A 288,358-nucleotide genomic window follows, 5' to 3' on the forward strand; every position below is an offset into this window, starting at 1 on the left:
ACAAGTTTACGGACCAATTTCGCTAAACAAGAGAGAAGAAGAAAACTGGTGTTGTGTCTGAATCTAATGTAGTGAGTCCATATAGTGCTAGTAGAGTTCCTGAAACACCCACTAATGTTAGAGCAGAGGGCAACGAAGTGGGAGGATAGATAGATATGTGCCACAAATGTTATGACTGTGCTTGCAAGTTGCAAGTACTACTGTGACACAACTTTATGCTGAATTATTTTGTGTTAATCTTAAAGAGCATTGGTTACAGTATGTTTTTCTTTCTTCATATAGATGCTCATTCCAAACTAACAAGGAAGGAGTTGGCTAGACGGGCACGGCAACGGAAGCTGGAGGCAATTTTCGTCGAATATCGGCAGCTGGTGGCCCAGGAGGACACGCAGTCTCAGTCGACATCAACATCCACGACAGCTGCATCCTCCTTCCGCCCACCCAGGGTCATCCAGTCAGCGCAAGCCTTCAGCAGTAGGAAGCTGTGGTCCCGCAGCCACCCGCCACCGGCAAGTAGCAAAAAAATCAGCTCCCCCCCACAGCAGGTGCAAGGCTTGTCTGTACCCCTTGACCCTCAGAGTGTCCAACCCTTGAGCAGGAGGTGGCGAGGCTGAAAACCCTGCTCAAGGACCTCCACAGAGAGCATCGTAACCACCTGGCCAAAGGACACCGCCGGTGGAAGTAGAGGAGAGACTGTCCCTTGCCCTTCTTTTAAAGACTTTTTGGGGGGGGTGGGAATTGGGCGCTGGGGTTTTTGGACTTTAGGGGACTGATTTGATTCATGGACATTGGTTGGGGTTAGGGAGGGGGGTGGCTTGGGTCTTCTTGTGGGATAGTTTATTTTTGTTAGGGCTCCAATAATTATTTATTTCTCTACTTAAACATAGCATACACATTTTCTTTTACTGTTTTTGTGGTGGAGGCGGTGGGGGGTTAACTGTACGCTTGTTCTCCGGAAACTTAACTGGCTAATTGATTCAAATTGTCTAATCGCCCAAATTTGTACAAAAGTGCCACTGACAGAGTTAGTGAATTCAATTGTCCTACTACTTTACTAGTACTACCGTCAGTCTCTCCTCTCCTCCTACTCCATTATTCTTCCTCCCCCAAAATGCTTATCTTACCTGTGATTCGTGTTTGAGAATAGGGCTAGGCACAGGGCTGGGTGCATGGCATATGGCGATTAAGGTTGGCTATGGAATCCTGGACAGATGAAATGTCATTGTTGTGGTGGTGGTAGTAGTAGTGGTACACACTGGCAGTAGCAGCATATGAAAAAAAAAGGATTAAACATTGAGTGGCCTGAGTGTAGCAATAGAACAGTACGATAGATAGCACAGTACACAGTAAGAATATATCCTCAGATTCCTTCACCATCCTTGAAATTGATTTTCTGTTGCTTTGACCTTATCCGCCCCAGCAAGAGTGTGGAATTATTGTTGTCATTTAGCCACACCTCAATGAAAACCACACAGCCCGCGGGAAGAGGGTTAGGGTTTGAAAATTGGATGGGAATGGGGTTTTTTGGGAAAGTTTTGTAGAGAGAGGGAAAAAAACCACAGCATGGACAAACAACAAATGAAGAAAAACAAATCTTTGGATACGAAGATATCCATAAATCTTTTAAGGGACATAAAGGAAGTACACTGCTGCATGCATGAAGTTGTTTGCTAAATGGATGGTTAGGTTACTAAAAAGTAGTACTTACTACAACTTACTAACTATGAAGAAACATTATATGACAGTACAGGGCTGCAGTAATTACGCAATTTCACTTGCCTATCTGCCCTCAGAGAATATAAACACTTATTAGTACATTAAATTAGTTTTAAAAATAGCATAGAAACTTATAAAATAGCTGGAGGGATGAATTTGAAGCAGAGAGCAAACAAACGCACAGAGTCACACTCATAAAAGTTCACAACAATAACATTATTTAAAAGATAAGGAGAAGTGAAGAGGATACTGTAACTGTATGTTGTAGGTGTCCTGTTCAATTTGGGAAGTTGCATGCATCCAGCCATTTCTCTTATTCGCGGTACTCCTCCATTTCATCTGGCGCTCTGTCGATCAATCTTGGTGACCAGACAGACACACTGTCCACTGCCTGCCTGGCGGATGCGGAATTGCGGATCGCTAATGGTAAGCCTTAGTTAATCGTTTTTCCCATCACAGGGTAAAAGCTGGCCAGTAATTGTTGATGGAAAAACAGGAGGTGATATTAAAAAACACCACAGAGAAAAAAATATAAGGTACGGTGTGAAGTGCAAAAATAACACTTTCAGTTTCAGTTTCAGAGGCGACAGTAGTATTACATACAAGCATCATTTCTAAAGTACATACTCTGCGTCTTCTTTTCAAGGATAGTAATTAGCACACAGAACAGCAGGCCAGGGCCATGCAGACGGCCAAGGCAGGCACCACTGAGTGAAGCAACCTGATGTAGCATACCTCTTTGACACAGACAGACAAGGCATATCTAATTGTATGCAGCAAGCTACATAGCCATAGCCGCAATTTTACATGAAGTACTGTCTGGACTCTGGCATTACTACACTACACTGGCTCGACCACTCCATACCACGTCTAGACAGACATGTAGTTCGGCTGTAGTTGTTGTTGACTGGTTTACCTGTTTGCCACTCACAAAATGGCCATAGTTCTTCCGTAAACCGAAGATGATGATCCATTTATCCCAGTGAGTGACTGTAAAGAAAAAAGATATTATGTAACTTTGATCATCAAGACTCATCATCATCATGGTATATTGGCAAACTCAATGTTGTTCATGCAGTCGCAGTCTACACCGTGAGTCAAAGGACATTTTGCATATTAAAAAATATAACGTAGTGGCCCCTGCAGTAGAAGTACAATTTGAATTAAACAAGGTAAAAAAACACAGAGTAGACTTGAGTTACATTTAGTGTGTAAAAGATTAAATAATAACAGAAGACATATGATGATCCGTTTCATGCACAGCAAACAAACAGCAATTGCTTTCTTCAGAGCCAGCCAGCCAGTGCTGTCCACTGCATGCCATCTCATTATTTATTACCGGTTCCACTTTTTGCCTGCATCTTGTTCTTAAAGTGAAGGCCCACAGGGAAGCCTCTTGTGTCAATTTCAGAAATAACTGCCAGATATCAGCATATAGTCAGTAATTCCAGTCCCACTTCTTTTGAAGGGACTCGTCTACGAAGCCACAGTTTCTTCATTTGCGTAATCCAGCCATCTGCCTTGAGGGAAATGGATAGGGGGAGTCTGGAGGAGGAGGACAGAAGAGCATGACTGAGTTGTGAACTTGTGAACTTCAGGATTGCAGACAGAGACACCTTCAATAAGGAAATAAGATGAAAACAGCGCTGCTGATGGATTTGTTGTGATTAGAGTTTTGTTGTGGTAAAAGTTGCAAAACAAAGAAAGACACACAGGAGTAAAAGTGAATAAGGAGTCAGGACGAAAAAAAAGGAAGTCGGTTTCAGGCCTCGGTGTCAGGGAAGTAGAGCTCGTCCTCAAACTCTGTGAATTGAGACAGGAGTAGGTCAGCTAACAGAGAAGAACTTTCGTCGGTGTCCTCCTCTTCCTGCGTGGATTCACGTATTTTGTAACCTGGTGGTATGAAGTGCTGATTCATCTTGATCACTGTTAACCTCTCCACACTTTTGGGAAAGAGGCGGGTCCTTTTTGAAGTTACAATGGTACCAGCTGCACTGAAAACACGTTCAGAAGACACGCTTGCAAGTGGGCAAGACAAATAATTTAGAGCCAGCTTGGTGATCAGTGGCCATTGACCCCTTTTCCCAAACTAATACAGCAATGGGTTGTGATCAATGTAGACCTTTGTTGGGTCATCCAGATAGGCCTGCACCATCCACTCAAGGTCATCCAGGTCTGCTCCACTTTGCGTACAATCTGTGGCATTTGCATCAGCACTGGAACGAGCAAACCCTTGATGAGTTATCCAATCCGCTTCCGACAATATTATGGCTGGTCCTGGTGCAGGTGAGGATGATTTTACGGTTGCTGTTGTAGGTATCGGCTGTGAGGGAAAGTGACTGCCTTCGGCCACAGAAGTGGACCTAGACGCCAAATGGCCTGCTGCTTCAGTAGTACTTGTGGTGGCTCCTTCAATTTCCTGCCGCTCTTTTTCGAACCGAGTGGCTGACAGAGCTAGCCTATGTTTGTACTTTGAAACATCTGCTTCAGTAAAAAGGAATGCATGCTTTGCTGGTCAGTGCCTTTTTGTACTGTGGATCCAGAATAGTGGCACAAATGTAATGTTCTGTATGTATTTTTTTAAGCCTTTCATTGTCAACTAGGCGGGTTAATAAGCTCTCCGCCAACGGATATGCGTCTTGCTTGTCAGTATCATCTTTGAACGTTGAAGACACAGCCTTCAGTTGGTGCTCTAGCATGCGCAACAATGAGATAGCTTTGCCCAAAGTACAGTCCTCCCTGCTGATTTCACGCATGAAGACCTCAAAAGGACGAAGCATGTCTGTCAGGCTTTTAAGTAGGTCCCATTCCTCCAACTCTAGCCTCATGTCTTTCATAGAAGAACCCAGTGCAAAGACATACTCATTGATTACCAAGCACTGCTCAGGCAGACGCTCAAGCATGTAAAAGGTTGAGTTCCAACGTGTTACCACCTCCTGGATGAGTCCTCTGACTGGCACTCTACGGTCATGTTGAAGTTTCCTCAGCTGCTTCCGGGCCTTAAAAGAATGGCTGAAATGTGTGCAGATTCTTCGCAAGGTGGTCAGTAACTTGCTGACTGTGTTTTTTTTTTTCAAGAAATCTTGAACAACAATGTTAATACTTTGCGCCAAACACAGCTCTCTGAAATAGGCACCATTATTCATGGCCTAACTATATTACTGCCTTTATCCGTGGAAACATAACCAATCATGCGCTTTCTTGGTTGCAGCCATTCAAAGACCTTACTGTTAAACTCCTCCAAAATGTTTACTGCAGTATGATATTTCTCCATGGCAAACATGGCTACTGTTGCATGTTTCCGACTAGCTCGAAAAAATGTGGCAGTGTCAACACCTGCAGACATCTTTTCTCTAACCACTGCAAAAGAGACGCAGTGTGCAGTGATGCACATGTAATCAAGGGCTTGGCAACTGGTCCACATGTCTGTTGTCAGGTGGATAGTGTGAACAGCACTCTTCTGCAAAGCTGCCCCAATCACCTCCAACACATCTTGATGTAGTGCTGGAACCGCCACTCTGGCAAAATAGGACCGGCTAAGAACCTTCAATTTAGGGCAGACTGTTGCCACATATTGTCGAAAACCCACCCCTTCCACGAAAGAAAAAGGGAGAAGGTCCAGCGCTAACATTTTAGCAAGCATTGCATTATAAAGATGTGCAGTTGGGTGGTTGTGTTCCAATGGCGCATCTGAACAAAACATGCTTTTAATGGTGGTCTGGACCGTTTTCATATGTGATGAGGATGCACACCTCTTCAACCCAGTTAGGCTCATTTATGTACTTTTTTGCATTGGTGTCTCCACCAGCCTACTGTGCCTCCTTGATGTTGTTGGGGTACAGGAGGATGTGGGCGCTACCACTGCAGTACTGCTGCCAGGGGTTCTGTGTGTACCAGAAAAAATGTCTCTTGGTTGTTCTCCTCCCCCCTGCATGATCAGCTCCTCTTCGTCATCAGATGCAATATCAATGTCTACATTTGGATTTGTACTTTCGGCTTTCCGGACGTTACTTAGGTGCACCTCCCACTGGATAATGTGGTGTTTTTATAGATGACCTCGCTGGCCCCCGGTACCATAGTTGGTACCAAGCTTACCCCGTCAAACTACTTGTTTACAAATCGAACAAATGACTAGGTTTTCCTCCTTTTTGCTAATACTAAAGAAGTCCCAAACTGGGTACTGGAGATTTCTGGTGGTGGTGGCTGAATGTGACTCTGTTGTGCACTTACAGCACCACTACTTGATGTAATGTAGGTCGAGCTGGATGAAGGTCCCTACAGGCCCTTCTGACGAGAAAATATGGAATCTGTAGGTCGTGTTGTTGTAGTAGTTACCTGTGTTGGTGGTGGTACTAGTGCCACGCCGCCCACATCCCGCTTAGCAGCAATTCGAGATAGGGTAGAAATGTCTGTCTGCTGCATGTCCGCTGGAGCTGGATTGACGACTGTGATGACTGGGTCGTCATCGTCAGACTGTTCATCAGCAGCAGGATCCACCACTTCTACTTCTTGTTCGTCGTCATCACCCATAAGTGAAAGCCTTGCGGGAACCTTCCTTTTAGGCTTAGCTACCTTTGTCTGCTCATGGCGTGCCTCCCTCTCAGACTGCATTGGTGGGTTCCAATCAAGATCAAGATCATCAGAAGGAAGGGGGCTTGAAGAAAAACGTGTACTAGCCCTCCTTTGCCTTTTTCTTGCTGGGTATCTGGAAGACAATGGATCATCAGGATGAGTGGTTTGCTCGGATGATACCTCCGCTTGAATCTCAATTTCCTGATGTGCCCTTACTCCTGGAGGAACAAGCATTGTGGGCAGTTGTGCCTCTCCATGCGCCTCTCCATGCACCTCTACTTGCACCTCTATTTGCGCTACTCCTTGTACCTCTTCTTGCGCCTCTACTTGTGCCACTCCTATCACCTCTACTTGCGCCTCTACTTGCGCCACTCCTTGCACCACTCCTTGCGCCTCTCCTTACACCTCTCCTTGCGCCTCTCCTTGCGCCTCTCCTTGTTGCACCTGTGGTTGTCATTGCGGCTGTGGTTGAACACTCGTCAGATGAGTTACACCCTGCGTTGATTGGATGCTACTTTCTTGCTATGAGTCAACGCCAACATCACTGGTCGATGGTGATTGAGCAATTAAAGTGGCTGAATCTGCGGCACTCATGGCCTTGGGCCTAACTTGCCGTGGTGGCACTGAGACCAATGAAGCTGAGGTGCTGCTCCCAGCTTGGTCCCCGGTGGACACCGCTGCTGCAGGCGTAGTTTTTTTCCCCCAAAAAAGTGTCTATGGGCTCACCAGTCTCCTTGGTAAGTGGCGCTACTTGCTTCTTCTGCTCCTTCTTACTGGCAGTGCCACTGGCAACTTTCTTGGTAAAGGAGCTATGGCCACCTTTCTTTTGGGCCCATCTTCTTAAGTTGTCAGAACAGCAGGCCGCAGTTGCACAAGTTGCAGAGTTGTCTGTGGCCCCACGTGACGTCACGTCACGTTGTGCTGCACACACCGCAGCAGGACTTCTTCCTGGCACTGATGATGAATGAAGAGGATGATTCGTGGTTCTCTTTGTGCACCTAAAAGCAGAGGAAGCCAGAGGAACACCAGTTAAATAAATGTTGCATATGTCGTGCTTCAATTAATATTTGCAACTAGGCATTTATTATTATTACAACACACCCAAAAATGGAAAGACCAAAAATAAAAATTGCAATTATTTCTAATCAAAAATGGATGTTTACATTGATAGAAGAGAGACCACACAGAGAGAGTTGTTTCATGCCCCACTAAGTACCCCTGGGCATAATGGATGAAAGCAGGGCAGAATGGGTGCAGCCCTATGGCACAAAGCACACTGCCTGGCTTCAAAATGGCCCCTTTACCCCCACCCTCATGGCCAGGCCCTGCCTGGACCAGGCCTCAAAACGTCCCCCACCCACATGGCCAGGACCCAACACTACCCCAAAAAATCGAAAAATACACAAAAGACACCACAATCCAATGCAATCCATGCCCTAAATGATGTTTAAATTCAAGAGACCCCACAGAAAGACTTGGTCAATGCACCACTGAGTACCCCTGGGCATAATGGATGAAAGCAGGGCAGAATGGGTGCAGGCCTATGGCACAAAGCACACTGCCTGGCTTCAAAATGACCCCTTGATCCCCACCCACATGGCCAGGCCCTGCCTGGACCAGGCCTCAAAATGGCCCCCACCCACTTGGCCAGGCCCCAAAAAATCAAAAAACATACAAAAAACACCACAATCTAATGCCATCCATGCCCTAAATGATGTTTAAGAAAGCCTTGGTCCATGCACAACTGAGTACCCCTGGGCCTACTGGCTAGAGTGGCTTTACACGCACCCCAAAATTAAAGATAAATTCCACATATAACAGTGAGCTATTCAATTCCATGACATAAATGATATTTAAGTTCAACAAAACTCACAGAAACAGTTGTATCATGCACCAAAACTCTGGGCCTACTGGATACTGTGCCTACCCACAATATATTTTTTTTAAAGTTGAGAAAAAGTTTAATAATTGTAGTTGCAGCAACTGCAATGCCCCAAACAAACAACATCAACTTACTTGTAAAATCTCAAATCCAAAAGTAATCCAAACAGAAAGTCCTCAAATACAAATATCCAGCAGCAGCCACAAAAAGTAATCCTTACAGCTTCAGATCCAAATGAAAAGTGACCAGGACATGGACAAAGCACTGGGAGGAGCCTGCTGGACAGGAACAGGAAGTTGGAGACTCTGGGGAACTTCCTTCCTCCCACCCCCTCAAAAATGGAATCCTTGCACAAAAAAGTGCAGCCAAATGTCAATCTGAGGAGTTATTCTGAACCAAATCATCATTTTTAGAAGGTTTATGCTGCCTGCAGAAGATTTCTTGTGCAGAATTGCAATTTGTGCAAGTTCGGGAAAGCGAGTTGTTCAAATTTCCCTCCGGAAGTCAGCTGCGCGTCGCATCTACGTGTTAGCATTTGTTTTCTCCCACGATGCGTGATCGCGGGCCGTTATGACGTATTTGCGTTCTCAAACTCTCACAGTGCAAGATGGCGGGCCGCTATGGCGTACTCTCGGTCGAAAAGTCTTGCTCGATCACGCAGCCAGATCCAAAATGGCGCAGCGCACGCAAACTGGGAGGAAAAATAACTCAGCAAACTCAGGATCACGGTAAGTCAACGCCGCGCGCGCAAGATTGTATTTTTGAAGCACGACCAAGCAAAAAAATCTGCCAGCTTGCGAATTGCGGATTTTTGGGCAAATTCGCTCGATTTGCGGACCACGGAATTGCCAAAAATCCGCAAATTCCGCGAGCGGAACGGGTTTTTAGCCCACGGTTAAATCTATCTTGACAGTTATTCATGTCTGTGGGCCAGATTAACAATTTTTTCCAATCAGGATTAGTTCTGTTTTGTTGTAAAATATAATTTACGTCTGCCTCTTCATATGTAGTTCAATTACTATCAGGTGTGGGCTTAGGTATGGACGGTTTGTTTAAATCTCTTATCTTAGCCAGGCCAAGACAAGATGTCTGTTGAACAGTTTCATTTAAAAGCATTTTTTGTTCTGGGATGATGCAGGGTCTAAATAAGGCTTCTAAACCTTGTACCTGCCAGTCTTTTGTGCCCGAGACAGTTTTTGTCTAAATGTTGTCTTTCCAAAAGTCAAATACTAATGTGGACAATTGAGCATAAAAGGCAGCAGAATAAATGTGCTTAGTATTAGTCAACATACCTTTCATGCCTGTCTTATTAACATTTTTATACTAAAAAGTTTCTGGATTTGTGACATTAAAACCTGAGAAGTATGGACATTTTTCATAAAATGTTTCAGAGCTACCCTTTGGTGGCGTTGGACAATGTTCAAATTGATTATAAGTTAAAACATTTCTAGAGTTTGCAGATTTGTGCAAATAATGATGACCAACATGATTAAAACAATACATTTCTTCATAATTTGATAACCCTTCTAAGTATTCATGTTTTTCAAATTTTGATGACATTTCTAAGTCTGCCATCGTGTTATTAACAGTCTCAAAGTCCCAATCATCAGAAAATGAAACAAAATCACTCAAGGAAACCTTAAATTGGTGAGGAATCTTCAGAGCTCGACAGGACCATAAATGTCATAATCAATTCTGTCCCATACTATACCACCAGGTAGAGGAACGGCTGTGATGTTTACTGATGACAGGTCTCATTGTTCACGATGAGATGATTTGTGTGGCTTCAGGAGCAAGTTGATGTTCTTACTTGCTGTGTCCATTTTCGTATATATTCCATCTATCAGCTTTCCCAAACTTAAAACAAGAATGAGCCATAGTAGGTGAAAAAGTACACCTAACACAATCAAAAATTCAACCCTTGGTGAAACCAGATATGTATTTGCAAGCTAGTGAAAAAGTTCTGTTACTTGTTGCTTGAAAGTTTTATTTTATTTGTTTGTGTTGTTTCAGGTTCACTGGGATAATCAGAAAAGGTATCAAAGTTGATGAAATAGCCAGAGGCCGTTCTGTCAATTGTTGGTATTGCATCCGGATTATTTGAAATCGTTATAGCTGTTTGTTCCCTTGACATATTTGTATAGTCAGTTGCTACATCATTGTAGACGGGAGTTTCTTGACAAACTGTTATTTGGATTTCAAGAGGCACAAGTTCCATGGCTTTGTTGCAGTCTTTTCTTACTGCAGATTCTTCAAAGGTGATGAGTCTTTCAGTGTTACCTCTTGGATGGTAGCAAGATTTGGTCGTCTGCTACATCTTTGGAGTCCACTGAGCCTACTACTTATTATCGGCCACATGGGCGGGTTTTACCAGGTCAATTGATACGAACCGGTTCTCCTTTCTTCCAGCAAGGGGCATCAGTAACACTGTTCTTGATCCGTGGACTGCTAGTACAGGTACTGGTTTTCTGTAAGAAGGCCCAAATTCCTTCTCACCCGCTATTTTCTCTCTGACCAGATCGCCAATCTTTGGAATCCAGACAGATCTTGCTGGGACAGGTGTTTTTTCTTAAGTGGTTGTTGGATTCTGTAATGTGTTGCTTAGACTTCTTCTTGTTTCATTTAACTCCTGCAAAACAGCCAAAAGGTCTTTGATATCAAATGGTTTTTGTTCTCCAACGGAAGTATGAAGAACAAGGTCTTCGACCATCATTCTAGTACCAAAAAAAGATTTCATATGGAGTGATTCCACCCAAAGAATTTATTGGCAGATTGTTAAGACTACGTTGGACACTTATTAGATGTTTGACCCACCCGTAACCGAGCCTAATACCCTCGCCGTTATAGATTGCTTTATGTCACAGTTTTTTCTATCCACTACAGAATTTCCCTCAGGATGGAATGGACTTGAAAACCGCAATGCAACGCCCAAACTGGCCATGTAAGCTCGAGAGCTAAAAGCATGACCCTGGTCAGAATGTAGCGTACCGATTGCGTATGTGCCGATAAAGACTCACAAATATTTTATAACAGTTTGGGCGTCAGCCGAGCGCTGAGGCCACATCCAAATAAATCTTGATCATGAATCCACTGTGACCATGGTATATTTATAGTTACCATCCCTTTGTAGGGGACCACAGTGGTCCAGGTTAACACATGCTAACGGTTTATCTGAAATTAAAAGGGGCGTCTGCGCCGGGCGTTGCACCGTTGAAACTTTTATTTTCTGGCAGATTTCACATTCCAAAACATAGTTTCGGGTCTGCTTTCTCATGCGTAGCCACCAGTATCTTTGCTTTAATAATGACACTGTTGCGGAAACACCTGCATGTGCTGAGGCGAGCCCTTCATGTGCTGCTAAAATTAGTCCTAATCTGTGTTCCATGTTTGGAATTACTCTATCCCCCACTCCAGGGATTCGAGCAAAAGGAACATTATTTGCTTCAGTTATATATGAGTACTTGAGTAGAAAGCCTTTTGGTAACATTTTACCGCTGTCTATTTTTCTTTTTTGAACGAGTAATTGCAGCTACAGAAGCCGTTTACACAGCTGCCTTCGCTGCTTCATCAGCCAATGAATTCCCTTCAACGTGAACGCCATCACGCTGATGACTCAGTGTATGGATCACGTGAGTCTTTTGTAGTTCTTTCTGTAATAGAACTACTTGTTCCCAAAGCTATTTATGCTTGATTGTGCCACCTTTTGCATCTTTGAAACCATTTTGAACCCAGTTTTGCAAGCATTCATTGTAAGATTCAACGCAGTAATACGAATCGCACACTATGAGTGTGGGGAAGTCGTGATCAGTATTTTCCAGTGCCATTTTGAAAGGCTGTAGTTCAGCTCACTGGGCTGTACAGTCTCTGAGAGATTGAGTTTTTGTGACCATAGGTCTGAATTTACCATTGCGCCAGCGACAATTAAAAATCGCGCACGCAGCACTATAAGCTTGTTTACCCCCAATTGCGGGCTCTGCTGATCCGTCTGTATAAATTATACATCCGTAATGTTCTGGAGGCAGAATCTCAGTGGGCAGAGGACATTCTTGTTCGTTTGGAGAAATTCTTGAGTCTTCAAGTAGGGGTCAAAAATGTATTTACCGTCTGGAGCAGAAAGAGAATTAACCCATTGTATGCATCTGGGACTGTAAAGCTTTTGCATTTGGAAGGCTTGCCTTTGTCACTGCCTCTAAGGCAGGTACAGGCGTAACCACTTTTATGCGTTTTTCCTGCGCAAGGGCTCTCTCTTTTGCTACTGCAGTTTGAACCGCTGTCAGAATTTTTTCTGTTGAAGTGGATTTCATTTCAGCTTGTGTGTACAAGTGTAATTTGAAAGCTATTGGTACCTTTTCACCTTTGATAAAGGTTAGGTATGTGGATCCGCATCTCCATGGGATGATTCAGATTACAAGGTTGCGTTCGTTTACGCGTGCCTGTAAATGGGTTGTTGCTAACATGTCTGTTTGCACTGAACGCAACATTCTTTGAGTCCAATTAGTTTTTTGAAATCAGGTTTGATTTGTTCGTAGAGAGGTTTAACCCATTCTACGTAGTTTTGAATGTGAGTTCTTCATGAAATTCAGGAATCCTAGAACTGACTGTCTGTTTTTCAGTGTTTTTTGCGGTTGGAGCAGCGCACATTTTTCTAAAAAAGTTTGCTGCCAGGCTTTTGCCTTCACTTGAAAGTTTGTATCCCAAGAATTGGACGATGAGGTGGGCAATTCTTGATTTTTTAAAATTGAATTTGTACCCTTCAGAGGCGAAGCCAAGTATTATGGTGTTCACCCTGTTCAAGTGCCTGTCCAAATCATCGTCTGTAAGATAGATGACCTTGTTGTCCTCATATGTTTGTAGTAACTCTGTTACTCTGGCTGAAAATAACCCTGGACTATTCTTGAATCCCTGGTGGAGACAACAAAAGTTACGCTGTGTCCCCATAATTGAGAAAGCGGTCAAGTACCTGCTTTCAGGTGCGATATTTTGACAGAAGAAACCGTTTGAAATATCTAATGTGGTTTTATATTTTTTGTGCACAATGTTATTCCTCAGTGCTGCACTGTGTGCATTTTGTACTGCAAAGGTTTTGCAACAAGAATTTAAATGTCTGTAGTCTGTATTGTCTGATTTGGAGACAGGAAACAAAGGATTGTTCATGGACGAGGTGCATGTTTCAATCACCCCTTGGTATTCAAGTTGATCTAGGATCTCCCTGACCTGTTTTTTAGCTTCTTGCTTAACTGGATACTGTCTCTGAGCAGTAGGTTGATTTTTTAACTGGATCTTATGGTGAGGAGAATCCTCATCCCATCCTACATGTTTTTTTTATAATGCTGGAGCCTGGGCTACAGCCGATTTTCTGGCATCTGTGTATTTTTTATGAATAAGAATATGATTGGAGAAGCCTGGCAAAATGATCTCTTGTGGGCCATGTGGGCACTCCCTGACAAATTCAGGTGGCCAGTCTTTTTCAGCCAGAAGGATGTCATAACCGTTAGATAGTTTTTCCCAAAAGAGTGCTTATATTTTTCTAGTTATGTCCCCCTCTATTTGGAGTGTTATTTCATATAACTTATGGGGTACACTAACCCTGGTATCAGCAGTTTCAACCTGAATGCATTCATTCAGGTCCACTGTCTACAGATGATCCTTCAGGATCTTGCGAGCTATGGTAACTTCTGTTGTGCTGTCCAGCATTGTCTAGACCCACTCCCCGTTCTTGAGTTGTGTCCTCAAGATCCTCAGCATGTCTGATTTTAGGACTTGCTACCTTCTTTTTGGTGAATTGAGTTTTCCTTTTTTTTGGAACGTGTTGATCGTCTTTGGACTTCACACGTTCTTCCTTTTGTTCTGATCGTCCTCTTCTTTCCGATTTCTGAAAGGAAGTGTATCAGTATCTTGATATCTACCAGGTTTTCTCAAACCTATCCCTGTTTCTGAGGTTATACCTCTTTTCAGAGGGCTCCTTTTGAGGAGACCTACCTCTTGATTGAGAACACTTCTCTTTAGGAAGTGTCTGTCTAGTATTTTCCCATTTCTTTTTAGGAGTAGCAAGAGTGTTTTTAATAAACACTTTTTCAGGATTTTCTATTAGTTTGGGTTTTACTGGTATGTCTACCTAGTTCTTCATATGATTTTTCTATTATTCTGGCCAGTTCATATGGTTGCTCAGTTACATCAAGTTCTTGTCGTTTTTAGCAGATTGCCACGGATGCTGCTTCACCTTTAATATTAGCTAATATTATAGCTGAGACCTGTTTGAAATCTTTCAGTAATTTCATACCCAGATTTAAAGCATGCGCTGCCCCGTATTCATTTTGAATCTGTTTCAGGACGTCTGGTATTACCGCCATGGATGGAACACCATGTGTTTTTCTGTAGATTGCAGCAAAGACTGTACCCGAAGTGTCACAGTCCTCCAGGTGTGGTACAATCCCCATTGGTAAACAGATTGTTAGAATCCTGTGTTTCTCAAGAGGTGTACTTTAGGGAAATACTGCCTCGATCTAAGTAATATTTTGAGCTAACCCGAATGGAATTTGTTTCCTTTTTGTGGGTAATTTACCAATGACCGATTGTATGGTCTGTGGTGTTATTTTGTTTGTGTTCCCCTGATGAGAGGTGTGCTGTGGAATTCTTATAGAAGGTTGGACTGTTAGGGCCCGATTCACAGAACAAAGTTTAGGATTTTGTCTTAAGTTAGTTCTGTGAATTGGGCCCATAGAGTCCACATGATATATTGTACTAATTGTCTATGTATTTTCATTAATTGTTTTAGCTGAGCTAACAGTTCTGGACCTGTCATTTGTTCAATGGGAGGATGTGGTGTATAGCTGGCTAGTACCGACCATGTTGCTCCTGGTCTACCTAGTGGACCGAGCCTGGTAATGTGATTTTGATGTTGTAGGGCACCTTTAAACCAGAGCTGATGCTCTTGGTAATTTTGTGGAATTTCAATGTCCTTGAAAGGAACGTATTCCGCTGGATGTTCCTCTATCTCATAGAAGTGGAACACATGTGTTGTTGGATTTGCTTGTGGAAAGATAATCCACAAGAGAATACCTCTGTCTGCCGATATTCATGTGCCTCTGTGACGAAAATTACCCTACCACCTCTCGGTGATAGGCCATTTTCTATAAGCTTTATAGCTATTGTTTTCGGTATATTTTACAGGATGATTATAGCATCCACATCGTCTTGTCGGAAACCTGGTTGGTTTGCATTTACTGCAGTCCCACTGGCCACGGGATTATCATCGTCGGTCATTTTGTTGACTGAAAGTTTGCAGAGCAAGTTTTAAAAGAAACAAAGATAAGGGGCACAATATTTTGGAACACTGTATCCTTCAATGTTGAACAAAACCAAAAACTAATACATAGGATTTTTCGTCCTACTCAGTTATGGCGGATATTTTAACCTTTTACCCACTGAAGACGTCTATTGGAATATTTTACGGGAAAAAAGGGGTCTCCGTGAAAAGCACAACTGAGTTACTCTAGTATCAAGCGTTAAATTAGTGGCTTACCAAATGTTGGGCGCCATGTAGTGTAGTTCCTATATTCCCAATAGGCTCTGCGAATTGGAATAATATATCCTATAGATGTGACGTAGGACTTATGTCTACTAGGTCTCTATCAAATATATTAGACTTAATTGTGAGTGCCAGCTAGCTCAGAGGTCACTAGAACCTTTCTCAAATAAAGAAGAAGGGATTCGTTTTTGACAACCGCATAAACATGATAACTTTGGTTCTCAAAGATAAAACTGAGCTTCAGAGTCGTGGAAACAATAGATAGATATTTTACTCAGTCATTCGTGCATGCTTTGTTTCACCGGAGGTGCAGAGAAATAGAGAGACGGGCGTTTTCATTAAAATTATTTATTGAACAGTCTTCTTTCTCATGCAGAAGAAATGAACTGCTACAATCGTAATACTGGCTGTAAAGTATAATACTTACAGCAGGAAGAGTATTATAAAATATTACTGTAACGGCATGGTTTGGTTTCTAAGCCATAAAATACATACATAAATAAATAAAGACTAAAAGTACTCAACTGGTGCTTCTAAAATACGCTTACCCTGATGTACCTAACCTAAGTCTAGTACGAGGGAAGAAGTAAGTGAGGTATAGCATAAGTTTAGTATTCTTTGCCAAGAATCTTATCCAAGATTTCTCTTAGGGTCTAATCAGCTCCGTACCTTGGTTTAGAATGAAGGAGGTCAGTCTCAGGACTCGATTTCCCAACACCCCGCAAGGGGAGCTTGGAAACACTGGAGCTGGATTTCTCGGCAAGCGAAAAGACAGCGTCTATCTCAGTGCGTCTGCTGGAGGGCCGGCTTCCTTCGGCACGTGCTGTAGCGAGATGCGTCGGGCAAGTAGATAGTCGAACTGCTCCAAACCACTGTGTGTTTGCTATGGCAAGTGTGGGCATATTTATACCTTGAAGGTGCCGAGTTTGACGTAAAGTAGGACAGAATACCGTCATCAAAGAGTCTCAGTTCTTTGAAAACTCCATGAGTTCTTGGACAAATCAATATTCAAGCAAGGGGAAGACCCTAACTGCTGAAGCCGAGTTTTCCAAGGAATCGTTGTGGATTTTCGGAACTAGTGGAAGTAGCCATGCTGTGTTTGGACTACATGAGCTATGTCTAAATATGGTTATGATTTCTATGCCTACATAAGGATATGGTGGTTTATACCTATATAAGGGCATGAATCAGGAAAATTACACTAGGGTCCTAAAATGCTATACAACAAGACCACTGCATCAGCAAGGACTTCTGAGCAACTCAGGGGTTGGAACATCAAGGGTTGGTTGCAAACCTTGAAAGGAGATTCTCTAAATGTTGGAGGGGATGTCTTTTTAAGTGTTACTCATAGACTTGGTAAAGCAACATGGGATCCATTTGGATGCCTCTGGTTTGACATGCCATAAGATGAAGGACAAGTATAGCTTACCCTTTCTATGGAACAGTATTGCCTTTATTCCAGTGGCTAGAGGGTGGAGATCCAGAAACTGAAATGCAATAAAAACTTTGTTAGCAAGGAGCTGCTGATTTCAATGCACGATTGAAGCACAACACGTGCTTACCAAGGGGAAGGATGTGTTATGACATGTGCAAAAGGGGGAGTAGGAGTAACTACAATAGAAGCATGAGGAAAAGAACTGTTTCCAAATCTAATGCTACAATGTCTGCTTGGGTACCAGATGGGAATGGGTTTTCATTAAATAAAATTTAAAACACTGGAGGAGACCAGCTTGTGGAGTTTTTCATTAGACGAGAGAGCACTGTTGAAAATTAGTTTCATGATTGGGGTAAAATTGAACATTTGTAATAAAGTAAGGGACCATCTGTGGGCTTAAAATGACTTTATAGAAGACGAAATAGGACTTCAAATAATTAACCTGAAGATTGCCAACACCTCTGCAATACTGAACACGCCCCAGGTTGCAAATGTCTCTGCATGGGAAAGGCTAGAACTAGAATAAAATCCCATTATGAAACCTGGAGGGAGAACCACCTTTATGATTTTTCGGAAGTGGTCCATATACTCAAATGTCTCATGGTATTGCACATATAAGCTTAGACTGAATGATATTTACTGGTAACACTGAATGGTTTGCTCCTAACTTCCCCGGCTTGGTTCGACTATCCTGCCGTTCAAACACTACCTATCAAGAATTCACTTTTGGTAAATGTGTCCAAACTTTCAGAGTACCCCATCTAGCCAAGTGGGGTTCTTTTGTGCGCCTCCAAGTAGGCATCATCCATATGCCCCGATTCTGTCAAATATCAATATGTTTTGGTTATAGTGTGTATTTTTTCAGGGTGGGTAGTTTCAATGTGGATGCCATCACAGCTGCAAAAAAAAGTTTTGGGCCTTTATTCCATGGTTTGAATTTCCTCCAAGCACATGAGTTACAAAAGTAGATATTTTGTGTCAATTGTAGTTCCTGAACTATGCAATATCCGAATAACAAAGCTCCTCGTATCAGTTATAAAAAATTTTAAATTTCTAAATATAATGCTGGTTTTGGTATCCCAGATTTTCTTCTTTATAATAAAGCGTTTATTTTCAAACAAAGTGCTATTTGGTTTAATCACTCCTTTTTACATATCCTCCTACTTAGTTCCATATTGAAAAATCCATTGTGGAACCTTTCCCACTTCCTACTCTGTTAACAATGTCTAACAGATCTTCATTTTTTCAGAAATCTATTATCCTCAAATCCTCTACAATGATTTTCAATGATATAGACTCAATTCTTCAATATCCCATGTGCAGTACTGTCGAATTATCTTTATGGTATATGTTATTAAATTGAATAGAAATGTTAGTTTCTGGTTCTTATGGATTAAAGCTGGTATTTTCTATCTTAATGATGTTTATTCTAATAATACCTTTATACTGTTTAGTAATCTACAAACAAAGTTTGGTTTAGCTAATTCTGAACTAATAAAATATGAATATTTAAGTAATTCAATTTTGGATTCGTTTTCACAAGTTACTCCCTAATATACAAGCTGATTTGCCTATTTATAGCCAAACTATTTCAACAAATGCTCATGGTGTTTCTATTTTATATAAAAAATTGTCCAACAATCTAGGCAGTAACATAAATATGATTACATTGTTCTGGAATAATGAACTATCGCTTTCATTATCTCCTGTGCATGGGAAACTATATGGCTTAATAGTATATCTGGATGGTTACCTGTTTCACTTTTCCAAACTAATTCTTATATCTTATTTAATTGCTTATGGACTCCATTACGGTTATTTCAAGCTAAACATCTTCAATCTGATACATGTTGGCATTGTAATTTATACTGGCTCACTACAACATATGATTTTTACTTGTCCATTAATCTCCAAATTTTGGACAGAAGTTTGGGAAATTATTAAAAAGATTCTCAACATTCATGAAGACATATCATATAAAATGTTAATATGCAAATCTGGGATTTAAGTCATCTTGAATGTAAACTTTTTAACTTCTTAATTTCAGCTGTGTTAAAATCAATTACCTTCTGTTGGAAAGATGTCTTAAAGTTATCAGTTCATGCTTGGTGGTCATGGGTTATTTTCACAAGAAGAGGTACACAATTATCTTTGTCTGGGGTTTGTCAGAATTCTATGTATTATCATTTATTTTGGACTCCAGTTGATATTTATTTATAAAATTAATGGTATATTTATTGCTTGTTACCCCTTTAATATTCATTTGCTGTATAAATTGATGTTACACAGTAGCTCTATTTATAAATTATTATTTATTTGCTATTACATGTTTACCTTCCCCTTCACTTCCCTTCCCTTTTTTAGTTTTTCTATGAACATGTTTATCCTCATTCATTTAGAAATGAATATGATACTGTTGAATTATTAATATTATATTAGACCTTTTGAATTGCTATTATTTTCTGTATGTCTTGTTTCCTTTGTTAATTATGAAAATTTTCAATAAAATATTTTGAACATAAAAACAGAACTATGCAATAGCCTCTGTATCCAACCACGGTTTCACCGTACTTACTACCATGAATCCTCAGGCGAGGTAAAGTGTTTTAACTTTGAAAGGTGAAATATAGAACTTTGTGGAGAAACTTGACTTACCTTGCCTGACCTCTTGTTCTTAGGCCTACTGTCAATGCGTCAATGAGAGCTATCCATAACCAAAGAACTAAGCTGAGTGCCCATAAAATGTTAATTGGAGGACCCATGATTATTTGTTCTCCATTTCCAGTGCCTCCAGAGTTTCTGAATGTACACCTGTCAGGTTGCGTTGTTCTAAACCACTATATGCAACTGATCCATTGTCGCAATAGCTTCCATTCTCAGGCTAAGGAAGCTCTGCCAGCAAATCCACCCAAAGGTGGTGGGGATTGATCAATGATGGCAGGTAAGACATCAGAGACCATGATGTATATGGCTCCCTTGTGACTCCCTGGCCACTGCATAACAGCTAAAAAACAAGGCAGATGAATTGGGAACCAAAAATGCCATAAAACTATAGATGGCCAAAAAGTCAATTACAGGGATATGTTTAACCTTGGGATTCTGTGTGATGTCATCAACAGCTCAGGCTTTGCTCTTGTTGTCTATTTGATGTCACTCAGCTCTCCTCGGGGATAAACATCCCTGTCATTTACTGGTGCCCTTCTATAATTCTATATGTTGGCATGAGAAGCAATAGAAAATGTGGTACGTGAATTGGATGAATAAGCTTTGGCCTACAACAAAGGACTGGCTGCAAGATGACGAGTGGTGCTTAAGTTGCCAAAGTATGTTGAATTAAAAGGAAAAAGTATAAAACGATGAAGAAAGCAAGATAGACAGAGAAAACAGTCTGGAAAGCAGTGGACTAGCAACACTAAGAAAATATGTGAAAGTTGGGAGGAAAGAGGTAAAAAAATAAGAGAGTGGAGGAGGTAAAGAGAGCAGAATTGGAGGGTAGAGTGAATCACATCTTCCCATGGAATCGCTCACTGGAAGGGCTTGTGCCGGAGATGAAGGGCTACTGACCTGCAGGCAGCCCTGATCCCAGGAGTTCATGCATTGCTTTGCAAGATAGCACCGGCGAGACAGGGGCGTAACACAGAACATGATTAAAGCTTCAATGCAAACATGACATTCTTATTAAGGGAACCCACTTGAGCAGGCTCACGAATATGCAATCAGAGGAGGAAAATGGACGCCCCTGACGCGATTGCCACACACCAGCTCAGAGAAGTGAAAGGATTAGCAGCGTTGACTGAATGACAATCACATGTGGGGCATTGTGGGTTTGAGTCAAATCATTCAATAGATGCAGAAATGGACATTTAAATTCTGAACAAAAAGGAGCCCACCTGTTTCTGTGTGTCGTGCGCTCTCTGGTCTGGCTGTGCACATTCTCACCAACCAAGAACTATTAGAGGAGCCCAGAGGGAACAAACACACTGCTTGGGACAAACACTCCTGCCTCTAGCACGAGCACACTTCGGAGAAAGCATTGACAAAGCCCATATGTCTCAACCTTTGGGCCTCTATTTTTGCCAATGGTTTTAGCTGAGTTATACATCATCAATGACACTGTGCGGCAGAGAGGCGTGTGTAAGAACAGTGCATATGCGCAAATGTTTTTTTTCTTTCTGTTTACCAGTCAAATGTAAATGTCAAGGTATTTGTAGAGGCACTGCCACCAAGCGTTTCCTGGCGCTATTACTCATACCGCTGTGGAACCCTTCCTGGCTATCCCTGTGAAGTGTCCACTCCTGGGCACCCCCAGGGTGAAGCCAGGCATCCAAGCGCTGTTGGGGCCGGTGTGGAGGTTAAGCAAGCTATTGCCCAGAGTTGCAGCGTGGGGCCCATGATTAGAATAGGCACAGAGGCGAGAATTGTCAGGTCCGAGGAAATTGAGCCCAAGACCCGCCAGGCGGGAAATTGAACCCAGGTCCAGGGCCAGAAGTCTGCATCAGGGTCTGCCGCTCTAACCATTGAGCCACACTCCACCAGTTAGAGTGGATGGGCAAATAAAAAGAAACAAAAGTAGAATGAGCAGTTGGGCGAGGAGCAACATCACAGAAGGTGGGAGTGGGGATGCAACAAGAGGGTGGGAGACAGCAACAACATGGGCGGATGGAAGCAGCATGGGGGTGCAGGTGGTGGGAAGCAGCATCGGGTATAAAGAGTGGATCAAACAGAAAGAGAGTAACGTGAATTTGGGGGTAAGTAAATGGACGAGAGCGAGTGCAAAGTGGAGCTGGGGGCAGAAGCACATGAAAGAAAGCAATGCGAAGGTAGAGAAGCATATGGTATGAGTGCTACATGGAGTGGGGCGGGGAAGAGAATACGAACAGAGAAAGAGCAACATGAGCAAGGCAGCAGGAAAAGTACACGAGGGAAACAGCTGGAATACGTGCATTCTTGTGGAGTGCATTAACAACATTAAAAGCATCTGAAAAGTGAGCAGTGTGTTCATGCTCCAGAAGAGGGACAAATGCACAAGGAGGAAGTTGAGCTATAAGAAGTATGCAAATGAGAGTGTCAATGTAGCCAATGAATGTTAGGCAATGAGTGGCTACTGAGCACACTGTACGCTGACAATGCTTCTCGCAACAGACTGCAAATGCAATCCCTAAAAATGATGGTTACATTCATCGATTCAAGGGTAGTCTCACTGAGGCAAAAAAAAGATGTACTCCTTGGCTCCCACTTTGTACGACCTGAATCATATAACATATAAAACAACGCTCACAACAGAAAAGTATGAAAACTCCAGTTCCAGTTTTTAGTACTTTGTCAAAAGTGTAAGTGCCTAGGCATACCAACAAATGCTGCTCTGTTGTACTGTGTTTTTAAGACATGCTGGTCACAGTAAGGGCTTGATTTACAAACATTTTACATAATGCAGTTCAGCAACGAAGGCTTTAGACTACCTTGTGCCACACATAAACACTCTTGCACCAGAGTTCAAATGTGTTTACATAACATCATGCAAATGTTTTGTCTTGGAAGTGTACCCTTCTAGTACAAAAGGCTATGCCTACACAGAGTTCAAAAGTTTTCTAAGGTGCATTTGTGCTGCGCATTACAGCATACATTCAGTTTTGAGAGAAGAAAACTCTTCTCCAGCATTACGCCTGCTTCAAGGAGACATGCATTTTTTGGTGTAAAACCCGATCTACCGTTTTTAGAAGATAGGGGCTTCTGTCAAAATCTACTAGTGGATGCACTGGAAAGTCCAGGGAACACCCATTATACACTCCCATGACACATTGTGTTATTCTCTACTTTTGGTTACCTTAGGGCTATATACCAGCACAAAAGAAGAATTGTACTGGCATGAAATCCCCATAAAACAATTTGTTGATGGTTTTGGTGACACAAGTGGTTACAAAGTTTTAGTAAAACTATTTCTAAAATTCATTACCAACATACAGTCACCATGATTGACAACAGAAAAAGGATGTTTAGGCATGTTTTGTCCAAGATCATAGGGCCAGATTTACTAAACTGTATTCTTATAACTACCTTACGACTGTAAAAGTGTGTAACTCGATGAAGTGTATATACAAATGTGTACAGTCTGCTGTATGTCCTTGAAATGAGAGCTTAAATTGTGTAAGTGTGCATATCCTAGTAAAGCTTTGCATAAATGAAACATGAAGGTGTCCCAATGCATCCCAGACCTCCATGGCTGGTGAAGTTTGAAAAAAGTGGAGCGTAAAAGCAACCTCATTGGGTTATGTGAAGGAACAACTACCGCCGAAACAACATCAGTCTTTATAACGACGCCTTAACAATGAATTAGTCTCAACCACAAATGTTTCAATATTTTAGAGTGATGTCACTGACCATATCATGAGTGATGTAATATGTCATCAGCAGTGCATTGTAGGCGTGCAAGTTATAGTTAGCTAAACTAACGATAACGGTGGAATTTCAATGGTTTTGTATGAGTGAAATGTCCAGCTAACTATAACGCCCCTGAAACCTATGGTTTTTTCAGTGAATTTCAAAGGTTTTTTAAAAGCTAATTTCTAACTTTAACATAACTGAAACCTATGGTTTTTTAAGTGAATATCAAAGGTTTTTTTAATTGCTAGTTTCTAACTATGCCTACAGAGGTAGGATATGTGAAGAAAGAACACACAGAAAGAAGAAAAAGAAATGCAGAAAGAAGCAACAGAAGTCCTCAAAGACGAAGAAAAGTTCAGGAAGAAGGAAGACATGCAGAAAGAACAAACAGAGGAGCAGAAAGAGGCGTCGTTGCAAAGTCATCCTGTATCCTCAACTTTTTCAGATGGGTATTGGTGGTAACTGACTCTGACTAACCAGTCCTAGAGCAAGTGCTATGCTAATATTCACTTAGAATACAGTTAAAAAACCTACATACACTAGGGAACACTATGCGTTGGGGTATCCCTGTTATTAGCATGACCTCCTCTGTAGGCCACTAGTATATATTAGGGCAGGGGGATTAAAACTACCTCTTAAAACACACCACAGGGTGCGTTTGCACACTGGTGAAGGGAGGGGGGCTGAGCTGACGTGTGCAAACACGCCCTGTTGCCGTTTTAATTTGGTGGAAAAAGTCCCCTTGAATCCTGAGTGTCCCTTAGGTACAACTAGCCCACCAGGTATCTCTAGTTAGCACCACAGAGCTGCATTGCAGAGTGGTGTAAATAGGGGCACGGCCTGGACCACCTCTCTGCAACGCAGCGCAGTGGTGCTTACTGGAAGCACCTGGTGGACTACCTGGCCCCCATAGGCCCCCCGGATTGAAAGGGAATTATTTCCCCAACTTAAAGCGCATCACAGGCGTGTTGGCACACGTCACATCAGGCCCCGTCCCCTCCCTTCACCTCTGTGTAAACACGTCCTGTGTCCGTTTTAAGTTGGCGGATTAAGTTCATTTGAATCCTAAGGATCCCTAGGGGCAAATTAGCCCACTATGTACCTCCAGTAAGTGCCATTGCAGAGAGGTATAAAAACTGTTACAGCCTGGACTATCTCTCTGCAATGCAGTGCAGTGGCGCTTACTGGAAGCACCTGGTGGGCTAGTTAGCCCCAGGGGCCCTCAGCATTGAAGGGAAATTATTTCCACAACTTTAAACGCGCCACTGGGCGTGTTTGCACACGTCACCTCAAACCCCGTCCCCTTCCTTCCCCACAGGGTAAAACATGCCCTGTGGGCGTTTTTAGTTGTGAGATTAAGTCCCCATGAATCCTGATGGTCCCTAGGGTCAAACTAGCGCACTGGGTACCTCCCATAAGCGCCGTTGCAGAGAGGCGTAAAAAGGGGCACGGCCTGCCCCACCTCTCTGCAACGCAGCACAGTGTCACTTACTGGAAGCACCTGGTGGGCTAGTAGGCCCCCAGGGAACTTCAGGATTCAAGGGGAATTAATTCGCCAACTAAAACATGCCACATGGCGTGTTTGCACACGTCACCTCAGGCCCCGTCCCCTCCCTTCACCACTGTGTAAGCACACCCTGTGGTGGTTCTAAGTTGGGAGATTAAGTCCCCTTTAATCCTAAGGGTCCCTAGGGTCAAACTAGCCCTCTAGGTACCTCCACTAAGGTGCTGAGTTGCAGAGTGTTGTAAAAAGCGGTGTGGCCTCTGAACACCTGCCTGCAACGCATCTCCCTGGCGCATACTGGAGATATCCGGTGGGCTAGTGGGCCCTCAGGGACCCTCAGTATTAAAAGAGAGATAATCCCCTAACTTAAAATGTGCCTGGGGCGTGTTTGCCCAGTGGTGAAGGAAGGGGGCCAGGCCTGAAGATGACATGTCTGCAAACACACCCTGTGACAAGGTTTAATTTGGGGAATTAATTCCTCCTTAATCCTGAGGGTCCATGGAGGCCAACGAGCCCACCAGGTACCTCCAGTTGGTGCCAGAGTGCTGCGTTGCAGAGAGATGTTCAGAGGCCACGATGTTCAGAGGCCAATGAATTAAATCTGAAATTCACCAGTGAGATGAGCACCAGCGAAGTGAATTTCCTAGATCTTAGGGTTTTGTTTGTTCAGATGTCATCCAAACAGCCCTGTACTGTATATCCAGTGCTGGGAACTCTGTTCTACACGGGCGTAGTTACCATCCTGCGAATCTCATAAATAGTATCCCTTATGGGGAACTACTCTGAATTAAAAGGAACAGCTCCTAGAATATTTACTATGAAAAGGCAGCGAGTGACAGCATCAGACGTTTTAAATCCAGAGATTATTCACACAAAACTCTGCAGTTGGCGAAAGAGAAAGTCAAAGGAAAAGAAATACAGACACTACTGCGAGGTAAACAAACAAAAAAAATCAGGAGAGGACACAGGGAATCAGAATTTGATCTCAAATTACTCAACAGCAACTAGTAAAATAAGAACAATTCTGTACAAAAATTGGAAAAAATTGAAGTATGACAGTGTGGTGGGAAAAGAACTATTGGATTATCCTAAAATATCTTTTAGAAAATCACTATCTATAAAATATCACTTAGTACAGAGTCATCTCTCACCATCAAAAATAAGTTCAGGTTTACAGACCTTCCTGGTTCATTCCAATATGGGAAATGCAAAGCTTGCAGTACTAGCAAAAGAACCTTGACATATCAGATCCCTGGGTGACGGTCACAAAAAAAATTCATGACATGCACCACGAAACATTTAGTTTACTGTCTGGAATGCCCATGTGGCCATGGCTACGTGGGCAGTACAATAAATGCAGTGAAAATATGACTGCTAGAACATCAAAGAGCAATCGCTAATCGAGATGAGAATTACCCAGTAGCTCATCACTTTGCCAGCCACCACAATAGCAACAGAACACTCTAACAGTTCTTCTGTCTAGACTGTTTCCCCAATTCAATCAGGGGAGGAGATAGAGAGAAAAGGTTACGACGTCTGGAGTTGAGATATATTATCGAACTCAAGCCCAAGTTTCCTAATGGGCTGAATGCTGGAGAAGAGCTGATAACTCATCAATGATAAATTAATTTGAACAGCACTATTAGATGTCCTGGCGATGATGGAACAATTATAGCAATGTAGATACATAATTCAACACAAATTGTAATCAATTCAAAGTAATAAGTGATTGCATGTGCTTAAAACCTATTTATCACAAAACAGTAGACTGTGCCTGCCCAACCAGGGCGAATAACTTAAATTCATAACTTACAATGACATGGGTTGAACAGTGTGCGATTATTAACATGTAACATAATGAGAGGTAGAGCACAGTAATAGTCTCCTTCAATTATGATAAAATATTTAATTTATATATTTTGTATTGAAATCATGAAATGATACAGCAATGAACTATAAATAATGATTTGAACTGAATAATTGAGATTCACGTTAATTTGCACACTCCAATATGGCACTGACTGATTATTCATGTATAGTCCTTCATCTATCTTGTTGCATTTTGTAAACACATATTAACTTCCGCTTCTAAGACGTTCTCTGACACTGACGAAAGCTACGGCTGAAACGCGTCTGTTTATTTTCTTTGCACAAATAAATCCTAATTGTATTTAAAAATAACATGAGTGCTGGTCCTTTCTGCTTTTAGCAGCGGAGCGTCATATAAATATATATATATATATATATATATATATATATATATATATATATATATATATATATATATATATATATATGTTTGAGCAAGAGCGCAAGCGCTTCGATGAGGGCTCACCACAGCGGCCCGAGCCTCCGGCTTCTGTGTGGCACCCAATGCAGAGCCTCGATTCCCTCCTGAGTAGAAGAGAGATAAGTCCGACGCGTTTCGGGGCCTGAACACGCCCCTTAATCATGGACTGGGGAAAGAAGATGCCAAGTTCACCTTACAATGTTCAAACACATTTTTATTTGATCAATGGGCGTCGTCCGCCCTGAGTGGGAGGAGTTAGCAGCGCCAGGACTTGTGGGATTTGCAGTCCTGTAAGGTGAGTGATGCGTTATGCCCTTGAGTAGGTTTGGCATTCCTTCTTGTTTAGCTGTCCTTTAAAACCTTGAGTAGGTGGCGAGGGAGATCTTCAACTCTGCTGACAATTCAGGGGTTGTTGTGCTGACAGGCGACTGTCGTTTCCTCGCCTCAGCCTCCAGTGGCAGGAAAACCTTGATCCGCCCTCGGAGTGGAGCTCCTCATCCCGGCCATGGCGGGCCGTTAGTAATTGTTTGAGCAAGAGCGCAAGCGCTTCGATGAGGGCTCACCACAGCGGCCCGAGCCTCCGGCTTCTGTGTGGCACCCAATGCAGAGCCTCGATTCCCTCCTGAGTAGAAGAGAGATAAGTCCGACGCGTTTCGGGGCCTGAACACGCCCCTTAATCATGGACTGGGGAAAGAAGATGCCAAGTTCACCTTACAATGTTCAAACACATTTTTATTTGATCAATGGGCGTCGTCCGCCCTGAGTGGGAGGAGTTAGCAGCGACAGGACTTGTGGGATTTGCAGTCCTGTAAGGTGAGTGATGCGTTATGCCCTTGAGTAGGTTTGGCATTCCTTCGTGTTTAGCTGTCCTTTAAAACCTTGAGTAGGTGGTGAGGGAGATCTTCAACTCTGCTGACAATTCAGGGGTCGTTGTGCTGACAGGCGACTGTCGATTCCTCGCCTCAGCCTCCAGTGGCAGGAAAACCTTGATCCGCCCTCGGAGTGGCAGGAAAACCATATGCTTGTCTTTCTGCGCCCATGACCAAGAACACAGCAGTGTTCGAAACGCGTAGGGCTGTGCATTGAACTGTGGAGGAGACTGCACTTTTATCGAACTGGGGCTACTTCTCATAAATAGGTGTCTTCTGTTGTGTGGCGTTTCTTCAAAGGGCAACCTGAGTGTGTGTATATACATATATATACATATATATATGTCTTTAAAATTGCTCCCACGAAGACCCCGGAAAGCAGTAAGTGGCACACCCAAGCTGAAACTGTATGATCATGATTGTGGGCACGTGGTGGAACAAGCTGAACCCTCGAAAATTTGATTGCAGCATATTGACCCCTATGATTGTGACAATTGAAACTATCTTGCCCGGGATGCATTGCAGCGATGATGCACATTTTCTTTGCATTCTTTCAGATCACCAGTGGGAGCGAGGAGTTCCTGTATTTGTCAATCCCGTGATCAAGACGAACTGTTGAAACGCGTTGGGAAGATGAAGGGAGTGCTGCTGCTGCAATGATTAAAGGATACAGTTTCAGCTTGGGTGTGCCACTTACTGCTTTCCGGGGTCTTCGTGGGAGCAATTGTAAAGACTTAAGTATATATATATCTATACTACTATTATAAAGAGAGAACTTGCACCTTTAGGCAAGGTAAACTCGGGAACCACAGCACCAATCACAACACCCAATACAGCGTTGGAAAGGGCAGATGCTGCAGAAGGACATAGGCTATACAGACGCCCACCATATACATTTAAAAGGTGAAAGAACCGTGCCAGCAAAGTAGTCCCTTGTGGGCGTGTCTGCGTTGTGCTGTGGGCGTGTGCTGGAGGCGTGTGCTGGGGGCGTGACAAACACTGGGGGCGTGTGGCCATGCCTCATATTGTGTGCTAATCCCACCCTGCTCCCTTTAAATACCCCTGCACCCCGTGATCATAACCCACCCTTACTCTTAAAATACCCCAACACCCTTAAACACTAACCCATCTTAACCCTATAAATACACACTGTACCCCAAAACCCAAACCTATCCCTAAACCCTAGAAATACCCCTATACCCCAAAACCCAAATCTAGCCCTGAACCCTATATATACCCTTGTACCTCAAAACCAAAACCTACCCCTGAACCCTAAAAATACCCCTGTACCCCAAAACCCAAACCTAGCCCTGAACCCTAAAAATACTACTGTACCCCAAAACCGAAACCTACCCCTGAACCCTAAAATACCCCTGTACCCCAAAACACAAACCTAGCCCTGAACCCTTAAAATACCCCTGTACCCCCAAACCTACCCCTGAACCCTTAAAATACCCCTGTACCCCAAAACCCAACCTAGCCCTGAACCCTAAAAATACCCCTGTACCCCAAAACCCAAACCTAGCCCTGGGCCCTAAAAATGCCCCTGTACCCCAAAACCCAAACCTAGCCCTGAACCCTAAAAATGCCCCTGTACCCCAAAACCCAAACCTACCCCTGAACCCTAAAATACCTCTGTACCCCAAAACTCAAACCTAGCCCTGAACCCTAAAATACCTCTGTACCCCAAAACTCAAACCTAGCCCTGAACCCTAAAATACCTCTGTACCCCAAAACTCAAACCTAGCCCTGCACCCTAAAAATACCCCTGTACCCCAAAACCCAAACCTACCCCTGAACCCTAAAAATACCCCTGTACCCCAAAACTCAAACCTAGCCCTGAACCCTAAAAATACCCCTGTACCCCAAAACCCAAACCTAGCCCTGAACCCTAAAAATACCCCTGTACCCCAAAACCCAAACCTAGCCCTGAACCCTAAAAATACCCTGTACCCCAAAACCCAAACCGAGCCCTAAACCCTAAAAATACCCCTATACCCCAAAACCAGCCCTGAACCCTATAAATACCCCTGTACCCCAAAACCCAAACCTACCCCTGAACCCTAAAATACCTCTGTACCCCAAACCTAGCCCTGAACCGTAAAAATACCCCTGTACCCCAAAACCCAAACCTAGCCCTGAACCCTAAAATACCTCTGTACCCCAAAACTCAAACCTAGCCCTGAACCCTAAAATACCTCTGTACCCCAAAACTCAAACCTAGCCCTGAACCCTAAAAATACCCCTGTACCCCAAAACCCAAACCTACCCCTGAACCCTAAAAATACCCCTGTACCCCAAAACTCAAACCTAGCCCTGAACCCTAAAAATACCCCTGTACCCCAAAACCCAAACCTAGCCCTGAACCCTAAAAATACCCCTGTACCCCAAAACCCAAACCTAGCCCTGAACCCTAAAAATACCCTGTACCCCAAAACCCAAACTTACCCCTGAACCCTAAAAATACCCCTGTACCCTAAAACCCAAACCTAGCCCTAAACCCTAAAAATACCCCTATACCCCAAAACCAGCCCTGAACCCTATAAATACCCCTGTACCCCAAAACCCAAACCTACCCCTGAACCCTAAAATACCTCTGTACCCCAAACCTAGCCCTGAACCGTAAAAATACCCCTGTACCCCAAAACCCAAACCTAGCCCTGAACCCTTAAAATACCCCTGTACCCCAAAACCCAAACCTACCACATAACCCTTAAAATAACCCTGCACCCCAAAACCCAAACCTACCCCAGAACCCTAAAAATACCCCTATACCCCAAAACTATATCTGAACCCTTAAAATACCCCTGTACCCCAAAACCCAAACCTACCCCTGAACCCTGAAAATACCCCTATACCCCAAAACTATATCTGAACCCTTAAAATACCCCTGTACACCAAAACCCAAACCTAGCCCTGAACCCTAAAAATACCCCTGTACCCCAAAACCTAGCCCTGAACCCTTAAAATACCCCTGTACCCAAAACCCAAACTTACCCCTGAACCCTAAAAATACCCCTGTACCCCAAAACCCATACCTATCCCTAAACCCTAAAACTACCCCTGTACCCCATAGCCCAAAACTATATCTGAACCCTTAAAATACCCAAACACCCCAAAACATATACCTCAGTACCCCAAAACATATACCCCTATGCCCATACTTACCTTATCCAAACCTACCCCTGAACCCTAAAATACCTCTGTACCCCAAAACTCAAACCTAGCCCTGAACCCTAAAATACCTCTCTACCCCAAAACTCAAACCTAGCCCTGAACCCTAAAAATACCCCTGTACCCCAAAACCCAAACATACCCCTGAACCTTAAAAATACCCCTGTGCCCCCAAACCCAAACCTAGCCCTAAACCCTAAAAATACCCCTATACCCCAAAACCAGCCCTGAACCCTATAAATACCCCTGTACCTCAAAACCCAAACCTACCCCTAAACCCTAAAAATACCCATGTACCCCAAAACCCAAACCTAGCACTGAACCCTAAAAATACCACTGTACCCCAAACCCCAAACCTACCCCTGAACCCTAAAATATCCCATAACCCTAAAATACCCCTGTACCCCAAAACCCAGACCTAGCCCTGAACCCTTAAAACACCCCTGTACCCCAAAACCCAAACCTATCCCTGAACCCTAAAAATACCCCTGTACCCAAAAACCCAAACCTAGCCCTGAACCCTTAAAATACCCCTGTACCCCAAAACCCAAACCTACCCCTGAACCCTAAAAATACCCCTATACCCCAAAACCCAAATCTAGCCCTGAACCCTGAAAATACCCCTGTACCCCAAAACCCATACCTATCCCTAAACCCTAAAACTACCCCTGTACCCCATAACCCAAAACTATATCTGAACCCTTAAAATACCCAAACACCCCAAAACATATACCTCAGTACCCCAAAACATATACCCCTATGCCCATACTTACCTTATCCAAACCTACCCCTGAACCCTAAAATACCTCTGTACCCCAAAACTCAAACCTAGCCCTGAACCCTAAAATACCGCTCTACCCCAAAACATCCAAACATAAAAAAAACATGCTTTTACCATTCATGCATTTACAACGAATTTTGTTGTAAATGTATGCGTAGTAAAAGCATATAAAATGTAATGCCATGCGTTATAATGGCATTGCGGAGTCATGGTACTTTCGTAATGAAAGTATGCGGAGTGATGGTATGCGGAAAGAAAGTTGCGGAATAATCGGTGTTTACCCTCCCCCGGTAAGTACATTGGTGGCACGGCGGCCCACATCTCCAGCAACATACTCATATTTTTTCACCACCCATTTGAAAAATGCACAGGTCTCTCTCATTGATGGCCAGCACCAACCTACACTTTTAGACACACCTCCTGCCACAAGTTCTAGAATTGCGAACTTTAGAGCTGGGGAGCTACGTTCGAATCTCGGCATCAGCTCAACATCCTGTGATTCCAGGCAAATCGCTTTGTCTCCCCGTGCCTACCACAAATGAATGTGTTCTTCTGTAATGTAAATTGTGCTCATGCCATGTTGTCGAGTTTGCTCTATTTAATATTGCAAAGAAATATAAAGTAGGGAAACTCGAGTTCACACACTACTGAACGCGCACTCATAAGTGCATCAGCAGTGCACTGTGAATCGGAGCGTTTCACAGGCCTGTCACAGATAGGAAATGCTATCAAAACGAAATCCTACAAAACAATATACTACTGGCCGGCAACAATTCATACCCGGACAACGTCGGCAAGGGCTGCTATCAACAATGAAATCATAAACCAAGGACTTATAGAAATTGAAGACTCACTGTATCTATTAAGCGAGAAGTCCTTACAAGATTTCAGCCTGCCGCCAGCGGTCCGAACTAACCTAACTGGATACCACAATATCGCTACCGCACACAATATTCCAGAGCTAAATAACTACCTTGCTCAACACTTGCCTAACTTAGTTCCCGATCAACAACTCGCCTACAACACCATAGTTGATAGTGTTGAAAAGAAGCAAGGCAAACTATTGTTCATAGACGCCCCCAGTGGCACAGGAAAGACTTACCTAATCAACCTCATACTTGCCAAAGTTCGATCTTCTGGGAATTTGGCTCTAGCTGTTGCTTCATCGGGAATAGCTGCCACTTTGCTAACAGCTGGGAAAAGAGCACATTCTACCTTTGAACTGCCTCTAACAGTTTCCCTTGAAAGGGATTCAATATGCTCTATTCGGAAAAACGGACCTTTGGGGACACTGCTTCAAAATGTTTCTCTTATCATGTGGGACGAATGTACAATGATACTAAAACCATTGCTGCCTAGCCTTTTTTTACCCGGACAACGTCGGGACGGGCCGCTAGTATATATATATATATATATATATATATATATATATATATATATATATATATATATATATATGTATATATATATATATATATATATATATATATATATATATACATATATACACCCTAATTACATGCAACATCCCAGCCCAAACCTGGTACAACCACTTTCTCTCCCTTTACACCTCTGATGAGATGAATCCCCAGATAATCTTAAATAGCAGTCTTTACACAGCTGAACATCCGGGGGACACATTAGGAGATCTATTCACCCCTAGAGAAGTTGAGAGCGTAATAAAATCCCTGGTGCCCCTTGATGCACCTTTTAGAGTCACAGCAATGAACCCCTGCATTTGTTACAGCTTGCTTGAGTTCAGCTCTCACAATAAGAGATCGTAAATTTGGAGCTCTACGGTAAGCAATGACTGGCGGTTTTGGAAAAACCTTTTGCAATTTTTCACAAGTGAACAGTAAGGGAAATGTTTTTTGCATTATATTTCTGTAGTTGGGAGCTGATGGATGATAGTCAACTACAAATGGAGTTCCGCACACGATTCAGGAACCACTAATCAGTAATAATTAATAAGAAAATTGACCATCTTGTAGCCAATCATTTTAACCTTGTGGATCATTCACTATCAGATTTGAAGATTTTCCCCTTGGAACATGTCCCAAAGGAAGAACTACTGGACTCCAGGGAAAACTTTTGGATGTACTGTTTAAAATCATTGCATCCAGATGGACTGATAATTACTGACAATACAACCTAATTACTGCATATCTCAAGAACTCTCAGGACTGCATTGATTCCACATTCCAAATGGAATCTTCACTCATGATGCTTTTTGAAAATTCAGCTATGTCATCTGTGCAAAAAACACAGTTGATGGACTGAATGCAGAACAATGTCTTACATTCACCCCAGTACAAAGATCTGGGCCTAAATCCATCGTTTTTTTGCACTCCACACCACCCTAGGTCAGACAATGGCTATATGCAAATCAGCCTTGACCCTGTGCTTCATGGGAACAGTCCAGCCCGAACTACCAAGCCATGTCTTTCCTAGACCGGAATCAAGCATCCAAGGACCGGTTTCTGGCTATCAGCCTTCTTCAGCCTGGATAGCTTGACTCCAGTGATGTGGAGAGCCTGGGACTCACGTCTGAGCATACCCAGCCTACTCGGGGTGAAAATTGCAAAAAACACAGTTGATGGACAGAATGCAGAACAATGTCTTACATTCACCCCAGTACAAAGAACTGGGCCTAAATCCATCATTTTTTTGCACTCCACACCACCCTAGGTCAGACAATAGTTATATGCAAATCAGCCTTGACCCTGTGCCTCATGGGAACAGTCCAGCCCAAACTACCAAGCCATGTCTTTCCTAGACGGGAATCAAGCATCCAAGGACCGGTTTCTGTGCAGCCACTGAGCTTACCATCTTGAAACTGCCTGAGGAAGGCGGAAGCTGAAACGTTGTAGTGGAAATATATTTTTGTTCTATGGTGAATCTATCTGTTTGAGTCACTTCTTTCTTGGATATTTTATTTCTTTGTGACTCATTGTATCCTTTTGGATCCAGATTTTTGCCCTGGCTGGCTGTTGTTTTCTTGTGATCCTTCATCTTCAAATATATATATAGATAGATAGATAGATAGATAGATAGATAGATAGATAGATAGATAGATAGATAGATAGATAGATAGATAGATAGATAGATAGATAGATAGATAGATAGATAGATATAGACAGTAGATAGACAATACTGCACACTCCTGGCTTATAAAGTTCAATAATTGTTTTAGTTCATATCATGCAACCACAATCCAATTGACAAACGTATTTCGTTCCTCCTGTATTTTGTCAATACTAGTAATCCTATTTGAAAATACATCTTAAAACAAAATCATTCTTCATTGGATAGCAGTTCAAACAAAGAAATGGAAAATGGACTTAAGAGACAAGTTATTTGGGACATGTTAACTTTGGCGGCCATCTTATTACATCCAGTTGGGAAAATATTTTAATAACAAGGTCATTATCCCTAATTAAGTTTGATGACAAAGTACATGCCATATTCGATATGTTATACACAACACATAACCCTGATATGCAAGATTCACAAAATTATGAAATCATACGTTTCAATGCACAAATCAAAATTCTTACTTATGGTAAACAGATGTTTCCTATGGTTGCAATATTGCGTCTCCTCAATGCATCTGAATTACGGCCTGAATGGGCCTTCATTATTCAAAATGAAACATTTATTTTTAGCACCCACATACAAGGTCTTCAATATTAAAGAACATGAATTAAAAAATAATACTTCATTCGATACTGGCAATAGATAACATTGAGAGTACTAATCATGCCCTGAATGGGCTAACATTTAATAGGCACATACATTTGTAACCCATATTACCCAAGACCACCCTTATCTTCCAATTTGACAGCTCATTTAGTTTACTTGAATCTTCTGCCAAATTCATGCCAAAAACAGACTCAATTGCAGGGTGCAATTCTATTGGCCTACATGGGAATAAATCATTATTAGCCAATATGTGACCACAGCTCTTCCTCACTATTGAGCCCGTATGGTATGTGTGTTCTGAGTTCCACTATGTATCTAGACTCCAATTGCCTAAAAAGTCTAACATGGTCACCACCTCTTTCTCTATTGATGACTTGATCAATGCAGAAGTTATATAGCCTGTCACTTCTGCCCTCATGTACATCAGCAAAATGCCTAGCAACCGGGTATGTGCTATCATGATTAGAGATGGCTCTTATGTTTTCCAACACCTATTTTTTGCCTGGTGTATTGCGCTTCCAATATATTGGAGGCCACAGGGACAAACCAGGCAATAAATCACAAAATTGGAATGACAGTTTAAATGCTTATGGATGCTTCTTTTTCCTTCTTACCTGGAATCTGATAATCTTGACCTTTGTGCTCTTCTTACAGGATATGCACCTAGCGCATGGAAAAAAACCTGTAATTTCCACTTTGTTCAAAGCTTTATCCACAAAATTACTCTGAACTAAAATATTTTTCAGTGAGGCACTCTTCCTATAAGTGAGGTCTGGTCTGTTCGATAATGTTTTTCCCACCTGTCCATCTGTTTGGAGAATGCCCCAGTTCTTTTGAAACAATTCCCGGAACTGCTGGGACTCAGTAGAGAATTGGAGTATCAATCTGACCTCTGACTCCCCCTCTACTTTGTGTACACTTTTCTCTTTGCGAGTCAATGGCTTCTTTCTCTCCCTAAGCTGCATTTTCTCAGTTGCTCCTTGCAGAAATGTTCTGATATAGCCTCTTTCATCTGTTGAGAGAATCCCTTTTGGCAACAGAATAATTCTCTGGGGGAGCAGTTGCGTTTGAGTCTAAGTAGCTCACCATAGGGGATACTGTTGACCTGATTGTGTGGGTGTTGGCTCTGTGAGTGTAAGACTGTGTTCCCTGTGGTTGGTTTTCTATACAGCATAGTGCATAACTTATTGTCTGCAACAAATACAAGAAGATCTAAAAATGCAACCTCTGTTTTGTTGATGTTGCTTGTAAATCTCAAATTAAATTTCATTTAGAGCCCTGATGTAACTATCTGCTTGTGATTTGTACCCTGCCATACAATAAAAAGATCATCTATATATCTGGCCCACAAGGCTATCTTATCCACCAAAAGTTCATTGTCCTCTAACCAGGCCAGGTGCTTCTCCCACCAGTCCATGAAGAGATTTGCATAACTAGGGGCGAAGCACATGCCCATGGCAGTCCCCTGTGTCTGTAAGTACAACTCTCATGAAAGCAAAAATAAATTCTTGTTAAGACAAAATGCGGCAATTTAAAAAGCATCTTATTGTTTCTTGAAATTTCAATTGTCTTGTTTTCAAAAAGAATTCCAAAGCTGTCAGCCCCTGATACAGATGAACAAGCTTGTTATGTCCAATGTTATTAAAAGGAGATCTTCTTCCCATTGTATATCCTGAATCAATTGTATGAAGTTTGTGTGTCATGCACAAATAAACATAAATCTCTTGCCATAGGAAACAGAAAGGAATCAACTTAGATGGAAGCTTTTTCCAGAAGGCTACCTTTTGTAGAATAAATAGGAAGACCTGGCGGTCTCATCAGGTCTTTATGCACCTTTTGTAGATGGTAAAATGTAGGGTGGACTGGATGGTCTACTTTTATGAATTGATACTCATCTTCCTCAATTATGCCTTTCATCCGCCAGTCAAGTATTATCTCATTGAAGGCTTTAATATATACTTTCCGGCTGTTCATTATGCTGCATTGTGGGAGTTGGAGTCTCCACCTTGAACCACTATGAGGTTCTGGGACAGAATGACAGACAGATGAGCCCTCTCCATTGGCAGGAGAGGCGGGCCTATTTTAAAGACTTTGCAGCAGTCAAACCAGAAACTAGCGGCATTTGAAAAAGGAATTATCCGAAACACGTCATGCTATACAGGTCATTTAAGCTGCCATACCTTCCTCCTCTGTGTCCCTTGTGTCTACTTTAAATAGAGGAGACCAACTTTGTCATATGAAGCACGTTAGCCATTGATAAGCAGGGGGACCCTTCCGTTAAGTGTCCTTGGCATCAGTGGCAACATTCGTGTATTTTTGCTCCGAGGTATCGGGAGCCGAGGACCACAACCGGCGGACTCAAGAAGGCTGAGGAACTGCTGTCAAATAAAGCCCATCACTGCATGGAGTGACGTGGTCACTGTTACCGCCGTCGCCAGTTCCCTGCATGAATTGGTGAAGTGTGGCTGGAAGTAGGGACATGGATGGCAGCTAACATGAGATCTGAGCTGTGACTCTACCTTCATCATGCTCGCATTCAGACTCCCACTCACTGCAAGCAAAAAACATTGACGCTGCATAATTTCCACTTTACGGCTGTTTATTATGCTGCATTGTGGGAGTTGGAGTCTCCACCTTGAACCACCACGAGGTTCTGGGACAGAATGAGAGACAGGTGAGCCATCTCCATTGGCAGGAGAGGTGGTACTATTTTACAGACTTTGCAGCAGTAAAGTCAGTGACTAGCGGCATTTGAAAACTGAATTATCCAAAACACGTCATGCCATACCGTTCGTTAAAGCTGCTGCACCTTGCTCCGCTGTGTCCCTCACATCTACTTAAAATGGAGGAGACCTATCTTGTCATATGATGCACATTAGCCAGTGGCGCGCAGACAAACCCTTCCATGAAGTGTCCTTGGCATCAGTGCCAGCATTCGTATATTTTTGCTCCAAGGTATCGGGAGTCGAGGACCGCCACTGGACCCAAGAAGGCTGAGGAACTGCTGTCAAATACAGCCCATCACTGCATGGAGTGACGTGGTCACTGTTACCGCCGTCTCCAGTTCCCTGCATGAATTGGTGAAGTGCGGCTGGAAGTATGGACACGAGAGGCAGCTAACATGAGATCTGAGCTGCAAATCTACATTCATCATTCTCGCATTCAGACGTCCACTCACTGCAAGCAAACAACATTGAAGTTGCATGAATTCCACTTTCCGGATGTTCATTATGCTGCATTGTGGGAGTTGGAGTCTTCACATTGAACCACTACGAGGTCCTGGGACAGAATGAGAGACAGATGAGCCCTCAACAATGGTGGGAGAGGCAGGACTATTTTATAGACTTTGCAGCAGTCAAACCAGAAACTAGCAGCATTTGAAAAAGGAATTATCTGAAACGCGTCATGCAATGCAGTTCATTAAAGCTGTCGCACCTTGCCCGCTGTATCCCCCGTGTCTGCTTTAAATGGAGGAGACCTAACTTGTCATTTGAAGCACGTTAGCGAGTGGCGCGAAGGGGAACCCTTCCATTAAGTGTCCTTGGCAACAGTGGCAACATTCGTGTATTTTTGCTCTGAGGTATCAGGAGCCGAGGACCACCACCGGACTCAAGAAGGCTGAGGAACTGCTGTCAAATATAGTGGTCATTGTTATTGCCGTCTCCAGTTCCCTGCATGAATTGGTGAAGTGCGGCTGGAAGTAGGTGCATGGGAAGCAGCTATCATGAGATCTGAGATGCGAATCTACATTCATCATGCTTGCATTCAGACTCCCACTCACTGCACGCAAAAAAAATAGAAGCTACACGACTTCCACTTTCTGGCTGTTCATTATGCTGCATTGTGGGAGTTGGAGTCTCCCCCTTGAACCACTACGAGGTTCTGGGACAGAATGAGAGACAGGTGAGCCCTCTCTATTGGTGGGAGATACGGGCCTATTTTAAAGACTTTGCAGCAGTCAAACCAGAAACTAGCGGCATTTGAAAAAGGAATTATCCGAAACACGTCATGCCATATAGTTAATTAAAGCTACAGCACCTGACGTGTTCATTGTAGGGCTGGGCAAAATTTAAATTACAACAGTGTAATGTGCAACATTTGTGAAATGTTACAGTGCTTGTTACGTGGAATTCCTGAAAAGATGCTATTACATCACTTCACATTATTATGTAATTTTTGCAGTAAAAAGTTACAGCAAAATGTGCCATTCATAATAAATGAATGCAAGGGAACAACAAAATGGAAGTTCATCACTCTGTTTTTGTTTCAAGCTTGCTTGGACAAACATTTAACCAGAGGATGTATTTCACGTAAAAATATAGCAAGAAAACAGGATTGGCATTTCCTTGAAATTTACGTAATGTTGCAGAAATTTCACATAATTATACGAAAGAAAATGAAGCAAATTTTGTACACCTCTACTTCATCACCTCCTGTTTCTAGTGTCTCCTTTTCTTCTAATATTTTTATTTTTTTAGCCCTGTGAGTACCTTCAGTCCTGTTATATTCCAATACTGTTTGTACCTGTCGTTCACTCACACCTCTTGTTCCTCTTTGATATTCTATAACTCCTCAGTCATCTTCTCAACCTCAGACCCAGATAGCTACCATATTGCCACCTGGGTTTTTTTTTCATGCCTTAATGTTTTTTCCTTTTAATAGGGATTACTTCTCATGAATTCATACTCACAGTTTAAGTGTTACCCACGGTTATTTATTCTCAGTCAATCCCCTTTCAGTCATTCATGCGCATACTGACAGTAATACTTTTTTTAGGTCTTGCTTCTCAAAGGCGCACATGCTCTGTCTCGAACTGAGACATGCTGTATCAACTGTTGTGGGCTTCAGCCCGCCCATAGGCCTGCATTTTGCTCTGTTATTCCTTCTCCTCATTAGTCAATGGCATGCATGCATTCCCTGCCCATCTTTAGCCCTCCACAAGCGCAGCAACCAGGTACTACTGAACAAATGCTGTGGCCATTTTAGGGCAATATTTAGGGACTCCGTTTTTTTATTTCTGTAGGAGTGCTTTTCACAGCAACACTGTTTTACCTCGCACCATTCTTTGTTTCCAGCTCGTGCCACCGTATGGTGCCTCAGCTCAAGTAGTGTGGTGAATGGTAGCCTCTACACCAATAAGCTTCCAAGCATCTTAACCTAAGGGAACATCTGGTGATTACAGTTCATGTGTGCAGGACTGTGGCATGTGCAACACAGAAGCACTTTTAGCAGTTCACGTGCAATAAAGCTGGGCATTGAGCAGGATAAACAGGGCACAAGAGCAGCATGTTAGCGGCATAAGCCCTTCAGTGTTGGCAGCAACATTGCAGTGCACATCAGTCTGAAAGAAGGGCAGTGCAGGCATCATTGAGCACCATAAGTGTAGTGTAAAAAGAGTAAATATAGAGCACTTTAATAGGGAGCACGGAAGGGTTAACAACATCCATCTAATGTAGTGCTTCGCAGCACATATTCACTGGTATAGATGCTGCAGCTATATTACACACATTTAGTGCAGTTTCCGTCAAATGAGTTCAAAGCTGGAGGATCTTGGGCTGGGTAAGGGCAGTTTGGATGAGTTTAAGCAGGGTAACTGCGGTACAGTTGAGTTTAATACAGATTCCGCTGAAGTGCAGCACATTCAGTCCCAGCCGAGTACGAGTGCTGTGCTGGAGAGTGCCGAACTGAGTGAAGTGCACAGCAAAGGCGTGTGTGGAGCACATCTAGGGCATGGAACTGAAACATTGCGTAGGGTATCTGTAGGGTACAGGTCGTGTTTGCATTGTATTGGGCAACACAGCCCTCTCATGACCTATGAGTTAGACATGTTTTGATACAGTAAATTGGGTTGGGTATTTTGTGTGTAGATTTTGGTTGTCCATTATAACTGCAAGAGTACACAACTTGCTCTAATATCTACAGGTGTGAGTTACGAACTGCTCTGAAAACTCAACAAAACTTTATGTTTTTTTAAATGGTACTAACCTGTAATTGCATGTGCCAAAATATGAGTGGGGCAACAACCTAAGGGACACACCGCCGCTGCTTTGCCCCCATCCACTTAAAATGTGACCTTTTCTTTTTTTATGTCCCCATTGCTTTAAAATACTCCATTACAGCTTTACTGTCCTTGTTTTATCTCAAAATCTTCATGTAGGGTACGAGAGTACCCTCAATTTGAAAAACAAGCAAGGCGACTCACCCTAATATTTTTCAATAAATGTTGTCCTTTGCAGGTTTAAGTCAAGTCCCCTACCCCGCAAGGTCACTACGGCTCTGCTCTGATCCCTGTCTATTGTTTTGCTGCTTGTTTTAGAAGTGCAGTCTATCCACTTATGCATGGAAGCTTCCACTTAAGCATGGAAGCAGTCTTTTTTAACCGCTCCCATCAAAAAACAGTTGTTCTCTTTTTTCACAAATAGTCTCTGAACCCCGTGTCTTTGTGCTGTATCATTCCCCTCTAGGAAAGTCAATTTTCTGTACAGCTGCCTATATTAATCCCTGTCTCTGTTAAACGCCTCATTTTGCAGAGATTTCCTCCTCTACTCGTCTTTACAGCTGTCTCTCTTTAGCTCTCTCTACATGGAGTTTCATCCTGGCATGTTTCTACAAGAAGTCTCTACAAATTCCTGCCAGTTGAACTCATTGCCATGCTCTCTGACCTCACCCCAATGCACTTAAGATCAGACTTCCGATTTGTTTTTCAATGCATTTTGAGCTCCGGTTTAGGAAAGGAACGGGTAATACAATCGTCATGCAATCATCCAATGAAACCAACAATAATGAATTTTAGGTGACTGGGCAGCACACCTCAGCATGACGCAAAACGAAAAGTTCTGGGTTAAGAAGCCTGTGTCTGAGATACTCTTGTGGTACAAAAGGGGGTGGTGATGGACGGAGCATCTTGGAGAGCATGCCCACAAACTACGGAGGGCGTGACGTGGGAAGAGAGGAGCCTGCGATACCTCGGCACCTCGATCTTTCATGACAGGGCCGATATCCTCGAGGGAAACATCGGATCGGCGATCAGGCACACCAAAGGGAACTCCGACTTCTGGGGCACGCTCCCATTGTCACTCATGGGGAGGGTGGCGCTCCTCAAGATGGTGACCCTGCCGCGGCTGCTTTACTTCTTCGGGACCCTCCCGATCTGGATCCCGGCAAGCTACTTTCGACGGCTGAGATCTATGGTCATCGGCTTCCTGTGGGGAGCGGGCAGGCGCAGGGTGGCACATGCCACACTTCTCCGCCCTCGGGCGGATGGAGGACTGGCGGTGCCGGACTACGAGCTCTACTACCTGGCGGCGCAGCTGCAGTGGCTGACACAATGGGTAGCGCGGGCCAGAAGAGGGGAGGACGGATCAGGGGAGCCGGCGGGCCCGGTCCAGGTGTTGTCCCGGATTGTGCTGGGGCTTCCGATGGGGGATTTCCACCTCACTCAGGAGTTTGCGACGGCCCGAAAATGCTGGAACAGATATCGCCGGAGATGCGGTATTACGGTCCCGTACGCTCCTGAGATCCAACTTAAACTCTGCGGGGCACTTCCGCACGGGGGTTCATGGCGTGGGCTGGACGGTTGGGACCAGCAAGGACTGTCATCCATGGGCGACCTGTATGAAAACGGGGCGATGTTGCCCTTCGACCTCCTGAAGGACCGCTTTGAGTTGGCGGGTGGGGACTTCCTCCTTCACGCGGTATTAACGGCGGCGATTCGCAAACACTGGAGGGCGGGCATGTCGGAGCCACCGCTGTCCCTGGGCTGCCAGTACGTCGTCATGATGGCGGGGACGGTCAAGGCTGTCACGTGCCTATATCGACGTATGGTCTCGGAATCCGTCGCTCCACTGCTGACCCTGAAGGCGAAATGGGAGGCTGATCTGGCGACTGAGATACCCGAGGAGGCCTGGAATGGCATACTGGAAGGGGCCCGGAATGGGACGCGCAACGCAAGGTTCCAGCTGGTGCACTTTTATGTCTTACATAGGGCCTACCTGACCCCTGACAAGCTGCATAAGTACTTCCCGGCCCACTCGGCGTCCTGCCCGCGTTGCCCGGCAGATCCCGCCGATTTCCAACACATGTTCTGGTCCTGTCCTGAGCTGGGGCTCTTTTGGAAGGAAGTAGTGGAGGTACTGAGGGAGGTAACGGAGAGGGACCTGCAACTCACTATGGCACACTGCATATTACACTGGTTCCCGCCCCGCACACATCAAAAAACAAAGTTACTAGCAAGTTTCTGGACTTGGGGCTCCTGCAGGCGAAACGGGCCATTACGTCCCAGTGGAAGGCGTCCAGAGGCCCCGTAGTAGAGCGCTGGAAGGCTGAGCTGCTTAAATGGGCTAGGTGTGAAGGTGAGCTTCGTCTGCAGGCCGCGCTCAGGGTAGGCAATGACATGGCACTGGAGAGGGCCAGGGCGTGGGTGGGGCTGGTCCTAGATCTCACACTCCTGGACATGGAAGAGGAGGACTCCCTGGTGAATAGCCCGGATCCGGGGGTGCGCCCGCCTGACGGGGGGGACGGCTTAGGCCCACTCTGATGCCCCCTTACTTTTGCATTCCAATGTGATGACTTACGAATAGTTGCTGGTAAATCCTGGTGCTCTGCTTCGGATCTGGTCTAGTTGGAAGGGCTGAGAGCTTGGTTAGATGGTACTCTGGCACGCCTGGGGGGGTGAGGGGACTGGGAGGGGGCAGGAGGTTGGGTATGGGTGGTTCTGGGTGAGGGTGGAAGGGTAGGTAGGGACGGGAGTGTTGAGGGGGGAGGAGGGGGATGGGTTCAGTAAGGGCAACAGTGACTCTAGGTTCAACTGGACTTGGGGCATGGAAGAGGGAGCATTAGGACTGAAAAGCAGCTTTGCCATTGCCCAACCACCTGGTAGTTCTGGACCTCTACAGAATGCTCCGGCGCAGTCTTTCTCCCCATGATATTGCCGCTCAACCTCCGGGGTGTGAGCTGAATGGCTGTGTGATACGGAGGGGGGGCGCGGCGCTTAATCCGAGCGCCCAGGGGAATGGCCCGAAAATACTGTATGCATTTCTGATCTTGCTGCAATAAAAAGATATTTACAAAAAAAAAATGGACGGAGCATCTTAATCAATCAAACACTCACACCCAGTCAAATGATCTGGGCCTAATACATCACCATTCTTTAGCCCACTCTGCCACCCCAGTTCAGACATGGCTATATGCAAATCAGTCTGACCCTGTGCCTCATGGGAACAGTCCAGCCTGAACTGCCAAGCCATGTCTTCCCTGGACCGGAAACAAGCTTCCGAGGACCGGTTTCTGGCATTCCAGCCGTCTTCAGCCCGGCTTGCTTGAATCCAGTGGCAAAGTGAGCAAGGGACTCACATCTGAGCCTACCCTGCCACACTTATGGCGGCCAAAAGCGATACTCTTGTGACACGCAGGTCACAGTTTCATAGGTACTAGAGTTCAGAATCCAAAATAGGGTACTGAGTCTGATAGATTCATGATGGTGAGTATTAATATTTGTATAAACAATTTTCCGCTTCAAGTGCTTCATAATATATGAAGATGGCAGATAAACATGTTTACATTGCTGACTGTATTTATTTTGGCCCTGCAAAGCTTGCATTTCGATCCACCTCCTCCTGCGCTATGCCTCTTTCTTCTACTCCCAACCATCACCCGATCCCTGTTCACTCCACATAATTCGACTCCATGCCACACAATGCTACTACCAATGATTCAACTGCAATCCATACCACATAATTACAATCCAAATAGTTCAGCTCCACTTAATTCAACGCAATGCCCAAAAATTAAGTGCCACACAATTCTATAACACACAAATCCGCACTGCATAATTCCACTACATACAACCCCTTTCAACATCTCACAATTCCAGACCACACAGTTCCGCACAAACACAATTCCACTCCACATCATTCTACTCCATGCCACATAATTACAATCCAACAGATTAAACTCTGCATATTTCCACTCTGCTTCATGCCACATAATTCCACTTCACATAATACCACTCCACACAACATAATTCCACTCCCCACCAATCCACATAATTACACTCCATGCAACACAATTTAACTCAAGATAATTTCACTACACATAGTTACACTCCACACTACATAATTACACTCTATGCCACGTAATTACACTTCACATATATACACTTGGATGCAAAACACATAATTAACTCCACAAAATGTGTCATGCCATAATTGCACTCCACATGATTCCACTCCACACTATGCCACATAGTTCTGAACCATGCCACACAATTCAACACCACACATTTCCACACAACATACTTTGCATAATGCCACTGCACATCACATAATTTAACTCCACATAAATCCACTCCAAACCACAAAGCAACACCCACGTAAATACACTCCACACCCTGCCACAAAATTTCAATCAATACTACACAATTACACACCACAAGTCAGCTCCACACAATTACACTTCACATAATTCCATACCAAACCACATAATTCCATGCCACAACACATAATTCCACTACACACCACATACATCCAATTCACAACACATAATTCCATGTAATGCTACGCAATTGAACACCACACCACACAATTCCACTCCATGACACACAATCCCCCTCAACATAATTCTAATACATTCCAGACCACATACTTGCTACTCACATAATTCCACTGCACACCATGCCACACAATTCCACTACAAATAACTCAAATTAGTGCCATACAATTCAGCGCCATTCAATTCCATGCCACACAATGCCACATCACATAGTTCCACTCTAACACACATTATTCCACTCTACATCACATAATTGCAATCCACACAATACAATTCAGCATAACAATAATTCCATTCCACCCATGTCACTCCGCACAATGCACGCCTCGTAAATCCACACCATAGAACATAATTGCACTTCCTATAATTCCACTATGAGCCATGCCACATATTTACATTACACATGCACCACATACATCCACTTCACTCCATAACACATGGCTAAAAGACATTGGCATTCACAATAACTCTTGTTTGCCGAGACCTATTGGCTTTGCCAATGCTTGTTTTACCTATCATCAGTTTGAGGCACTGGGCCTCTGCGGCAGCCAGGGCAGGGTAAGCCCTCAAGCCAGGAACACAGCTTCATCCCGCCTCACGCATTGAAAGTGAGGGTTGGACTCTGTGCAGTGATGTGATTACTCGTACTCTCAGTTTCTTACTTTTCCAACTCACCCTGTCGTCTTTCACAAGATGGTTGAGGATGAGGTGACAGTGAAGGTTAGCACTGGTCTCTGCAGCATTTAATCCTAAAGCGCCAGAGGCTACCTGTACCAGTTATATTGCATCACATCTCTAATGAGAATAACCTGAGGCTTGCTGTGAGGTGAGGCGCTGGGACTTTGCCAGCTCTGGAAGATCTGTCAGGGACATAGAAGTACCAACATGACCTATCACCAAGTGTACTACCTCTGACCGCAATAAGGGTCTGCATTTTTTTCTTTATAACATCAGTAAATAATAGGTTGTTATTCACTACTTGTATAATATGGCATAAACAAAGAGGGTTTAGCCCTGCCTGATGACCATAAGGGCAGTTTGGTCAGAAGGCCTGTCTATGCGCATCAAGCTGTATGCAACACGCCCAATGATTCAGACTCAGTCAATGTAGAGCAGAATATTTATGTACTGTAGTTCTATGTGCAGAAGGCATCATGGCTTCATCCTCACCCTGCAAGCTGCAGGCATCAGATTGTTTATGAGTAGCAGACCTGCGTTCCTGCCTCTGTGTTTGTTAGGGTGTTCGACAGAGCACCATCACACCACTACACAGTCACCTCAGAGCGCTTTGCTGATGTGCTAGTTTACAGAAATTCAGTGGTGGCTGGTAGGGAATGGATGTAGTGGGCAGGGAGGGTGTGGGGGGATTTGAAAAATATTTTACAAAACACACTTACCTATTCCGCCTCTTCTCTCTTCCATCTCTGCTTCATTTTCATCTGGACTCTAGTCCGGAAGCAGCGGGAAGCACCCGGGCACGCAGGCTCCCCTGAACCAATCACAATGCTGCTGCAGCATTGTGATTGGTCTGTTCGCTGTAGATCAGCGCTCAGATGGGGACAGAGAGCCGGTGCATATTCCACACCATGCTGTGTAATACAGCCAGGTGGGGAGTATGCAAAGAGAGCATGACGGCCGTCCAAGCAGTCATGCATGCTTAAGTGGGCAAAAAATGCTCCTCCTCCCTGAGCCACCCGCCCCATAACGCCCAGCCTAGCTCCACGGTACAAAAGGGGGTGGTAATGGACGGATCATCTGAACCAATCAAACACTCACACCCAGTCAAAAGATCTGGGTTTAATCCATCACCGTTTTTTAGCCCACTCTGCCACCCCAGTTCAGACATGGCTATATGCAAATCAGTCTGACCCTGTGCCTCATGGAAACAGTCTAGCCCGAACTATCAAGCCATGCCTTCCCTGGACCGGAAACAAGCTTCCGAGGACCTAGCTCTGCAGCAACAAAAAATAAAATGATAATAGCTTTATTATAAATTTATTTTTTCCTTTTTCACTTCTCTAAGAGCAGTAGGGATTCGCATCTCCGCCTTAGTGGAGGAGCTGCCACAGCAGAAATTGCAAAAGAGTTTGGTCTTCAGACATTGTACGTGAGCGGAGTGGCAATTTGTCTGAAGGGATATACACAGGTAGGCTATGTTATCTTTTAAAGCACTTATAAAGTGTATAACTACCCATAGGCATCCCAGCGCTGATAGTGCGGCACAGAAGCAACAGGAAGTTTATTTAGAAACTCTATTAAAGTGAAATATTCTGGCATAGCCATGTTTTGAGCACTTTCCAGAAGGGAAGTAGCTGATTTGCAGAACGTAACGACAAGGGAATGGTTTCCATAGCCTGGCGACGTTATATGAGAAGGAATGCCCTCCAAATTTTTCCCTTCTAACCGGGGGTACTTTAGACAGGTACTCATTAGAAGAGCGCAAGGTTGTTCAAGGAAGGTAGAATGAGAGCATAGAGAGGGAAATCAAAGGTCCTTTGCCCCACAGTGTCATATGGCAATACAGAGGGATTTCACATTAATCCTCTCTCAGGAGCACGTGTGGCCGCCAAACAAGATGGCCACCTAGCTCTAGAGCTCCCCGTGTCGGCAGTCAAATGGAGAAAAAATTGGAGCCATTTTGTTGAGCATTTTGCCACAAAAGCGGTCATTATGTACATTTGAAGGCAAGGTGATCCCTGCTATATGCTGCATTAATATTTTTGTCTCTTTTTGAGACCACTGTTAGGTCTCTCTTTTTTCCTCCATGCTGCAGCAATTTTGTATACTTTTGGCTTATATCTGAGGACATTCCTTATTCTCCTGCATCCTTTGCTGTGCCTCTCTAGGAGGTTTTTTGACTTGCCCTGCTACATACATGGATTCCTCTTGATGCTGTAAATGTCTTCGCCCCCCCCTGTTGCACTCTACTTTGCTTATTTGAGTCTGAATACTCAAAGGCAATTCTTCCCTCCTAGTTCTTTTGTGACAACCTATATTTCTAGAACCAGAGGCGGGAGGTTATTATCTCGACCATTCCTTCTTTTCTGTTTTTTGGATGGTTTCCCTGTACACTTATGGGCAGACTGAAGAAATTCAAGGTGTCACCTCTTCACACAGCCTCATTTTCACAAAAACTGTTGTCGTTTTCAAAAATCTGCTAGCTGTTCATTGAGGTGTACTCCATCTACATCCAACATGTCATCCTCATCCTCCTCTTTTGCTAAAATTGGTCTGGCAGCGACCTTATCTACTCACAAGAGATTCAAACAGGACATTCCCTCACCTGAGAAATTTCTTCTCCAATGTCTCTTGAGTCTTGACCTGGTGCTTGAGGAAAACTGTGTGATCTGTCCATTCATGAAGAAACCAATAGGTGCATTCAGAGCGTGGATGACAAATAGTCTCAGATGGAAACCAGATTCACGGACCTTGAACAACGTGTTAGTGATGTGCAAGATTAGCCTTTAAAAATTGCAGCTCTGGAGAAACAGGTGGTAGCTTTGAAAACTCTTTCTGAAGATTTAGAAAACAGAAATAAAATAAATAACTTGTGCCTCTATGGTCTTCAGGAAGGATTGAAAGAAATGGTTCCTGTTTACTTTTTCACTTCTTTTTTGCCTCAGCTGGTTGGCCTCCCTTTTCCACATGCTTAAATATTCAGAGTGCACTCTTTCATCCTCCTCGTCACCCAAGCCCAGAGGTGAAATCATCATCTTTTTTCTGGAATTTACCGATTTACTGAAAGTCCTCGGTGCATTAATATCTAAGAGGCAACTTTTATGGCAAGTTAGTAAAACTTTCATCTCTCAGGATGTCTCAAGAGCTACAACCACCAGGCAGAAGGAGTTCCTGGATTTTCATCCTCATTACGCTCCATGGGTGCCCACTTTGGTCTATTCTATCCTTGTCTCTTCAAAATGACATTTCAGAATACAACTTCCTCCTTCACAACTCCTGAAGACCTACATGAATTCCTACATGAATTTCTTAGTGTTTATTCTTTCTGTCTTATGGAGACTTCTGCTTCCTTGTCGAGATAACTGTTCTCTGTGTTGTATGGTTCCTCCTGCTTGTTACCTTGCTTTTGATGTTATCTTTAAATTACAGTTTCATTCTCATTCCTTTTATGAATTTTCTATGATTATTGTGTTATTTGCAGTTATTGACTGGCCTTCTTATTTTTCAGTTTCCTTGCTGTCTTATCCAATCACTTACCTTATGATGTTCAGTTTGGATGTCGAGGTGTTCATTGTGCCATCTTTACCCGTGCTGTCGTCGACTCCCCCCGTGGTCATACTCATCAGTTATGTTTCTACAGTTGTCATTGTTTGACATGTACTGTCTCTCTTTTTTTATCTCCTCCTCTCTTTCCTTCCCTTTGTTCTCTCTTTTCTTGTATTTCTTTCTGTTTTTCTATCACGATGTCTTAGTATTTACAGTATTTCTTATCTTAATAGATCAATTTAGTGTATATATTTATATCTATCATTCCTTTCGGGTTATTTCTTGAACTTTTAAAGGCGTAATTAACCCTATAAAGAGGAAGAGAATTTTGTCTCATTTGGATAATTATTCTCCTGACCTCGTTTTGCTCCAAGAAACTCACCTTTTTGAACTTGAGGCTTTGAAACTTAAACGAGTTTGGGTGGGTTCTGTTTTTGTCTCTCCTTCCATAAATAAGAAAAAATGCATTTTTATCCTGTGTCACAAGAACTTAAAATTGGTAACTGTTTTTCAAGAATCTGATTTCGAAGGCAGATAACTTTTTGTTAAGTTAATAGTTAATGACACCCCCTTAATTATTTGTAATATTTATGGTCCAAACTAGGTTGTTTATTCCTTTTGACCTAATGTTTCCAAAAAATATGTGCAACATGCTGATGACTTTTTTATTTTTGGTGTTGACTGTATTCAAATGATGGACCCCTTTATTGATGGGAAATCCACAGTTAAATATATTCCCCAACAATGCACTAACAATTTCTTTCCTTTATATCTCAACATCTTTTGGTAGGCTCATGGAGACCCTGCGATCCTTCTATTAAAGAATTCTCTTTTTTCTCCCCTCCTCATGGTTCCCCATCCAGATCACATCATATTTTTGTCTCTAAATTTACTCCCAAAATCTTATTGGTTCTTCTATTGAACCAATTGATGTTTATGATCATGCGCCTGATATTACGGATTTTGATTTAATCCTGGTACATTCCAAGTCCAATAATTTCCTTTTACTTGACCCAACTTCTTCTTCTTCCCCTTTGGCTTTTTCCAAAGAATTTTGGGAAATTCATGCAGACCCATCTCTCCAAAATTGATTGGGATACTTTTAAAGCTTCTGCTCGGAGTCATAGTATTTATTTTATATTTGACATTAAACGCTTAGAAAAGCAATTTTACTCTTCATCTACTCCTTCTAATATGCAAGCGCTTATCCGTGCAATATTACAGTTTAATAAGATATCCTCAGATCCCGCTTCTTCAATTTTTCTCCATTGCAGTGCTTGTTATTATGGTGGCTGTAATAAAATGGCTAAGCTTTTGGCTTATTATTTGCCAATCCGCAAGCAAGGTCACATGTTAGATTCAGTACAAAATTATATAGGGCTTCCTGTCTTCAAAGATTTTGAAATTCTTGTGGAATTTGTTAATTATTATCAGTCTCTTTACATGCCTGAATCTCCCGCATTGCCTTCTGAGATAGAGGCCTATTTGCAAAACTCCAGGAATTCCCTTAGTGAGCATAGAGACTTCTCATCCTTAGAATCGAACATTTCTTTACCAGAGATCATTCATACACTTCAATCTCTTAAAAAGTACAAATCTCCTGGTCAGGTCGGCTTCACGGTTGAATATTTTCTTCATTTCTCTAATCTTTTTCTTTCTAGACTATCCAACTCTTTCCATTTATCTCCGTGTCTGTTCCACTGGGGGCTCCTTCCAAGAGGCTACTATTTGTCTTATTCATAAGGAAAGTAAAGATCCAGATCTTTCTAAAAACTATAGGCCTATTTCGTTAGTCAACATGGATTACCAAATATTCGTCAGATTATTATCTTTACGTCTTTAACCCTTTCTTCCTTCAGTGATTGGTAAGGAGCAGTCAGGATTTATTAAAGGTATATTTACCTCGATTAATTCTAGATTATTTTGAAATGTTTTGAATAAGGCATCTTCTCTTTCATGTCATGTAGGAGCAATCTCCTTTGATGCTGAGAAAGCATTTGATCGCATTGACTGGACCTTCTTACTCACATCCCTAGCCTGCATGGATTAGGTCCCCATTTTATTTCAGTAGTTTCTCTCCTTTATCATTCCCTTGGCTTCAGTTTTAGTCAATGGGAATATCTCTAGTTACTTTCCATTAATTGTTTGTGTATGTCAGGGTTGTCCTTTATCTCCTCTTATATTTATACTCGCTTTGAAACCTTTTCTATCTCCTGTTAGAAATAACGCTGAAAATAATGATTTTCAATATTGAGCCAATCATTTACAAATTTTAACTTATGCTGATGACATACTTCTTTTCATTTGTACTCCTGAGAGGTGTGTTTTGGCTCTTCTTCAGGAAATTGATACCTTTTAATCGGTTTCCAGATACAGGATTAATTCTGACAAAACTGAGTTACCAAGTTTACGTTTAGTCATTCTTGCATTGCCACTGGATTCCACTGGAATACCTCCAAAATTAAGTACCTGGGCATTTGGTTCGCCCCTTCCATTAATGATTCAGATTCAGCGAATGTCAATGATTGTCTGGATAAAGTCAACAAACTTCTTTCCTCCTGGAATCCCTTCTTTCTTTCCTGGTGGGGTTGTATGGACCCTATTAAATGAAGGACTTCACACATAATCTATATACCATTTCCATGATCCTGTTAACATTCCTGCTACTTTAAAAAAATAAATTAGACTCTGAACTTTCTAAGTCTCATTGAAGTAATGAAAGAGCCAGAACTTCTCTGGCTTCTCTTAGGAAGACCAAACTGGAAGTTGGAGTCAATTTTCCTCATTTTCAGTTATTCCATAAGGCTTTTTGTCCCCAGCAAGCCTCTAGATGGCTTTCTATCTGGCGAACCTCATTTACCCCTTTATGGTTGGATATTGAATGCTCCTTTTTAGCTCCTTTTCTTACCCATGATGTTATATATTTCTTGGCTATACCTTCCATAATTTCTTCTTCTCTTCCCACAATCTGTAACTCGTGAATCTTTCCAACAGTCTTGTCTCTGGTATAACAATCTTATTACCATTAATAACAAGCCATTATTGTGGAAAACCTGGAGGCAAAGAGATATTATTTGGGTCAAAGATTTATTTTCGCAATTTCAACTTTTACTCAAATGCCCTCATCTCTTTTTAACTAAACTTCTCCTTCTTCTAATTTTTTTTATGTTGTTCTTTATTCATTACCAAGTGCTTTCCCTTTCTTCCTCTTCACAATCCCCTCACTGTTCAATTCTTACTTCTTTTCCTGATGCTTCACCTATCTATAGATGTCTTCACTCTTTATCATACATCTGATCTAAAATTAAGTTGGAGATGCAGTGGGAACTGGATTTGGGAAGTAACTGGACTTTTCCGTTTTGGAATATGATTTGGGATAAACTTTGCAAAACCTCCAGAACAGCTTCTACTGCTCAATCTTTTTATTTCCCTGTCATAGAATCTACCTTACCCCTTCCTTATGAGCTAGATTCTCCATGGGCTCCTCTACTAAATGTTAGTTCTGAGACCATAAATTTATTTGGTGACCTTATGCAAATGCTGTTCCACTGTCCTTCTACAGCCTCTTTCTGGGAAAAGGTTGGTCTCAGTTATCTTTAATGTTTCATTTAAGTTTCCCTTTAACTGCCCTGATACTCTTTTTGGGAAGTCTTTCTGAAGATATCCACTCATCACATAGTAACTTATGGTTATTAGACCTCATGCTAGCACTTGCCTTTTTTGCAAGTCTCTATCAAGTGGAAATGTTCATCAAATATTTCTGATAAAGCCTGGCAGAATAATGTTTATCATTACCATAAATTAGATTGTGCCTTTTCTCTTTTTACTGTCCGTCTGCTAATAGAGTTTTATATTAGCTACCTTTGATTTCCTTTTTAGATGATGTAGCTCATAAGTCTCCTGTTTGTACTGATCCCGAATTTTTAAACCGCCATGATTTCTCGATTTCTCTGCCTGGGTATTAAATTTGCTAATCCTTGTTTGGTTGGGTATATATGCAACAGTTTACCGGTTCTTGGTGTTGTTCCATGTCTGTTACTTGTGTCACACACTGTATTGGTCTCTTCTCTAAACATTATGATCACCCTCTTGTGTTCTACACGCAGAGGTTCGGAGGCCAGCTCCACATACTTAGCCTGAGGTCTGCAACACCCAGACAGCACAAGGTCTGTCTTACACAGACCACATAAGAGATATTCTACAGGCAAAAAGGAACCTTAGTGTGAGAGCTGCAGCCTAGATACAGACAGATTGTCACCTGTTTCATACCTTCATAATTTGAAACTTGTTTCACACAGAAAGATTGTGGAGTCTCCTGTACACAGCAAATGGGCTGCTTCTCTGATACAGCATGAAGCATTCTGCACACCTGTTGAGTTTGGCCTCATCCCCTACCGTTGAGTGAGCATGATGACCATCAGATACAGATAGGCCCACTGTGAAAAGAGAGGCAGGCCGAGTCGGATTCAGATTGAGAGCTCTAGGGTGCACCAATCATGCAAGCTCAACATGAGGAAACATTTCAACAAAAAGGCGATAACAGTGCCAATTTGTCTACGTACTGAGGGCCGGGTTCAGCAACATTCCACATGCAGAGTAAAAGTTTCAAGCTGCCTCAGGTTGCTACTTGAGGCTTCGTCTCCTGGAGCTCCCTCCAGTGTCAATTCTCTTGCTATACGGAACTATGCAAAGACAACGGACTCCAGAGCCCAGGCCATTGGCACCGGAAATAGGAGTGCTGGGTTGCTGTAGTGCCCCCAAAATAACCATGTTGGAGTTAAGATGGAGAACGGGTAATAAAGATGCCTTGAGTTTATACTTTTGCCTGGTCACATTTGCTGCGCGTTCAAACACAGAACAAATGTCAAAATGTCCCCTGACAAACTGCTGCTTGTTCTTTTAGCATGTACATTGGTGTTTACTTTTTTTCGCCGACCTAAACATTAGAGGATTTTGTAAAGTGAACTATCTGGAAATCTTCCTGGGCTATTGGGACGGTTAAAGTCAAGGCAGTTGGATATAATTTTTTTTATCTATCACAGAACAACATTTAAACACTTGTAAAATAACTGGAAAAAAGATTTCAGAATATAGTAGCAGTTAAGAAACCACAAACGAAGTACATATTTTTTGTAATTCAAAAGTGTGATGGAAACAAAGATTATAACAGGATCAATTGGAAAAAAAAATCAGCACCACTGGCCCAGGTCAGCTCCAATGGCATTGTTTCTGTTTTGGTGGTGGTTTGTGTAGTGAGCCACTCTGCTCTTACAACTGTCTCATTGCACCTCACACACCACTAAACTTGGCTTGGCCGTTGGAATAAATACCAGGGGCAGAGCTCGGTCAGTCTGACCTGCCAGCTCAGTTACCAGTGCGTGTGGTATGTTCAGGTCACTTGAAGAGTGGCGCAGGATCGGTTTCCTATACCTAGAAGGGGGCTTGGCCTAGAGACAACTAGACCTGCACAGAAAGAATGAACACCTACGGGCAAATGCCAGTCGCAGAAATTTTTCAAGACAGTACCATCCTTGCTGAAAATCGGTGAGCGTCTGGGATCAGACAGCTCATTGTGGAGATGCAGTGTGATCGCGCTTTCTGAACACCCCCTCTTCATATTTTTTTCCCCTGGATAGAGTTTGAGGAATGTATAAATTGCGAAAACGTTTTCAGCTGCATCAACAGTGGTTCCCCAGATACACTTGGTTGCTGCTTTCATGAACTTTGCGTCTTCCAGAGAAGCACTTAGAGGTTAACTGCTATGAATCTTGTGTGGCTCAAAAGGTTTATAGTCTCTGGAATCAGCAGCCCTGGTGGCTGGTAAATTAAGGCCAACTATCTCTAGTAGTCGGCAAAACAAGTAGTAAGGTGGGGCCCAATGCCCTAGGTGAAGGAGCTGCTGCTGTACATGTGCTACAGCATGGTGGCTGATCACATTTTGGTGCAACCAGTGATAGGAGAGAGGAGGGGTAATCTCTGCTTAATTTGTTCTAAAAGTGCAAGGGCCCGATGTTTTTCTTAAGAGGTTTCTGTCAGTGCTGGTGAATCCCTGTATTTCCAAACACCAAGGCTGCCTTGTATTGATCTCAGCTTACACTTCTTTGTTCCATCAACCTGTAATTTCTGTCTATTTTTCTCACTCTTGCATATTCTTTTTCATCCACCTTTGTCACTGTTTTCCTACATTTCTTTGTCATTGTTTTTGTACATTTCTCAACTGGCTGCTTTCTTTTCTCTCCTAAGGTTTGATATTGAAAAATGTAGTGTAGTTCCTATATTTCCAATAGTCTCTGCGCATTGAATAATATATCCTATAGATTTGACGTAGGACTAATGCCTACTAGGTCTCTATCGAATATACTAAACTTAATTATGACTGCCAGCTAGCTCAGAGGTCACTAGAAACGTTCTTGATTCACAAGAAGGGATTAGTTTCTTAAAACCGCATGAACATGACAACTTTGTTTCCCCAAGAATAAACTTATCTGCAGAGTCGTGGAAACAATAGATAAATATTTTACTCAGTCAATCATGCATGCTTCGTTTCTTCAGAGGTGCAGAGAAATAGAGATATGGGCGTTTTCAATCAAAGGATTTTTTGAACAGTCTTCTTTCTCATGCAAGTAAAGTGAACTGCTACAATTGTAATGCAGGCTGCAAAGTATAATGCATACAGCGAGAATAGTATTATAAAATAATACTGTAAAAGCATTGTATGGTGTCTAAACCATAGATAAATACATACATAATTACCAATGGCAAAAAGTACTCAACGGGTGCTTCTAAAATACGCCTACCCCAGTGTACCTCACCTAAGTCTAGCACGAGGGAAGAAGTAAGTGTGGTGTAGCATAGGTTTAGTTTTTTTGCCAAGAATCTATCCAAGATTTCTCTTAGGGTCTAATCAGCTCCATACCTTAGTTTAGAATGCAGGAGGTGATAGTCTCAGATGGTAGGGTGGGTTTAGGGGGCTCGATTATGATCAATGGCTCCAGGGGCACGTGCCTAGTAGGAGTACTATCATTTGCCGTCAGCTTCTGTGTTGGTGTTTTATTACCGTCCAAACCCAGCTCTCGTTCAGTATTTACAATTTCGGTATTTAAAGCCCCTACAGCGGAAGTCAGGTATGAAATGATACTAGCAGAATTACGTGGTATTTTGAACTTCACGCTCCCTCCATTCAAAGATGTTTGCAGTTTCCGCTTACCCATCTTAGATAGTGTTCATCAGTGGGGTAGCCCGTCCTGTCCCTCGCCGTCCCCGGACGGCCACAGACGGCCCGCCCTTTGCCCGGGTTTAGCCCCGGCGCGACCCCACGTGCGTCTCTCGATGCGGGGGGACAGCTGTGATTTCTAGCACCTCCTGGCGCGTGGTTGGCTGAGGTGGTGGCGGTGGCTGGCACTAGGGAGCCTGGTGCCTGGAGTTCTCATCACTCCTCCTGCGGCCACTGGGATGGGCTTGCGGCGGCTGGGGTAGAGGAAACAGGGAGCCCGTCACCCGAGCTGCTGACAGGTATGGAACAGCACAGCCCTTTGTGTGCTGATAGTGCCCCCGCTCCACCGAGGGACAGCTGTGATTTCTAGCGCCTCCTGGTGTGTGGTTGGCTGCGGTGGTGGTGGTTGCTGCCGCTAGGGAGCCTGGTGCCTGGAGTCCTCCTCACTCTTCCTGCGGCCGCTGGGATAGGCTTGCGGCGGCTGGGGTAGAGGAAACAGGGAGCCCGTCACCCGAGCTGCTGACAGGTATGGAACAGCACGGCCCCTTGTGTGCAGATAGTGCCCCCGCTCCGCCGAGGGACAGCTGTGATTTCTAGCGCCTCCTAGCATGTTTGGCTGCGGTGGTGGCGGTCACTGCCGCTAGGGAGCATGGTGCCTGGACTCCTCCTCACTCCTCCTGCGGCCGCTGGGATGGGCTTGCGACGGCTGGGGTAAAGGAAAGAGGGAGCCCATCACCCGAGCTGCTGACAGGTATGGAACAGCACGGCCCCTTGTGTGCAGATATTTATTGGTATTTATTTTGAATTAATTGGTAATTATTTATTAATTGGTAATTAATGAAAATGTAATTGGTAACTGGTAATTCATTTTAATTAATTGATTAATTGATAATTATGTTAATTATATGAATTTATTTTCTGTAGCAGGTTGTGGGTTTATAGGGTAATAGGGTGGGAAGTAATTTCATTTTAATTAATTAAATATGTTAATTTATTTATTGGTATTAATTTTTTTATTAATTGTTGATTAATTATTAATTGGTGAATATTTAAAATTAAATTGGTAATTAATTGTAATTAATTGGTTAATTGATCATTATGTTAATTATATTAATTTATTTTCTGTTGCGGGTTGTGAGTTTATAGGGGAATAGGGTGGGAAGTAATTTAAATAAATTAATTAAATATGTTAATTTATTTATTCGTATTTATTTTGATTTGATTTTTTATTCATTATTAATTGGTAATTAATTAAAATGTAATTGGTAATTAATTTTAATGAATTGATTAAATGTTAATCATGTTAATTGTATTAATTTCGTTTCAGTAGTGGGTTGTGGGTTTATAGGGGAATAGGGTGGGAAGTAATTTAATTATAATTAATTACATTTTTTTATTTATTTATTGCTTATTTTTGTTTAAATTAATTTATTATAAATACCTAATAATTATTTAAAAAATGTTTAATTGAAATTCATATTTAATTAATTTTCATTCATATATGATGTATTTATGTTCCCTACTGTTGCACTCTCAGGAGTGGGAATAGTAATTTTTACCCCTACGCTATCCAACGCTTTCCCTACTGTTGTACTCATTGGAGTGGGAATAGTAATATTTACCCCTACGCTATCCAGCGCTTTCCCTACTGTTGCAGTCACTGGAGTGGGAATAGGAATTTTTACCCCTACGCTATCCAACCCTTTCCCTACTGTTGCACTCTCTGGAGTAGGAATAGAAATTTTAACCTCTGAACTATCCAACGCTTTCCCTACTGTTGCACTCTCTGGAGTGGGAATAGTAATATTTACCCTCCCGCTATCCAAAGCTTTCCCTACTGTTGAACTCACTGGAGTGGGATTAGTAAGTTTTACCCCTATGCTATCCAACCCTTTCCCTACTGTTGCACTCACTGGAGTGAAAATATTAAGTTTTACCCTCCCGCGATCCAACGCTTTCCATACTGTTGCACTCTCTGGAGTGGGAATAGTAATTTTTACCCCTACGCTATCCAACACTTTCCCTACTGTTGCACTCTCTGGAGTGGGAATAGTAATTGTTACCCTCCCGCTATCCAACGCTCTCCCTACTGTTGCACTCACTGGAGTGGGAATAGTAATGTTTACTCCTACGCTATCCAATGTTTTTTCTACAGTTGCACTCACTGGAGTGGTAATAGTAAATTTAACCCTCTTGTTATCCTATGGTAAATATATTGTATAGTTTAATATTAATACTATGTATATATATATATATATATGAGTTTTCCCCATTTTGAAGAGCCAACATCCAGGTAGGTTTTGAGAATTTCGTTTTTAATTGCATGAAAACAACGTGGCAAGATAAGAACAAAGTCCATTCAATTTACCAGCCTGACACGTTTCATGCTCTCCCGAGCATTTCCTCAGAGGCTTTTGCAAACTTTGTGACAAGACTTTGGAGTATTTCAATCAATTGCACCTGCTCCAGTGGGCGTTGGCGCCCCCAGAGCCTGCTGGTGCTTGTAGTACAATAAATCACGCTTGAAGTAAGCTGCTCCCAGAGTCTAATAGTTTGTGAAAAATAAAACGCCAGTGGGTTTGGAAAATGTTCCCTTTACTATAGTTAAAAGTAATTTAAAATTTATGAAATAATAAATGTAACTCACTTAAAAATACTTAAAATACTTAAATAACATTAAAACTAATAAATAATAAATATAATAAAAAAATATATATATAATAAATACATATATATATATATATATATATTTATTATATATACATATTTTTAATTATATTTATTATTTATTAGTTTTAATGTTATTTAAGTATTTTAAGTATTTTTAAGTGAGTTTCATTTATTATTTCATTAATTTTAAATTACTTTTAACTATTTTAAAAAGTCGATATTTTGACTATCTATATTTTTTACCTCAATATTTTTGATTCGATATTTTTGTACTTACCTGTTTGGAGATAGGAAGTCGATATTTTGGCATTCTATATTTTTAACTCGATATTTTTGTATATCGATATTTTTGACATCGATATTGTGTCAGTGATCCGTCATCAGGATTGGTAGTCGCTGGGGTCAACACAATGCATGAGGCGTTACCGATCCAAGCAAAGTATCAACATCCATTGGCAGGACTGATGGGAGTTTCAGACAGATGTCTAACACGCATTCTTCTCCACATAGCAGGCATCGTAGAACAGGTAAGATGCAATCTTTCCAGATTGGTCGGAATGATGGAAACCATGTGGTATTCAGATCACTTAAACGAGCCAAGCCCAGAATCTGTATCATGCGCTCACAACACTTCATTGCCAGGAGAGTGTTCTCTAAGGTAAATTGGGTGTCGCTGGTGATTGGACTTGCCATATTGGAGCAGAAGGAACAAAAATAGTATTCCTGCTACGAGTCCCAAAATGAGAGGCAGGCCGCCGAACACAGAGTGCACGAAGTTTGGAAATATGCCAAGGACAGCTTCAAATGGTGCTAACAGTCCTGAAAAACTATCTTAATTACATGTACAATACCACTGGTATCAGACATGTTTAAGATATGACCTAACATTTCTATGAAATGTATAGGGCAGTTTGTTGATAAAAGGGCATGTATCTCTGCAGAGGACCTTGCAACTTGTAGTTCATACGTCTCTTTGGACGAGGTCATTGGCACAGTTTTTTGTAAAAGAGTGGCTCTTATTCTGCTTAAAGTATCAATTTGTATAGAAGAGATGTTCAGTGAAGGCCATAGCGGCGACTCCCCGTCTGTCTTAGTTTTAGGAAACAATACTTGCATACAACAAGTGACATTGGCTGACACAGTTACGAGATAGGCTATTCCTGGCAACATGCCACAGCAGCTGTGATCATTCAATATAATATAGCTTCCATTAGAAAGCTGCCTAAAAATTGGATCCATCACTGCAGCTGGTGAACCTTGCAGGGGGCAGGATAAGTTGGTCGAAGAACCATCACAGGCTCCTTGTAAGTTAATACCCTGACATAAAAGTGTACCACTTAGTGCACTTTTACCGTTTGTACCACTAAGAAATACTTCTTTTCCCCCACTCCAACATCTATGTGTATATGGTAATTCCCAGGTTGACTTGTAGTATTCTTTACCCAACCTTTCATACGCCAGCTGGTATATGTTTCAAACAATGGAAAATTGTGACAGGCAGAGTGATTGTCCCGTGTATTAGCCATTCTGTTGCAGGTTTTTCTGAAACAGTTTATGTTAATCTTTCCAGTTTCTCAATGCTCAGCACCGTATATTCTGCTCCTCTTTGTGCCAAAGTGATTTGTTTATCTGTAAGGTTAAATACAGAAAACAATGACGTGGTGTTGATTAAACGCCATGGCACATATCCAGAATGAAGATTTTGTAACGTACAGCCGAAAAGCATTATAGAATGCAATTGTGACTGTCCATGCTGTAGCATGAGCAAGTCCTGTTCCATTATGTTTATGGCAGAGGATACTATGCTGTCCAAAGAAGAAATTCTGAATGACAGAGTCATTAACCCATTGTCAACTACAGAGAGAGATTTCTCTAGATTAATCAATTTCTCGTATTCGTTCTGCAGTCTCTGCTTGAGTCACTTTCCAAGTTTCATTATAAATTGCATATATACCAGCATATATAAAACGTTTATGTTGCGGTTTAGTTGGACCTTGTAAGAAGTCCCTTAAATCAATGCCATCTTTAAGTAAAGATAAGTGTTGTATTACCTCTCTTAGTGTGGACTTTTGTAGCCAATCAAGGCACAGTCTTCCTACACTGTATGTTGTTGCTATCCCTGGATGTTGTCTCTGGACATATCTTGGATCTGGCCTAGTGAATGTAAACCCTTGTGTCTTGTTCAGGAATCTATCTTGACAGTTGTTTGTGTCTGTGGGCCAGATTAATCGTTTCTTCCAATCAGGATCAGTTCTGTTTTTAAGTAAAATTGTTTTTACGTCAACCCCTCCTTCTGTAGTGTTTTTACTATCAGGTGTAGGTGTAGGTATGGATGGTTTGTTCAAATCTTTTATCTTAGCTAGGCCAAGACAGGATGTCTGTTGGACAGTGTCATTCAAAAACATTATTTGTTCAGGGATAATGCAGGCTCGAAATAAAGCTTCTATTCTCTGCACCTGCCAGTCTTTTGTGCCCCAGTTTTTGTGTCAATGCTGTCTCCCCAAAAGTCAAAACCTAATGTGGACAGCTGAACATAAAAGGCCACAGAATAAATGTGCTTAGTATTAGTCAACATACTTTTCATTCCTGTCTCATTTACATTTTTAAAGTGGATTTGAGACATTAAAACCTGAGAAGTATGGAAATTGTTCATAGAACGTTTTTGAGCTACCCTTCGGTGGCGTTGGACAATGTTCCCATTGATTAAAAGTGTAAACATTTCTAGGGTTTGCAGATTTGTGCAAATAATGATGACCATAGTGATTATAACAGTACATTTGTTCATAATCTGATGAACCTTCTAAGTATTCATGTTTTGTACATTTTGCAGACATCTCTAAGTCTGACATAATATTATTAACAGTCTCAAAGTCCCAGTCATCAGAAAATGTGCTGGGTGAAACAAAGTCACTCAAGGAAACCTTGAATTGGTGTGGAATCTTCAACAGCTCTGCAGAACCAAAGATGTCATAATCTGTTCTGTCCCAGGCTATACCACGAGGTATAGGAACGGCTGTGATGTTCACTGATGTCAAGTCTCTTTGTTCATGATGAGATGATTTCTGTGGCTTGAGGAGTAAGTTGATGTTCTTACTTGCTGTGTCCATTTTACTATAGCTTCCATTTATCTGCATTCCCAACTTAATACCAGAATTAGCAAAAGTAGGAGAAAAAGTACACCTAGCACAATCCAAAGTTCAACCCATGGTGAAACCAGATACGTTTTTTCAAGTTGATGAAAAAGTTCTGTTGCTTGTTCTTTGAAAGTTCTTTTGGCTGGTGTCGTTTCAGGCTCACTGGGATCCTCGGAAAACTTATCAAAGTTAATGAAATAGCCAGAGGCAGTTCTGTCAATGGTAGGTATTGCTTCAGGAATACTTGAAATCACTGGAGCTACTGAATCCTTTGTCCTATTAGTAGAGTCAGATGCTATATCATTGTAGGCAGGTGTTTCTTGATGAACTGTTATTTGGGTCTCAAGAGGCACAAGGTCCATGGCTTTATTGCGTAGTCCTACTTTTTGCACTGCAGATTCTTCAAAGGTGATGAGTCTCTCAGTTTGAACCTCTTGGATAGTAGCCAGATTTGGCCGTCTGCTACATCTTTGGAGTCCACTTGGCTTACTACTTATGATTTGGCCACATGATGTGGTTTGACTAGGTCGATAGATACAAACCTGTTCTCCTTTCTTCCAGCAAGTAGCAGCAGTAACACAGTTCTTGATCCGTGGATTGCTAGCACAGGTACTGGTTGTCTGTAAGAAGGCCCAAATTTCTTCTTATCTGCGATCTTCTCTGACTAGATGCCCAATCTTTGGAATCCAGGCAGGCCTTGCTGGGATGGGTGGTTCCCCTTCAGTGGTCGTTGGCTTCTGTAATGTGTTGCTTCGACTTCTTGTTTCATTTAAGTCCTGCAAAACAGTCAAACGGTCTTTGATTATAAAAGGTTTTTGTTCTACCACTGAAGTGTGCCGATGAAGGTCCTGGATAATCATTCTAGTACCAAAAAGGATTTCATATGAAGTGATTCCACCCAGAGAACTTCTTGGCAGATTATTTAGACTACGTTGGGCACTTAATAGATGTTTGACCCATCTGTCACCCGAGCCTAAAACCCTAGCTGTTATAGATTGCTTTATACCTTGGTTTTTTCTCTCCACTACAGAATTTCCCTCAGGATGGAATAGACTAGAATACCGCAATGCAACACCCAGATTGGCCATGGTCTCTTTGTAAGTTTTGGAGCTAAATGCAGGACCCTGGTCAGAATGTAGCGTGCCAACTGCGTATGTGCCGATAAAGACTCGCAAATCTTTTATAACAGTTCGGGCGTCAGCTGAGCGCTGAGGCCACATCCAAATGAATCTGTCCTAATAGTTGTGGGACCGCATTCGTCCATAATGATGTCTGCGTGTAGATAGTCTAATGCTGTCAAACAATGGTATGTGTACTGGGCTGGCTATACTGTAGTCAGGTATCTGGCGGCGTTCTCTGCTGCGATCTCTGTTGCAGTTATGGCAGTAAATTGCAAATGTGTGAATTTGACCATTCATTCCTGGCCACCAGTACGTCTCTTTTAATACTAGTGTAGATTTAGAGATCCCTTGATGTATCAGACCCTCTCCCAAATGTGCTTCATGTATCAAGGCTACTCTACGTCTCCTGTTTGGAATTACTCTATCTCCCACTCCAGGCATTCGAGCAAAAGGAACAGAGTTAGCATCAATTATGTATGAATTTTCAAGTGGATATTTTTGAGGTAACACTGCACCGCTGCCATTGCTTGTGGCATTGACAGCTAGCATTATTTTGCCATCTATTTTCGTTTTTGAACGTGTCATTGCAGCTACGGAAGCCATTTGCACAGCTGCCTTCGCGGATTCATCAGCCAATGAATTCCCTGCAATGTGAACGCCATCACGTTGATGACTCAGTGTATGGATCATGTAAGTCTTTTGTAGTTCATTCTGTAATTGAACTACTTGTTTCCAAAGCAACTTATGCTTGATTGTGCCACCTTTTGCATCTTTGAAACCGTTTTGAATCCAGTTCTGCAATTAGTCATAGTAAGATTGGACGCAGTAATAGGAATCGCACACTATGAGTGTGGGGAATTCGCGATCGGTATTTTCAAGCGCCATCTTGAATGCTTGTATTTATTTATTTATGACATTTATTGAGCTCTTCTGTTACCCATGGGTGTCCTGGCGCTATGTGAAATCACCTAGGGTTCAAAGCCGAAGTAAAGATTAATCTGTAAACAGCCAGGTTTTTAAAGCTTTGCGAAAAGCCAATAGACTGGCGAACCCTCTGAGATGTAACGGAAGATTGTTCCATGCCTTGGCTGCATTCACAACAAAGCTTCTTCCACCCCAGGAAGCCTTTTTAACAAAAGGCACATAGACCTGCTTAGCATCCGATGAGCGCAGTACTCTAGTAGGAGTATACCAAAATAACCGCTCTTTTAGTTAGGCTGACCCTGTTCCATAAATCGCCTTGTGGACCAGACACAAGGCTTTAAACTGGATAGGCTTTCTAACTGGAAACCAGTGAAGCCTCCGAATCATATTAGGGAATGATGCATATGATGGAGCAAGGATTCGTATTTAACGCAACTTGCTTGGATTCAGCCCTCTCGTTATAACCTTACATCGTTTGTCATAATCATGTGACATGACGTATCTTTCGCTTGGGGGGAATTTCTCGCTTCTGCGCACCAGTATTAAAATGGCTTCTTTGTGTAACCACATGCATGAAGCTTGCACTGCTGCTTTTGCTAAGCTGTTCGTACTGCTTAATCATAACGCAATAGTTAAAAAGAAAGCAATGTGAATAGAGCAGAAATAAGTGGTATACAGTACAATAATTTATTCTGTGTTCTAAAATTGTTTCTTTTCCACTTTCATGTATCGTAATCTTGCCTGGGATGATCTGTGACTCCATGTTGGAAGACTGTACTGCGCAAGTGCTGAAATCCACCTGAGTCTTCAAGCTATGACAATAAACCTCTGCCAACAACAGAATGAACTGTGAAAACCGTGGGAAGCTGACCCCTTTACCTCTATCAGAGGAAGCTCTAATGTACAAAAGTTATTACAATGTACTTACCAATAGAACATTCATTGTCGGGTGGAATAAAGATGTCATGTGAAAAATAAAATTATGGGCGGGAACATTAATTTAAATCTGAGATGCAGAAAGTTTATTTTGCTATGGTGTGATGACCTCTCCTCTTCTTTTTGACCAATCAAAATTGGGGATTCTTACACTTGCAACGTTGGGGGGTGGTACACTGACCTGGAAAACTTTAACTAGAGTAGGTTTAGTTAGTTAATTTGTCCGATCTTGTCTGAATAGCTGACCTGTCACTGACCCAACGCACTCAATAGGTGATTGAGAACAGAGGGGCTGCAAAGCACTCTGTCAGAAGATTTACTTACCCAATCGGGTTCCGGGAAGCTGAGGTGCTGGCGAAGCATTTTGTTGGTGAAATCGATAACCAAATCGGGGTTCTGACTGTAAGCTGCAGAGAGGGAGTAGAGCAGGTGTTGCAACTGACCTGCAGGTGCCGGTCTTAACCTTTGGTGGTCCTGTCCTGATCCAAATCTGGTTTTCCCTGTCCTGATTCTGATCTGCACCTGCTGGCCTACTGCCAACTGCAACTTTTGGGGTTCTTTGTCCTTCAACTGACCCGTGGTCAGGGTTGGTTTTCACACCATTCTAGGTAAATATAAATCTATGGGGGTTTGTCATCGTATTTTTGTTCCCTCTCTTTACCCTCCCTAACGTAAAGCTTTGATTGCATATATATATATATATGTTCCCTTTTCTTACCCGCCCTATGGTTAGAAACTTTAGCTAAATAATTTTTTGCATGTTCCCTTTCTTACCCTCCCTTTGAATAAATGCTCAAATCGTTTCTTATTAAATATGTTCCCTTTCTTACCCTCCCTTTGAATAAATGCTCAAATTGTTTCTTATTAAATACGTTCCCTTTCTTACCTTCCCTTTGAAAATTACTAAAGTGTTTTGATTACTTAGCGTGTTCCTTTTTCTCACCCTTCCCAAAGTATAAATGCTCAAAACATTTGAATATATGGCATGTTCCTTTTTCCTTCCCTTCCTTTTGAGGTAAATGATCGAAATCAGTTTAATACATCTTTTGCATAGTTACATTATGGTTCTGATTTTCATTATTGAGAGTCTTGTGGTGTTTAATCTTTGGATCATGACCATTTAAGAAATTTAGATAAAGAGTTTTAAAACTTTTCGAGTCTGTGGTTATTTTATGAGTGCAAATTTTATTTTTTCTATCTATCTTCCATCTAACTCCCTGATCCAATAGGGTTACAGGTACCAGTGACAAGGATTGGTAAGTCAATGGTATAGGACTTAGTAAATAAAATTAACTGATAGTAGAAGCAAAATGTTACCTGGTTCAGATGTCAAGTTATTGATTTATGGGTCCAGGTGAGTATGATAAAATTATAGTCGGGGGACCAGTGCGCTCGATCACATACTTAGGGATACCTGACACCAACCTAGCAGAAGCATTCTGCAGAAGTTGCCACGTATTCATTATTCCTTCCTGGATATTTAAATAAAGGCCATTACAGTAATTCAGCCTCGACATAGTAAGTGCTGTGACGACTGTTTGATGACACTCTAAAGGTAGGAGCGGCAGATTTTTCTGACAGGACCTAAGAGCAAAGGACATAGCGGAAGACACTGAATTTACTTGGTCTCTGAAACTGAGCTTCTGGTCCAACTACACTCCTAAGTTTTTTACTTTCTTATTTGGTGTGGGGAGAGTACCCAAAGAGTTCGGCCACCATTCAGGGGTCCAGAAGTTCAGATTGTTACCAAAACATACCACCTCCGTCTTACTTGAGTTCAATTTAAAGCAGTTTTGGGCCATCCACATCCCTACGGCATTCATACAATCCTTAAAATGAATCACCTTGCTTTGCCACTCATCTGTTTGTAATGAGACCACGATTTGTGTGTCATCCGCATAAGAAGTTAAACTAAACCCATATGAATGGATAAGGGGCGCCAAAGAGGAGACATATACATTAATTAGAGTCAGGATTAGTGAGGACCCTTGCGAGACCCCGCAGGATAGAAAAAAGGACTCGGACGAGAAATTCCCCAGTGATACTGACTGCCTCCGATTTGAGAGGAAAGACTCTCAAAAGTCTCCATGCAGAGCCCCGAACTCTGATCTCCCGCAGCCGGTCTATCAACAAATTGAGATGGACCCTCTTAAAGCTGCCGAGAGAACAAGCATGATCTTTGTCTAAGATAGTCCTAATCTCTTTAGTAGATTTCAAAAGAGCCGATTCAGTGCTACGGCCTCCTCTGAATCCATGCTGGGTTGGATCCAATGCTTGCATCAACTCCAAATGTGACTAAGTTGTATATTTAAGTTCCTCTCAACCATTTTTGCTGGTAACAGGAGTCTGGATGTAGGCCTAAAACTGTTAGGGTCTTTTGCATCTAAATTAGTTTTTTTTAAAAGAGACAGGAAAGATGTTTTTTTCCATTCTAACGGGAAGTATTCTTCTGAATACATGGTATTGAAAATGGGGGTCAGAACTTGAGAGATGGGTTGTGCTGCTAACTTTCCTATAGATAACGGACAATGGTTCAAAGGGGAGCCAGATTTAACCCGCATAAGAAGATTAAAAGTATCATTAACTGTGAGCTGGGTAAAATTATCCAAATGCGCTTTTTCTTCTGAAATTAGGTCATCCGCATCACCCCACGTCTTCTTGGACTTGGCATTAGAGAAAGTGGAAAAGATGGCATTCACTTTCTCATAGAAGAAATTACCCAGTTTGTCACAGAGTTCCTGACTCGGCATGATAGTAGTAGCCACTTGGTTTGCCAGACTGGTAACTGTGTTAAATAGTTCTCTGGCCGTGTTTTTGGCATTTCTAATCTGCATAGAGAAGAATGTTGCCTTTGCATGATGAATCATCTGCTTATATTTAGTAAGTCCACGTTTGTATTCCTCCTTATCATAATCCATATAATTCTTTCGCCGTTTTCTCTCCAAATGTTTGCAAGACAGTTTTTGATCCCTACGTTCCTGAGAATACCAAGGGGCGGAAGGTGTCCGCCTTGTAAAATGACACATTTTACTGGGAGCTAATTTGTGACCTGCTTCTTCCAACCAACTGGAATAGGATCGTGTAGCCTGATCAAGGTTACTGGGCGGCACGGTTAAGGTCTTATTGAGGACATCAGAAAGATCTACAGCCGTTACCTTGTTCTACTCTCTTTTCAACAACTTTTTGTTTAGTGGCTTCTGAGGTTGATGCTCGGGGATAGTAAGGTTAAATAAAACCACCTTATGGTCTTTCCAGAGTAACAGGAGAATAGTCATAACCTGCAACTGTGGATTATTCGAGAAAATACCATCAAGAGTATGTCCTGCCTGATTGGTCGCACTCGTCACAAGTTGTTCTAAGTTATTGCCCTTCATCAGATCTACCAGTTTGGCTGTGTCTGTATCTAAAGAGACTTCCAAATGGAAATTAAAATCACCCAGAATGGTGTAGGAGCTAGCGGTGATACCACTTTCCACAAGTTGCCCCGCTCGATCGCAATAACAACATCTAGGACCAGGTGGTCTCTATATAAGTGCACCTTGAAATATGTACTGAGGAGATATGCGAAAGGAGAACTCCAAGATCTCGCAACCTTCCATCCCTCCCGGGCGAAAAAATCGCGACCAGCGAGGAATGGTAAATGACCGCTAATCCGCCTCCTCTTCTGGTGGGCCTATTCAAAGTATGTACCAATAGCGTGTCCCGACTGGGAGACGTCCCCTAGTCACAGCTCATACTTCCCAGCTGGGCTATCCAATTCATGATGAGTAATACCGTTGTTTACTTCAGATTCATGTTTAATGTTTCAATATTTTCAAGCATTTCTTCATTCTTCAATTTATAAATCCAATCAATTCCTATTAATTCTCATTATTCAAATACATCCATAATCCAATGCATTCCGGCTAACACAAAGCCTTCATCAGGGATATAATTGAAAGAAATTGATGCATGAGGAAACAGAATCTCAAATTCGACAAGTTGTGATATCATAGATAAAGAAAGTGAAATGGTGAACAGGATAACGCCCCCAGATTCAGAAATTAAAAACAAGTCTTAAATCTCAAAACAATAAGAGTCAGAAAACTAGATTAAACCTAAATCACCCGTGTATACAAATAACTTAATGTCAAATAAAATTACACTGTGCATACCCTGCATTTATCGCAAAAATAGAGAATGAGCACTTAAATCTAAATAAACTGGCAACAGTATTGAAAATGAGCGTCAACTAAAGGGTAACATCTCATCTACAAGGTAAACGATAAAGTTTCAAAAAATCGTTCTAACAAAAGTAGCCACACGTTGTTTTCATTACAATACAACGATTCCGTGGTGAATCAGGATCAGCTCATGTAATAAACCGGAACAAAATGTTCGCGGTCAAACCTTAAGTGAAATTACTTGAAAACAAGAAAATACGGCTCCGAGTTTGTACTCGACATGTTGCTTCGCGTTTGAAGACCGCGGGCAATGGTGCCGGTTAAGCTATCAATAAACAAAATAAAGGAAGGACTACTCTTCTAAAGGGAAAAGTCAGTGCCATGTTGGAACAGTAACGTTAGTCTTCACATTATACTCGTGTGAAACGAAAAAATCGTTTCAAAGATAAGAAGTTCTGATTCAACCTAGTAATCGCAATATTAATAAAAAAAATAAAGTAAAAACGTCAAAAAAACTGAATGCAATTAGAAAAAACACATATCATCATTAAGAGAGTAGATTGACAGAGAACATTCAATGGCATCTCAAGCACATATAAAGACAATATAGTGGTTCTATAGGTAACAGCTAAATTCTACTCTATCATTCATCTCATTTGGCTTAAGGGTAAGCATGGGCGGAAAATCCGTTACGCTCGCGGATTTTCGGTAAATTCGCAATCCGCGAGATTCGCGAATTTCCCGCAAAATCCGCAAATTCGCACGCAGCGGATTTTTTTTCTTTGCGGCGTAAGTTCGCAATTGCGAACATGTAGGTGCGGCGGGCAGCAACAATCTCGCACTCGCGAAATTACAAAAATTGCAATTCCGCACAAGAAATCTACTAGCAAGCAGCATAGACCTTCTGAAAATGATTATTTTTATCAGAATAACTCCTCAGGTTGACATTTGCCTGCACTTTTTTAGATTTGAGGTCTTTTGATTTTCTTTGGATAACTTTTGGATTAGAAATCAACTTTCTCATATAAGCTTGGTGGGGCATTAAAGTTGCTGTAATACTGCTCTGCAGAAAAACGAGTTTTGCAAAAGTGAAAGCAGGTTCAAAAGTTCAAACTCATCATTAGTTACCGTTCCCTGTAGTGCTTCCTGACAAGGGCCCCTCCAAAGTTCAGTTGCTAGTTGCAACAATTGTTCAGTTGCTAGTTGCAACAATTGTATGACCCTGCTCTGACCCTAACAGCAGGCTCATAGAATAGCTACAAGTAGGCCACAAAGGTCCTGGAAAAAAAAATTGCACTGCAACAGAAAGCAAATTACAGATAAGGATGCAGGTGCCAGACTGGAATTTTAAAACAGTGACACATTAATAAATCAACCCCAAATTAATTCATGTCAGTTGAAGCAGGCAGGTGTGCTTGCTTTTTCCCCCCATAATCTACAGTGATGATGAACCAGAGGGTGGCATAAGGCATTGATGTACCAGAGGGTGGCATGGGTAAAACAGAGGGTGGCAGGGGTGAAACAGAGGGTGCTGGGAACCTATGATGATGAACCAGACGTAGAAACAACATAATCGTGACCGTTACGAGCCGACATGTAAGTTCGCGATTGCCAACTGTTACAAAACCCTCGCGAACTGTCAGAAATCCTGGCGAACTGTCAGAAATCCTTGCGAACACAAAAAAAAAATCCGCAAATTCGCGGGAATTCGTGGATTTTGCGGATTGCGAGTTCGCAAATTCGCAAAATTCGCGAACGCCAGATTCGCAAAATTCGCCCATGCTTACTTAAGGGTACCAAGTTTATAAATCCAAAAGTTTTCACGTTTCAAGAGGAGTTTATTGTTGTCAACCCCTTCTTGTTTTTAGACCAATTCCAAAATCTGAAACCTCAGTTGGCTGATATTGTGTGAGGCTTCTTGAAAATGTGTAGCTACTGTGGATTTAGTAGATTTATTACGATTATTAGACTTATGTTCATTTAGGCGAACCTTCATTTTTCTTTCGGTTTTGCCCACATATCCTTGTCCACATGGGCATTTTAAAAGATAAATGATATTTGAACTGTCACAGGTTGCCGTTACTTTCAGTTTTATGTTGAATCCTTTGCTCGGATGAGTCATGATGTTTCCTTTTATTATGCAGTTGCAATGACTGCAGTTCATTCAGGGCAATGTTCCTCTGAAATTTAAGGTTGTACTTGATTCTCTGGTTTTTATTAGATTACCTAAGTTAGGAGCTCGTTGATAAGCAAAGAGTGGAAAGTCATTGAATATTATTAGATTGAAATCAGGTTCCTGGGATAACAAAATCCAGTGTTTTTTCACCAGTTTTTTTGAAAATATTACTTTTGGTGGTATATTCTGACACCACCACCATCTTAGTAGCTTCTTTTTCCTTTTGTGTTTTTTGAAAAAGTTCTCTTCTGCTTTTAGTTGCACAACGAGTTTGGGCTTCGTCCAAATTTATTTTAGGATAATCTCTCTCTTTGAATCTTGTAACCATTTCTTGAATTCTAATTTCAGATTGATTAACAGAGGAAACTATTCGCTTGACTCTAATCATTTGAGAGTATCTTTCCTGTAAATGTCAGAGTCAAACCCAGAGTTTGTTCTAGATATCTGTACATCTAAGAATGTAATCTTTTCCTTGTTTATCTCTGAGGTAAATTGGATTTGCTCATCTTTAGAGTTGAGAATTATAATAGCATCCAGTAATGCTTTTTCAGTTCCAGTCCAAATGATGAACATATCATCAATATATCGTAGTATTATTCTTGCTTGTGATTTCCAGGGTTCTTGGTTCAATATGTGTTCTGTCTCGAAGGATTCCATGAAGATATTCGCATACCCCGGGGCTGCTGAATTTCCCGTAGCTGTCCCTGTCTGTTGAAGGTAAAATTGATTCTTCCAACGAAAATAACTGTGGAATAGAGTAAAATAAAGAAGTTCCATGAGAAACACTTTGAATTGTTCTTCAAGCTCGGTTTCCAAGAGGGCACGTTCGATGGCCTCTATGTCTTTTTGATGGGGTATCGACGTATATAGGGATTTGACATCCATGCTGCACATTATTATTTGCTCTTCAGGAGCAATGTTGATTTGTTCAAGAATTTCAAGGAAGTGGGTTGTGTCTCTGACATAAGTCCTCATTCTCATCACGCAGGGTTGTAGATATCGATCAAGCAGTTGGCCAATAGGTTGATGAATACTACCCACTGTAGAGACAATTGGTCGAAAAGGAGGTTTTTCAAGAGACTTATGTACCTTAGGTAACATATAAATTATGGGACTTCTTGGATTACTAGTAGTCAAGAATTTCTTTGTCCTTTCGTTAATAGTTCCATTTTCATAGGCTTGATTGATCAATGTTTGCAAATGTTTAGAAAACTGTTCCGTAGGGTTATTATCCAATGGTAGATAGATAGTTTGATCATTTAAATGGGCTTCCACCTCTTGTTCATAGTGAGAGGTTTTCAAGATAACTATTGCTCCACCTTTATCCGCTTTCTGACAAGTAAGTTCCGAATTTGTAGAAATGTTTTTGAGAGCATCTTTTTGTTTATTGGTTAAATTATGTTGTCTACTTTTTTATGGAATCTTAGTTTTGATATATCCAATTTAACAAGATTTTCAAACGTATCAAGGGTTTTGTATGAAATTGGAGCAATGTATGTGCTATGGGGTGACAGCCCCAGTAGTTGATCTTCTTTTTTCTCTTTATTATCAGAAACTAAGTTTTCAAAAAATGGCGCAGACGGAGTTTTCTCATCAATTTGTAGAGAGTTACTTCCATTTCCAGTTTATCTGCCTCAGTAGTGGGAACAAAAGATAATCCTTTTTGTAAAGTTTCATTGGTAATACAATCCAATGAAGTGCCCGAAATGTTGATCACAAGATTAGTTTCGTTTAAGGTTTCTTTGGCTTGTCCTTCTTTGTATTGGTCACGCTCCGTGTGACAGGCGCCTCTTTCTCTTTCTCCTTTTCTCTTGCTCCTCCGGGTTCGTCTCTGTCCGAATGGCCTTTCTCTAAAAAAGCCTCCCCATTTCTTTGTTGTTGTTGTCTGTCTGTACTGGAACTGGGTCTGACACTTTGTGTGTCCGATGAGGCTGGTGTTTGTTCAGTGGTGCGTTGGTGTCTTGGTTTTCCTGTTGTTGTTTGTCCAGAATGCTGATCACTATCAGAAGAAGGTGTATCTGTACTTTGTGTTTATGGTTTCTGTTGTTGGCGGCAGGCATACACCTCAGCCCAGGTGTACACCTCCCCGAGTTTATAGTCCATTGTATCTCTGCGTAGCTTTCTTATTGTACGATCATTAATTTCTTGAGAATGCTTGGACAATTGTAAGTTTATATCTTCAAGAACTTTAGACCAATCTTCTGTTGGCAAGCCTTTACTAATTTCATCAATGATTGCTTCAATTTCAGTATGTAGTTCCTCTAAGATTGACGAAAGTTCTTCTATTATCAAGAGGATGAGATCTAAGGAACATTTGTTCAGGATCGCAAACCACTTTTCTTTAAATTTGAGAGAGTTTTTGCAGAGAGATGGTTTTAAAGCAATCCTTAAACCTTTTGGTATGCGTGAAGTGTGCTTGCGTGTAGCCTTTGATTGATCTCACGTTTTGAGAGGTAAATTAAATGTCGAATGTTCTGTTCACGATTCTTAATGGTGGGAGCTTCTGTAGTTTCCTCATGTATCAATGAGTAGATGCGTGATGCTTCATCGGTTGAAAAAGCGAAAGTGTCTGCTCTTTGATCTGTAAGATTTATTATAGAATCAAATTCCATGTTTGTAGAAGGGGTGCTAAGTGTGAGGGTCCGGAAAAATTCAAAATCAAGTTTGTGTCACACTTGCACTCGCAGCTCACTCTTTTTAAAATTCAATTCAGGCGTGCTCTAGGGTGCACCCTCCGTGCTTGGGTGCGTGAAAAATGTACCAATCGCGTGTCCCGACTGGGAGACGTCCCCTAGTCACAGCTCATACTTCCCAGCTGGGCTATCCAATTCATGATGAGTAATACCGTTGTTTACTTCAGATTCATGTTTAATGTTTCAATATTTTCAAGAATTTCTTCATTCTTCAATTTATAAATCCAATCAATTCTTATTAATTCTCATTATTCAAATACATCCATAATCCAATGCATTTCGGCTAACACAAAGCCTTCATCAGGGATAAGGGTCTATAATTGAAAGAAATTGATGCATGAGGAAACAGAAACTCAAATTCGACAAGTTGTGATATCATAGATAAAGAAAGTGAAATGGTGAACAGGCCAACGCCCCCAGATTCAGAAATTAAAAACGAGTCTTATCTCTCAAAACAATACGAGTCAGAAAACTAGATTAAACCTAAATCACCCGTGTATACAAAAAACTTAATGTCAAATAAAATTACACTGTGCGTACCCTGCATTTATCGCAAAAATAGAGAATGAGCACTTAAATCTAAATAAACTGGCAACAGTATTGAAAATGAGCGTCAACTAAAGGGTAACATCTCATCTACAAGGTAAACGATAAAGTTTCAAAAAATCGTTCTAACAAAAGTAGCCACACGTTGTTTTCATTACAATACAACGATTCCGTGGTGAATCAGGATCAGCTCATGTAATAAACCGGAACAAAATGTTCGCGGTCAAACCTTAAGTGAACTTATTTGAAAACGAGAAAATACGGCTCCGAGTTTGTACTCGACATGTTGCTTCGCGTTTGAAGACCGCGGGCAATGGTGCCGGTTAAGCTATCAATGAGCAAAATAAATGAAGGACTACTCTTCTAAAGGGAAAAGTCAGTGCCATGTTGGAACAGTAACGTTAGTCTTCACATTATACTCGTGTGAAACGAAAAAATCGTATCAAAGATAAGAAGTTCTGATTCAACCTAGTAATCGCAATATTAATAAAAAAAATAAAGTAATTTCAAAGTATGACATCTATAGTTAGGCGGTGTGGCCTTGACTAAATCCGGACCTGATGCTTTATCAGTCCAGGATTCTGTGATGAAAGCAATCTTTACTCTTTCATCTTCTATAAATGATGCACACTCCAAGCTGTGTTTAATCAGTGAGAACACATTTCCAAGTGGAGATACTCCTCTCCCTGTCTATCTTTACATTAGTTCTGGAAGAATCTACTGATTGAAATAAAAGCTAGGGCATGTCGACCCCACACCCTGGGCAAAGATTAAAATGCTCCAGGCATTGGCATTCAGGACTGATACAAAGGTAGGAGCAAGCCCTGATATTGGGGTTAAGATTTATTTTAAATGCACTATCATACTGCAGTTTAGAGGGGTTACCTGAAATTCCCTGAACAGGGGTTCTAGCGCTGAGCTGTACAATCTCCGAGAGATTGTGTTTTTGTAACCATAGGTCGGAATTTACCATCGCACCAGCGACCTTTAACTATCGCGCATGCAGCACTATAAGCTTGTTTACCCCCAATTGCGGGGTGTGCTGATCAGTCTGTATAAATTGTACAATCGTACTGTTCAAGTTCAAGTTCAAAAGACCTTTATTCGAATTCCTTAAAATTCATAAAAGTACCGAACATAATTCATCAACAACCATAAAGTAATTAAACATACAAATAGTAATTAAAAATCAATATACATGTGACATACCTTTTTATGCAGTGACAATACAATATATATATTTTTAAGAACAATATGCTAATTTCCATGATAATACTAACAAAGCTGATTTATCATGCTCATGGGTTTTCCATCATTTTGCGTGCTCGTATGGCCAGTCTTAAAAAAGAGCTGACACGAAAAGTCAGTTCATCACTATCCAAGGCAATTAACATGTTATATGAGTCTTGGAGTGTCAGTGGTCTGGATTTTTTAAAATACGGAGTTAAAAACCATTTGATATACACAGAATAAAATTTACAGAAAAATAAAAAGTGCAAATCATCCTGAATGCTCACGCCATCACAGGGACATAAGGTAGAATCAACACTATGACAATGTCCTAGTGGAAATGACAACATAAATTTTACTGTTCCTGCCCTTAAACGAAACAACAATGATCTCTCCCAGCTAGTCATAGGCAGCGAGAGATAGGGCGGTAAGGTCGGTCCACACAATCCATTGCCTATATATTTCGTTACAGTTGATTTTTGTGATTCGCTTCTGAGACTTTCATTATTGTAAAGTGCATATAGCGCATTCTTAACCTGAACTTTGTCCTGCAATTCTATTGTTGTGGGATCATTAAACAAAGTTCCTCTACCAACTTCATTCAAAGATTTTAAAACTTCAGACAACCATGGAATTCTCATTCCATGGTCGCTATTTAGACAGTCCTTTATAATATTCTGAGTAAGAGCAGCAGCTTCATTCTGCCAGATTCTGATCCAGAAGAGTGCCGGTCTTGCTCTAATAAAATCACTAATATATGGAGTGTTTAATTCATTATGACAGATGAAGGTTGATGAGGAGATTGGTACACCCAACACTTTCCTGCAGAAGCGATTCTCCTCACTTTGAATGCATGGACTGTTTCTTGATCCCCATACCTCTGCTCCATACGTGGCAACAGGTGCGCACTGTAATTTAAAAATCTTTAAAATAGCCCTAGTGGCACCTATTTTCTTTGGGCGCGGGAGACTTAAAACAGAGTTGTTGGCTTTCGAGAACTTGCTCGTGGCGTGGGCCATATGCCCACTCCACGAGCCGTTCGCAGCGAAAACCAGCCCTAAATATGGGAATTTAGGGACAGATGTCAATTTATCTGTGCCTAACTGTATAGTATTAAGTTTCTTTTTGCCAGGGCCACAGGACATGATAAAAGATTTTTTAAAATTAACCTTTAAATCCAGATCCTCCATGAACTTAACAAAACTATGTACAAGCAGACGAAGGGCATTTGGAGTGCGGGCCATTAGCACCGCATCGTCTGCATATAAAAGCACTGGAAGTGGTTTCCCTAAAATAAATGGGACATCTGTGGTAACTTTATTCAGACAGGTGGATAAACCATTAATATAGATGATGAACAACAGGGGTGCTTCCTATCTCAATGGCTCCTGATACCTCTCCGCCCATCCCGATACGTACCCGTGCTCTCAGGTCCGTATGGAGATAGGCTAAGAAATTTACCAGAGTGTCATCAAGACCATTAGTTGAGAGAATGGACCAAAGCTTTGATCTATTAACAAGATCAAAGGCGGACGAGAGGTCCATAAATGCAAGGTAAGTCGGGGAGGAGCGGGCAACACTATATTTGTCAATTATCAGTTTTAAGTTTAGGCATTGCTCCACTGTTCCTACCCCACTACGGAACCCCATCTGACATGGATCTAAAAAGTCAGTGTCATTCGCCCAGTCCAGTATTCTATGAAAGATTATACGACCCAATACTTTCAAAGTATTGTCCAAAAGGGAGATAGGGCGATAGTTCGCTGGATCAGACCTATCTCCCTTTTTGTAAATAGGGACAATGATACTGGTCGCCCAAGTAGTTGGCATGGCTGTTACTGGTAAACTGTTAAAAACATTGAGGAATATGGGTGTCCACAAATCAACATCATATTTAATGATGTCAATAGGGAGACCATCTGGTCCAGGTGCTTTATTTCCCAGGCTCTCTTTTATGGCTGTTCTAACTTCGTGCTCTAAAATTAATAGACCACCTGTTTGGTCAGGAATAGATGGAGAATACTTCTCTTTAGGGGCTGCATAGATATTAGAAAAATGGGTCTCCCATGCAGCACTTGTTATATTACAACTGATTTGGGTAAGTTTCTTTCCCATTTCCCGTGTTTTTCTAACAGCTGACCAGAATGGGCCGCTACCACCCAAGTTTGCGCTGATTACCAAAGAGTCCCATTGGTCGGAAAGTAAATTGGCCTTCCGTTCTGATATTTTAGCTTTGTACTGTTTCCTAGCTAACTGAACGGTTGTTTTACACCTAGGTTTCATAGAGAGAGCCTTTCTTAATTCTCTATTTGCCAGGGAACATGCCGAATCGAACCACCTTGGCTCTTTACCTTCTGTGGGTAGTGGAACAGACAAAAGGGTTTTGATGGCTGAACACAAGGTTTCAAAATCAGCAATTAGTTGATCAGAGTTATTACTTAAAGCTTTACAAGAGTCAATCAACTGTGGATATAGCAATTGTACATTTGTTAAAATAGCCTCACAATTCACTCCCCTCCATTTTAACCGCAGGCCATCAATTGATGGGGTAATGTCCCTTGCACCATTTAAATTTTCAAAAATCGGACTTGGAGCAAGATCCAAAATTACAACCAGTGGATTGTGATCGCTAAGGGGTGTTTGTAAAACAGAAGTTTCCACTATACAATCTATTAGCAGTGGTGACATAAAAACATAATCAATAGTCGAACTACTGTACCCACCAATATATGTAGGAGCATGATGGGAATAATATTTATGTCCTACACTCAAAGCATCATCTAAATCAAATTCAGTGAGTAGTTTGGATAGTTCAAAACCCCTACGCTCTACCGGGTCAAAATAAGTTTGATTAACAGATCCAGCACTCACTGCTAATTTTGCGTTGAAATCACCCCCTATTAATATACATGACTTTTTGTCTACTGCAAGAGAACATTCCAAATTTCTTAACACTTTAGATAATGCCAAAAAGTTCTTGTTCGGTACATGGTAAAAGTCATTATTATAAAAATTTATTAAATAGATTGTGGTCTTTGACTTCAACTTATACTCAAGAATCTGGATGTTGGGGTTTGCCGGACCATCGTATTGCAGGTTTTCAATTGTGCCACCTGCAAGAATCTTGATCCCGATGAAAAGACCACCCACCGCTCGGCCAAAACATGGTTTTGGCTATGTTAAACTAAAGCAGTGATAGCCCTCAATATACAAATTACCAACAGCCCATGTTTCCTGAAACATAAGAACGTCCGCATCATTAATTATCTTAATCCATGCAGGATCCGATAGTTTGGATTCTAATCCTGCAACATTCCAACTTAAGATTGTTAGCCCATGAGTGTTGCGATGGTTACCTGGCCTAACCCTAATACAACTACTCCCTACTTTTTCAGAAATAATATTAACAGCTGCGGGTTGATTGTCGTCAACAGTCATTAGTTCCAGTATTTCTTCAATATCAACCATAGCCTGAGCATGTACAACCGGAACCTCTAGTATATTAACTGTAGTTAGGCTATCGGTATCTTTTGTTGGCATTATATTCAGTCAGTCCTGCTCATCTATGTTGGAAAAATAGTCAAAACGATTATAAGTAGGGATGTTAAATGTTGACCTCGCTTCGCATGATGGTTGGAATGGATAAAGGTCAGAGGCAGGATAGGATCTATCTCTATAATAGTTAACTTGCTGCATGTTTGGGAGTTGAAAATGGTGCGGAGGGTAACTGGGGGATACTAACATTGGCATCTGGTTTGGCATTTGGTTCCGCCAATTGTTATGGCCATTCAATGGACCAAAGTCCTGATTTTGTAAGAAGAGCGGCGATTTGAATCTTGCACCAAAATTCAAATCTTGAAAGGTGGTAATGGGATTGCTCTCCATGACTTGGTTCTGGGGTATCAAATGTCTATAGAAGTACCCTAAAGGAAGGAGTGTAGTGTTGAATTCCCGGTTTGAGGGTGATGGGGCGCTTGCTAGTGTTTTCTCTGCCCACTGTGGGTTTTTAAAATTGATTATAACACAGTCACCCTCAAACTTTTTCCTGAGTGGGCCTATCCAGCCCACCCGCTGAGTATTAATAATTTCTCTTGCACCTTCTATTGGGAAATTGCAATTAGCAATTAACCAATGTAGGGTTTTATTTTTAAGAGATGTGGGAGTTTCTTCTTGGTCCTTCCTTAGTTTGGATACATTAACTAGAACAAGGACATAAGCCCCGCATTCTGGTGGTAAATTAATGCGGGAAGGAGCATGTCTAGATGTTTTTTGTGGTGGTTGGGCCTGGATGGAACCACCTCCAGAGTTTGGGGGCTGGCCCACCGTAGGGACATTTGCATGTTTTGTGATATTATCCTTCCTTATTACAGGGGCTGCCTTGTTACATCTCGCTATTGGTTGACTGACACTTATCCCCTTCAGTGGTGCCAGGGGAGGTTTAGGTAGGTTAACTGTGTTTGTAGATAATACCTGAGTGACATTCGAATCGGGACCTACTGCTTTATTAGGAGTAGGTTGACTTGTATCATTTGCAACGGTTACTTTAGCTAAGCTCTTAATTGGCCTGGTTAGTTCTGCTAGATGCTTTTCTATCCGGGTGAGCCTGCTTTCGATAGGGGATAGATAAATACCAAGAAGTTCACCCAGTTTTGCCAATATATAGTCATTCACTAATTCAGTAGGGTCGATCATTTTACCATCTTTTACTGCCAACCCTTCCATGTGTTCCGTTTCTTTTCCTTTCCCAGCCTCATACTCATGACAATCATTAGCTGTTTCCACAGTCCTGCTTATATTTGAGTTGGGGTTAGTACTGGTTTCTTCCCCTTGGTGTTTACTGACCCTAGGGGCTTTTGACGAGGGTGCGCTTTGGTTATGGTGTAATTTTTTTTGAATAGCGCCCTCACGTCTGCCCCTTACTTCCCTAGCATTCTCTACTGATATAATTGCAGGTGAGGGAGTCATATGTAGGTCAGGGGTCTTCTCCAAATCTAGGCTAGTGTCTGTGTCGGAGTCTATCAGGGGAATGGAAGCAGATAGATTTACTTCATTGGGGATGGTATGAATATCAACACACGTGTTCAGTAAAGATCTATTATTAACAGCTAAAACCTGGGTAGGAGTAGTAGCAGAAGCAATAAGTCCCAAAGAAGAGCGTCTTGCATGAGCAAGATCTTGTGAGACCCTACGTTCCAAAAGTGATATACCCTGATTTATGGCATCATTGACCTTGATTATAAAATTATCAATAGGACCTGTTTTGCTAACTTTACTACTACCCCCGGCAGCTGCAGTTCTACTGCGACTTCCCCTTGGAGACATATTTTGTATTTTACGGTAGGTAGGAGTAAGTAGTAACTATAGTTATTATCACCTCATAGATCGAAGTGTAAGAACTGCGGCGATCAGTTTACAAGTTAGCAAGTGCCTGATGCCTAAGATAATATATACGTGGTCCCACAGTCTATGAAACAGCAGCAACAAATAGCTGATAGTAACAGTCTGGTTTGCTCCCGATCCAATAGTCTTTAGAATGGTTGGCCAAACACAGAGTCAATCAAAAGAGGACTACCAAATACCTTATGGTGATGGCAACGTTAGGGGACTGGACCCGTCCCGTCCACCTCCGGCCGCTGACGGCCTAAGACGGCCCGCCCTCTGCCCGGGCTCAGCGCGGCGACACCCGCGCGCGTCCCGCGACGCGGGAGGTGTTCCGCGCTGATAAGCGCTGTCGGGCGCTGCGTCAGCGTCACTGGAGCGCCGAGGTGCCGGGGCTGCTGGGGGTTGTAGTGCTGCGCTACGCTGGCCGTTCCCCTCACGGCAGTAAGAAGGTGATGTTGGCCGTTCCCCTCACGGCTGGATTGACCAGGGCGTCGGCCGTTCCCCTCACGGCACACAGGTAGGTTTTCAAAGGCGTCCCCACTCCCTGTTCGGTGCTCCGCGCTGATAAGCGCTGTCGGGCGCTGCGTCAGCGTCACTGGAGCGCCGAGGTGCCGGGGCTGCTGGGGGTTGTAGTGCTGCGCTACGCTGGCCGTTCCCCTCACGGCAGTAAGAAGGTGATGTTGGCCGTTCCCCTCACGGCTGGATTGACCAGGGCGTCGGCCGTTCCCCTCACGGCACACAGGTAGGTTTTCAAAGGCGTCCCCACTCCCTGTTCGGTGCTCCGCGCTGATAAGCGCTGTCGGGCGCTGCGTCAGCGTCACTGGAGCGCCGAGGTGCCGGGGCTGCTGGGGGTTGTAGTGCTGCGCTACGCTGGCCGTTCCCCTCACGGCAGTAAGAAGGTGATGTTGGCCGTTCCCCTCACGGCTGGATTGACCAGGGAGTCGGCCGTTCCCCTCACGGCACACAGGTAGGTTTTCAAAGGCGTCCCCACTCCCTGTTCGGTGCTCCGCGCTGATAAGCGCTGTCGGGCGCTGCGTCAGCGTCACTGGAGCGCCGAGGTGCCGGGGCTGCTGGGGGTTGTAGTGCTGCGCTACGCTGGCCGTTCCCCTCACGGCAGTAAGAAGGTGATGTTGGCCGTTCCCCTCACGGCTGGATTGACCAGGGCGTCGGCCGTTCCCCTCACGGCACACAGGTAGGTTTTCAAAGGCGTCCCCACTCCCTGTTCGGTGCTCCGCGCTGATAAGCGCTGTCGGGCGCTGCGTCAGCGTCACTGGAGCGCCGAGGTGCCGGGGCTGCTGGGGGTTGTAGTGCTGCGCTACGCTGGCCGTTCCCCTCACGGCAGTAAGAAGGTGATGTTGGCCGTTCCCCTCACGGCTGGATTGACCAGGGCGTCGGCCGTTCCCCTCACGGCACACAGGTAGGTTTTCAAAGGCGTCCCCACTCCCTGTTCGGTGCTCCGCGCTGATAAGCGCTGTCGGGCGCTGCGTCAGCGTCACTGGAGCGCCGAGGTGCCGGGGCTGCTGGGGGTTGTAGTGCTGCGCTACGCTGGCCGTTCCCCTCACGGCAGTAAGAAGGTGATGTTGGCCGTTCCCCTCACGGCTGGATTGACCAGGGAGTCGGCCGTTCCCCTCACGGCACACAGGTAGGTTTTCAAAGGCGTCCCCACTCCCTGTTCGGTGCTCCGCGCTGATAAGCGCTGTCGGGCGCTGCGTCAGCGTCACTGGAGCGCCGAGGTGCCGGGGCTGCTGGGGGTTGTAGTGCTGCGCTACGCTGGCCGTTCCCCTCACGGCAGTAAGAAGGTGATGTTGGCCGTTCCCCTCACGGCTGGATTGACCAGGGCGTCGGCCGTTCCCCTCACGGCACACAGGTAGGTTTTCAAAGGCGTCCCCACTCCCTGTTCGGTGCTCCGCGCTGATAAGCGCTGTCGGGCGCTGCGTCAGCGTCACTGGAGCGCCGAGGTGCCGGGGCTGCTGGGGGTTGTAGTGCTGCGCTACGCTGGCCGTTCCCCTCACGGCAGTAAGAAGGTGATGTTGGCCGTTCCCCTCACGGCTGGATTGACCAGGGCGTCGGCCGTTCCCCTCACGGCACACAGGTAGGTTTTCAAAGGCGTCCCCACTCCCTGTTCGGTGCTCCGCGCTGATAAGCGCTGTCGGGCGCTGCGTCAGCGTCACAGAAGTTCTGATTCAACCTAGTAATCGCAATATTAATAAAAAAAATAAAGTAATTTCAAAGTATGACATCTATAGTTAGGCGGTGTGGCCTTGACTAAATCCGGACCTGATGCTTTATCAGTCCAGGATTCTGTGATGAAAGCAATCTTTACTCTTTCATCTTCTATAAATGATGCACACTCCAAGCTGTGTTTAATCAGTGAGAACACATTTCCAAGTGGAGATACTCCTCTCCCTGTCTATCTTTACATTAGTTCTGGAAGAATCTACTGATTGAAATAAAAGCTAGGGCATGTCGACCCCACACCCTGGGCAAAGATTAAAATGCTCCAGGCATTGGCATTCAGGACTGATACAAAGGTAGGAGCAAGCCCTGATATTGGGGTTAAGATTTATTTTAAATGCACTATCATACTGCAGTTCAGAGGGGTTACCTGAAATTCCCTGAACAGGGGTTCTAGCGCTGAGCTGTACAATCTCCGAGAGATTGTGTTTTTGTAACCATAGGTCGGAATTTACCATCGCACCAGCGACCTTTAACTATCGCGCATGCAGCACTATAAGCTTGTTTACCCCCAATTGCGGGGTGTGCTGATCAGTCTGTATAAATTGTACAATCGTACTGTTCTAGAGACAGAATCTCAGTGGGCAGAGGACATTCTTGTTCATATTGTAGAAATTCTTGTGTTTTCAAGTAGGGGTCAAAAACGTATTCAACGTCTTTTGCAGCAAAAGAATTAATAACCCATTGTATCCATCTCAGGTGTAAAGCCTTTGTATTCAGAATGCTTGCTTTTGTCACTACCTCTAAGGCAGGTACAGGAGTAACGACCATTATGCATTTACCCTGTGCGAGGGCTCTCTCTTTTGCTACTGCAGTTTGAACCGCTGTCAGAATTTTTTCTGTAGAAGTGAATGTCATTTCAGCTTGTGTGTACGAGTGTGATTTATAAGCAATTCGTACTTTTTCACCTTCATTAAAGGTTAAGTACTTGAATCCGCATCTTCTTGGGATGATTTGAATTACAAGATTGTGTACGTTTAGGCCTGTCTGGAAAAGTGTTGCTGCTAACATGTCTGTTTGCCCTGAACGCAAAATTTCTGTATGTCTCTGAGTCCAATTAATTGTTTTGAAATCAGGTTTTATTAATTCGTAGAGAGGTTTAACCCTTTCTGCGTAATTTAGAATGTATGTTCTTCCGAAATTCAGGAAACCAAGAACCGGCAGTATGTTTTTCAGTGTTTTTGGAGGTTGGCTGCCAGGCTTTTGCCTTCACTTGATAACTCATATCCTAGAAAAAGAACGTTGAGGTGGGCAATTTTTGATTTCTTAGAGTTGAATTTATACCCTTCAGAGGTGAATCCAAGTATAATGGTATTCACTCTGTTCAAGTGCCTGTCCAAGTCATCGTCAGTTAGATAGATGTCATCAACATAAGATAATGCCTCATCATCATATGTTTGTAGTAACTCTGTTACTCTAGCTGAAAATAACCCCGGACTATTCTTGAATCCCTGGGGGAGACGACAGAAGCGACGGTATGTCCCCATAATTGAGAAAGAGGTCAAGTACCTACTTTCTGGTGCAATGTTTTGACAGAAGAAACCGTTAGAAATATCTAATGTGGTTTTATATTTTTACGCAAAATGGTATTCATTAATGCTGCACTTTGTGCATTTTGTACTGCAATAGATTTGCAACAAGAGTTTAAATGTCTGTAATCCAATCAATCAATCAATCAATTTCTTTATTAATGTTTTGGAACTCATAAGAGATCCACATAAAAGAAATACAACATATATTTGTACATACACATACTTTACATGACAAGATAAAAAAGCATGTACTATTAGGCATTTGATTCCCAAGCCCTCTAATAAATATCTAGAAAACATTTTAAAAAGTTAAATATATTAAAGCAGAACATTTCATTGGGCGGATTGTACAAAGCATTTAAAAAAGAGCTCGCCGACAAGAGACCCAATTTTAAACTTATATGTCTAAACCACTTTCTACGTGATGTCCGCAAGTCTGGGTATATAAAGAGGACATGTACAATATCCTGGGTGGATATATTGCAAAGATGACAAATTGCAGGGGACCCATACCATCTAGATGTTAAATTATTTAAAGGGAGGAGGTCCTGCCTCAAGAGGAACCAAAAACGCTGTATACCGTGAGGTATATTCCATGACACGTATGGTTGCATTTTCTTATATAGGCAGGAGTCAATAAATGGTGAGGGGCCTTTTTTGTAAGAATTGCCTCCCTGTCTAGGCTAAAACTCAGTTTCCAAGTGGCCAGTTTTAAAACAGCCTTTTACTGGCCTGGGGACAATGTGAATAAAGTTAATTCATCTAGTTGAAGGTATTCAACCGCCTTTCTAAAATTCCTCACAATTCTAGAGTGTTTTTTTAAGGATCCCAACAATTCTTTTTTCATAAGACTCCGCATGGTCCCAGGTTCCCCCCGAGCCATGCACGACACCCAGCGAACAATCCCTGCTAAAGCCTGCACCCAACTACTACGAATTCCAAACTCTAATCTAAGAGCGGCCGTTGTGCAGGCAGTATTAACTGAGTCTAATTGTCGGAGGATTTTTCCCTCTACATTATGCAGAAAACTCCATTGCCCCAGATCAATTAATTCAACACCATAGAGCAGGGATGCTGAAATCTTTGCACGTAAGACCTCTAGCAAATAAGGGAAATGTTGTTTCCCCATCGCGCAATATAAAGCACTCAGACTTTTACCCTGAGCCAGAGCCTTTCGAGAATTGTTAGCAACATGATCCTTATCGCTCAAATTGGCAGATATTATCTTCCCTAAGAACATATAGGAATTCACCACCTCCAGCCTGTCTCCTCCCACCATCCACCTAAAGTTCTCATATTTCGTCTTTCTCCTACCTGCCATACACATGATTTTACTTTTTGCTACGTTTATTTTCAGGTGATGATATTCTGCATATATGTAAAGTGCTTGTAGACGATTATTCAACCTTTCGGTGTTAAATCCAATATCAGAATATCATCCGCATATAGCATACAAACAATTGGAGAGCCTCCTAGTACTGGGGTGTTACCATCACTTGAAGACAAAAACGAAGGTAAGTCCGAGATGTAAAGAGAAAATAATACTGGCGCTAATAGACATCCTTGTTTCAATCCATTTGCAGTGGGTATCGCCTGGGATAGCCCTCTTTCGCCACCCAATAAAACCCTGCACCAGGTATCAGTATGGAGATCCCTAACTAAATCTAAGAGCAGTGAGGGCATTCCGAGAGAAGATAGCTTCCTCCACAGCAGGGGGCGATCAACTTTGTTGAATGCTGTGGAGAAATCTATAAACGCAGCATAAACTCTTCCGCCTCGAGCCCCTATGTATTTATCCAAAATTATCTGCAAGGCGGATAAATTATCCATTGTGCTGTGACGCTTACGGAAACCCGTTTGCTCCAATGGCAGCAACTGACCCCCATCTACCCAGTCAGATATTAATGTTAAAAGACATTTCGCAAATACTTCCCTATAGCATCAAGCAAAGCTATTTGTCGATAGTTTTGGGGCACATTCCTATCCCCCTTCTTAAACAGGGGTACCAGAATACTCCCCCTCCAAGAGGGAAGAACAGTTCTATGTAGGAAGCAAAATCTATATACTGGAAATAAGATTTTGCTCCATGATTCGACATCCTGTTTTAACACCGAAAACGGGAGCTCATCAGGGCCCATGGCGCCGGACGAACGCAAGTCCTTTATGGCTGATTCGATGATCTTTTCAGAGGGCGGCTCAAACAACGGTCCGACATCGCCCACCCTTCTGTCATCCTCAATAGGCCCGTTACCAGCATATAAGTGCGTGACATAACCCACCCAAACTTTCTTGGAAATAGGAGGGGGAAGGGACCTAATTCTTGTTCCACAACCCTCACCAATGAGAGACCAAAATAGTCGTACATTCCCTCTATTTACAGCCTCCCTTAACTTTATCCATAAGGAATCTTCCCTCTCTTTTTTAATTTTTAACCTTACTCTCCTTCTCCTTCTCCTTAGTAAGGTTATTTTGCGAGACTTTTCTGTGGACCTATTCAAGTATTGTTCCCTAACCAGTGTGTTTATTTCTTTATTAAGCAGGCATAAGGAACTGGGGACAGGACTCATATTTCTGTGCGAATTAGATTTTCTTGCGATCAGGACTACCTCCTTCATAAACCCCACAAAATACGAGATTTCCGACCCTTTCCAACTAGGGAGTTCTTTTACAGTTTTATCTAGTAAAATGGACAAGCCCCTTAGGGCCCTTGTATTCCAGAAACATCTCCCTGTTTTACCACTAAAACTAACCAGATCACCATCAAGCGACCATGGATCCGTTTTAGGTGGATTTATATTAACAGTTAGAGTTATCACATTGTGATCGCTGTTTAGGGTTTTAGTAACTATCAGATCTTTTAGGAGATAAAAGGAATCATTATCCAAAGCCACATAGTTCAAAATAGACTCACCCTGATTGGTTTTGTGAGTAAAACTTGCTGGAATGTCAGAGGGAAGCCTACCATTTACGATGATCCCCTCCAATTCAGCCAGTTCTTCCAGAAACAATTTCCCTCTCTTATCTGTTTTGATGTTACCAGGGAATAGAGCCTGTGGGATCTGTAATGATTCCTCTTTATATTTGTTTCTGACCAGAGCTAGACTCGTATTAGAGACCTTACAATTAAAGTCGCCCACTAAAATTATGTGGGTTGCAGGTGCTTTGGCCTTAATACTCTTTATGTAAGAAAAGACCTGTTTCACAATTACATTATAGCAAGCATCGGGGGGGATGTAAACATTTATCAGCGTAATAGATTTGGCCGCCTCAACCTCACCATGACCAAACAATGTTACCACCTGAAAGAGGTTACTTGAATCCAAATAGTGGGCGAAGTTCCACTTGATCTGATTAGATAAGAGACAAGCAATGCCCTCTTTGGCATGACCTCTCCTGGAAGGAATGGCTCCACCTTCCAAAGAAATATAGCCCCCTCCAGCAGGAGTTCAATCCACACACCAAGTCTCTTGAAGACAAATCACGCTAGCATCAAAAGAATAGAGGAACTGAAGTTTATCTGGGCTGTTTTTTATACCTGCGGCATTCCACGATAATATCTTTAAGTCACAACTAAAGATGAGAAAGGGAAATCATGTTATCTGTTGTCCTACTAGAAAGGACACCAGGTAACTAATTCCATTGATTGCTCTCCTCAACTATATCTCTACGGGAAATAACAGGAGGGGGATTTACACTGGAGACAAGACATTTATTTTTAGAGACACAGATTTTTAGGTCATCAAAGCCAGCCAGACCACCCAGTCGACTGAGGGGAGGAAAAATGCTTTCCCCTGCTAATAAGCCATTCCGTGGGCCCCCCAAGATGGGAATAACATCAATCCCACGACTTTGAAAAAACTCAGACTGCTTCACAAAGAGATTGGCAATGAGCTTAGAATAGAATTTCACCCTAGTCAATATTCCAATTTCCAATCTCCGGATTGTTACCAGGTCAATGTCATTTGAATTAATCAATTTCAGGCATTCTAGCTCTTCAAAACTTTTAAGTAGACGGGCCCTATTTAAAATCAAATCAGTATCAAACAACGGGAGGAAATCCAAAATAACTGTGTCAACGCTTTTCTCTTCAATTGCAGCTTGGGAACTTTTAGAAGCCTCTTCCCTTCCGGCCATACCAAAGCATTATTTTATACAAGGGAAAAAATTGGTAGGGGCACCAGGGACCGGTTTAATTGATTCCAAGATAGGGGCCGACATACTAGGCTTCCCCTCATCAGCATTAGGGACTCCCAAATTGGAAACCGCACATCTAGATGAAATATCGCCATGCCCTACCGGTATCTCCCTATCCAACACCGAGGGAATTTTTTCCTCAAGTGAAAACATTTCTTCATGATTCCCTACCGAATTGGACGGGGAGATATCACCTCTAACATCCTGCTTCTCAAAATGAATCCTTCTCTGCCTCTTTCTTCCAAATCTGCGAGTAGGTTTCCTCTTTTTACCTTTGATCTTTTTTGGGACGCCCAATTTTATTTTTTTCCTTATCCTCCGTCTCCAAGGTAAAAATAGGAAAGAACTCTTTATCTACCCTTGGCTGAATTACAATTTCCTTATCTGGGGCCGAAGGTACCAGAACAGAGGAAGAAACTTCATTTACCTTGAGCATAGGCACCTCCGCTACTTTTATTTCCAGGTCAGGAATTGCTACACGGTTTCCTAAAGGGGGGCTCGGTAACAAAGATTTCACCTTTTCAACAATGGGGAGAATTTTTTCACCTGGAATGATTTGATCTGAGGTTATAGGATTAACTGGGGACATTTTTCCCTCTACATAATCAACATTCATTCCAGCCCCAAACAGCCCTAAATCAGCAGTCCCTCCAGTTTGCTTAACAGAAGCTTTATTCAGTAGAACCTTCAATATCTCATTGACCGTTTCTAAGACACAATCCGACCCCCCTACACATTTTTCTAATAGAGATAGAATTGAAGAGAGTAGCCGTTCTAAGGAGAGTAGGGTGTCAGAGACGGGTTTATCTGGTTTAGTTACGGGAATGGGAGTAATACCGGTAAGGTTCATCTCTGGGCTCATGCAGATGTTAGAATGAGAAGTCATGCATTGAGATTGAATAGAAGGTGTGCTGCTAAACAAATGGAGCCCAGAGGGGACAGCAGCCAGCGGAGTCTTAAGAGGCTCACAGATCTGCCTAGAATCCTCCGTCATGTATCTCCTACATACCTCCATATCCGAATCCGTCAATATATTATCCCCACTCCTTGGTACCTTCATCTGAGTGGAACCATTAGCGTCATATAAACATGTATCCCTAGAGGTCAGAATAGATTTGTGCAAATCAGCCTTCACTATTTTAGGACACAGCTCTACAATAACATCAGTAGTAGGCAATACAGATTTACTTTGGATCTTAGTAGATAACAAATTCTCAACAACCCCAGTTTCCCCTGCAGTTCCCTCTCCTGAATCGTGATCGACCATTAATAGTGATTTGCGTACAACAGTATTGTCTTTCCCCAAAGGAAATTCCAAACGCACCTCTACTGTGGGATTTTTTTCCTTAACCCTTTCCCAAAGATTAAATAGCTGGCATTTTCCCTTCAGCTGTGATGCATGAATACTCTTATTGCGGAGAGGGTTGGATTTAGTTTTGGTACAAGTCCTTCCTACCAACACTCTCCCTGACCGTAGCTTTCTAGCAGTCATAGCATGATATGGAAGTTAATATAAATACATTTAAGGAGAGGAATAGTATATGCGTGGGGAAATGGTATTGGCAAAGTGCAAAAGGTACTAGTGAAGCATATAACACATATAGAAGAAAATAAAAAGCGGATGATAAATTCTATGCGGTTGCAAACAATGGCACAGCAAATAATGTGCGATTAGAGAGCAGAGTACCAAACAAATATTTAGGGAAAAATTTGTAAATTGAATTAAAATGGGTATAGGTGGGCCCGGCCTGGCCTGCTTTGGTCTCTGAGGGTCTCAGAGGGTCCGCCCTTTGTCCGGGCTTCGTCCGGCCCTCGTCCCGCACGCGACCCGCTGGCGCGGGATTACTATACCCTGACTAAATACACAGATAAGGAGGCGGTGGGAAGATGACCAGGTGCAGGCGATCAGCGCCGCACGGAATCCTGGTCCTCGCAGTCCCGCCTGGCTCTTGCGGGGATAGAAGACGGGGCAGGCAGCACCTGTAACGATAATGGCAATCTCCTGACAAAGTCCTCTTGAGTTGGCGGCATGAGCGGCTCCCACGAAGCGGGGGCCACGAGGTGTGGCACGGTGTCCGGCACAAGGAGCACAAGAGTCAGCAAGAGGCAGCAGGCAGAGTACAGATCTGCCGGTGAGTGCAGCAACGGTCCAGGCAGGCAAATAGCAATCCAGCAAGGCTCATCCTCCACACAGAACTAATTCAGGAGGAGGCGGAAAGATGACCAGGTGCAGGCGATCAGCGCAGCACGGAATCCTGGTCCTCGCAGTCCCGCCTGGCTCTTGCGGGGATAGAAGACGGGGCAGGCAGCGCCTGTAACGATAATGGCAATCTCCTGACAAAGTCCTCTTGAGTTGGCGGCACGAGCGGCACCCGCGAAGTGGGGGCCGCGAGGTGTGGCACGGTGTCCGGCACAAGGAGCACAAGAGTCAGCAAGAGGCAGCAGGCAGATTACAGATCTGCCGGTGAGTGCAGCAACAGTCCAGGCAGGCAAATAGCAATCCAGCAAGGCTCACCCTCCACACAGTACTAATTCGGGAGGAGGTGGGAAGATGACCAGGTGCAGGCGATCAGCGCCGCACGGAATCCTGGGCCTCGCAGTCCCGCCTGGCTCTTGCGGGGATAGAAGACGGGGCAGGCAGCGCCTGTAACGATAATGGCAATCTCCTGACAAAGTCCTCTTGAGTTGGCGGCACGAGCGGCTCCCGCGAGGCAGAGGCGCGAGGTGTGGCACGGTGTCCGGCACAAGGAGCACAAGAGTCAGCAAGAGACAGCAGGCAGAGTACAGATCTGCCGATGAGTGCAGCAACATTCCAGGCAGGCAAATAGCAATCCAGCAAGGCTCACCCTCCACACAGAACTCCAAAACTAGACGATATTTATTGTCTGGTTTGGGGAAGGGAAACAAAGGATTGTTCATTGACGAGGTGCATGTTTCAATCACCCCTTGGTATTCAAGTTGATCTAATATCTCCTTGACCTGTTTTTTAGCTTCTTGCTTAACTGGATACTGCCTCTGTGCGGTTGGTTAAGTTTTTAACTGGATTTTATGGTGAGGAGAATCCTCATCCCATCCTACATGATTTTTATATAATGTTGGAGCCTGGGCTACAGACCATTTTGTGGCTTAGGTGTAGTTTAAGTGAATTGGAATATGATTGGAGAAGGTTGGCATAATGATGTCTTCACCATTTGGGCACTCCCTGACACATTTTGGTGGCCAGTCTTTTTCAGTTAGAAGAATGTCATAACCCTTAGAGAGCTTCTCCCAAAAGAATGCTCTTATTTTCCTAGTTATGTCCCCCTCCATCCGGAGTGGTACTTCATATAACTTATGGGGTACACTAACCCTGGTATCAGCTGTTTCAACTTGGATGTATTCATTCAAGTCCACTGTCTCCAGATGATCCTTCAAGATCTTGCGTGCTATGGTGGCTTCTGCTGTGCTGTCCAGCATTGTTTGGGCCCACTCCCTGTACTTAAGTTATGTCCTCCAGATCCTCGGCATATCTGATTTTTAGACCTGCTACCTTCTTTTTGGTGAATTGGGTTTTCTTATTTTTTGGAACGTGTTGATCGTCTTTAGACTTCACACGTTCTTCCTTGTGTTCTGACCGTCCTCTTCTTTCCGATTTCAGTGAGGAAGTCTGAAAAGTACGAGAGGAACATGTATCAGTATCTTGATATCTATCAGGTTTTTTTTCAAATTATCCCTGTTCCTGAGGTTATATGGTTGCTCAGTTATTTATTTATTTATTTATTTATTTTGCGATTTGTAAAGCGCCTGGTGACCCGTAGGCATCCCCGCGCTGTAAATCTGTGGAGACCAAGAGAGGGGGAGAGGGGAAAAACTATTTGGGGAAAAGGAAGGTTTTTAGTTTTTTTCGAAAGAGGGCGTGACAGGGTTCCAGACGCAAGCTGCCTGGAAGTGAGTTCCATCAAATTCTCTTAATTTTTGGTGGATCGCCACAGATGCTGCCTCACCTTTAATATTAGCTAATATTATAGCTGAGACCTGTTTGAAATCTCCCAGTAGTTTCATACCCAGATTTAAAGCCCCATCTCTGCCCCGTATTCATTTTGAATCTGTGTCAGGACATCTGGTATTACCGCCATAAATGGAACACCATGTGTTTTTGTGTAGATTGCGGCAAAGACTGTACCCCAAGTGTCACAGTCCTCCAGGTGTGGTGCGATCCCCATTGGTAAACTAATTGTTAAAATTCTGTGTTTCTCATGATGAGTAATATCAGAAAATACTGCCTCGATTTGAGCTATCCAGAATGGAATTTGTTCCCTTTTTGCGGGCAGTTTACCAATGACTGATTGTATAGTCTGTGGTGTGATTTTATTTGCGTTCCCCTGGCAAGGGGTGTGTTGTGGATTCCTTATAGGAGGTTGGACTGATAGAGTCCGCATGACATATTGAAACAATTGTCTATGGATTTTGATTAGTTGTTTCAGTTGAACTAATAGTTCCGCACCTGTCATTTCTTCAATGTCAGGATGTGGTGTATAACTGGCTCATACCGGCCATATTGCTCCTGGTCTACCTAGTGGACCGAGACTGGTAATGTGATTTTGATGTTGTAGGGTGCCTGTAAACCAGAGCGCATGCTCTTGGTATGTTAATGGAATTTCAACATCCTCGAAAGGAGTGTATTCCGTTGGATGTTCCTCTACTTTGTAGAAGTGAAACACATGTGATACTGGATTTGCTTCAGGGAAGAAAATCCATGAATAGAATACCTCTTTCTGCCAATATTCATGTGCCTCTATGACAAAAATTACCCTACCACCTCTTGAAATTAAACATGTACAAAACACTAACACCACAAGCATAGTTCAGCCAGGGCTATTCAAAAACCATCAAACTGAAGTTCTTGAAACACAGACTAGGGGTGCTGCCCAGCAGAGAACACATTCCACCATGGCTCAGAAGCAACAGCCACAAAGCCTGCCCACTTTGCAACCTAGAAAATGGAGACATACTCCACATGACCTGCCTCTGCATAGAGCTTCGACAAGCCAGCCAACAGCTCTTAAAGGATCAGTTCAAGCAGATAGGGACTACTACACGAAGGCAAGCGGTGCTCCCCTGCTTGAATCCTGCAAATACCAAACTGAACTGCAGATACGTTAAGTTCCTGGCAATAATAGAGCAAAAACTGCCAAAAACTGCAAAAATCGACGATCATTAACACAACCAACAAGCAAACAGCTACCAGGTTGCAAAGGGTGCATGCTGCCCTGGCCCCGGGAAAAGACTGCTAGATATTCACTTTGGGTCTTCCACTGCATGTTTTTAAAAAAATGCTGACTTTAAATGATCAAACCTTTCTATTACATTATAAATTTTTTAATGCAAAATGTTTGTACTGGTTTTAATTAACTATGCATAATAAACTTACCTTACCTTACCTAACACCTCTTGGTGATAGGCAATTTTTTATAAGCTATATAGTGATCGTTTTCCGGGATGATTATCGCATACGGGTCGTCTTGTTGGAAACCTGTAACGTCTAAGCCCGGATGGGCTGCCGCAGCTCCACCGGTTGCGTTGCTGTCACTGTCCTGCATTGTTTAATGAAATTTTGCAGAGCGAGTTTCAAGGAAACAAAGATAAGGTGCACAATATTTTAGAACACTGTATCCTTCAAGGTTGAACAAACCAAAAATGAATACATAGGATTTTCGTCCTACTCAGTTATGGCGGATATTTTATTCCTTTACCCACTCCAGACATCTATTGGAGTATTTTATGGGAAAAAGGGTCTCTGAGAAAAGCATGACGGAGTTACTCTAGTATCTAGCATTAAATTAGTACCTTACCAAACTTTGGGCGCCATGTAGTGTAGTTCCTATATTCCCAATAGGCTCTGCGCATTGGAATAATATATCTGATAGATTTGACGTAGGACTTATGTCCACTAGGTAAATCGTAAATCGTAAATCATACGTTCTTATATAGCGCCTTTCACCGTAAGGTCTCAAAGCGCTTGCTTTGGGAACCCGTCCTGGCTTTTCCCTGCGAGATAACCCTTAATATGCATCCCAAAGGTGAAAGCCAGGCATCCCATTGCGGTGGGAACGTAGTGGAGATTAAGCAAGCTATTGCCCAGAGTTGCAGAGTGTGAGCCCATGATTCGAGTAGGCACTGAGGCGAGAATTATCGAGTCCATGGACATTTTGATCTCAAGACCCTGCCACGTCGGGATTGAACCCTGGTCCCGGGTCTGACCTCTGCATCAGGGTCTACCTCCTCTAACAAGTGAGCCAGACTTCTCCACTATTGGTCTCTATTGAACATGCTGAAATTACTTGTGAGTGCCAGCTAGCTCAGAGGTCACTAGAAACTTTCTCGAATTCACAAGAAGGGATTAGTTTTTGACAACCGCATAAACATGATAACTTTGTTTCCCCAAGAATAAATTTACCTTCAGAGATCTGAAAACAATAGATACCTATTTTACTCAGTCAATCGTGCATGCTTTGTTTCTTCACAGGTGCAGAGAAATAGAAAGACAGGCATTTCCAATAAAAGGATTTATTTAACAGTCTTCTTTCTCATGCAAGTAAAGTGAACTGCTACAATCGTAATGCAGGCTGCAAAGTATAATGCGTACAGCGAGAATAGTATTATAAAATAATACTGTAAAAGCATTGTATGGTTTCTAAACCATAAATAAATACATACATAAATACCAATAGCTAAAAGTACTCAACTGGTGCTTCTAAAATACGCCTACCCCAGTGTACCTAACCTAAGTCTAGTACGAGGGAAGAAGTAAGTGTGGTGTAGCATAGGTTTAGTTTTCTTTGCCAAGAATCTATCGAAGATTTATCTTAGGGTCTAATAAGCTCCATACCTTAGTTTAGAATGAAGGAGGTCTGGTATCTCTGTCTCGGGACTCGATTTCCCAACACCCTGCGAGGGGAGCTTGGACACACTGGAGCTGGATTCTCAGTGAGAGAAAGGACAGCTTCTCGATCAGTGTGTCAGCTGGAGGGCCGGCTTCCTTCGGCACTTGCTGGAGTGAGCTGCGTAGGGCAAGTAGATAGTCGAACTGCTCCAAACCACCGTGTCTTGCTAGAGTAATTGAAGGCATATTTGTAACTTGAAGGTGCCTAGTTTGATGTAAAGTCAGGCATAATAACGTCATTAAAGAACCCCAAGGGAATGGTAGTTCTTTGTAAACTCCATGAGTTCTTGGACAAATCAATATTCAAGCAAGGGGAGGTCCCTGACTGCTTAAGCCGATTTTCCAAGAAATCGTTGTGACCTTTTGGTACGGGTGGAAGTAGCCATGCCTGTATTTGGACTACATGGGCTATGCCTAAATATGGGTATGATTTCTATGCCTGTATTAGGGCAATGTGAATTGTACCTATGAAAGGGGATGAATCTGGAAATTTTGCTCGGATCCTAAAATGCCATACAACAAACTAGGTTCCAGTCCTAAACATAAGGGCAGATTCCCACTACCTGGTAGTGCTGTCTATCTTAAACATGGGTGATACTAATTGGAGCCTCATGGCTATATCCATATATCTGGGATTCAGGTAGAGGTAGCATGTGACCTCATGCAAAGGGAAGGAGGTATTTTGGGCTGACATGCACATCCCTTGCACCTGGGATAGCCTCTTGCAAGGAAATGATGGGCAATGCCAAAGATCAGCAGTGTATCATCCAGGTTGAGTCACTTATTCTCTTCAACAAACATTCCACCAACATTTATCTTAGGACCCTGCCCTTAATGAGGTAGACCTCAACCTTAGGAGCACTTCCCTGCTAATTCAGATCACTCTGCAACTTGTGGTTATAAGGTCAGTTGCTGGTGAGGAATTCTTGTGTTAGGGTGGGGTTATTTTGCATTTCCAGGTTTCTATATATGCATGAGTTTTTTGTAGCTGCAGGCGGTGGTCACCGATTTCTGGTTTGTAGACCAAAACATAGTATCATCTAACTTTGACCCAAGGCAAGCTAGAAAAAGATGGTAAAGAGATAAAGTGGCAGGAAGAAAGAATTACCAATTACAGATAAGTGTGACTCTCAGCTCCAACAGCCACATGAGGTTAATGTTAAGCCACTGGCTCCAGCTTACAGCAATTACTTTTACTTCACATCTGGCCCTTTTCCAATAGCAGCACATTCATCTCTGCACACTCAATCCAATACTGATCCAGAAGCTTTGAGGATGCTTTCTTCGAACCACCAACTTTGATGTACGGGAATACTGTTAGCCAGCAGAGGAGTCCACCACATCGGAGGAGGTGAACTGCTCACTCAACAGAAAATAGACTGTTAACGCAGACAGCCGATCAGCCAGCTCACATCTAAATATGGGTATCCGTCAGCTCAAAGGAGTACTTGTAACCACCACCACAGAAGGATGAGGATAGTCCTGCCAAGATTTAATTCAGACCCCTAGTCTGGAAGAAAGAGCCATCGAAGTCGATCACATAATAAAACAAGGACATTGCATTCTAATTATCGGTGGTCGAAACTCGTTGAGTTATATGAAAACTGTGTGGGCGTAATTGGAATGCCATGCTGAATTTCAGTGCCAGGAGCTTGTTCTGTGCTGCAAAATCAGCACAAGTTGCACCATGCGGCACGCCAGACGGGACTGCTTCTTTGCTGATGCTCAAGTAGATTTTCTACTCAAATGGCAGCTTTCTCACCATGAATGGTCATGACCGCATGGGTTGAGGAACTCTCCGGGTGCAAAAATTGTGCTAGGGGAGAAAAGATTCTGCCACATTGCTGTTGGCTGTGTTTTGCCCGAACTCTGCGTTACAAGCATAAAGCGGAGTGGGAAAAACTCTGTGAACTTCAGTGACAGAGCGGAATTTATTGTCCACCCCTAGTTCTAATATGTGTGTTCCTGGAAATAACAGTGCATACTATATAACAACGTCTACCAAAAATAAATGTGTGCATGGCATTGTCTTGTGTCCATGAAAAACATATTCAAACCACTATCTTAAAAAGATGCTACCTTTAAAGCAAAAACTAAAATGGAAACTAAATGGATTTGCAACAAGGTAAGTGTGCAACCGGCAGGTATATTGATTCTTCTGAGCTTTCTCCTATTGCATCCAGATATATAACAAAAAAAGAGACTAATACATAAAACCGGCCAGGTTTGTTAGTCAATGGGTGTCAGCTGTTTGAGATCAATGAGCACAACAATGAGGTAATAAGATAACTTTATCCTGCATCACACCATGCACTGCTTATGATTTAATGGTGAAATAATACTGACATCATTCAGATACTCTGAGCATGCAAAATTGTAATTGGGAGGACCATTAGAGGAGCGAGATTGGGGTGAGGGAAAGGAGTGCAGAGCAGGCTTTTGCTTGTCCCAAAAACAAGCATTGTTTGCTCCCCTCATACCGGTGCAGTTGTCAGGAAGAGTGCACTGTCTCTGGATCCGGAATTATCAGGTCTAAAGTTTGCAGACCTGATAATTCAGTGACTGGAAGGACTGAAAGCAATCATTGTTTCCCATTTCAGGAACAATATCGTAATCATGCGCTTTTGTTGTGGGGATGCTTAACAGAAGTGTGGATTCAGGTCCCCGGTATTCTAGCACCAACATTCTTGGATCTGTATTATGAGGGATTTGGTAGTGACTATTTCTTGTAGGAGCTTACTGACAACCCCAAAAGAGCTAAATGACCTCAATTAAGCTTCGCATTCCAGAAGAAAGCACGTTTTCAGAATACATTGTAACTCACCTGTTAAACGGTCACTATCACACCACTAATTCCATATAACAACGTTATAGGTGTATGAAATTTCATTGCCTGCCTAGTATTGGGAACACCTACATTTTGTCAGATGAAAATAATGGGGATCGGATAAGGTTAAAGTATATCTTCAGAAAAGTGTGTGCTTTGAATATCGACACCAGAATATTGATGCAATGCAACATCACCCCATGAGGAACATAAGATCTGATAATGCATCCGACCACAGGCCAAACACGCCTAGATGACTAAAACACAGAGCAAGATACATAAGAGTCCAGGGCCTTCGCTTCTGGCATGATCTCAATACAATTTCAGGAGGTTAACAAAACGATCTGAAATTTAGGAAAGGCAGTAAAATCTACCTTAACAGAGACAATTGACATCTACTACTGTGTTTTTAGGACGACACCCCTTCCTGTCCCCATTACATGACTGGGTCCTAAGCTCCTTTAATTTCTCTATTGTCATCTGGTTCCCCAATTAAAAAGAATCCCTTGTTCTTATGATCCCTATGAACTGCATTGTTGACATGGGTTATCCTGTGTAGTTATCCTCTCTGAAGCTGTAATTTCCTCACTGGGCCATTCCTGTCACCACCTAGTGATCTGAAGTGGCCATAAAGCAATATGTTAGTCCTTTATAAAACTGCTTACATTATGCATGAGGACTAAATTATTTAAAATGGTGGGCAGTGCAGCAACCAAATTATAGATCAACATCTACAAATATATGACAATGCTGCAGTCATCCCCTGTGCTCAAAATTAAACAAGCTATTCATCACAATGCACACTCCTTTGCAATATAGTGCAAAGGCATGTATGTGATATCTAGCATAGGTTTTGTACTGGAATGATAACCTTCCTGTACAAAAAGCTGTGCAGAGACACACTTTAAAACCTTTGAACTATTAAATGTGTGTACCATACAGAGCAGCACACATGCAAAGTTTGGAACGTTTGAAGAAACTGTAACATTTCACCAAGTTACCACCTACTTTGCAGAAGCCTTATTTTTGGTCACAGCCCCATCTGCAACTTATAGTAGATAGGCGTTGTTTCAAAAACTATGGGCGGGGGATGGGAACGCCCATGTATCATCCATGAGATGTCCCCTTGGCACAAAGCAGCATAACATGCTAAGTTGAGTTGCTTTGGGAATCTTTAAATTGAAAACAAATTCTGCACTGAAAAATAAAATAAAAAATAAAAAATGTGCACAGTGTTTGTAGTGTTTGTAGGAAATTGGATTACTGGTTGAGTGGGGTGAAACCTTTGTCAAGCAGTAACCACAATTCCTCTCAGGGTGAAGTCACAATCAAACCCTAAATTAACCTGTGCTCAACCCTTGGGTAGCTTAGCACAGACCAGTCAGGCTTAACTCTGAGGCAATGTGTAAAGTATTCGTGCAACACTTCAGACAGTAAGACAGTGAAAACACACCATAAAAGGATCCTACACCAGTTAAAAAATAGAGTTATTTTTAATAAATAAAACAAGACCAAAATGACATAAATCTAATTAGTAGAACTGGAAATTTGCAGGTTTAAATTTGTTTATAAAAATAGTGCCAAAAACCATAAAGTGGCAACTGTGGCTATCTGGTTGTGCTGGACCAGGACAAAATAACAAGTTCAAGCCATTCACAATGGAGCAAGGGCCCACTACAGGTGCCCAGCTATGCCCACTGAACAAAGTACCTTAAATTCTGGTTTATGGAGCTTTGCAAGGGTTTACAGCAAAGATGTGTCACGCACCCGTGATGGTGCTTCAGTTCTGAGAAACAGAGCGGTTGCGATGCGAAGTCCTGCATCCTCATCGAGGCTGCGATTAACGAGGGATGTGAAGACCTCTGCCGAGAATGCTTCGCGCAGCGGCAGTTCCGATAAAGCAAATGGCTGTGATGCGATGTGGGTCTTTAGTACAGGACCGATCCAGGCTGCAGTGGTGATGCATCACTTCTACTCTGGGATGCGCCACACAGCAGAGGAGATACGTCAGGTGTGCTGGATTCACAGAGGATGACAAGGCATCTTAGCCCCATTTTCAAGTTTCCAGGACAGGGTGGCACCACTTGGCATGGTAGACAGATGGCAGAGTCAAGGTACCGGGTTCCAGGTTGTTGGAGACTTCTGTCCCTAAAGCTGTAGGCATAAAGCCAGCCAACTAGGCCTAGGAGTCACCTTGGAGTCCTGGGTTTAACAGATGTAGGTCGGGTCCTTCTCACTCAGGCAAGAGGGGAACAGGCCAGCAGGGCAGCAGTCCAGCAGAGTAGCAGTCCCTTCAGCAGCACAGCAGTCCTACTTCTGGCAGAGTATTTGGAGGTCTAGAAGTGTACTGAAAAGTTGGTGTCTCAGGCCATATATTTATAAGTGGTGCCCTTCCTCTGGGAGGTGAAAGAGGCATCTAGAGGTTTCCTTTTGAAGTCCCTAGGCATTTTTCCTTTCCTGCCCTTGCTCCAGATTAAAAACACAGGGGTACACTGCCCTCTGTGTGGTGGCAGGACGAATACTATTCAATTTTAGGTAGGGCTGTGCCCAGCTCCGCCCTCTCATCCTGCCAGTGATGGCCTGTCTAAGTTCTCTATTGTGTGTGGCTGTCTAGGAGCAATACACAAAGCGCAACTGTCAGGTACACCTAGTCATGTGACTCAGGTACAGGCTGCACGCACTAAATGGCTAAGGAAGGGACATGCCATTTTTCTAAAAGTGGCATTTCAAAATTCTAATTTAAAATCTGACTTTGCTATGAGAGAGGATATTTGATTACAATTCCAAACAAAACTTGAACGTTGTACCTGCTCCCATTTGGAAATTACAGCTTCTTAAATGTATTAAGGTAACTTCAATGTTATCCTATGGGAGAGGAAGGCCAGTAATTAAAACATATTTAAGAGTTTTTCACTACCAGGGCATGTAAAACCTAATATTGCATGTCTCGCTTTTTAAATACATTGCACCATGCTCTGTTGACTGGTCAGGGCCTACCCTAGGGGGGATTTATATATATTGAAATGCGAGGCTTGGGCCTGGAAAAGGGTGTATTTTGCCAGGCCAGCTTAGAAATTGCACATAGAGGCTGAGGCCTGAGACATGTTTAAAGGGCTACTTAAGCGGGTGGTACAAATAGTGCTGACCAGACCATCCAGAACAGCACAGACAGACTCATCCTTGGCATCCCTTGAAAGGAGCACATAACCCAACACCTGCGAGTCCTCCACTGGCTCCTCATCGAAAAGAGAGTAACCTTAAAGCTACTCACCACGCCTGCAAATCACTCCACAACATCAAACACAAATACCTTAATGAAAGAGTCTTCTTTCACGTACCTACAAGAAACCTCTGCTCAGCCGACCTCACCCTAGCAGAAACCGCACGTATCCGCAGAACCAGAGCAGGTGGATGAGCCTTCTCCTGCGTTGCTGCCAAGGCCTTGAGCGAATTCCCAGTTGACATCAGATGCTCCCCTACTCTGCACACCTTCAGGAAGAGCCTAAAGACCTGGATTTCGGCTAACCCAGAGCTGCACCCACCCCTCTCCCAGTGCCTTGAGACCCTCATGGGTGAGTAGCGATTGAGTGATGCCAACCCACTTCAAGCATTTAATTTACAGGCCATGGGTACATGTAGTAGGACTTTACTTTACTAGGGCCTTATAAGTAAATTAAAGATGCCAGTTGGGAACAATACAATCTTACCACGTTTTTAAGTAGTGAGCATATGCACTTTAGAACAGGTTATCAGTGTCCTATGTCCTAAGGCCAGCCAGAAAAAGATCAGTAAAAGTGGAGGGGGAAGGCAAACTGTTTAGGGGAAGACCACCCTGGAGCTGACAGGTCTAAGATGCGTCTCTCCTCAGCTGAAAGTGGGGAAAACTACACAAACTCTTGGGAGTTATCATCTCTAAGACCAAAGACCTTGGCCAGACAATCAGCATTGGCGTGGTCTGACCCAGGACAGTGTTCCATTGTAAAGTCTATCCCTTTAGGGAGATCAACCACCTCAACTGTTGGGGATTTTTTTCACCCCTGCTTTGCATGAGCCATCTGAGAGGCCTATGGTCTGCCTTTACCCAAAAGTGAGACCTCACAAGTAGGGTCTCAGCCTCTTTGGTGCCCAGAGGCACACTAAAGGCCTCCGTTTTAGTCACGCTCCACCTCTGTGCTAAGTGAGGCAGCCTCCTGCTAATGAAGGCTACTGGATGGTCTAGTCCCTCCTCATTTAACTGTGCTAAGACATCTCCTATGCCATGCACAGAAGCATCTGTCTCACTATGAACTCCTATAAAAAGTCATTAACCTTGAGTACATGTGCTGTACACTTTGCCTCCTTGAAAGTATCAAAGTCTGTCTGGAAGACCTCTGTCAAGATCACCTTTCTGGGCTGCTTCTTTGAAGTTAGCTCAGTTAAGGGGGCAGTAATGGTGCCATATCCCCTAAGTAACCTCCTTTATTACCCTGTGAGACCCAGGAAGGTCCTCACCTCAGTCTGTGTTTTGCGGGGTTGCCAAGCCAGAATAGTTTTAATCTTGCCCTGGACTTTTAATCTTGCCTTGAACAGGCCCACCATGTGACCCATATAGACCACAGAACCCTGCCTTACCTTGCATTGATGAGACTTATTAGTCAGGCCTGCCTGCAGAATTGCCTGCAGCACCTCCTGGAGGTGGTAAAAGAAGTCCTCCCAGCTGGAGCTGAAGACAGCTAAGTTGTACATTTAGTCGGCACAGAGTGATCTTTTGTAGCTAGGACCCTGTTGTAAAACCTCTGAAGTTGTCAGGGGCATTCCTGGAGCCAAAGGGCTTCATCTTAAATAGGAAGTGGCCCAGTATGTAGTGAGGTTGGGAATGTAGACCTATCTTTAGCCCCCTAAGTCAGGGCTATCTGCCAGTACCCTGATGTGAGAGCAAAGGTACTCAGGAACTTGGCAGCACCCTGCCTGTTGATAAGTTTATCAGCTCAGGGGATGGGATGGACATCATTCATTGTGATGGAATTGAGTCCCCTGTAGTCTGCATAGAACCTAAGTTCTGGAGGTTTGGGTACCAGCACCGCTGGGCTGGACTATTGGAGACTGTTGGAAGGGTCACTTACCCATAGCACCAGCATTTTGGAGACCTCCTTGATTCTAGCCCTCACCTAGTCTGACAGCCTGTAACTTTTATTTTAATAGGCGGACTGCCACCAGTGTCGATGTCATGGGTTACACAAATGTGTGCACCCAGGGGTGCACAAATGTGTACACCCAGGGGTGCGCAAATGTGTACACCCAGGGGTGAAGGACAATAGAGAGGAAAACTGCCCCAAAAACTGGCAACAGTCACTTTGTTGTTCTGGAGCCAGAATAGCGGAAAGGCTGACATCCTTTACTCACTCATCATGCTATTGGGAAGCCAGGAGGTAATGGAGGGGCTCGCTTTTCTCTTCCACCCCTTCATCTGTCACCCGGAGCATGCTTAATTCTGACCTCTCAAACTGTGGCTTGAGGTGGTTCACATGGAGCACCCTTAAGGGGTTCCTAACAATCTTGAGATCCACCATGTAGGTAGACTCCCCCTTCCACTCCATCACTTCTTATGGTCCTATCCAGTGGTCCTGGGTAAATCTGGGCTTCAAAGGCTTCATAATGCACACCTTCTCGCCAAGTTGAAACTCTACCACAGCGGCTTTCTGGTTGTACCAGAGTTTCATAACGTCTTAACGGGCCTCATGATTAATTTCACCTTTCTCCAGAAGGGGTTCATCTGGTTGCGTAGGGCCAGCATATAACTGACCACATCCTTAGGGGGTTTCCTGGTAGCTTGCCTCCATCCCTCTCTTACAATGCTAAAAAGTCCCCTAACACAGTGGCCATAGAGAAGTTTAAAGGGGCTAAACCCCACTCGCTTCTGTGGCTCATCCCTGTAGGCAAATAGAAGGCATGATAGGAGGACGTCCATCTTAAGCCTCATGGGCTCAAGTAGGCCCATTATCATGCCTTTGATTATCTTGTTTAATTCCTCCACATGCCTGTTTGTTTGAGGTGATAGGGATTTGAAAACTTATAGGTTGCTCCACGCTCATCCCACATGGTCTGATTGTACGCTGATATTAAGTTAGTGCCCCTGCCAGACACCACTCTTTGGTGGACCCCAAAAGAATAAACATCTCCATCAGGGCGCTGGCCACTACAGGTGCAGCCATGAACCTCAGAGGGATCGCCTCTGGGTAGCGAATAGCATTATTCACCAAGACCAGGGTGAACCTCTTGCTTTAAGCTTTTTTGGGATCCAAGGGAGCAGCAATGCTGATGCCCCCCTCTAAAAGGAAGTGCCAATGACATGCAATGGGACCAGGGGAGCCTTGAGCTTTTTCCCTGACTTCCCTTTGGCCTGGCAGGTAAGACAGGGACTATAGAATGCACCAGAGGCCTTTTTCATCTGAGTCCAATAGAAGTGGGCAACAAGCCTGGCAAAGATGTTATTTTGCCCTAGATGTCCTTATAGGGAATTATCATGAGCCAACCCCAGTAGAAAGGCTCTGTAACACTGGTGGACCACCAATACACGGTTTGCCCCAGGCCCACAAAAAGTCGGCTCGCTACATAGAAGGTCATCCTCTCAATAGATGAGGTGATCTCAAGAGCTATCACCTGCTGCCTGGGCCTCAGCTTGCTACCTCAAGCCCTCTAGAGTAGGGAACTCTTTCTGGACTTTGCAGAATCCCCGCTGGTGGGCCTGTTGTAATGGGTTTTAGGATCCAAGCAAAATTTCCCCATTTGAATAATCAACAGATATGCGAAACGTTGCTGGGCATCGACGTTTCGGTTCCCCGTTGGTCTAATATATCCATGGGACCATCTTCAGGACAAAACAGTTGCACATTCACATCTAGTATAGTAAAACAGTAACAATGCATGTCAACCCAGTGACTAAAAAGGGATAAAGTCTGTTCAACACAAAAGGGAAACAAAAGTGAGGAACACCAATGGTGTCAACCCAACAACCACAATATTATATTATCCAAAAGATATCACCATGTGTGCAACAATCCGGGTGCCACCAAAGGGGAGCCTTGGCATAACAACTATACTAAAAAATACACAAAAAAACTCAGAAAACTCACTCATTAAGCGCTTTGGAAGAAACCAATCTTAATGTCAATGGTCGAGCAGTAAGTCTAAATGCAAGAACAAGTACAAAGTATGTTTGAGTCTATTAAAGTACTGGATCTTTCATAAGTGACCATTCAAAAAGCCACTAAAATACCAACAGTACTCACGTAGCTTATGAGTAAGACCTCGCAGAATCTGTGAACATAGCCAACCAAACACAAACAAATTAACTGCATGGTCTATCCTAAGATAGAGCCCATATCTAATGAATCCACCCAATTGTGTTACAAAGTGCAATCATACTTACGTCAGAAAAGCCAACAAATCGCCTGTAAAGTAACAAGTTCCAGAATGTTAATATTATGGTACCGAGTGGCGAACCAAATCAAGAACATACTTGTGAGCCACAAAAACACCTAAAGCGCTAAGCACACCAACTTGTACGAGAAACCAGTCACGCTTGGTCCAGAGACGCCTGACTAATCAGTCCGAGAGCAGCGTCCGACTGGCAATGTTCCAGTAAAAAAGACACGCTGTGTGCGCGTTGACGTACTCTCCCTCAGGAAAAAGTGGCGGCCATCTTAGAATGGAGTGTGTTCCCAAACTCACAATGTGGATCTGAAAACACAAGTCTAATCTAGACAATATCTAACAATAATATGGTGGATGGGATTTACCACAAATCAATTAAATAATAATAATAAATAAACTAATGAATGCCCAACAACTATTTCGGCGCTGAGGTAATCGCGCTAACGAAAAAGTAGCGGCCATCTTGGAATGGAGTGTGTTCCGAAACTCACAGTGTGGATCTGAAAACACGAGTCTAATATGAACAGTGTATAACAACATTAGAGTAGAAGGGAATTGCCACAAATGAATTAAACAGAAAAAGAAATAATAAACAAATGAAACATTCAAAATGCAAAATTTTACAGATGCTAAAGAACAATCAGTCCAACATGCCATAAAACCTCAAAAAGGTCTTCAGTGGGCGCGGCCATCTTGTTCGCGGGAGGAAAACAACTCGGCAAACTCAGAATCAAGGTAAGTCAGTGCTCGCAAGATTGTATTTTAGAAGCGCGAACAAGCAAAAACAATTTGCGAACTTGCGAATTGCAGATTGTTTGGCAATTTCACGCGATTCGCGGATCGCGAAATTTCCAAAAAAACGCAAATTTTGCGAGCCGAACGAATTTTCAGCCCATGCTTATTATGAAGGTGAATCCAATATTTGCATTAAGCAATAATACTTCTACCAAGTGCTTTGTGATATCATGGACCTGATTTTCAGTGTTTTTCACTAAATTCAATGTCAGGTTGATAACCCCTCAAGTTACATGCATAGTGTGGCCGCAAACAAGATGAATGCTGTTATTTCGTTTGTGTACTTTCTAAAAAAGAGCAAGGGATAAACAAAAGGCTCAGAGAAATTCTAGTGTCATTTGCATCTGGTTCTAACGCAAGGTACGTTCTTTTTAAGAATGCAGCTCAAGCGATTTTTTAATGCATCCGGACTTCTTTACTTGCTTATCAAATTGTGTCTGCCCTTAAGGAATCTCTTGGGTACAGTGACTTTCACATATAGGCTAGGCAGGGAATTGCTGAGTGGTTCTGTGTGCTCCAAACTTACACTTGATGTTCTTAGTTAGATAAGGGAAATCTTCAGGGAATGCTCTGGTTGGTAGAACATTGGCTACATTGCAAATGTTCTTGTCCTCAAGCAACTTTTCAACATAGGCTGCGTAATAATGCAAGTTCCCCCATACAGAAGCTTGCTTCAGTATTTTTTCAACTTTGCAGAACGAAAGATAATGACTACCACATTCATCCATCATGCTTGTTTGATTTATGCTTTCAGGTAATTGTGAGATTAAACTATTGCATAGCTGTTACATGAATACGGGGCGTAGGGTGGGAAATTAAAGAAACCCTTATGTGTCTCTAATCTGAAAAACAGTGCTCCTAACAGTGTTTGCTTTGAATGACACGTATGGTGTTCTTCTGTGTATAAGTGTAAGCTGGTCATAGTGTTTTTTTATAGAGGGTGGATAAGTGGCAATACGAACGAGTAACAGGTGAGGAGATGCATAATGTACAAATTGACAAGCAATAAAAAAGTTTTGGGTGGAAATCTTTGTAGAGCTTTATTTCAGGTATGCTTAGTTTGCATTCCTTGGAAATAGACAACGCATTTCGTCCAAACATGGGCTTCTTCAGGGCTGCAATGGCATACAATATACAGGTGTTTTAAAAATCGTAGATGAAAGACTACCGTGTTCAGTGTGTGAGTTGAAAAGGAGTGGTACAGAAGAGTACAAGAGAGAGCAGACTGGGAAGGAAGAGAAGAAGGAGTGAAAAAGTGACTGGCAATTAGGTGGTCCAGAGCGACGGCTGAATAGGGAAGGTATGCCCGGGCAGTAAGTGCGCAGTGAGAGGAGAGAGCAGAAATATCAGTAAAAGTGGATGAAGACAACAGAGCCCAAAAGGTTTTTTTGACCATAAGGGCTCAAAGTTTTTCATAATCACCCAAGTATCAGTGATATGGGCGGTGTGAAGAAAATCTCATAAGTTTTCCAGCTTAACAACTTATCATAGGCAAAGGTAGGTGTAATGAGTATAAGTCCTCAGTGACGAATCCTCTGACTCAAGGAGCCGCCTCTGGGTGTATCCCACTGTGGCCCAGTGTTAGACAGTCCATAGAGTAGTGGATATATTGATCTGTGGAATAACAAGGGTTGTGATGAGTCCAAGAAGAGATCTATGCTATCCAGTATGTGGTGTCTTTGAAAGAATGCGCATAGACATGATCGACAGTAGCCAAGATGGAGCAGCGCCCCTGTGATAGGGCATCTTGGCTATATGAGCCATGTATAACCCATGGCAGAGTCAGAGAATCGTGATACCGAGCCGAAGCTCAATTCCTAATAGGGGTTTCAAAAAGGTTATTGGTACCCTAGCGTGGCTTCTATGGAGGATAGCCAGTAGTCAAGTTAGGTAATGAAGTTGCATTCAAGAAAGTGTAAATTAGTTAAAAACTATATATTATTTTTTGAGTGAATGATAAATAAGTGTGGGGCAGTAAATAGACTAAAGAGGACACACCGTTAACTTCAGCAAAGGTTAGGCAATGGAAGTGCCAATAAAAGAGAGTAAATAGGTGCGGGCAGTGACTACGGTCAAAACGAAACTGTGCGGACAAGAGGGCTGGTATCAGAAGTACCCAATAGCGAGTACAGGACAATTCTGTCATTAGTTTGTGGCATGGCAATACTTTAGAGACATAGCCTCACAGGTAATGTAACCCTAAGTATGAGTCCTAGTGTGCAGTGATGATCTGAATATTTCAGAATACCTGGCTACTGCTTAAAAGAAGTTTGTCGTTGTGCGAGCCAAAAAGAAATTGCACGCAAATGCAGCCTCCAGAGTGATGGAGCAAGGTTTCGTACGTAAGAAACTTGCTCACATGTGATCCTCTTAAATAACATGTAATAATGTAACCAACATGTTTCATGGATTTTAATAATTGCATTACTCTACATTTTACTTCATCTAGGAGAAGCTTTTCAATGTGCTTAACTAACAAGTAATCTGAGTGGCTTAAAATGGCTGCCCAAAAATGTGAGAATCTTATGCGCATGCGTCTTCTGTATCTGCGTAGTATGACGTTTTCGCTTTGGTGGGAATTCTTTGCAGCTGCGCAGTAGTATTTAAGATAGCCGCTTAAACCTCACATGCTATGCTTTAACTAAAACCTTGCACGTCTGACTAAACTGCTAATGCAATAGTTAAAATAAATTAAAGGGATTAGAGGAGGAATAAGTGGTATACAGCGCATTCATTTATTCTAGTAATCTAACATGTTTTTCTTAGATATTTTTATTAGTTCGTATTTTGGCCTGGTGGGTGACTGAAATCTCCATCTTGACTGGTTATGCGCAAGCGCACTGGACTCTGTCAAATTCCAATCGGTGACATTGAATCCCAGCCAAGGACACTTTAACCAAGAGGCGCCTTGGAACACCACCTCTTAACCCAGAGAAGGGAAGGAGAAAAAGTCAAAATGTGCATACAATGTATTGATCCTAATGTGGAATGCGGGTGGGATGGGAAAGTAATTAAGGGGAGGGAACATAGAACAATAAGTTTAAGAAATTACATTACATTAGTATGGTGTGATTACCTCTCCCCATCCCATTATCCAATCAGAAGTAGGGGATTCAGGAATATTGAAACATTGGGAGTGGTACATACATTTAGAATAGGGTAACTAAGGTAGGCTCAGTCAGTTAGTTTGTCAGACTTGTCACAGACCTGTCACCGACCATCACTGAACAGCCGCAGTCGGTAATGGGTGTACCTGCAGGGCAGTGACGGGGGGATGTGGGAGGGGCAGGGTGCGGGGTAGTAATCTATGGATCACGGAGCTTTACAGGTAAGTAAACATTTAAATAAATAAAACGAAATTTGTTGCGTTTACTGCATCCCCAAATGCGATGCAGTGCGGATGGTTTACCGTAATTGATTTTTGCCATGCCTTTTTCTCCATTCCATTGCATCCTGATAGCCAATTTTTATTTTTGTTCAGATTTGATGAGCATGTTTACGTTTGGAATGGTGTTCCACAAGGGTATACTGAAAGTCCTTCAATTTGTAACCACATTTTGAAAAAATGTCTTGAATCTCTGGTGTTGCCCAGACAATCAGTTTTGGTGCAATACTTTGATGACTTATTGGTCGCTTTAAAAACTCAAAGTGATTGTGTTATTGATTCAATTGCATTACTGAATCACCTGGCTGAAGGTGGCCGTAAAGTGTCGCCAGAGAAATTACAATTTAGCAAAAATGCAGATAAATATTTGGGACACCAAATAGAAAGAGGAGTTAGAAAAGTGATTTCAGAATGAGTAAAAAATAATAAGACATATGCAGTTACCACAGACCCAAAAAAAAATAAGTATGTTTCTCAGAGTCGTAGGTTATTGCAGGCAGTGGATTGTGGGATTTGCAGTACTAGCTAAACCTTTGATGCAAATGACCAAGAAACAAGCAAAAGATCTAGTACAGTGGGATGATGAAAGCATGACAGCTTTCGTAAAATTACGAAACTGTCTTTGTGAAGCACCTGCTCTTGGTATGCCAGATTATTCAAAGGAATTTGCATTATTTTGTTATGAGAGAGAAAATTGTGCACTTTCAGTCCTAAAACAGAGATATGGCTTAATGCGACATCCTGTAGCATATTTTTCTGCTACATTGGACCCAAAGGCATCTGCATTGCCAGGGTGTCTAAAAGCAGTAGCTGCAACGTGCATGAGTCTAGAACAAAGTGAATCCATTGTAATGGGACACCCTGTAAAGGTGTAAATTCCACATTCAGTTGTACATCTGTTGACAAGAACACAAACTCAGCAACTTACCCCTAGTCGACTGACTAAATATGAGAGAGTGATATTTGGGGCTGAAAATGTAACGATAGCCAGATGTACTGTCTTAAACCCAGCAACCTTATTGCCAGATCCATATTATGTAGAAGTAAAGTATGAAGTCGATCATGAATGTCTCACTGTCATTGAACTAAGTACCAAACCCCATCCAGACATACAGGAAGAACACTTAAAAGATGCAGAACATGAGTTTTTTGTAGATGGCTTGCGTATGTATCATGAGGGAGGAGGATTAAGTGCTGATTTTGCTGTGTGCACATTTGCTGGAATAGTCGAAGCATCCTATTTACCATGAGTCAAGTCTGCACAAGTAGCCAAATTGATTGCTTTAATTAAAGCTTGTAAAATTGGGAAACATTGGAAAGTAACCATTTACACTCGTAGTCAGTATGGTTACGAGGTGGTGCATGACTTTGGTCAACTCTGGATGCAGAGGGAATTCATGACTCCTTCAGGAACCTCTATTAAAAATGGAAATTTTGAAAAAGAATTGATTAAAACAATTCAGTTGCCAAAAGAAGTGAGTGTGGTCAAGTGCGCTGCTTACCAGTCAGGAAATGATAAGGAGACAGCTGGGCAATCGCTCGTTATGCTGATCAAGTTGCCCAACATTGTGCTAAATACAAAATACCAGTAAATAAGAAACTTGAAGCATGTGGAATCAGCTGCCAACTTATGCTACATGGGGGCATAGGAACATGGGAAGAAGTGAGAGACGTACCAGATGAAGCAGACATAAAGGAAAAGGAGGAATGGGAAAAAATAGGTTGTCAGAGAAGGACTGATGATTGTGTGTGGATTTACCTATATGGAAGACCAGTGCTGTCCAACTGTATGCATGCTCCCATGGCTACAATGTACCACGGAGACACTCAAATAGGAAGAGATGCTATGATTAGACTTTTCAGACAAGATTGGTTCAATGCAAGGTTCAGGAATGTCGCATAGAGTCTTTGCCAGAGTTTCTTAACTTGTCAACAAATGAACCCAGGCAGGAAAACTGTAGTCTGCACAGGGAAAATTGGGAAAGCAGAGAGTCCATTTATAAGACTTCAAATAGATTTCATTCAGTTACCTGTTTGTAGAGGAATAAAATATATACTTGTCATAGTTTGTTTATTTTCAAAGTGGGTGGAGGCATATCAGAACAGAAGAAATGACAGCTTGACAGTGGCCAAACTCTTATTGAGGGAACTCATTCCTCAATTCGGTTTTCCAGTAACTATTGACTCAGACGGAGAGTTTCATTTTAATAATGAAATAATTCGATTAGATTGTGAAGCATTTAAAATTGAACAAAAACTGCACAGTGCATACCACCCAGAAGCTTCTGGAGTGGTAGAACAATTAAATGGCACAATCAAGTCAAGACTGGGAAAGGTGTGTGCATCCACCCAACTGGAGTGGCCTGATGCTTTACCTCTTGTCCTGATGGGACTCAGAAGTATCCCGGACAAAAATATTGGTTTGAGTCCCCATGAAATACTCATGGGAAGGGCAATGAGGTAAGCATGTATTCCAGGACACAAGCTGTTGAATATATATGACGATTTGATACTAGAATATTGCAAAGAGTTGGCTGACCAAGTGCATTCTATCTCTCACCAGGTTGGGGAAGATGCTGTTACCAGGCAGTCAAACCAAGTGCATGATCTGAATCCCGGTGACTGGGTAGTTGTGAAAAATCACACTCGAGAATCGTGCCCAGCACCAAGGTGGGAAAAGCCACATCAGGTTATATTGGTTACAACAACAGCTGTAAAAGGTGCAGGCTTGCCTAATTGGATTCATGCAAGCCATACCACGAGAGAGCCAGCACCTGACAAAGTAGATCACCAACTAACTCAAGCAGTTGAAGTGGCTGAAGATTGTACAGCTGAAGGATCACGAGTAACAGATCCTGAAGTAGCTAAACAAGAACAACCTAGCACTAGTCAGGATGACTAGAACCCATTAGTGGACATACCTGAAATTATTGTGAGAACAAGAAGTCAAACTCTATTAGAAAGACAGGACAAGAGTGAGGACGAGACAGGAATAGAAGAGCATGTGCAGATTACAGAAAATAAAGCAAATGTCGAACCTGAGCAGGACCAGTTGAGGAAAGAACAATGGGGCATATTATCAAGGGGGTTTATCTCCGCTTTCTTGGCTTTAAAAGCCAAGAAAGCGGAGATAAAATTATCTCCCTATTACCTAGCTGCCGCTAACACCAGTTAGTGACAGCAAGTAGGAGATAGCGACCATCTTGGGCCCCACTTTGCATGTCAGTGATATTTATCACTAATGAGATGCAAAGTGGGCGTGCCAAGATGTTAGAGACTGAAAACAGTCGCTAACATCGCTATCTCCTATTACCAACTTTTGGAGATATTCGCGCTAAGCAGGAATATCTCCAAAAGCTAACACTTGCCCTGAGCAGTTCTTAGCCATGTTATCCAATGGGAGGTGGATAACATGGCTAAGAGCATTAGCTCGCTAATGCATGAATATCGCTGACTTTTCAGCGATATTCATGCTTTGCGGCGATTTTTACCGCATTTACGTTAAACCTTGGTAATACCAAGGTTTATTTGCGGTAAAAATCGCCGCACAGCTGCGGTAAATTTTTGTCTCTAACCAAGCAATAGCGATAATTATCGCTATTGCTTGGTAATATGCCCCAATATACTCAGACAGAAGAAAATAAAAGCGAGTCTTAGGAGGGACAGATAGGCATTAAAGACAACGCCCAGGCAGAAGAAAATCAAGAAATTATAAGACCCGAGCAGGACCAGTTAGGGAAAAGATAAACAAGTTCAGGAAGAAGAAGAACAAAGCCAAATCAAACCAAATCCTGAACAGGGTCAGATTAGAAAAGAAGAATTCATCCAGGCAGAAACGGCTAAGGTAATAAGCCCTGGACAAGATCAAATAGAGAGGAATTCAAAAGATGAAAACAATCAAGTTGTGCCACAAATCAACGAAAACAAAATAACTCTTGAAGAAACTGAAAACACCGTGAAAGCTAAAAGAATCAGGAAGGGTGATACTTGGCCTAGTATTTTTAAGAGACTGAGATATCACCTTAAGACAATAAGTGAAGAACCTGACCAAGTAAATGAAATAACAAGCCAATCTGGACCGTCAACAGAAAAGCCAGGAAGGAGAAGTCCTCGAATGAAAAGACTGAATAATAAATTCAATGGTCCTGAATGGACATATGTAATTCTTGAAGATTTCGAGAATCTGGAAATAAGTGGAGGTAGTGATGAAGAATTAAATGTTAATTGAATTGACGAAGAAGTGGGATCAACTTGAAGAAATAACTCCCCAGGTAGTATTCTGTGCAAAAGTTAAAAAGAGGGGAGAAATCTCCTTAGTCTAAAATGGCTGACGATAGAGCTGCTGGAAAACCGAAACAAAATTGTGTGAAAAGATGCTGTAAATTGTGTATATGTAGCACATTTTTGGTACTTATAGTATGGCTAGTACTGGCAATAGCCATTCCCTATCTAATGGCCACAAACAAACACAATGACTAATGTACATGGAAAGGTAGCTAACATTAAGCAAGACAGAGTAGAATTAGAAGCACCGGATGAGACAGATTTACATCACAGCGTGTATAAAAATGCGTGTATAAAAAGGATACAGATCTAAATGTTTTTGCTAGCCCGTTAGTACACTATGTAGAAACTATAGAAATTATTTATTCATGTATGGAAGTGCCAACATCAGTAGCAGAAGGAGTAACATATCATCATTTACCATTGACATATGGTATTTCATGTAGTATTTTAGCTAGTTCATTTTACAGAACTGGAAAGTTACAATATTATTATTCTAACATAGATGAGATTTTTTCTGAAGTTCCCCTGCGGAAAAGTATGAACCCTGTCCTTAGCAGTAGAGATTCCCAATTCATGGGTGAATATTTTCCAACAATGAAAGCAATAGATATAGCTGAAGCACTTAGGCACAATTTAACATGTTAGAAAGGAGACAGGATTTCCATACAAGGGCTTCTGAATGGAAACCTCAGATACCTAAGTGGATTGAGAGAACAACTTATGGCAAATGGCATGCTGCTATGTCCCTGGACCTTGAAAAGAAAGGGAAAATCTGTAAAAAACAGAGTATAACAATATATTTATTGGTTTCAGTGAATGTGAGCACAATTTTCTGATAATAGGGGGATGGGGTCTAAAAGGTGGAACAGATCCAGTATTTCCTGTAGTTTATAATGTTTGTGGAAACAAAGCTTACGTTAAACTGACTGACCATTGGTATGTGAGTTGCTATTTTGGAATAGTATTTCCTAAAGTCTAGCATGTAAAACGTATCACTGGAAGCAATGAAGATAATAACGGATTAACATGCAAGAAATGGGCTAGTTTTTCAGAAATTGTAGGAGATATATTTAGTGCATTGATACCTTCAGTGGGAGTAATTATGAATACACAAAGAATTTGTAAATTATCTACAGTGGTGGATCGCCTTTTGACTGACGCTGCTGGAGGATTCTTATTGATCAATACCAAACTAGTTACGGTAAGATCTATGGTTTTACCAAATCAAATTGCCCTTGATATAATATTGGCAAAGGAGGGTGGAATCTGTCAAATGTTGAAGGTGCAACATTGTTGCACCTACATACCTGACAAAAGTGTTGAAATTGGGAGATATGTCAAAAATATCACTAATTTGGAAGAAGACTTGAACCCACTGGAAGTTGACAGTGTATGGAAGAAATTAACAAAATGTATTTCTTTTATAGGTAGTTGGTTTTCTAATGTAGGAAGAAGTATTATAGGTCAAATACTGATGCCAAAATTGGGAATAACACTATTAGTCTTAACAATAATGGTTTGGTGCAAATGCTGCAGGAAAAGAAAATGGAATGAAGTGAATGAAAAGAGTATGAAAAGAAAATATGAAGAAATATAGCTTAAAGATATAAAGGGAGTTATTATTTACAAAAGAAAGAAAGTTTTTCAAAAGAGAAAAGTAAAGGGAAATTCTAAAAGAATTGAAGAAATTGAAATAAGAAATTGCTAAAGTTGTCATATGGTTTAGTAATTAGTGATGGTACAGATTGCCATCAAAGAGGGGATTGATGGAGCAAGGTTTTGTACGTAAGAAACTTGTTTGGATGCGATCCTCTCAAATAACATGTAATAATGTAACCAACATGTTTCGTGGATACTAATAATTGCATTACACTACATTTTACTTCATGTAGGGGAAGCTTTTCAATGTGCTTTACTAACAAGTAATCCGAGTGGCTTAAAATAGCTGCCAAAAACGTGGAAATCTTCCGCGCATTCAGCAACTGCATCTACGTAGTAGGACGTCTTTCACTTTGGTAGGAATTCTTTGCAGCTGCGCAGTAGTATTTAAGATGGCGCTTAAACCTCACATGTTAATGCACATGCTATGCTTAAACTAAACAAAAACCTCGCACGTCTTACTAAACTGCTAATGCAAAAGTTAAGATAAATGAATGGGATTAGAGAAGAAATAAGTGGTATACAGTGTATTCATTTATTCTCGTAATCTAGCATGTTTTTCTTTGAATTTGTTATTAGTTCATATTTGGGCCTGGAGGGTGGCTGAAATCTCCATCTTGACTGGTTATGCGCAAGCACACTGGAATCTGTCAAACTCTGTCCTGTGACATGGAAACCCAGTCAAGGACACTTTAACCAGAGAAGCACCTGGGAACACCACCTCTTGACTCGGAGAGAGGAAGGAGAAAAAGTCAAAATTTGCATACAATGTATTGATCCTAATGTGAAATGCGGGTGGGAAATAAAGTTTAGGAAAGTAATTAAGGGGAGGGAACATAGAACAATAAGTTTTGGAAATGACATTACATTAATATGGTGTAATGAACTCTCCCCATCCCATTGTCCAATCAGAAGTAGGGGATTCATGAATATTGAAACATTGAGGGCGGTGCATACACTTAGAATTGTATAACTAAGCCAGTTAGATTGTCACACTTGCCTCTGACCTGTCACCGACCCATCACTGAAGCAGAAGACGGCGGATGCCACGGAGGTCAGAGTTGCTGCTCGAGCACTCTGACAGAAGAATCGAGAAAGGAGAGACGGAGAGAGAGAAAACTCCGAGAGATTGCTGATGGAGAAGAATCTGTCCATCCAGAAGGGGAAAGAATTGACAGCAGTAGTACCTGAGAGGGGTGCAACGCTGGTGTTGCAGTTAGAAGAGGTCACCTGTCCTGTTCTGATCCTGTCCTGAACTATTGGTTCCTGACTACTCGGCAGTCCCTTTCCGAGCTCCTTGGCCAGGGATTGGTCCTCACACCATTCTAGGTAAATATAATTCTTTGTGGTATGTCCTTATACCGTTTCCCTTTTTCAACCTTCCCAGGTACCAACGTCATGAGATTTTTCTAAGTCTTTATCTTTTACTCCAAACATTTCCTTAAAGAAGTTGGTGTATGACATGTTTTGGTATTTGACTCACAAAATTATTGCATAGATAAGTTTTTAAAACACTCTTGAATATATGGTCATTCAAAGTAATAATGGTAAACGTCATTTCTACCTATTCAGCTAACAACCTCATCTATTGACCAGAGGAAATTGAGAACTAAGGTTGTAAGTTTTGATAAGAAATAGTGTAAAGGTAAATTTTCTTCACAAAGTAAATATAAAATATAAGATCAGTGGTGATTATCAGCTTATGTATGCATGTTTTATGGGCCCAGGTGAGTATGGTGTTTTATAGTAACCCAAGCTGGTAATCGCACCGCATCAAGAGCAAGTTAACCAAAGGACTTACTCGTTTTTCGATCGAAGTGTTGTCTGGAAGGAGCGATGTCCGGATGTTGTCCTGTGGTCTGCGGGATGAAAGGCAGAGTGTAGCCTCTTGGAGGAGTCCCGCTAAGTAGCTTAGGATCCATGAATCCGCTTCCAGGTAGTGGAAGACTAGACTGTGAACCAGGAGTAATATTGGTACTCACATCCGGTTGCGGAGATAATTGAAAGCATACTTATCAGTAGACGCAAGGGCTACAAGAAGTATAGTAAGATAAAAATTGTCAAAGAAACCTCACGAAGTCTGGCCAAAGATGTTGAATTGGGCTATTGTCCCGAAAAGTGGCGAACTGCAGAGAGAAACTTAATAATTATAGCAAGTAGTGCATTGGATAAGACAATGTAATGTCTGATCCAGATGAAAAAATGTATTGTGGTAGTGCACTAGAATGACTAAAGGGTTAAAAGGAGAAGCAAAAGAGAGGTAGGTATTGAAGCTGGAAGGTACCAGAATCTATGTAGGTGGTGAGCACAAAGATAGCATGGAGGAGGAGAGAGTCATGTTAACAGTAAATTGGAAAACATTAGTACGGCGCACTGTGGTCTGTACAGGTAAAAAGTTGTATTCATTCAAAATGTATTTATTTAGTCATCGCTGGTTAATGCTGACTAATACACTCCAGCCATATTGACACACCTTTTATAGAAACTATAATACAATACTGGGTTATCTATTGTTCATTGTGACCCACATATGAAACGATGAGCAATGGGGTTACAGTGCCTCGTATCCTTTGCATTAGAGTCATTGCGTACCTTGGGTAGGAGAGCAATACCGTTACAGTCCCTCACATCATAAGTATGTGCGATTGTAAAGCCTGGGTGGGCTAGTAATGATGTAAAAGAGCCTCGCATATTTGGTATCTGGAGCATTAAGTTCCTAGGGTATGTTGGCAATAAGGTTACAGTGCATAACATATTAAACATCGAAAGCATTAGGTCCCATGGGTATGTGGGCAGTAAAGTTACTGTGCCTCACACCCCATAGAGTGTGAGTCATGGGGTTACAGTGCCTCACATCCTAAGGTGTATGAGCAATGGGGTTACAGTACCTTGTATCCTAAGCATTGGAATCATTGTATGCCTTGGGTATGTGAGCAATAAGTTTACAGCCCATCCCCCAGCCCAAGACTGAAATTAAAAGTCTAGGTTTCTGGCTGGAACAGAACCTCTCCATGACAACACAGGCAAAAAAAACAGCCGGCACCTGTGTTGGTCTACTCCGATCAACTAGGAAGATTCTTCCACTACTCCCTGCAACCTCACAAAAAATGCTCATGCAAGGTCTAATACTGTCAAGATTAGACTACTGCAATGCCCTTTTTTTGGCCGCCCCTGAAGCTACACTCAATGTCCTGCAACGAACACAAAATGCAGCTGCAAGGATACTCACGGGAACCCCCCGCAGAGTTTCAGCCAAACCTGCCCTAAAGGCATTGCACTGTCTGCCGATCCGCGAAAGGGTCAAATTCAAAACCTTATGTACCACCCACAGAGCCATGCAAAATCAAGGACCCCCAATGCTGAAATCTATGCTCTGCCCATAAATACCCAACAGACCCCTACGATCAGCGCAAGGCAACCTGGCTAAGGTCCACCGAATTAAAAGAGCTCGAACTGGTGGACGCCGTTTTTCGGTGATCGCCGCAACCCTCTGGAACTCTCTCCCAATCCAACTCCGGTCTGAACCTAATCATATGAGATTCCGAAAACTTCTCAAAACCCACCTCTTCCCGCAATAACCTTTTTCCCTTCCCCCTCTGCCTCTATCCTCAGTTCTTTGTCTGCAATCTCAGCGCTGGGACGCTTCCGGGCAGCCATGCGCTATAGAAGTCCCAAATCCATTCATTCATTCATTCACAGCGCAGGAGAGGCTAGTAATGTCAAAAGATCATGAAATGGCCAAATATGAGGGAAGTATGTAATGTGTAAATCAAATGGGAAACAAAGGAAGTTAAAAACTAAGGTACAGTCAGGAAGTGGGGAGTTACCTAATGGCAAGAAACGGTCTTGGTGTGTGGACCATTACAGGAAATAATGCATTTCCTTGTCCATGTTGAGACCCAGTGTAGAAGAGCGTAGAGGACACATCCATCTGGCTTTGAGTTGTCTGAATGCCAGTGCTCTATCCCCCCTCTTATGTTGCTTGAGGCAACGTCTATGCAACAGAAGGACTTGGTCCTATCTACTCCAATTTTGCACTCATGTAAGACAAGAGCGTATGTCGGGTCTTCATTAAGCACTGCCCTGCGATGTTCTTGATGCGTGTGTTGAGCTGTCTCGTGGTACTCCCTACATAGATTTTGTTACATCCACATATGATTATGTAGACCACGAAGTTGGTGAGACAGTTGATAAACTGTCTTATCCTGTGCTGCAAATCTGTGTTGTAGCTGAACGTCGTTGTTCTGTTGCAGCCTAGGTACCAGATGTTACAGGTGCTACATGTGTAAAACCCCATGGGTTTCTTCAGCCAGCTGTGTTGTTGTGATGCCGTGTGCAGGGTGTAACTTGGACACAAGGTATCCCTAATTGTTCTGCTCCTCTTGAATGTCATGGAGGGTTTCGCTGTGATGATGTTGTTGACTCTGGGTACCCCCTTAAGCAGAGCCCAATGTTTGCCCTGAATTTTGAACACCGTGTGATTCATTGTGGAATGAGTTGTGATGAATGAGAGTATTTGTTTGCCCTGGTCAAGGTCCTTGGTCTTAGTCTTGAGTGTGTCTTCTCTTGTTAAGTTCCAGGCCCTGTACCCTGCCAAGTTGAGTATATGCTGTTTGTAGCCTCTTCTATTCAGTCTGTCTGTTTCTAACTTGGCTAGTGTGGGTCCCTTTACTGCAGTTCCTGCGAATACACGGGAACTCACCAAAGGGGATAGCCTTTTTGGTAGACGGTGGATGTGAGTTGGCGTAGTGCAGAGTGCTGTTAACTGCAGTTTCATTCCTATGTAATGTCCTTTGGATAGTGTTGTTATTTGCATACAGCTGCAAATCCAGAAGGTGTATTTTGGACTGTGACATTTCAAGAGTGAAGGTGACATTAAAGATGTTGTCATTGAGTAAATTGAAATATTCCCTAAGTTCGGGTCCAGTGCCTGTCCATATGATGATAATGTCATCAATGTACCGGCCCCAGCACTGGATGTACCTAGTCCAGTCTGAGGCTGCTCTTGACCATGCATCTGTGTGTTCAACCCACCCCATGAAAAGGTTAGCGTATGACAGAGCAAATTTGGATCCCATGGCAATCCCCTGTTCTTGTTTGCACCAAGTAGTGTAGAACAGGAAAAAATTGTTGTCAAGAATGAGAACAGTCATCTCTAGTAGCATCTGGTTGTGGTCATACAGGGTCGCCTCCCTGTTTGAAAGAAAGAAGTCTACCGCCATCTTACCTAGATCTCTCATGATACACGTGTAGAGAGATTCTACATCAAGTGTTGCGAACCACATCCCTTGATCACATTCTAGGTCTGCACATTTGTTGTGTATGTCTGTGCTGTCTCTGACATAGGATGGCAAGTTGATCACTAAAGGTTGTAGAAAAGTGTCAACAAATTTGGAGAGTGCTTCTGTCATGGAACCTATGCCTGAGATGATCGGAGGTCCCAGTGGTGGGAAAGGCTGTTTTTTGTGTTTCTTCAGTAGAAGATAGATGCAAGGATGTCTGGGATTTAGGATTGAGAGGAAATTGTGTTCCATGTCAGACAAGAGGCCCACCTCTTTCCAGTGTGAATGTTGAGTGCTAATCTTCCTGGTGGCTGCCGTTCAATGATTCTGGGCTGATTCTTGTGTAGTGTACGGTGTTGCTAACATCCCCCCCCTTGTCTGCTTCTCTGATCACTCTTGAGCAATTCATGCATAAACTTTGGATTGCTTTCCTCTTGTCTAGTGTAAGATTGGTCTTGGTGTACCTCTTGGTTTCTCTATGGTATTTGGCTTCCAGGCGATGTAAGTCTTCTGTCACTATATTGTGAAATCCCTCAATGCTGTTGAGGTGTGTACCCTGAGGCATGAATTTACTGCGGATGTGGAGGCAACTTTTCACAAATATAGTCTTGTGTGATGTTCATGCTGTCAAGTACACTTCCACATGAGGACTCATTGTCATTGTCTAGGGAAAGGAGTGTAGAGACATTTTTAATAAGTGACACAGTGACAATAGTTTGTGGCATAGTGCTGACAGTTCTAGTGTGTTCATAGCTGTTGATGGAAAAATTACATTTCAGTTTAGCAGTTCTAACAAATTTATACAGATCGATGTGCAGATCACAGGGTTTGCAAAAAGAAAATGTTCTTTTTTGAACGTACTTACAACAAATGTATACGCAAATTCAACTTTGGATTTAAAGGTACTTCCAAAGTCTCAAACTACCTTATGTTTTATAAGCCCATTTGAGAAAAAAATAGCAAACTTCGTTTTTATTCATAGTAGAAAACTAGCTCCACAGGGTTACATGGGAATATTTTATTTGAGTATAAATATTGACAGGAGTGAGCTAGAAATGTCATCCAAAGACTTAAATTAATAGAATGAATTCAACAACTTGCCACTGTTAGATTTGTTATAACTGTTGGAGAAAAGAAGGTATAGCACTTTATTTTCTGCAAGCCAAAATCCATCCTTCCAGCTGTCCCCTCCTGATTGGCTAGCCTGAGCCAAGCTCTCTTAATGAGTTTTGCACTATCCTGCTAAAGATCTAAAGGATATCCTGTGGGTAGAGAACTACAGCTGTAGAAGCAAAAGGCAGGATGGGGTGGAGTAGCCAGATTAGCCTTCAAATGGAGACTGACACTTTAGGGCAGCACAGGCTCAACCCCACATCCTGCAACCCAAAGCACACGGGAGACCCTGTAATAAGATTTTTGAAGGGGCTAAAAGGAGAGTGTTAGAAATTCTTACCCAATGTTATCTACCAGTGGGTTGCCTTAGCCATATCTAACCCTCCAGGAGAGCGCTTCTCCATTTTGGATTTTGGAAGAATAGTGCTTTCTAGAACAAGAATATGCCACAGTTTGGAGGAAGTGGTCATACCTGAGGGTAGCACCTTGCATCCCATTGGTCAGGGGTGTTCTTCTCCTGCTTGATGCCCAGGATCACTGAATAAATGTGGGAGTGTTACCGAGCAACTCAGATCCACTGCCTGAAACAACAGGAAGAAAAAGGACTGCCCTGCTGAAACCCTGAAATGCACCCAAAGGACAGCACTCTGAAGGACTGCACATGCTGCACAATCTGGTACTACAGCCCTAAGGACTTTGCCCTTCTTCACAAGGACTAAGGAGTGGCCCCCTGTCAAGATATAAGTTAACAGAGCCCACCTGCATCATCAACTCCAAGAAGTCCCCATCCTGGAGTGTGTCCAGTGGACTTTTAAGGATTTGGCCAGGTGCTTTGTGGGAATTGTATTTTCTAAAATCCCATAGGACCATCTCAGATCTTCTAGACCCTTGTATTGGTGCTTTGGATACTTGAAACCTCAAGGGGAACTTGAGGTAGAAGTTTCAGAAGTTTGGAGCAACTTTTGGAAAAAGTTCCATAAGGTGACCAACTCGATGTCGAGAGTAAAGCTGACTACATCGATCTGCGACCCAGTCTGGATTTCAGGTTTGTCCCGCTGGAAGCTCCAGAGCTTAAGACTTCCAAGAGCTGACTGCAGGCTCCTGCTGGACCAAGCTGATGAAGCTGCTGCAGATCCAGCCTGCTGGAGAGGCCCGCTCGACATTGAGAGAAAATCCTCCATAAACGTTTCTAAGTCAGGAGGTAACAGTGGACCGGGTCCTCCCACTTAGTGTATCCAACCAGGGCTCCATCATGGTCATCCTCAAACTTTGACTGTGTCCTGGTCAAGCGTGACCACATGTCCCAATTTGGAGCTTTTGTTTTTTATGCACTAGAACGTGTTTATTCTTTAAAAATGTATATCTTTGATTCCCTTCATTGGATGTTTGTCGTTTTTGTGTCAGTTTGTTCATACAAATATAACCTATTTTTATAAATTGGTTTTGGATTTTTAATGTGTATTGTGTTTTACCTATTTAATGTATTGGTGTTTTAAGTACTTTACACACCTGGTTGGTAAGTTAAGCCTGCCTGCTCTTTTCCAGCTACCAAGGGTTGAGCAAGGGAATCATTTATTGAGACCTTGACCGGACCTTTATTTGTGATAATGGCCTTATTACTAGTGGTAAGCCCCTACTTTTCACTACTAATGATCTAGTTTCCAACAAACTGAGATACTGCAGCCATGATGGATCAAGATGGTAACTTGGCAGCAAAGTATTTGCCTGCATGTGCTCCATTTTATACAGGTGGAACTAATATAAGTTCACAGTCCAGAGAACAAGTACTAATTAAGGATGATGCATTGTTATGTTTCTCTCTGTCAATGCAACTTTTTTAGGAATTCTTTGTTTCTCTTGCAGTATTTTTTATAAAGAAGATACCTTGACTGTTTGACTCTTCCGCATCCTATTTTCCATTCTTCCTCTCACATCCAGTTTCTTTCTTCCACTCTCATCATCATCATCATCAAAATACTTTATTCACATCAATGCCATAAAAGCACAGTATAAATACATTTCATAAAACATAAGCAAAATCAGTAAAGTGAAATAAAACAGACATAAAATTACTTCATTACGGGGGTCCCATTGTGCTTCCTAACAATAACTGCAGCTTTGATAAAATTTAAAACAGCATAGAATATGTCAGGAGAAGTTAATTTATGATAATATACTGAAGCAGCATGGGAACTCCTCATGGGAACAGTCAAGCCCGAACAGCCAAGCTGGGTTCTCCCTTGACCGGAAACAAGCATCCTTAGGTATGGCTATGTGTCTAAACTGGAATGGCATGGTGTGCACAAAAACAATGGATTTGGACCCGGATCTCTGTACTGGGGATGCAGGTTTGACATTGCTCAGCATTCCATCCATCAAATGTTCTTTCAGCATTTGCCTTTACCTAAGTGTAAAAGGCATTCCCAGACATGGGTCTGGTCCTCACCATGCCATTGGAGTCAAGTTAGCCTGGCTGATGAGGGATGATACCCAAAGCCGGTCCCAGGATCCTTGTTTCCAGTCCAGGGAGGACCTGGCCTGGTAGTTCGGCTGGACTGTTCCCATGTAGAGCAGGGTCCGGACTGATTTGCATATGGCTGTGTGTCTAAACTGGAATGGAACAGTGTGTATAAAAATGATGGATTTAGGCCCAGATCTCTGTCCTGGGGTGAATGTTTGACATTGTTCAGCATTCCGTTTATCAATTGTTCTTTTTGCAGTTGTTGCCCTAAGTGGGAAGGGTATGCCCAAACTTCGGTCCTGTGCTTACCATGTCACTGGAGTCAAGCTAGCCTGGCTTATGAGGGGTGATACACGAAACCGGTCCCAGGATGCTTGTGTCCAGTCAGGGATAACTTGGCCTAGTATTTCTGGCTGGATTGTTTTCATTGGGCGCAGGGCCAAGACTGATTTGCATATGGCTTTTTGTCTAAACTGGAATGGCATGGTGTGCAAAAAATGATGGATTTAGGCCAAGATCTCTGTACTGAGGGTGAATGGTTCGGCCTTCCGTCCATCAATTGTTTTTTTTCCAGAAGAAGGGAAGGACATAATATAAAATGGGGGTAACCGGAGAGAAAGACACCTATAGGCGACACTCAATGTAACGAAGAGCAATTGTGATATGTGAAACATATGCACATATAGCTTATGAAGCTGATGAAGGAATAGGGAAATAAGTTACTACGTTCTTGTTAGGCTTACTTAATCACATCCAATGTCATTGCCTGAAGTAGAAGCCTAGAAATAAACTAAGATGTAGGACATGTTTACACAATTTTAGGAAAGGTGCTGTTCCGTAGGAGAACAGCCTCCAGTAGGTGTCTGGAGAGGTCTCTACTCTCACAATTTATCCCAACATAGGGCATCATGATTGGTGGTCTAGAACGAGCACGTGCAATGGCTTTTGTGTATCTTCCTACCCTAAGTAATTAAGAACCATAGTTAGTAGTACATGATCCCAAAAAGGTCATGCAATCTCTGACCAGTAAAGATTTTCAAGAAGCGCCTAGGTACTAATAGGTTATTTCTTGAACATCTGAATTGTAGTGGGTCAGAACCAAATTTCTTCACGCCTAGAAACACAGCAGGTAAAGTTGTTTGATTTAAATGGGAATATTTCTATTTATCTGCATATGTAAACAAGCCTTAAAAGATTGAAGTGAATTGAATTTGTGTTCATGATGGCCTTAATGACGATATCTCCCCTGAGCGGGAAGTGTGAAAGTCGCAGAGGAAATGTGTAAACATAGAAACATGAAGTTTTGGTGGAATATGACTTCAACAGATGAGAGATAAAGATTGCTTTAACTCACAGAGTCATGTTGCATTTCACCTGTCCCCTTGCTTTAAATGCACTATATGTATATGGGATGCATTGCATTTTAGAGAGAAACAATAAAAAAACTAAAATTTGTAATCATCAAGGTACATCATCTCTAAGAATTCAATGCATATGGCTCCATCTTGTTACCAACAGAATACTATTTGCAAGAAACAAAATACACTACACATATTGGTGTTTTGCCCATAGCAGAGGAATTGCACATTCATTTCACCATAAGATGATGCTATTTTGTCTTCAACTAGGCTTGTGCCATGTCTGAACTTGGTCCTGAGTGGTGGACAGAGGTGAGTCAGGTCAAAAGCCATTGATTCCCTGTTATGTCATTTTCATCTGTTGATGGCGCTATGGTTTTCCATCCGTTGATGGCGCTATGGTTTTCCATCCGTTGATGGCGCTATGGTTTTCCATCCAATAAAGCCTTTCTCATCTTCATCCAAAATAAATGTTGTTCCACGGCATTCTGCTTCCACTCCAAATAAGTGTTTCTGCGCAGGTACTTGTGCAGGCCCAAGACATGCCTCAAGCGAGCTTTGTCCACCTCTTGCAGAACCACAACAATAATTCCTGACGTAGTCTCCAGAAACTGCCAAGACCGAGCCAGCTCAAACTCAAAGCTGCACCACTTGCTCTCCAAAAAGTGGTTTGAGACAACAACCACAGCCTTGCGGCTCTTCAGAAAACCCTCCTTCACAATGTTAGATGTAATCAATACCCCTGGCATGAAGTCACGGAAATGGAGACACAGACGAATGGGCGGCACACCCTCTTCCAATTTCTTAACAAGTAAACCAGTCACCCACTCTTCATCTTTGCTAGAATAGATGACAAAGGCGTCATACATGTCTGCCTCATCTGCAGGGTCTATGCACCACTTAGAGAGCAGCAACCTATAATAGTGTTGGAAGTAGCATTTATAGATAAGGAAAAGCACAAGAAATGTACAGATAAGAAGGCTCACAGACAAAAGCACAGTAAACAGCTTAGTATCACAAGTGGATAGGTCCACATTTCTTACTTTCTCATCCCTTAGGTGTCCTGGGCTCTTGCAGACCAATGATTCCCCATCTCCCAGGAGGGTCTCATGACTTTTAACCCACTGAAGAAAATACAAGTGTGTGCAGGAGCAGTCAAATGGGTTCTGAGAAAGATCCAGTAAAACCAGGTTGCCTGGAAGACTTTCTTGTGCATTTTCGAGTAAAGCAGGTATTTGATTTCTACTGAAATCCAAAATAGTGAGGGCCTGAAGAGGTGCATACACTGCTGGATCAAACACCAAAAGCTTGTTGTTGCTGATGTTTAGCTCCTGCAACTTCTCAAGCCTACTGAATGTTTGTGGTTGCAAGCTTTCCAGGCTACAACTGGCAACATCTAGAAATATAAGCTCTGTCAGGTTGCACAAGCTCCTGGACATAATGTTGGGTCCAAACTGGTTGCCAGCCAGCTTGAGCACCTGCAAGCTCTCAAGACCACAGAATGCACACTCAAGGAAAAATGTTGTGTCTGAGTGGGAAACATCCAAGTACAAAAGTCTTCTGAGTTGGGAAAGGATTTGAGTTGTACCAAAATTGACTAACTTTGTATGCTTAAAATCCAGAGTTAGCAAGTTTTCCAAGTGAAGGGGATGCGAACTGACGGTAATAATTGAGTTGAAGCTTAGGTTCAAATGCTGGAGACTAGGGGTTTCCAGGTGAGGACAGCAACTGACCAAGATAATCCTATTTTGACTGACATCTAATGATAGGAGGTTAGGGAGTCCCTTTAAATGGCCATCAAAATGTCTGAGAAAATCTCCATTCGTTATCTTCAGAGCCTTGAGGGGAGTCAGATTTGACAATTGGTTTCCTGGCACCTCTGTCAAGAAGCAATGCTTTATTTCTAGATAGCGGAGTCTAGTGAATTTGGGCATCTCTCTTATATCATTAAGACCCGATCTCAAAATTCGAATGACAGTTGCATTAACCAAACAATTAAACACAGTGTCTGGGTCATTGGGTAAATCACCAAAATTGATAAGTAAAATCCTGTAGAACTCCACATGGCATAAACCATCAAGCAATCCATTTTTAAAATTGAAGTGTAAATAATTATTGAAGTTTCCTATTTCAAGTTCATGGGCCCATAAACCTGTCAGTCCCAGAAGACAAGTTTGCATAGTGTCAGCATCTGCAAAACTGTAGCGCAGGATAAGCTTGTGGAGGTGAATCCCCAGGAAGGATTCTGGCTCAATATGGCTTATACTATTCAGTGAAAGAATTACTGTGAGGTTGTATGTGTCCATTTCTTTAAGGACATACAGGTCTCCAACAAAGATGCTTGAGATCATGTTTGCATGCAAGTCTAGAATTCTGAGACTCTGCAGGCTGGTGAAAAACTGAGGGATTTTCAAAGATTTGATTTTGTTTCTACCAATGTTTAGCTCTTGGAGGCCAGACATGAACCCAATGAAAAGATCATCCAAAGATGACAGATTCATCTCAACTGTAGCCAATCTCTGCAAGGATAGTAAACCATAGAAGGCCCCGGTGCTTAAATACCTCAGGGGGTTTCCTGTCAGGATAAGAGAAGTCAGGTTCTGCAGACCCCAAAAAGCCTTGTCTTCAATTACTTCAATTCTGGACCTAATGGAGGTAAAAAAAGAAAAGAAAACACTGGTCACTTGATGCCAATACCACATTTATTAATGAAAAAATAGGCTGACTGCTGTGGAGAACTGATGAACCTGGATCACATTCCAACCTTTCCACAAAATATAAGAAATCAAACCTTTCCGTTTCAATAATGGGTCCCTATGTAAAGCAATGACAATGATAAGTTCCTAGACTCCTTAAGGGTAGCCTCAGTGTTCCCTCACAGTATTTGTAAGGTTTTTCTACATGGGACTATAATGTAATAATGCAGGATATTGATAAAGAGTATTAAAAAAGTAGGTGCAAAAAAATTCACTTAAATGTAGAAATGAAGAAAAATAGTTTTTACTGGGAGCTTTTTACGTATAAGTAAGCTTCTGGTCTAACCTGCTGCAATCCAGCGTCCACTAGATTTAAATTTATAAAAAAAACTGGTACTATCACCTGCTTATTGTTGCTCAATATGATTAATCTTAATAATTCAAACTAGGGTATTACTGTTTGGAGTGAAGGTGGTTATTTTTCAAAGAAACATTTACAAATTAGCTATACCACCTTCAATTCATTCTGCCTTTTCGATGGCAGCCAGCTGAGACTGACCTACAAATTCAGCCTAAAAAGGAATAAAAATCAAATCCAAAAATATCATGACTTACCAATGACTGCACTCAAGGAAAACAAGCACCTGCAAAGCCAGGGGGGCTGGCTTTAATGTGCTAATGCTTATGAGTGGCTTTACTAAATGTCCCTCAAGAATCTTGCACGAGGGTGCATTATCACATACATCACTAGATGTCACTCCTGACACAGACACAAGCCCTTGCTGTTCAAGGTTACAGTTCCTTATGCCAGTGCTACAGGTCTCTACAGGCACCAATAGTTATCCCCTCAGTCTCAGGATAACAGAGAATTATAACCTCCTTTAATGTTCCGTTTGTTGATAAACCCAACTGTGCATGAGAGCATGACAGACATTGCATTGACATGTATGTTTATATATCCACTGAAAAAAACCAAAGATTAAAGTATCGTTAAAACTTAAGACAAAATCCTAACTTAAGTCACAATACTAATTTAAGACAAAATCCTAACTTAAGACAAAGTACTAACTCAAGACAAAATACTAACTTCACTACTACTACTAAATGCCTTCTGTGAATACCAAAAGTAGTACCTTTAGGATTTTGTCTCAGATTAGTTCTGTGAACCGGCCCCCAAGTCTGCAAAGTACCATCTGATAGCTTCTAAGTTAGTGTGTGACTTAAAACTCCTCTGATATTCACTGATGCAGATTTTCATAGTGTGAGAAGTTGGCCTGGCATATGATGTCCACTATTCTAGTGGGCACCTTGCACCAGTCCAAACGACCCTTACTGATGATAGGTTTTGTCGTAATTTGACAATGACTGGGTTAGCGTTAAGCTTTGCTACACGTTATTTTCCTTATCTTGGCCTTAGTTGTTAAACGCCATTTTGTATGTTACGGCGGCCATTTTAGAGAACGAGTCGCCTCGTGGTCAGCATGCCCTTTAGTCCTTTCTCCGTACCACTGACCACTTGAGTTTGCCCAGCAACAGGCTATTTTTAGTAATGGTCAAGCCCGCACATGCGCAGTTCCGACTGACCAGTCATCACTTAGGAATGTTCCGCCAAACTGACCATTGGTATTGTAACCCCTCCCATGAGTTAGCTGTGTTCCAAAAATGACCATATATGTACCTAAAACTCTGTAACTATGTACCGCCCATCTTTTAATGTCTGTAAAACTGTATAAAAGAAGGACTTACACTGATGTTCGGTGTGATACTTCTTGCATTGCCGAAGGGTGCTGTAGGAATGTACCACCACCCCATGGGGTCTTAATAAACTTGTCTTTTACATTTTCTAGTTTCCGTGCCAACAGTTCTTATGGTGTAGAGGGTATTCTGCGGAGTATGTAGGCCTGGAGAACCCAATACCACAAATTGGCGACCACGAAGGGACTCATCGGCGACTCGGATGCCCGAAGGAGAGGTCGTGACGAAGGATTGGAAACTCGCCATGGACGCGTACGCTGCCACTGAGTGACCCGAGTCTTGGCACCCACGGTGTTTTCTTCCCTTCCTTCTGATCTGACCTTCCAGGTGGCGCCGGTCCCCGACTGAGATCCTGCTCGTCTGCGTTGCTGTACAGTGCCTGTTTGGCTGATTTGATTAAAGACCTTGGCAGTTGGAACCTGGATACTTGAGATTTGGGTAAGAATTGTGATTGGTAAGGTAGTCTGCGGACGCTTACCGTGGTTCTATGAATATGAATATGTTTTGAGTTAGCTAACATTTGAGTTTGTGAATTTGATCTTATATGTGTAGTGCACTTCACATAGGCAGGCATGTAGAGATGTTTATCTAACTTTGTTTGTACTTTGAACGGCACATTTGTGTGAAGTATAGTAAGTGCCATTTTTTACAGTATCACGTCTCTGTGGTACTTTTTGAACATGCCTGTTTTAAGCACTCTCCGAGGGATGTGCTGTCTTGGGAATGGTACCACATACAGATTAAACGTATCTCAGCCGGCTCCCCCAGAGGGGACCCCTAACCGTGAAATGTACATCAAATTTGGCCTCTCCCCTATATTGTACAGTAAATTATGGAATAAATATACCAAGTCTGATCCCGAGTTGCAATGGCCACTACATGGGTCGTTTGATTTACGAAAGGTTCAGTTTGTGGAGCAATGTTTGTTTCAGCGCAGGTCTAGACAGGGTATGTTTGATTGTGTGCGAATGTGGGAGAAAGCGGTGCGTGAGCGAATGAAGCGTGAGATTGCCTTGGAGGAAAAAGAGAAGCGCAAGGCTGCTCGAGATAAAGCTTTACAGCTGGAGGAGAAGGAGTTGCAGGAGAAGAAAGAGAGGGAGGCACGGGAACGTAATTCGCAAACGACCGGTCAATTTCCTATTCGACGTCCGCTTTATCCTGTCCTTACTAATGAAGTTGATGATTTTTCATTGTTAGATCGGTCTCCGCCTCCGTATGTTCAGCCTACGGCTCCGGACGAGGACTTCAGTGATGAAGAACGAGATAGTGCGAGTACGAGGTTAACTGCTAATAGAGCCGCGGAATTACGCAGTTTTGCTAGGAAACTGAATCTGAATAAAATCACTATGTCAGAACTTAATGCCGAACGGAATAAGTGGTCAGAACGAGAACAGTTGTATTTTTTAAGTACTTTTGCAGATGAAGTTGTTGATCGATTTCGTAAGAATTCAGAGGAATTAGAATCTAAGGATATATCAGTTCATTATGAGACTATGCGTAAAGGTCTATTTGATATTTCAGATGCGGATGCCTTTTTCCTACGATTGGTCCAGCTACGGGATGAGGCGTCCAGATTGCGGGAAGCACGAAAAGCAGCAGAGAAGTCAGTGCCGGGGTCGACGGAGTTATCCAAAGAGTGTTCTATCTTTGGAGCAGATAAGAGTTCTAAAGTGCATGTTATGCCTATGCGTGAAGCCGCACCTTTGTATGTTCCTCCTAAAGGGCAGGGTACCAGTGATGATAAAACGTCCGGGGATGCAAAAGGGTATTTTATATATAATTGGGTGTATACGCCTTGGAATAGAGCGGATGTTATGGCATTGAAAAATGCTTTACCTGATCCCCGTAAAAATCCGGCAGCTTTCTATGAAGGAGTGGAGGGGGCTATTTCTTCCTGTGTTATGACGCTTGTTGATATTGATCTTTTCTTTGGTTTAATACTCCCCCCTGATATGTGGAGAGCGATTCGTAAGTTCGATGATCAAACGATGTTCGGAGCAACTTGGAAAGATATAAGCCAAGCTGATTTAGACAGGGAGCCTGCATGCAAACCTTGTCAGTTGATTTTAGACCTTCCAACAGCTATTTTGAATAAATTGAAAACGCTTGTTCCCCCTAAAAATATTGATTGGACTATGCTAGCATCGTGTAAACAAAAACAAGACGAGTCGGTATCGGACTTCTTCACACGTTTCGAAGAAGCGTTTCATGATTACAGTGGACAATTGTTAACAGATGATACGGGTAGGCATCTGTTTGTCGACAAGTATGTGGCTAATCTCCTACCAGAGATTGCAAAGCGGTTGAAAACTAGTGAAAGTTCTTGGACCACGGCGACCCCTGAGTCTTTGTTAACTATGGCTCAGTATTATGAGCGGCAGGAATTAGAGGCTAAAGAAAGTGTTCATAAGAAAGCGAAGGAATTGAAGACGAAGGTGATGTTGGCACAGGTTCGCTGTGCGCAATCTAGAGGGAATGACAGAGGCAGGCGAGGTGGGAGTAATGCGTCATATGGTCGTACCGATATTGCTGAGGACCAATGTGCATATTGTAAAGAGTTTGGGCATTGGGCCGAAGACTGTCCGGTGCTTCGTGAGCAACGTAGTCAGCGTGGTCGAGGTGGTGGAAGGTCACGGAATAGTTATTCGGGAGCGAGGGGTGGTGGAGGTGATCGTGGTAGGTTTGAGGCGAGGGGTCGTGGTCAGGATGAACGAAATACTTTTGATCGGCGAAATCAGTATCAGATATCGGAGGGTGAGAACGTGGAGAGTCAGGATTATGTGCATGCATAGGATTGCGTAGGATGGGGTGTGGAATCGGTTGAAGTGCCAGTAGATCAAAGAGGTCCATATGTATCAGCGGGCGTTTTGGGTTCTACTGATCAGTTTTTAGTTGACACAGGAGCTACTCATAGTGCTTTGTCTAAAAACTTGGTTCCAAGGGCTCCCCTGTCTGGTGAAACGATAACATGTATAGGGTTCGATGGCACACCCTCTCCAAGCCCATTATCACAACCTCTTGCCTTTTGCATTGATAAATTGTTTGGTTTTTGTCCATTTTTGTGTTACCCCATACTCCAGACAATATTATGGGTATAGATTTGCCCAAATATTTTCGAGCAAGATACGCTGCGCTCCTGAAGGAGTGCGGGTTATTTTGAATGACAATTATCCAGATGCAGACAGACTGTGTACCATGCAAGAAATTGAAGCGTTAGCCTCTCTCCCACACACGTTATGGGCAACATCAGATACGGATGTGGGACAGATGCTTATTCCGCCTATTCGAATTACTGTCAAGGAGGGAGTATCTTTGCCACGTGTACCGCAGTACAAGATATCCAGGGAAGGTGAAATTGCCCTGACACACATCGTTCAAGATTTGATTCTTGCAGGAGTAGTGGAGGAAGTTCCTTACAATGTCTGTAACAGCCCTATTCTTCCAATCCTTAAGAAAGACACTGATGACAAAGTCTATCGATTTATTATTGACTTGAGAGAAATAAACAAAATTGTCATTCCTCAGTATCCGGTGGTGTCTGACATCACCACCCTGCTTACTTTGGTCCCCCCCACTGCTACGACCTTCTCTGTTATTGATCTTAAAAATGCGTTCTTTTCCATTCCCATCCATCCCGACAGCAGATACCTATTTGGCTTCACGTTAAATAATAAATCGTATAGATTTTGTCGTGTTCCTCAAGGTTACACGGAAAGCCCTAGCATTTACAGCCAGGCTATAAAAAGACAGCTCGATTCCTTTGAATTACGATCCGGAGTAGCTCTTGTTCAATACGTTGATGACCTCCTATTGGCAGCCGACACCTATGCACAATGTGAGGAGAGTACTCTTACCTTGCTCTCCTTTTTGGCCCAGAATAATCATAAAGTCTCTAGGAAGAAGTTACAATATTGTAGACCAAAGGTGACCTACCTCGGTCATCTTTTGTCTAAGGAGGGACGTGCATTAACATCTGATCGAATTCAAGCGATTTTAGATACACCAGTCCCCCGCACTCAGAGAGATGTACGTGCCTTCATAGGATTAACGTCCTTTTGTAGACAGTGGATAATGGGGTTTTCGCACATTATAAAACCTTTGTTAGCGTTATTGTCCAAAACTACACCAATGCCCCTTGAATGGACAGATGAATGTCAAAATGCTTTTGAACAATTGAGACAGGCCCTTTGCTCTGCACCCGTGTTAGGTACACCAGACTACACAAAGATTTCCACGTTGTATGTGCACGAGAAAGATGGGTGCGCATTATCAGTGTTAGTGCAAACACACGGGGATAAGCAGAGACCATGTGCGTACTTTTCAGCCATTCTTGATCCTGTAGCACGAGGGTTACCTGGGTGTTTCCGAGCAGTTGCAGCAACAGCAGTAGCTATACGGCAGAGTGAGGGAATAGTTTTGTCACACAAACTGTTGGTGTTAGTTCCCCATGCAGTAGACGCTCCGCTAAATCAAACGAAAACCCAGTATCTTGCGAGCGCACGTTTAACAGGATATGAGCTTACACTTCTGGCGCCACATATCACACTAAAAAGATGCGCTACCTTGAACCCTGCCACTTTATTGCCGTATCCGGTTGCTGAGGGCCAGGAGGAAGAACACCATGATTGTGTTTTCCTGACCGAAGAACAAACAAAGGGTCGTGTTGACTTACAGGATACGCCACTTCCAGATGTGGACGGGGAACTGTGGGTTGACAGATCGTGTTTAAGGCTGCCAGATGGCACAACTTCTGCAGCATATGCGATCACGACACTTAAGACAGTGGTAGAAACAGCACGAATATCACAGAAATCGGCCCAGGCAGCGGAACTAATAGCTTTGACAAGAGCCTGCGAATTGAGTGCTGGCTTATGTGTGAACATCTATACAGACAGCCGGTACGCCTTCGGAGTAGCGCATGACTTCGGCCTACTCTGGAGAGAGCGTGGGTTTTTGACTTCGCATGGAGTACACATTATGCACGGAGAGCTAGTGCGTGATCTCCTAAATGCGTTACTTTGTCCAAAGAAAGTGGCGATAATTAAATGCAGTGCACATAAAAAGGTCACTGACAAAGTGGGACAAGGGAATGCTTTTGCAGACAGTATAGCGAGACAAACGGCTATGTCACGAAATGACTTCCCAATGTATGTAGTGAAGTCGCAGGCCGAACGATGGCATGATGCTAGAGCGGAGATATTAGACATTCAGAAATCAGTGACTGAAGCAGAACTTGCAACTTGGGCAGCAGAGGGAGTACTGGACGACGAGGGTTGTTGGAGAAGCAAAGATATGGAACGATGGAAATTGCCTGCAGCTTACTTGCAAGCGATGGTCCAGATGACACATGGGTTGGCACATGTTGGAGCTCTTGCAATTACTCGATTGTTAACGCGAGTTTGGGAGCATCCTGAGATCGCCAATACTGCCAAGAGAGTAGTGCAGACCTGTTTGATCTGTTTACAGCACAATCCTGCAAAAGGGACGCATACTCCGAAAGGAGGGTTCGTTCCACCTACTGCACCGTTCGAGGTACTACAAATGGATTACATCTAGCTTGAGCGTTGCAATAACCTTAAGTATGTCTTAGTGGTGGTGTGTGCCTTTAGCAAATGGGTTGAGGCCTTCCCCACGAAGGATAATACAGCTTTGACAACAGCTAAGGTGTTGCTTAAAGAGTACTTCCCTCGATATGGCGTTTGCAAATTTTTGTGGAGCGAGAATGGTCCCCATTTTGTTGGGAAGATTGTGGAGTATGTGTTGAAGGGATTGGGAATCCAGCAGAAGTTCCATGCTGTGTTCCAACCTCAGTCAGCAGGTCTGGTTGAACGGTACAATGCTACCTTGAAACTGAAGTTGGCTAAGATTGTGGCATCCACGTCTTTGAAGTGGCCGGATGCCTTGCCTTTAGCATTACTCTCTATTAGATGAGTGCCCCATTCTCGAACTGGCCTCACACCTTATGAAGTGGTGTTTGGAAGGCCGATGAACATATGGGGAGTTCCTAAGCCTCGATTGTTACATGATGTGCCTTGTATAATGATGAACGATTATTTGGCACGATTAACAAATGATTTACTTTCTATTCATCAACAGGTTTGAGAAGCGCTCCCTGATAACTCCATTGGAGAGGCTCACAATCTTCGCCCTGGGGATCATGTCATGATCCACTCGTTTGAGAGGACGAACAGCTTGGAACTGAGGTGGCGTGGCCCCGAGCAGGTATTGCTCGCAACTCGAACAGCTGTGCGAGTTACCAACAGGAAGCGGTGGGTGCACTCTACTCACTGCCGTCGTGTCTCTCCGGATCTGGTGAGCCCAACAGCGTTGTCTGACTACCGAGACATCTTGGACGAAGAGAAGAGCCCAGCTGTAACGTCTGCCGAATCGGAGGGAGCCTTCCCGGACCACACTGTTTCTGGACGACAAAGATACAATCTACGACCATGCTAAGAAGGTTTTTTTTGGTGCGAGACTGGTTGAGTTACCGCTCCAGGTTTGTGAAACGGAAGCCGGGAATCTCAATGGGGGGGGATCAGTTCTGCCAAGAGTAGCGACACCCGTCTTGACCCCGGAGAAGAAAACAACGGCTACCTCGGAGCTCAGCACTCACATTTTTATTTTTTAGTTGTACATTTGAGACATTGTGAACTTTTGAACTATGGCGTCTTCTGCAGCGCGAGACAAAAGAATACTTGGTGCTGTATTATTTGTGTTGACAATTGTGGTAATAGCTGTGATAGCCTGGGTAGTAGAACTTGTGGTACCTGTGCGAGAACATTTGCTGCCGACTACCCCGGCTCCATCTGAACATTTTCATTTCACCCTACCATATCATGAAGAACGGCACCGACAGACTTACTTGAACAATAGCTTCATTCAAATTTTGCATCACACCCATAATATGACGAACACTTTTAACTGCTGGGTATGTGGGATGTTGCCTGGGCATCAAAAGAAAGGAGGCACACCGCTTATCCCACTCCTGTTTTCTCATAATGGATCTTGCAATGCTTGGTACACTCTTCTGTTCACTTTGCGATGGCCAACGAAAGGGGGGCTGCTTTTTCGTTTAAATAAGATTTGTTTTAACGATCGAGATGGTCATCCACAAGCTGAAGGTACTAAGTTCGAATGGGAAGAGTACCGCCCGGACAACGTGTCTGCACCAAGAGTTTACAGCAATCAACGAAATGTTAACATGTCCAATTCTCATGTTATTAATGTCATTGATACAAAGGCCGATCTCTGTATACGTAATAAAGGTACAATCCCAGTTGGCAGAAGTGAATGTAACACCACTCTTACCTTTGATACCCCGAAGGCATTTCATTTGTGGCATCCCGAAATACGTATTTCATATGTGGTAATAAAGGTTATCATCGTCTCCCTTTAGGCTTGTTAGGAACATGCTACATCTCTTTTGTATTGCCCCCTGTGTTCATTGCTCCGCCCATGTATCATAATGATTGTGTGTTATACCATGATTTTATATTGAATAGAGTTAAAAGAGCAGTAGTCCTTGACGATATTGATCAAACTGATACCGCACTGCAACGATATGTTGATTTTAATTTGGGTTTGTTTTCTTTTGTGGGAGCTGCTCTGAATAGTCGGAAAATACGACAATTAACTCGTGTTGTTGAAGCTGTTGCCAATGATACTGCTTTTGCATTAGGGAATTTAACTGAGGAGCTTCAGATATCAAGAATTGTAACGCTCCAGAACCGGATGGTTCTAGATGTAGTTCTAGCTGATCGAGGGGGGGCATGCCGCATTATCGGAAGTAGTTGCTGTGTTTACGTGCAAGATAATTCACCATCTGTATATGATGCCATATCCAAATTACATAAAATTGCTGCTGAGATACATCTGGACAATGGTACATGGACCTTTTCGGGGTGGTTCTGGTCAATGCTTAGTGCATGGGGCTGGAAGTTACTGACGATCTTATGTATAATAATTGGGATATTATTCTTCTTATGCTTATGTATCCAGTGTGGCCCTGCATTATGTTCTATGTGTCTATTAGCCTGCATTCCATCCAGACGAACTTTTGCCCAAAATGAACAAATAATTCGTAAAGAAGTGGCCCAAATTATGTCTATTGATATAGAAGATGAGTATCCTGATTATGTCCATTATGAGGTAGCTTCAGCTAAACGCTAAAAGGGTCGTCTGTCGTAATTTGACAATGACTGGGTTAGCGTTAAGCTTTGCTAAACGTTATTTTCCTTATCTTGGCCTTAGTTGTTAAACGCCATTTTGTATGTTACGGCGGCCATTTTAGAGAATGAGTCGCCTCGTGGTCAGCATGCCCTTTAGTCCTTTCTCCGTACCACTGACAACTTGAGTTTGCCCAGCAACAGGCTATTTTTAGTAACGGTCAAGCCCGCACATGCGCAGTTCCGACTGACCAGTCATCACTTAGGAATGTTCCGCCAAACTGACCATTGGTATTGTAACCCCTCCCATGAGTTGGCTGTGTTCCAAAAATGACCATATATGTACCTAAAACTCTGTAACTATGTACCGCCCATCTTTTAATGTCTGTAAAACTGTATAAAAGAAGGACTTACACCGATGTTCGGTGTGATACTTCTTGCATTGCCGAAGGGTGCTGTAGGAATGCACCTCCACCCCATGGGGTCTTAATAAACTTGTCTTTTACATTTTCTAGTTTCCGTGCCAACAGTTCTTATGGTGTAGAGGGTATTCTGCGGAGTATGTAGGCCTGGAGAACCCAATACCACAGTTTAACCATATCCCTGCTTGAGAGTTTCCCCTGCTGTGCTGGACAGCAACGAAAACGGGTGTGCTCATGACGAGCTCAGCTCGTCATGAGCACAGGAGCACTGTACTGCATGACGAGCTGAGCATGGAAGCATCATGAGCATGGAAGGGGTAGCTGTGGAGAGCAGCCTTCAGGCTAAGTGTTGAAGGAATGTAAAGCAGCTTGTTCACTTGAATGATCAAATGAAAGTGTACAACACCAGGTATATATATAAAATATATGTATTTATTCTAAAACACAACCCTCTGGTCTCTTTAAGAGGCTAGAGGCAAAAGTACAATACAAGAACTTAAATAGCTCACAGTAAATAGCACAGTATACGTTGTGCCCTAACGGCCTCACAAACCATATACTAAGTAAGTGGTATAAGAACCATGTTAGGGATAGAAGTTAAGCCTAGGGCCTGTAGAACCACTGGGGCAACCAGGAACCACCCAAGGTAGGGAAGCAGGAGACCCATGGGGGACATGTGCAGTGTCTAAACACAGCCGCGAATCACCATTGACTTCTATGGCGAAAGTTAAAGTTACAAAGTTAAAGATTAGGGACACTTTGGAGTGGACTACAGTGGAACCTCTTCATTACTGGACACTTCGAGAGTCAAGACCCACGGGAGCACGAAAGTACGTGTGTTACCTCAGCCAGGGAAGCCGTGTGCATAGGTGTCTTTTCGTGTCGGGTTTCGTCATCGTTTTCAATGGCCAGCTGTGAAGAAGAGCTGCAGGCGACCAGAGGAATGTCCGAATGGATCCAATGGTGGATCAGAGATCTGAAGAACCTAAAAGCAGAGGGGACAGAGTCTGGGCCACTAGCCAGTGACCAGGATGGTGACAAGAAGATGCCAGCCGATGTCAGGTGCTTTCAGGTGAAGTAGGTGAAGCTTGACTCTTCAGCCACGAGGACCAGGAGGCATCGACGACAACCAGGAGCTGGATTTGAGCTGTCCCATGTTGGATGTTTAGTGCTGCAGCATTGGTATCCAGGTTGGACCCAAAATGCCTTGGCAACAGCAGCCCAAGCAGAATGCAAAGATTGGCTTTGGTGCAGAACAGCAAGGTCTGAAGGACTCACCCTTTGGAGGGGAGTCAGGGCACGTCCGGAGCAACCATAATAGCCCAAGTAACAAAGGATTGTCCTTCGTGGGGACCCACCAGTCGACGGACAAGGGATCGCGAAGGAACCTCAAGCAGAGATGCTGAAAGTGGGCCCACTGGACACTCGTTGAGTGTAGGCCCACAATCTTCGATGTAAAAGGTGATCAGGGCTTGGACTACAAGTAGCCCAATGCACAACTTCTGGAAAGCTCAGGAAGTTGATGCACTAGCATATGTGCAGGATGTCCAGGAGTTCCAGTCCCACATCTCTCGTAATAGCTACAAGTCTCAGCTTCGCTGGGGACTCGTGTCAGCCTCAGAGATGTCTGGAAGTCCATGTCCTGTGGCGCAGATTCTTCGGGATCCAGCGGGAGCCTAAAAAATGCAGACCCACAAGATGCCTCTTTCGTGCCTGTTTGAACAGGAGAGTCACTCCTTGACCCCAAGGGAGATTTCATCCGTCTTCCAGTCGATATGGAATGTCGAAGGTCCAAGATTTCTTCTTCAGAGTTTCACCCAGGGTAATCTAAAGTTCTAGGGACTGGGGTCCTATACTTATACTAAGTTTAGGGGTTGGACTAACTCTAGGGTCCCACCTATGGGAGGACCTGGGGAGGGGGTGGTTACACCCCTTCCCCTTTGTCCAGTTTCGTGCCAGAGCTGCGGCTGAGTACCCCAGCAACCGGTTTGAACTGGGAAATGCATGGGACACCTTGTGTGCCCCAGGCAGTGTCTGAAAAGCATTCACTGAATGCAACCCACTCTGCCCCAATACACTAAAGCCTGTCTGGGGAGGTGCTGGCACCTCCCTGGACAGGAAACCTATTGTCCAGGCCTCCCCTGCCAGAGTTTTGTCCAGCAGCAGGAGGTCAGACTTGTGTCTCTGGCAGCAGCATCCATTTTGGGATGCTGGGGCTCTTGTACACTATTACGGGGAAAGTAAGTGTGTACACGTCTTCTCCCTCAAGAAGGGTGGAATGCTACCCCCGCTCCCAGAACTGGCGGTGGGGGGAGGGAGGGGTATCATTCCAAAGTGTTTGACACCAAACACAACATGTTTTGATAAAGCCAAACCAAAGTTAGCATTAACCGTGAGGATTATAATGCACTTAAAAGTATATGGTATGGTCATATCACAGAACAGCTATAAGGAAGGGATTCCGAAAGCTGCAGAGGGGCTCCGCTCATGCTTGGGCACACTCTCACACAAACCAAGCACTTTACCTTCAGGATTGTCAAGGCCTGCCATAGGAGTGACTTATAGGTTAATATTTGTCTGTTTTAAAGGGTGGGTATAGGTATACTATATCCCAGTAAGGGGTGCTTACACCACCTTACCCAGGCTGAATGTGCAGACCTGTGGTGCCATTTTGGAAGGCTTCTCAGGGGTGGCATAATACCTGCTTCAGCCCCTGGTAGGCCTCTGGGGTACCTATGCCCTTGGTACCTATAGTACCATATACTAGGGACTCACAAGGGTAAGCCAGTAACCAATCTGGTGTGTACCTAATGTACAGGCAATCAATTTAGAGAGAGAATAGCTAGACTGGGGTCCTGATTAGCAGGGACACAGTCAGACTAAAGTCGATAAACCAGTGAAACACAGCAAAAAGTGGGGGTAACCATAGGAAGCAGATCCTACTCTCCTACACATAGGTTTAAAAATAATCAGTTAAATTAATCCTCACAGTCCTATTGCTTAGGTTATTCTGTATTCACAGCCTTCCATCCAAACTAACAGCTAGGTTGCAGAGAGGAGTACCACATTACTATTTTCTTATAGTTAGAGACACTGGAATTGTGGCCAAGGGAGACCAAATTATGGGTCAGGGTTGAGTAAATTATCCAGCAATAAAATGTAAATTATGCTGCACAATGCAACACCTTTTGTGATATTATTGCTTCTTTATTTTGGCATTTTTGCACAGGGTAAAATTGTCTTGAAAAAGGGATCACCTTAACAGTACCAGTTCAACATCCAAATACAGAAATAAACAACAGAAGATGACCAGACAACCTTTGTGGAGCTCCCTCTGCTGTTTGACAATGTGCGTCGGTGCATTTCTAGTAACTTATTATCTATTTGCGCTAGAACCTATTTTTCTTTGCAGCGGGCATCAGATGATGGATTATGTGGCAAGTGCAGAAAATCCATAAATATTCAGAAAATGCTACAACTATAAATTGCATATTTCCAGTGTCCCTACTTGTAGTGTGCAAATGCTTAGGAAAACTCCAAGTACCAGAATCATTTGCAGTGGTCTTTCTGATTTCTAATGAAATTGGCCACTGTGAGAGAGAATCAGATGTTTTATCACATTTGTAATTCTATAACTTTATGTACACTGGTTATGAGCTTTTACGCACTGTACTAGTTATGGCGTGAAGCCAAGGGAAATGATTATAGATCTGGTTCTTTTATTTATTTTATTTTATTTTAGAGGTTTTCTATAGCGCTGGCCAGACCCGAGGGTATCGGAGCGCTTTACAACAGGATGAAGACAAATACTGGAGTTCTGGACTTTTATTAAGGTCCAGAGGTGTCAGGGACAACACCCGAAGACCCCTGAGTTCTACCTGTCTCGGTGCAACAAATAAACAGAAACACAGGCTTCTCGATGGTGGCGTCAAAGACCAAAGGTTTATTACTGCAGGGATACAGAAGTCACAGAAACTACACACGGGCAGATTCTAGGAGCCTGTTCGATTTGCACTAAGTGGGTTGCTCCTTAAATACGAATAATTTAGCTGGGGGCAACATTCTCCACATACTAGTACGTTTCTTAGTCTTTATGTCCTAAACAATAAATATTTGGCGTGCACAGGAATCGTCAACAACATCTGATGTCAAAACATTACAAATGAGAGGTTCCCACTGTTCGATCATAATCCCATATCATCTTTTCATTCAAGAGCCGGACCGCCTCATCGTAAATTTTGTTACCTCCCCCTAATAAAGGCCCAGAAGGAAAGGAGCAGAACCAGGTGCAGATGATAGAAAAACAGGATAAGAGATGTTTGTGGGTCGTAAATGGGCAAGGCTACCAACTTCGGCCGCCTAATCATGATCAGGACAATGAACACGAGAACCAGTATAGCAGGACTGGCCTTAGGCGAAGGAGGCAGCTTTTGCCGAGTCATGCGGCCACAGCGTTTCTGTCCTAAGGTGCACGTGTCACTGGCAAGGTGAATCGACGGCTAAAGCTTACGTGTCCTTAAGTGAAATGAATTGATTAGAGGTCACTGTGTGTCCATTGACTATGTGAGGGCAAGAATACAAGATGGATGCCATAATCTAAAATGGATGCCATAGGTGTATCGGAAATGTGATTATTACAATCAATCAATCAATCAAAGACATTTATAGAGCGCACTACCTACCCGTAGGGTCTCAAGGCGCTGGGGGGTGGGGGGGTGCCGTTACTGCTCGAACAGCCAGGTCTTCAGCTTCTTCCTGAAGGAGAGGTGGTCTTGGGTCAGGCGCAGGTCGGTCGGGAGGGAGTTCCAGGTCTTGGCGGCCAGGTAGGAGAAGGACCTTCCTCCTGTAGTCGCTCTTCGGATGCGGGGGACGGCGGCGAGGGCGTGGTTGGCTGAGCGGAGGTGGCGTTTGGGAGCGTAGAAGTTGATTCGGTTGTTGAGGTAGCTTGGGCCTTGGTCGTGTAGGGCTTTGTGTGCGTGGGTGAGGAGGCGGAAGGTGATTCTTTTGTTGACGGGGAGCCAATGCAGGTCTCTGAGATGTCCGGAGATGTGGCTGGTTCGTGGGATGTCGAGGATGAGTCTGGCTGAGGCGTTCTGGATCCGCTGGAGTCTCTTCTGGAGCTTGGCGGTGGTACCGGCGTAGAGGGCGTTGCCGTAGTCCAGTCGACTGGTGACGAGGGCCTGGGTGAGGGTCTTCCTGGTCTCGGTGGGGATCCATCAGAAGATCTTCCGTAGCATGCGTAGGATGTTGAAGCACGCCGAGGAGACGGTGTTGACTTGCCTGGTCATGGAGAGGGAGGAGTCCAGGATGAAGCTCAGGTTGCGTGCGTGGTCTGTTAGTTTGGGTGCGGTGCCCAGGGCGGGAGGCCACCAGGAGTCGTCCCAGGCGGAGGGCGAAGAGCCTAGGATGAGGACCTCCGTCTTGTCTGAGTTCAGTTTCAGGCGGCTGGTCGTCATCCACTCGGCTACCTCTTTCATCCCTTCATGCAGATTGGCTCTGGCGGCGGTGGGGTCGTTGGTCAGGGAGAGGATCAGCTGGGTGTCATCAGCGTAGGAGATTATGTTGAGGTTGTGTTGGCGTGCGATGGCCGCGAGGGGGCTCATGTAGACGTTGAAGAGGGTGGGGCTCAGCGAGGATCCTTGAAGGACGCCGCAGATGACTTCGGTGGCCTCTGACTTGTACGGTGGTAGGCGGACTCTCTGTGTTCTTCCGTCGAAGAAGGAGATGATCCATTCCAGAGCCTTCTCCTGGATTCCGACGTTGCTGAGGCGCTGTACTAGGGTGCGGTGGCAGACAGTGTCGAATGCCGCGGAGAGGTCTAGGAGGATGAGGGCCGCTGTTTCTCCGTTGTCCATCAGGGCTCGGATGTCATCGGTGGCGGCGATGAGGGCGGTCTCGGTGCTGTGGTTGGCTCGGAAGCCAGACTGTGAGGGGTCGAGGGATCCATTCGTCTCAAGGAAGGCGGCCAGCTGCTTGTTGACGGTCTTCTCGATGACTTTGGCTGGAAACGGGAGGAGCGAGATGGGGCGGTAATTCTTGAGTTCGGTGGGGTCCGCTGTGGGTTTCTTGAGTAGAGCGCTGAGTTCGGCGTGCTTCCAGCTCTCAGGGAAGGTGGCGGTGTCGAAGGATTACAGGCGTGCTCTTGCTCGTAGCATAGCGAAAACACCAGGATATACTAAATGGATCATTTGCGGTTCACCGGTACCAAAATTATGAGTTTACGACGATGTTGAAAACACGGGTTCGAATCGTCACGGAACCTCAGACCCTCCTTTTGCCCTTACATAGGCAATTACTCAGTCTATGTCAGAGACTATCTCGATGTTCATTAGGTCAGTGATATGTTGTTGCAGCATCATCCTTTCTCGCACCTTGTCTCCAAACACAGGCTGTTTTCTAAAACAGGTTGCAGCACAGAGGCTACACAAAGCAGGACCACATTGGATAATAAGGCAGCACGAAAATAGGAATACTAAGATAATACCAATGACCATCAGAACCTTCCATCCCCACGCTGACAATAGAGTCCAAAGCCATTCCATTAATGACCAACTTCCCTTGTTTACATGAATAGAGTCGGAAATCTTGTGTAGCTTAGAGATCGCTTCGTATACGGTCGGAGCATTATTGGGGATGAAAACACAGCAGCTCGATTGGATCATTCTGGATACCCCACCTCGATCTGCAAGTATTACGTCAAGAACCATACGATTCTGCAACGTCATGAGTCGATCCGCCTGGAGCTCAGCTGTTAAATTACCAAGGGCACCAGCAGTTTCTGTAATAGTAGATTCAACCACCCGTGTTAGCTGACGTATATTTCTACTATTGGCCATAGGCCCCCAGAACGGAAGGAAACCTTTGAAAAAGTCTCCGGCTTCCTGACCAGCGGTATCTTCTTTGCTGAAAACACCTCTTGCTACTCTGGTCTTGTGATAATCTGGGAAAGCAGTGTATGTTGGAGGCAACAGTCGAGCAATATAGCATGAACCTGAAAAGTCAGCAGGCAACCATGTATATGCCCTATCTCGACAAATGAAGTAGGTACCCTTAGCAGAAAGGAAGGCAGGGGAAGAGTTTGACGGATACACGTAAGTTTCAACACAGTCACTCTTCCCTAGCCGAGCTCTTGGATTTCTCCCATTACCCTGCAAGCAGAATTGACCTCGGTGAGGTACGACCTAAACTGGAGTGGAGCTTTTACGCTTGCTTTCACCCAAACTAATGCTATACTCCGTAGAATTCCAGCTCAGATAAACTCGAAGCTCATCTCTAGGGACAATTGGGGAGTTATTGACGTCTTTAATCAAGTCAGTTATTCCCTTTATCAAGGCTTTATTAACGGAGTTATATTTAGTGGAACGTGGAGGATGCGAGGGATAGGTCTCGAGAGCATAGACAAATACAGTCTGGAAGGCCCGACATGATCCGTTATAGCTAAATGGCAAGACCAGATAGGGAATGCCTTTATCCATAGTGTGTGGTATTAAACCGCACACCCAGCAGTCTGTTGTGTTAACTACCAGTTGGTGTTGATGCAAGAGCTGTACAAAGGTGTTATTTATGAATTCTGAGCGTCGAGCTTGCTCATGTTCAGGAAACGAATGAAAGGAATGAGGAGAATCAATAGTAGGGGAAACAAGAACAGGGGGAGGTACTGTAGTTGCTATCGGTGCAAAAATCAAATGTATTCCAAAGACAATTCCACCCACCAATGTTATTAAAATAATCAAAAACGTAATTGCACATTGCATCAGAAAGCATTTGTTATGTAGAATTTTCTATAGTCTATTTCTGCGAACATAAATTACATTCTCTCGGTGCAGCCCAGGAAGCTCCATCTTCTACAACCGCTCGCGACTACTGATGATATGTACGTTGTTGAAAATGCCTCTATCAGCCCTGGGAGTTCCCAGAACTAACAGAAAGACCAACCTTGTGTCTGGCCCCCGCAGATTCAACTAGGCACAAAGCCACGACCCTACGGCGACCCAGACGGCAAGGTAATAAGAACAACAGAAATACACAGGGAAATACAAAATATTTTAGCAAACTTCCTGGCTGGAGGCAATGTATCCGATCAAAAATTAAAAATAGGCAGTTTCCTGCTTTATTTGTCTTTTGTATGATAACGTAGGTTGTATCTCAGTTTTCCTGGCGTAGTTTGATCCGGAAATAGTCTGTTTTCAGCAGGAGTAACAATGTTCGAGTTCGCAGAGGGCAAATGTTCGTTTGATGCAGTGTTCTGGTTAGTGATCAAAGGAGCAGCTTCAGAAAGAGAGTCAGAGTTCGGTGAATCAGTTATCAGTTCTGCATCACTGAAAGGAACATATCTAGGAACCGGTTCTGTGTCAGAGGCACCAATTCCTTGTCTAACCCAATTATCGTAAGGGAGTGGAAGGGGTACACGCTTAGTATGTGTCGTGTGGACCCAGTTTTTCCTTCCAGCCACACGTACAGCGGTTCTTGTTGCCAACAGCACTTGAAACGGGCCGACGTACTTGGGTTGGAGATTCCTGGTCCGTCCAAAATTCCGAATAACAATGTAGTCGCCGGGTTTCAGCTGATGACCTGGACTTTCCGGAGGCTTTGGCAATGCATCGAAAACCTGTTGGTGAATGAGACTCAATTTAGCAGTCAAGTCAAAAAGGTAATCAATTAGCATTGGGTATTCCAGTTGTTTGAACTCCCTAGGTCTTGGTACCCCCCAAACATTAGCAGGGCAACCGAACACAATCTCATAAGGGCTAAGCCCTACTCGGGAATGCACAGTCGCTCTTGTGGATAACAGGGCCAAAGGTAATGCATCTGGCCAGGACAGGCCCGTGGAGGCTTGTATCTTGGCCAGTTTCAGCTTGAGGGTGCCATTGTATCCTTCAACTAAACCTGCTGACTGGGGGTGATTCGCGCTGTGAAACTTTTGCTTAATACTCAAGCCTGCACACACACTCTGCATAACTTTCCCTACGAATTCACTCCCGTTATCTGACCATACAATCCGTGGCATTCCGCACCTGGGGAAGTACTCTTTTTGGAGGATTTTGGCAGTGGACAGGGCAGTACTGTCTTTTAGTGGATATGCTTCGATCCATCTTGAAAAAGCGCAGACTACCACTAGGACGTATTTAAGGTTGTTACATCGATCCATATGAATGAAATCTAACTGAATCACTTTGAAGGGGCAAGAAGGAGGAGCGAAGTGACCAGTGGGTGTGGGGGTTCCCTTGCCAGGATTATGCATCAGGCATATCATGCAGTTTTTCACCACTCTCTCTGCACACTTACTAATTCCATCATTCTTCCAGACTGGAGCCAACATCTTACAAATCCCTTTAGAACTGATGTGCGCTGCTCCATGCACCATCGTTACCACTGCAAGCGCATACGCATCAGGCAACATCCACCGCTGCTGTTCCGACAAATCAATCCAACACCCACTCGAGTCCAATCTACCTTAATTCTCTTTCCATGCAAGTTTTTCCTCTTCAGTCGCTTCTTCCTGAATCGCTTTCACACTTTCCACTGTGTCTTCACACATTCCCGATTCGGTAACCCATCTTGCAGACGTTACAACATACATCCCACTCATCGTATTCCTAGCTGTCTGTTTAGCTGTCTTATCAGCAAAGGCATTTCCACAACCAACATCATCTGTAACTGCTCGATGAGCACTGCACTTCACAATCGCAACTTCCATCGGTAAGGTTAGAGATTCCAACAAGTCATTGACTAGCTGACCATGCTGGATTTTAGTCCCATGGGACGTAATAAAACCTCTTTCCTTCCACAGTCGACCAAAACTATGCGCTACACCGAAAGCGTACTGACTATCTGTGTATATATTCACTCTCTTTCCCTCTGCTAAAACACACGCTCTAGTCAATGCAATTAATTCTGCAGCTTGGGCAGAATTTTGACTCACTCTTGCAGTCTCCACAATCGTACTCAAAGTCGTTACTGCATAAGCAGTTGTCACATCACCATTTTCCAATTTAAAACAAGACCCATCAACATATAACGTGCCATCTGGGTCTGATAACGGAGTGTCTTTAAGATCAATCCGTCCTTTTGTCTCCTCCTCTGTTCTAAAACAACAGTCATGTGGTTCAGAATCACTCAACTCCTGGCTAGTCGGCAACAGTGTTGCTGGATTCAATACATTGCATCTTTTAATCTGAATATGACTTGCTAGCAGTGTCAGCTCGTAGCCTGATAATCTAGCACTGGTGAGGTGCTGAGTTTTCGTTCTGTTCATAAGTGTATCCACGGCATGTGGAACCTTAACCACCAGCATGTTGTTCATGACCAAACCAGCAGATTGTCGAATGGACACTGCAGCTGCTGCTGTAGCTCTTAAGCAACTTGGCAACGCTCTGGCTACCGGGTCTAATGTTGATGAAAAATACGCACAAGGACGTTGTTTATCACCAAATCATTGCGTCAGAACACTCAATGCGCAACCTTCTCTCTCGTGAACATAGAGTGTAAATGGCTTACTATAGTCAGGTGTACCCAACACCGGAGCTGAACACAGTGCTTTTCGTAACTCAGAGAAACTCTGCTGACATTCGTCAGACCATCGCACCGGACTCGGAACACCTTTTCCAGTCAGGGCCACCAATGGTTTTACTAAGAGAGAAAAATGTGGGATCCATTGTCTGCAGTATGAAGTAACTCCTAAAAACGCACGCACTTCTCTCTGTGTGCTAGGAACATTCATCTGCGTAATTGCTTTTATTCTCTCTGGTGTCAACCTTCTTCCCTCCTTTGACAAGAGGTGACCTAGGTAGGTCACTTCTTGACAACAATATTGCATTTTGGAAGGTGACACCTTGTGATTTAAATCAGACAAATGATGCAATAGTGAAATTGTAGCTGCTTTGCAAGTTTCCTTGTGATCGGCAGCCACTAGAAGATCGTCGACATATTGCACCAAAGCAGAACCAGGAGGAAGTACAAAAGAATCTAACGGACTTTTTAATGCCTGGCTGTAAATGGACGGGCTTTCACAATAGCCTTGTGGAGCACGTTTAAACCTGAAACTTCGGCCTCCTAGAGAGAAGACGAAAATATCTCTGCTTTCTTCGGCTATCGGAATACTGAAAAAGGCATTCTTCAAGTCGATCACTGAGAACCATGTGGCTGTAGCCGGAATCAGCGTTAACAATGCAGTAATGTCTGGAACCACAGGAAACTGTGGGATCACAATTTTATTAACCTCTCTAAGGTCAATTACAAATCTATAGACTGGAGGTTTTGAAGGATCAGTGCGTTTTAGAATTGGCAGTACAGGGCTGTTACAGACATTTCCTCTAGTCTCCTCTATTACGTCTTTCTTGATCAAATCTTGCACTATCAATAAGAGCGCACGTTCACCTTCACTAGAGATCTTATATTGTGGAATTCGTGGAAATTTGACATTTGCTTTCAAAGTTACTACATAGGGTGGAATTTCCAAAAGACCTACATCGTTAGGACCAGTCGCCCAAAGAGTATCAGGGAGAGAACGCAACTCCAGTGGGAGCGCATCCATTGACAAGTACATCGGGGAGATGATTCTCTTACCCAAATGTAAGCTGTACTCCTGACGGAGAACAGTACAAAGTCGCGTATAGGCGTTTTAACAAGTCTAAACCAAGCAGATTTTCATTACAACCAGTCGTCAAAATCAGGGGTGCTATCAATTGACAAGGCCCAACAGAAATAGACAAAGGACCAGAAACGGGGTTGTGAACAGGGGCGCCTGAAAAACCTACTGAAACATTTGTTAAGCCGGACAAAGGTGCGCCAGGGAGTTTCGCATGTATGATAGAACTTTTTGCTGCACCAGTATCCAACAGAAACGGTTCGACTACACCTGATGTGGCTACTGCGACATAAGGCCCACTCTGATCTACTGGAACTGATACTACTCCCTCTCTTTGTCCATGGCTGTCCTAGTACTCATTTTGCTGAAATTCCTCACTAACTTCACAGTAATCCTCAACGTGATACTGTTGTGATCTAGTTGGTTGTGTAGATTGTCCGTTTCGCTGATCAAAATAATTAGAAGGGCGATCATTCGTTTGTGGAGGCATAACACCTCTTCATCGACCTCTAGAATTTTGCGTAGAACCACCACGACTTCTCTGAGCTGCAGCAGCATTATTTTGTGCTAGTACTGGACACTCATTTTTATAATGACCTTCCTTTTTGCAGTATGCACACTGATTCCATTGGTATTGCGGTCTTGGGGAACTGTAATCAGTCCTTTGATATGATCCTTGCTGCGAATTAGTCTGATTCGAGCAAGGTGGATATGCCTGTTGCAGAAGGACTTTAGTTTTTAAGTCTTTAGTTTTCTTTTCTGATTTTTCTTTTTCTTCTTTATCCCTATTTTCGTAACACTGGGCAGTCGCAAGTATTTGCGCAGTCGTAGAGACAGCCCACGCACTTTCAGAATCCTTCAATTTATTACTGAGCTCTGGTAGTAGATTGTGTACAAATATATCAACAAATAATCTCTGGCCTCCCTCCGTGCTCATATCCTGACCACTATGATCTACAAATCTTTCTTCAAATCTGGTGAAGAAGTCAGATACATTTTCATCTTTCTTTTGCTTGCATGCGGACAATTTGTCCCAGTTAACACGCAAGGCTGGCATCAGAGTTTTCATTAAATCGATTATTCTACCGGGCAAATTAGCAATCAGAGGTTCGGGTTTAGAACCACCAATTTGTTGATCATCTGCCGCTATTATAGCTTGCCAATCACCACCTAGGGCAACTGGATGATTTTCTTTACGAATTTTAGCCCAAATTGGTTGCGGTACTACATTGCCAAATAGCATATCTATGTCCGCTAAATTCATTACGCAAGCTTCAACCGTCTGGGCCAGCTCTTTGTAATATCCAGCGGGATTTTTACGCGGATCTGGCAAGGCCTGTTTCACTGCTAACACTTCAGCTCGTTTCCACAGAATGTGTATCCACACTCTTTGGAATTGGGCTGGAGCGGCTGCAATACCATTGACCGCATGAGCTTGGATAGCTTCGCGCCATATTGGCGGAACCTCCCTCATTGGATATTGACGACCTTGCTTCGTGCTACGTTTCTCTAGGTCCCTTGGTGAACGGAGAGAAGGATTAGCCCTATAACTTAGAATCAGTTCCATCGCTTCTTTTATATCCTGACCTACTATCATACCTGCAGCAAATTTTTTCTGAACGTGAATTATCTCATCCGGAACTGATTCAGAATCGTCCTCCTCCCAATCCTCACGCAAAAGGGAGCACATTACATCGAACACATAGCGATGGGTCGGTTCATTCCATTGCATAAACGTATCTAATACATCTCGTACATCATACCTTCCAACTTTCGAAATCCATCTAAGGGCTGTGGAATCTAATATTCCACGTTCTTCAGTACTAGGGAGCTGACTATGTCTCTGAGTAGATTCAGAGGCAGGGCTCCTAATTAGAGTTTTGTAAAAGGGAGATAGAATATTAGTGACAGATTCAGTGATTCTTCGACGAACAGAAAGCGGAGTCATATAGCTTGCAGAAGATTTGAGTAGAGTAGTAGTTGGAACAGATGTAACAGCAAGAGTAGGGGTAGCGGGCAAAGTAGCTTGTGAAGCAACAGGTATAAGCGGAGCAGGCAAAGGCAAAGGAGCGGGCAACCCTGGAAGAGGGGGTGCCGGAGGAATATTGTTAATTACAGGAAGTACAGGAACTAAGTTCAAGGGAGCAGGAGCAGGTATACCAGGCTGGACAGCAGCCGGTAACAAAACATTTGGCAGAGGTGGAGCTGTAGAACCCTGTGCATACGGTGGAGGTGACCTCAACAAATAAGACAACAGGGGATCCTTTTCAGGGTCCTCTTCCGTCTTAGTAGTACTCGATGGCAAGGCAGGGTAGCACTTGTCTATCGCTAAATTACGCTCTCTATCAGCTATTTCTATCGCTTTCTCAGTTTTAGCAAGTTGCAGCTGCTCAGCAGCCTGTGTTAAGGTCAACTCTTGCTCTTTCTGCTCTTTCTTCTATTTCTTAATCTCTCTTTGTTTAGATTCTTTTCGCCAAAAACGGAAAGAATCAAACATTGCCGGCCGGGCTTTCTTCTTAAACAACTTCATTTCTAAATTATCGAGAATTTCAGGTTCAAAACTACCATGTAGTGGCCAACTAAGGACACCATCTTCTTTCGTGTAGCGAACCCACACCTCATTATAAGATATGGGACCCGCACCATGCTTACAGTATAATTCATAAAGGGGAGTTCCAATCGGAGGAACCAGACATGATTTCTCCAACCGGGAATCCCTGTTGCGACCAAAACATGAAAACAGACAGTTTTTCCGACTTACCATTGTACTAACCGGAACACAGACAAACACAGACAAAGATGCGCAATCGAACTTAGAACTTAGGCCTACCAAATGAACGAATGTATCGATACCCAAACCAAACCAAAAGATTATCGTAACTAGAACAACCAGTGATAATCTTACGAAACCAAACCAAACCAAGGAACTAAAAGGATTATCCAAACAGGAGCAAACCCTTACGAAGTAACCAAACAACTAGCAACCACTTAATACTTAACTGAGGCACTGAAGACATCACCAAGGAGAAACCCGTCCACGTTTCGCCTTACTAAGGTCTGCACCTCGAGTCCAAGACAGGGCGACAGTCAAGGCAGCGGACCACTGCAGCCGTCCGAACGGGAACCCTCGTGGAAGAGAACGTCGGGCCACTTTTGCGATATGCCGGGATCGATGAAGTGGGGCGCCTCCCTCTGGAATCTTCACACGAAGCTTCTCGAACTCTTCAGGCTTTTGGACCAGTACCGAATGACGTCGCCCCACGTTGGGCGCCAATTGGAGTTCTGGACTTTTATTAAGGTCCAGAGGTGTCAGGGACAACACCCGAAGACCCCTGAGTTCTACCTGTCTCGGTGCAACAAATAAACAGAAACACGGGCTTCTCGATGGTGGCGTCAAAGACCAAAGGTTTATTACTGCAGGGATACAGAAGTCACAGAAACTACACACGGGCAGATTCTAGGAGCCTGTTCGATTTGCACTAAGTGGGTTGCTCCTTAAATACGAATAATTTAGCTGGGGGCAACATTCTCCACATACTAGTACGTTTCTTAGTCTTTATGTCCTAAACAATAAATATTTGGTGTGCACAGGAATCGTCAACAACATCTGATGTCAAAACATTACAAATGAGAGGTTCCCACTGTTCGATCATAATCCCATTTCATCTTTTCATTCAAGAGCCGGACCGCCTCATCGTAAATTTTGTTACCTCCCCCTAATAAAGGCCCAGAAGGAAAGGAGCAGAACCAGGTGCAGATGATAGAAAAACAGGATAAGAGATGTTTGTGGGTCGTAAATGGGCAAGGCTACCAACTTCGGCCGCCTAATCATGATCAGGTCAATGAACACGAGAACCAGTATAGCAGGACTGGCCTTAGGCGAAGGAGGCAGCTTTTGCCGAGTCATGCGGCCACAGCGTTTCTGTCCTAAGGTGCACGTGTCACTGGCAAGGTGAATCGCCGGCTAAAGCTTACGTGTCCTTAAGTGAAATGAATTGATTAGAGGTCACTGTGTGTCCATTGACTATGTGAGGGCAAGAATACAAGATGGATGCCATAATCTAAAATGGATGCCATAGGTGTATCGGAAATGTGATTATTACAGGAGTGCTCTTGCTCGTAGCATAGTGAAAACACCGGGATATACTAAATGTATCATTTGCGGTTCACCGGTACCAAAATTATGAGTTTACGACGATGTCGAAAACACGGGTTCGAATCGTCACGGAACCTCAATACAGGATAGTGGCAAGGTAGACAAATACAAAAGTGTACAAATATTACAGTTCTGCTGAACGTCTGAGGTGCGTCGTTGAGGTAGAGAGGCCAAGGGATCCGAGGTGTATCATTGAGGTAGAGGGGTCACGAGGTAATCTCAATGTCTAGGGAAAGCAAGTCTTATGCTGGAATTTCCTCTTCGGGTGGCCAAGGACTGAGTGTTCGGGGAGAGGGCATGAGGTTGGTAGTGGGTACGCGATGTCGGATGGCTACCCGGTGGGAGTGCGATGTCAGGTGCCTGCCTGGTAGAGGCGTTTGAGTCACGTAATTAAGTTCGGGAAGGCGCGGTTGAGGTAAAGGGCTTTTAGGAGCTTTTGAATTTTGGAAAGGAGGGGTAGCTCTGATGTTGACTGGGATGGAGTTCCAGATTTTCAGAGCGTTGCCTGCAAAAGAGTGGGCTGCAGTTTATTTGTTTACAGGTTTTCAGGGGGATGAGTATGAGGGAGTTGGAACTCCTGAGGCTTCTAGACTGACCGGCTTTCTTGAGTTTGGAGGCTAGGTATTCCGGTTTCCCTGTGTGTAGGGCTTTGTGAGTGAGGCAGGCAGTTCTGAAGCTGGCCCGCATTTCCACTGGGAGCCATTTTAGATCTCAGTGTGGGAGATATATGGTCACTTTTTTTATTCCGGTGACCATTCTGGCTGCTGCATTGTGGGTGGTTTTGAGTGGGGCTAGGTGGGAGAGAGCTGGACAACACCAGAGATTAGGTTGCTTGTTTGAGGTCGATAGGAGGGATGTGTGGTTTTGATTTTGTTGAGGAGCTTCAGATTGAGTAAGGTGCTCTTGGCGGAGTTCTTGGTGTGATTGGTCATGGATAGTTTGTGGTCAAGGATGATTCCCAGTGATTAGACCCAGTTTGCCAGGGTGAGATTTCAGTTGAGGGCATCAATTGCTTTGAACCATTCAACGATTTGCGGGTTTTCTTCCTTGTTGCATTTTTCATTATTGATATGTTGTTTGTACTGTCTTCCTGCTGCTCTGAGTTCTTTGCAACAGCTGGAGGAGGGATTCTTTCTCCTGAGATGTTCTGTGGCTCTGAGTTGCCTTCTTTCCTCTTAATATCCTTGTTGAACCAAGATCTGGAGGGGATGTTCCTGGGTTTTTTCAGTTTCAAGGGGGCTAGTTCGTCTAGGATGGAGGACATGGTAACATTGTAGTGGGATGTGAGTTCTTCAGTTGAGAGACCGTCCGGGGCGATCGGCTGGAGGGGTGATATTTTCTCTTCTAAATCAGCTGTGTTGCTCTTCGATATGTTTCTCGACCATGTGGGGGGTCTGAGATGGGGGGATGAGACATGATCTGTTGAGAAAGGTGGAATAGGATAAGGTGATGATCTGACCAGTCGACCAGAAGGATGTGATCTATAGTGATTGCGTCGTGTTGGGCGATGATGGCATCCAGGATTGCTCCTTTCTAGTGGATTTCTTTTGAGCAGTGCTGGGTGAGGTTGTTGGTAAGGAGTAGTTCATTTAGCTTTTGTCCTTGAATACTGTTCTTATCATTCCAGTGGAGGTTGAGGTCGCCTAGAATGAGGTTGTTGGTATCTCAGAGAGAACAGTGAGTGATTAGGTCTGGCAGGTGTTCCGTGAACGTGACAGTGTTGCCTGGGGGATGGTATAGGAGGTGGCAGTGCACTCGATTATTGTTGGTGGTTTTGATGTTGGCGGTTAGGCATTCGAAGGAGTTGTAATTGATGGTATCAGTTTTGGACACTGATAGGTTATTGTTGTGGAAAATTCCCACGCTCTGCCTTTCTGGTCCTTTCTATCTTTGTTGATGATAGAGAAGCCCGGGGGTACAAGCATATTCAGGATCGGAGGAGAGGAGTCATTGAGCCAGGTCTTGGTGATGGAGGCTATGTTAATGTCATGGTTGTGAATGGTATCTGCCAGCTCTGTGGCATGTTCCGTGGCAGACCTACAGTTTATGAACATGCAGTTAGTGCGGGGAGTCTCTTTTTTTGTTACCGTAGGGATGGTGTGTGTTGGACTTGGCCCTTTTGGCAGGTGCACCCCGAAACTTTTTGCAATTGCCTAGCCTGTTTCTGTAACCTGGTGTTGATGATTTTAGGCCTCTGTGCACTTTTTCACTGTGGTCCAGTGTAAAGTGCGTGCGCTCTCTGTGTATGTGTGGTGAGAGTGGCCTGCCCTCCCATAGGAATGCATGGAGAATATGTGTGTCCATGGTAGTTCCTGATGTGTGGGGAGTGCAGGGTCGAGTTTGGTATGTGCGAACTTGTGTGATTAAATGCTGCATGATGATGTGCGCGGATTTATTGTGTCTAGTGTGGAAGTGCCATTTCTAGAAGTTAGCATGTCTGTGTAGTGACTGTGAATTGGCTGTCTGGCTTGTGATTGGCTGGAGCTGGCTGGTGTGCCTGGGTGCAGGAGTCAGGATGGGTCTGGCCCAGTGGTGAATGGAGAGATCTGCATGTTGATAGGAGGGAGGAGTGCACCTGGGACCTGAATAGGGCTGGGTCTTCCCTCCACAATGCTGGCTCGCCTCCTGTGGTGCGTCAGATGTCCCTAGCCTGGCCAGTAAAAGGAAGAGAGGGGCTGAACAAAACAAAGTGCTCAGGAGTTCCCCTGAACCAGCTGTAGCTGATTCTCCCATTGCCTGCACCTTGTTAACAAAGAGATTTTGTGTATAACAAGGGGCTGTCACCCCATGAAAAATGTTCTTGTGTTCAACTTGAAACAACCAGGGGCGTGCTGCTGCTGGGGCCCAGTCGAAGGTTTGCCTCCCTGGGCCCTGCCCTGCCCCTGGATGCCTGGAGGACTTCGGGGACCCCTTTTTGTGCTTCACTCCTACTAGCCCTATGGATTTTAGGCTGCCCTGGGAGCTGCTTCGCTGCATCCCTGATGCCTCCTGGACTTTAAGGACTTGACCTGTGTCTGAGAGTGCTTTTCTTTCATTTCTCAGATTTCTGTCTTCATCTAGCGCCTGGAAGCGCTAGCCTTTAATTTCCTCTGAAAGGGAGTAGCGTGGGCTGAGCAGCGCGGTGCTGCAGCCCCCTTTGGGAGGGAACAACCCCCTTTGGGGAGCCCCCGTGTGTTCGCCGCTTATTTGCTTATATGTACCGGCTGGTGCCCACCATGCATCGTGGTGCCTTTTGCTTTATTTCTATGGCGGGTGCCACCCTGATTTTTTAATTATTTTATAATGGGTGCCCACCGCGTTTTGATGAGCTCAAAAGTGGGTGCCCACCCCGCGTTTTCTTTTTGTCACAGAGGGAGTCTACCCCTCATTTTCTGCACAGATCGCCGCTGCCGTCCGCGGCCCGCCTGGTTGTGGGTGGGGCCGCTGGACGGAAGCGGAAGTGATGCGGCGATAGGGCAGGAAGTTGTGGTGCGAGAAGGACGGGAGCCTACCCCGCCCCCTCGAGTGCCGGTCGAGTCCCGGGGCTCCCAGGAGGGGGGCCCGGGTGAAGGGAAGCACTGCCCCGAAGATGGAGGCGGGTGCCTGCCCGTGCGGGGCTCCCACTGCGGAGGAGAGCCCCGCAGGTGCCAGGCAGCAGCAGTGAACAGTGGAGGGGGGCACGAGGCAGATTGCCGGTGCCTGCCCCCACCGCGAGCAGAAAGGATGTGTGGTATCTTCCACACACTCGTCCCCCCCACATTATGCACTGCGAGGATGGTACTGCTCACAGTGACATCATTTAGAATGTCACCGCGACCAGGATTCTAAGGCGAGCGTCGCGGCAGCAAATGCGGCTGTCACCTGTTGTGACAGCAAGCTGTGGCTGAGGTCGTTGTGTCTGAAGTTACGGACCTTAAATAAAGACACTTGTTTACCCCCTACTCTGGTCTTTTCTTCTCTGGGGTAAACGCTACACTGGCGACGAGGGTGAAGCTCGACAACGACCTCAACACGCAAACAGAAAGAAAGGGAAAAAAGAACATCCCAACGTCTTTGGTGCGATCTTGTAGAGAAGAGGAATACCTTTCTGAACTTTGGTAAAGGTCACACTGGCAGAGAAGAGAACAGCGGTGAGTGACGGAAAAAACAAAGCGGAAGAATAGCTGTGCCTAGGCGACAGCAGTTAAAGTGCGGTGGCAAGTGGACTCGGCGAAGAAGGAGTCTTTGGCAGTGCGGAGTAGGGCAGGGAAAGGACACGGGAGAAGAATAGATTTGCGGTGAGTGACTTTGAGGAAAGAATATAAAGACTGTCATTGTGCCCGTGCAGACTGCAGATAGCACTATAATCAGCGTGCTTGGGAAAAACATAGTAACTGCAAGCAAGAGCAGCGATATTCAGCGCGCCTAATTGTGCCTCCTGGTCGCTTACGTATGACCGGCGTGGGAAGTTTGAGCTCTGATTAAACTGACACACCTTAGCTACAGAGCGTCCATCACTGAAGCGCCTAATTGCCTGCTGTCGTTAGTGAAGACTGAAGCGCCTATTTGCCAGCTGTTGTGAATGATAATACGGGTGGTATCTGAAGCTCCGTGCAATGCCCTTTCATCTGAAGTGCTCGGAGCGTCTGTCACTGAAGCGCCTAATTGCTGTTGTCACGAATGATAAGGCTGTGGGGGAGTTTTGTTCATCAGAGAGGCGCCCCTGAGGCAACAGTAGAGCGTTCCTTCCCGCGCTAGTATCCGTGGTCACCTCAGTGCGAGAGACAGCTGCAGTGTCAAGGGTCCCAGTTTCAGCAGTTAGGCATCGACTGTACATTTTAGTGCACCCTGTTGGCAACCAGTGAGCGGGACTTGTGTTACTCACCCCGGCCCCTTGAGGAGAAGATCGACGCTTGGGATTCTGCCTGGATATCTCTGTAGTGTTTCGTGGGAAGGTGGGCTGGCAAAGGAAAGCAACAGGTTTTCTCAAGTGCATCTCCTCAATAGGGGAGCAGACTTAGGCGCCACAGTGCCACCTAGTGAACAAAAAAAAATAAATTTTGAATGATTTTCTTTCACAATTCTCACCCACCTGTTAATACTTGATGGTTAATCTTGTGAATAGGGTGATGTGTGCAGGGATCTAATTCTACTCCTTTTGTGTATCTTGAGGGAGTATTTCGCCAGCACTCAACGCTATTCCGTTCTGCATCCAGGGCACATGATTACATTGCCCAGAGTAGACTCCCAAATACAGTATCCAAGATGCAGAGTGTGACCCCTTCATATTTTTTTTTAGTCAAACCCTGGGGAGCCTGCAATACACTGGAAAAAGTGGGAAAAAGGTATTTCTGAATTATGCAATGGTATGCGGCCCAAACCTAGGGTTAGAAAGGAAAGTAGCCTTACTGTCATACTACTTAGGAGCAGAGGGGGAAGAGGTGTTGGAACACCTCCCAGATTTAGGGGCGCAGGAAGCGAGAGGGTTGAATGAGTTAGAAATTAGCCTTAAGAAATTAGATTTACACTTACTTCCTAAGACCAGCACCATAATGGAAAGGTACCATTTCGGGAAGAGAGTGCAGAAGGATGGGGAATCAGTAGAAGATTTTGTGTCTGATCTAAGAAAACTGGCAGCGACGTGCAAGTTTGGGGGTGCATGCGAAGAGAGAATAAGGGACCAGTTTGTGTTAGGGTGTAGGACAGAACGCGTACGGGAGGAGTTGTGGCTGGAAGATGACCCACCCCTGAGCGAGGTCCTAATAGTTGCAAAACAGGTGGACACATGTTGCAGTGCATGAGTGAGATAAAGCAGGGCAGTGGTGGGAAAGGAAGCGAAGACAAAATCAAAATAAACGAGGTCCTGACCGAATGTGAAGGAATGTCAGAAGTCAAGGGCCAGAAGATAGTACAGAAAGAGCAGAAGGAGAACAAGACAGGGTGGTCGTTCAAAGGTACCTGCTATAGATGCGGAAAGCAAGGACACATGGCTTACGATAAGGAGTGCCCCGCTCTGAAATTCACGTGTAACAAGTGCGGGAGGAAAGGCCATTTTAGGCAATACTGCAGGAGCGGTCCGGGGTTTAGCAAGCAGAGCAAAAACAGGACAAATACAGTGTGTGATGAGATAGTGCTGCAAGTAGGTGAAGATCAGGTCAGCAACCCCAAAGACACCATAAAAGTAAAAGGCACTGAAGTAGAAGCATTGTTTGATTCGTGTTCAAGAATAACGATCATCAGCGCAAAGGAATTTTCACGGGTGTCCAGGGGGAAGATTAGATTGAACAAGATGGATGTAAGTAAGCATGGGCGGAAAATCCGTTCCGCTCGCGGATTTTGTGGATTTTTGGTAAATTCGCAATCCGCGAACGCTCGCAAACTTACCGAAAACCCGCAAATTCGCACGCGGCGGATTTTTTTTTCTTGGTGATACAATTTTGCGGCGGGCGGCGTTCACTTACCGTCATTCAGCGTTTGCCGAGTTGTTTTTCTCGATATTTTGCGAGTGCTGCGCCATTTTGGATCTTGCTGCGAGATCCCGCGGGAGTTTGGCGACCGCGATTACGTCATCGCGCTCGCCACCTTGCACAGCGAGAGTTTGTCAATGCGAGTACGCCAAGATCACGTATCGCGAGAGTTCGCAATCGCGAATCCGTACATGCGGCGGGCAGCAACAATTTCGCACTCGCGAAAATACAAAATTTGCAATTCTGCACAAGAAATCCACCAGCAAGCAGCATCAACATTCTGAAAATGATGATTTTTATCAGAATAACTCCTCAAGTTTTCATTTGCCTGCACTTTTTTTTGCAAGGAGTCCATTTTTGGGGGTGGGGGGGTGGGAGGAAGGAAGTGCCCCACAGTCTCCAACTTCCTGTTCCTGTCCAGCAGGCTCCTCCCAGTGCTTTGTCCATCTCCTGGTCACTTTTCATTTGGACCTGGAGCTGGAAGGATTACTTTTTGTGGATGCTGCTGGATATTTGGATTTGAGCCCTTTTTGACTTTCTTTGGATCACTTTTGGATTAGAAATTTCACAAGTAAGTTTGTTTGGGGCATTACAGTTGCTGCAACTACAATTTTGTAATTTTCGATTGTTGGGCTGTTAGTGGGGCCTTTTGACCAGGGGTACTCAGTGGTGCGTGGACTGAGTCTTTCTGTGGGGTCTCTTTAATAAAAACATCATGGAGGGCCTGGATGGCTTGGGATTGTGCTGATTTTTCTGTGATTTTCGATTATTGGGGTGTTCATGGGGACAGGCCATGTGGCTGGGGGCCATTTTGAGTGCTGCTACAGGCCCTGGCCATGTGCTGGGAGGGAGGGGGCCATTTTGAATGCAGGCAGTGTTCTTAGGTCTGCAACCATTTTGCCTAGCTTTCAACCTTTATGCCCAGGGGTACTGAGTGGTGCATAGGCCTAGTCTTTCTGTGGGGTGTCTTGAATTTAAACATCATGGAGGGCTTGGGATTGTGCTGATTTTTCAAGGATTTTCGTTTTTTTGGGCAGTTGTTGTGGCCTTTTCACCAGGGGTAGTGAGTGGTGCATGTGCCTAGTCTTTCTGTGGGGTGTCTTGAATTTAAACATCATGGAGGGCCTGGATGGCATGGGATTGTGCTGATTTTTCTGTGTTTTTCGATTTTTTGGGGTGTTCATGGGGACAGGCCATGTGGCTGGGGGGCATTTTGAGTGCTGCTACAGGCCCTGGCCATGTGCTGGTAGGGAGGGGGCCATTTTGAATGCAGGCAGTGTTCTTAGGTCTGCAACCATTTTGCCTAGCTTTCAACCTTTATGCCCAGGGGTACTGAGTGGTGCATAGGCCTAGTCTTTCTGTGGGGTGTCCTGAATTTAAACATCATGGAGGGCCTGGATGGCATGGGATTGTGCTGATTTTTCAGTGTTTTTCGATTTTTTGGGGTGTTCATGGAGACAGGCCATGTGGCTGGGGGCCATTTTGAGTGCTGCTACAGGCCCTGGCCATGTGCTGGGAGGGAGGGGGCCATTTTGAATGCAGGCAGTGTTCTCAGGTCTGCAACCATTTTGCCTAGATTTCAACCTTTATGCCCAGGGGTACTGAGTGGTGCATAGGCCTAGTCTTTCTGTGGGGTGTCTTGAATTTAAACATCATGGAGGGCTTGGGATTGTGCTAATTTTTCTGTGATTTTCGTTTTTTTGGGCTGTTGTTGTGGCCTTTTCACCAGGGGTAGTGAGTGGTGCATGTGCCTAGTCTTTCTGTGGGGTGTCTTGAATTTAAACATCATGGAGGGCCTGGATGGCATGGGATTGTGCTGATTTTTCTGTGTTTTTCGATTTTTTGGGGTGTTAATGGGGACAGGCCATGTGGCTGGGGGCCATTTTGAGTGCTGCTACAGGCCCTGGCCATGTGCTGGGAGGGAGGGGGCCATTTTGAATGCAGGCAGTGTTCTTAGGGTCTGCAACCATTTTGCCTAGCTTTCAACCATTATGCCCAGGGGTAATGAGTGGTGCATAGGCCTAGTCTTTCTGTGGGGTGTCTTGAATTTAAACATCACGGAGGGCTTGGGATTGTGCTGATTTTTCTGTGACTTTCGTTTTTTTGGGCTGTTGTTGTGGCCTTTTCACCAGGGATAGTGAGTGGTGCATGTGCCTAGTCTTTCTGTGGGGTGTCTTGAATTTAAACATCATGGAGGGCCTGGATGGCATGGGATTGTGTTGATTTTTCTATGTTTTTCGATTTTTTGGGGTGTTCATGGGGACAGGCCATGTGGGTGGGGGCCATTTTGAGTGCTGCTACAGGCCCTGGCCATGTGCTGGGAGGGAGGGGGCCATTTTGAATGCAGGCAGTGTTCTTAGGTCTGCAACCATTTTGCCTAGCTTTCAACCTTTTTGCCCAGGGGTACTGAGTGGTGCATAGGCCTAGTCTTTCTGTGGGGTGTCTTGAATTTAAACATCATGGAGGGCTTGGGATTGTGCTGATTTTTCTGTGATTTTCGTTTTTTTGGGCTGTTGTTGTGGCCTTTTCACCAGGGATAGTGAGTGGTGCATGTGCCTAGTCTTTCTGTGGAGTGTCTTGAATTTAAACATCATGGGGGGCCTGGATGGCATGGGATTGTGTTGATTTTTCTGTGTTTTTTTATTTTTTTGGGTGTTCATGGGGACAGGCCATGTGGGTGGGGGCCATTTTGAGTGCTGCTACAGGCAACAGACAACTCTGCAACTCGTGCAACTGCGGCCTGCTGTTCTGACCTGCTCTGAAGAAGATGGCCCCCAAAAAAGTTCCCCGTAGCTCCTCTAGCAAGAAAGTTGCCAGTAAGGAGCAGAAGAAGCAAGTTACCAAGGAGACTGGTGTGCCGCCCACCATGTTTTTTGGGAGTAAAAAAAAAGTACGCCTGCAGCAGCAGCGGGATCTGCTGGGGACCAAGCTGGGAGCAGCACCCCCGCTCCATTGGGCTCAGTGCCAACACCACCACCACGCCAACTTAAGTCCAAGCCCTTGAGTGCTGCAGAGGCACTTAGTCTAGTTGTTCAATCACCATCGACCAGTGGTGTTGGCTCATCTCAAGAAAGTAGCAGCAATGTCCCTGAATCAACACAGGTTGTTGTAGCTCATCTGACGAGTGTTGAACAACCACAGCCGCAACAACAACCACATGTGCAAGTACAAGCCCAAGTACATGTGGAAGGAGAGGCAGCGCAAGGAGATGCGCAAGCAGAGGTGCATGGAGGGTCACAAGTGCCCACAATAGTTGTTCCTCCCAAAGTAGGGGCACATCAGGAAATCGACAATCAAGGCGATGTATCATTTGAGGAAGCCACTCCTCCTGATGATCATTCATTGTCTTCCACACCCCTAGGAAGGAAGAGATCAAGGGTGAGGTCTACATCTTCTTCAAGCACACCTCCTTCTGATGATACGGATCTAAATTGGGAACCATCACTGCCGTCTGAGAGTGAGGCACACCATGATCTGACAAAGGTAGTTAAGCGTAAAAGGAAGGTCGTCGAAAGACTCATAGTTATGGAGTGTGATGAGGCCCAACAAGAAATGGCGGATACTCCTGCTGATGAAGACTCTCACGACGACGACACAGTCATCATAAAGGTCACTGCAGCCCCAGCGGGCATGCAGCAAAAAGACATTTTGACCCTAGCCCGAGAAGCTGCTGAGCGTGATGATGTTGTCGACGAGGAGGCAATGGAAGAAACACCACAATCATTGGAGTTAACTAGTACACCAACACCTACCGCTTCCATATTTCTTACTCGCCAGAAGGGACCTCCATCCACCTCGACCTCAATTAGTGGTGGTGAAAGTGCAAAACGTACTGAAGTTCGGCAATCCACATCCTCCACTTCATCTGGCATTAGCAGCAGGACCACCACCACCAGTATCGCCGCCTCCTCCGGCCCCCAAAGACATTTCAAGTCCGCAGTTTGGGACTTCTTTAGTGTTTGCCCGAAAAAGGAAAACCTCGCCATTTGTAGCATTTGTAAGTTGGCAGTTAGTCGTGGTAAGTTTGGTTCCAACTTTGGTACCGGAGGCCAGAGAGGTCATCTGCAAAGAAAGCACGCTGTCAAATGGTTTGCGCACCTACAGGTGATCAAGGAAGCCCGAATTGCACGTAATGAAAACGTTGATGTTTCATCTGATGATGACAAGGAGGAAGAAGACTTTTCAAACACTTCACTTACACCCAGTACCCCTGTCAGCAGCACACCCCATGTGAGCCACACTAAGAGTGTGGGAGAGAGTGAAACACCAATGCGAAAAAGTTCATCAGCGAGCGTAACTGGGTCGAAGAAATCATCATCATCATCCCGTACATGCTTGGTCCAGGGCAACATTAAAAAGATGTTGTTTACAGAAGCGCAATATGAACGCAACCACCCACTGACGCGTCTGTATAATACTAAGCTGGCTAAAATACTAGCTCTGGACCTTCTCCCTTTTTCTTTTGTATAAGGGGTTGGTTTTCTAGAATTAGTGGCAGCGCTCTGCCCTAAATGGAAGGTTCCTAGCCGGTTCTATTTTGCTAGAGTTCCAGCACTACATGAAGATGTGCTGGAGGTGATTGGGGCAGCTTTGCAGAAGAGTGCTGTTCACACTATACATCTGACAACAGACATGTGGACCAGTGGCGCAGGCGCTGATTACATGTGCATCACTGCACACTGGGTCTCTTTTTCAGGGGTTAAAGCAAAGCTAAACGCAGGTTTTGACCCGGACCAAGTTTTTAAAGCTGCTCGGAAACATGCAACACTAGCCATGTTTGGCTTGGAGAAACGTCACACAGCACAAAACATTTTGGATGAGTTTAACACAAAGGTCCTTCACTGGCTATCTCCAAAGAAACGCCAGGGTGGTTATGTTTCCACGGATAATGGCGCCAATGTAGTTAAGGCCATGGAGCTGGGTCACTATTTCAGAGTGCCGTGTTTGGCGCACTGTATAAACCTGGTTGTTAAAGAAATTCTTGAGTGATAAAGACAGTCCAGCGTACGAGGTAGTGTATACCTGCCGAAAAATGTGCAACCATTTCAGCCATTCTTTTAAGGCCCGGAAGCATCTGAGGAGCCTGCTACATGAACGTCGAATGCCAGTGAAAGCACTCATCCAGGAGGTGACAACACGTTGGAACTCAACCTTCTACATGCTTGAGCGTCTGTATGAGCAGTATACGGTACTCGATCACTATTTCTTAAAACAGGGTACAGCTCACAAGGACCTGAGGATGGATGCAGCGCAATGGGAAATAGTTAAAAGCCTGACAGACATGCTTCGTCCTTTTGAGGTCTTCACGCGTGCAGTCAGCAAGGTGGACTGTAATTTGGGAAAAGCTATCCCATTGTTGTACATGCTGGAGCACCAACTGAAGGCGGTGTCTTCTGTGTTTCAAAAAAATTAAAAAAACCAAGACCCTTTTGTTTTGGCAGAGAAATTATTAGAGCGCCTACAAGGTGATGAATGTCTTAAAATGATCCACTCAGAACAGCATTACATTTGTGCTACTATTCTGGATCCACGCTACAAAAAGGCGCTGGCAGGCCGAGCATTCTTTCCTTTTGCTGATGAAGATGTTACAAAGTAAAAACGTTGGCAAAGTCTTGTCAGCCAAGAGGTTTGAAAGAGAACGGCAGCTCATTGAAGGAAAAGGCAGTACATAAGCATCAGCAGGCCATCCCCAGTCAAAACAATCTTCTTCTGCACCTGTGGCTGTGGCATAAGTGACCTCTCAGCCGTTAAAGACACCGGCAACCAGATCATCTGCACCAGACACAACAGTAACATTGGAGGCTGAAGAGGATTGGCTAGCTCTGCTTGGGTTTGGTTCTCAAAAGGTCACAGCAACAGCTAAGCAAAGTGGAGGAACCTTGGAGGAGGACCTAGAGTCGATGGTGCAGGACTATCTGAATGACTCAACAGAGGTCTATGTTAATGCTGACCCATTGTCGTATTGGCATGGGAAAAAAGAATTGTGGCCACAGCTCTCCAACCTGGCTTTAAACTACTTGTTCTGCCCACTCGCAAGCGTGTCTTCTGAACGTGTTTTCAGTGCTGCTGGTGGCATTGTAACTCCCAAACGGAGCCGCCTCTCGCCCAAAAATGTTGAGAGGTTAACAATGATCAAGATGAATCGGCACCTCATACCACCAGATTACAAAGTACGAGAAAGCACGCCGGATGAAGACGAGGTGGACAGCAACGTAGATGAGGGAATTTCTTCTCTGTTAGGTGACACTGAGCTCACCCTGCCTGAATTCGCAGAGTATGATGACAAAACCTTATTCTTATTCCTGGACCCTGACACCGAGCCCTGAAAATGAGACTATGAATCAATAACTTTCTTTTTCGTCCTTATTCACTTTTATTCCTGTGTGTCTGTCTTTCTTTGTTGTGCACAGTTAATATATTTCAAACTTTAATCACCTAATCACAAAAACAAGCCCATCAGCAGAACTGTCTTCACTTGTTTGCTTATTGATTTAAAGGTGCCGCAGTCTGCATTCCTCAGGTTCACAAGTTCAGAAGAACATGCTCCTCTATCCTCCTCCTCCTCCTCCAGACTCCTATTTCCATCAAAGCAGAGGGCTGGATTACGCCCAATGAAGAAAGACTCAGCACTTGTGGGGGTGTTCTACTTCTTTGCGGGTTATGGCCTAGCTGCACAGCTTGTTTGGACCGAAGGCCGAGAAATATTGTAAGTATGAGATTTTCCTTTTTGGCTGTTTGGGGGTGTTGTGCTTTTTGGCGGGTGGGTTGGCGGGTCTTGGGGAATTCCTGGGAAGGTCTAATACCGGATAGAAGTGGTTGGGACAAAATCCACGCAGATTTTTTTTTTGCTATTTCTGACATTTTGCTCAATGTAGCGTTTTCGGGGGCCTGTTTGGGGGGCTTCCTGGTGTTTGTGGGTGGGTTTCGGGGTCTGGGAGCACTGCTGGCTATGGATACTTTAGTTTGCAAGAGGTTTGAAGCAAATCCGAGGTGGCAGAGGGGAGTTAGGGCCTAGCTGCAGAGCGCGCGCGGAGTGATTTGGGAAATTGGCAAGAAAATGACTAAGTCCCCATTTTTGTACTTTTGCTTTTTGGCTGTTTGGGGGTCTTCTACTAGTTTTCTCCTGGGTTGACGGCTCTGGGGCCATTGTTGGGAATCTCTAATACCGGATAAAAGTGGTTTGGAGCAAATCGGAGGCGGAAATGTTTTTGTGTTTTTGCTGACTTGCTTGCCCTTGAGGTGCTCTTTGGGGGGTTCCGGGTCTTTGTGGGTGAGTTTTGGGGTCTGGGAGCACTGCTGGGACAATCTAATCTTGATTGCATTTGCTTTTCAGGAAATCCGTGGTGGAAAACAGGAGTTATGGCCTAGCTGCACAGCGCGTTTGGACCGAAGGCCGAGAAATATTGTAAGTATGAGATTTTCCTTTTTGGCTGTTTGGGGGTGTTGTGCTTTTTGGCGGGTGGGTTGGCGGGTCTTGGGGCATTCCTGGGAAGGTCTAATACCAGATAGAAGTCATTGGGACAAAATCCACGCTGATTTTTTTTTGCTATTTCTGACATTTTGCTCAATGTAGAGTTTTCGGGGGCCTGTTTGGGGGGCTTCCTGGTGTTTGTGGGTGGGTTTCGGGGTCTGGAAGCACTGCTGGCTATGGATACTTTAGTTTGCAAGAGGTTTGAAGCAAATCCATGGTGGCAGAGGGGAGTTAGGGCCTAGCTGCAGAGCGCGCGCGGAGTGATTTGGGAAATCTGCAAGAAAATGACTAAGTCCCCATTTTTGTACTTTTGCTTTTTGGCTGTTTGGGGGTCTTCTACTAGTTTTCTCCTGGGTTGACGGCTCTGGGGCCATTGCTGGGAAGCTCTAATACCGGATAAAAGTGGTTTGGACCAAATCGGAGGCGGAATTTTTTTGTGTTTTTGCTGACTTGCTTGCCTTTGAGGTGCTCTTTGGGGGAGTTCCGGGTGTTTGTGGGTGAGTTTTGGGGTCTGGGAGCACTGCTGGGACAGTCTAATCTTGATTGCATTTGCTTTTCAGGAAATCCGTGGTGGAAAACGGGAGTTATGGCCTAGCTGCACAGCGCGTTTGGACCGAAGGCCGAGAAATATTGTAAGTATCAGATTTTCCTTTTTGCCTGTTTGGGGGTGTTGTGCTTTTTGGCGGGTGGGTTGGCCGGTCTTGTGGCATTCCTTGGAAGGTCTAATACCGGATAGAAGTGGTTGGGACAAAATCCATAAGGAAAAGCCTTTTGGCACTTTTTGTAACTTAGGGTTTGTTAGGGTTAGCCCTAGCAGCAGGATTGCATGTGTTTCGGGGTGTTCTAGATTTTTGCAACTGAGCTCTGGGGTCTTAGAGCACTCGTGACAATGTGTAATTTTGGTTGCAAGTCATTTGAAGAAAATCCATGGTGGGAAAGGGGGGATTTGGCATAGTTAAAGAAAGCCTTTGCCACCATTCTTAACTTAGGGCTCGTTAGGGTTAGCAGTATTTCTATTGCATGTGTTTGGGTGGGGGGGTTTTCGAGTCTTGGAGCGATGCTGCTATGGATACTTTTGCTTGCTTGCAAGTGGTTTGAATACAATCCACGGTGGGTAAGGGGGTATTTGGGCCTACTTTTACTTTCAAAGTACGTTTTGTCACCAGTTTTCTGCTAGGCCTCGTTTTTTGAGATCTGATTGGGGGTCTTCTACATTTTTGTGACTGGCTTTAGTAAGGGTCTGGGTGGGAGCACTGCTGGGAAGGTCTAATTTTGTTCTAAAACACAGTGTACAGTACACCTAGCTTGAGGGGAAAGATCCGCTAAATTAATTTGCCCATACTTATTTATCCTTCAAAAGGTGACTCAGACAGAGTACGCACTTTCAAAAATATTGTACTGTTTATTAGGAAAATCAAAGTGTCACTTTTTGCACTACACAGCGTACATACCTTATATTTATTTATCAGTGGTGTTGTAATATTATATCATTTCCTGTTTTTCGTTCAATAATTACAGGCCGTGTTTCAGTCTGTGCAATGGGTAAAAAAGGATGGAGTCAGGCTTCACATTAGCGAGCCGCAATTCAGCATCCGCCAGGCAGGCAGTGGACAGGGTGTCTTCTGGTCACCAACATTGATGGACGAAGCATCAGCTGGAATGGAGGAGTGCCGCTAAAAAGACAAATTGTTTGCTGCATGCAACTTACTTACCAAATTCAACAGGACAACTACAACAACATACAGATACAGTATCCATTGTTTTCTTCTATGAGTGTGACTGCATTTCTTGGATCTCTCTCTACTTCTAAATTGATCCCTACAGCCATTCCATAGGTTTTACTTCAGCTGTTTTTTAAACCTAATTTAATGTAGCCCTGTACTGTCGCATTCTGTCATTCACGGTTGTCGAAAGTACTACTTACTTTTCAGTAGCAATGCATTCAGTAGTGCATGCACTTCCTTTATTTCACGTAAAAGATTTATGGTTAGCTTTGTACCCAAAAATTTCTTTATGTTCAATTATTGTTTGTCCATGCTGTGCTTTTTTTTTTCTCTCAACAAAACCTACCCAAAAAGAAACCCCCATTCCCATCCATTTTACAAACCCTAACCCTCTTCCCCCGGGCTGTGTGGTTTTGCTTGATGTGTGACTAAATGACATCAATAATTCCACACACTTGCTGGGGAGGATAAGATCATAGCAACAGGCTGGTGAAGGAATCCGAGGATATATTCTAGACTTACTCAGCTTCAGTACTATTTCTTGTAGTAGTAGCCAATGTCAAAAATCCAACACAAGTACAAGTTATACTATCAATACTTTACCATTTGTTAGGCTACATTGTGGCACTGTTCTAGTGTACTGTCACCTGCTATATTCTCTATCGTACCTTTGTAATGCTACAGTAAGGACACACCAGGTTTAATTTTCTTTTTTTCCATAGGCATGCAACTGCCACTGTGTCACACCACTAGTACCACCGCAATGAGGAGGAAATTTCATCCGCCCTGGATTGCCAACCTTAATCGCCATTTCCCGTGGAGCCAGCCCTGGGCCTAGCCCTACTTTCAAACACAAATTACAGGTAAGATAAGCGTTTGGTTGGAGGTAGTATAATGGAGTATTAGGAGAGACGAGAGATTGACAGTAGTACTACTAAAGTCCTAGGACTATTCAGGAAAACAAACTTACTGTTAAACCCCCACCCACCAGACTCAAAAGCAGTAAAAAACAGGTATGGTCAGATAAAGTTTCAAAAAGTATATTGTTATAGCCCTAACAAAATAATCTCCTGCAAGACCCTCCCTAACCCCAACGATTGTCCTTCAAAAGTCCCAAAAAAACCCAACTGCCAATTCCCACCCCCCCAAAAGTCTCTAAAAAAGGGGCAAGGGACACTACGGCAGGGTGCTGTTGACTTTAGCGGCCAGGGCATCATGCTCCTTGCGGAGGGTGGCATGGTCGAAGCGTAGGCCCTCCACCAAGTTCCTATAGCTTAGGACCTCCTGCTCCAGGTAGGACACTCTGAGGCATAAGCGGCGCTGGCGTGCCTTGCAAATCCTGTGGGGGGCAGCTGCTGTCTTTGCTGCTCGGCGGTGGCGTTTGGCTTTGGTAGCCTGGCTCCGTACCGCTGGAGCACTGCGCTGGCTGGCAGCCCGCACGGAGGAGGATGCAGCTGTCCCAGTGGACGGTGTTGTTGTACCAGACTGCGTCTCCTCCTCCTCCAGGGCCACCAGCCGCCGATATACAGCGACAGTGGCATCCAGCCTCCGTTGCCGGGCCATTCGAGCCAGCTCCCTCCTCCTTGATGGTCTCTTTGATTTGGAAGGAGCAACTATATGAAGAAAGAAAGACATAGTCTGTAACCAATGCTCCTTAAGATTAACACAAAATGATTGAGCAGAAAGTTGTGTCACAGTACAAGTAGCAAATTGAAAGCACAGTACATAACTATTGAGGACAGTATCTATGTAACCTCCGACTTCTTCATCCTTGCTCTAACATTAGTGGGAGTTTAAGGAACAAATTCTACGAGCACTGTGGACTTCCATTACAGTCGACTATAACAGTACACCAGTCTTATTCTTCTTCTCTCTTGTTTAGGAAAATTGGTACGTTATCTTATGCAAGCCGGCATAATGCCAGCGCAGTGAACTTGCACCCGAGAAAAACAGACGCACACCATGATGAGTGAGACAGACTTGCTTTACTGTACCGGTCCAGTACATGCAGGTGGTGAAGCTCTAACTTTTCTATTACGGGTGGCACTGAGAATACTCTGTTAAAAGGGCTACTGCTTAATTAATTTAGCTTTCACCCTATAGTGCAAATGAGTATTAGAAAAGGAAAATGAAGAAGCTAAATAATCTGATTATCTATCACTTCACATGGGATGTATTTGATGACATATCGGATGACTTTAGGTGCTTTGCTTATTATTGAGTGAACAGTGATACACCCACACATGAATGACGTACTACTACTAAACTAAAATTATTAAGAGAGGTAGGGAGTGTCCACCGTAATAACCGGATATATGCTGTGCTTGCAGTTGCAATACAAACTACTGCTACTATTCATGGTAGTATTTGGACAAAATTACAACTTCTTTTCCTTGCCTTTCCTACACTGGAACGGACGTGCGGGTGCGGTGTTACATGCTCTTCAAAGTAACACTTAGTTCATCCAGTGACCGTCTACTCTCTCTAGATACACATATGCTATCTAAGAGTCAGATAGTACCATGATCCAGGCATCCATCCATTCAAAGTATATGCACACATACAGTTTCTGTTTCACCCACCCAGGCTGTTCTCCTTCCACCCATCCTTGCTTCATCATTCACCCAGCCATTGCACCATACCATATTCTTTCCTTCCCAGCCACCTCGGGGACCAAGCAAACACATATCATTCTTCTTTGACAGTCATCATTACATTTCTCCTCCTTCCACACTTACTTACACCCTTCTTTCGCTTTTTGTTCATCCCATCCATCAAGTTCATCTCAGATCTGATTGGGATTCTTCTCGCCAAAAACTTCACAGCTAAGTCGAAGTACATTTAGAGGAGGCTACTACCTGGTTGATTTATAATACACCCGTGCAGAAAGCACACTCTGCAGTCTTCAATCTCAATAAGTAAGGAAAATATAGCTTACCTCTGCCCGCCACCACCGTGTTATCCCTCACAGGATTGTCCGGCACTTCCACCGCCTCCTACCCAGAGTTGTTCCCCTCATCCAATGCCACCACCTCCGCGCTAGCCCCGCCTCCAGATGTTCCACCTACAAAGTACATTTAATAATGTTAGAATACACCACTCACTACTATATAATATTTGGTCTAGGAGGAAGAAAGAAATGTGAAAAAAAACAAAATACAATGTAATAATTTGTGACTGTCTACTCTAAAGTAAAAATGTCCCTTTTTCCAGGGAAGTGAAGTAGTGTGGCTCACTGGTTAGAGGCGGCAGACCCGAGAGCAGAGGACAGCCCGGGACCAGGGTTCGATTCCCGACGCGGCAGGTTTCTGGACCAGGGTCAGCGGACTCGATAATTCTCTCGCCTCGGTGCCCACTCTGATCAGCGATCACACTCGGCAACTCTGGGCATTAGCTTGCCTCATCTTCACTAACGGCCCCACCAGACCGCCGGGGATGCCTGGTCTCACCCTGGAGATACCCACTAAGGGACCATCTCTCAGGGAAGCCAGGAAGGGTTTCGCAGCGGTCGAAGCGCGGAGATACTCCTCCGGGAGTCAATCCTAGCGCTATATAAACCTGCAATTAATTAATTAAAAATTAAATAAGGCTGTTGTCTTGCTGCACTTTTTGGCACAACTGATGAATGCTTGCTTTTTATTTTTAACACGCACCACTTTTTCTCCTAACAGACAGAAGCTTGACTTCTAAGAACACGAGCAGGATCAAGTTCAAACCAGGTGAGAGCTCGGCTCGACCACAAGAAATGTGTCCAATTAATCGTCAGCACTAAGCACTTTTCCATTTTCAGTTAAACGTTTACTTTTATGACAAACCTGATTTTAATAAATGTGTTTACTTTTAATAAAGCTTTTAAACTTAAATAGACTCTGTGGTTTTTGGTCCTCCAGACTAGAGTGGATGAGCTAAAGGTTTTAGAATTTTTGCAAGCATGAGTCCGTGCCTCTGACATCATTGGGGATCAATCATCGGTGACTTTGGGAGCTAAATGACTCTGCCACCCTATCTAGTCAGTAAGGAGATTGGGGGTTCAACTACAAAGTCTGTTATCACTGAGGTATGTGGAAAGTCTAACAGCACCTATTATAATTGATAAGCTATGCAATGCATTATTTAGTGTCCATAGTTCTGTTTGTGCAGATTTGTCCCTGCAACAGTAGTAGAATGGATTGTCCTACTATCCAAACCAAAAGTAAAGTAGTATCTTATTCTTTCTTGGTGGTCATTCACCTTTTAATTGTTGGCAATTGTCAAAGCATAAACATTTAGGAGACTTGAAAAGACATTATGGACAATCCCAGAGGACTGCACTTAGTGCATAGAGCTATTGCTGACTAGAATGGGAGTCCAATGGAATTGCCAAATGTGCAATCTTAGTTAGCTACACAGACAGACTAATAAGAATAATCTATGGAAATACGTCATGCAAACAAGATGGCCGCGCCCTTGAACGACCACGAGGGTAACTTTGCGCCTTGCGCTACAAGCGGCTCGCGAAAACGCACAAAACCTTGCGAACTGACACGCCGCAAAAAAACAAATCGCATATTCGGACGAATTCGCGGCTTCCGAATCCGATCTCGCGCGTGTTCGCGCCCCGCGAATCTCGCGAAATTGCAGAAAAAAAGAGTTTTGCAAAACTGAACGCACATCGCAGGTGCAAGAGTTCAAACTCATCATTAGTAACCATTCCCTGGAGTGCTTCCTGACTGGGGCCCCTCCAGAGTTCAGTTGCTAGTTACAACAATTGTATGACCCTGCTCTGACCCTCACAGCAGGCTCATAGAATAGCTACAAGTAGGCCACAAAGGTCCTGGAAAAAAAAATTGCACTGCAACAGAAAGCAAATTACTGATAAGGAAGCAGGTGCCAGACCTGGAATTTTAAAACAGTGACACATTAATAAACTAACCCCAAATTAATTCATGTCAGTTGAAGCAGGGCAGGTGTGCCTGCTTTTCTCCCCCATAATCTACAGTGATGATGAACCAGAGGGTGGCATTGATGTAACAGAGGGTGGCATGGGTGAAACAGAGGGTGGCAGTGGTGAAACAGAGGGTGCTGGGAACCTGTGATGAACCAGACGTAGAAACAACATAGTCGCGACCGTTGCGAGTCGACAAGTAAGTTCGCAATTGCGAACTGGTACCAAATCCTCACGAACTGGCAGAAACCCTTGCGAACACAAAAAATAAAACAAATTCGCAAATTTGTGAGAATTCCCGGATTTTGCGGATTGCGAGTTCGCAAATTCGCAAAATTCGCGAACGCCAGATTCGCAAAATTCGACCATGCTTAGATGTAAGGCCTGGGGGCTATGCAGGTCGTCCTATTTCCATGAAGGGTTACCTCTGGGACACAGTAGAGTACAAGGATAGAGCAACTGTGTCAAAATCTTTGTATCTACAGTGGGTGACAACATCCTGGGCTGGCAGGCACAGAAAGAATTAGGGGTCTATCTAAATCCCAACAAAGATCCTCAAATCCTAATACAAGAAGTGCAAAAAACGAGGGAGGATATTGTCACAGAGTTCAAGGAAGTTTTCAGAGAAGAACTAGGATGCTTAAAGAATTACTGCCACAAGATCAAACTAAAGGAAAAAGCGACACCTGTTATAGCAAAGTAAGGAAACTACTGATAGCAATACAGGAAGCAGTGAAGATTTAACTTGAGAAACTGTGCAAAGCTGGAGTCATCGAACATGTGGAGGCCACGGAATGGTTGGCGTCAATTGTAGCAGCTCAGAAAAAGGATGGGTCGGTTCGTTTGTGCATTGACCTCAGGTCCTTGAACAAAGAGGTCGTGGTCGAAAGATTCCCTCTGCCCAACATCACTCAGATGAGCTCACGGCGTTCGTGACGCCCATGGGTGCGTTCAAGTTTAACCACTTGGATGCTAATGACAAGGGTAACTTGTCATGCACTGCCCATTAATTTCAATGGAAATCTCATTAAAAGAGCTGAATTCTCTTAGCGTCCAAGTGGTTAAGAGGATGCCCTTCGGCTTGGTATCGGCCGCAGCAGTGTTCCAACGACTCATGTGCAACATTTTGAGAGAGATCCCAGGGGTAATGTGCTACCAGGATGATGTACTGGTATTCCCAAAAAACAATGAGGAACACAACAAGAGGTTGAGACAAGTGCTGGCCAGGTTTAGGTCACAAGGTCTGACGGTGAGAAGAGAGAAGTGCAGGTTTGCCTGCCAGGAACTTGATTTTTTGGGGGCACGAAGTGACAGCAGAAGGAATCCGTCCAAAGAAAGAACTTGAAAACGCCATAACGAATTTGATGCCACCAAAGAGCAAAGACGAAATTAAGTCATTCATGGGAATGCTGGAATTCTACAGCAAATTCGTGCAGAACTTCGCTGGAAGCACATTTGCAATATGTCAATTGCTAAAAAAGGATACAACATTCAGCTGGAGTGAGGGTGCCAAAAAGAGTTTGAGGATGTGAAGAGAGCACTCGCAGAGGCTCCCAACCTCAAGTCATTCATACACAATCGGGTGACCATAGTCACCACCAACGCTAGTGCTAAGGGGCTAGGAGCGGTCCTCACTCAGGTAGGAGCAAGCGGGGAAGAAACAATAGCATTCTCGTCGAGATCACTACAGAAGTCAGAGAGCAACTATTCCGGGATCGAAAAAGAAGCCTTGGCGGTGTTCTGGGCAGTAAGCACATTCTGGGACTTCATATGGGGAACAAGATTCATTCTTCGGACGGACCACAAACCATTGGTAGAGGTGTTCGGAAAGAAGGGCCTGTATGTGATCTCTAGCAGGATCAGGCGATGGGTTGTAGGTCTCCAAGAGTACACGTTCAAGGTCAAATATGTCCCTGGAACCAGGAATCTTGCTGCAGACTGCCTGTCGCGCCTAGTGACGGAGAGAGATGGAGACAAGACAGAAGGAATAGAGGAGGAAGAGAAGGAGGATTACCAGACTGAAAACGTATGCGCGATAATCCAGAGAGCCATAGGTGAAGAACCATGGAAAGAAGCGCTCAGGACAGATGAGATCATTCTCAAGGTGTGCGGGAGAGTACAGAGCAAGTGGAGACATGAAGATAAAGGGGACGAAGCCCTACGGCCGTTCTGGATTGTCAAAGACGAATTATCAGTGGTCGACGATTGTTTGTTCAGAGGAACAAGGTTGGTCCCAACCCACAGCGGTGAGAGAAGATCTTGTGGATATAGCTCATGACGGTCACCTGGGCATCACCAAGACCAAACAAAGGCTGAGAGAAGACTACTGGTGGCCACGCATGGACCATGCAATCGAGAGAAAAGTTAGAGACTGTATCCCATGCAGTGTAGCGACAAAGTGTTGAGACAACAGATGCCGCCCATGGTGTGCAGGCCACCCCCGTCAGGGCCGTGGGAGGAGGTGGCGTTAGACATTGTAGGCCCACTGACGGGAGAGGTGCGCACACCCTACATCTTGGTGCTTATGGACCTATACTCGAGGTGGCCGGAGTTGAAGATTGTAAGTGAAATCACAACGAAGACGGTCATTGAGTTCCTTCAAGAACTGTTGATCAGAGAGGAGCTACCAAGAAGTCTACTCACAGACAATGGGGTTCAACTGTGCTCAATCGAAATGAAAGACTTCCTTGAAGAGCGGGGAATCAAACACATACGTTACGCCCTGTACCACCCTAAGACCAATGGAATGGTCCAGAGGTTCAACAAGACTCTCAAGGAGAGCATCCAGTTGGCAAAAACCAGCGGCCTGAATTGGAAGGAAGAAGTGTGGAGACGGTTGGAAGCTTATAGCCTCATGCCACACCAGACGACGGGCGTCACCCCTTTTGAGTTGCTCAGAACGAGGGTACCTAACACAAAACTATCTCCAGGTTGGATGGGGTGGCACAAGGGATGGTCAGACCACTCTAAGGAATCGAGGGGGCTAGTGAGACAGACCATAGCCATGGCAGAGAGGAAAGAAAGGTTTGATAGACTGCACTCCACACAAGAGGCTGGGTTCAAAGTAGGGGATGATATTAAAATCAGAACACCCACTGGCAAGGCGAGTTGGTCAGAATACAGCAGGCCCACAAAGATAGTAAAATTGATCAGAAATGCTGTAAAAACCCAGGAAGGAAAGATCTGGAACCTGGGAAGAGTGGTGAAGTATCGTCCTCCTGAGCAGGATAGCAGTGTGGAGGGAGGGAGTGAAAACAAGTCATGGGTGGCCAAGGAACCCCCTCCCAGGGTACACGGGACGATCCCTCACCCGATTGGCAGAACAAGCCGGAGAGTGACTAGGCCACTAAGACATTTGGAGCAATATGTGATGATGTAACTTTTTGCTGCATACCCTGTTCTTTTGATGTTCTTTTGTTCGTAGGGAAGGGGGATGTGTGGTATCTTCCACACACTCGTCCCCCCCACATTATGAACTGCGAGGATGGTACTGCTCGCGGTGACATCATTTAGAATGTCACAGCGACCAGGATTCTAAGGCGAACGCCGCGGCAGCAAATGCGGCTGTCACCTGTTGTGACAGCGAGCTGTGGCTGAGGTCGTTGTGTCTGAAGTTACGGACCTTAAATAAAGACACTTGTTTACTCCCTACTCTGGTCTCTTCATCTCTGGGGTAAACGCTACAGGATGTCCTGCCACCTGCCCAGAGGAGCCTTGCCGGGGGAGAGCAGCCCAGTAAGTGGAGACCGGCAGGGGGCTCCGGGCATGTGTTGGTGCCTTTGAGGCACAGTGGGGGCATGTAGGATGGCCCCGGATGGCACTGGGCCGCCCGATGTTTTTCTAAGGATTTCCCGGGCCTGTGTTATTACTCGAGTGGTACCGTCTTGCAGCGGGCCGCTCCTACGTTTGGAGCCAGGTTTCTTAAGGAGCTGAGATGGCTCCCCCGCCCCCCATGAGTTTTCTGAGCCAGATGGCTCCACCATGTTTGGGGACCCGTTCTTCTCCCCCTGTTGCTGGGCATACTTAGTTAAGGAGACGTGTGCTCCAGGGGGGACATGAGGGCCCTAGTTCTAGCCTCTGCTTAGGCTCATTACTGCTGCATTTACGCCTGCATTAGGACGCTCTTGCGTTTTTAAATTTCCCGTTTTGTCGATTATTTTAAATTTCATTTCCCTACAGTTTTCCCCTGGTTTTATCCCCGGATCGCATTGCCACACGATAATTGTACCCTCACCGCTATTTTTGGCGGGCCGGTCCCTTGCTTTTCAGAATTAGGTGGGCGCCATCTTGGGTGGGTGTTGGGGAAGCTCTGCACTGATCCGCGCACTAGCAGTCAGGTGGACTGGCTAGAGGCTGCTCCGGGCTCAATATTTAAGGAAGGCAGGAGGTAGGATCTCTCTGCTTAGGCTCATTACTGCTGCATTTACGCCTGCATTAGGACGCTCTTGCGTTTTTAAATTTCCCGTTTTGTCGATTATTTTAAAATTCAATTGCCTACAGTTTTCCCCTGGTTTTATCCCCGGATCGCATTGCCACACAATAATTGCACCCTCACCGCTATTTTTGGCGGGCCGGTCCCTTGCTTTTCAGAATTAGGTGGGCGCCATCTTGGGTGGGTGTTGGGGAAGCGCTGCACTGATCCGCGCTCTAGCAGGCAGGTGGACTCGCTAGAGCCCTACTTAAACCGGCTATTATGGCGCGCAGCGTGTGCGCGCTGCGTGTGCGCCGCAGTGACGCCTGAGTCCAGCCCGTCTGCGCCCGTCCGCGCTGAGGACGGGCTGGAAAGCTGTACGTATGGCTTAGATACCCCTGACCCCCTGTATCTTACATATGCCATTCAGACCCTGCTTGAGCTTAAACCTCCTAGGCTCACATGTTTTCATTCATGTTCGCCTGACGATTTTCTACGCCCTCTATCGTGTGGATGCCGGATGTCAGATACGGTAAGCTCCACCTTCCCTCCATCCAGTTATATGCCTAAGCAACCCACTTCCCCCAGAGTTAGGACTTTGAAGGAAGATTGCATTCTCCTAAATGCCCGCTCGCTTATTAAAAATAACATCATGTTTAGGGAATTCGTATCAGACAGGAAGCCTTCCCTGGTTTTTGTTACGGAAACTTGGGCAAAGGAGGGGGGCATGTAGGATGGCCCCGGATGGCACTGGGCCGCCCGATGTTTTTCTAAGGATTTCCCGGGCCTGTGTTATTACTCGAGTGGCCCCGTCCTGCAGCAGGCCGCTCCTACGTTTGGAGCCAGGTTTTTTAAGGAGCTGAGATGGCTCCCCCGCCCCCCATGAGTTTTCTGAGCCAGATGGCTCCACCATGTTTGGGGACCCGTTCTTCTCCCCCTGTTGCTGGGCATACTTAGTTAAGGAGCCGTGTGCTCCAGGGGGGACATGAGGGCCCTAGTTCTAGCCTCTGCTTAGGCTCATTACTGCTGCATTTACGCCTGCATTAGGACGCTCTTGCGTTTTTAAATTTCCTGTTTTGTCGATTATTTTAAATTTCATTTGCCTACAGTTTTCTCCTGGTTTTATCCCCGTATCGCATTGCCACACAATAATTGTACCCTCACCGCTATTTTTGGCGGGCCGGTCCCTTGCTTTTCAGAATTAGGTGGGCGCCATCTTGGGTGGGTGTTGGGGAAGCGCTGCACTGATCCGCGCTCTAGCAGTCAGGTGGACTGGCTAGAGGCTGCTCCGGGCTCACTATTTAAGGAAGGCAGGAGGTAGGATCTCTCTGCTTAGGCTCATTACTGCTGCATTTAAGCCTGCATTAGGACGCTCTTGCGTTTTTAAATTTCCCGTTTTGTCGATTATTTTAAAATTCATTTGCCTACAGTTTTCCCCTGGTTTTATCCCCGGATCGCATTGCCACACGATAATTGTACCCTCACCGCTATTTTTGGCGGGCCGGTCCCTTGCTTTTCAGAATTAGGTGGGCGCCATCTTGGGTGGGTGTTGGGGAAGCGCTGCACTAATCCGCACACTAGCAGTCAGGTGGACTGGCTAGAGGCTGCTCCGGGCTCACTATTTAAGGAAGGCAGGAGGTAGGATCTCTCTGCTTAGGCTCATTACTGCTGCATTTACGCCTGCATTAGGACGCTCCTGCGTTTTTAAATTTCCAGTTTTGTCGATTATTTTAAAATTCATTTCCCTACAGTTTTCCCCTGGTTTTATCCCCGGATCGCATTGCCACACGATAATTGTACCCTCTTCGCTATTTTTGGCGGGCCGGTCCCTTGCTTTTCAGAATTAGGTGGGCGCCATCTTGGGTGGGTGTTGGGGAAGCGCTGCACTGATCCGCGCACTAGCAGTCAGGTGGACTGGCTGGAGGCTGCTCCGGGCTCACTATTTAAGGAAGGCAGGAGGTAGGATCTCTCTGCTTAGGCTCATTACTGCTGCATTTACGCCTGCAATAGGACGGTCTTGCAGGTGGACTTGCTAGAGCCCTACTTAAACCGTCTATTATGGCGCGCAGCGTGTGCGCGCTGCGTGTGCGCCGCAGTGACGCCGGAGTCCAGCCCGTCTGCGCCCGTCCGCGCTGAGGATGGGCTGGGCAGCTGTACGTATGGCTTAGATACCCCTGACCCCCTGTATCTTACATATCCCATTCAGACCCTGCTTGAGCTTAAACCTCCTAGGCTCACATGTTTTCATTCATGTTCGCCTGACGATTTTCGTGTGGATGCCGGATGTCAGATACGGTAAGCTCCACCTTCCCTCCATCCAGTTATATGCCTAAGCAACCCACTTCCCCCAGAGTTAGGACTTTGAAGGAAGATTGCATTCTCCTAAATGCCCGCTCGCTTATTAAAAATAACATCATGTTTAGGGAATTCGTATCAGACAGGAAGCCTTCCCTGGTTTTTGTTACAGAAACTTGGACAAAGGACTCTTCCGGTCCAGATCTTATTGAAGCCGTCCCAGAAGGATATTGCTTGGCTCGTCAAGATAGACTGGACCGGGTGGGAGGAGGGCTAGCAATTTTTTACAGGGATCACTTTCACTGCCACACTGCCTCTATCCCTGACCCCACGGACAGCTTTCAAGCCCTATTCTTTTCCATAAAAAGTGACCATAGAGCCCTCTTCAATGGAATCTTGGCATATCGCCCTCCTGGTCCACGTACTGATTTTGGGCAACGGCTGCTCCACGTCCTAGAACCCTACTTTGGTCGGAAAGATTTCACGGTTCTGGGAGACTTTAATTTCCATTTAGAGAGGCACGACATCAAGGATAACATCTCCTTGCTTGATGCCATGTCAGCCTGTGGATTTGCCCAATTGGTTAAAGGGGCTACTCATCGAGCAGGCCACACGCTCAACGGAATCTTTTCTAATGACGAGAGGCTGACGATTAGGGACTCTATCTCTCTGTCATGTTCCTATCACCTGGCCGTTCCATTTGAGCTATCTTGCCCGCTTATCCACACGTCCAAAAATATTCCGAGCAAAAAGGAACGTCGCAGGAACTTTAAGAACATTTCAAATAGCTCCTTTACCCCGTGGGCATTCAATCTGTCCTCACCTCAAGGGGAAAGTGTCTCTACAGCAGTCCTACAGTTTGAAAGGACCGTGACTGAGGCACTGGATGAATTAGCCCAGATCCAACTATGCCACCGAGCCAGAAAAAGGCCCTCAGCCCCTTGGTTCTCGGAACATCTTAGACTCCTCAGACAAGAAGTAAGGAGGCGGGAGCGACTATGGAACTCTGGATGGGATCTAAAGGATAAGGAAGCTCATAAGACTCTGCTGAGGAAATATAAGGCTGAAATCATAAAGGCCAAACAAGAGCATTTTATGGCCTTGACAATCTCACTGTCCTCTCCTAAAGAGCTCTTTAGGGTAGTGGACTCCCTAATAACCCTCCAAACCCCAGATCCCGTAGTAGCATCCCAAGAGCTTTGCAATAATATTGCCTCTTTTTTCCAGGCAAAAATATTAGACATCTACTCTGCCTTGGAGCTGCAAAGATCTCTCATCAGTGGGCCTCCTGCCCTGGGGGCTATGGACCATGCCCCTGCAGAAAAACTCCCTTTGGGAATTCTAGATTCTTTTCCCCCTCTTTCTCTAGAGGATCTGGATAGCCTCCTCAATAAAACCAAATCTGGCTCCCCTCTGGATGTATGCCCTCTCAGGATTCTTAAACAGTGCAGGGATACTCTCCTGCCCCCTCTGGTTGATATTATGAATAGAGCCATGAGGGATGGCCTCTTCCCCACCCAATGGAAAAACGCGGTGGTAAAACCTTTACTTAAAAAGACCTCCCTGGATCCTGCGATTCTAAAAAATTTCCGGCCCATATCACTGCTTCCAGCTCCAGCAAAGATGCTAGAAGCACATCTTAACAAGCATCTTGCCGCTTTTGAAGAGAGCTCGGCCTGTCTTGACTCTTCCCAACATGGCTTCAGGAGGGAAAACAGTACCGAGTCGGCCCTCACCATAGTGTTGGACAATATCCGCACGCGTGTCGATGGGGGCCAGACCACCCTTCTGATCCTTCTGGATCTGACGGCGGCCTTCGATACCCTTTCTCCCTCAGTGTTAACAGCTCGGCTGAGGGAGGTTGGGGTTCAGGGGGCAGCTCTAGATCTACTCACTTCTTTCCTCAATCATCGAGTGCAAAGAGTGAAGTTGGGGGAGTACCTGTCTCCATCCCTGCCTGCGCAATGTGGGGTCCCCAAGGGGTCGGCTCTTAGTCCGACCCTATTCAACATCTATGTGACCCCACTTGCCAGGCTCATTAGATCCTATGGGATGGAGATAGTATCCTATGCGGATGACACCCAGATCCTTGTCTCTCTCTCCCAGCCAGGCACCCCGACTGCCTCCAATTTTAGATCTTGTATGGAGGCAGTCGGTCAATGGATGATCCATAACTCATTGAAACTGAATGGAGAGAAGACGGAGGTGATGGTGTTTGGAGGGAAAGATGACGTATGGTCATCCTGTTGGTGGCCAGACTCATTAGGAGTTTGCCCCTCCCCTACCTCCTCTGCAAAAAATCTTGGGGTCATGATTGATCCTGCCCTCAACTTGGGCAAACAGGTCAGTAGAACCATCTCTACCTGTTGGGGCATTATCCACATCCTGAGGAGGATCAGGCACTACTTATCACTGCAGGCAAGGAAACAGCTTGCAGTTGCCCTCATTGGCTCCCGGCTGGACTACTGCAACGCTCTGTATGCGGGAATGAATAAAAGCCTACTGCAGCGCTTGCAGGTAGTCCAGAACGCTGCTGCCAGGTTTGTCCTGGATCTCCCCAAAAGTGCCTCAGCTACAGCAGCCAGAAAGCTGTTACACTGGCTTCCTGTTGAGAACCGTATCCACTTCAAGACCCTATGTATGACCTATAGGGCCCTAGCTAAAAATAGTCCCACTGGTGTAGGATCTATCTTGTCCCGCTATATTCCCTCTAGGGATCTGCGTTCCTCTAGTAGACTTCTTTTGTCAGCCCCTCGATTCAGGAGAGCTAAATGGGGTGGCATGGCTTTTTTCACCTTGGCGCCCAAGTGGTGGAATGCCCTCCCACTGGAACTAAGATCCTTACCCACCCTTCAGGCATTCAGACGTGCTTTGAAGACGCATCTCTTTGTGCAGGCCTATTTGTAATGGTGTCATGCTTATGTTTATGATATGCTTTGTTAGGCGCCTTGATGCCTTCGGGTTATTGTTTTCGCCATACAAATTTTATTCAAATCAAATCAAATCTAGGGGGCATGTGTATTTTAAGAACCTAGATGGCTCCAACATTGGGGCACATTTGTTTTAAGAGCCTACAGGGCTCCAATGTGCGCAGTGTTATTTCCAGAGCCAGAGGGATCCAGCCTGTGGCACAGTTATTCCTGAGGGCCAGCGAGATCCCATGCCGCAGATTTGATTTAGAGCTGCCCAGCAAGTAGTTGGCAGCTGCACCGTTTAGGCTTGTCTTTCCGGGGACCTGTTCTTGGTGAACCTATGAGTGAGTCGCACTCCCTTCGCCCCTACTTTGGCCTCCCCAGCTGCGCAGCATTAGTGCCAGCTGCAGCATTTAGGCCCTGTTCTGGTTCCCAGCTGCCCAGCAAGTAGTGGGCCGCTCCAACGTTTAGGTTTGGGCAGATGGCGCACCCCTGACTAGCGCTGCTTTGGCAGCCCGCCCTGACATTCTGGACTGCGGGCATTTGAGCCCCTTTTGAGATGGTCAGTGGGTCAGGGGGCTGGTATGGGGATAGGGTGCAAGGCCCTAATGTGATTGATGTGTTCTAAATGTGGTGCTAGGAAATGTATTGTTTATAGTATGTTTTGCGCATGTAATGGTGACATTGTTTTATCAATGGAATGTGGGTGCAGTAGTCTATTCCAGAGTTTTTGTATGAACTCCGTTTTAAACAGAAATCTCACTTACATTTAGGAAAAAAAAATGTATCTTTGCATGCTAAATTTCATATAGCCATGTCAAAAAAATGAAAATATAGCAAGCAGTGCCTTTAGTTAAACAATAAATAAGTCTAGCTTTACATGATAAAATGCATATAGTCATCTCACAAAAGTGAAAATGTAAAATAGCAAGCAGTGAGAGATGTGATGATTTAGGGGTCCTTCCTAACCTAGGGAGAGGACCAAACATTTGCCTTGAACACAAAGAGCCCATCATGCTGAAATGATTCGGTGGTGGTCTCATCCTCCTAGGACCACCCCAAGCACAGGTATGGGCAAAGATACAATCCCAAGCAAAGGCCCTGCAAAGCACTATGGGACAATATTCTAGAGTGCACTGAATAATATAGTACCCAATATCAAAACACGCCTCAAGGGGCAGGATCTCGGGCTCAGCTGAGAGCTAATACTATAATATTCACAAAACTCTAGAATCTCACCCATAATGCTCTGCTGGGCCTTTGGTTGGTATTGCATGTTTGCCCATAACTGTGATTGAGGTGGTCCTAGGAGGATGGGACCACCACCGAATCGTTCAGCATGATAAGTTCTTTGTCTTCAAGAGATCTGCTTGCCCTAGGTAAGGGGTGACCCCAAAATCATCATCTCTCTCATTGCCTGATGTTTTTCAAAGTTCTCTTTTTTGAATTGACTATATGCTTTTTAGCATGTAGAAGTAAAGTTTATTTACCAAAGGGTTGTGGGTACACTACGTAACTCCATTGCGTAGCGAAGTGGGAATTCTTGCATGAATTCCGTGTTTTCAATGAAATGCCCTAGCGGAGCGGAGTTCATTGCCCAGGGTTACTCATTATTTGTACTGCTTGCCTCAGCAAGAACACTGTATTCAGTTATTATTTTCTTTTCAGTTCAAGGGTGCCTTCTGACTTACTAATAAAATTCTGCCCTCGCATACCTATCCTTGTGTGTAGCTCTGCTCCCATGTTAGGAGACGCTGAGCCCCAGGACGGCAACCTTGAGACAGTAATAGCGTGTACCCATCTGGCAGGTGGTAGCCCATCCTTCTGTACCTCCTTTGTTCATGTTGAGCCTGAGCCCGTAACTTTCCACTGTGGGCGTGGTTGGGGGTACTTGGAGGAATGATTATGCATTGCAGACTATTGGGGGGCCAGTCCCTCGGCAGACATATTAGGGTGCAGGTCAGATTGGACTCCCTTGCAGAGTATTGCTAATAAACGCTGTTTGTTTTCTCTACTGTCTGACTGACTCTTCATTTGGCAGAAGGCGATTAGGTGGTTGTAGATAACCCAGGTGACCCATTCCGGGGCACTTCCTTCAAACCCCATGGCTACCCTTTTGGTATAAAAGAACAGCACCTTTCACTAGATAACCATAGGAGATGCTTCCACGCTGACACTGGGGTCCTGCATACTGACGCTTAAACACAGACATCCCTTGTGGGTTGTTTAACTAGTGACCAAGACTGGGGCTATGATTCTCTCCCATCAGGTAATGGGATTGGCTCTTTCCTAGAGGGTTCTTGGCTTCACAACCACATACATTCTTCACACCCACATACATGTTAGGTTTACATACATTGGGTTCACATCGTAGTGGTATGCAGAGATTACTGTTTTATATATTCCTTCATATATTCATTGCTTTAGCACGATGGCGGAAATAAATCTCCTGTTTACTCTCTTGGTGCTTGTAATCTCTTATTTTTGCTTCTGTCTTCTGATTGTTGCAGCGCATATGTTTTATACTAGAATGACGCTGGTTCAATAAATACTTGTTGAAAATATCCCCAATGTTTATTCTGTGTATCTCTCTGAGACTCAGTGAGCATGAGTGACTAAGTAAAAACGAAGTACTGTAATGTTTCCACGATCCCTGAGGAGTCAAGCGTTGTTATGTTTAGAGGTTGCCAGAAACTATTCACTCCTTGTTACAGTTCAGGGGCTTATAGTGGCTCTGTGAGCTAGCTGGTCTATAGGCTGAAATACCCTGCAGGGACGTCCAAAATCAGACTAGACACCAAGGCTCTCATTTATGAGGCTGTGCGTCACTTTTACGCCACTGGTGCTTCACTTTTTGTGACGCACCAGTGGCGTAAAAAATGCGCCTCGTTGTGCCATATTTACAAAGTGATGCATCTAGGTAGATGCGTCACTTTGTAAACGCCTGCGCCACATTATACCTGCGCCAGGTATAATGTATGCAAGGGGGGCGTATTGACGCAAGGAAGGGTCGTAGAAGTGACGCAGTGAAATCTATGAGATTTCACTGCGTCACTTTTAGGACGCCGTTGCGTCAAAATCATGCGCCTGCCTCACAGCAGGCGTAAGACTGACGCAGGCCCTTTCACATGGTGCTTGCCCCATGTGAAAGGACGCATTGCTGGAGTTGCATCACTTTTGTGACACACTCCAGCAATGTGTCACTTTTGCGCTTACAGATACGTCAGAAATACTGACGTATCTGTAACTCCTTGCGACATGATGCGCCATAAATTAAATATGACGCATCAGGAATGTTGCAAGGAGTGCGCACTGAGAAGTGACGCATCGCTGCTGTCACGCAGCGATGCATAATTTCTCATAAATGAGGCCCCAACTACTTAGTTTATGTTGTCCAACAAACGCGCTGATCCTATGTATTTTTAGGAACTACACTACACTCTGTGTCCATGGATTACAAGAAAAGCAGATTGCCTTCCTCCAGGGTATTGGGCAAAGGTATGAGGGACACCCTTGTCCTCCAGTCTTTCTCCCCATGTGCTGCAGGTACGTGGGCCAGCCAGCACCGGCATCCAATGGGTCTGAGTCTGTGGCTGCCTTCCAGCCCTTTCCAATACTCCTTTCCTCCTAGCCTTGCTTCCCAAAGAGCAGACTGGGATGTGAAGCTGACATCCCTGTGTAGGGTGGCCTTCTCTGGCTGGTTTAGCCTGCACTGTACTCTGATTGATTGTGAAATGGACTGCTTTGCCAGCCTTGGCTACTGTTTCAAGCAAAAGCCTCCATTCTGCCTTGACTGTCCTATTTGAGGGTCTGCCTTTTGCGGAGGTCACTCAGCAGAGTGAAGGACAAGCAGCTTGTGAAGTGGTCTGATCAGACAAGTTGAGGTCATGTGGTGATAGTCTCAGATGCTGCCTGGTTGTCCAGGCCCCATGCAACTGTTTGTAGCACTCCTCCACTCAGTGCAGATCCATAGTAGCTCAGACGGACCGTTGCATGGAGTGGGCCCGGCTGCCCATGCTGGGACACATCAACCCTTTGTCTTGCTCAGGCTGCATCTTAGCCTGCCTCTCTGTTCTGCTGTTGTGGAGTACATTGGGCATCCCAGTGCCCATGCAACTGTCCTTTCCCCCTTGCCCACTGCAAGCAAGCAGGAGCTCCCAAAGCATACTCCTGAAGGGTGTGAATGTTGGTTCAGGAAAGGCACGCTGCTCCGTCTCCTGTACAGCAGGTGTGGCTATCTGGGTGATCCTGCCATATGCTTCTCTCAGATATTAGGCTAAGCATGTGTAAGTACACATGGCTGGAACAGTGAAACTGCATATGGCTCAGTAAATAAATTAAAGGTTTCCTTTGATCTTTCCATCTGTCACTTGGATAATGAGCCCAATGCTGATGCTCATCAGATCCAAGAAAAGCAGGGTATAGAATGCAGGGTGGTGGCCACAGAGTACTAATCCACTAAAGAGTGTTCAATAACTCACCTACCAAATCAACAAGCCCTAAAAATGGATGATCAGAGTATATGAACCATACCTGACTGTCGCCGGGCTGAGAACCAAGGGGGCTAAGTCAAAACGAGTTTGACGGCAACTGCAGTGTGCATGAAAAACCAGGGCACGGGCATAAGTGGAGCTGTGGCGGGTGCAGATCTTAGATGTAGTAGCAAATACATAAATGAGAACATTGAAGGCCGAAGTGGAGAAGGGTTGTATGTTGACGGCAGATGAACATAGGTCAGTCGGTCCTAACAGGTGGGCGATTGCTGTACGGAATGGATGGCAATGGCCTTCATTGTCCTCAGCTGATCAAAAGGGACTCAGGTTCAGATCACAAACCTAGAGTGGCAGAGGCGGGCGCACTTGCATTGTTCAGTGGTGTTAGAATCGGGGGTCTCTGGTTGGCACAGGTATGCACTTTTGACAAACAGGGACCCTCTCCTCAAGTCAGGGCAAGGAAACTATCCCCTAAGAATAACCCCTGCTCACCCTCTAGGTTGCATGGCGCGAGCAGTCCAGGCTAATCTCAAGAGCGTTAAGTTAGTTAAGCATTTATGACTGTACACAGTAAACCCACTGATTCCCCCACAAATGGACACCAGGCTGTAAGTTGTATCAAAAATACGGGTTCTTTATGTAAAAGATAATGAATATGAGGCAAGTATTATCACAAGGCAAATAACGCGAACACAATCTGGCCACAGTGCTTAGCTATTGATAAGAGTTCCTTCGGGGGTTTTACCAAGGCTTGTTGGTGGGTCTCGTGTGCTCCACAGGCACTGGCGATTTGACCCGCTGGTTCGTGTGTGCACAAACAGGGAAATAAAATGTTGCGGACCCTGGATCCGGTGGTTGTGCACGGTTCAGTTGTGGATGACGCTCCGATCGCTCCAGGCGTGGGGCGTACGCTTTAGGCGCTTTAGGCGCTGTAGGACAAACGTACGGTTGCGATGGAATGCGCCCAGCGGGCACGGCGTTCTCCCGGTGTACGCGCTGAGGGTTCAAACGTACAGCGGCTGCTAACTGACAAGTGTACTCTTTGGTGGGATCTCGGCGTACGCGCTGGCAAGATCAGGCGCCCAGACGTGGCATACAGGGGGAGAGCACAATTCTTTCGGGTTGGGGGACACGCATAGGCGTACAACACAGGCACCTAGGTGGCGGGTACTCGGCCAGTACCGGCAGTGGACTCAGGTGCGGTGCAGACACTTTTCTCTACGCACCGTACGATCCGTCGAATTCACAGGGGATCCAAAAAGCGGGTGACCTCTCAATAGCCCAGAGTGATGCGGCCGGTACGCTACAGGTGTATGGGCAGACTGCGCCTCACACGAGACGGGGCGGGGGTGGCCAAGGGCAGTGCGGCCCGAGGGGGACAAAGGGTGCAGGGTGCGGGCGGTCCAGCTGAGCGGGGCACTGCTCTGGGAGGAGCAGTGCGGCTCGAGGCGGGGGCGGCCAGGCACGAGCTGCAGAGGGGCAGGATGCGGGTGGGCCAGGTGGAGAGGGGCACGGCTCAGAAAGGAGCATTGCGGCTCGAGGCGGGGGCGGCCAGGCACGAGCTGCCAAGGGGGGGAGGCGCAATTTAGGCGAGGCCCCGGCGTCAGGGACAGGTCAAGCTGATCGTAGTAAATCGTCAGGGAAGGCAGGATGAGCCCAGTGGTCCCGGGGCTCAGGTCAGGGGGCAGGCTCTGTTTCCAGCCCTTGGAGTTCAGTTCCAGGCACAAGTCTGCAAAGTCCCTTTGGGTCTTCTCCTCTCCTTCAGTGTAACAAGGCACCAGCTGCAGTCCAAGTCCCCAGGTTAGGGACAGTCCTCTTCTTTCAGCTTCTCAGGGTCCTTCTTGTCAGGCAGAGGTTCGTCATGGTTAGAACAGGATCTGATTTGTTAGGAGCAGGGCTCCTACATTTATAGTCAGTTTCATTTGTTCTTTCAGGCCAGGGGGGCCTTTGCATAGTCCCTTTCCGTTTTGGAGCACTCTGTTTTGCTGTTCCTGGCTTCTCCTTTCAGTGTGAGGGGCAGGGACAGCCGACGCTCCGCAGGAGGTGGAGCCAGCATTGAAATGACAAGTACAGTCAGGAGCACTCTGTTGACAGTCCTCCCTCTTCCTGGGCCAGGTGTCGGGCAGAGTCATAAGTCATTCCGCAGGAGGTGGAGCCAGCATTGTGGTGGCGGAGCACAGCCCTATTCAGAGTCAAGGGGCACTCCCACCACCTGTCATCCCCAGCCCTGTCACTCACACAACCCAGACAGCAGATACACATCCTGGCAGATGCGGGCTGAAATGGTTAGGCAAGCAAATGCTAACTTTCTAAAAGTATCATTTGCAAACACAGGATATTAAAAAACTTTACTAAAAGAAGTATTTTATTATTCTGAGTTCAGGCATACAAAACTTGACTTTCTACCATGCTCCTTGAGTCTGTTGGGATTATATAGTGTAATAATTCCAGCAGCCCATTCTGGCTTATGGAGAGTAGGTAGCCTCCAATGGTGAAAAATGAAAATGGCTGTAATTCACTATTAGGAAATGCCACACACATCAGGGCTTGTCCTACCTTATGCTTACAATGCACCCTGCCCTAGGGCCTACAATAGGGGTGACTCACATGAAGTAAAGGGAAGGTTTAGAGGCTGGCAAGTGTGTGCACTTGCCCAGCTAGCATGACAGTACCTGACTGCATGCAGGTTCTGCAATGGCAGACCTTAGACACATTTTAAAAGGCTGCTTCTATGGGTGGCGCAACCAGAGCTGCAGGCCCATTAGCAGTATTAGTATTTACAAGCCCTGGCACTCCTGGTGCACTTTACTGGGGACTGACAGTAAATCAAATTAGCCAATCATGGAAATCAATCACAGGTACACTTTATATTGGGAGCACTTACACTGCGGCACGGATTGGCCGTGGCGCAGTGCCCTGAGCAGCAAACACCAGCAAAACATCTGAGGCTCATCAGCAAAAAGTGGAAGGTAGACTCACGCCAAGGAGCCAGGTCTAATAAGTGGGGTAACACAAAAGAACCCGGAGAAACCAGTGGGAGCCCTGAGGAGAGTTCTCTTTTCTTTGTGAAGGGCAGAGTGCCTTGGAATGGATCCAGCCCGAAATAGGGTCCTGCTCCTTAGGAAGTGATGCTATTCTGGTGGCATCTAAAGAGCACACAGTGATCTTTGAAAATCCGGGGCAGGTGTTAGTCATCTCACACTGGTCCATAACTATATCCACATCAGGTTTTACAACTAGAAGGAAGTGCCCCAGAGACTCCAATTTCTTGTAGTTGTCCAGCAGGTCCATCTCCTGGTCACTTTTCATTTGGATTTGGAAGGATCACTCTTTGTGTTACCTGCATAAAAGATTGGATTAAAGGACTTCGTATTTTAAGATCTCACAACGAAGTTGAAAAACTGGTGTTGCTCGTTTGATGGGGCCATGCAACTGGATTTATTTGTACTTTTTTATTTTTTTATTTATTGTGGTGGGTGGCCTGTAGTTTCAGGAATTTTCCTCTTTTATATGGAAACAATGTTGCATAGTTTACCACATATTCTCCATGTTTTTTCATAAATGTGCAATATTGATTTAATTCACTATGTGAATTAGTCTGCCAATGGGCCATCCAGCCAGTAGGCCCAGTGCTAGTCATGGGTGCTTGAAAGAAATGTGTCTGTGGTGTCTGCTAAACTGAAACATCATCTAGGGTATGGATGGAATTTGATTAAAAAAATCCAAAAAGTGTTTTTTGTGGTATTTCTCATTCAATTTTTTTTGCAATCATTGTATAGGTGGGGGAAATCCCTTTTGAGGATGTGTGGTTCTGAAATGTTTAGCCCTTTTTATTTGTGCTTTTGGCTTTGCTGAATTAATCAGTTCTGTGTTCTCTCTTTCTAACTATGCCTCCTGTGTGTGTCTGCTATAGTCCACCATTTCCCTTTGTTCCCCATGACATGTGGCCAAGGACCATTTTGTATAGTTTGTGTCCATATGCCTGCATGCGTTAATTGTTTTCCAGGCTTCTGGCTTCTTGTTGCCGGTGGCTGGCAAGCAGTTTGCGTAGGCAGTAAGTGTGCTTTTACCATAGGTCTGCATTTTTTCTTTGTTTGTGGTCATGTCTTCTTGCTGGCTGTTGTTGTTGTGACCAATGACCATGAAGCTGGCGGTCATTTTGTGTTGCCAGCCAGTGAGCCTTACCCATAGGCCTGCATGTGTTCTTTCAAGTTTGTTCCCCATGCCTTCTTGCTTGTTGTTGCTTGTGACCATGTGACTGGGGCCTATTTTGTGCAGCCAACCAGTGTGCTTTTGCCATAGGCCTCCATGTCTTCTCTTTGTTTCTAATACCTTTGTCCTCAGTGTTGTTGTTTATGTGGCAGATCATTTGCAATGGCAGGCAGCCATTTGGTGCATACAGCCAGTGTGGCCGAATAGGACACTTTACATCGTATGCGTTTACAACGCTTGCGCTTACAACACTGTTGTTCCAACTACTGTGTTGTTTAATTGCAGTACATTACAACACAAGTAGTTACATCGACTTGCTGTAGGGTGCGCGTAGGACCTAGGAATAGTATAATTTACCATTAAAACTGCAGTGTGCACAACAGAAAGGAAATTGTTGGAATAGTAAATTATACTATCCCTTATGTTAGTGCACCCCCTACAACAAGCCAATGTAATGTCTTACATTGTAATGTACTGCGATGCAACAACACAGTGGTTGTATCGACCACGTAGTAATCGCATGTGTTGTAATGCATGTGATGTAATGGCTGTTTAACATGTGCCCCTCTGCTATATGCTTGCATGGATGGTTGAGCAATGAGATAGTAGCTTAATAAAATATTTGCTTGAGGATAATTTCACTTATTTATCATTTTCGTATTTTAATTTCTTTTTAATTTTAGTTTTTTATCGTTAATATTTTTTCTTCCATATTTAAATTTTCTTTTTTTTTCTTTTTTTTCTTTAAACTATTTGAGTAACATTGGCATCAATGAATCAACACCATGTCTGCTATAAGTGCAAAATAGCATTTACTGTCTAAGAATTATTCCATTGTCATTTGTCAGCTGCACCTCCCTAAGTGCCACATCGCACGTGATGCACATAAAGCAAACAGTTACATCTGTAAGTTGTTGTTGTAGTTGCTCTTTCTTAACCTTCCTGAGTGTACACCATGAAAGTTTATGTTGGTGTGGTTTTTCCGTTTTACGAATGGATACACTGTAGTATTCATTATTTATAATAGGGTAACCAATTGCCATATTAAATGATATTGATCGTTTGTACTACTAATTGAACTGCAACAACGCCAGGTTCCACTGATGTTCTTGCTTCTTTTCTTTTAGGTGCACGAGACAACATCACCCACAGTACTGCCAGACAGAAGGCTTGTGCATGACGTGATTCGTGAACCACACATCACAGGCAACTCTTCAACTTGTGAAGATAAGTGCCACTACTAAATGACAGCTTCAAGATGGCCCTAAAGAAAGAGGCTACCAATAAAGTAGCCAGACAGAAGAACGAGCTTACTACCACTGGTATGTCGACCCAGACCTTTTTGAGGGGAAAAACTGTGCCTACTGCACTGGCCTCGGGGGAGCAAGCTGGGAGCAGCACCCCCACTTCTGCAGACCCACGCCAACATAGGCCCAAGTGTTTGTCTGTGACAGAGAAGGCCAGTGTATTCACAGCAACGCGACAAACAGTAACTTTGATGTTCACTTATCTCTCTTGCAAAGTAGTACCCAATTGTTGCAGAAAACTCCGAAAAGTGGACAGTAACAGCCGCAACCACCAATAGCTGTTCCTACCGAAGTGGGAGGATTTCAGGAGATTGAGCTTCATGCTGAGGAAGTAGAAGATGCATAAAGAACAATGGATGGACAGAATGCAGAACAATGTCATACATTCACCCCAGTATACAGCTGTTCGGGGAGCCCAGTTGGCCCAGTTGGCTGCCAGGAGTACCGACAGACAGAGCGGTGCCCCATTATCCTGAGCTGCATGCCAGGTGAGGAGAAGCACATTCCTCTCGCATCTGAGGAGGATTACCAGGAGAGAACAGGTGACACTATTATCATTTTTTGTGTTCACTATATGTTTATTCTTTTGAGCAGTAGCAAATACTTAATGGGTCCTGAAGAAGCGGTAGATACCTTTTTGGATCTTTAATTTCCGCAGAAACATGTCGACCAGTAAATCTAGTCAATAGTCATTTGTTTAACCTACTGACCTGTTTGCACTCATATGTTTCTATTTCTTTGGAAGTGGACAGCTCCAGAATAAAGTGATTATTGCTTTCACTCTCCAATTTTAACGGGAGCACTTTTCTTTTTCACAAATCTTTTTATACACTGCTTTCAGTTACATATACACAACAGCCTCTGATCACTTGGGTCCTAACACCATTGTAGTTAACCATCTCTTATAATATCTTTTGAGGTGGTTACAACATGGACTCCCCACTCTGTGAAGTGGTCCAGATGATGAAATGGGCGGTACAGGAAAAGTAACTGATGGATATCTTTCACACTGTGTAAATATCCGGTTGTATGCCTCATGTTCAAGGCACACATAGAGCCATCAAGACACACATAAACACTTCTCTTTTCTAGACCCACAGTTACCTTTTTTTTGTTATATGATGCTATAGAGGGTCCACCTCCGGATCTCCCCAAGCCTTGTTCTATATAGTACCCAGAGCCTAGATGTGATCCGGCGAGGGAAAAAAGAGGGGGTCGGGTAGGTGCGCTGCGGACTGGTACGACCTGAAAGGATAAAGGACAAACCGTTAGTGCAGGCCGGTGTCCCTTTCCATAGCCTCCTATGATTACCTTAATATCTCCACCTACCTCGATAAAATAACGTTAGTGACCATGAAGAAGTACACAGGGGTCTCTTCTACCTCGGAACTCTGGGACTATGTCCTATAAAATACAAACCCAGGTATTTACTCCTCTGTTCGATACAGCCCCTACCTCTCCGTGTTCCAGTGACTACTATCTAGTACATACCTGGTCATATAACAGGACCCCCATCAAGGTAAAAGGAAGTCAGTGTTTCAAGGTATAATGGTCAAATCAGCCCTTAATAGTTTCAACATCCGATCCTCCTTCTGTTACGTCACAGAAGCGGAGTTCTAATCATGCACCGAACCCCCCCAAAGGAAAAATGAAAATACAGGAATTCCTGAGTGGAAAATCCTCCTCGTTACCTTACCGCCAAATGGAGAGAAGTCATCAGAGTCTCCGGGCTCCTCCGTTCACATAGCGTCCCTTTGGTAACGTGAGGATTAACGGAATAAACAGGTTGAAGCAGACGTCCAATTGAGACAAATCCACAAAGTAGTTAACTCCCCCAAGCAAGACGCTACAGAACCAGCAAGCAATGTCGCTCCTCTTTTCTCCGGGAAATATATCGGGTGTCCGTGTCTTCGCTCTGTAAGTAGCGAAGCACCACCGCACCCCTGGAATGCATCAGCCGATCCACTCCTTCTCAGTATCGATAGTCCGGGTCATAGCGGGCCTGTGTTTTCGCGAACAGAACCGGCGAAACACCACAGGACCCTTTACCATGAGTCAGCCGACTCACGGCGTCTGCACGGCTTGGAGAAAGCGCCCTTCCTCCCTTCACCGACAAAATGTTCAGTAGGCGGCCGTGTCTTCAAGGGTCCTAGCGAAGCACCACAGTGCTCGAAGCACAGCACAAATGCGCACCGCTAAGGAAGCGATACAAACACGGAATCCAATACAACCTGTCTTCCGGGTTCAGAATGTTCTTATAGTCCCCGCCTACTCGCCGCATGGTCCTCTGGGACTTGTAGTCTAAAGTAATTAGGCAGGCGCACTACTGCCCGAGATTCAGTTCCTGACAAGGATAGCTTGACTCCAGTGGCATGGAAAGCAAAGGACCCACATCTGGGCATACCCTTCCCACTCAGGGTGACAAATGCAAAAAGAACAATTGATGGACAGAATTCGGAACAATATCATACATTCACCCATTTTAAGAAATCCGGGGCTAAATCCATCGTTTTTTTGATCCCCAGTCATCATAGATGTTAGGCCAGCCCCCGTGTGGACCAATGTTACCCCCTCCAAATTTGCTGTGAGGGATGTGGCACCACCACCACCGCCACCTGCCATATTTGCAAGGTCCCAGTAGTGACCTACATCCACAACCACCTCAGTAGAAGTAAGTACTACAGAGAGTCACATGTTCGAATGCACACCTGCAGCCATTTTATCCAACATTTGCAGTGGCACCAGTGTCACAAAGTTGACCTCTCCAGCTTGGGACTTATTTATGGTCAGCAGGTAGGTGGTGAACATTGCCTTATGCTCTTTTTGTGGAGCAAGTGTTAGTTGGCGTACATTTGGTACAAGCTATGATACCGGGGGCCAAACAACAGATTTGAGAAAGCACCATATGGTCCAGTGGGAGGCGCACCTAGCGGCAAAACAATTGCAAGTGTTGCTGGTGATACGGGGGAAAGGCTAAGCAGTGAGTAAAATCTGATCACAGTTGAAGGTGAAGAAGAGGAATACATTTTCATTACGCAAAGCAACCCTCTCCCTAGCAGTGCAGTAGTATCGCCCACATCAGCAACATCACAATGGCGCAAGATTCAGGTCGAGACACCAATGCAAGAGAGGACAGTGACTGCCCCATTGCTCTATTCCTAACAAGAGGGGCAGTATGAATGCAACCACCCAAAGGCACATTAGTATAACGCATACCTGGCTAAAATGTTAGAGCTAGACCTCCTCCCTTTTTCTTATGTGCAAGGTGTGGGTTTTCTTGAATTTGTGGCAGCCATCTTCCCGAAATGAAAGGTTCCCAGCCGGTCCCGTTTCGCCAGAGTTTATTTATTTCTTTATTTATAAAGTTTTATATAGCACGAACAAGATCCCAAAACCCACATGCCAGCTAGACGTTGCCAAGAGTTACCCTACACCTGTCAATTTGTCAAGTTCTCTTTATATACCAAATATTGTTATTAAAAGCGAAGCAAGATTATTTTGTATTAACCATATACAAGTGAGATTTTTATATAGTGCATATCCTGAACCGAATTATTTAAATGTGCTTTTAAATTGGTTTGTTAAGAAAGTTACAGAATGAAGTAAATCAATACTTTTTGGTTGCTGTTCCAGCGCTACATTATGATGTACTAGAATTGCTTGGACAAGCTTTGCAGCAGAGTGCTGTTCACACTATCCACCTGATGACAGCCATGTGGACCAGTAGCCACGCCACTGATTACATGTGGATCACTGCACATTGAATCTATTTTGTGGGGGTTAGAGAACATATATCTGCAAGCGTTGACATTGCTGAGATTTTTAATGACGCCCAAAATAATGGGACAGTAGCCATGTTCGCCATGGAGAAATCCCATACTGCTGCAAACATTTTGGAAGACTTTAACAACGAGATCTTTAAATGGCTGCAACCGAGAGGGCTTGACATTGGAATTTTTTGCCACGGACAATGGCAGTAATATAGTTAAGGCCATGACTGATGGTGGCTATTTAAGGGTCCTATGTTTGGCGCACTGCATCACAATCATTGTACAGTACTTTCTCAAAATAGAAGACCAAGTAAGCAACTTACTGTCCTCCTGTAGAAGAATCTGCACTCATGTCAGCCATTCATTTAAAGCCCGGAAACAGCTGAGGGTTCATTCATCGTGATAATATAATGCCAGTTAAAACACTCATACAGGAGGTGTCAACACATTGGAATGTGACTTATTACATGCTTGAACGTCTGTTTGAGCAGTACAGACCGATCAATGATTATGTCATGCAAAGAGGGGAACTGTGAAAGGTATAATCATTGAGATGGACCAATGGGGCCTAGTCAAATGTCTGACAGAGATGCTGCTTCCTTTTGAGGTGTGCACATAGGAAGTCAGCAAGGAAGACAGTACCATGGGCCAAGCTATCCCATTGTTGCACATGCTATAGAAACAGCTAAAGGAGGTCTCTGCAATGTACACAGGTGTGGAGCAAAAAAGATGCGTATGTGTTGGTGGAGAGTTTAATTCTTCACTTCTATGTTATTACAAGGGTGCAACATTGTGTCATCCAAACATTGTAGCTGTGCCACAATTCTTGATCCAGGGTACAAACCATTACTGTCCACTTTCATTCCTTTTTCAGACTGGGATGTTGCAAAATACAAAACATGAATAGATGAGCAAGCCAGTCAGCTAGAAAAACAATGGCAGGGAAATAGAGGCCACTCCACCAGGACACAAGTTCTACGGAGCAGCCTTCAAGTTCAGAGCTTGAGGTCAGTGCTGTTAGCTCACAGCAGCTAAAACAAACAACAAGAATACCATCACCAACAAGAACAGGAGCATCAACACCAACATCTGCAACTGAATGGTTTCTACTGGCAGGGCTTAAATCCAGTGTAGAGGTGCAGGCAAAAGAGGGTGAGCTAGGTGGAGCACCAATGAACATTGAGCGGATGATCCAACAGAGGTCTACCTTGATCAAAACCCATTGGTGAATTGGTATGGGAAGTGGTACCGATGTCCGTTGCTCAGAAAGCTGGCAGTAAACTATCTGGCTTGCCCTTTATCCTGTGTCTCTGCTGAGCATGTTTTCACCTCTGGTGGTGCCATTGTCACAGTGAGAAGGACCAGTCTCTCACCCCAAAATATTGAGATATTAACCATGATTAAATGAATCAGCACTTTATACCACCAGATTACTCCATACCTGAATTATTATAGGAGGACTCAGGTAATGTAAGTAGTGCATTGGATGAGGAATTTGAGAACGAGCTCTACTTCCCTGACTACTAGGCCTGGGCCAACAACCATAAAACTTTCTCTCTCAGTTCCTATCGCTGATCTGCTTTCTTTCTTTGGCACCCCTCCCCCCAAAAAAACAAATAGGATATACGTAAGGGAGCATTGTTTAATTTTGTTTGTGTCTGGTTGACTAATTCATCCCCATCATCTTACTCTTAGACACATTTTATTGCAGGGTTGGAGGTGCAACAGTGTGCAGTGAAGAAGTACCCCCCACCACACCCATTTACCTCAATGACATTAGATGGAGAGATACAAAAAAATGTGTGCCTGCCTCCAACGCTGGGCCGTGACTTTCTATCCTTTCCTAGTTTATTAACCTAGCCGGACTGCCCCACATTATTTGATTTAGACTGGCCAATGTCTGCTTCGTGAACAATGGATATACAATGTACCATGGTCACAGTAACCACACCTGAATTAGAACAACCGCTAAACGGCATGCATTGCACACTGAGTGATTGTTCTTTGTGAGTGTGTTGAGATGATTCATGTGTTGTCAGGCAGTGACACAGGTGTTTGTTTATCTATGCTTAAATGTGTTTGAGATGATTTACAATGTTGGGGGCCTCCCATTGGCTGATAATTTGTTCCCTGAATGTGATTTTTTTTACTTTCCCCTTTGAGAGATAGCAATATTTCTTCAATGGGTCCACACTGCTTTGTTTAATTGTTTTGTGCTTTATACTCCTAAAAGAGTCAGACCTGACCTGTCCCTTTAGAATTTATCACTCAAACACAAATTTAGTCTACACAAAATGACTCCATGTTACTCTTGTTGTGCCACAACTAAATTGTACTACAGGTCCATCTATTGCATTTGAGACTGGACACAGTCGAAACGGAGTTGGTCACCTTACTTGGAGTCAGGTGTATCAGGGAACACGGCATGGGTGTGTCTACTTCAAGAACTGCCACCAGAAGAAGGAAGTTTTCAACTTCACTGAAACCAACCAATTTGGTGGGGACTTTAAACTGTCCTAAAGTGGTGACAGCGGTGCATTGATTTTACTTGATTGGGAAAATGTAATGTTGCTGGGTGTGTGTGATCAGTGCTGTCTGGCTCAAATTTGAAGCTAAGTGGTGGTAGGGTGGGGGCCTGTTGTTGAAGGTAACTGGAGACAAACATTTAGTTATGAATGATCATCATATTATGCATGTGCTGTTAGGCTACATATTATTGTTATATGATTCATGATGATGAGTTGATGATCATGATGAGAGTGCCGAGTTTTATCAGCCGATATCGATAGTTACAAACAACCACTTTTTTGTGATTTGTGTTTGTTGCAAAATTGTTCTCACCGAATTGTTCAAACACCATGCATAAATGGATGAGTAAAAAAAGGACAAATCTTCTCTTCTCTTTAGCACTGCCTCTGAATCTTTTCAGTGCACTCCCTAAGAAGTTTAACTTCTTTCATTCTCCTTGATTCCACAATAACATTTTTGTTTTTCAATCCACAGGCCCTCTTACTCTGCGCAAACTGGAAAACCAACATAACACTCATGCTTACCTTACTGGACCAGATCTGCTAGGCACCCAAGATTGATGGACAGTACAAGAGGAATGCAGCCAACTCCGAATTTGGCAATACAGTATAATTTTTTCTTTTAGTAATCATTAGAACTATGGGGCATATTATCAACAACTAGCGATATTTATCGCTAAATAAGCTTAGCAGCATTTTTTTTTATTGCCGCGCATCGCCGGATTTTATCGCAGAGATAACGTGCTATTAGCAACGTTTATCTCCAAAGCGATAAAATATCCGGCGATAGCGGCGAAATGCGTGAATATCGCTGGAAATCCAGCGATATTCAGGCATTATCGCTAACAGGGACTTAGCCTGAATATCCACCTCCCATTGGATATACAGGCTAAGAACTGGTCTGAGCAGGCGTTAGTTTTCAGTGATATTTTTTTTGTCACTACCCCTGCATTGATAATAGGCTATAGCGATGTTAGCGACTGCTTTCAGTCCCTAATAGATTGGGTACGCCCACTTTGCATGTCATTAGTGATAAATATCGCTGACATGCAAAGCGGGCCCCAAACTGCTTGCTATCACCTAAAAGCTGTCGCTAACTGATGTTAGCGATAGCTTGCTAATAGGGCAATGAAATTATCGCCGCTTTGCGTCCGTATTGGCCGCAAAAGCGGCAATAATTTCATTTTGCCTGCCTTGGTAATATGCCCCTATGAGTGGTGTTCACTTGACTCCTACAGATAATTACATTTTTAACATGTTCGCTATCTTTCAATGCTCGGTAACACTGAACATTTAAATATGTTATTAACGTGGGACTCTCTGGGGGCAGGCGGACAATTTGGTTTGGTTCACGTGTACTCATCATTCCTTTGTTTCCTTTTCCTCCCATGACAGATTTATGATGTTTGGCTGCTCATTCCCAAGATAAATGTTGTCCTTGTGCAGTGTTTGTCTTTGTCAAACCTTTCCCCAAATCTCCCTTCGCATCCATTCACCAAACACCTAAACCTCTTCCCCCGGGTTGTGTGATTTATTGAGGTGCTACTTAATAATTTACACCATTAATTGATCCCATCTTGGTGGGCCGGATGTGGTAAAAGCAACATCAACTCAGTGCAGGATGAGGATCTTCAACTCTAAGTATAGCCCACACTGGCCATACTCATTATAAAAACAGTGTTCTAAATTTTCAGCGGACCATCATTGCCAGCATCATCATTCAGGCACAGGATTGCATCAAAGGAAGCTTACTCTTATCCACTTCATAGTTTGAGTCGACTTCATTTTGTAACTTTTACTGGCTCACCATTGTTCTTAGTAATTCAATTTACCATTGCTCATCATATTTTCTCTATTGCCTCTCTTCTTGTGTACTAGTAGTCTAGTCTGCTGAGTGTCTCAATTTTTTGTAAAGCCTGCACCTAAAAACTGCATTAATTCAGTTTTTATTTAAATGTAGTTAAACTGTGATGAATGGTCCTCATCGTACGGTTTGAGTTCGCCTAGGTGGGAGTGGGACCTCGCTTATGATGCCTTCACTGTTAGTGTGCTAGCATGCTACTACTACCACCACTATGGCACCATGGGAAACCATGCAGCCCTCACTTCATCTAATCAGGTAATAGAAATGTGGGGGCAGATTTACAAAAAAAGTGACGCATCTGTAGAGATGCGTCACTTTCCCTGCACCATCATGCAAAACCCTTGCGTCACCATGGAACAAAGATTGACAGATGCGTCAGAAATTCTGATGCATCTGTTGACGGAAAAGTCACGCATTGCTGGATTTGTGCCGCAAGCACAATGCAACTCCAGCAATGTGTGTTGCGGCCTATTCCCAATATACTGCGTCACTCCTTACACCTGCTTCAAGCAGATGTAAGGTTTTGATGCAGTGGCATCCTAAAAGTCACGCAGTGAAATCTTGTAGATTTCACTTCGTCACTTTTACAAGGCTTTCCTGCGTAGGAATGCCCACCCTGCATACATAATACCTGACGCAGGTTTAATGTCACACAGGGCTTTACAACGTGACGCATCTCCCTAGCGTCACACTGTAAATGGGCCGCAACTTTTACGCCGCTGCTGCGTCACAAAAGTGACCCAACAACAGCGCAAAAGTGACGCAAGCGGTTTGTAAATTTGCCCTGAGGTTTATTGTTGAACTGCAATCTATACTCAATGGAAATCCACCCCCCTCTGTGAGTTAATATAGTTGTAGACTGCAGAGACGAGGAGGAGAGAGTAGTAGGAAAACGGAGGGTACCGCGTAACTATTTTGTTGTTACACTATCAGCAGATTTTTAAAATTGGCTGCAGCAAAGATAGCAGTGCGAAGTAAAACAGTAACACCCCAAAATTGTTTTCAAATCATAATGTAAAACTATAAAAAATGTATTCCCCTAACAATATAAACTAAATCCACAACTAGTCCACCCCTCTCTCAGTACCTAACCAATGTCCCAAATAGTGTCCAAAGTAAAGTCCAAAAACGAAATTGTCCATAAAGAAAATCAATTTTTCAAAAATGAAATTGTCCATAAAGAAAATCCCCAAAATGCCACAACTCCCACATTTCCACCCTCTCCCTACAACAAGTCCCACCCATCAAAAAAAGGATTAGAAAAGGGGCAGAAGAGGGCACTATTGGCGGGCAATGAGCTTCTTAATGGTGTTCATGTGCCTCTCCATCCATACCTCCTGCCTAGCTTCAATGCATTTAAGCCTTTGCATAATGCACGGCTGAAAAGCACAGAAATAGGGGGGAACAGCAGTGGTGGAATGGGGCGGACGGCTGCAATCGAACCGCAGCAATTGTGTACTGGAGGCACTGGGGACTGGCTGGGGCCCGGGGCATATGCAGCTGCTTCTGCCTCCTGCATGACCACCAGCCACTTGTATTTGGCCCTGATGCCACCCAAGTTCCTCTGCTGGGTCTGGGCTGCTATGTCCTGCCTTGTAAGAGTCAGATCAGCAGGATTAGCTATATAAAGAAAGAAGAAAGACAAATTGTAAACAATGCTCTTAGCAAAACACATTAAAATATATAGAGGCACAGTAGCAGTTCATTTGCTGGTATCTACAGGCCATTCAATTTAGATGTGTTTCAGGCATTGTGCAGTATGGAGTACACAAGTATTCTCTCTCTTGTTGAGCTAAATTAATGGAGGCATGTCAGCTCAGCTGGAGCCCTAGACATACTCAAGTTACTTTGCTACTGTCTGCAGGTGGGGCAGCTGTACTAGACAATTATCTTATTCCCATCATGGCCATGCTCTGTTAAATGCCTTTCAATCTCACCCTGACTACTACAAGGCAGATGAATATTTTCTAAAATGATATACGTCACGTTAGGTACTCAAACAATCATGCAGACAAACATCCTCCTGTCTACCAATAAGTAGAAGTTGTTGAGATGTGGTGGTAAAAGCCCTGTCCATCCTGTGATGGTAGCAGAAAAGGTTATTCCAAGCAGAAAAACAGACAAACGTGGCGAGTAAGGCTGCGGGTGTGTGTTAGCGCTATTGATGTTTTAATTACTTTATTCAGCTGACTACTAGCTGCTCTTTTTAAAAATTGATATTCTGTTACTATGCGCAAATGTGTTTGTATTTTGGACTTACTGGGCACGGCAACTTGCTCACCTGATTCTTTCCGCTCTTGACCGCTCTTGACCCCGTTCCGCCCCGGCATTGTGCCGTTTGAGCGGAGGGTCGTCTACACGAGCGCCACTTCCTGCTTTCCACCACTTCCGCCCTGCCTCTCCACCGTGCAGGTTAGCGGTCTAGTGGCTGCAGTGCTCCTACCTATTTCTAGCGTGCACACGGGCTCCCCAGTCAGACAAACGTGGCGAGTAAGGCTGCGGGCGTGTGTTAGCGCTATTGATGTTTTAATTACTTTATTCAGCTGACTACTAGCTGCTCTTTTTAAAAATTGATATATTCTGTTATTATGCGCAAATGTGTTTGTATTTTGGACTTACTCGGCACGGCAACTTGCTCACCTGATTCTTTCCGCTCTTGACTGCTCTTGACCCCGTTCCGCCTCGGCATTGTGCCGTTTGAGCGGAGGGTTGTCTACACGAGCGCCACTTCCTGCTTTCCACCACTTCCGCCCTGCCTCTCCACTGTGCAGGTTAGCGGTCTAGTGGGTCACGTCATCTAGTATAAATGGCGACTTGGCGGAAGCGCAGCGGGAGCGCCGACTTTGCGCCGAAGTCGCGCATAAGTCAAGCCCGTCTGCGCCCGTCCGCGGCCGACCGGGCCCTGGGGCCACGCATACTGCTTGTCGCATCATATATTCCTCTCAGGATTTATATTCTCTTCAATGCTCTGGTCCCCCTGCTCCCCATGCTGCTGGTATTGCCCAAGCCTGTGGCATATGGAGTCCTCACTGTTCTTATCACAACTGGGTTAGGACCCCTACCCTTACTCCTCATATTAATGCAGTTCTCACACCCACCCTGACTAGCTCACCTGATTCCCATTCTATCTCCATTGTCTACCTTAACACTCGCTCGCTTCCCAAACACCAACTGGAAGTGTTTCAATTGTTAGGCAATATCGATATTTTGCTTCTTTCTGAAACTTGGTAACACGAGGACTCCTCCCCCCGATATCCTTGCTGCTATCCCCTCGGGATTTTACATCCTCCAGTCCAACAGGTCAACGGGTAGATCGGGTGGCGGAGTCGCTGCTATTATTCGTTCTCAATTCCATTTCACAACTTTGATAAATACTCCCATCCTAAATTCTGATATTCTTACCTTGAAATTCATGTCCTCTAAATCTTCCTTTATCTGTGTTCTAGTTTACCGTCCCCCTGTTAATATGCCCCTTTTTTCTTCCCATTTTGGTGATCTCATTTCTCAGTTAGTTAATAATGCAGAAATAATTTTGATTATAGGTGATTTCAACTACTGGCCATCAGACTCTCAGGAAAGTGGCTTGTCGGTTGAATTCACAGATCTATTATGTGGCCTGAACTGTCAGCAGCACATTTCAGTAGCGACCCATAATAAAGGCCACACTCTTGACCAGGTATGGACGGCAAACTTGGATATTTCCCCCCCTCAGTTTACCCTTGCACTTGGTCTGACCACTGTTTTATTTCTTTTTTATTAAAATCTTCCCCGCCTTCCCGTCCCCCACCGGTGTCTAATTTCACGGCACGAAACTGGAAGCAGGCTGATACCTCCCACTTTCATCACATTCTGTCTACCACACTCCCTAGCGACACCACTGATATTAACACACAAACCGTTATCCTTGATCAATGGTTGACACAAGCTAGTGATGTGGTCGCCCCTGTGAAAACTATCAGAACTAAACGCCCACATGACGCTCAGCGCTGGTTTACTGACCAACTAAAACTGGACAAATTAGCCCTTAGACAAGCTGAACGTCGGTGGAGACGAAATTATGACCCCTCTTTAAGGACCACGTATATGGATCTATTAAAATTGTACAAGAAATCTATTCTATTGGCTAAATCTTCCTACTATTCCCAGAAAATTATCAGTTCAGCTTCAAAAACCAAGGACATTTTCTCCATTGTAGCTGAACTTTCTCTTCCGGATCATGTTACTGTCCAGCCCCAACCCTCACAGGCTCTTTGCGACTCCCTCAATCTATTTTTTATTGACAAAATCACAACTATTAAAAATAACATTCCCTCCCCTTCCTCACCTAATGTCTGTGTTCTACCCCCCACAAATCCTTGCCGCTTGCACGAATTTCCTCCTATTTCTCAGTCTGAATTCATTTCTTTATTACATGTAGTAAGTTCTGGTTCCCCCAATGACTGTTGCCCCCCTCAAATCCTGAAAGATGCTTTCTTGGCCTGTCCAGGCCCCCCATTAGACCTTCTTAACTACTCTCTCGCCACAGGCTCTGTCCCCAATGCTTTCAAAAAAGCTGTTGTAGTACCCATTCTCAAAAAAACAGGTTCTGACCCAACTGTTTTGGGCAATTATCGACCTATCTCCCTCCTCCCCTATTTGGGGAAGGTTTTGGATACTTATGTCACCCGTTGTCTGAGCGCCTTCATTGAAAAATCTCACTTCCTAGATGACCAGCAGGCCGGTTTTAGACCGGCCCACTCTACGGAAGCGGTCATTGTGGCCGTGATGGATGCGCTGAGACAGGGGGCTAACAAGAACTTGGCCCAGGCCTTGGTGCTATTAGACCTTTCGGCTGCTTTCGACACGGTCGATCATGCTATTTTGATCGACCGTGTCGGAAATGCGGGTATCCAGGGCCTGGCCTTAACTTGGATTGGGTCCTTCCTCCAACAACGTTCTCAATCAGTTCAGCTTTCTACCTTCTCTGCTCCCCAATCTTCACTTTCCTGTGGTGTCCCCCAGGGTTCTGCTCTATCGCCCCTTCTGTTTAATCTTTACATGCAACCCCTTTTAGCCTCTCTCCGTCACACCCCTGTTACCATCTTCAATTACGCGGACGACCTACAGCTAACCTTTCCTATTGATCCCTCTTCTTTCTCTTGCTCTAATTTTCAATCCATCATGCTTACCATTTCTGAGTGAATGAATTTCAGTCAGCTGAAACTTAACCCCAGCAAGACTGAGTTGGTCTTAATAGGAGGGTCCTCAAATCCTTGGAGCTCCAGCTTTTGGCCCCAAGCTCTTGGCCCTCCTCCTTGCCCAGTCAAGTCCGTGAAGAGCCTTGGTGTCATCATTTTAAGTGACCTGTCGATGAGACCTCAAATCAACTCTGTTACCTCGGCCTGCTTTCATCATCTACGCAGAATTGGCAAAATCCGTAGGTTCTTATCCACAGAGGCTCTCATACTTGTTATTATGGCCCTTGTCACTTCACGCATTGACTATGCGAACTGCTTGTATGTGGGGATTCCTGCGTATCACCTCCATCGGCTTCAGCTGGTACAAAACCAGGCGGCCAGACTGGTTTTCCAACAGCCAAAGTACAAACACGTTATGCCCCTGCTGAAAAGACTGCATTGGCTTCCGGTCGCTTCCCGCTGTATTTTCAAAATGTGTTGTACTGTTTTCAAATCTCTTTTTGCACTTGCCCCCACCTTTACCTCTCTTAGGGCCAGATGTAGGTAGCCCTTTACAGATCGGAATCGGCCGAAAATACCGATTTTCGTCCGTTTCCGATCGGTAAAGGGCTATGGAGATGTAGGTGCACATATTCGGTAATTTTACCGATTCGGTATTATTACTGAATCGGAAATTTTACCGAATCGGTAATATTTACCGATTCGGTAAAATTACAGAAAATGCTAGATTGATATGTGGGTAGCCAATTTTCCATTGGCACATGGCTTTCAGAATCGGTATTTTACCATGGAATACAAATCCATGGTAAAATACTGATTCCTGTGTACATGCACATCTGTGCATGTACACATGTGCCATGTGACAGACAGACGTGCCCTTAGGGCATGTCTGTGTGCCACATTGCACACATCCCCGTTTTGGGGGTGCTAGAGGGTGTCAAAGTGACACCCCCTGCACCCTTGACAAATTCGGTATTTACCGATTTGGTAAATACCGAATCGGTATTTGAATTGAATCCTATGGGCTTCAAGGCCCATAGGATTCAATAGCAAATACCGATTTGGTATTTACCGAATCGGTAAATACCGAATTTCTAAGGAATCGGTAACAAATCCAGATGTTGGTACCTACATCCCATTTACCGATTTTGAAATACCGAATTGGTAAAATTCGGTATTTCAAAATCGGTAAATGTGATTTACCTACATCTGGCCCCTAGTCTCAAATGCCACATCCCCTCAAGGCATCTTAGGTCTTCTGCACATAACCTCTTAATCACCCCCAGGTTCAAACGCAAGAAACATGGTGGCTCTTGTTTCTCTTTTCTTGCTCCTTTTACCTGGAATTCTCTCCGACTTTCAATCCGGCTTTCTTCTGACTACACCATTTTCCGTAAATCTCTTAAAACGTATCTTTTTCAGCTAGCTTATGATTAATTTCTCTGTTCATACCCAACCGCTCTGTTTTTCCACTTTGTCTCTGAGCGCCATGAAACCAATTGGTGTCCGTGCGCGGTAACAAATTTCTTTAACACAACATAACATAACAAAAAGATAACTTAGTGGCATCTTTCCAGTTAGAAGTGATTACCTGAAAAACAATACCAATTAACAGATCTACAAACAAGCCCATCCTGTGAGCTCCCAACTAATTTCCAGAATTGATCCCCAGAAGGATGGAGGAAATTGATTTACAGACCCAGGTCCAATACTAGGGCAAAAGAAAAAGGAGTGTAGGATTGTGCCAGGGGTATTTTTACAAGACCAACAGTCCGGGGACAGGTCAGAACTATGGGGCCTATTATGATTGCCACTTTTCTGCTAGCAGGCAATCTACATGATTGCCTGCTTGGTGGAAAAGCCCCACAACATGCCATCCATATTAGGATGGATACGCCTTTCCATGGCGGAGACTCTGCCATGGAAGGCATGCAGAGAATGCGGGCCCCCGGGGGGGGGGGTGGATGCCTGCACTTGGGGGGTACCCATGGTCCCCCCCTTAATTGTCATGCAAAGGGTGGCAGGCACCGCACGATGCCTGTCACGTTGTGCATGCCGATGCACAACATGCATATTTTGCATTGCGGTAGGTGCTGCTGACAGCACTGCTCACCGTAATGTTAAAGGTGCAGGATGCGACCGCCAGGCTGGCGGGCGCATCCTAATTGGCATAGCAGGACCTCCGCACCGCTGGCGGTCGGTCCCGTTTACCATGACGGTGGCATCATAATGGGGCCCTATATTTGGAGAGAGACACTGGAAATAAATACAACCTCCGATAAAAATAATAAAGAGTCTGGATGGTACTTGCAGTACAGGAGGTGTGGTGTATCTGTGCCCAAATGGAGTTACATGTATGATAGAAAGGACATGCTGCAAATTTAACTCTCACAGAATTTCAATTTTAGTTTTAGTGCGGTTGGGGGAAGAGAAATGAAGATATTTGTAAATATGAGAAGCCCGAAGAAAAGGCGAAGTAGACAAAGGTTCCAAAAGAGGGTCTGATGAGGAGGAAGAGGATCCAGGGAGGTGAGAAAACGGGTGAATTAAAACATTCGTAAAGAGTCGTACTGTAGAAGAGAAAGGGCAGGCAGGCTAAATTTAGTCTGAACTTCCTGAGAGAGAAAATGTGAACCTTGTAGTAAATGTTTAACGTGAATAATCCCCTTAGCCCCCAAACCTTCAAAAAGATAGTATGCTTAGAAAGTTTAATAGATTTATTATGCCAAAGAGATGAATCAAGGAACATTTGTAGAGGTGTATCAGATTTGCTAATGATCGGATTATAAGTAGAAATAAATTGTGAAATGGTTGGAGAGCCAAAGGAACGAGGGGAATGAGAGAAATTAGCCAGCAAGGAAAAGGGAAAAGGGTGAAACAGTGATTCCTCCAGTCTGTGCCATATCGATATAGGGTTCTTCCGAAGAGGACAAGAATGGTTACACTTGGTGAATTAAAAAGGAGGAGTGATATTGACGAAAATTGGGAAAATCGATACCTCCACGGTTCTTAGGAGCAGACAGTAAAGATCAAGAAATACAAGCCTTTCGATTGGTCCGAAGAAATTTACTTCAAATACTATTAAGAGTTTTGAATATTTTTAATGGAAGTTGTACTGGTAACATTGACAAAGGGAAATTAATCACAGGAAGCATCATTATTTGCCCCAACATGACAAAAATAAGGGAGACCATTTTCCAGCCATACTGTTTACCTTTGATAGAACGTCTTCCAAATTAAGTTGAACTGTGGAGGAAGAATACTTAATTCCCAAGCAGGTAATACTATTGATGTTCCATTTGAAACCAGTTCCGTCAAACATGCTTTGTAAACAATATTCATTTAGTGGAAGTACTTCGGATTTGGAAAAATTTAATTTATAACCCGACAAAGTGGCAAAGGAAGATAAAAGGTCCGTAAAGGCAAGCAAAATAGTAAGGGAATCAGATATATATATAATAGAATGTCATCCGCATAAGCCGTAAATTTGATTAAAATTGCCTTATGTTTAAAACCTCGAAGAGTAGAGGAATGGCGTAAAGAGAAAAGGTTCCAGAGATAGGACAAAGAGCAGGGAGAAAAAGGGCAACCTTGATGGGTACCTTGTTGTAAATTAAAATAGGAAGATTGGGATCTATTAACAAAAACTGAAGTAGTTAGGGAGGATTACAGCAGATTTATAAGAGACAGGATAGCGGGACCAAAACCATGTCATTTTAGGGCACGCATCGTAAAAAGCCAGTGAATGCAGTTAAAAGCTTTTTCTGCGTCGATGGTTATGGCTGCAACAGGGGACTCTTTGAAGCAAGATGAATGATATTGAGCAAGGTTCTTGAATATCTGCCAGCGTCCTTCCTTTAACAAACCCCGTCTGTCCAGGCCAATCAATTCTGGAAGTACCTGATTATTGCGGAGGGCCAAAATCTTAGCAAATATTGAATAATGAAACAGGGCGATGATTTGCACATGAAGAGAGGTCTTTATCTTTTTTTGGGATTAATCATATCATGCTTCAAGGAAGGTGCCACTGGCCTCATTATGGGAGATAATATATTGAAAAAGAGATAAAAAGTATGGTAAAGAATTTGTGAAAAACAAGAATAAAATTCGGCTGTAAAGCCATCTGGGCCAGGGGCCTTATTCCTAGGTAGCCTAACTAAAGACGACTAAATCTAAGAAAGGAACACATCTTTGCCTAGAATAGAACAGTTGGCGGGGAAATCGAGGGGGTGCAAATCAAAAAAAGTATCTAGGGCAACATCAGAAGGAGAAGATTCCGGAGTGTACAAGGACATATAAAAATCTGTAAAGCATTTCAATATTTCCTCATCCTTAAAATGATAAACACCAGTTTCATCAAAGATATTACCTATTGTAGACCGTTGAGATTTGACCTTCAAATAACAATTTACTCGCTTTGTTGCGGCCACCATAAAATTTGGAATTGATTTCAAGTAAAGTCCCAGAAGCTTCCTCAGTGGATTTCTTGTTAAAATTCAATTTCGACCAATTTCTCAAGGGTAGCCCATCATTAGAGGAAAATGTATGTTTCAATTGTTTGATATAGGAGAGTGTGGAAGCAGATTCTGTAAGGAATTGTTTCTTCTTAACAGCCTCATAATCAATTATAAAACCCCTGGCTGTCACTTTGAAAGCATCCAAAATGGTGTGAAAGGGTGCATCCGGATTGGCATTAAAGAGAAAGAATTCTGACAAACAATCTTTGAAGTGCCCTACGAAAGTAGGATCTGTGAGAAGATAATTATTGAAATGCCATCAACGTGATTTAAAGGGTATTAAAGGAAAATCGAAATTAATAAAGACAGGTGCGTGATCGGACATAAGTATTGATCCAATTTTAGCATGATGAAAATGTGGGAGAAATATAGTCAATTCTAGAAGTAGAATTATGTGCGAGGGAATAAAAGGTAAATTCCAAGCAATCTGGGTTATATACCCTCTAGGCATCTACCAGCCCTCTCAAACGGACCGTATTAGCAAAGGTTTTTGTGCATTTTGTTTGGAATGTACCTGGAAGATTTCCTGTCGGTGAAAGGGTCCATAACCTGATTGCAATCACCACCCACTATGAGGATTGAGTCGCATAGTAAATGAAATGTACTTGACATGGAGTGCCAAAACAGTAAATCAATACCAGTGGGACCATAAATGTTGAGAAGAGAGATAGGGGAACCATTTATGCGTGTATGAAGAAGAAGCCGTCATCCATTTGTATCCTTCTTTTCCCTCTCTATAGTGAGGGAAAGGTTTTATGAAAAAATATCACCGCTCCACATTTTCTGGGGAACAATGCACCTGACCAACCCATTGTTTTTAAGGGAATTAATATCATTGTCAATAAGATGTGTCTCTTGCAACATCGCAATGTCACATTGTAATCTAGAAAGATGGGTAAGAACCAATGTCCAGTAGAGCAACGGCGGACCTCTAATTCCGCATCTCCCACCAGTTACAATTAGTAATTTTACTGAGCAGCCAACCCCAACGCCAGCCGTTGCTTGACGTTTCTGTGCCCCAGATCAAAGGTTGCTGTTTGTGAAATGGGGGTGCACAGATCATAAAGTCCAAAAGTCAAGTAGTGGTATAAAATATATGTTTCTTAATTTCAAATTTTAAAATTCTGCAAACTGAGACACTTAGTCAAAGCGTTTCATCCCCCCACTGGGTACTTCATCAGGGCTGAAAAAATTACTAACACAAATATTACGTTTAATATACTAGGACACAGGGCTGAAATGATATGTATATGTATATACACATTGATATATTAATAACACATAACTTTGCAAACATATATGTCTGACTGGGTGGTACCTTATCAATATGGCATACAAAGACTACATGCCTGGGATGTAATCTGCCCGTGTTATTGGGCCAATTTGATCCCACTACTTGGGGGCAGACAGTCACTGCGAGGCTGAACTCTGAATTGGATATTTGGTATATTTAACGTCACATCCCCGGGGTGTATTCCCCCTATTAGGATATGTTAATGGTTGAGATTTCTGGTGCCTGTAGAATGTGTACATTACACTTAGAACCAGATAGGGACCTCTGGTCGGGTGTCATTCAACTTAATTGAGAATGAGCATGCAGGTGTCACACGAGTACAGGGAGACAGGTAGCACCCACTCGGTCAATCTTGGAAGTATCTGGGAATGTATAATTCAACCTTGAACAACTTAAGTTGCCACTAGGATTGGGGCTGTGTTAGACAATTTACCATGGTTTACCACAAGTTGGTCAGTTTTGCCTGGCAGGTGGATGGACTCGATAGAGTGAGCATGGGTCTGGTCCTGGACCTCCCTCCAAAGATCAACATTGCCTCCTTTGAGCAAGCCTTAATTAAGTCCCGACCAATAATCAGCGGGGAGCTGGTAGAGGCGGTTAGTAGCTTTAATGGGTGTATGGAATGTGCGGTCAAGGAATCCAAAAAGCCTAATGCCCCGTCCCGACTTCGCTGCATCCCTTCTCAGCCATGGTTTTCACCCGATCTAAGGGATTTGAAACGTGGCTGCAAGAAATTAGAGGGGGCTTGGAGACGAGACTATCAGCCAGAGGCTAAAGCAATCCTGAGGACTGCCCAGAGGGAATATTATGCTGCCATCAGATTAGCTAAGGGTGGTTACTATGCTGGGAGGATTGCTAAAGCTAGTAACAATAGCCGTGAGATCTTTTCAATTGTTAAAAGCTTTTATCCCCTGTGGCAGACTCACCATTGCTTCCCTCCTCTTCTCAATGGTGCGAGGAGCTATCCTGTTTTTTCAGTGAAAAAATTGAAAAAATTCATAGAGATTTGCTCGCTGCCTTGCCCACAGGCAATATTCTGATGACTACTGTCTTACAAACAGTCCACTGCCCCTCACAGCAGTTTCTGGATTTTTCAGTGGCAGAGGAGCCTGATGTCCAGGCTCTCCTTCAGTCCCTGAAATCGGGCTCACCTTCTGACCCTTGCCCTGCCCGGGTTCTCTCTGGAGTGGCGTCTACTGTATGTACTGAGGTCACCCAGATTGTGAACCTTTCACTGTCTTCTGCCACGGTTCCGGGAGGCTGGAAGCAAGCTATGCTGCTCCCTTTACTGAAGAAGTCAGGGCTTGAGGCTACGGTACTGGGAAATTATTGCCCTATATCTTTGCTACCTGCCCTGGCGAAGATCTGTGAGAAGGTGGCTTTTCGCCAACTGGACAGCTTTATCGAAAGATCCAATACCCTGCACCCGGCGCAGTCAGGGTTCAGGGCGGCCTTTTGCACAGAGACAGCTTTGGTGGAGGTGACGGAGGCCATTCGAGAGTGCTTGGATGGTGGCGGCAGAGCTGTCCTGATTCTTCTGGACCTCTCTGCCGCGTTCGATACCGTCCCCCATAATCTCCTCCTTGCTAGACTGTCTGAGATTGGCATTGGCGGCAGGGTACTGGCTTGGTTGTCATCCTTCCTTTCTGATAGGACGCAGCAAGTATGGATGCCGCCGTTTGCCTCAAAGGCCAAACCACTCTGCACGGGGGTCCCTCAGGGCTCCACTTTGAGCCTGTTGATGTTTAACGCCTACATCACCCCTGTGATATACCTGGCTGAACAGCTTGGGGCTAAGGTCATCGGATACGCTGATGACACCCAGCTGCTCTTTACCTGGCCGGATGACCAGCTGGATACAACGGCTGTTCACCTCTGTCTTTACTTGGTGTTTCATTGGCTGGCGATGGCCCAGCTTAAATGCAACGAGGATAAGTCAGAGGTCCTCTTCTATGGGTCCTTCCCCTCCAACTTTAAGAATGAGTTGTGGCCCTCAGATTTTCCTAGTCCCAAGGTGATGGGAGGCCCGGCTAAGAACCTCAGAATTTGGTTCGGAGAAGACCTCAGATTTGAGGACCATATCAAGAAGCTGTCAGGGACTTGTTTTGCTACGCTAAGGGCTTTAAGAAAATTCTTCCCTCTGCTGCCCAGAGAAGCTAGGGAAACGGTTGCACGTGTCCTCATCTTGTCCAGATTGGACTATGCTAATGCATTGTTTTGTGGTATCCCGGCGTATTTGGTCAAACGACTGCAGGTTGTCCAGAACTCCGCGGTCCGCCTTTTGTTTAGCATTCCGAAATGGCAGAGCGCTCGTTCACACATGCGTGCACTCCACTGGCTCCCTGTAGCTCAGAGAATTATGTTCAAATCTCTCATGCTGTCATTTAGAGCTGTCCACGAGCTAGGCCCCGGCTACCTGAGGAAGCGCTTCTCTTTCTACACTCCTTCTCGCTGTCTCAGGTCAGCCTCGCTGGCCAAACTGACTCTTCCCCGCTATAAGCGGGCTAGGCTGGGCGGCCAATCTATTTCTGTGGTAACTGCGAAGGCTTGGAATGCTCTCCCCCTTCATTTGCGTACCGCCCAGTGTCTATCCAAGTTTAAAAAGGATCTCAAGACCCATCTGTTTGTTTGTCAGGTCAAGGCTGTCTCTCTGTGTTATGTTTGGTCACCTCTGCAACGCGCCAGGATACTCCCCAGTAGCAGAGCGCACTACAAAACAACCTATAACATAACATAACATAACATTACATGGTGCTATCACACACAGGGGTGGACAGCTGCCCTGGACCTGTCTAGGGATTGAACAGTCAAACTCATGCTTCTTTTTGCAATGGAGTGCTTTGGGTTTGCGCATGGCGAGCCTAGGGGTCTGATCACACTTCCATTGATGGCCTATTTTCTTATCTCAAAGATTTTCCTATGCAGGATTTATCATACCTGCCATCTCCTCGATTGGCTTCGGTGCAATACACTGAACCACCACACACATTGTTTCAAGAAAATCATGAGTCATGACACCACTTTCTAAAAAGGTATGTCGTTGAAGTATCTTATACCTCATCATTGTGTTACCTATACTGTTTTTGGGTAGATATCTCTGCTATTTACATGGGTCCCCTCGCAGCGCATTGCAATTTGATCAGATCAATTTTTTATCACACATCTAAACTACACTTTGCTTGCCTACACATATTGTTTTTAGGCAAACGTGAGTCATGACACCTCTCTGTTATTAAGGATGTTCTTTAAGCATTTTATCTCTTATTAATGTATTACCTACATCTTGCTTGGGTACACATCTCTACAATCACCATGGGTCCCCGTTCAGCGAATTGCAATTTGATTGCATTCGTTTTTGCCTACCATTCCTAGTCTTACAAACCCGGCATCAACACAATGCATCCCTTGTAGTTAACAATATCATGTCCTTGATCACTTTTACACTTATTGCTGTGTGCCACATGGAGCTATTTTAACATTTGTTGCCCTACATGTGTCTTTTCTACAAGATGTAACACATAATTGTTTTGCCACATCTGAATTTTGGATATCTCATCCACCAGGTTGATATATGGATGCTCATTGAATTTGCAACTACTACTGGGAGTACCTATTGAACATGCTATTCCGGAAATCTTATACTGGCCATTGTGAGTGGGCACATTCCAGTGTTTACTTTCATTGGTAGGTATGCAGCACTGCCTTCCCCACTTTCTTTCTTTGTGATTATCCCGGATTTGCCTGCCATTAAGTTCATCCACCTATATGAGCTAAATACATCCCTGTGTCTAAGGTACATAATAACACCCACCCGCCACAGAGCTACATTGCAGAGAGGTGTATAATTAAGAGGGAATAACTTCCTGAGAAGGCAAAGTAACAACAAACACAAATGAAATAAACTGATAACAACAGTACTGGCAAGGACCATCAAAAACCTGTAAATTGAATGAGGATAAGCCAAAAAGGCACATAAACATATTGAAAAAGTCAGTATTCAGGTTTTCCGGAAGCCCAATTATTCCCTCACTTACACAATGGCATGCCCGCCTATAGCGCACATTGGCAAACGAGCGATTGTCTGACATAGTGGATGACTCGCGTAAGGGCTTCAATTATGTTTGGAGCCCACTAGTAAGCTACTTATTGGAAGGACTTCGTTATATATTTGTATATATTTATGTATATTTGTGTATATATGCGTGTATGTATTGTTTCTTATAGAACGTACATAGGACTACATATATTAAAGAACGTTTTTTAATTACTATTTGGTGTTGGTGGCATGAATTCATACAAAGTTATCGGATAATATTTTAATCCAAGAGAGGGACTAATTGGTGTTTTCCTTCAACATAAATTTTTTGGGATGTCTATTCCAACGCATTATTGTTATATTTACAATTATTTGCCCAGATGCATTTGGAGGGATAGGGCTTACCTCCTCTACCCCCACTTGACAAATCACCCCGAAACTTTCAAGACAGGATCTGACCTGAGTGAACTTTTTTTGCGAACATTTTGTAAACATTCTTCAAACAGCACTAAAGATATTGACAAATCAAAAATCACTTTTCCTATGGAAACTAGGTCCTAACATTAACTATCTACTGGCGATCGTCAGTAGGTTATATATATATATATATGTATATCTCATGTATCTATTGCCTACGGTACATAAGAACATTACCTGTCCACCAGGGAGGCCGATAATCTCAGCCAAACAGGGATTGTTGGAGAACATTTCGGTATATATAGATTCCTATTACAGGAACATGTAAAACTACTCCCATCATACGTGCGAGACACAACAGATTTTTTAGAACAAATTCACGGTTTCCAATGGAATAATTAATTTTTACTGTTGGCATTGGATGCCTGCAATCTGTTGGTCTTTCTTCAGTGCCGGGACGCCCTTTTGCTGGGGCAGCTGTCGCGCTATATAAGACACCCTAACATCACATAACATAACATATACGTCAATCAGATATGAGGATGGTTTGAGAGCTTTGAGCTACTTCCGAGGCAAAAGACCTATTGAGTAATTTATGCATAAGATGTTACTAGATATCACAAGATTCTGCCTAGAGAATAATTATTTCATGTTTGATAAGAATATTTACCGCCAATTAGAGTAGCTGCAATAGCGTTTATCCAAAAGCTTTTGTTCTAAATATATACAGATGTCATATTTTACTGCAGAAAACTGGGTTTTATTGCATTTTAGCTTTAATGAAATGTAGGAACCTATGCAGGATATATACCTCTTTATATATCTTTTTATGCCTCCTCCACCCATTTGTTGTTTCCAAATTTAGTCACACAGTCCCAGTGTTGACTATAGAATGTATTCTATAATTTTGGTTTCATCAGGATTCCTAACAATGAAGGTCAACCAAAGTATCATCACTAATTTGCACTTCACGGCACTAGTCACTTTCCAGCAGTATGTCTCATAATATGACTTAAGTTCTCCGAAGGCATGGTTCAGCAGGCCAGGCAGATATGTATTTGATGATACTAGCTGGTCCCTATTAGTGTTTAGTATAGGTAAAGCATTTCGGTATATATCAGGCCATGTGTTAATGTGGACAAGTGGGAAAAAGCAATATTTGCACAGGTATACCTCAATATTTGGACTAATTTTTAAGGATTTTAAAAGATTGGTATTGAGTACAGCGGTTTTATTACGTTATAAATATGTATGTATTTATTTATTTATATATTTATGTATATTTATACATGTTTAGATTTATGTATTTATGTGCTTAAGCAATGGGACTACCCTTCGGGATTCTCGACATGCTATGGGTTATTCTGCCTTATTGTAATTCGAATCCCTGCCATGTTTTGAAATTACAAGACAATTATGCATTTATGCAAACTATATAATTATATGTTTTTCAAAATATAGAATTGCATATGCTTTAGGGTGAACGTCTGCGTATTTAAACAGAAATTAACTAACATTTAAGCTAAACATGTAATTGAATGAAAATATATATACTGCTGTGGAGAAAACAAACTGTGAGTCTGCTTTCCATTTTCCTTATGCACTTTAAAAATTAATGGAAACACTTGTACGTCATGTGATCAAGGCCTCTAGGGGCTGAAACGCGTCATGGGGGAAAGCACGAAATAAAAATATTTGCACAGAGAAAAAACTGGTGTCCGTTCCGTTTCTGGCTCTATGACAAGGAGTGGTGATAATACGGCTTACTTGCAACATATATACATGTATATATATTCACTGAAAAAACCATAGGTTTCACACCAGTTATAGTTAGGAATTAGCATTTCAAAAACCTAGTAAATTCACTGAAAAAACCAGTTATAGTTAGCTGGAAATTTTACTGCCATAAAAACAGTGAAATTCCCACGTTATAGTTAGTTGGACTCACTATAACTTGCGCGCCTGCAATGCACTGCTGATGACGTGACATATTACATCACTCATGTCATGGTCAGTGACATCACTCATGACATCACTGATGACACCATCCAGTGAATGTGTGTCTTTCTGAAATATCAATATGTTTTATATATGTATTTGTAAAGGTCGATGGACGAATAAATGTTTAGATAAGTGTGTAAATGGATGTTTATTTTTAATAAAATATTGATTGGTTAACTGGCTTATAAAGTGTATCTTAGTGAATACATTAAGCATGGGCGGAAAATCCGTTTCGCTCGCGGATTTTGCGGATTTTCGGTAAATTCGCAATCCGCGAGATTCGCGAATCTCCCGCAAAATCCGCAAATCCGCGAGCAGCGGATTTTGCTCGCACTGTTCTCGTGAGTTCGCGGCTTCCCAGTACAACTTCGCGCCCCGCGAATAAGTGCAAAATTGCAGAAATACGATCTTAGCAAAACTGAAACTACTTACCAGGTTCAAAAGTTCAGGCTCATCATTAGTAGCCATTTCCTGTAGTGCTTCCTGAGGGGCCCCTCCAGAGTTCAGTTGCCAGTTGCAACTATTATGTGACCCTGCTCTGAACCTCAGAATAGTTACACATATGCCACAAAGGTCCTGAATTACAGCTAAGGGAGACAAGCAGGAGCCAGGCTGGAAGTTCAAATCCATTAATCAGCCCCTAATTCATTATTGTCAGTTGGGGCAGGGCAGGTGTTGTTACTAATTTTGCAACACTGAAAGCACTTAGCAAGTGCAAAAGATCACCAATCAGGAAGCACTAAGGAAGCAGGTGCCAGCTAAAAAAATATTCTGTGACACATTAATCAGCCCCAAATTAATTCAGGTCACTTGAGGCAGGGAAGGTGTGCTTGCGTTGCCACAATAATGTACACTGACTGGACAACCAGAGGGTGCTGTGATGAAACAGAGGGTGGCATGGGTGGGCCAGAGGGTGGCATGAGTAGTCAGAGAGTGGCAGTGGTGACAGAGAGTGGCAGTGATGAAGAAGAGTGTCCCAAACAGGCTGGACACACGTAGAAACAACAAGTTCGCGAAACTTGCGACCCAACAGGTAAGTTCGCAATTTGCGACATTGTACAAAACCCTCGCGAACTGGCAGAAACCCGCGCAAACACAAAAAAAAAATCCGCAAATTCGCGAGAATTCGCGGATTTTGCGGTTTGCGAGTTCGCAAATCCGCAAAATTCGCGAACGCGAGATTCGCAAAATTCGCCCATGCTTAGAATACATATATTAGCGAGTAATTTTTAAATATTTTAAATATATGTATCAGTGTTTTACTTTGTGTATAAGTGGCTGCATGGGTTGGTGACTGACTCACTGTTTGTATGTGTTTTTAAGACAGCGTATGTGCAGGACTGTATGGGTGGATGAGTGTGAATATGTGTGTGTTAGTGAGTGAATGCCTGCCTCACTAGTGACTTTATCAGTAACTATATATGTTTTAATCTAGTATATGTGAGTATTGATGTAAATAATTGAGTATATGTGAGAGTGAGAGATTGTAAGAGTTCCTGTTTAAATAAGTATGTGTTTCTATAAGTGATTGTTTTAGAGAGTAAGTATGTGTAGGTTTTCTTAAAAGTAATGTGCTAGTGTGTATATAGCTGTATATGCAAATAAATGGATGTTCAATAGTTTATTTGCATGTGTGAGTATGTGTGTGAGTAACTTTTGGATGACTGTCGGTGTGTAACAGGATGTATATGTGTATCACTACATATGATGAGTGAGTATATGTATGAGTGACTATATAGAACTGATGCTGAATGAGTGGATGTGTATATAGATGGTGGAATTTACCCGGATGACGCAGAACACAGAGGAGCAGGGAGGCCGACCTATACCCATCAGGTGATGAATCACAATTAACAGAATAGAACACAGCGTTTGAAATTGGACATATAGCTGTTGTGGGATCCTAAATTCAGAAAAGGACCTAAGGCTGTCCCCATAAAATTATTTTGAGAAGTCCAGTGGCTCCTCCGTTGTTCTTTACCTTGCACCCTAAATTGAGACCAGGCTACTGTGCAAAGTGAAGGTACAGATGATTTACAGATATCCGGTTGGTTTAGGAGTTTTCTCAATGGTTAAAAGAGAAACTTCAACAATATCAGATTTATTGTGAACTGTCAAAGTGTCCTGAAGAAGGTGTAAACAATATAAACTCACACCGAAACGCAGTGTTGACCTTTGTACTTTGACCCTTTTTTAACTTTGTTTCACTTTTTGTGAATATTTTACTGGATTTTATTTAGATTGTAACCCTGACAGGGAGGTATTTTAATAAATTGTGTTTATACTTTTCACTTCACTGGTGTGTTTACCTGTTGTATATATTTTTGATTATCAAATATTGTTTGGAGGTACATAAAGGGATAGTGCTTGACATTTAGATTACCATTATATTATGTTGTGATTACTCAAGGACCCTCTAGTTATGAGTCTTGCCCTAGCATTGTTTTGTTCTAGTCAGTATTCCTGACCCCATTGAGTCTACTACAAAACACAGGTCTCTCCTTTTTTGTTGTAGTACTCTCCCCCTACCTGTGTCTAATAACCAGGGGAACCTTCCATATATTTTGTTGTGTATGTGTTTTTAAGACAGCGTATGTGCAGGACTGTATGGGTGGATGAGTGTGAATATGTGTGTGTTAGTGAGTGAATGCCTGCCTCACTAGTGTCTTTATCAGTAACTATATATGTTTTAATCTAGTATATGTGAGTATTGATGTAAATAAGTGAGTATATGTGAGAGTGAGAGATTGTAAGAGTGCCTGTTTAAATAAGTATGTGTTTCTATAAGTGATTGTTTTAGAGAGTAAGTATGTGTAGGTTTTCTTAAAAGTAATGTGCTAGTGTCTATATAGCTGTATATGCAAATAAATGGATGTTCAATAGTTTATTTGCATGTGTGAGTATGTGTGTGAGTAACTTTTGGATGACTGTCGGTGTGTAACAGGATGTATATGTGTATCACTACATATGATGAGTGAGTATATGTATGATATAGAACTGATGCTGAATGAGTGGATGTGTATATAGATGGTGGAATTACTGAATTGGTTGTTGTAACTGGTATGGGTATCTCCATTTTTTTTGAAAATGTTAGTTTCTATTTTTGAATATGTGTTTCAAGGGTTACATTACACTGAAAGGAGGTCTGTCAGTCTGTCACAAGGATGGTGTCATGAGTGATGTCACTGACCATGTCATGAGTGATGTAATATGTGACGTCATCAGCAGTGCATTGCAGGCGCGCAAGTTATAGTGAGTCCAACTAACTATAACGTGGGAATTTCAATGGTTTTATGTCAGTAAAATTTCCAGCTACCTATAACTGGTGTGAAACCTATGGTTTTTTCAGTTAATTTACTAGGTTTTTTAAATGCTAATTCCTAACTATATATAAGGCCCCAAACCTATGTTTTTTTCAGTGAATTTAAAAATGTTGTTAATAGCAAATGTCTATAGCTATGAAATGTAATATTTTTGTAAATGAATGAATCCTATATTATATTTGTATTTAAAACAATTTTTTTAATGTATATATTTATATATATTTATTTTTTTGCCCTGGAGTGCTCCCAGGGCGCGCCCCGGTGAGCGCCCCGGAAAGCGTAGTCTTTTGAAGCGCCCCAGGGCACGCTCCGGAGAGCGTCCTGTTAGTGCTTTTGCGCGAACGAAAACATTATCGTGACGTATCGCGTAGCCGCGTCCACGTGATATGCACAGCGTAAGCGCACCCGGAAGTACTCGAGCGAATACGATCGCGCAACGTACACATCCGACCGGCTTACGCGACGCGAGCAGGGGCGCACCTACGGGCGTGCCCGGGGGCGCGTCGCGTAAGCGCGTCGGGTCATGTGACCTGAAAATAACACTTTTAATTGGTGCAGAACAGTTTTGGTTTCATAATGATGAAATCCCTAGTCTTGTGACCTGAGAATAACACTTCTCATTGGTTCAGGGCATTTTTTTTTTCTAAATGATGAATGACCCCACCTTTTTTCCTTATTCTGACTTTGTCCTTTGACTGAGGAAGACCTGTTTTGCAATCTTTGAGGTATATTTTGTACTTTGAAATGGCTAGAGTAGCAGCATCAACTGGAGCATCTCCACCACCACCACCACCACCTCCAAGAGGACCACCACAACATCACATTGGTGGTCAAGAAGAAGAGGAGGAGGAGGAAGAGGAGGAGGGGACGAGGAGGAGGTGGCTGGAAGAACACAATACCCCATACCAATCCAAGCTACACATTGTATCGGAGTTTTTTTCCATCCCTGAGGGAAAAAAGAAAGTGAATGCGGCAAAGGTGACTTGCCTTATTTGTGACACGGAACTCTCAAGGGGTAACCCAAATAAAAAATATTCATTTGGGACAATACCATGATAAGGCATATGCAGCGCAAGCATCCTAACAACTATGCTGCCGCAGAAATGAGAGAACTGGCCAGCAACCCTCCCCAATCTACACCCAGCACCTCCAAACGAAAACAACCCACACCATCGGGACCAGAGACAAGGGAGACAATCCCTTGCATTCAACCACGGTTTGGAGAATTTAGGGTCACCTGTATTTTTTGTGGTAAGACCATCTCCTATGGTGAGCAGAGCCTAAAGCTCATCCTCCTTTCTGGTGACAACCACAATTGCCCCAAAAAACCCTAATTTTTTCCAGATTTTTTTTTGCTCCTGTTGAGCCATTTTTAATTCCCTGTTTTTTGTTTCTCCCCATAAAAAGTAACCAAAAAAATACAAAATAGTTCATAAAAGCCAAAAAAAGTACAAAATGTTAAAAAAAATTAAAAAAATATAAAACAACAAAAAGAAGAAAAAAAACAGTTCTTTTTAGAACTACCTCCAATTTCTAAAAAAAGGCTACATTTTTTAAAAACTCTTTCATTCATTTTCCCCCATAGAATGCTCCCTGGTCCGCTCACCGGTGCGCGTACCGGGAGCTCCCCCCGCGCAAATCAAAAAAATTTTTTTTTTCAACCGGGGGGCCCTTTTATAGCCCCCACATCAAACCTAGGGGGTCAAGGGTGGTCTACTCTGCCCCCTTATTGTCATTTCCCCCTTTGTTTTTCCCACCTCTTGTGTCTCAATCCTACCGAGACACAATATGGCGGCCGCTCCGTACTGTTTCGAATGTTTACAGACACCCGAGAGCCAATCAGCTTTCCGTGCGCACCTCACGTGGCGCGCCCTGAGCGCTACCCGGGGCGCTGCCATAGATATATATATTTTTTTGAACCTAAATTACTCAAAAACCACTGGAGCACATATCTTGAGACATAGCAAAAGCACATCGGGCTACCAGTCCCTACAATTTTGCCAAGTTTGGTAGAAATCCATTCAGCCGTTCCGGCTAAAAGTGAGTTCGACCGCCCTATGGAAATTAACATGGGGAAAACACGTTTTGGAACCCCCCTTTTATCTTGGCCCCCGCTTCACGAATCCCCCCCAAACATTTAAGGAAGGACCGGGGCTCCGCGAGGCAAATTTGAGGAAATTTTCAGGCCGATTCGTCAACCGGCTGCAAAGTTATTCACAATAGAATTTTTAGATTTTGCATTGAAAAAAATCCTAACTATAACTACCTACTGGCGACCGCCAGTAGGTAATATATATATATATAACATGTCCTTCATATATATATAAAGGACATGTTTAAACGCAAAGGGGCGTCAACGCAGGCGGCGAATAAAACGACAACGCCTGTAGAAGCACCACAGGATCGAAAACTAAAAGACACATTCATAAAGCTGGAGAAACTACATGAGCGCGAGGTGCGCAAGTGGTGGGAGGCTACAAGCTTAACAAACTATATCGAGGAAAAGAGAGTACCTAGGGGACTAAGAGTACACACTGTACCCTCTTATGAGCATCCGGATCCCCAATTGCTTACTGACTGGTTCGACCACACAGCATCCTATTGCGAAGGCACTCTGAAAATCTTAGTTAAATATGCCTGGAGCGATAGGGGGAAAGTATTGGAAGAGATTGATATGATCAATGAAGAGCTGGAAAAAGAAACGGACACAGGGATAAAAACATCAATATCCCAGATGAGAGACCAGATGAAAGCAAGATTGGCGAAATACGAACACAAAATCAGAATCCACAAACAAGAAAAACAAAAAAATAAATAAAAAATATGAGCGCGATGCCAATGACTATGCGACTGGGCGCGTATTAACATATGCGAAGAAATTTGACGCCCCTCGGAAGGCTCTTCAGAAAAGAACCATGACAACCATGACAGCTACGACAAGCAATATGCCGGAAACAGAACCCGCCACCTCAGAGTCAGACCTGACTGAGAACGAGTCAGGGGATGAACAACGGAGGCAGAATGACTCAGATTCACAAGATGCATTGCACAATGTACAAGGAGCCCTACCACAGAAGACTCCTTTTCAGGAGGAATACGAAGTAATCAAAAGCTCCTGGCTAAGGGGCGGCAAAAACAAACCGCCCGATGTGGATGCAAATGCAGATGCCACTGCAACAGCAACACCAACCAGAGGAGGAGGACGAGGAGGGCAGGCGGCGGGAAGAGTAGGCAGAGGAAATGCAAGAACCTCTCGATGGACGAGCCGCCAGACGAACAAGAAGCAGTGATTGTGGATCCTAAAGATAACACTGACCAAGCCAGCCTGACTGTAGTGAATTTAACAACAAAACAATTGACGGAAGCAGAAATTGAAGTTTTAAGTCTGGGTCTCACCTTCCGTCCCACGAATGACCTCGAGTATACACATACTAGAATCGACTTGTTCCGATTCACCAGAAAGCTGAAGCTCCACAAACATTTTAAACTGCGCCCGCACTTAAAAAATACAAAGAAAGGCCCTAGAATGAATGAAATGGATATACTCAGCGCTAAAGATCTACCAGCTATCGAGGCATTGGAGGACTTACGACTAGACCAGGATTCCGATCAACAAGAGGAAGACCTGACTATCGCACAACGAGCTGTCCTTCAAGGGGTCGAGCAAGAAAGAGAAGAAAGTTTGTTCAAACCCACATCAACTTTTGTACTACAAACATCATGGGATGCAATTGATGTCTTCACGGAGGCAATGAAAAGAGACCTGACATTATACAGAAAATCGCAACCGTCAATTTCAACAAACAACATTTCTGAATGCCAACGCCAAGCTCTGAAGGGTCTGATCAGTGATGAATCCATAGTGATCAAGCCCTCGGACAAGGGGGGCAACATGGTTCTAATGAGTAGAGACCTATATAGAACTGAAGCCCTGAGGCAACTTGCAGATAGAAATTTCTACAAGGAATGCACGAATGCAGTGTACCAAACAAGCATCACTAGATACGACGCTCTAGTACAAAAATGGTACAATCACAACATGCTCGGGAAGGACGAAAATCTATTTCTCAGGAACCACACCCCCGTGCTACCAACTTTTTACCATCTCCCCAAACTTCATAAAAACATGGAAAATCCCCCTGGCCGCCCAATAATTTATTCTATTGGCAGTTTGACTGAGAACATGTCACGTTTTGTTGACAACATCCTGTTTCCCTTAGTGACTAAACTGAAATCTTACATAAGGGATACGAAAGACTTCTTGACTAAGATCCAGGAACTAACATGGGACTCTGGGCACCTGCTGATGGTTTTAGACATTACTAGTCTTTACACCTGTATAGACCACAGGCAGGGTCTCGAAGCCATCAAACACGCTCTCAGTCAGCGCCAAATGAAGTATGCATGCCACAATGAAATGATCACGGAGTTCACAGAATTTTGCCTAACCAATAATATTTTCCTCTTTGAGGACCAGCTGTATATACAAACATCTGGGACGGTGATGGGTACCTGCTTCGCTCCCAGCTACGCGAACTTGTTCATTGGCTGGTGGGAGGAGCAGGTACCCAGGAGCTGCACAACTGGTACAGACACAGGGCATGTAAAATGCTGGTATCGTTACACTGACGATTTGTTTATCGTGTGGGATGGAGGAATGGACTCAGCAGAAGAATTTATCAAAATTCTTAATAGCAATGACCTCAATCTACATTTCTCGGGCTCGGTCAGTCCGGTGGCAGCAGAGTACCTAGACCTGAAGGTATATATTGAGAGTAACCAACTGCATACCACCCTGTACAGAAAGGATACTGCTGGCAATTCAACACTCTTTGCCAGCAGTAGCCACCCCACCCAGCTAAAGAACAGCATTCCCTACGGAGAGCTATTAACTCAAAGGACTCCGATTTTGAGGCGGCTGCTTCAGAATGTATAACAAGATTTTCCATGAGGGGATATGGTAGTACCTTACTAAAAAACACTTTGAAGAAGGTAAGGAAGATGCAAAGATCCCAACTCTTGCCAACTAACGATCCTATTGTGGGCAGGAATAGAAAATCAAACAAGGAAAACTGTAAATTCAGACTCATTACTCCATATTCCAAGGGAGCAAGGGATCTGAAAGCCATGCTTAATAAGAACTGGCACATCTTAAAAACGGACAGTGTACTCGCGGATGACCTACCTGCTCATCCCTTAATCACTTTCAGCCGGGCTAGGTCACTCAGTGACATGCTTGTCTCGAGTCATCTAGACAAACTGACACCTAAAACTAATTCCTTGAAGAGAATGGCGGGCTTCTTCCCTTGCGGCCACTGCAAGGCTTGCAGTGGTAGCAGATGGGTGTTATCATATGACATACCTGACACCGGTAATAAAGTGCCGATCAAGCACTTTATCACGTGCAGCTCCCAGTTTGTAGTTTACTGTCTAGTCTGCCCGTGTGGCTTACGCTACATAGGCAGTACTATCAAGGAACTCAAACTGAGGATCCTGGAGCATCAACGGGCAATCGAGAAGGTAGACACCACTTATCCGGTTGCCCGGCATTTTGCAGACGAGCACAGTAAAGACCGCAAACTACTCCGATTTTTTGGATTGGACATTGTTCCTCCCAATATAAGAGGAGGTGACAGGTTAAGAAGACTCCGCAGACTCGAATCCAGATACATTGTAGATCTCTCCACTAAACACCCTGGGGGACTAAATAGCGGTGAGGAATTAGCATGTCATCTGGGCAAATAAGACTATAGGCAAATGAAATTCTCTTAGGAGATCTAGTACATTAACTGTCAGTCCAGAAATTAAATGTACATTCTGTCTATAGTACTTTAATTAGTCCACTGCAATACCGTATTTCCATAGCTATGATCTTGACTTTGATTTTGAATTTGAATTGGATTATGATTTTGATTGCGATACCCCTTTGCAGATTATGACAGGCTACCAGAGGTTTTGTAAATATGTATATATGTATATGATAATATGTGTACATATATGAATAGAATTAGCCAGTGTGGAAATATGACTTGATGTGAGAAAGCTCTAGTGATAATAACTAGTCACCGGATGTCATTTGATATCATAAGGGAATGTACTTCACATTAGTCGTACCATGGTTTCCGATGTATATGATGTATATACTAGTATCCAGAATCGACTGTAATCTAAGTCCGTGGAGCTTCCATCTGGCCAATCTAGTTCTATTGTTGATACATACATACCCCGGAGGATGTCTTTAATTTTTCGTTTTTCCTTTGTCAGCCTATTGGTTTTGAATGAGTGTTCTTCAGTTATATACTCTATGGAATGAATTATTCTTCTTTTTTATGTCTTGATGAATTTCCATGATGAACTTTGGATCAATTCCATATGAAGGATGCCACTACTCTTTCTTTTTATGTGCCTGTTGATTTGCCTTATGAATTGCACTGTTTGTTTATCTGTATATAGGACATTGTACATTATAACATAGGACACTAGCCGATCCACGGCTTTATTTCAATGTGAGAACATACACGAATGAATTGGATAAGACCCCCCATAAGGATAGAACACCGTTCCAATATGGCGCCCATAGAGGCAATAGGGGTATAGTCCTATGTTTATGTCAATGTTCATGAACTTGTTTACTTAATGGGATGTCTGAAATTGACGAGTGACACACTGACGAAGGCTCACACCGAAACGCGACTGTGCTTATCTGTTCCCTTTAATTAAAACTCTGGTCGACTCTTGGATTACGAGTTCTGCCTCTTTCTTGCGAAACGAAGAAGAGTTCTGAGCAACTATATATATATATATATATATATATATATATATATATATATACATATATATATATATATATATATATAATTTGGCAACTCTGTATTACTCTTGTGATGCTGCAGAGTTCCGACCAAATTCCACCAATCGTTATGTTACAGAATTTTCTCCTGCATGACTTCAGAAATGTGAGTGAGACTTGATGTCCCCTAGTGCTGTTTTCTAACATGGGCCGTCTCAAGTGGTCGTAGTCAGAGGGCTGCTTCTTGAGTAGATTTGCTGCAGCTCTCCGGCTGCAGAAAAATCAACTCGAATGGCTTGGTGAATTTGCGGGCAGCATGGTGCAATTCACGCAAAATGTTCAGTACTACTCACTCTACTGGTTCTAAATTGCAGCACAAGCAGTGAGAAAAACATATTTTCTGTCTCTTTGTGGAGCTCTGTGGAATCTCGTGGAGTTTTTTTGTAACTCTACAGAATTCCACTGAGTGAAATATTGTGAGTTCTGCCCAGTCTTAATTCGCCTTAAGAGAATCTTTTGTTGGGAAGCAACGTCAAAATCATGCCCTATCATTTTTCTAGTCCATATTACTGAGAGTAAAGAATTAATTGTACAAGAAAAGTTTATGCTGCATTTTTGTTTCATAGGAATCTTCTTATTGCTGAATCAGGGAGTTTATGTAATCTGACAGAACGGGATTATACATACTTCTCCATAAACATACCATTTTCTTACAGAATAGAATATAAATAATGCTCTGACCTAAAGGTGTAACTTAATTTATCTATGATATCATGTTTCAGTCATAGTAACTACTCAACCAGGTAATGACAGAGAAAAATGTTTGTCTGGAAATTGTGCTATATTTTCAAACCACTTAAGCTTAGAGATGGGAAAGAAACAATTTCTTTATCTTTGTTTAGCTTAATGCTAACAATGTTACTAATCCTAACAGCATGTGAAGTTGTATTAACTCATTTGTGTGGGGCCTCTTTGTATGCAAATGTGAGATCTTCTTAAATGTAATTTTCTTTAATAATCATATCTACTCTACCACAAGTCTGTAAATATGGTGAGTGCCATCAACAATATTTTTCCAAATTCAATGAAAGAGCTGCAGCTAATTTCGCTTCTAAATTCAGGTGAATATCTTTCAGATTGTGTCAATAACAGAATCATATCATTAATCAATTTTCAAGTCTAAGATGTACACATAAAGTTGGTAAACTAGGCTGTGTCCATATAGCAAACAATTTGTGCATACACAACAATGTTAGAAATATATCTGGAACAAACATACCTTGCAAATTATAGAATTAGGGGCAGATGTACAAGCCCCCTACACCACCAGTAAGTCACTTTTTGTGACGTACTGGTGGCGTATGTTACTGCTCCATATTTACAAGGACAGCAAAGCCACCCTGCGAATATGGTCCCTTTACACGGAGCACTTTGCGTGAAAGGGGCGTTCCATGGGTGTTGATGTGGGTGTTCCCATGTAACACCCATGGAACCAGACACATTTCCAGAATTACGAGGAATCTGAAATCTGAAAACTTGTCAGTATGCTACACCGCCCTATGTGTGGCTTAGCGAGGTACAACGTGGAGAAAGGTTTTCATTTCTCCTCGTTTTTTCCTCTTTGAATGTGTGCTGCATTTTACAGCACGCATTGGAAGAGGAAAAGGCCTTTAGTGATTGTATTCGTCCAGGAAGGGGCCTCTTCCTGCACGAAAACAATCTCCACATGGTGCAGGCATTCTTGCACCATGGTGCAAGGGTGCCTGCGCCAGCGCATGGCAGCTGTTTGTCACCAGCACAGGGGAGAGCACCGGAATATGACACATCTTTGTAAATATGTCACACTCCTGTGCTCTGAAAGTGACTCAGTGCGGTGCAGCCAAATGGCTTGGGGAATGCGTAGTCACTTTCTCGTAAATCTGCCCCATAATATATATTTCTAGAGATAGACGGGATCCTTGTTTATTGGTGAGTTTAAATGGCACCAAAGCTTTTGACAGTGTAAAATTAAGTTGCTTGAGGTATTAAGAAATACATTAGTGTACTCCTTCTGCACTTATAAAATGTCTTCTCATTAGGGTTCCAAAGTTTGTGTCAACGCCAATGCCTTGCTTTTAAAGGAAATAGCCTTAAAGAAGACACTAAACTGGACTTTAATGTCCCTTCAGGTTGAACCCAGAGTTAGAACCCTTAGTCATTGCTGATAAAAAAGGACACAGCTATTAAATGAGTGTACATAGGCTCATAATAGTATACAGCATTGGTTTTGGCCGATGATATACAATTAACACATTTTGAATATGAAACTCCAATTCCAGTTATTTAGCAACTCATAGAACAGTTTGGCTCTGTATAATAATTTGCTATTTATTTATCTAGGTCAAGCTAAATATCCTTGGCAAAAAAAGTAAAATGCTTTCTATATTAATAAACTTTAGTTAACTTGATATGCAATAGATGTGATAATAAATGAACTTCTTTTCTTGAATTTTCATCTTTAAACTTTGTGTGTACCTAATTTAGCAATTGGTGGACTGGGTGCTCAGTCACAAATTGATGAAGTTTCCTCTCCGCCAAACTTTGGTCTACTTAATTCTGAATCCGACATACCTTCAGTTTTCCTCAGCAGTGCCACCTCTGGATTTGTCATTGAAAAACAGTCAGAGTAAAGTCATAAGACCGCCCGCCCTATTTAAAGCTAATAGTGTGATTTCCTTTTTTCTGTATGCCACTATCTGGAGAAAACTGGCAGTCATTAATAAAACAAAATTGTCTACACACAATAGAAGAAATATCCCAGGGTGTAGGGGCCAGAAGGAAACTCCTGTTTCAAGAGTTTGATCCATACAAATAAAAAAAAAAGTTAGGTATATGACAATCAGAAATATGGTAGATGCACACCAAACGTTTTGTACCTTTACAAGAAACACATTTGCCACAGCTCCTGTTACGGCACGGCAATCTTTTCAGGGCTGGCGGTGATGTCTTAATTTGTCAGGCTTCAGTCTCGCAGGGGGTTTTGGAGGGGATGAGTTCCACTACCCTGATAAAGGAGGGTCAAACCTCCAGGATCTATATCTGGCCCTTTGTTTTTAAATAAGTGCAATATGTATGAGGCCATTTACACTGTATATGCCTACATGCCATGATATTCCTAATGAGATTATTGTGATGTGTCTTCTGTTTTATTAAACATTATTTAAAACTAGTCATAGTATTATTTTTGGGATCATTGAAAACCTAATTTCCAATCCATGTACTCTCTACACATCCCAGATTTCACACATATTCCCATCAGATTAACATAATGATTTAGATAGGACATGGCTTTTACCTGGTGAGATCTAGTCTTTGTAGTGACAGCAGTCTGCCGAAGTATTTTGGTGATAATATGATGAGGTAATTGAAGCTCATGTCTAGCAGCTGAGTGGAGGTTGGTAGTTGAAGGGGGAGCCCAGTGAGATGTAGATCCATGCAGCAGAATTCAATGTCAGGGATTACCTAGAAAGATAACAAGGTCCATTAATTTAAGTCAAACTCATAATGACATCATTTTTTTGTACAGGCTACCATAGGGGGTGACCTCTGTAACCTGAACCTCCCAATGTTTAGCTTCACTCCTTGACTTTATAATACTATAATTACAGGCCTTACATAAAATATAGTAATTTAATTTAACAGCTGTAATAATGGTCATTTTTCGAAGGTGAGCTGCAGCTTCAGCCTGGTTTTTCTTCCTTTGTTGCATTCTAATTGCCACTTCCTTCCTCATTTTGATCATCCTTCTCCTTTAATCTATATCTTTCTTGGGTGCTCCTTTGTTGGTATTACATCTATTTGTACTTTTCAGATGCTTCAAGAATGCCATTCAATCTCTTTGTCTTTCTTTTAAAGTTCAATTTTCCCTCTTTAAAGAGCATCTTTGCTTACTTTCCTACTCAATATAAAATTCTGCCCAAAGGTGGCCGGGATCAGGTATTCCTTTCATGAGTTTTTGTCGGTCATGAAAGTCCAAGAAATTATTAAAGATGCCTCTAACCAATGGCCCTATTCACAAAGGTAAACTGAGACGAAAGTCTAACTTTACGACTTTCAATATTCACAAAGGGCATTTTTGAGTGGTAAAGTTAGACTTTTGTCTCAGTTAATCTTTGACAAAAAAAATTTCTTATATTTTACAGTGACCAAAACTCTTAGGGGCCAGATTCACAAATGTAAACTTAGATGTTTGGTCTAACGGACTAGCGGATATAAAAATACTACTAGTAAATGCTCTTTGTGCCTTCCCACAGTCATAAACTTAGACGTTTGGTCTAAGTTTAGACCAAATGTCTAAGTTTAACTTTGTGAATCAGGCCCTAAGGACTTTTGGTCTCAGTTAAACTGAAGACTAAAACGTAAATTTAACTGAGACAAAAGTCTAACTTTACTACCCATAAAAGCCCTTTGTGAATGCAACAAGTCGTAAAGATAAACTTGTTTCTCAGTTCACCTTTGTGAATCGGGTCGTCTGTATTTAACTTGTAACATTTGCTGTGCTTCTAATACAGAGGTCAAAAGTCAGGCTACGTCTTTCTGCTTATATTATATGCGCATTGATGTTTACAAACTCCTCTCACATTGCCGTCAGAGAAAGAAAAGTAAAGTGAACTCTTTGACAATCCTGTTGGGGTACAGAGTGTGAACAGAAAGGCTGCAGGATGTCATTTTTTGTAACACCCAACAAAATGTAAATAACTGTAAATTAACTGTTCACATTCAGCAGTTAGGAAAGCAAAAATTAGGCACATGTTTTGTAATTCTGAAGTGTAATGGAAGGAAAGATTTAATTAGGTTCAAAACAAATCAAGGAATTTTAGTTGGTGATGTATATGTGATAAATATTCACTGAAACCTGATTTTCAGACATTTTTTGTGCATGATACAGTTTTATGAGTAAAACGGTATGTCTGTGAAAATAGAGTGGCCATTTTAATCGAAAATGTTCTGTCTTTAAATGACAGTACGCTGCCAGACGATGCTTTAGTTACATTAAACAATTGTCCATCTTATGGCCATTAAAGCACAGTAGGTCACGAACAATTGTCATTCCAAAAAGTGAGTCATGGTTCTAAAACATTTGGAAAGCAGTGTTCGAGAGATTGCACAAGGTGGCAGCAGTCAATGTGCCCAGGAAGTTGTAAAAGCCTTGTATATGGTGTGTCAGGAAGGACGGGTGAGGTATTGGATGAGGTTTGGTATCAAGAGCTGCTACAGTGTGTGAGAATCTTCAGGGGAGTCTTTAATTGTGACAGAGGGCACACTGTTTGATATTTCAATCTGGCAGATGCAAAGTTGTCTGGAGACTAATGTCATACAGGAGAACCTCTAGCAGGGCAGCCAGTAGGTCCCCAGCATTTCACTCCCTGAATGAGTGGCAGGGGAAAGAAGATCTCTTTTGGGAGGACATGGTCATGGACTAGAGTTGGGACAGGATTTTTGGAGACCTGAGGGCTGGACATTCTAGAACACTGTCAGGTGTGAATCACTGGCTAAGAGATGCCACAGGTCATCCTGGTACCCAAACAGTCTTCACAACCAACTGACCAACAATTCTATGCACTATGGGCTCCTGATCTACAGGCCTGTGGGCCCTAAAATGAAGTTTTTAGAGACAATTGTTCATTACCCTAATTACATCTTACTTGGTGATTTTAATATTCATCTACAAGACCCTAATAAAAAAATATTTGAAACTCTTAATTGAGAACTTGAGTAGCTCCAACTTAAATCAGTTGATGAACACTGCCATGCACATTACAGGACACAGGCTAGATGGCATTTTTTCAACCTACTCCAATCTTATGGTGAATAGCCCAGGTTTGAACAAGTTTGTTAAACACCACTATCAATGCATGCTGCACTTTTCCCACTGAATGGAAAAAGCCTCTATTCTTCCTGTGTCGATAAAGCTGTCACTCAACCCCAAGGAAAAGAAAAATTGCTGACCCATTTCACATCTGCCTTTCCCAGCAAAGGACCTGGGAGAGCATTTTAACAATATTCTCTTAAAGGACCTAGAGAATAATGAGCTTCTGGATGAGGCACAGCTTGAATTCAGGTCGAGCTACTGCAAAGAATCAGCTCTGGCAATAGTCTCCGAGTAGATAAGACACATCATAGACAGTGGTGAGAGGGTTCCGGTGGTCCTTTTTGACCTATCAGCATCCTCTGACACTGTGAGCTAAGAAGTTTTGCTTGATCTTTTAGCAGTATTTTGGATGTTTGGATTGTCTCATGACCTTTTTTCTTAATTTTTAGCCAAACAGAGAGCAGATCGTGGGCATTGGAGAGTTTAACTCTTTACCCTTCTCTCTGGCTTGAGGTGTCCCCCAGGGGTCATCATTGAGCCCGACGCTCTCTAATATTTATGTGTGTCACTCAAATAGTTGTCTTAATTTCAAGTACTGTAGATGAAGTTGCCGATTAAATGAAGCTGGAATTGGACTAAAATTACAAATGTACTGTATGGACAGTGAATGTGTGAAACAAGTTAGACTTGCACTATACTGCAAAACAGGCTATTGACTGACTTAATAACATAATTACATGGGCAGCAATTAGAGTTTGACTGAACCGAAGACCTGCTATAAATCCTCAATTCTCTTATCCCTTCATTTAGTGGTGTGGCAGAACCCCGACCAGGGTCTGCCATCAGAAACATTTGTCAGGTATCCCATCAGCATTGGAGCGACAGGCAAAAATGCATAGGAAGGCCTATGATAAATATGACAGGTTCTATGACACAATTGTTTCTGCACCAGATCTCTTTGTGAGGTATGGAAGAATGGAGCAGGGAAAATCATCAATGGCACATGAGTGAAGGGAGAAAACGCCATTCATGTGAGAGTTGTTTATTTCTTGTAGTTTGGAGATTGTGTCTGAAAAAACAATTGTGGCAACCAGATTCCATGACATTATACGAATCTTGCTTTACATTTTGCTGTAAATTCTCCCACCACCTCACAGGAACCATGTTGGACTTTCTGCAGGGTCACCCAAAAACCTTTTGACCTTACTCCTACTATTGTTGCTGAATTTGTTTTTATTGGCTTTAGGACTCTGTAAACATTACCACTGCTAACCACTGCTGAAATGCTTGTGCTCTCTCCCTACAACATGGAAGAATTGATTTATACCCACATGACATATTGAATTTACTTGTTAAGTACCAAGTAAAGTGGCAAGTGCCTTTGCCCAGAACCTGTAAGTTAAATGCTACTGGTGCCACACCTCTGATTGTGCAATCCACTTGAGTATCCTTGCAAACTTGTCTCAGGCCTGCCAGTGCAGCCTGTGTGTTCAGTTTAAGCTGGCATTTCAGCCTAGCAAAAGAAACCTTTTGCCAGGGCCAACCTGTCCTTATTAAATGTATATATGTCACCCCTAGGGTAGGCCCTAGACACACCAGAGGCAGGGTGTAGTGTTGGACATATACTTTTAAGTTTTACAAGTCCTGGTTGTTAAATTCATTTTCCACTACAGCAAGGCCTACTCCCAAATAATAACATTTGAGTTACATATCTACAAATGGGAGAAGATAACCACTTCAAGTTTGGTGTCTTTCGAATTGTCATGAAAAATCCTAACTTATGGTGGTCAGATTTTTAATTATAATTTTGAAAATGCCACTATTAGAAAGTTGGCATTTTTCTGTCCTTAGCCAATTAGTGCCTGTAGCCTGCTTCAGGGTCACATGACTGGGTGTAGCTGACAGTTGGGCTTGGTGTGTTCCTCCAAGATAGCCACACACAAAGCATCTTGGATAGCCACACACAATAGAGAGCTGAGGTGTGCCTAGGTAGGGCCTGTCAGTATGGTAGGCCAGAGCTAGAGCCAGCCCTACTGACACTTGAATAGGCTGTGTCCTGACATAAAAGGGCTGCCTACCCCTTGTATTTAGTCTGGAGCCACTAACAGAGATGGCAGGATGCCAGGGGACTTTAAATGAAATTCTAGAAGCATCTGCCCCTTCAAGAGAAAGGGCACCGGTTATAACTATTGGACCTTAAACACCACCTCTTCAATATACTTATGGACCAGTAGATACAGGAAAAAGGACTGCACTCTGCTGGTCTCCTGTTCTGAAGGACTGCTACCCTACTACTATGCCAGACTCCACATCACAGATCCTCGAAACAGATACATCGCCCCAACTGAGAATACATCCTCAATAACAGACTTCACAATTCGAGTCCTCATCAATGTGATATTCGAAAACAATGCAGAACCTCACATCACAGCCTCACTGCAATTCGGAACTGAGACATGGTCACATGGTAATGGTAATGGTAATGGTAAAAATCTTATAACGCGCAAATAAGCCCAGATGCATCAAGGCGCCTAAAAACAATATCATAAGATGGTCAGATAACAAGCACTACGGGTAGGCCTTGGAGAAAAGCCACGTTTTCAAGGCCTTCCGAAAGTTCTGGACTGAAGGCTGTGTTTTAATTTCATGCGGCAGACTATTCCACAGTTTAGGGGCTACAACAGAAAAAGCCCTCCTGCCCCATTTGGTTCGGCGAACACGGGGGACTACCAGCAAATTCTTGGATGAGGATCGGAGGGTTCTCTCCAGAGCGTAAGGATGGAGCAACTTCCTCACGCCCTCAGCCCCCTTACCAGTGAGCACACCGTAGGTCAGGCAGAGAGTCTTGAAGGCAATCCTAGACTCAATAGGGAGCCAGTGTAGAGTTTTCCTGGCCGCCGTGGCGTAAGATAGTCTAGGAGCGTCCAGCACAAATTTAGCCTCCGCATTCTGTACTGTCTGAAGACGCTGCAAAAGACCCTTGGTGGCTCCTGCGTAAAGAGCGTTACAATAATCAAGCCGTGAGGCCACCAATGCAACAATGACCTGCTTACGAGCCTGCGGAGACAGGTAATGCTTGATTTTACGGAGTACTTTAATGATGCCCCAACAGGTAGCTACTGTTCTATTTACCTGCTGTGCCATTGAGAGGTCCCGGTCCATAATAGCTCCCAGGTTCTTAGCAGACTCTGTAGGAGTGGGACAGGTTCCCAGCAAAGGAGGCCACCATTCGGCGGTCCAGATATTAACATAGCCACCAAACACCAGAACTTCTGTCTTCTCCCTGTTAAGTTTAAGTGAGTTGTTAATCATCCACCCAGCAACCGCCTCCATACAACTTCTAAAGTGATGTATGGGGGTGGGCACCGAACGTGGGAGGGACACTAAGATCTGTGTATCATCCGCATAGGAGACTATCTCCATCCCATATGATCTCACCAACCTGGCAAGTGGGGCCACATAGATGTTACACATAGATGTTACACAGGGTCGGACTTAATGCCGACCCTTGGGGGACCCCACATTGCACAGGAGTGGGAGGAGATAAAAAGTCTCCTAGCTCCCTCTGATTCAGAAATGAAGCCAAAAGGCTCAAGGCTGAACCATCTACCCCTATCTCCCTCAGACGAGATGTTAAAACAGAGGGAGACTTGGTATCGAAGGCGGCCGTCAGATCTAAGAGAATCAGCAGGGCGGTATGGCCCTGATCGATCTCAGTGCGGATGTCGTCAAGCACAGTCGTCAGGGCCATCTCCGTGCTGTGCGCCCTCCTAAAGCCATGTTGGGATTGATCTAACTGTCCCGAGTGGTCCAAGAACGTCGCCAGATGCTTATTCAGATGGGACTCCAGCATCTTGGCAGGGGCAGGGAGCAAGGAAATAGGGCAGAAGTTCTTGAGCACATCTGGGTCTAAGGTAGGCTTCTTAAGGAGGGGCTTAACTACAGCACTCTTCCATTGATCAGGAAAGATACCATCCCTCATTGCTCTGTTCATGATGTCTAAGAACGGGGGCACTAGGGTGTCTCTGCACTCCTTCAGGACTTTAAGGGGACAGGGGTCTAAAAGAGACCCTGACCTCAGATTGCTTAAAAGCAAATCAATGTCCTGGAGAGTGAGAGGAGGGAACACAGATCACGGTGGTGGCGGGGACATCAGCTTCGGGAGAAGGGAGGACAGCATCAGGAGAAACAGGAGAAGTTACAGCCTTTTGTAATTCAAGGGCCGCGTGAATGTCTGAGATCTTCGTGTGAAAAAATCCTGCGATCTGATCACAGAGGACCTGGGAACATGTTGTGGGATCGGGCATCTGCAATGTGCAGAGGGAGTCGACGATCTTAAAAAGATCTCGCGGGGAGGTAAGAGTGGTCGTAAGATGAGCGAAGTGTTCTTGTTTCGCCCTAATAACCTCCATATTATAATCCTTAAGAAGAGATTTATGTTTCTCCCTCTTTAAAGGATCCCATCTCGTCCGCCAGAACCTTTTCTGCCTCCTGCAGTCCTGTCTCGGGAGTCTTAGAGGCTCCGAAAACCACAGGGCAGAAGGTCTCTGCCTAGCGGAGTAACGGAAGGTTACAGGAGCCAATAAATCCACTGCTGTCGAGACGGCAGTCGTCAATTCGGCAGTGGCCATGTTAACATCCTTGGCTGAGCTAATGGCAGCAATCTGAATCAGAGGGGCAAGAGAGGCATTGGTGACCTTCCTGAAGTCTCTTCTGGGCACCAATTTACAGGGTGGGGGGTGCACATGGGGGTGCATTTACATGCGCGGTGCCTGCCGCTTTGTGCATGTAAATGCAATGCATGCGTTTTTAACATTGAGGCGGGTGCAGCTTGAAGCAGCCCCCGCCGCAATGTTAAAAATAGAGGATGTGACCGCCAGGGTGGCGGTCACATCCTAATTGCACAGGAGGGAACGTCGCAGCACATGCGGACGTTCCCTCCTACTCAGGGCTCGCGGACGTAATGTGCCCCTTTGTTTCCGCAACGCTTTGCCTCTGCCCTGTACATGATAACAGATTGTTTTTTACACTCTCAGCTTTCCCTTCAATCCTGTCTGAACATAATGTGCAAGGTCGATCAACAATGTCTCTTGTTATTCTGTTCTGGTCAGTCCCTATTACCTAGACAAAACATGTTACCAACAGCTGCAATATGGAAAAATCGTGCTTTGATATAGCGTGGTTGCATGTTTTTAAAACACACTCAAAGAAAGCAGTGCCATGGAGCTGAGCTCAGCTGGTCCTATGATGTAAACCTTCGCGTTAAGGCTTTCAGGTAGGGTGTCTCCAAACAACGCCTAGAGATCTTCTGATATATAATATAACTTCTTACTGGCAAGGGGAGGGAGATTAGGCCTGGTTATTTTGCCTTTTTCACAGTCAAACATGGGTATGGAGCTGGTAGTCTGCTCTAAACAAACTGGTGTGAAAAGAGGGGTCGCGATACATAAAAAAATGGGATTGGGTGATTGTGTAAAGGCTGCGGTAGACAAATGGGGCCGCTGGGCTATTTCCGAGCTTAAGGTTGGGCAATGTAGGTTTACACTTTGCAATGTTTATGGGCCTAACTTGGTCGATGCAGAACTCTTCAATTTCCTGAATTTAGAATTAGCGCATTGGACGTTGCCAGTGTTAATGTGCGGTGATTTTAATATTAACATTGATGCAGGAGTGAATGTTAGATCTAATCATGTGTATACAGGAAGAAAGAGATTGGTTTTTACTGCAATACGGGGCTTGATTTTGGATCATGGCCTTTACGATGTCTGGAATTCAAAATATCCTGAGGATCCTAGCTTTACATTTTTTTTTGCACCTCATTCAAAATTCGTCCGATTAGACTATTTTTTTACCACGTCTGTATTGCTAGCTAAAGCCAAAATTGAGATTCATCCTAAGTTGGTCTCAGACCACAATCCGATTATATTAGAGTTGGCTTTAGACTCGGAAGAAAAAATAGAGCTTCCACAGTGGTCCTTTGATAGGAAATTGCTTTTGGATAAGGAGTACTGTCAGTTTATGGCTAAAAAAAAATCAGGAATTTTTTGATATCTACAAAGGCACGGCTGCCCAGGAGGTAGTCTGGGATGTGTTTAAATCAGTAGTCCGTGGGGAAACCCTTAGTTTTTCTAAATTTAAACGCAAAAAGATCTGGCTTAAACATCGAAAGGATTTTGATCAGGTTCTTACGGCTGAGAAGAAGCTGGCAGAGACAATAAGGTCAGGTGCAGAAGCAGAAGCACTTTACTCGGTCCAAAGGGATCTTACTATTAAAAGGGCTAGTGCATATGCCAACATTGCGATCAAATCGCCGAAAAGTATGTACAGCATAAAGAAGCGGCGTATGAGTGTGGGGAGAAAACGGGTAGAGTGTTGGCAAAAAGGGCAAGGGAGACAGCAGCTTATAATGATATCCCTAAAATTAGAGATCTACAGGGGGTTTTGCAAGAGACTAAGGAAGGTGTGTTAACTGCTTTCCAAGGATTCTATCAATTGTTATACAGTGACGAGATAGGCGGGGTGGAAGCGGGCGAATACTTAAAGGATGTGATCCCAGTAACATTGTCGGACATTTAAAGCACGATATTGTTGGTACCGCCAGATTGGGAAGAAGTTGAACTAGCTATATTAGGCTTGGCCCAGGGTAAGGCCATGGCCCCGGATAATATCCCATTGGAATTTTATCGGACATTCAGGAATATGATGAAAAGGGAATTGGTAGAACTTTGTCAGCAAGCTTTTTTGAGGAAGGCTCCTGTGGTGTTTAAAAACAAGGGCAAAAAAAATACTGAAATTAGGTCTTATAGGCCAATTTCATTATTGAATTCGGATAGTAAAATTTATTCCAAACTTATTTTAACTGGTTAAATGATTTGATGCTGGGTCTGGTTTCTTTAAGACAACACAGATTTATATAGCGTAGAGACACTACAGACCATATAAGCGTTCGACATGGTCTCATGGAGTTTTATGTGGTCAGTCCTGGCAAGGAAGGGGTTTCCGGCGGAATTTATCAGGGCAATTCAGACATTGTAAACCCACCCATCTGCTGTTTTTCGGATTTCCGGGAAGATATCAGGGAAGGTGTCGATAGCAAGGGGGATGAGACAGGATTGCCCCTGTTCTCCCTTGCTGTTTGCATTATATATTGATCCCTTCATCATTACCCTGGAGAAAAACATGGGAATTAAACCTGTGCAGATAAATATTCGGGATTTTAAAGTTTGTGCGTATGCAGATGATATCGCGGTATTGACATCTGATATTATCAATGCATTACCTAATATTATAGAGGCCACTCTGGCTCTCTGGCTATAAATTAAACATTGAAAAGACACAGCTTATTCATTCAGAGGCCGGTCGCCCAAAGAATATTAAGTTCGAAAAGGAGGCTATTTATTTAGGTATAAAGATTACAGCTAATGTTGAGGATATCATTCCCATAAACCTGGACCCTATCATAGCTTTCTCTAATAAAATATCAGAAAGAATAAATAACCTACAGCTTTCACTTTTTGGGCGTAGCAATGTACTAAAAATGCTTATTTTTCCCAAATTTGTGTATTTATTTCAGGCTATCCCCTTTCTTATATCTACCTATTATTTTTATAGAATAGAGAGAATGTGCTCTAGATTTCTCTGGGGGTATCACCGGGCTCGGAGAGCATTTAAAAGATGTACGCTGCCCAGAGAGAGAGAGGAGGTTGGGGTATCCCGAATTTCCGGTTTTATCATTGGATAGCCATATTACAGCATATGGGGGTGTTAATATTACCGGAAGATCCAACTGAGGATTTTTTCACCCCATCTATATATGAGATGCTTTTGGGTGCCGAGGCAAAACAATGCTTAAACCGCATTATTGAGACAAGCTATTACAAGAAAACTAAATTTAAGATTTTTTATACTGCCTATGTCATATGGAGGACAATAAAAAAGAGACTTGGAATAGGCGCTAATTTAAATATATATGCTACTCTCCAAAATTGTTCCTTTTTTTCCACAGATATTTAATGACCGGGTGATGCTAAGGTGGCATAATTTGGGGATCTGTAAGCTTGGGGATTTGAATCAGGGGAATAATTTCGTTTCTTTTGATTATCTAAGGAAGGAATATAAGCTACATCGCACTGACTTTTTCAAATACTTTCAGCTACGAAGCTTTTGCGAACAGAAAATATCAAAGAATATGATTGTATTAGGGAAAATTGAGATTATCGAACCGATTAAGGATAGGTATGAAATGGGGCCCTTATATCAGATACTTTTGGAGAAGGTAGAAGATGACCTAGCGGTTAATGAAGTAAAATGGCAAAATAAATTGAGTATTGAGTGAGTTAATTTGTAGAGAAGTATAGAGATGGATACTAATGTATTACTGAATGGACCATTGATAAATCAACTTTTCATGTCAGTCTTTGAGTTATATTATACGCCAGGCAAACTGGCTAAATGGAATTCGGGCGGGGGACTAATCGTTGTGGCCTATATGCAGCGGATGCTGCACATATGTTCTTTTTTTGCCCTAAGCTTTCTCAGTTTATTGCTGATGTAGAGTTTTATTTAATGAATAGTTTGGGTATCTGAGTACAATTAACGGCACCATTGGTTATCTTTGGATGTGAAGAGAGTACGGCTCATAAGGGCTTAGTAGCAGAGGAAGGTTTCATTTTTATATGCATGTCTGTTTATCGTTCATGTATCACGTCTCAATGGCTCGATGTGGAATCTCCAAATGTTATCAAGTGGCAAACTAAATTATTGTCTATCTATCATATCAAGACTGCATTGTACAAAATTAAGGGCATCAGGAAGAACATTTTTGGGTATAAATTATGGTCTCCAATCACCAATTGGATAGGACTTTAAGGAAAACTGTTGTATTTTCAATATTTATTTTATGTATTTCTTTGTTTTGCTAGTGTGTTTATGGAGATCTGTATTTGCCCAAAAGAGGTATTATGTTGTTAGGTTACAAACTGTCTCAAAGAAAATGAAGGTGTCTGCCTATTGATATGTAAGTACTTTTGTTGTCTGTCTGCTGTCATAAAACTCCATAAAAAAATATATATATATATGACATCACTGTACTGCAGTGTAGCCCAGAGACAGTGGTCAGCAAGGGCCCACAGCTACATAAGGTGGACTTAAGTTACACAGTTTGTCTTAGGCGAAGCAACAAAAAGCATGTGTGGAACCTGCGATGATGCGTATGCGTGGTGCAGACAGAGCGCACTGCAGCAATGTCTTTTCCTACAGGACTACCTCATTTACAATACCCACTCGATCTCAATTGTGAACACTGATGTCTGCAGTGTTAACTGAAGGCAGTACTCATACACACATCTGTGAATACTTTTTATCACTTCCTCTTCACAACATACAACAACATAAAATACAGAAAACTCTGCAATAAATAAATCAAATTAATTTGAATTGCGATTTTTGCTGTCCACAGTGTGGAATATTCAGTGTTTCTTTCCACTTGCAAGATAAAGTAGGTCATTGTACTAAACCTATAAGTCATCTAAAAAAAATGTCTTCACGCAAGTATACTAAAAGGATATTGTGTATATTTCAATAGACACTGCAGTTAATTGACTACTGGATTCTGTAATTAAACAATCACCACAGGATCTGAATTGTGAACACTTCTGTCTGCAGTGTAAGCCAGAGAGAGTGGTCAGCAAGGGCCCACAGCTATGTAACGTGGACTTGAACTGTCCAGTTTGTAACATGCGAAGCAAAAAACAGTGTGTGCAGAGCCTGTAATGATACATATGCATGGTGCAGACAGAGCGCACTGGAGCAATGTCTTTTCCTACAGGACTGCGTCATCTACAGTAGCGACTCAACCTGAATTGTGAACACTGCTGTCTGCAGTGTTCATTGAAGGCAGTACTCACACAGAAAACCATGAATACTTTTTCTCACTTCGTATTCACAAAATACAACCACATAAATTACAGAAAACTCTGTAAATAAATAAATCAAAACAATTCAAATTCCGATTTCTGCTGTCCACAGTGTAGACTATGCAGTGTTCCTTTGGACTTGCAAGATGAATCTGGTCATTGTAGTAAACCTATAAGTCATCTAAAAACAGTTCTTCAAGCAAGTATACTAAAAGGATATTGTTTATATTTCAGTAGAAGTTCTAGTTGCTTGACTACTGGATTCTGTAATTAAACAATCACCACTAGATCTCAATTGAGAGCCCTGCTGACCACAGTAGAGGCCAGAGGCACTATTCATTAAAGCCTCACAGTCAAGTACCATTGAATTCGAAAGCATGGAGTTGGTTGCACCAGATCGGAGGGGGTACAAAGAAATAATCACAGACTTTAACTTCTGACATCCTCAACCATACAATCAAGACCCCGTTTCACTGTTCAGACCTGATGTACCACGGTGTACTCCACCGACTGATGTCAACCAAGCACAATAATCATGTGGAACAGTTAGCTACGAAAGCACAGACTCTGATGCACCTCAACGGGGGGAGTTCTATGAAAACCAAGTAACAGGTAACATCGGACATCTTCCATTGTGGAATCAAGACACCGTTCCACTGTTGGGACCTAGAGTTGGTTGCACCTGATCGGAGGTGGTACACAGAAATAATCACAGACTTTATCTTCTGACATTCTCAATCATAGAATTAGACCCTGTTTCACTGTTCAGACCTGCTATAGCGCAGTGTAGTCCAGCGGCTACAGTCAACCAAACCCAATAATATTGTACAGCAGTTAGCTACGGAAGCACAGAGTGTGATGCACCTCAATGGAGGTAGTTCTGTGAAAAGCAAGCAGCAGGTAATATCGGATATCGTCCATTGTGGGATCAAGACACCGTTTCACTGTTGGGACCTAGAGTTGTTTGCACCTAATCAAAGAGAGTACCTTCAGCTCCACTCTCATATGCAGTTCTAACATTGTCTATTGTGGGATCAAGACACCGTTCCACTGTTGGTACCTGTTCGACTACTGTATTACTAGCATAAAGAGCACTCCACGCTTCTAGGCATCAGGCTGGACAATGTGCCTGTGTCGGGGTAGCCAGCGTTGATCTCAGGAGCCTTCCGAGCTCCAACACCTCGGCCCAGGATCTTCCGCCGGCACATGGTGGGCCCTCTTTCTCATACGGCGGTGTTGAAAGATGAACTGTGGGGCATGTATGCGTCGCAGCGGCCATGACAGTTTCTGAGTACCAGCAGGATGAGAGCATCATTCACGCAGCCACCTTCGCTCATGGGGGCAGACACGTTCGCCATTCCGGAAGAGAACCATACCCAGAGAAACGTGCCTTTTATTCATACCCCTACGCTAGCCTTGCGTACTCTGAGCCAGCCCACCACGATAAAGATTTGGGGGGGTGAGGGGGCATGTACGCGCTACATTTCCGTAATCTTCCCTACTGTCTGTACTATCATGGTAGCGTCCACTATCCACTTCATTCAATACACCATCAGTGTATGTTGACATGTACATGTCTGTGCTCTGCATACTCAAGTCTGCCCGGCACAGCCCCTCAACAGTTTGCATTGTATACTTTTCTAATTCAGAATCAATTGCCACCTTCACACATACTTTGCTCCCATCTCTCCCCGCATTCTGCATTGTGTGGCAGAGGTGCCATGCCATGTTTGGTTTGTGTACATTGCTATCCACGGTTCCCAGACTACGTAGTGTCATTGGGCCCGATTCACAGAATGAACTTAAGACTCAATACTAAACTTACTACTATTTTGGTATTCACAGAATACACTTACTACTTTTGGCATTCACAGAATGAACTTACTACTTTTGGTATTCACAGAATTTAGGATTTTGACTTAAGTTTGTCTTAAGACAAACTTAAGACAGACTTAAGACAGACTTAAGACAAACTTAAGACAGACTTAAGACAGACTTAAGAAAGACTTAAGACAAAATCCTAACTTAAGTCTATCTTAAGCCTGTCTTAAGTCTGTCTTAAGTTTGTCTTAAGACAAACTTAAGACAGAATCCTATCTTCTGTGAATACCAAAAGTAGGAAGTGCATTCTGTGAATAACAAAATAGTAGTAAGTTTAGGATTGAGTCTTAAGTTCATTATGTGAATGCCAAAAGTAGTAAGTGCATTCTGTGAATACCGAAATAGTAGTAAGTTTAGGATTGAGTCTTAAGTTCATTCTGTGAATCGGGCCCACCGTGTCTTCTAGGTGTACATGATGTTTGTCATGTTGTATGTGATTATACAAGGCAGCACGTTTATACACGACCAGTGGTTTCTCCCATATACATATCACTGTCATAAAAGAGTATACAGAAGTTTTTTTCTCACAGGTAAAAACTGCAACCACGTCATTCATTACTATCCAAGAATGTTCAACTGCATGCCGTTTCTAAGCTTAAAGCCCCCAATCTTGCGTGCTTTCCTAAAAGCACGCCAACTCCCACAATTAGACCAATATTCACACAGCTTTCTAAAGGCAGTTATCTGCTTCTCAATAACATCCACTCCTACAGAATGTGAGCTGGCATATCGTACGTCCTTACTGTTTCAAACCGAGTAACTTCCTGCGGCAATGTCTATTCCCACCCACATAAAGTAACTCCCAAACTTCAACTTGGCCTTCAATCCCTACTTTGAAAACAGATTTTATACTAACCAAACTGAAAGCGCTTTTGTTCAGAACAGAAGTCTGCAAAAGAAATGTATCGACTGCAGATAACACGAACTCCAAGTAAAATACAGTCCCTTTTAAATACAAACCTCCCATTACAGTTTGTGAATTGTTACACAATTTTCAACACATCTGACACTCAAGGTCTGGCACACTTTTTTAACATGGTCTCCTCCTGCCTTCTCACAGCTGTTCAAACGGTTTTTGGTATAATACCAGACTTCATTCATTCGATCATCTCTGGAATAACAGGAACAGTGCCCATAATTCTCGCTCTGTTTGCGGCCATCCTACTACTATTTTTGCTTGTAAAAAATATCTGCGCTCTCTGTGGTAACACCCATGTCCAACAGAATACGCCTCTATGCAAAGCTACATTGATACCATGAAAAAATGGAACTACCTTTCGGTTGCCTGCCTCTATCTATTATCAGATCCAGCTACAACATGACATTTATGCACACATATGCAATCTGCTTGCAACCATCTTTTTATTGCAAAACCTGCCCATTCAACTGGTAAATGGATCTATGCCTTGTCAACATTCCAACATTTGCTCCCGATACCCAGCAGCTAATGCAGTATCTTAAAAACCTTAAATTTTCGGGCACTGGAGCAATGGCGGATGCCACGCAAAAAGGTATTGTGGCGGAATGGGATTTCTCACAGCCGCGAAAGATCTCCTGCAACGTGCAACCTTTGACAACATCGCAGATTGCCTGTCAATTCAAATTGCCGTTCCGACGTTCGAGGAACATTACTGTCCCTTTCGAGGACATGAATTGGATCGCTTCGCTTTTCTCACACGATGGCAACAATGACCTCTTGGAACATTACGCATCTCAAGCCAATGTAGAACTTCGGGACTGCAATCTCCAAGACTTGTAAGAAACTCACGTTATTATTGGATAGATTTTTTCCATCTTTTTCAACTTTCTCCTTAAATTTTTTTTAATATAGTTCAATTGTACTACTTTCATATAATAAAAAAAGTATACTCACGTATTTGAACTCGGTTTTAGTTATTCCCTTTATGTCTCTTCTCTAACCAGGGATTGGTGATGTATGGCCTATGCAAATCCACTATTTACTTGCTAAATTAGCCTAAACCCGACATTCATTTTGAAACCATATCTATTCTTTGTGCATACGTCTCTCTGCCTGCCTGTTATCCACACAGTCCTTTCCCACAAATTTACTCTTCCTCAGCCTGTGCTCACAAGCTGCCGACAAAGATCAAAAAACACTGCATTGTTTAGGAACTAGTTGGCACACTGTTGTAATCGTATCCTACCTTTATTTTCACTATAGAATATAGTCATTCATGTGTAATAGCTATTGTTCATGTCACACGGAACTTTAACATGTAATGTGAAATTCACTGATGCACGAGATTCGGTTTGAATACAGCAGAAGCGATTGGAGTTTGCCTCAGCTCGATGCCTTAGCTGTCTGCACAATAATGTTTTTTTGAAACAGCTGAAGACAATAACTACCTACTGGCCATCACCAGTAGGCAATATTTAGATAAAAACAAAACTGCTCAATCACAAATGAATTAACTAAATGGACTAATAAAACCATTGAGTAACACTACACAAGAAAGATCTACCTATTACCTAAAAAGAAAGATAATCTGTAAGCAAGGGCAGTGAGATTAATGAAATAAGACTGATTCTAACCCTAACAAAAGAGCCACTAAAAATAACACAGATACCGTGGAAGAGAGAGAGAAGAGTTTTATGAATATTAGTTTCATGGTATATTTGAAATGGTGAAACAATCAAGCCCGACATCACTAAACCAGGATGAAAAGATGTATTTACATCTGCTGAGAATAAGAAATACCCATTTTTTTAAATATGAGGGACAGATAGTGCACAACAACATAAGGGATCACATTGTCCATCGAAGGACATGAATGTAGGATATTTGTGAGTATCATTAACCCCGTGGATGATAGACCATTGATGGGTTACAGGAGTGTTATAAAGAATAGTGTGGAGCTGGTATAAAATGAGGAACTCTGATAATGAACGTAACCAGAAATGGTGTGAAATATATTGTTGGGGACACGGCCTAACTGCAGGCCATCGTACTAAGTTTGCATTAAATATATGACTTTAGACTCTGTTATGATTTTAAGTGAAGGGAATACAAGTCCAGAATGAATTAAATCAACACTCTTTACTCAAGTGACCTATTCACTAAAGTAAAAAACAGTGTTGAGGGACTGCCATTCAATTGTGGCCAAGACCTTTTTGTGGTCAAAATGCATTGGCTTGCTTATGTGTGCTTTTGGCAATGAAACATTTTTCAGAGAACACAAGTGTATTTTTGTATTTTTCTTTTTTTTATATTATATGCAGTTGAGCACTGCAAACAAAACGCATAATTCAAGACAAAAGCACAGGATGGGTGCTGCCTATAACTGGACCGAAGATGTGAAGGATATATATTCATTTATATTAAGTGAAAAAACACAAAGGCTAAATTGGTGTTATAGTTAGGCGCATATGTCAGTGTCATAATAATGTTTTGAGCTAAAAAAAAACATAAATTCACAAGTTATAGTTAGCAGAGCTTAGTATAATTTGTGCCCCCGCCATGCACTGCTTATTACCACATATATTATATTACTAATGACATGTTCTATGACATCATTTATTACATCACGGATGGCCTCTCAAATGGCATAATTGATTGCATCACTGATGACATCATCCAAGCTTCGTTTGTACACATTACTCTATAAATGAGTATAGCATAAGAGGTCTGAAAGTACATACAAAATAACTATTTATGATTCATCAATAATGCCATCACACATACAAATTTCTTAGGTGATGCAAGCTTGTGTTATGTGCCACATTGACCCTTCATACACTTCATGGGTAGCGGAGTTCATCAACCACTGATAGATTGGTAGCCCCAACTGCACACAATGTTCAATCTGTATGCAACTGTTCAGAGAATACCACGTTTCACTGGATACTCAACTTATGTTACATAACTAACAACCTACTACAGACAATCTTTGTCTGTAGAAAACCCTTCATAGTCTCTAGTCTAAACATACAGGCAGAAATTAAGTGGATATGAGTAGAAAGGTATGTACTGTAAGCAGTGTTTACTCTATGTAGAGAGTTTACTCTGTACCACACTGTTTGCAGACAGTGAAACTCCCATGCAAAGTATACCATAGAATACTAAAAAGTATCCACTAAGGACAGTGTTCACTCTACGCCAAACTTGTCCAAAGAAAAACTATTTATTAAGAAATCCAGAGGTCTGCAGGTGCTAAAGATCATATTACCTGCAGCCTTCATACTGTGGTGAAAACTTTACAGATAGCCCATCTTTTGAAGATAATCAAGTGCATGTACATGAGTTAGTATCCAGAGCACTTAGTCTTTTATGTTATGTAGAAATAGTCATGCTAAGATGATTCTGTCTAAATAGGCCTGCGTCCAACCCCCTCAAGCAGCGAACCCCCTGCCGGGGAAGGGGGTTAAACAGCTCCCTCCCAAAGCCACTATTGGCTTGTGGGACCCCAGGCCCTTAATTCAAAAAAATTATAGGAAATGCGCGCAGGACCCCCCACCCACTAGTGGCCTTGGGGACCCCATCCTTTGGGCTAAAAAAGATATTATTAGAGGAGAAGGTCACGTGAACCCCTTTCCAAGCCTCAAGAGGCCTTGAAGAAACCATCCTGCAGGGCCAAATACATTAACATTGTGGAAGGGAATGGTCTTTGTCTCTTCTCCCCTGCCAAATGGGCCTTGGGGCTCCTACCCTCCGGGGCCATACTTTAGGTATAGGGAAGTGGACATGTGCCCCACCTCCCCGAGCCTTAAGAAGCCCTGGGGCCCCCTTCCATAGGGCCAAATACATTTATGTTAAGGGAGGGTGAGTGCCCTCCTCACCAAGCCCAAATGGGCCCAAGGACTATATCCCTAAGGGCCATTTTTTAGTTATATGACAGGAGCATGTTGCCCCCCACTGAGCCTTAAGGGGTCCCAAGAACTTCTTTCCCTAGGGTCATATTTTAACTATAGGGAAGAGGTTGCATGTCCCCCCTTCCTTAGCCCATTGTGTCCCCAAGAACCTCATTCCCTGGAGCCACATGTCATAAAAAGTGGAGAGGGGCTGCTGCTTCCCATTCTCCAAGCCTTGTTAGGCCCCTGGGACCTGTCCCCGGGGTTGAGTTCTGATGGGAGGTGAGCATGCGTCCCTCCTCCTGGAGCCTTATAAAGCAAGGTACTTCATCCCCTGGGGAGGAATTCCATACTTAAGAGGAGAAGGGCATGAGGCCCCCACCCCAAGCTTTCTTTGGTCTCGGGGACCTTATCTCCAGGGTTGAATTCTAAGGGAGCGGGGCATACAGCCCCAACTCCAAGCCTTCTCAGCCCCTGGGGACCCCATCCCACAGGGACAAATGCAATAAAAATGGTAAGGGGACCACATGGCCCCCACCCAGCAACCACCACGAAATGGGATGTGGGGGAACCCTGGTACCTGCCATCTTCCTGCATGTTGCGGGAGCCAACATTGCTCCCGCCCAAAGTTGTTGCATGCTCACTCCAGGTGGGAGCAACAGCTGTTCTGTTTTCATACCGCAAGAGTGCAGTCAGGGAAACAGAATAGAAGTCTGCTCCCAGCCACCTGGAGCATGTTTAATTCTTCCATCAACTGGGAGCAGACTTGCCTTAACTGCCCACACTACTCTTGACAGGGAAGGCATGCTTACTCCCATTTGGTGGGAGATTTAAAAATGCCCCCACCAGGCTGGACAAAACATATGTTTCCCTGTTCGGATCAGTGAAGGCAGGGAGACTACTGTGCCCTAGGGGGTGGGCTCTCTGGGTCACTGTAACTGAGCCAGCCATGAGGGATGGGGTCACTCGGCACTACAAAGGCTCAAGGAGCGGGGCGCTGCCTCACCCTCCCCTTTTTAAACCAATCACCCCCAGGACGGAGTCCACAGGGACTACAAAGCCTTGGGGAAGTGGCTGCATTTCCCCTCGCATTACTAAATGTTCCCGGTCCTGGGGAATGAGGTCCCCAGTTTCTAAATTGACTCAGGGAGGGTAGGCCACTCACACGCCCGCAAATATTGAAAGAAAGATAGTGGGTTGCCAATTTTTGTTTTTTGTTTTTTCAGTGATCATGCAGGACCCCCCCCCCCACACACACACACACACACAAACACAGGGCCTAGGGGGCTAGTTATCCTATCCTAACATTTTATATTATTGTTATTTTAAAACTTCAGGATAGGAGACTCAGGGGCACATGCATCAACATTTCATTTTGCGATTCCTTATTTGCGAAAAATAAGAAATCGCAATTAAGGAATCGCAAAATGAAATGCATCATGAAAATTGCAATTTTTTGGCGATTCGGTAAAAATTGCAATTTTTACCGAATCGCATTATTTTTGAAAATCTGTATTTGCGAATTCGTAAATTGCGAATTCGCAAATAGCTAATTTCCAAAATTGCTGCATTCCATGACATCACAACCAGGAAGCAAGGCCACTGATTGCACACACCTGGTCCCAGGGAGAGCTGGAGGAGAGGCAGTTGGCAGTTGGAGCTCAGCTAGGAGTTACTCGAGCTGACTGTGAGCCTGCAGCAGAAGGGGAAATGGCGTCAGAAAATGTAGGAGAAGAACTACAAGCCAGAAAAAGAAAGATTTAGTGACCAGGAATTGGAAATACTAATTGAGGAAGTAACTCAGAGGCAGGACCAGCTTTTTGGCAAACAATCATTGAAAGTGCCTGAAGCTGCGAAAAGAAAACTATGGCTTGCAATCCAAGCAAAAGTAAATGATGTTTGGGGTTGCCCACACTGACATTATAAATTTACAAAAACGCTGGTATGATCTGCGCAGTCGTGCAAAGAAAAGGATTGCCAACAGGATGAAGACAGCTAAGAAGACTGGCGGTGGAATACCCAGGGATAGGCCTAATACCATCCTTGAGGACTTGGTGGAAGGCACCCTTACTCCAGAGGCAGTTGTTGGCGTAATAGAAATTGACACCTCAGATCATGCAGACACATCTAAAGGTAAGAACACAACATGTGTGTTGCATGGAAATGTGAGTTTGAGAGACCACTAAGTTTGTCATAGTTCTTAAGAAATTGTCTCCTAATGTAGAAAGTGAAATGTATGAAATTGCAGTAACTAGAACCCCTTTCACTTACTGCACTAATCCATCATGGGAGTCGGAGTCATTTACAAATGTAATTCTGAAGTACTATGGCAATGACTGTAAAAGTGAATATTTTACAATATTAATGTAGGATTAGGAGACATATAATGCATTATATAGGTTTTTATTTGGAAAATACTTGGTTTTACACAGTCATAAGTGCAAGTGAAAAAAGTAAGAGACTGTTTGCACTATTTCAATCATAGATACAGAACAGAACAAAAATGAACATGGAGGGTCCGAGTTTCAAAGTCAGGACTTTTAAGACACAGATGAATCAAATGCAGCCACATCTTCACCCACAATTGCACGTAGGAGTCTGACAAGCAGAGTGCGCCAACTGCAACAGTCAGAGAGTGAGGATGATGAGAATGTATCTGTCCAACGACAACAGGCTGCTCCAACCCCAGCAACCCTAAACACACAGCAGAGCAGGTGTAGTAGGTTGCAACTAACCCTGGGCGGGCAACTTCGCTACGCCCACGAAGTGGGCGTAGTGTTGCCTACTTCGCCCTTTGCAAAGTAGGCGAAGCAGGCAACTCCTTGCTGCGTCGCGAAGTTGCCCGCCACCCGCCTCCCTCCCGCCCTCACTAAATGCTTAAATTAGCTTAAAAATGAATTATAAAACCACTTACCTTGTCCACTGCGTCCCTGGGGCTCCCTCTCGTCCCGGGGACGCAGCGGACAAGGTAAGTGGTTTTATATAATTCATTTTTAAGCTAATTTAAGCATTTAGTGAGGGCGGGAGGGAGGCGGGTGGCGCGTAGTGGGGGTACGCAAAGTGCGTGGGTGGGCGTAGTTTTTTGCCCACTTCGCATAGCTTCACGAAGCCCCACTGCACCAACTACGCCCACCCTTAGTTGCAACAGTTCTATAGGCGCAGGCACCGACCCTCACAGCATCAAACTGCAGAAGAAGATGAGAGGAACGCCAGTGTTGTGGAGATTAAAATCCTGAAAGTACAGCGCCTGCAAGGCAAAGACATACATGTCATGAAGGGAAAAATTGTTAAAATCAGTCATGACATTGGTGGCATACACAACTGTATTCAGCAAATGTCAAAATTTCATTGAGCAGGGACAGAGAGCAGCAGCTGAAAAACTTGACCGTGTGGCAACAGCAATGGAGAAACTGTGTACAACAATACCAGCGCAGCATTTAGCAAGTGACTGTAGGCATCATAGGGCAATGTCCAGCATGCAAGGGTATACCAGAGCATTGAACTGTCTTTGCAACACTACAGCTCAGCTTTCAAAGTGAGCAGTTGCCATTCAATTGGAGATATCACAATGTTGCGGAGATGTTGCCAGAGGAATGAGGAAACTCATGAATGTTGTCGAGGGTTAGCAAAGTGAAGCTGCAAGTGGGAGCCTACTACATGTTGGTGGGATCGATGGGGGCTCTAATGTAAGTAGACTGCTTGAACCTTCTGTGCCTGGGGGACGCCGAAGCACCAGAAGAAATGAAATTGCAGAGAGGCCAACTTTGGTTGATGCAAAATATTCTGGCAAGGCATTAGGGGCGGCGGACGCAAGAAGTAGGATATGACTTAATAACCTACGTAGCTTTTGTACAAAGGACATCTGAAGAAAATGGGAAACAACCTTTACCACGCAACTTTTACAATGCACTACCATTACAACAAAACTTTTACAACGCAACATCCATTACAACGTATGCATTTACAACGCATGACACTACAACGCACACCCCTACAACGCATGCCATTACAACGCAGTCATTACAACGCATACCATTACAACGCATAGCATTACAACACATAGTACCCTTACACTATCCAACACTTACCCTACTGTTGCACCCCCTGGAGTTAGAATAGTAATTTTAACCCCTACACTATCCAACACTTACCCTACTGTTGCACCCCCTGAGGTTAGAATAGTAATTTTTACCCCTACACTATCCAATACTTACCTTACATGCAATGTAATGTTATGCGTTGTAATGGTATGCATTGTAAATGTAGTATGCGTTGTAGTGGAATGCGTTGTAAAGGTAGTTTCAAAGTATTCATTGTAATGGTATGCGTTGTAATGGTATGTGTTGTAATGGATGTTGCGGTGTAAAAAATGCGTTGTAAAGGTAGGCGTTGTAAAAGTATGCGTTGTAACGTCATACATCGAAGAAAATGCATTGCGATGACTATGAACAGTAAATGCGTTTTAATTTTCTGTCAACAAACTGCATGCACTAAGATGTTTTAAGTACCCTTAATCCATGTTGAAAAAAAAAAAAAAAAAAGATTTAAGTTATGCAGAAAAATGTGTTGTGTGTTTCTTACCTCTACTAAAAGTAACGTTGAGCTATCTCTGCCCTTCGTCTTCTCCCCTCTGCTGCGTCAGGTCCACGTAGTCTTGGTTGTGGTTGTTGAGGCTGGTTATCATTGTAAGGTAGTACATCCTCCTCCTCCAGTTCTATGCCTCTTCTAGTGGCTAAGTTGTGCAACATGGCACATGTTGCAACTATTTTACATCATATATCAGGACGATATTGTAAAGCACCGCCAGTCTTATGTAGTATATGAAACCGAGATTTGAAGACACCGAATGTTCTCTCAATTACGTTGCGGGTTGATATGTGTGCGTGGTTGTAGTGCTGTTCTTTCCATGTAGCTGGATTCAAATAGGGTGTGAGAATGTATGACCTCACAGTGTATGCACTGTCACCTATGTAATGGGATGGAAGATACACATTAGGAGTACAATGTGACAACAAGGTTCAAAGATGTATGATAATTGAAGGGAATATATTTACCAAGTAAATAGCCATCTCCAAAGTCTCCGGCAAGCAGTCGTGTGTGCATGCCACTATGCCTAAAAATGTAGGAATCATGGGCACTTCCAGGGTAACTTGCAACTAAGTCAGTGATTATAGTTTTGGAATTGCATATTACCTGAATGTTTAGTGAATGGTAACATTTCCTGTTGTGGTAAATGTACTCATTTTCAGATGGAGGACAAATGGGGACATGCGTGCCATCTATACAGCCAATCACATGTGGAAAATGTGCCATGTTGAAGAAATCTAATTTTGTTTGTAGCAATTCCTGTGGTGTGCTGGGAAATGAAATGTAATGCCTAATCCTTTGCAACATTGCATTGAGGAAAGCATTAAAGAAACGTGATAGGGAACTCTGGGACACACCTCCAGCAGTAGCTATGACACCGACGCAAGCAGGTGTAGTGAGCATAAGACCTGTACATGTGTTGTTATGGCTTGTGTCCTTTGTGTCTGTCTCTGCAAGATTGGGTCTAATTCATCTATCAAATCCAAGATTGAGTCAGCATTGAGTTTATACTTATCATATATTTCAGCTTCTGTCTGCGCTAGTAAGGTGACGCATACTCTAAAAATCCTCTCATATATCCTCCTTCTCCTCCTTGCTGCAGCTCTCAGCATCAGCCTCCGTGTCGCAAAAAAGAGTGCTGCCATTGTGAAACATTTTTAGAGCCAATCTGGGCTCCCTTAAATACTATCCAGATGATTTTCACCTGTTATTTTTTTTTTCCTATTTCACCACCTGGTCTGAGTTCTTCTAAATTTAAGAATTCCTATTTGCGATTTTTTAAGGAATCGCAAATAGCGAATTTTCATGCATGTACTTTTTTGAGCTAAATTAGAAATCCTTAATTTTGCGAAAATTTAAGAAATCGCAAAAAATTACCGATTCCTTAAATTGCGAAAATCAAAAAAATCATAATGCATCCCAAAACTTGAAACTGCATTCGCAAACGGCCAAAAATTGTGATTCGCACCATTTGCGAATGCAATTTCAAATGATGCATGTGCCCCTCAGTCCCCAAGTCCTGTAATGGCTGCTAGCAACATTTTTCTAATGTTATTGCAGCCAATTAGAGCACTAACTCCTGAGTCAATCAGAAGCTCCTTTTTTAAAACATTTTATTTGAGGGACGCTGACAAGAGTCTCACAGACCCAAAGGTCCAGATAAACAAATATTTTTTAACCTTAATTTCGCAAATTCTACTAAACTGATTTACACCAAATCAAAAAGAGCACAATCTGGGAATCAAGATCTAGCTTCCTGCCAAATTTGGTGCAGTTACGTTCAGCAGTTTGTTCAGTAGTGATGCCTAAGTAAGTCTATGGAAAATGCATAAAGATTTTGTGTTCTGGGACCCCCTTTTTTCTTGGCTCCTGATAGATGAATCACTCCAAAACTCTACATGCACAAAGTAGGGACAAAAGAGCATTTTTTGGAAAGTTTCATGGAGATTCATCAAACGGCGCCAAAGTTATCACCAACACAAAAAACAAATTTCCCATGGAACACAATTCTAATTTTAGCTACCCCGGTGTATATATATATTTCTTTCTTTTATATATTTTTATATATATATATATATATATATATATATATATATATATATATATATATATATATATATATATATATATATTGATAGTAGTCAAAGTTAGGACCATGTTTCAATAGAAAACTTATTTTTGACCTGCCTATATCTCTGGCGTTGTTTGATGACTCTTCACAAATTTTTCAAAAAGAGGTATCATAGTGAATATTGTTGTAGGTAGGAAGGTTCCAGGGTGATCCGTCAAGCGACGTCTGTGAAATAAAATTGTCGGAATAAATACGATGTACCTTGCTAATTCCCAAAGGAGCTTTGAACACGACTACAGCTGAACCGCTGGATGGAATTGCACCAAATTTGGCAAGAAGGTTGCTTTTGTTTCACAGATCACACTTACAGTATTTGAAGTACATCTGTTTGGTACCTGTTGAGAAATTGAAGGGAAAGCAAGCAAAGATATCTGGGTGTAGCCTAAGCACAGATCGCATGGTGAGATCTGATTTGATATCAGCATTTCAACTAGAAAGTGCTGGATGCCATCTTGTGACCAATATACATGATAGCACCTCATTAAAATGCATTTTAATGAACGACAGGTACCATACTAATTTTAGGACTTGTGGTGTGTTATGAGATGATTTTACCCTGTGAAAAAAACTGCTGCTTGGAAAAAACCAATCATGTTTTAGAGAAAACAGTTGTTTCATGATTTTCCCATAGAGGTTATAAAAGGTGACCCGGAAGCTAAACCAAGACCATATATTCTATAAATTCACACTATGCCATATGATAATGGAGTTTGACGTTCTCAGTAAAACACGTACTTACCACAGGAGCAACACAGGCTTACAACAGGAGTAGCATGTCAGTTGATTCCTGTGCGTTCTACTGCAGCCTCCCAGAGTGTTCTTAAGAACAACAAGAGAGCTAACAGTTATACTTATGATAAAAGTATGGCACTACTGAAACCATCTTGATTGAATCAAACTGATAACACTTACAACATTTAATTTAGAAAGAACCCCAATGAGGGGGTTCATTTTGTCACAGAAATTATGGGTAGTGCTGTGGAAAACAAATTAAGACATGTTTTAAGTGATACCTCACTGCTGTACTTCAACATGAGCTAGCTGTCAGTTGATTCCCTTGTGTTCTCCTGAAGCCTTCCGGAGTGTTCTAAAGAACTAGGGGCATATTTACAAGCCCCCTGCGTCACCACCACATCACTTTTCGTAACGTACTGTTGGCGCAGGGGGCGCCTCCATATTTACAAGGAGAGGAAAAGCCACCCTGCGTGACTTTTCCTCTCCTCGTAATATGGCCCCTTCACACGTGGCACTGTGCATGGAAGGGGCGTTACATGGTCGTTGCTGTGGATGTTCCCTCGCAACACCCATGGAACAAGCACATCTCCAGATTTACAAGAAATCGTAACTCTGGAGATGCCTGTGAATGCTACGCCACCCTAGAAGTGGCACAGCGAGGCTCAACGAGGAGAAGTGTTTTAATTTCTCCTAGTTTTTTTCTCTTTCAATGCGTGCTGCATTCTACAGCACGCATTGAAAGAGGAAAAAGCCTCTTGTGATTGTTTATGTGCAGGAACGTTTCAAAAGCAAATAAGTCTCCCAAGATGGCCACCAGAGAAAAAAGAACCAAATTGTATCACAAATATCACCCTAAAGTATCCTAAGTATAGCCCAAAGTCAGAATTGTGCTAAATACCCACACAAATTGGGCATTTTTATTAAAGTGCATGAAAGGGTATTAACCAACCAGTAATGGAGTGACAAAATAAAAAATGAAATATAGATTTTAATTTGCTGTCTTCCACACTGTCAGAGGGTGCAAAGTTGAAAATGTTGCCATTAATGGTTGCTTTGTGTGAAATTGGTGTGCCATTTTCATGATTAGGTTTTTCAATTCCTGACAGTGTTGTAGCTAACTTATAAGACCAAACAATGAGGCCTATTAGGATGGCGGACGGACCTGCATCTGTCCGCCACCCCTGAGGTGGAGGGACCGTCTTCAGGGGCAGCGACGGTCCCTCCATACCAATTAAGATGGGACCGCCACCCTGGCGGTCACATCTCGTATCATTAACCGTGCGGCGGGCGCTGCTTGAAGCAGCACCCGCCGCAAGGTTAAAAATGCATGCTTTGCATTTACATGCACAAAGTGGCAGGCACCGTGCGGTGCCTGCCGCTTTGTGCATGTAAATGCAGGGGGGGGTACCGCCCGCAACGGGCCCCCAAACACAAAAGACCAAATGCTTTTCCACAGCGGAAAAGCAACCGTGGAAAAGCATGTTTCAGCCTGCATCCTAATATGACTGGCGGTGTCTTGCAGACACCGCCACCATATTTGCCTGCATACACCGCGGATCAGCGGCGGACAGACTTGCCATCCGCCGCTGATCCCACTGCCATCCTAATGTGGCGGTGGATGTTTCCAATGTCTGCGGCGGTGAATCCGCATCCTCCAGGTGGCGGTGGCTTCCGCCGGCCAGGAGGATGCGGATTCACCACCATCCTAATCGGCCCCAATATTTGATCACCAAACTCAATTTTCAGTCAGGTATGTGAAACATATTTAATTTTGAGAAAAAACATGATCGAAAAGGTATATGTGTATGTGAGAAAGTTATAACAGATTATCAAATATTTATGAGAAAATATTAGAACTATATGAGGCAATGTATGAGTGGTTTACGAGTGGCTTTGTGCATTTAATGTTCTTCTATCTTGTGAATCGGGGATCGACTGCTCACATCTGATGCTCACACCAGACGCCAACACAGAAGCCAGCCCAACTGCAGCCAAGTTGAGTCAGCGTATCCTCCAGCCCGGAGCTTGGGTGGCTTGGAGCCAGGAACTTGGAGCTAAGCCCAGCCATCAGCCACCAGCACACCCAAGTGTGTCCTTGGAGCCCGTAGCTCTCCGGCCCTATCACAGCTTGCTGACTGCTGACAGCAAGCCTGTGAGTGAGTGTGGAGAGTGGGCCCTGGGTGCCCATGGAGGCGGCTCTGTTAGACCAAGTGCAGCCTGCAGTCATCTGGAGTGCCCCAACTTGAAAGTCATAGCACATTAGGCGGGCATACCTGGCCACCAGTAGGTATCACCAGACAGCATCAGCAGGCCAACCAGACCCTCTTGAGCTCCAGTCTCAGCACCATCAGAACAAGAGTCCTAAACACAGAGGGAAATAGAGGAGCAGAGAAGCACACTGAGCACCTTGAGACATAGTTGCGCTGATCTTGGAGGCGGGGTGCAGTGGTGCTGTAGAGGAGAGGAGTGACCGATGACTGGGGGAAGCTATTTGGCCTCCCCCAAAAGTCACATCATCAAAACCCCTATAGGAGCCAAGAGGCTAGGTTCACTCTTCATGCCACCCCCGCTTCTTCCCCAGCTAGCTAACTATCTCCCACACCTATTGGCAGCACCATCCTGGGGCCCCATCTGGCAGACTTAGGTTTCACCAAAAAACAAGGGGGTATATTATCAAGGACCGGTGTTAATATTATCGCCGTTTTATCGGCAGGAAACTGCTGATAAAATGGCGATAATGGGCTTGATAATATGCCCTTGTGAATTCCCATAAAAGCCTATGTTAACACAAGAACATGGACTTCTATGGTAATTAACAAGGGTGTATTATCAAGCCCATTATCGCCGTTTTATCAGCAGTATCCTGCCGATAAAACAGCGATAATTTTAAAACCGGTCCTTGGTAATATTCCCCCAGGTCCCTAAGGAGCAAACTCATCCTAGTCCCCAGCTTGGAGGGACCATATTCTTGCACCCACAACAGTCCCTGCTGTCAGTCCAGCCAACCCCCTTTCCCACTGCACGGTGAGCCCAGAGGAGCAGTGAGGGATTAAAGAGAGGCTAAAGAGTTAAGGAGCCAAGGAGTTAAAGGGGGTGCCAATTCATCTACAATCTAGACCGGCCCACCCTAAAATGCCTGGGAATCATTGAGAACTATTGGAGGAGCACCCGAGGATAGCAGCAGCTATTGGAGGAGCACCCGAGGATAGCAGCAGCAGAAAGGCTCCATTTTTAGTTGGGTCCTCTATAGTTAAGAGAGTGATAGGCCCCCGGACACAATCAGCAATTACTTTTTAAGACATAAAAGCAATCAACGATCTGGCTCGATAAGTTCAGCTAGTACCAGCAGTATGTCTCTGCTACAACAACTATCTCCAGAATGGGCAGTCGTGCTGAAAAGCAACGTGTCACCCACTGCAGGCCCTCACAACGAGCTCAGGCAATCTTCTGGGCGAAGACAGGAAGCCACATTACAAAAACCACAACTTCAGCCCTCAGTCGAGCAAGAAATAGACCCAAGCCAGTTTTTGCTTTGAACCCCCTGGCAATAGGATTTGAAGTTCCACTTTCCCTGACTTCAATAAGCAAAATTAAGTTAAAACAGAGAACAGCTGTCACAGAACAACCCAGTGACTAATTAAATCCAGGTGCCAAGGAAAGACTTCGTATGACACTGATAAAGAACCCAGATATAGCAAACATGTGTAAAGCTGTCCTTAATAAGGCGGTCCCTGATCTTCATGGTGAACCAGAAGGATGGTATTCACTCCAGAGTACGTCTCCCAAGGTCTGCATGACATCCTAAATAGAGGGAATATCCTCATACTGTTTACATTATTTCCGGAATTGTGTAATCTGCAATCCAATGACAAAACATCAATTGAATTTATACCCAGTAAAGGCAATCAAATAACCGAAAGGACACTAATCACATTAGTATCAGAGGCAATAGAGGAGCTGGTACTATCAAAGGGCGATCAGTTTTATAGTTGGGGTAATAAAACATCCCTCCCAATCGGAACACGGTACCCGTCGGTACTCGTAAAATTCCCGGCTCTCCACTGAAACCCAGGTAATCCACCCTTCTCAACACTAAACTTGGTCCAAAGTCAAACCCACGAAGGAAACAATCAACTAGCAACAGAAAATTTAGCCGAGATGACGGACGACTGGGCCTGCACTGTCTGAGGCTACCCACGATTTAGGCACCCATATTGGCCTTACAGATTGTTTTTGGAACATAAACAGCTTTACTGCGGAATCCCAATCTCCTGACACAATAAAGTTTAAAAAAAATACTATGAGTTCATACTCCTCCAGGAAATTTGGTCCGAGGCAAGTATCCCAAAAGAAGGTTATTTTGAATTCTGTCTCCTGCCTTTAAAACTGCACCAGCATGGTAGACCCAGGGGTGGTCTTTTGATATATGTTGCCAGCAAGCTAAACATAAACATCAACCAGCTTGAATTTGATCACCGGCATCAGGATCATGAGCTTCAATTCCATCAAACAAAGGCTCCTGATTAATGTATATATCTCACCCAATGCCAGGGAGTAAATGCTAAATTGGAACACCTGGTCCGGATCATGTGCAACCTAACAAGTGAACACGGAAGCACACCCTGTCTAATTTCAGGCAACTTCAGCACAAACCTCTCTCAAGATGCCCTAGAAGAGCTGGACGATGTACATTTCTGTGTTAGACAACATATTATGATTCAAATAAAACCCACCGGCAATAGATATAGTAAACTAGGAGAATACATGGTCCTACAATTCAGCAGCTTGGGTTACAAAACACTGAATGGCCATTTTTCCTTGGATACACCCGCAAACTGGACAAGAACAAATGGTCACCCTCAACCATTTTTAGTTTACTCTTTATGTAACAAAAAAATGTTTTCTTTGATAGAAAATTACACTACTGTGGCACGAGTAGAGAGCGACCATTGCCCCCAAGTAATTATTCTGTCTTCACAAGTGGAATCTCTATACAGAGAACGTCAAAAGGTTGAAATGTTTAAACTCTTCCATACAGCGTATAATGATAAAGTGCAGAGGTATGCTAGGTGCAAGGAGCTCTGTCGATATTGTGCCTTCTGCAGCATGGGAAGCCTTTGCAAGTCAAATACTCAATAATTTGCTGTCCATCTCATGAAAAATCTTAACTTCTGCAGAGACCAAAAAACTAAAAACCTTACGTAACTCAGCTATACCATATGCCTGGAAGCCCCCGGGGGGCGTACAGCTATTCACCAACTACAAGCAAGCTCAAAAAGCATTCAGGCAAACAATAAAAAAGCTCTTACCAGTTTTGGTTAAAATTAATCCAAGCAAGTAAAAACACTAATCCAAAGGTATTCTGGTCTCTTGTAAATAGGTGGACACAAGGCCCTAGAGGGCAAAGTAATGCCAATATACTTGAAAACAAATGGGTATCACTTTTTAAAAGATCATTTCAAAGTGACCAAAAAAGAAGAGGGTTGATCTGCCAAAACCTATACCATCTGCCTTCTCAACCTTTCCTAACTATTTGCAGCTCCCCTTGGGCACAAAATTCCCCGAACACCAGAGCAACTAACAGACACGGCGACCCAGATACAAGTCGCAAACTTACTGAAGCCCCGTACCACCAAGATGAGCTTCTGTCTCATGCATCAAAGACACCCGTAGCACTGATAATTCAAACGACAAATTATAAGCAACAGCCGGTCGACGGATCCCCCAGGCGAAATGGCCTTCCTCAGGCCCTGTAGAAGGTGGACATCGAGTTGTAGGCCAAACATCTGTCACCCCTATTCTTCTATTGTTGGTCTAGTCAGCATATTCCATAGTCCTGGCATGATCCATCTTCCATCCATCTTTAAAGGGGGCAGGAGTGCTGACCTTAAAAACTACACGATGATAGCGCTTTTGTACGTTAAATTCGAATACTACACTAGCCTGTTGCTCGAGGAGCTGTCACCCTAGGCCACCGACAATCACCTCTTATCCTTCAACCAGACTGGCTTTGTGGCAAAACAGGAAACCACCAAATCAGTACTGACGGAGAAAGCATGGGCCTCAAGAATGCCACTCCATTGTTGCTTTGTTCACTTCAAGGCGGCCTTCGACCGTGTGTCCAGGTGTCTTCTATGGCTTAAACTGCAGAAATGGTGGATCCTCTCTACCCTCCTAAAGGCCATAATCCAGCTTCACTCCAACACCTCGATCCATGAAAATTGGGGCACAGATCCCACATCTCAAGGAAAATCCAAACATCCTGTGATGTAAAACAAGGGTGCATTTTGGCACCACTTCTTTTTAATCTTTTCATCTCAGATTTACCACAGCTACTTGATGATGTTATTTCCCACCCTTGAAACTTGGCGGTACTCACGTAAGCAATCTGCTATATGCAGATGATCTTGTCTTGCTTAGCCACACAAGGGTCGGCTTGCAGAGGCTTCTCGACCAGCTGCTCCCCTACACAACCGGCAACGAGCTGGAATTAAATCTGTCAAAGACAAAGACAATTACCTTTGGGAAAAGTAAGCTGCTAAGTGGAGGGTGGCAATTTAACAGCAAAAGCATTGAAAGCACCACCTCTTACAAATATCTGGGGGTCTATATGGCTCAAAGGGCACTTTCTCCAAACAGAAGGAAGTGGTTGGACAAAAGCTCTTCCAATTGAGGTAGCACTAACGAAGCTTGCGAGGCAGTTTTCTGGCCCAAGTCTGTCCCCTCTTTGAACCGTCATTAAAGCCAAAACCTCCAATCTTATGGCCAGGAGAATATGCTTGGGACAGACTCCTGTTTGGTGAACAAGATAATAACAGGAATCTTCAAGCGAGTATGGAGTCTACCGAAATCCTCATCCCCAGCCCCGATAAGACTTGAGTTCGGCCATTTTAGACTATCGAGGGGTTGAGGTTGGCGTTTTTATCAAGTTGTGCAACAAACTGCACACTTCAAGCGAAAGAAGCCTGGAGGCTATGATGTGGCAAGAAATATCAATCAGCCTAGTGGGTTGAAAACACAACTGCCATCTAGAACACTCATTGCAAATGCTGGACGCCAGTTAAATCTGGGGAATGAACCCATCGCAGCAGGACCTCAAAAAGTACATTAAAAAAGAGTCTGGTATTTTCACTCTGATAGGGCACAAGTGGTAAAACGCAAACACGCCTGTACGGTTTTATAGGGTTTTAAGCCAGGGACTGCAGCACCATATCTGGTGCGCACCTATGCAGTAGCATGGATAAAAATTATTGTTGGCATTCAGGATGGGTAAATGGCCTTTCTAGCACCATCTACCAGATTGGCACCTCTCAAACTACAATACAATGTGTAGGGGATGTGGGTGTACTTCAGAGTCGATTGAGGATGTGGCGTGTGCTTGCCGTGCCTTACTCAACGATCGAAGGATGCCGCTATGGAGCAAATGAAAAAATCTCGATGTGCGCTTCTGCTGCCAAGCCATCTTAGCAGCCATGAATCCAGAGAACCCGATGCTCAATATCCAGTTATACAAGTTCATCATAAGAGTGGCAAAAAGGTTAATGCAGTGGGAGTGCCAGAAACCAATTCTCCATCGTATTGCACTGGGTCGCCTCCCACTCATAAATGCAGTCAGTCACCACCTTTTCCTCTGGGCCAACCTTTTAGCGGCTCTGTGATGTTTACTGGCGCTCATTTCACTTCATGGCCTGAGTTACCAGAGTCAATTTCCTTCTCCCTGTAGGAACCATCCTCCTTTTAGATAGAACTTTAAATTGAGAGGATCGGACAGTTGGACTTTTCTTGACTTGTGCCTTGTCCGTTTCTTTTACTGTGTTTTAATAGTCAATCAATCAATTTAAGCTTATAAAGTGCCTGGTTGCACTAACCCGTGCATCCCCGCGCTGCAACAAGGTCCCATGCCAGGAAAAGAGAACAAAGATAGAATCAAACAATGGAATTATCAGATGGAAAAAAACATGTCTTGAGCTTTTCCGGGAAGATCGATTCCAGTCGGATCCCCACCGGGAGCTTGTTCCAGTAAGATGCCATTAGTAACCTGAAGGAACCTCCGCCCATCCTGGCTCTTCTAATAATATGTATGTGTACCTGACCCGTATCACTGGATCTTAAACCTCGCATGGGAACATACGGGGTGAGGAGATCGTGTAAGCAAGAAGGGTCTTTCTTCTGCAGGATCCGGTGACTAATGCACATAGCCTTAAACAGAACAAGTTTCCTCATCGGAAGCCAGTGTAGGGATGTGAGAGCCTTGCTGGATGACGCTCTCGTGGGGAGCATTAGAATGAGACGAGCAGCAGCGTTCTGAATGTGCTGAAGTCTCTGAACGCACTTGGTGTTAGGACCCAGGTACAGAACATTCTCATTGTCCAGCCGAGATGTCACAAGGGCATGGGCCATCAACTTTCTTGCTGACACTGGGAGTACATCTACGGTCTTCCGTAGAGTGTGTAGGACCCCCACACAGTTTCCCATCACTCGCCAGGTGTGAGGCTCAAAGGACAGTTTAGGATCCAGCCAAATCCCCAGGTTCTTCACCTGATCTTTAGGGGAAGGGGTCTGGCCCAACGTGGATGCCACGAGGCAGATGGCCAGATCGAGGGGGCCTTGCCTATGATTAAAACCTCTGTTTTATTACCACTTAGTTTCAAACAGTTTGAGGCCATCCAGGACACCAACTCTTGAAGACACAGTGAAAAATTCTGTGCAGCCTCTGCTGACTCTTGAGTCAGGTTTACCACAAGTTGTGTTTCGTCAGCATATGACGCCACCCTTACTCCAAACTTGTCCACAATCTCTGACAATGGGGCGATGTACAAATTGAAAAGAGTGGGACTAAGAATGGAGCCTTGTGGGACCCCCTGATCTAGCTTGACATTTTCTGAAAGGAAAGGTTTTTGTGACACCTGAAAGCAGCGGTCGCTTAAAAAGGAATGCAACCATTCCATTGCCTTGCCACCCACACCGCCCTCATTTAGGCGCCGCAATAGAGTGTGATGAGCAACAGTGTTGAAAGCGGCACTCAGGTCAAGAAGAACTAGTGCCGCCCTCTGTCCCGCATCCACTAATTTACGGATTAGCTCAGTGGATAGGAGCAAGGCCGATTCCGTAGAGTAAGTGGCGCAAAATCCAGACTAAGTAGGATGGAGTAGATTGTGATTATCAATATGCGCACCCAGTTGCATGTTAACAACCTTTTCTGCTACCTTCGCAAAATAAGACAAGAGGGAAATTGGGCGGAGATTCTCCATCTGACTTATACTGATGTTCGATTTCTTTTTCAGGGGGATAACAATAGCCTCCTTCCATTTTTTGAGACTATTACTGAGGAAAAGGAAAGCTCCAGAAGATGTCTAATGTGGGGTTCTAATATAGTAAGACTCCCCCTCAGGATCCTTGGGGAGGCCAGATCTGGTAGGCACTACTATGAGTCTATTCCCACTAGGTACCACAAAATCACGGAGACAGTCTGCCTCTGGGCTCATGGAAACACTTTCGCTACTGGCATGACCCTGTTGCGCTGAAACTGGGAAGGTGGCATAAATCCTCCCCACGTTTTCCGCAAAAAAATCTGCTATTTTGTTACAGGACTCAACTGAGCTCAAATCAGGTGTCGTAACTCTAGCTAAAGACGTAATCTCTTTGATGATAGAGAAAAGCTCTTTTGAGGAGTTCTCAGCTGTTACAATCCTGTTATTATAGTAGGTAGCCAGAGCCTTCCTAGTCAAAGCATGGTATTTTCTTAGGCTGGATTTATATTCAAACTTTGCTGGATTATCAAACTTTCTCCTCCAAATTCTCTTGAGGCGCTTACAGGCAGATTTGGCTATTCTAAGATCATTGCTCAACAAAGGCGCGGTCTTTCCCTGCCTGCCTGATGCTTTAGAGGACCAAGGAGCCATGGTATCCAGTGCCTCTAAGATGCGATTATCAAGAGCATTGCATGCTGACACAATATCACTGCCCCCGGGTGGACCCCCCTTCAGAAGGGCCATATTAAAGCTAGACGTGGAGGAATTCGCCCATTTCCTACTCCGTTTGGTGGTACTCATTTTATATGGACCGGCAGACTGCGGCGGCATAATCTCAAAGGAGACAATAAAATGATCGGACCATGGGATCAGGGTGAGAGGCTTAATATATAGAGAGTCCCATGTGGCAAAAACAGTACGGCTCCTTTTTAGTAACAAAGTTATTCTGCCTCTCGTGGCACATATTTTTTACAGAAAATGCATGCCGCCAGGAAAATTATGAAAAATCTAATCTGGTACCCTCTTGGCTTCATGTAATTGTGCACCATCAAACATTTTAACTTTTGTATCACCAAATCTCTTTTTATAACAATTTAATATCAGAATGTTTTTGTATTGTAAAGGTTTTAATTAATCAAACAATAAAGTTTGTCTTCTTTCTAAATACAGGTGAGTAAGATGCTTTATACGTGCATGAGAATGTGACAGTTGCTCTGATTTGCAGACTAGGGGCCCATAATGATGGCAGGCGGATCGCCACCATCCGGTCGGCGGTGGCGATCTGCACGCCATCACAACCACATTTACCCCTCACCATATTACCATGGCGGGGGTACATCTGCGGATGGGAAGTCCGATCATCGCTTTGTCACGATTGCTGGCTGGGCAGAAAAATACAACAATATGGTGGGGGTGCCTTGCAGGCACCGCCATCCATATTACGATGGCAGCGGGGATATGCATTTCCATGGGTAGTGTGCAACACTTGGGAGGTACCTATGGTATCCCCGACATTGTAATGCCCAAGGTGACAGGCACCGTGCTGGCCTGCTACGTTGTGCATCGCAATGCAAAACATGAGTTTTTAACATTACGTGCGGTGCTGCAGCAAGCAGCACCGTCTGCAATGTAAAACTACCGGGATGCGCCCGCCAGTGTGGCAGGTGCATCCAAATACGGCGGGCGAGAACGGTGCACCCATGGCAGATGGTCACTGATCGGCAGGGATGGCGGGCAGACAAAAGTCCCTAATAGGACCCTTGGTGTGTGAGAAGTTGATTCACAATCTGTTCCTTTGAACTAATATGTTGTACATTTGCTGCTTTGCTTACTACATAGTATGGTTGGTAGTAAAAAATATGTAGATTAAGAGTTAACATTTTAGTTAGCAAGATTTGAGAATATTTACATGTGTATATATGATGTGTTGTTCTCAAAGAGTGGTTTTCTTTGACTTCTGGGTGTTGTAGTTCAGTTACAATGCTTTGTCAGACAGCTACAGAAGCACATATACATTCAGTCACTTACCCAGAAACTATGTGTGCATGCAGCAGATTCAAACATACATGTAATCACGTCTATATTGCTCTCTTTTCCGTTATACAGGCACTGAGGTGTTTGTTTATAGCCACTTACGTCGTCGATATTTTTGGAGTCATAGAGATACTAAGCTAGGTGTACTCCTACACTTTCACAGATATGTTGGCAGGTACTGACACAACCTTTTCATTATTGTAGAAAAATACTCTTTCAAAAATGGATGATGCCTGGTAGTACAGGTCCTGTGTGTGCACTTTCACTTGTAGCTTGATCTGCCATGTAAAAGCTATTTGTCAAGTCTTAAATCCAAGTGTCAGTATGCAAAAGCCACATGTCAGAGATGCTGATGGTGTACTATGAAGCATGTTGAGTCGGGCTTAAACGATGTGAGACATTCTTTTCAGTTCAGTAAGTTATGTGTGCACTTGCAGGCCCTATGCCAAGTACTACATTGAGTATGCCATCCCTAAGGCAACTGGCATACATGTTCAGAAAAACATAAAGCCTCTGTTTCAGCTACTGGGACAGCTACAGAGAAGCACATATAGATTCAGTCACTCACCAGAAACTATTAATCTATGTGACAGACTCAAAGGTAGTTGCAGTCACACCTACATAGCTCTGTATTCCCTATCACAGGCACTGAAGAATTCCTGCAGCTACTTACATGCACATTTAGACAGCCATATGGGTAGTCATTTACTAGTACTTTTACCTAAACATCTCATTGCACTGACAGAGGTGTTCTTCTACACTCTCTTAGATACACAAGCAACTACTGACACAATCTTCTCAACCATGCAGAGAAATAGAACTTCAAAATGGGTGATGCCTATTTGTGCAGGCCCTGTCTGTGTACTGTCACTGCAAGCTTCATTTGGCATGTTATCAGTGTTTCTGAAGTGTTAAACACATGTTTTAGTGCACATAACACACTTCTAAGATATGCTGTGCGTATGTTATAAACAATGTTGTTTTGTGCTTAGGAGATTGACAGATGTCCTTTTGAGTTGAATAAGTTACTTGAGCCCATGTAGGCCTGTATGCGAAATACTACATAGAGTATGCCCCCCTAAAGCAACTGATATACATGTTCCCAACAGCGTAGACCCACTCTGAAACCTAATCAGACAGCCACCAAAGCACATATACATTCAGTCACTTACAAGAAACTACTTATGCCCGCAGCAGACTCAAAGGTATTTGCCGGCACACATTCATAGTTCTCTATTCCCTTACCGAGGCACTGAAGTATTTGTGCAGCCACTTACATACATATTTAGACAGCCATAGAGCTACTAAGACACACAGTTACATACCAGCATTTTTATGTAACCATGCAGAATTTTTTTTGTGAATCATGGGTGATGCTATTAGTGCACACTCTGTCTGTGTATACTTACTCCAAGCTTCGCTTGGAATTTTATAGGTCTTTCTGAAGTATCAAACCCACGTTTTAGTGCACATAATACACTTCTAAGATATGCTGTAAGTTTGCAGTAAAGGATGATGTTTTGTGCTTAAAGATTGTCAGATTCCATTTTGAGATAAAGAAGTTACTTGTGCACTTGCAGACCTCTATGCTTAGTATACATAGAAAATGCCATCCCTAAAACAATTGACAGTGGGGATCTAATCATGTTCCAGGAGACATGGGGGCTTGAAAACTACTTTAAGGTTGACTATAGATCTTTCTTCATACCCGCAGTAAACACAAATGGGGGGAGACCCTCTGGCGGATTAACAATCTGGGTGAAAATCACAGGAGGCCTGTCCTTTAAGCAAATTGATACAAATAATCCCGACATTTTATTACTCGAGCTAAAAAATACCAAGGGTTGTAGCACTTATGTGATCAATATCTATAATAGACCACATCGATCATGTAAAGAATCAACAGTTGTAACCCATCTGAGTAATCTTGTGGCGGGATTTGATCAAAATGCACAAATGATTATAGGCGGTGATTTTAACAGAGGTTTTGAACCCATAATAGGTCTAGAAGACATCTATAAGGATGAGGACAGTGCCAACAATATTCCCTTAGTAGATACAAATTACAAAGCACCTTGCTCAGCGAGCGCCCTACAATTACTGAATTTGACATTAGAATCAGGCTTACGTGCATGTAATGGGCGGTTGCCATCAGACTGTCCCAGCAGACCAACGTTTACTAGAGGGGCACACTCCAGCCACTTAGATTATTTACTAGTCTCCCTGAACTTGTGGCCTATGACCATCGACCTAATAGTGGATGATCGCACGGAAAGCGACCATTATCCTCTGATCTTATCTGTCCAAACCCAGATCTTTAAAACCCTTGACAAAAGTGCCAATAGCATAATATCCTTGCCACAGGATCCCCTAGTGGCAAATAACCGCAGATCCCTGAAATGGCCAGTAGTATTAGACAACTCTAAAATCATTAGTCAAATCTATAATGTATTTGTGAGTCATATGTCTTCTCTCTTAGGTAACAGTACTGTCATCCAAAATCCTAGTTTGATAGAATCCCATGAACATTTAATCAACCAGCTTGGCGGGATCCTGACCAGGGCTATAAAAAGATCACATAACGCCCAAAAGAGCAAACAAACCAGGATCACCTGGTATAACCAGGATTGCCGGAAAGCCAAGACAGACCTAATCATAGCGGTTAGGGGGGGTTCAATGGATATTGTGAGAACTAAGAGAGTCCAGTATAAAAGAATCTTATTAAAGGCCAAGAAAGAGTGGGACGAAAGGGTTTGGTCCGATTTACTGGATGCATGTAAGTGCAAAGATCAGACCACTTTCTGGAGCCTCATTGCTAGAGGCACCAGGGGGGTGACAGAATGTAAAGACAAATTTCTAGAGGAAAAAACATGGGTCGAGCACTTTACTATGTTATATTCCTGTACAAGTTCAGGTGAGAGTGGAGGTTGGGATAGTTTGCAGGCCCCTTTGGCAGCTCATGATGCACCCCTTGTTTTTTCTCTAACAGAAACTATCTCAGCAATTAAGGCAGTCAAGTCAGGGAAAGCACCAGGCCCTGACAGAATACCAGGTGATCTTTGGAAACATGAAAACTACATCTGGGCTCCTTATATCAATTTATTATCTAATGAAATTGCCCAAGGAGCTCCTATTCCGGAAACCTGGAAGGGGGCAGAGATTGTAGCTCTGTTCAAGAAGGGTGATAGGTCAAATCCATCGCATTACCGACCTATCAGCCTTATTGACGTGTTACAAAAAATTTTTGCACGACAGGTTCTTGGTCGGCTCACCTCTTGGATTGAAGAGCACTCTATTTACACAAAATATCAGGCAGGTTTTAGATGTAAGATAAGCACTGTAGACCAGGTTTTTAGATTTTTATGTTTAGTCTGGAAATATACTATTATAAGGAGTTCCCATATATACGTGGCCTTTGTTGATTTGAAGGCAGCTTTTGATATGGTTCCTAGGGCATCCCTATGGAAGACATTAAACAAAATGGGTGTCCCTGGAAATATCCTTCAAATTTTAACCAGACTTCATGAGAACAATTATGCACGTGTTAGATGGGGACCGAATGGAGAAGTCACTGAGAAAATAAAAATAGCAAAAGGGGTAAGGCAAGGGTGCGTAATGGCACCTACCTTATTCTCTTTATACGTCAATGACATCCCTGATACTCTTTTGGGCTGCGAGCATGCCTCTCCCAAATTGAGCGGGCAAGCCGTTCCAGCATTATTATTCGCAGACGACACAATTTTAATTTCTCAGACACCTAGGGGGCTCCAAAATCTTTTAAACACATTTAGTCTGTATTGCCATGACAAGGAATTAGAAATTAACTCCTCAAAAACAAAAGTTATGACAATCAACCCCCATAAAGGTTTTAATAAGGTCTTTAAGATAAACAATGAACCTATTGAAGAAGTTCCTAATTTTAAATACCTGGGTATTATTTTAGACAGTAATGTCACATGGAAAACACAATTGGAGAATTCAAAACTAAGGCTAACCCAAAATCAGGTACCGATCTTAAAGAAGCACAAGAATAGCCATTTCAAAGCAGTCTCACCAGCCATCGAATTATTTAAATATAAAGTGCAATCTTCTTCACTTTATGGTGCGGACCTTTGGGCCCATGCTTCAAAGGATACCTTCCGAGTGAGGGAAAATTCCTTCATTAGGCAACTTTTAGGGATACCTGGGTCAACACCACTGACACCCGTATTATGGGACCTTAATTTTAGGCGTACTGATGATTATGCTTCTCTTCGTCCGCTACCCTATTGGGTCCATTTATGGTCCACTGAAGAGCTGGCTGATTATAGAGAAGCATTGCAAGAGATATTGGCTATAAAGAATACCACGCGCTTGCCATGGCTAGAGTACGTCAAAAAATGGCTTGAAAAATTAGGGTTAAGTGACTTTTGGTTTGACCCTGATTCTCTTACAAATAGTTCAAAAAACATCTTGAAGCAAAGGTACTGGGACTATATCAGAGACTCAGTGCTTGCAAATCCCAGAACAGGGACTCTAACTTCGAAATCTTTCGAGATTAAAATGAATATGCAATTAGAGCCCCTCATGGATGAAATCCACCCTCCATTGGCTAAAAGCCTATACTTAAAGTTCCGGTATAGCATTTTGCTATTAAAAGATAGAACAACTAGCTGGAACTGTAATAAGGGGTTGACCGGGGCCGCTGGCTCTAACATATGCGAGTTCTGTGAAATGGGGATGAAAGAAGATGAGTCTCATGTTTTATTCATATGCCCAGCATACCTTAAAGCAAGGAAAAAATGGCTTAAGCCAATCTGTAATAGGTTAGGCCTTAGACAAATTAAGGTTGGACTTAGAATATTCAAAGGAGATACTGCACAACCGATTGTGTTTAGCCTTAGTCGTTTTCTCCTATGTGTAGCCTTGATTAGGAGGAAGAAAAATCAGAAAACCTAAATGTAATGGGCTACTTTACCATGTTACTGACTGTTTTATTAGTTATAGTGCTGCCTGTTTTATTGTTATGGTGTATACCACTTTTTAAACAAAAACAGATGTCTAATTTATTATTTTACTATTATGCATATTTATTCAGTGTTCTCTATAGTAGAGGGACCGACCAGGATCTAGCCAACCCCAGCTTAGATGATTTTTGCGTACTTTGCACAAATAAGATGTGATGATATCTTTACCCACTGCTGCTATTTGCTATGTACTATAATATGATGTGTTATGATTTTAATGTATTGTATCTTACAAGGTTTTTTAAACCGAATAAAGATTGAAATGAAATGAAAAATTGGCATATATGTTCACAAAAGCATTGTGCCTGTCTTTCAGTTACAGTGACAGCTACAGAAGCACTTATACATTCAGTCACTCACGGGACACTATTTATGCTTGCATCAGACTCAAAGGTAATTGCAGGGACACCTACATAGGTCTCCGATGCCTAATAAAGGTACCAAAGTATTTGTACAGCCACTTACTTACATATTAAGACAGCCATATAGGTATTAAAGCAGGCAGTTACATATCAGAACATTTACTTAAACAGTTCATGGCACTGATAGAGATGTATTGCTACACTCTCTCCAATATGGAAGCATGTATTGACACAACCTAGTCAACCACATACAGAAATAGTCATTCAAACATTGGTGATGGCTACTAATGCAGACCCTGTTTGTGCACTCTCACCACAGCTTCAGTTGGCATGGCATAGGTCTTTCTAAAATGTCAAACCCACATTGGGGTTTGTGAGTGGTTGTGTGGGAGTGAGAATGGGTATATGTAAGGTTGTATAGGGGTTTGAAGGGATGTGTGAGTGGGTTTGTGGATATTGGCATCAGTGATGTCATGTGAGATATAATCAGTGATGTCACTGACCATGTCATGAGTGATGTAATATGTGAGGTCATAAGCAGTGGATTGTAGGTTTGTAAGTTATGGTTAGCTCAGGAAAGTATATCTGAATGTCACTGGTTTTATATGAGTGGAATGTGAGCCTAAAATAAGGTACCTGTAACCTTCGTTTTTGTCAGTGAATATATATACATATGTATGAGGGTGTCATGTGATCAAGGGTGGGAGCGCCTGAAACGCGTAGTGGCAGATATGGCTGAATAAAGAAAATCAACTGCGCAATACCTTGGGGTCCACGCTTGTTTTTTTCTGAAAAGGAATTGTAAGTTTGAGCAAGAAGCTATATATATATATATATATATATATGTATATATATATATATATATATATATATATATATATATATATATATATATATATATATATATATATATATATATATATACTGGCAGCACTGCTTATCTCTTAAATGGCACTGACAGTGCGAACATGCTAAAGAGCTCCACAGAAGACAGTTCTCCACCTGATGTCTTCTGGGATTGGTAGTCTCTGACTTCGGACTACGCAACAGAAACTGTGTTGTTAATTGGGGCCAGCTGTACTCCAATGCTTTGGGAGGAGCCAGGAGGGTTTTAAATCAAGGTGCTGCCTCGTTTCCATCTGCAAAGGCATCTGATGAAGACTCACGTCGAAATGCATTATGCCGCATTTAATCAGCAATAAAGTGGTTCTCCCTTCAATCCCCGCTGTGTTCTTCTGGGTTTCTTGAAAAGGAGTTACCTGTGGAAGTAATTTTAAACGCGCAAGCCAGTCACGCGTGGAAGGACCCGCTCGCAATAGTCCGAGGTATGCCTGGCAACTTTTGTTTTTCCCAATGAACTTGGTGTTTAACCTCGGACTGTCTCACAGATCATCCCAGCAAAAGGTCATTGCACGGAAGCAACCCGGATTTGACGGGGGAGCACAGACACTGATCTGTTGTTCCGCGACCCTGCTGGTGAAAGCACTTTGAGGCTGAGTGTCAGGGGACACAAGGGAGACCGACTTTTCAAACAAGGACATTATTGTGGCAGCACTGCTTACCTCTTAAATGGCACTGACAGCGCGAACATGCTAAAGAGCTCCACAGAAGACAGTTCTCCACCTGATGTCTTCTGGGATTGGTAGTCTCTGACTTCGGACTACGCAACAGAAACTGTGTTGTTAATTGGGGCCAGCTGTACTCCAATGCTTTGGGAGGAGCCAGGAGGGTTTTAAATCAAGGTGCTGCCTCGTTTCCATCTGCAAAGGCATCTGATGAAGACTCACGTCGAAATGCATTATGCCGCATTTAATCAGCAATAAAGTGGTTCTCCCTTCAATCCCCGCTGTGTTTTTCTGGGTTTCTTGAAAAGGAGTTACCTGTGGAAGTAATATATATATATATATATATATATATATATATATATATATATATATATATATATATATATATATATATATATATCCCGCATTCGGAGACAGAAGCTTTACAAGCTGGACCTCGGCTGCATACGGCCTGAATATATTTAAGAACATTTTGCGCACCGCAAAAGTTTCCTGACGGCACGCGTAATCACCATTTGTGCCTTATAACTACCCGACTAGGACCGGGTTGGGATTATAACCGGCTCCCCGACCACGCGTCTTGATCATTTGATCAGCCCTGATGAGTCACAGCCACATGCTGTGATGAAACACGTGTGGGCTTAAGTGATTGATACGGTGATTCCTGAGAAGTGGACACTGTTCACAAATAAAATCCTTTTAAAAAATCTTCATTTGGTGTGATCTGTCCTGAATAAATGAAAACTTGATGAAGAAGATATTTTGAAAAAAATATAGTGTGCTCTGGTTTCTTTGCCAAATTAACATAAGAGGGGGGTGGTTTCACCACTTCTCTTTACAGAGGTTAAGGTTTTCCTCTGACCAAGAAGCACCTACCTCGGTACCACGAATAAGTCAAAACCATACCGTAAGAAGTCGAGCGCCTAAATTTCTGAATACTCAAAAAACCTACCCACAGATATAACCAAAAGACAATTGTTGTCATTGTTGATTATCAAAATTAAAGTAAAGCAAATTAGAGCATTTCACATTTTTGTAAATTTCACAAGCGATTTCATATACATTTGGTTATTGCAATGTGTTAAAAATAAAACAGGTAAATCCGCATTCTAAGTACCACCTCTATAAGAGTTATACCTTTGTCATATAGGGTCTAGTGCCCAATTGATAACCATGAACCCTTTAACATTGTGCGGTTCATTCTGTAAAACCACATTTGATTATTTTTGAATTGAGCCCAAGTGGGCAAAGGTAACACATCGCAAAGGAATTTGTCAAAACCAATTATTTTCTACGCTGCATATTTCATTAATTACACTCTATAATTTGTTAACAATAAGAAGTCATTGTATTTATAGGAAACCATAAAAATGGGGGGTTCTGTGAGCATGTATACTGCTATTTAAGATAGATGACATATATCCATTACATTATAGTTATTCTAGGACTCTGTTTCCGGAGGGATGGTTTGAGAACTTACAGAATTATTTGATGTCAAATTGTATATAACTCATAAATGTACACTAAGTGCTTCGTCTGCATTCAGACCTTGTGGCGCCTTGCTATCTAGGAGAATAATGTATCTCGACTCTAATCTTCGGAGGGCTAGTTGTCTATTTCCCCCTCTTATGCTTTTTTTCACATGGTCTATGACGAAGTATTTGATGTTATCTGCATTGCCCTCATGTGTCATATTGATATGCCTCGCCACTGGATACGTTGGGTCATTGTTTTTTATGGCCCTGAGATGCTGGAGCACTCTTACGTGGACCGGGTGTATTGTACTCCCCACGTATCTTTTGTTGCAACTACACTGTAAAACATAGACTGCGAAGTCTGTTTTACAAGTGTAGTTTGCTCGTATCTCTAGCGGGGTTTTTCTGTATGGAACATTTACCTTGGTAACATTGGTGCCATACTGACATGCTTTGCATTTAGTACATTTAAAAAAACCATTTTTAGTTTTCAACCATGGCGGTTCTTTCTTTTTTAGCACTGGGGCATTGTCTACCAACTCTTCCCTCATACATTTGGCTTTTCTGAAAGTGAGTTGTGGGATTTTATTGCAAATTTTGCCTATTATCGGATCATTCCGAACTATGGGCCAATGTCTGTAAATTATATTCCTCACTTGTTTGTGGTATGCATTGTACCCTGTGACAAGGCGTGGGGTCCCTGTGTTTTGTTCTGATTTGGGTTTTTCAGTCTTGGCGGAGAACAATAGGTCTTTTCTATCCTTAGGGTCACATTTCTGTTCCGCCGTTTTCAGTACATGTTCTGGGTAGCCTCTAAGTTTTAACCTGCTGAACAATTTAGTCTTCGAATTTCTGTAGCTTGTGGTTGTGCTACAATTTCTTTTCATTAGGAGACATTCTGCATATGGTATGCTATCAATTAGATTTGGAGGGTGAAAACTGGAAGCATGCAAGATAGTGTTTCCTGCAGTTGGTTTGCGGTAGGTGTTGGTTTGTATTTCATTATCCACGACCAACAGTTCCAAGTCTAAGAAATGTATCCCACTTTTATTTGTTTCGCAGGTAAATTTCAAGTTTAAACTATTTTGGTTGAGCTGTTCTGCAAACTCTCTTGCACTTGTTTCACTACCTTTCCAAATTAAAAAGATATCGTCTATGTAACGACTGTAAAATGCTACATTTTGTGTCATTTCTTCCATATGTTTCACCCTGAGTACTTGCTCCTCCCACCAGCCCATATGCAAATTAGCATAGCTGGGGGCGAAGCAAGTACCCATGGCAGTCCCTTGTATCTGTTTGTACAGCAGTTTGTTAAAACTAAATGTGTTATTCTCCAAGCACCACTCGGTCATTTGGAGTAACATCTGTGTGTGTTTATACAAGTCAAGGCTTCGGCCTCCCAAATAGTATTTGATTGCATTAAGCCCATCCTGATGTCTTATACTTGTATAAAGGCTTTGAACATCTAGTGTCACAAAAACATAGTCTGAGTCCCATTTTACATCATAGATTTTTTTCAAAAAATCTCCACTGTCTCTTGTGTATGAAGGTAGAGTCTTTACAAAGGGTTGCAGAAAGGAGTCCACAAATCGGCTTGTGTTTTCAAACAAACCTCCTATGGCGGAGATTATCGGTCTTCCCGGGGGGCAGGTAGGGTTTTTGTGTACTTTTGGGATTAGATACAGGTATATATATATATATATTAACTACTGGCAGTCGCCAGTAGGTATATATAGTTAGGATTTTTCTGAATAGGAATTTCTGAAAATTCTATGTTGAATAACTTTGGCGTTGATGGACGGAATTGGCTGAAATTTTCAGGAAAATGGCACATTGTGTTTTTGAGCGTCCCCTGAAAGTTTGGGGGGGTTTCGTCAAGCGGGGGCCGAGAAAAAAGGGGGGTCCCAAAACGTGTTTTTAACATTGAGTTTTCCATAGGGCGGTTGGACTCACTTTTAGCTCGAACGGCTGAATGGATTTCTATGAAACTTGGCAAAATTGTAGAGACTGTTTCCTCGATGTGCCTTTGCTAGGTCTCAAGATATGTGCTCCAGTGGATTTTGAGAAATTAACGTTCAAAAAAATATATATATCTGTGACAGCGTCCCGGTTAGCGCCCCGGTTCGCGTACCAGACGCGTAACGGAACTTCGCGAGGAGAAGCGGATTGGCTCTCCGGTGACTGTCAACATTCTAAACAGTCTGGAGCAGCCGCCATCTTGTCTCTCGGTAGGATCGAGAGACAAGAGGTGGAAATAAACGAAGGGGGAAATGAATGAAAGGGGGCAAGGTATGATGTGGGGGCTATTAAAGGGCCCCGCGGGGCAAAAAAATTAAAAACAATTTTTTTTGATTTTTCGCGGTGGAAGCGCTACCCGGTACGCGAACCGGGTAGCTCACCGGTAGCGTAACGGGAGTCCGCCATCTTGTGTTTCGGACGAATTTAGTCACAAGATGGAAGATAAACAATGTTGGGAATGGGTATAAGGGGGCACGGGAGACATATCCTTACCTCCTAGGTTTTCTGAGGGTGGCTGAGGAGGCCCATATATGTAAAAAAAAACAGGCTTTTTTTTTCAAATTTTTGCACGGTTAGCGCCCGGTCCGCGCACCGGGTAGTGTTCCGGAAAGCGTAAATAGGGGAAAACCAAGGGAAACAGTAAAATAATATTGGTGGGTTATCCTGGAGGTGACGCACCTCAGCAACGCTATAATTGATTGGATGCCACCTCTGCATGTGGCGGTGCATAGTATAGTTTCCAAAACGATACTTTTTGCCTGTGCCTCGGGACAGAACTGCATCGCAATGAGGCATGTCACCAGCCGGGCATTGACCTTTTTTTGCCCTCGAGGGTAAGAAAAAAATTGCCATATAAAATGGTCTAAGCGGTGGGGTTGCCGGGGCTCTTCACGCAAGAACTGCCTCGGCTCTACCTCCTCTTCCTCTTCTTCTTCCTCTTCCTCTGGGTTTGGAAGGAACTGTGCAGGTGGTCCTTCCTTCCTAGGTGTTGTGGTGGTGGTGGGGGTCCACCAGCTGCAGCTACTACAGATGCCATGACTGAACAAGCAGAAACAGGTCTTCCTCTCACAAAGATGAAAGTCAGAGTGAGGAAAAAAGGTGGGGGCTTTCATCATTTGGGAAAAAAAATGTTCTAAACCAATGAAAAGTGTTATTTTCAGGTCACATGACCTGTTACGCTTACGTTACGCGTCCCCCTCCGCGCCCGGAGCGCTTCCGGGGTGCTGCGCTTCGTGCCTCGGGTCGCGCTCTGGAGCACTTCTGAGTGCGCTAACGCGGCGCGTCATAAGACGCATTACGCGGCAACGCGATGCGTCGCGCTTACGGGACGCGTCATGATGTTGTTTTCGAATGCGGCAGTTGCGCTAACGGAACGTTTCCCGGTGCGCGGATCGGGTCGCGGCACCAAATTGAGCTAACGGGAAGCTACCCGGTGCGCGGACCGGTAGCGAAAAAAAAAAATTGTATATACAAAAAAAAATTATATTAAATACATAAAAAATATATTTTTCCTTTAAAAGAAGAATACATTTTACAGCTTTTGATATTTGCAATTAAAAAACCATTGAAATTCACTGAAAAAAACCATAGGTTATAGACCATATATAGTTAGGAATTAGCATTTACAAAACATTGAAAATTCACTGAAAAAACCATAGGTTATAGACCATATATAGTTAGGAATTAGCATTTACAAAACCTTATTTTACTCACACAAAACCATTGAAATTTGCATATATAGTTAGTTGCACTAACTATATATCGCGCACCCGCAATCCACTGCTGATGATGTCACATATTACATCATTCATGACATGGTCAGTGACATCACTGATGACATCACTGATGACATCTCAAATGGCATCACTGATGACATCACAAATGACATCACTGATGACATCACTGATGACATCATTCATGTGATAATACGATGAATCTCTTCAGACTCTAATATAACCTTAGATACAATCAGTGTAAACAGACACTCACAGACTGTCACTCATCCATGGAGTTACTCACACACCTAGTCAGTCATGCAAAGAATCAATCACACCTCCATTTCCTCAACTATACAGTTATACACACCTTACTTATTCAAACATATACTAACACATATTTGCTCTCTTATACAATCCCTGATACAAGTTCACAATGATCCATACAGCCACTCACACATTCACTGGCTCTTATGCACAGTTATTTATATATGTCAACTCTCAAATGTACTGTGTTTTACATATGTACTTACTTTGACATGTAGCACTGAGATATTCATTCACTCACCAATGCACTCATGTACACAGTCAACCGCCCATACAGCTGTTTCCACATGCACTTTTGAACCCATACATCTAGTGAATCAACTGCTCACACATCTATGCACAGAGTCATACACCTCCCAGCCACCCACACACACACTCAGTCTCCCATACAAATACTTGGGCAACCAATCAATAACCCATATAGTTACTCATATAGCTACTGATCAACACATGCAGCAGTTTACAGAACAACAGACATAATGATGCACAAATTAAAACAGTTTAGTCACTAACCCATGCACTCAATGAGACACATTTAATCACTCACTCATACAGTCAGTCATGCACCTACTAAATCCTTCATCCAGACACTTATACATCCACTCATTCTTCAATATGTAAGACATATTTTAACTTTACAGAAACATACAGTCACTGGATGTTGTCATCAGTGATGTCATCAGTGATGTAATTTGAGATGCCATCAGTGATGTCGTCAGTGATGTCACTGACCATGTCATGAATGATGTAATATGTGACATCATCAGCAGTGGATTGTGGGTGCGCGATATATAGTTAGTGCAACTAACTATATATGCGAATTTCATTGGTTTTGTGTGAGTAAAATAAGGTTTTGTAAATGCTAATTCCTAACTATATATGGTCTATAACCTATGGTTTTTTCAGTGAATATATATACACACATACAGAAATATATACACATAAATATATATTTGCACATATATATATATATTCTCACATATAAATATATACATATATATATATATATATATAATATATAATATATATATATATATATATATATATATATATATATATATATATATATATATATATATAGAGGTAACAAGTACAGACATAAAGATACTACTCGTATATGCCCTTTGTGAATTCCCAAAGGCGTAAACTTAGAAGTTTACCTTTGTGTATCTGGCTTTAGGTACTTAGAATTAAAACCTAGGGGCATATTATCAAGGGGGTTTATCTCGGCTTTTTTGGCTTTAAAAGCCAAGAAAGCGGAGATAAAATTATCTCCCTATTACCTAGCTGTCGCTAACACCAGTTAGCGACAGCTAGTAGGAGATAGCGACCATCTTGGGCCCCACTTTGCATGTCAGTGATATTTATCACTAATGACATGCAAAGTGGGCGTGCCAAGATGTTAGCGACTGAAAACAGTTGCTAACATCGCTATCTCCTATTACCAACTTTTGGAGATATTCGTGCTAAGCGTGAATATCTCCAAAAGCTAACAACTGCCCTGAGCAATTCTTAGCCATGTTATCCAATGGGAGGTGGATAACATGGCTAAGAGCAGTAGCTCGGTAATGCATGAATATCGCTGACTTTTCAGCGATATTCATGCATTGCGGCGATTTTTATCGCATTTGCGGTAAAACACTCAGATACTGGCCACTTCCAACATCCAACAAAAAGGAGGCTGTAGCGGATTTAAACCGGCATCCACATTCATGCCCATCATGAGCACTGACGCTATTGACATCTTCTCGGACGCCGTCCTGAGGG

At 43.5% G+C, this 288,358-nt stretch overlaps 1 protein-coding gene across 1 annotated transcript; it reads right to left on the reverse strand.

The window, feature by feature from the left end:
• Nucleotides 1-128,476: 128,476 nt before the first annotated feature.
• TLR4 (toll like receptor 4) lies at nt 128,477-236,410 on the reverse strand. Its single transcript, XM_086919994.1, has 2 exons — nt 236,264-236,410; nt 128,477-130,903 (listed from the first exon to the last, which is right to left on the reverse strand). Exons 1-2 carry the CDS (start codon nt 236,401-236,403, stop codon nt 128,680-128,682), a joined length of 2,364 nt encoding a protein of 787 aa, XP_086776120.1. The 5' UTR covers nt 236,404-236,410; the 3' UTR covers nt 128,477-128,679.
• Nucleotides 236,411-288,358: the final 51,948 nt, after the last annotated feature.

This window comes from Lissotriton vulgaris, chromosome 5 (assembly GCF_964263255.1).
Source record: "Lissotriton vulgaris chromosome 5, aLisVul1.2, whole genome shotgun sequence".
Classification (NCBI taxonomy): Eukaryota; Metazoa; Chordata; class Amphibia; order Caudata; family Salamandridae; genus Lissotriton; species Lissotriton vulgaris.

Coding starts and splice junctions, on each gene's coding strand:
- TLR4 (XM_086919994.1), bottom strand. CDS start 236,403: ATGGATCTACATCTCACTGGGCTCCCCCTTCAACTACCAACCTCCACT. Junction 130,904..236,263: donor CAAAGACTAGATCTCACCAG/GTAAAAGCCATG, acceptor TACCTCCATTAG/GTCCAGAATTGAAGTAATTG.